The sequence below is a fragment of the Tachypleus tridentatus genome, chromosome 1, assembly GCF_004210375.1.
Source record: "Tachypleus tridentatus isolate NWPU-2018 chromosome 1, ASM421037v1, whole genome shotgun sequence".
Lineage (NCBI taxonomy): Eukaryota > Metazoa > Arthropoda > Merostomata > Xiphosura > Limulidae > Tachypleus > Tachypleus tridentatus.
Window position 1 is genome coordinate 77,105,434 of NC_134825.1, and position 265,634 is coordinate 77,371,067.

At 33.1% G+C, this 265,634-nt stretch overlaps 3 protein-coding genes, 1 long non-coding RNA gene and 1 pseudogene across 9 annotated transcripts; 4 read left to right on the forward strand and 1 right to left on the reverse strand.

Annotated features, from left to right (window-relative positions):
* The first annotated feature begins 1,483 nt into the window (after positions 1-1,483).
* Positions 1,484-37,133, forward strand: LOC143232584 (melanopsin-like; annotated as a pseudogene).
* Positions 37,134-61,615: 24,482 nt separating this feature from the next.
* On the forward strand, positions 61,616-116,959 carry LOC143252946 (uncharacterized). 5 transcript variants are annotated; one of them, XM_076505852.1, is made up of 7 exons: positions 61,616-61,667; positions 63,716-65,677; positions 68,442-68,575; positions 76,979-77,099; positions 98,302-98,439; positions 105,203-105,350; positions 112,750-116,959. In XM_076505852.1, the coding sequence occupies exons 2-7, from the start codon at positions 63,776-63,778 to the stop codon at positions 113,007-113,009; spliced, it is 2,703 nt and encodes a 900-aa protein (XP_076361967.1). In that variant the 5' UTR covers positions 61,616-61,667; positions 63,716-63,775; the 3' UTR covers positions 113,010-116,959. The 5 variants fall into 5 exon arrangements, with proteins under 5 accessions (XP_076361967.1, XP_076361994.1, XP_076362003.1 ...); XM_076505862.1 differs by lacking the exon at positions 61,616-61,667 and adding an exon at positions 61,721-61,989; XM_076505873.1 differs by lacking the exon at positions 61,616-61,667 and adding an exon at positions 61,721-61,896.
* Positions 116,960-118,758: 1,799 nt separating this feature from the next.
* Positions 118,759-173,844, reverse strand: LOC143252954 (E3 ubiquitin-protein ligase KCMF1-like). 2 transcript variants are annotated; one of them, XM_076505902.1, is made up of 7 exons: positions 173,665-173,844; positions 152,458-152,625; positions 147,737-147,876; positions 129,738-129,839; positions 128,706-128,862; positions 126,844-127,093; positions 118,759-125,513 (listed from the first exon to the last, which is right to left on the reverse strand). In XM_076505902.1, exons 1-7 carry the CDS (start codon positions 173,678-173,680, stop codon positions 124,859-124,861), a joined length of 1,488 nt encoding a protein of 495 aa, XP_076362017.1. In that variant the 5' UTR covers positions 173,681-173,844; the 3' UTR covers positions 118,759-124,858. The 2 variants fall into 2 exon arrangements, with proteins under 2 accessions (XP_076362017.1, XP_076362025.1); XM_076505910.1 differs by lacking the exon at positions 152,458-152,625.
* An 11,375-nt stretch (positions 173,845-185,219) lies between these two features.
* LOC143252966 (mini-chromosome maintenance complex-binding protein) lies at positions 185,220-216,819 on the forward strand. The gene is made up of 11 exons (XM_076505921.1): positions 185,220-185,421; positions 186,124-186,206; positions 186,455-186,637; positions 187,667-187,768; positions 198,384-198,543; positions 199,576-199,762; positions 201,143-201,321; positions 201,463-201,704; positions 203,567-204,031; positions 206,340-206,425; positions 214,848-216,819. The coding sequence occupies exons 1-11, from the start codon at positions 185,364-185,366 to the stop codon at positions 214,942-214,944; spliced, it is 1,842 nt and encodes a 613-aa protein (XP_076362036.1). The 5' UTR covers positions 185,220-185,363; the 3' UTR covers positions 214,945-216,819.
* Positions 216,820-226,487: 9,668 nt separating this feature from the next.
* Positions 226,488-239,767, forward strand: LOC143252971 (uncharacterized). Its single transcript, XR_013029278.1, has 3 exons — positions 226,488-226,795; positions 237,706-237,846; positions 238,839-239,767. It is a non-coding gene; the product is annotated as an uncharacterized LOC143252971 (long non-coding RNA).
* Positions 239,768-265,634: the final 25,867 nt, after the last annotated feature.

Consider the following 265,634-nt stretch of genomic DNA (forward strand, 5'->3'; position numbering starts at 1 on the left):
AGATTTGATATAGTTGAGCTGGGCTGCATTGGCTTTAGAGTACTTGTTTGCGATCGCCAATGCTGAACCCAAGGATGTTAGATTCGCTAAAAAAGAGGTTCACGTCATCCACATGGCTAACATACTTAAGTGACACCCTATTTGGCAACTAAAGGCCACTCACTGTAACCGAGTGGTACAGATAAGAGAGCAGGCACTATCACAAACGAGAGAGAAAGCGATAATGGACATCCTCGAGGAACACCTTGACAGATGTTAAAGGGTACCATCAAGTATCCATTTACTAAGACCCTGCTCGAAGACGACGTGTAGAAGGTTCGTACATACTGCACAAAAACTGGAGGAATATCATATCTTTCCAGAATGTACTTCAAAAATTTGTGGTGGAACTGATCAAAGACCTTACTCTGATTGAGTTACACAAAAATTGCAGGGATGTTCCTGTCTGTGATTTAATGGAACATGTCTCATAGAATTACCAAAATTTGTTGGATACTTTACCCTGCACACCACGTGTCTGAGCACTATGAACAAGAGAGGGCATAGCAGCACTCAAGTGGGAACACAGGACTTTAGATATAATCTTTGTATCCACATTCAGGAGGGATATGGGACGCCACGAGTTAAGATATTCAGACCAGGTGGAATCCTTACAAATTAGAGTAAGTAACCCATCCAGCGTACCTGGAGGCATGGACCCACGAGCCAGACAGTCGTTAAAAAGTCTAATAAAGAGGGATCTGATAACATGCCACACATAGCAATAGAATTCCACTGGTAGGCCATCTGGTCCAGAACACTTACCAAGTGACATGGACCAAATAGCTACCCAACCTTCACCCAGAGAAGTAGGTTTCACAATGTTGTCAACATGTGAAGGATCAAGGATTGGCAAGAACTGTGTAATGTTTCGCGAAATTCCCCCATCCACGCGCGAAGCCTAATATAGTCTGCTATAATAATTAAGGCACGTGTTGAGAATGTCGGTAATGTCTGAGGACACCTGACTATCTTCTCTTAACAGAATAGAGATGTACTTGTTTTTAAGACATCTCTCGTGCCTTACACAGTGGAAACTTAGTAACATTTCTGGGATCTAGTGACTTTATCAGACTGTAAATGTTCGCTGCTCCGATGATGAACCTGGAAGACTCAAAAGACTTGGAAAATTCTCCAAATATTGCTGGGAGAACATGTCCTCCATAAAAAAGGATGGCAAAGGCAGCTCATTCTGCATTGGTGTAGAATCTTTACCCTCGACCAAGGTGGGCTCGATCTTCCCCTGGACCTGCAGGGAGGTTTGAGTCCCAAAAGAGACAGGAACCTCCTCTCAACCTAACAAGGAGGTATGAACTGCCTCGGGAACTAGAGCTGTTGAAGGGGCCTGAGCCTTCTCAGAGGCCCCAACTTCCTCCTGAGCAGGCAAAGAGATTTGAGCCCCCAACCTCATTGTGAACTAACTGAGAAGTCTGAGCCCCCTCACATGCCTCAACCTCCTCTCGGGACAGTGAAGAAGCCTGAGCCTCCTCAGAGGCCCCAACACCATCCCGGGGTAGCAAGGAGGTCCGAGTTACCCCCTCCGCCAGTGCCAAGTACTGCTCCGAGAAAGACTGGCCATGCTGTGATGGCTTGATCCTCTTACCCGCGACCTTGGCTGTGTATGATGTTACGTGTCGCGGGCAGAGTGATGACGTATGATCGCCATCACAGGAGGAGCATTTCACTAAGAATCTGTCGCGTATGTGTTCATATACATGGCACTTATTGCACTGTGGAATGTCCCAATTTGCAGACAGGTGGCCCTCAAGGCCACAACAACGACACATGCGTCGCATGCCAGGGTAGTTCACCATAACATGAAAAACCTTTAATTTACAGAAGTTTAGAACAGGTGTCTTCATATTAAGACACACCCTTCTGTTACCAGTGAAAATATTAGGGCGTGTCTGGTGGCACTCGTGTTTCACTTTGTTCACAATTCCCGATATTTCTGTAGTTCTGACGCTATTGCGTTATGAGGCAGTTTTAAAGGTGATGACCGAATGGTCATCAACACCTCCCACTTATTTAGTCCACTGTGATTATCATGCTCTAAACAAGTCTTTAAATTCAGCAAGGTGTACGTCCACATAAAGTAGTGCCAAGTTGTTAAATGACCTTATTCTTAGCTAAAAATAGTTATTAGAAATTTTAAGTAAAATTTCTCAAATTTTAATTTTTTATATCCATTTAATACATTATTATATTTGTTACAGAATAGTTTAATACTTTTATTTGAAGTTTGTTTATTAAATCCATTGGCTATTAATTTTTGTGTCAGTATTTCAACATTACTGATAAAATATCGTAATTTATTACAAATTTTACAATATCTGAATAATTGCAAAGTTATAATGCTTATAACAGATGGGTATGGTACATTACTATTTAAAACTATAAATTGGAAGGACAAAATATTTTCTTTTATCAAAAATATTTATATTGATATCCTTATCAATTATTTGAAGTTCTAAATCTAAACAATGTACTTCCGTATTAGATATCGAAGTATTTTCAATTTCTAATTCTGCTGGATAAATAGTGTTCATAAAATTATTTATTTCAATATTATTTATATTAATTAAATCATCTATATATCTGTAAGTTAAAGTTAAAATATCTGGAGTTGTGTAGTTTCCAATAAATATATTCTCATAATAGTCAAGATATAGATTTGCTACACAAGTAGAATAGTTAGCTCCCGTTGGAACTCGTGTAACTTCTCGGTCCAACATGCCAGGTAGTTAAGGTAGTCGGCTCCCAGTCCGAGGGTCACAGGTTTGAATCCCCGTTACACAAAACATGCTCGCCCTTTCAACCGTGGGGATGTTATAATGTGACGGTCAATCCTACTTTTTCTTGGTAAAAGAACAGCCCAAGAGTTGGCAGTGAGTGGTGATGACTATCTGCCTTCCCTCTAGTCTTACACTGCTAAATTAGGGACGGCGACTTGCTCTCAAGTAGCTTTGCGCGAAATTCAAACCAAACCAAACCTATTACTTGCTTAAAAACCTAGGGTACATTTTATAATCCCACATTATACTTTGTACCTCAGGGTCTTTTCAATTAGTGCAGCCTCTTTTGTTTAATTTATTATTGTTTCAGCTTGTTCTATAAGTTATAACAAATTAATACAAAAATATGACATGTTTTGTATGGAAAAGTTGTTGTATACTACATTTTTTGTTACCAGATATTCATGTGTTGTCTGTGAAAAATGAAAGAAAGAACAATGTACATGGTATAGAAAAATAAACAAACCTTCATTTCTCAAAATTTCATAACGTCCAGTACCAGTGAAACCCTACATTACGTATAGCATTATCATTATGTTATACTAGTGTTTTTTGTTTTTCACCCCTTACACTTCTCCATCCATCACGCTCAGAAACAAACTTCAGCCATTTTGTCATCTGTTTTTTCAACTTTGTCATCAGTTGTTTTTGATGCCAGTGAATTCTATGGAACAGCTCCTGAAATAATTGACACTTTCAGGTCATCTGTGTCATGGGTGGTCGGTACTGTTAAATTATGTAGTAAAAAGTAATTTTGTAGTCCAAAGCTGTTAGATAGAAAAATAGTTTCTCTAATTAAAAGGTTTGATTTGTTTTGAACTTCGCGTAAAGCTACACGAGTGCTATCTGCGTTAGCCGTCCCTAATTTAACAGTGTAAGAAAGGCAGCTAGTCATCACCACCCACTGCCAACTCTTGGGCTACTCTTTTAATTTACTCTGTGTTATTGAATGTTAAATCTTTAGCTTTATCAATTTAATTCAATACCTAACATGCTGTTCAAATAGATTAAAAATTTTGGTTCTTATACTCAACCGTCTTAATAAATAAGGGTTTGGGTAAGATAGACCACTTCGACAAAAATACACCTTCAGAACTGAATTTTCATATACAAATTTTCGATTTCAAGACTGAAAAGATAACTTCACTAAATGGAACAACACCTATATTCTGCTCCCCCCCCGCTAGTAGAGCGGTAAGTCTACGGATTTACCACGCTAAAATTAGGGGTCCGATTCCCCTCGGTAGGCTCAGCAGATAGCCCGATGTGGCTTTGCTATAAGAAAACACACACAACACCTATAAATGTATTAAACATATAAGTTGTAAAAATACAAAAGTTATAGGTTATACAAGATAAAAATAAATCAAGTTATAAACCAACAAAGATTCAAAAGCAGATATGAAACTCAAAAAGGCCAATAATTTATAAAAATGTAAAAACATAAGGTGTGAATAGTCACCGAAAGTAAGGCTTTAGGTGTCTTTGGTTGAAACATTTTGTGTAAATCCCACATGGTGATTTTCCGCAACTTGTTAATAAAAATATCTAGAACGTGGTTTGATGTATGTTTGATCATATGTTTGCGATATCGGAACTCCTGAAAGACAAGAATAGTTTTGTTTTTACTAAACTTGACATGTCAAAGAGATACGCCCCCCAGTGGCTCAGCGGTATGTCTGCGGACTTACAACGCTAAAAACCGGTTTTCGATACCCGTGGTGGGCAGAACACAGATAGCCCATTGTTTAGCTTTGTGCTTAATTCAAAACAACAACGAAGAGATACATTAGAATCAATTTGGGTAATTTTTTGTTCATACATGTTCAGCCATCGTAGAATGTTTCTAAATGCTTTAAGATACAGTCTCTTTGTACATGACTGAAATGCAAATAGAGTTGTTATCATGATAACGTTTAGCATAAAAAATTTAAAGGTGTGGATTCATGTCTATGTTTTCTCCATACAGCTTGTCAAGATGCACTTGAGTTTTTGAATGTACAAATGAGCCTCTTCATGTTTATATCTGATTAATACTATTTTTATCAATAAAGGCATCAAACGCATTAACGAATCTACTGTTTATTTGTATGTAATGTAGGCGAAACTGAATATGGATAAGAGAATGAAGTCCATTAAGCCAGCATCTCGATATTACATTAAAAATATCAGTGTGTATTTGAGCCATTTTCAAATAAGAAACATCAATATAAAAACAGTAATGTTGTATGTAGCACACAGTATCTGGAAAACAAAACATGATTTAACCCGTTTCTTACGTGGGGTTTAGCACAATGATAGTTGGTTCTCTGTTATATAAATAAAACTTACTAGATTTGGCGCTAGAAGTTTCATATGGAATTGTATACACAAATAATAATCAAAAACGGACTCAAGTAAATAACCTGCCATATTATTAAAGTGGTGAAACACTAGAAGCAGATTGTAGTGAGAATAATAAAATAAAAACGAAAAAAATAGTGTTTTTGCACAGCTGTGTACACCATGTTTTACAAAACACATCATTGTTTGTAATTGGTAAGGCCACCCATGATTATCAAACACATGGAGGAAGTGACCAACACCCACAACCCAGGTCTTATACTATGACATGACAGTTTTTGGTTACCTTATGGATACTTTTAAAATGATTTTTAATGCATTTATTTATACCACCTCTCTCCTGTTTCATATTCTATGACTAACATGGTATCAGTAGTGTAAAACTTTACTTGACGCATTAAGTGTCTCATGTTTTAGTTAGAACTGGCAACACGACGCTTCTGTTATGAAAGTTATCTTCAAACATGTACTTTCTGAGATTCTACCTTTTAGACTACTCGATTAATTAGCTTTGAACGACTTTTTCTGGCATCGACTTCCCGGGGCTTCATCTTAACACGACTACAGCACGTTTTATTTAGCGTGGAGGCTCATTTCAGGCATAAACCTTTAGTAACTTTACCGTTCTCAGTTAACTTGATTTATCTGTTGTATTGGGTTTCTTCATATACCAACTTCCTATGGTTTCGTCTTTCAGATCTAAAATCATCGGCGTTCACTTCATGCATGAACTGCCCAGGATTTCTTCTTCAATGATTAATATCAGATATTCATCTTGGATGTTTTATTCAGGAAGCAACATTCAGCTTTCATTAAACATGGCTCACTTACCTTGTAGTTTTTCTTTAATCAGCATTACCCGGGAGTGAGAGAATAACTCGTCTGTTGTGGTGGCTCACTTGGGACATCATTTTTCACAATACAGCAACATTTATAGGATGTGCAGAATTTTTTCATGTGTAAAATGCTTGGACCTTTATCGCTTGCGATGAACATGATGCATTTGTTGTCAAGGGCTTTTTCTCTTCAGACATAAACTTCTTAGAATTTTAATTTCCGGGACTAACAGTATATGGTTCATTTATTTTATTGTATCTTATTTTATTTTATTGCATCTGCTTTGTTTTGTCTTTCTTCTCCATGTAACAATTATGGGAGATTCCATCATGTTTGGCTAACAGTAATCTTCTTGTGAATGTTTTCTACAAACAATGATCTGACACTTCATGTTTTATTGTTTTACCTACAATAGGATTTTTTTATTGTAGAGATTTGTAAGAATCATCCGATCCCTAGTGTTCCATCTTAAACTATATCTTCAAGCATGAATTGTTTTGAAAATAATTTTTCACGATGTGTATAGTTTATCTGTTGTAGATAATTTCTTTAGGTATCACCAAACATGGCTTGCCTATCACTGATATCCTCTTTAGGCTTGAACTACCTGGGGCTTCTGCTTCATACTAACACCACAACTTCTCTATTGTTGAAGTTCGGGTTTATTCACGTCTCTTTTGTGGGAATTCCTATAAGGCATTCACCGAAATAGAGTTTCATGAAACAAATGTAACGAACTGTTTGTGTATTGTTAAGATTTTTCACATGTAATAAACAAAATTTTGCAAAACTTAAGCATGATATAGCAATGACAAATGATGAAGAAACAAGGAAGGGACGAATACACAAAACCATACAAACATTCCACCTTAACTAGCCAGTAAGTATTGAGTCAATCGTACAGTGGCTGAATAGTTGTGGTTATTTCTGTCAGCTGCATGAATTCAACATTTAGTTGTAGATAAAAATTATTTTTGAAAACACTTGGCCACGTAAGTTGTGATTTTTGTGTGGTTTGTGTATTCATCCTGACTTTGTGTCTATACATTTGTTTAAATTACTTGTTTCCTTTCTCTTTTTTGTAAAACCGATTCATTGAATTTGGATGATGAAGTGAACATTTGTTTTATGTTTATAACTCAATGGTAATATATATTGTTAAAATGATAACAGTTTATCAGTTTATTCTCTGCACGTGTAGAATGACCCTAAACACTGATATTATATATTGCTCACGATAATCTTGACTTTTTGGGACTTAATGTTGAGGAACCTACGATATGCAAACAACATATAAAAATGTATAGCTGTATCATTCCTATAATTACGTTTGCATTCTTTTTTTGGCACTGTTATCCCTACTTCATTTTACATTTACAAAATGTTGCTATTACTTGTTTTTATGAATTTTTCTTTCATGACTGAAATTTAGTGTATTCCAAATTAAGCTCTAACAAAGTTAATTGTCGACATATGACGAAATGTAACCATCTTGAATCCAGAAAGCCTAAATAACAAAGCTGTCAGAAATGTTGGCACCCATCGAGTCTCTTGTTAAGACTACCAGGGGCTTCCTCCAAGCTTGTTGGAGTTCCTAATAAGTCTTCTGGTATCATGAAAATACCGCCTAAATCTACTCTCAAGTACCTATGATTTCATCTCATTTTCTAAAGAAACAGTTCTTACGGTTTGCTATAAAATGCCAGGTTTGTAAATTTGATAACTTAATCTTTTTAATCTATCAACAGAAAAAAATCTTCCTTATCGAATATTTAGGATTTTATTTGCTTTTAAATTCATTATTTTGTTTCTGTGTATGAAAGGATCTGCTACAGCTTCGTTACACTTTAATTTTGACTTGTTTACTAAACATGATTCTTGTTCAAGGAGGGTACGTTAGGTATGTAGTGTATCTTATTTGTATAATCATTCTCTTACCTATTCTTTACTACAGGCTACTAATTTTACACAAGCTCAATATTTTTGTATTTTATCAATTTGTTATTGTGTTAGTAGAAACAAACATGGGGCAGGGCCATGAGGTCCAGACGGCGGAGGTACCTTTTCGTCTCTGTATTTTCAGAGCCAAATTACAGAAACTATCCTTAACATATGCGATTACATGCACGAAAAAAGAATGACAAAATACTTTGTAGAGAGGCTTAAAAGCACAAGAATATTCCTACAGGTGGCGCTTAAACCCTTAAGCTTAAGAGCTTTCTCCGTTGCCTATGATATATAAAAGTGTCCAATACTATAAATTACATTATATTGATCTAGTTGATAAATACAGCACTATATAACAATGATGAAATAATATAAAAAACAAAACAAAGTATTAATAATATAACATAAGACAAGAATTGTCATTCACAACAAAATTCAAAACTTTATCTCAGGACGGCTGGTATGGGTATTAACACTTTTACCAAACTAAAGCAGAGAACAACGTTTCCACCTTATTAGGTCATCTTTAGGTTAACGAATAGAAAGTTTGCAACTGACCATTGCCGGGCGCATATCTTAGAGTGTAAACGTACCAATAAACATACCTAAAAAGGTCGAAATGTTGTTCTCTGCTTTGTGACTAATGGATAACCAGAATTGTTTTTGTTGTTAGCTGTTGCACACGGTCATAATAGAAGTGACCAATTAAGTATCGGAACTACTTGTGCTAGTTGTGCATACTATTTGGTAAACCACAAGGATACTAAGGAAAATTCGAATAAAACCTCATGTAACAGCCGAAACGTGAGCACTCTCTCCTGAGAAAGAGGTTACCTTTATATTACAGACAAATTTTCTACACTACTTCAACATGTCCATTACCGCATTGAGACAACCGACTGTTTCTCGCCTGAACGCTTTGTAATGCCATTATTCATAAGCTTTGGTTATCATATTAAGTAGTACAGAGTTAAATTATTATTTAGTACAAGTATTAATTAAAGAGGAAAAGGTAACTTAATTGAGAAGACGTATATTGGGTGTAACCATTGAGAATACGAAAATGTTAATAAAAGAAGTATTCTTGAAATCGTCGTCTCAAACGTCTTTACTTTAACAATAAACCCTCGAGTTAGTGCTTATGTGCTTCATTCGCCCACCGTATCCTCACTTAAATTAATTAAGTCTTGTAACAAGTAGTATTAGTCGAAGCTCCAGTGGTTAAGCCGAACCAGCTACTCGGCCTGCCTAACGTTACAGCTTAAAATCGGGTTTCGATGTCCTTGATAAGTAGAGCACAGATAGCTCATTGTGCAGCTTTGTGTTTAACGATAAACATCACAAAGCATTAGATACAATAGAATTTGTTTACACTACTTTGTGGACAGAGCTTATAAACTTATTCTCAATATTTCACAAAGGAGGTTTCTCCTTTCGCGTTTCGAACATTAAGTCTATTTATTTCTGTGATAGATTCAACACACTACTTAATACCATTCTTAGAATTGAACATTTTATAGAATACGACGATATTTTGAAAATTACCATAACTATATCATAATTACCCCGGTTTTAATTTTTCATATTAATAAAGAGTTTGTATTTAACACCTGGTGCTGCTGCTAATTTAGCAGTGTAAGACTAGAGGGAAGGCAGCTAGTCATCACCACCCACCGCCAACTCTTGGGCTACTCTTTTACTACCGAAAAGTGGGATTGACCGTCACATTATAACGCCCCCACGGTTGGGAGGGCGAGCATGTTTGGCGCGACCCTCAGATTACGAAGCGCACGCCTTAACGCGCTAGACCATGCCAGGCCCATTAAACAGATTGAAAAATCGTGAAGTTTTTTGAGATTACGACTGAAAATATCAATAATAGAAATATTGTTCAACTGGCGATCAGATATATTACAATTATCATGTAAGTTTTATTTCAATTTTTGATCACTTGACAACAACTGCACTAGAGATTGAAACGTCGTACTAAAAGAATAACACTATGTAACAAAATTTTTACTTTTTCTTGTTTCTGGGCAGAAAGTGTTATTCCCAATTGCGTATGCCTAAAGTAAATGGAAAAGACCTATTTTTTCTCTTCAACTTTGATTTTGTGACCTGGGAGCGTAGAACAAAAACTTGATGGGAAACTACATTTGGGGGCTGATACGTGAAAGCGATTTATATTACAGTCGGAAATCTCGAAAAACTACTCACTTCTAAACATTTTTGTATAACTTTAGTATAAATACATATAAATCTTGATTCATATGTTGTTTTATTCAGACCTTGTGTAAATGAAAATGTGCAAATTTGCCCCTTTTTACATAGAAAATAGGATAATTTCTAAATTTCACTATCCAGGTCACAAAAGCAAAGTTTAAAGGGAATAATGGCCATTTTCTGTACTTTTACAATATAAGCAATTGAGAAATAACACATATTATCCAGGAACAAAATTTGTTTTACATAGTGTAATAAATAAATAAAAGAAATAAGAAAAGCTGAATGTAAATCTGGGATTTTCTCAGGTTGTAGGTTTTAGTTCGTGGATTTAAGGCATAAAGTACCTTTAGGTAGTTTATTAGAGAATCGACTTAAGTTATTGGGCATAAGCTATATGTCTGTACTCTGTTTTTATCCAACGTTTTGAACAATCCCCAATTTATCGGTTTCTCTGTCTATTTTACAAAAAGAACTTTCATTTCTGAAATAAAGCATAATGTTATTCCTTTCTTTTCTTTGTTTCTTCGTTGACAAGTTACAAAATATTTTCATAACCAGATCTGATACTTGTTAATAGCACTAACAAACAAGGATAAACAGTAATTTTGGTCATCACAAAACTTATTACCTCTGGTATTTGCTTATAATAATAATGAAACACTACGATAAAAAGCGAATGTTGTTTCAGTCATGGTATCTGGAGGTCCGACATGGCCAGGTGGGTTTGACTCGTAAGCTGAGGGTCGCGGGTTCGAATCCCTGTCGCACCAAACATGCTCACCTTTTCAGCCGTGGGTGCTTATAATGTTACGGTCAATCCCACTATTCGTTGGTAAAGGAGTAGCCCAAGAATTGGCGGTGGGTACTGATGATTAGCTGCCTTCCATCTAGTCTTACACTGCAAAAGTAGGGACGGCTAGCGTAGACAGCCCTTGAGTAGCTTTGCGAAAAATTCAGAAACAAACAAACAATCATGGTATTTGGTGACGCTAGTAACAAACACACCGACAAATGTAAGTGTTCGTATTCCTGTTGAATCAGTTATGGTTTAGAATGATATAAGTAAAATGCACTGTGATAAACAGTAGTGTCGTTATTTTGACCCAATAAAGTATAAAACGTATTATAAACACCATTTTTCTGTATTTTATTATCATTATTAGTTGTTTGTATTTTTTTTTTGGCTCACAGATATTGGATTTGTATTCTATCAATTTTTCTTAATTTTTTATATGTAAAACAGTTTTGATTTATAGACTTCCGAACGTTAGTATAAATTCACGCTATGTTCGTGACCTGGTGGACATTAAAAGCGGCAAAAGAAATTTGTACTTCTTTTTTATTTAAAGAGAACAACCTTGAATAAGTTGTTTTCCAACGTCCTGTTTTTCGACACATTTTTTTTAAAAGCAACTCGTTCTGAGGCTCATTACTATCTTTATCTTTACTCTTTACTATCTTTATCTTTACTCTTTACTATCTTTATCTAGTTTGAAATTTTCGAACTACTGCCGATTTTCTTCAGTTTTTATACATGTTTATTACTCGGATTGTGACCTAGTAAAACTCAATGATATGCGAGATTAACTTGATATCAAGTTACAAGCTATAAACATATGGCAGAACAGTTATCCTTCTTATATTTTATGCACTTTGAACCTCACTAAATATTTTTTGATGATCACCACAACTGTAAATAACAGAGAGTTGCACAATTTCAGCACTAAGAAAACACAAAAACGGATATATAGTGGTCATGTGACGATTCAGTGAAATGGTTTTCTCATATTACAGATATTTAACAAAAAGCACGAATATTCCTTGGAGTTCTTACACATTATATTGTGTTGAAGTTTGATTTTCTACTGAGGTTATAATCAGAAAGAAATCTTTGTCGGCTGTAATCCAGAAAAAGTGGGCTCTGTTAAAACCTACGTGAGACAAGAAATTTACAAAACAACTATTTAGGTATTCGAAAATACACCTAACCGTTTTCATATTCGCTAGTTAACCTCTTCTTGGCAAAACGTTTAACAGGCAAAACTATATGTACTATTTACTTGTTTGTTGGAGAGTACTATTTACTTTCTTGTTAACCTAATAGGCATATTTTACATAGTTTATTGTTGATAAGAGTATTCAAATAATCTATTTAATAAAATAACTTGATAAATGTTTATCACGTTAGTATTAAACTGAGAAAATAAAATTAATACTAGCAAATCGAAAAGGGCTATTCATGATATTCGTGTTATAACTTTAAGAGAATGAAAATAAATATAACAGTATTGGAAGTAGTTTAGTTTGGATAAATAGTCTCAGAGATGATTTAAGAACGTTAACAAAAACTCAGAATTCCTTAAATTAACTCGTTTTGGGATAATTAAATGTGAACAACTAGAAGTTCATGTACTAAGTACTTTATTTTTAGCTCCCCAGTGGTTTAGCGGTATGCCTGAGGACTTACAACGCTAAAATCCGGGTTTCGATACCCGTGGTGGGCAGAGCACAGATAGCCCATTGTGTAGCTGTGTGCGTAATTCAAAACAACAACTTCTTTATTTTTAAATGGACATGTTTGTAATATTACACAAACAGATCACACTGGATAAGTTGAAATAAGAAATAACCAGTTTAGAAGTTTTTTTGCAAGTAGTTTACTTATGCATAAGTAGATATAAACGGAAACATGAAAAATGTTGAAGTAATTTGCTTTGGATAATGCGAACAGAACTCCTGAAAATTGTTCAGTTTGAACAAGAGAGAGAGTGGCACCATCTATTAGACGTTATAAGAGTAAATTACTTCGGGTTAGTTTGGGTGGACAGAAATATTGTTCTTCTGTAATCCAAACATCCACACACTGTTTAATCATGGAAATAGTACATGCTTCTTGTGACGAACCTCATTTTTTTACCTCTGGCTCTTGGGCTACTTTTTTACCAACGAATAGATGGAATGACTATCACGTTGAAACGCCCTCACTGCTAAAAGGACGAGCATTTTTGACAGGAAAGCATTTATGATGTTTTTCTATTCATTCACACTGGACAGCTTAGGTCGACTGTTTTGATTCTATTATTATTCTTGGGATCTTCGTCTTTCTGTTGGGTGAACTTTGTGATCTCAGTTTGTACTTTTATTCCCTCTATTTGCACCATCCCCTTTTCTTCTTTTAGTCTTTCTCTTTCGTTTTCTTCTCTTTTCTTCCCTCTTCTCTGTCTACGCTTTTCTCCCTCTAGGACTTGTTATTGTTTAACAAACTCTAGTGGATTACCATCTTTTAACCTAAGACACTCAAATCTCTGTATCTATTTATCAAAATCAGTTAACATGGTTATATAGCTTGATTGCAATATTTACACTATTTCTGCCACCACTACCTTTGTGCATATCATTTTCTCTTTACTCTTCCTTCTGGTGGTTTACCGTTAATGTTGAACATTTTCTTTTTACTCTTTTCCTGAACCTAAAATCATACATTACTTATGGGATGATCTAATAGTTAAACTGAAAATCGAATATTCTAACTTCACTTTCACTTTCACTAACTTAGTAATCTATATATTGCCCGATTGAGGCCTAGAACTTTCTATAAAATATGAGGCATTATGGTGTAACAATACTCACTGAAAACAACAAGAAAGATTAAGAATGTTTGAGTAGCATGACGTCAAGTTACAAAAATTGAACTGCGCAACAAATATTTCATAAATAGTTATGTAAGCAAATTAACCTTAGTTAATTGTTTCTTCTATAATAACTTACTTTAATGCTCACACATTATAAAATAAATAACACCCTTGTATTAAACTAAAAATGAACAGTCATGTATACCTCACAGGTGGAGTCAACAGGTAGTGAATTTTAATCTCATATTATGGAAAATCTAAATAATGATAAACAAAACAAAATAGTTCCAATTATAAAACTACCACGATTAAAATACTGTTCCACTATTACCATCTCATTCTGTTCACGTATTCCGTTTTCTCTTTTTCATTCTTTGTCTGAGAAATTTCTGGGGCAAACGTGTCCCTTTTACATTCAGTGAAAAAGCTATAATCTGAGAACATCTTGATAGCAAACTCCTCCTGAAATCGAAATCTGTTGAGGATAAACCTATTCAGATTAATCTCTAAGCTATTTTGAATTCCTCAAGAGGAACTATCAAAGAAAAGGATTACTTGACATTCTTGAGTTAAGAATCCTCGCTGGTTTCTTCAACGAAGAAGTATTTGCAGTGTGACATATCTCTATTTATAGAGAGAGAACGACAAAGCCAACTACCATCATATCTTTATTGTTACTTTTATAATGTACCTACAGCTTAAAGTGCAGAAAGTATTTTGTTGTATCGCACAGGCTCGAACTCGGTGTGCCAACTTTGAAATGCAGAGTGGTAAGAAGATTTTTTTTATTTCGTGTAAATCTACACGAGAGCTATCTGCTCTAGCCGTCCCTAATTTAGCAGTGTAAAACTAGAGGGAATGAAGCTAGTTATCACCACTCACCGCTAACATTTGGACTATTACTCTTTTGCCAACAAATAGTGGGATTAATCGTAACATTATAACGCCCCAAGGGGCCTAGGTGAAGAGGATAGTAAAATAAAACAAGTTCCCTATTTTATGTTTATTATATTGACCGAAAGATGATGCTGTTTGGATGTACAACATGCACATATTAAAGAGTTCGTACTATAATATTATTCAATATACACATGACAAAGGAAATTTTGTGTTTAGAACTTTAGATTTAATATATATTTTATTAACCTTTGGCCCTGATATTTATGTATTTCTAAGCTGTTAAAGTACCTCTAGAATTCATCATATCATATAAATCGATTTAGTCATATTTAATTGACTCTCCATCACTGAACATGCTCGCCCTTTCAGTGGAGGGAATTGTTTGTTTTGGTTTTTGAATTTCACGCACAGCTACACGAGGGCTATCTGCGCTAGCCGTCCCTAATTTAGCAGTGTAAGACTAGAGGGATGGTAGCTAGTCATCACCACCCACCGCCAACTCTTGAACTACTCTTTTTACCAACAAATAGTGGAATTGAAAGTCACATTATAACGCCCCCACGGCTGAAAGGGCGAGCATATTTAGTGCAACGGGGACTCAAATCCGCTACTCTCAAATTACGTGATCAAATTCACGGTGAGAAATAACCAAGTAAATCACCAGAATCCGCTTCTAGAACCTCTGTCTGATCACACCGACAACATCATCGCTCTCGTGGGCTTCTTCAATAACCTGGTTGTTATTCCTATTATTATTCGAAACAAGCAGCTACATACTTCTATAAACGTAATATTACTGAACACGAGTGTCTGTGATATGACAATATCGGTGACAGGAACACCACTGACTTTTGTAGCGGCTGTGTACCGAAGGTGGATCTTCGGAGAGTTCGCCTGTCAAATTTACGGCTAAGCCATGTCTGAAGTAGGCAAGTGACATAAAATCTGCAAACTTTATGATTTTATCACTTTTATTGCAAATTATCTAATTATAAAGTGAAAATGAGTGTTACCAATTTAAGCCTAAAATCACCGATGCGGTCAGACTATAATACATCCCCAGTGGCAAAGCGCTAAGTCTGCAGAGAACACAGTTTTAGTAGGCACAGCGCAGGTAGTCAATTGTGTAGCTATAAGCTCAGCTACAAACAAGCACACTCTATCAGATACTTAAACACATTTTCCTAAACTATTGTATATTAACTTGGTTGTGAACCTCTTGCGATTAATTTTAAATTATTGGCAAAGTTTCCTACTATCTTACATAAAAAATGAGCGATTTCAATACTTTTATTTATCAGTTTAATTTTTATGTCTTTATCTTTTTTTTTACACTGCATCTTGTAACAAGCAAAATCTTAAAATTACTTACAATGATGCAGTTTGTAAACCATACCAGTAGTAAAGGGAATGAAAGTGTTAGACTAAATTTAGGGCTTTTGATAACAAGACTTTGATATAGATTTAACTACACCTTAATATTAGTTCTCTTCAAAATACAGACGTTTCAGATCCTGCGAGAACAAACACTGAAGATGAATATAATGATAATAAAATATCAAGACACACAAAAGGAACAGATACAATGAAAGGAACAAAAACAAAGTTTGAATAACTAGCTTAGTTTGTTTTGAATTTCGCGCAAAGCTACACGAGGGCTATTTGCTCTAGCTATCCTTAATTTAGCAGTGCAAAATTACGGAGAGGGCAGCTAGTCATCACCACCCACCGCCAGCTCTTGGGCTACTCTTTTACCAACGAATAGTGGGATTGAGCGTCACTTATAACGCCCCCACGGCTGAAAGGGCTAGCATGTTTGATGTGATTGGAATTCGAAACCGCGACTCTCGGATTACGAGTCGGTCCAATAACTAGCTTAAATAACAAAGGTATATGTGTGTATGTATATGTATATATATATATGTACACTATATAGCCAAAAGTACGGTGACACCCGACTTTCACACCCATATGTGCTTGTTTAACATCTCATTCCAAAACCATAGGAATTAATATGACGTTGGTCCTCCTTTTGCTGCTATAACAGCCTCCACTCTTCTGGGAAGGTTTTTCACTGGACTTTGGAACATGGCTGCGGGGATTCGCTCCTATTCAGCCACAAGAGCATTAGCGAGGTCAGGCACTGATGTCGGGCGAGAAGGCCTGGCTCGCAGTCGGCGTTCCAATTCATCCCAAAGTGTTCGATGGGGCTGAGGTCAGGGCTCTGAGGCCAGCCAAGTTCTTCAACACCAACCTCGGCAAACCATGTCTTTATGGACCTCGCTTTGTGCACGGAATCATCGTCATGCTGAAACAAAAAAGGGCCTTCACCAAACTGTTGCCACAAAGTTGGAAGCATACAGTTTTTTAGAATGTTATTGTTTTTTGTAGCATTAAGGTTTCCCTTCACTGGAAGTAAAGAGCCTAGCCCGAACCATGGAAAAACAGTCCCAGACCATTATTCCTTCTCCACAAAACTTTATAATTGTCACTATGCATTCAGGCAGGTAGCATTCTTTTGGTATCTGCCAAACCCAGGTTGGTCCGTCAGGCTGCCAGATAGTGAAGCGTGATTCATCACTCCAGAGAACGCATTTCCATTGCTCCAGAGTTCAATGTTGACGTGCTTTACACCACTTCAGCCGGCGATTGGCATTGTGCTTGGTAATCTTAGACTTGTTTTCAACTGCCTGGCCACGGAAACCCATTTCATGAAGCTCCTGACGAACAGTTCTTGTGCTGATGTTGCTTCCACAGACAGTTTGGAACTCGGTAGTGAGTGTTGCAGCTGTGAACAGACAATTTTTACGCGTTACCTACTTCGGTACTCGGCGGTCCGTTCTGTGAGCTTGTGTGGCCTACCGCTTTGTGGCTGAACTGTTGTTACTCTTAAACGTTTCTACTTTACAATAACAGCACTTACAGTGGATCGGGGCATTTCTAGCAGGGCAGAAATTTGACAACCTGACTTGTTGGAAAAGTGATATCCCATGACAGTGCCACGTTGAAAGTCTTCAGTACGGCACATTCTACCACCAATATTTGTCCGTGGAGATTGCATGGTTGTATGCATAATTTAATGCACCTGCTAGCAATGGGTGTGGCTAAAATAGCCGAATCCAATAACTAGAAGAATGTCCACATACTTTTAGACATTTTATTTATATATACATTAGTTGAAATCTAATGTGTGTTTTTTTCTCGTGGTTGTTTCTGTTTTGTAGTGATGAACAAAACATTCTTTAAACGACCAGTTAAATCTTTGGTTTTAACCAGTGTAAGTGAATCAAACAATATTTTAATAATTCAATAGACTCTGCAAAGGACTAGTATAGATGTAAACAAGTTGATATACACATATCTGCTTTTACGATCAGATAAATCTTCAGTTACCTACACGGCCCAGTATGACCAAGTGGTTAGGGAGCTTGACTCGTAATCTGAGGGTCGCGGATTCGAATCCACGCCACACTGAACATGTTCGCCTTTTCAGCCGTGAGGGCTTTATAATATGACAGTCAATCCCACTATTCGTTCGTAAGATAGTAGCCCAAGAGTTGACGGTGAATGGTGATAACTAGCTGCCTTCCTTCTAGCTTTACACTGCTAAATTAGGAACGGCTGTTGTAGATAGCCCTCGTGTAGCCTTGAGGGAAATTCAAGGAACAAGTAAGTTTGTTTGTTTGTTTTGGAATTTCGCACAAAGCTACTCGAGTGCTATCTGTGCTAGCCGTCCCTAATTTAGTAGTGTAAGACTAGAGGGAAGGCAGCTAGTCATCACCACCCACCGCCAACTCTTGGGCTACTCTTTTTACCAACGAATAGTGGGATTAATTGTCAGCATGTTTGGCGCGACTCGGGCGCGAACACGCGACCCTCAGATTACGAAGCGCACGCCTTAACGCGCTAGGCCATGCTGGGCTCGGCAAGTAAGCATATCTTTCGAGAGGAGTTTAATCTCTCTGAGTATCATTGTCAAATTTGTTCCTGTTGTGGGAATAGTTCGCGGACAAATAAATTCATAAACGCGTAACGTAAATTAATATAATAACCCTGTTATTATTTAGCATAACAGCACAGTTCGTATTCACCATGGCAGCAAATACTTTAATGAATATAATAGCAATATTTTTGTTCAGTATAACTGCAAAGACCGTAAATAAGAAACACAATAATCATAGGCTACTGAACTTTGTATCAGTGATCTTATGCTAGTGTTATTGGAATTTTTGCTATTACTTTCATGTATATATTTCGCTCTACACGTTCACAAACTGTCTTCAATTGAGGCTTTCTATGTATATGTTTGGCCAGTCTTTCTGATATCCTTTTTATATACATGTTCGTTAATCTCTGACATCGTTTTAATATACATGTTTGGCCAATGTCTCTTATATCCTTTTTATATACGTTTGACCAATTTCTCTTATATCCTTTTTATATACATGCTTGACCAATCTCTCTTATATCTTTTTATATATATATTTGGTAAATCTCTCTTATATCCTTTTTATACACACCTCTGGGCAGCTGTTAGACATGAAATCAAAATAGGAATTTGTAACTTGAGTTAGTAATGTTAAAACTATGTCACAAATCTCAAGCTTGTGTGTTACGTTTTTTATTGTATTTTCCCTTTAAGCTACCTATCTTGTTTCGTAATTTTTGAAGGTACACATTCCTTTTTTATAAATAAGTTTTTAACAGTCTTGTTTCTTTAGTTTTTCATGTCTATCATTGATATAAATCTGCATAATACTAACGTAACGACGGCACGACAGTAAAATGTAGGCTATTGTGACCACACATTGGTGCATCAGTTTCAGATAAAAGAAAACGATGAGTTAAAAAACTGTGAACAATGTGAACTTCCTTCTTCCGTCCTAACGGAACCAAAACAGCCAAAGAGCAACAGAAGGTTTGATCTAAAAAAGCTTATTATCACGTTGCTTACTCCGAGTCGACTGCCAACGGGCACGGAGCCGAGCCTTGAACACGTGACCAAAGTCCATGTATGGGACAGGCATGGCTGTGACAGACTTAGCTGCAGTGTTAGCGAGCTCTTTTCCGAGAATACCGAGCGTGGCCTGGTATTTAGAAGAGCTGGTTAGAAATGGGCCAGTCGATTTTGAATACCGACGAAAACAGGGTGAGAAATAACGTGAAACGATTCCAGGGCGAATAGAGAGCTAAGCGAATCTATATAAATAGTACCATTCGTGTACTTCATAGCTTCTACGTGATCCAGGACAAGAGAAATGGCGTACAATTCGGCAGTGAATACAGAAACTGTAGAGGAGATCCTGTGTGCAACCACCTAACCACGACAAACCGTGGCAGAGCCTACAGAGTCACCTGATTTCGAACCATCTGTATAAATGGGATTGGAAGGATGGTTCGAAAGACGTTTGGCACATAGAAGACAGTATTTCCAATCGAGAGTATTCGCCTTCTTCGGATATTTCAAAGAAAGGTCACATTTGGGGATGGAAAAATGACCATGGTGGGCTGGGATGATCACTGGAGACAGTAACTTCATCAGAAGACAGACTCAATTCAGCTAACTACACCTGGCTACTAAGGCCAAAAGTAACAATGGCAGACTGCTTATTCTGAAAAAAGCATGATCCCACTGAGGAAGGAAAACACAATCCTAGGTGGGATGCTGTAGTAGGGATCGAAGTTTTGAAGTATACAGTAAATAAAGACAGTTGCAAATGGCACAGATATAGAGGAATTTCATGAGACTCAGTGTACCAACTGGTAAAGTGCAGAAAGTCCCTGTGAAGAGCCAAAACCCTAGATGGTTAATGGGATTCAACATCTTCAAGGTCAAGGTCCTGGCAGACCCATAGACCATGGACCCATGGTCCAGTTTCAGTCAAATGAGAGCATGATAGTTCTTTAGCATGGAACATCAATCTGTTCCCCAAGAGGTAGAAGAGAGGACGTGGAGAATGTTCAGTGCCCTTGTACACTTAACATGTAGCTGCTTGATGTGTGAATGAAAGTCAGCTTACTGTCACATTTTAGCCCTAAGAACTTTGTCTCGGGGACCACAGGAAGCACAACTCCTTCAAGATGGAGTTCGAGACCTGAGCGAATACCCCATTGGTGGCAGAAGTGCGTGAAAGCGATTTTAGAGAGAGAGAGAGAAGGTAAAACCGTTTGCTGTGCTTGACGACTAACACGAGATGTGGAAGTCGTCAACATAGAATCTGTTTGCAACTGTAGTTGGAGTTGTCCACTGATGGAGTTAATCTTTGCAATAAAAAGTGTGACACTAAAGACATAGCCCTGGGAGATTTCAAGTCCCTGTGAGAAAGTGTCGAACCTACACGGACTTGGAATCACTGGTTAATTAAAAAAAGGTTTAACAAAAATAGGTCATGCAACTCATATGAGTCGAAGTCTCGCAGAATGCCATACCTTCACGTAATATCACAAGCTTTCTTAAGGTAAAAAATATAGAAACAAGATGTTGTCACTTAAGAAAGGCTTCCCTGATTGACGTTTCAAGTCGAATCAAGTGGTTTATTGTGGAACACTGTTCTCGGAACCCACACTGGTGGGCGAGAGGAAGTTGTTTGATTTGAAGAATTTAACAAGAGGAGCATTAATCATCACCTCTAAAAACTTACAGAGACAGCTCATCAAAGCAATTGGAAAGTAGTTTGAGTAACATTGGGATCCTTTTCAGGTTTAGAAAAAGGGGAAAACAACAGCATGGCACCAAACATCAGAAAAAACTTTCTTCTGTCAGATCTGGCTAAAAACAACCAGAAGAATAGCAAGAGAAGTAGGATATAGATGTTGCAGCATCTCGTAGTGAATATCATTAGGCCCGATCAATATACTGCCAGATCAATGAAGAGCAATCTTGAGTTCCACCAGTGTAAAGGGGCGATTATAGTAATAAAAATGATCAGCCCAAAAGTAAAAAGGTGATCACTCTGCCTGCGTCTTGATAGCTATAAAAGTGGGGATGAAATGGAAGTGCTAGATGCAACAAAAAAGCTTTCACCAAGAGTATCGGCGATGCTCCGGGCATCAGCAACTTCCTGGCCATTGGAGAACAAGGTCAAAAGAGGGCAGAAGTATACTGTTCGCTGACTTCCTGAATCTTTTCTCGTATGACTTTGTAATTGGTGGTAGAAGAGATGATAGTTATGAACTTAATCCATGATTCCTTCTGGCTGCGACGTCCTATTTGCTCAGGATGTGTACTGGCTCACTGAAAAGCAATGCTATTTGAAAATGTAGTATACTTAAGAAAGGTATTCCAAGCCCGTTTATGAGTCTTCCGTGTTATGTGGCAGGCAAGATTCCACCACGAATGAGGATACCGTGGAAAATATCTCGAGATTTTAGGAATACATTGAACAGCTGCCTGGATAAGTCGTCTATCAATGGCTCTTACAAACGATCAAGCAGGATCAAGTCCTAAGAGAGCAGCAAAAGAGGACCAGTTAACTTGGTCCAGCTTCCACTGAGGCACGGGATTTGGGTGGCATCGGCCATAGCCAGTCTCTCTCAAAATGATTACTGCCCCATGGGTCACTGTCAACCCCCAAGAGAAAAAAGAGTAAAGTAAGGGGGAGCACATAGAGAGATCAATAGCAGCAAAAGACTGACTAGGTGTATGAAAATAAATATAAGAACCAGTATTGAAGAGAGAAAAATTGTGATCCATGAGCACACACTCTGGAACGACACTTTCCATCAATATCAGCACTATCCCAGAGGGGATTATGTCCATTAAAATATCCCAGGATTACAAAAGGAAAAAGGGAAGTGTTCAATGAGAGCATCAAGGTCTGATTGATCATAGGTCTTTCCAGGAGACAGGTAGAGAAAGCAAACAGTGATGGTACATCTCAAGGAAAACGGAAGACTACGACCTCCAAGGGTGTATCGAGTGGCAAAGACAGGGTGGGCACATGCTGATGGACCAGAAGTACTGCCCCTCCATGCACTCGTCCATCACACAACCTGTCATTTCTGTACAAAGAAAACTATCTAAAAGTGACTGTATCAGCAATTTTCAGAAACGTTTCCTTGAGGGAAGACACGCAGAAAGATAAGAATCAACCAAATCTTTAATGCCATCTATATTCAAATTGAAATTCTGTCCTGGATAAAGTGGGCAGGTCTGTGTCAGTAGAAGTAGAGTCCAGCGATTGAGGTCGAGAACAGATAATTCTTTGACATCTCGGGACCAAAGAAGATGACCTAAGCATATGCCAAAAGCCAGAGCAGAAGGAAGTTGACCTGAGCAGTCACTGGAAGGAATAGTAGGTACAGAGATTGAAGTAGACCTTACTCTCTTAACCACAGAGGGCAAAAGACTCTTCATATAGTTGAAGAATGACTCTAATGGAAGCACTGGAAGATCTGTCTGCACTCACACTATAGCAGTGGAACAGAGTGCAGCTGTATATGTCTGAGATGGAGTGGTTGACAATAACGTTCGAGTCTCGAGGTAACAAATGCCATGAAACATTTTCAAATGTTGTACATCTTTTTTCCTCCACCCACCGAGAGCAAGAAAAAAGGTAAGAGGGGTGAGAGCAACTGCAGTTAATACAATAAGGATCCATATCGCATTTACAGACGGCTATTGCAACTGCAATGAGTATGTCATGGAACAATGACATGATGTCTTTGAGTAACTGATCCACTGATATTGAAAACATCTGAGTGAGTTCAGAATATATGGCCGTACTTTACAATTTAGCAAGCCTGCCTTGATAATGGGAGGTGGACGTAGTGATGTAAACGTAAAAATTAGGACATTGGTCGGCAGCATAATTCAATTTTTGCGAGTGGAGCTATGCCTCACTGCAGAAATTCCTTGGGTGTAGAAACCAGCGAGGATCTATGATTCTCGGGAATGTTCTTCAATTCCCTCTCAACAATAACTCCTTGTGACGAATCCAAAGTAGCATGGGGAGTAACCTCAATAGGTATATCCCTAATGGCCTTCAAATACAAGAGGAGTTCACTGCGTTTTGATGTTAACGTTTCCACCAAGATATCCCCAAAATGTAGCTTTCTTACTGACTTAGGATAGCCAGCAAATCTCTCTTGTCCCTTTGAATAAAAAAGAGAGACATTTACCCCAGAGATCTGTCTGATAAAGAATGTAATGTCAGAAAATTAAGTACAGTTATTAAAGAAGTTATAGAGTGCTGTTCAGAATCTTCAAAACGTGTATCTTTACCAATGATCTGTTCTTTCACTATTTTATTTTTATTTCGGTATCCATAATAAAAAAAGAAATTTCAGTGCCCACTGACCCTACCAATCCCTGAGTCCTAAGTGGGGACGCTTTGCAATACCAAACAAGGACATTGCAGCAACACCATGGTTTTGTTAGTACCATACCCAAACACCAGCATCAGACACAATGTCCACAGCACCCGTTGAGAGCATCCAACACTGGGTTGATCTTATCCCAAGTGGACCAGCCGATTGATCCTGGGATGGAGGCACCCGAAAGCCGCCCGTCTACAGGAATTAAAGGCCAAAGTGTTCTGTTAGGGTCGCCACACACAGCAAACATGTGGATGGATGATAAGATCTAAGAGAGGGTAAGCTGAAAGCACGGAACCTTCTCTGGGAGGTCCCCTCACCACGTACACGAAGGCACTTCGAGGGGCACAAGAATAAGATAATAATCACCGAATTACATGTTTCATGTCCGCTATACATCGATTAAATTACACCTACTGTCTGCACGCAACTATACATATATGCACGTAGTAGATTATGAAGTTTCATATACACCGCAGATTACATTAAAACAACTTGTTATTTGCTAAGTAGTCAAACAAAGCGAAAGTCTACCCTACACAATTAGCAACGATATGTTTAGTAATATTGTCTAACACGATATTAAATACTAATCAAAAGTAGCAAATGGGCATTCCCTATTATTAATCACAATAGTAGTTCATGATATGTACTTGGAATACAATTGCCTAGCCCCTTGATTTACTAATGTAATTATATTATCTTTAGTAGCCTCTTGGTTTATTAAATGTACTCAGAAAACCATTAACTATCTTTCTCGTTCATTTTTAAACTTATAATACAGTTAACAAACCTGTTATGTCTATGCACTCAGGATACTAATAAAGCATGCCGTTTGCTTGTGTTCTAAGAATATTGTTAACTAGCCTGTTGTCTGGCTATGCCCTCAGAATAGTGTTATTTAACATGTTGTTTGTCTATATAGTTAGGATACTATCTATGTACTCAGAATTTTGTTAACTGACCTACTGTTTCTACCTGTACTCAGGATTCTAATCAGCACGCTGTTTGTCTTATACCCTCAGGATAATGCTAGTTAATGTTTGTTTATGCAATTCCGACGTTGTTAACTAGCCTGGCATGTACTTTTTTTTTTAGTGTAATATACCCTGTTGTTCGCTTTTGTACTAAACAAAAAACATAACGATCACGTTAGGTTCTAGTAGTTGCCAAGGTGAATAATATTAAATAACCTTTAACAAAATAATGAACATCATCATAAGATTATTGAATATTAATTACTATTGCTATTGTTATTAATAATTTAAAATGTTTGTTCACGCCAATCTACGTCCATATAATTTATTGTTCATGTTGGTGTGTTTTTAAAAGCTTTTTATATATATATATACAACATTTTATTCACAGTGAAGAAGTTTGCAGTTTTATTATTCGCGTTAATAACTGTTCACGCAGTAACAACTATGTACGTGTAGGACTGGCAACAGAGATTATTCTTTTTATCTGCTACACCAGGATCGACCTTTAGGGTAGGCGACATGTGTCCTCTGAGTAGGGTTCTCTCCCGAGGGTGCACTAAAATCAGCATTCCAAGTGGCAGTTCTTATCAATATAACAGGGGTAAGAGTGCTGAATAAAAAGTTCCCACGGGCCACAATTTTTGCCTGGAGTCGGATCTGTGTTTCAATGACTGTTTATGTTGAGAAGTAAACTGACCATCCTGCTACACTAGTCGAGCTAGAAATGGCCCGGCATGGCCAGATGATTAAGGCCCTCGACTCGTAATTCGAGGGTCGCGGGTTCGAATCCCCGTCGCACAAAACATGTTCACCCTTTCAGCCGTGGGGGCGTTATAATGTTACATTCAATCCCACTATTCGTTGGTAAAAGAGTAGCCCAAAAGTTGGCGGTGGTTGGTGATGACTAGCTGCCTTCTCTTTAGTCTTACACTGCTAAATTAGAGACGGCGAGAGCAGATATCCCTCATGTAGCTTTGCACGAAATTCGAAACAAACTAGCTAGAAACAAATAGATCAGCTAGTTTATTCCAGTATTTATTATCTTGTTTTCTAATATTAGTTATACTGGTGTATAGGAACCAAATTAGTTATACTGGTGTAAAGGAACCAAATTAGTTATACTGGTGTAATGGAACCAAGTTAGTTACACTGGTGTAACAGAACAAAACGAGAAAAATGTTTAGTATCAATCCAGAAATAGCTATTAAATTTAAAGTTACATCATATGGGAATTTGAGGTGATATAGGATTAGTTTAAGTTGGTCGGTTTCTCACTTGTGTTTTGTGTTCGGTAGAAACCCAGATCCTGCAAACTGTAACTAACCAGTCAATGACGTTACCTAGATTTCTCCCTTCTGTCATTTTTTCTATACTGTTCAGATTGAGTAATTTTTTCTCCTGCCTATCTACCTTCTCCATAATGCATGAGTATAGTTGTCTCCAAGTGTTAATGACCGCGGAGTAACCGAATAGATAGGACCACATGCCCTACTTTCTGACTCTCAGTACTAAAGTACAAGCGTTAATGTAAAAACATTTTGCTGCTAACAAACTGTGAGGCCCCCAGTGGCTTAGCGGTATGTCTGTGGGCTTACAACACTAAAAACCGGGTTTCGATACCCATGGTGGGCAGAGCACAGATACCCCATTGTGTAGCTTTATGCTTAATTCCAAACAACAACAAACTGTGATCCTCACGTGTTTTTTTTTAATTTCTTACGAGAGGTTATGTGAGAACCAGGAAAAGTAACCAGTCTCTATGTACTTTATTTAGCGTGTATTTATAAAGTCTCCATGTAGTTCATCTAGCATGCTTTATAAAGTTTCTATGTATTTTATTTAGCGTGTATTTATAAAGTATCCATGTAGTTCATCCAGAATGCATTTATAAAGTCTCTATGTACTTTATTAGCATATATTTATAAAGTCTACACGTACGTTATTAGCGTGTATTTATTGAGTAGCCATTAAAGTTTGATATTTTGGATAAAACTAGTAATTACCCTGTGGTTTGAAAGCCGATAATCAGCGAAGTATTTATAAACCAATAAGCTTAAAAATTGTAATAAAAACAAGTTCACTGCAGATTTAAAAAACAAAACAAAAAACATTTACATTAATCTGTCCATTGCATTTTGTTCCCCCGCTAGTACAGCGGTATGTCTTCGGATTTACAATGCTAAAATCAGTGGTTCGATTCCCCTCGGTGGGCTCAGTAGATAGCCCAATGTAACCTTGCTATAAGAAAACACAAACACACCTATTGCATTTCGAAATCTGAAGCGTGAAAAACAACATTCCAGATTATTCTATTTAAATAACGTTTTATAAAATATTTTATCGATCATCAATTCTGATATTGACCGAAAAGCTCATAAGACAGTAATTTGGGGAAAACAAAAGATAGATTTGAAATGCTATTTATAAACACATGTGATAACGAGCCACATGTGTAAAATCTAAGAGGATTGTACCCAACAGTGGCGGCGCCAAAAGGGAACTTGGGAGGGGGGGCTTGAGCTCCCCAAAATGAGCCAAGCCCCCTCAGCCCCCCAATATTGTTACCTACATATATTCATAAAATATGGAAACACAATCGTCATTGTTACTTAACAATTAACTTCAAAGAGACATAGATCTGTGGAACTCAACGTTTTCATTAAGACGGAAGTATGTGCCATGCATCCCACAGCAACGTACTGAATGCACTGAAACTCATGCGCTGTATTGCCGCATCCTGTGTAATGCCATTCTATCTTGAGCTTTGACGAAGATTAGACAACCACGTTGATTTCAAGTTACAACAGATCATCAGGGATTTTACTTGATAAACCAAAGGCTTCACAGATATTTACTCATTAATTTCATTTATCTATTATTGAAAAGTAAAACATAGCATGTATGTATAAGTGTATTGTGTATAGGTCAAAACTATGAAGCATTTAGCCGGTGCTGTGTCCTCTGTGAGATCATTTTGCATTGTGTATCAGCCATCAAAATTGTACTGATGATTGTGGCATGCACTTAAAATTGTGACTTACAATCCAATTAATGTTATACTTATGATTAGATAATAACCTTACATGTTAACTGACCAAAGAATATTTCTAAAAAACTCTAGAATAAATTTTGAAATTGTCATTGGGCTATTTAGAAGTGCCTAATTTAATGTAATGTAGTAGTTACATTATTGTAACAGGTGCTTGCCACACTTATGATAATACGAACAATATCACAATCACAGTTTGGCCTGTATGAATAATGTGAACTTATAAAGAAACCAGCCTTTCTGTGAAGGTCAACTGCAATTTAGACATTTTGTTTTAGTGCTACTATGACCATTCAATATCCAGGCCGCGGGTTTGCTTTGTTCGAGCGCGCGATTCCCGCCTCGAACGCCTTAAGCGTATGATCACCGAGCCGCTGACCATGGTGTACGCTCTGCGTACAGCTAACGATCGAACTTAGCCCGATCGATATCCAGATGCCAGCCACACGCCACCCTCCCCGCTATCTCCCATTAGCTGCCCATAGTTTTACAACATGCCCTATTAAAGCTGTGTTTGTGTTCCCTAAATAGCCCTGTAATTTTACATTATCATTACCCTTTAATTAAGTACTTGTACTATATGGTTAAAGATAAACACTTTCTCTAACAGTATTTCACGGATATGTTCTGGATTTTCATGTGCTATTGATATAATTTGGTGATTTCAATGCCGTAGAGCAGTTGTTCGTAATGTTGAACTATGTTTAGTTGTTATTTGTTACTAATTCATGAAATGACCCAATAGTATGTATGTTATATTTTTTCCTTAGATTTCGATGTTTAAAATGAATATCCTTTGTAAGCCCTAATGCCAATATAAGGAGATAAATTCTCATTCGTTTCATATACACTAACACAACTTGGAAGTAAGAAATGGTACTAGCAGTCAGCCCCTCCACAGTTTACTTCAGCCCCCCCCCTCCAACGAAAATATCCTGGCGCCGCCACTGGTGTCCAAATAAAAAAAATTGAATTTAACTTAGTTTTAAAAATAAATATACTATTAAAATTATTTTTATTGCATTTTTCGCTAAGTTTACGTAGCATCGTCAGGTGAATGTATTTCAATAACGGAACAGTTACATGTTGCAGTACCAACAAAGTAAATGGATAAAGCAACAAAAATAACTACTTGTTTCACCTGTAAATATAACTTTAATTTTCAAATTACAAGTTCTTTCTTTAATTTAATTCAGTTTTACTCTTGAAGTTTCATATCAATTAACTTAACTTAGGTCTGCCAACTTCTACCCTTTTGGTACAGCAACACTATCAGAATATCTAGTTAGGGTTTATAGTCTGAAGACCCTTATAAAACTTCAAAGTCAGTCTTCGCTTGCAAATAACAAGCTTAACCTGCTTTTTCTCCAAAGATTCCGATACAACAGCTTAATATCTAAAAATTCTTTTCTGTATGTGTTTTTCTTATAGCAAAGTCACAACAGGCTATCTAGTATATTCACCAATGGGAATCGAACCTTAGATTTTAGCGTTGTAAATCCGTAGAGTTACTTAAAATGTTTAGAAATATAATTTAAACTCCTCAGAGCACACATACGAGAAAATTATAGACGTATCTGTCAATATAACAGCACGATCACTCCTTTAAATTTTTACCGAATATCCTCTTTAAACCAAGAAGATTACAGCAAAATCGTTAAGGTATCTATCCCTAACTTAGAAAAAAACTCTGTAAATTTTTGACATTCTCACAAATTTTGTTTTCTAAACTTTTTCACAAAACAAAGTTTGAGAAAAATAACGTATCTTCAAGTTTCAATAGGAAAGAGGTTGTTCTTCATCTCACCAGCCCGGTATTGCCTGGTGATTAGGACTCATAATCTGAGGGTCGCAGGTTCGAATCCCCGACCCAACAAAAATGCTCGCCCTTTCAGCTGTTGGGGCGCTATAAGAATACGCTCAATCCCACTATTTGTTGGTAAAGGAGTAGCTCCAGAGTTGACTATGGGTGGTGATGAGTAGCTGTTTTCTTTCTTGTCTTACACTGCTAAATTAGGGAGGGCTAGCGCAGATAGTACTCATAAAGTTTTGAGCGAGATTCAAAACAAACAAATCTAACACCTGAAAAACAAGACTACAACTCATGTGACATTGATTCTTCTGAAAACCTTTGTTCATTTTATCAATCAAATTACCGAAGGAACTTTTCCATTACCTTCGATGGCAATCACCTATTTTAAAACTTTTCCAAGGTTTCTCACGAAAGTAATTAAATATTTATCAACCGCTTTCGTTAATACGCAATTAAAACCGAAAGAATTAAAAGCCATTTACTATTTCTAAATCGACTCGCAATCGCGGGTTCGAGCCTCCGTTACACCAAACATGCTCACCCTTTCAGCCGTGGGGCCATTATAATTTACAGTCATCCCCCTATTCGTTATTAAAGACTAGCCCAAGAGTTGACAGTGGGCGATGATGACTAGCTGCCTTTCGTCTTGTCTTATACTGCTAAATTAGGGACGGCTAGCGCAGATAGCCCTCGTGTAGCTTTGCGCGAAATTCAAAAACAAACTATTTCTAAAAATATCACATAAAGACAACTGTGTTGTTATCATGGATAGCTTTAAATACCTAATGACGCGAGCACTATTTTAAATGATTCAGTTCACTTTATGAAATTCGATACTAAATTAACATGAAAGCAACAACACAACTTAAAATTCTTTTGGCCATAGTTGAAGAGAAACTCTGGCAAACTTTCTCACGATCTTCACATTCTATTCGTCAGAAATATATGGGTTATCAAAATCAAATGCTCCTTTTCCTGCTATAGTTTCTGCTAATAAAACTTATAACTATAATCATGAAAAGATTCCGGCTTCGTATCAACTCCTCATGTCATCAGATTTTGATGTAAACAAATGTATTCACACAAATAACTATTGAAGAAGTAATTCAGCGTGCTATGGAATACTTTCTAAAGACTTCAACCCCACATCTTAGTTTGATGTTTCTGTCAATCAGATACTTTTTTTCACTTCTCTGACTCTCGTGAAATTTTAAATGTTTGTTTGTTTTGAATTAAGCATAAAGCTACACAATGGGTTATTTGTGCTCTACCCACCACGGGTATCGAAATCCGGTTTTTAGCGTTGTAAGTCTGCAGACATACCTCTGAGCCACTGGGGGCCTATTTTAAATGTAAATTATAATTAGATCAACGATCTAAGTATAAGAAACCATGCTTCACTTTTCTAAGAAAATGTTCTTTCATGTTTGAGTGCCATCCACCCCATCGTGTTTACAGTTGAAAATAGAGTTGATGAGTTTTTTGTTTTAAATATTCTTTAAAAGTATCATTACTAATTGGAAAATACGTCTGAGAAATTAAATTACGCAATAAGTTTCTAAATCACTGCAGAATTGAATACAGTTTATAATTTATCTCAGCCTAATTAACATGAAAGAGTTAAATATTTACAGATTTAAAAAGAGAAAATGTAGCAAAACGTACTTATAAGCTTAAAATTGTTTGTAAATATTCTTTAAAAGTATCATTACTAATTGGAAAATCAAACTCTTAAACTTCTGCTCATGATGTCTGAAACGTTACTTAATAAGTGCTCGTCAAAAACTGGAGATAAAATTTCATACAACGTAACAATATAGTCTCGAAAATATACGAACTTCCTCTACGTAAAAAATTTTCTCAACCCAAACTAGCCGTTTTTACATATATATGTGATAGTCTGGATTACGAAAGCCCAAGACACAGAGAGAGGGAAATCGCTAAACTATCACACTTGTTGGTAACACATAATATCTTTTTATGATTGTTAATCTATCATATTAACTACTACTTTAATAAAATTGCCTCTTTAAATAGTATTTTAATAAATTATCATGCTAACTATAGATTTTTACTAAAGGTAATAATGGTAATTAGTTTCAATAAACTAATATTAACTAGTGTTTTCTTGAAGTTTCATATAAATTAGTGCTTTAGTGAACTATCGTATTAACAAATATTTTAATAAATTATCATATTAGCTAATAATGAGTAAAATATATTAATTAGCCATTTTAATTAAAAATTATTGCATTAAAGAATATTTCTAGAAAACTAAACTCAGTAACAAGTGAAAATAAACTGATGGCCTATACTTCTTTCTCTTCAATAATCATAATTTTCGTGATTAAAAAGAAATTGGTTATTTTTGATGCCATTATTACGTAAAGTACTATTGTTATAATAATTCTGTTGTTTTTTTTAACAAATTAACTTTCATCTAAAACAATCCTTTCGTCTTCTGATAACAACATTTTCTAACAAAATTTGTGTTCCTTCTGTTCGGTAAGGCTTATAGCTGTTTTAATAAAGAAATTGTAAATATGATTTCTGTTATTCTCCGGATATTATTGTAACAAAGCAAGTGATGTTCTACACAGAAACAAACTGCTGTATCAGAAAGAAAGAGCACCTACTGAAAAATGGGTATAGTTTTGTTATTAATAAGTTTCACCATTTCACTTAGTTAAGCAAAACAAAAACAACAACTTTAAACTTTATTCAAACAGTTTCACAAAACAGATCCTACTTTTTAATTTAGAAGGTGCATTGTTATCAGCTTTAATATAACCTTTATCACTGTTTCAGTCATGCTACTTGTTACAGGAAAGTATGTCATGTTACTTGTTTGTGGGAAATATCGTATATTCATTCTTTATAATTACGCAAAAAAGCAGTACTATGTTTTTGGCAAATAAAATAATTGTTAATAAGGTAAATTATACATAGTTTGCAAGAGCGTATTGTTATTGAATGTAACTTAGACACTATTAAGTATTGTGATACAATCAATTCTGTTAAAAAAATATTGTTAGCATGTTAATGTTGCCAATTCCATTAAACACCATTATATTAAGAATGACGATGTTATGATTTCTCTTAAACAGCATTAACTCAACCATGGTGAAACTATACTTTCTGTTATCAACCATTACTTAAAGCGCAATAATGTTATGAGTTCCGTTAAATATTTTAAGGAAAATGGTGTTATCTGTTCTGATCCATAATATGAAGTTAAACAAGGCGATTTTATCAGTTCCGATAGATACTAGTGCATTTAAACATGATGATTTCATCAGTTCTGATAGACGCCATCAAATAAAACATAGTTATGATCTAAGTCATGTTAGACACATTTACTCCAAATATGACGATACAGTCAGTTTCCATAATCACTACTATTTCAAGGGCAGTGAATTTATCACGTCTGATGGATACCATTACATTAAACACAGTGATTTCATCCATTCTGATAGATACCATTACATTAAACACAGTGATTTTATCAGTTCTAATAAATACCATCACATTGTGTTCGGCATCAAGCTTCAAGTGCGATAATACTACCAGCTCCGATACACAAGATTTGTAAATATGTTTTAGAGTGACATATGGGTACACAAGGTTTGTGATATAATGTTTCATAATACCACAGATGTATACAGAACCTACACATATAATGCTTTACAATGGCATATATTTGTGACCTGTAATCAAAATTAAATATAATGTTGAAAATGAGACACATCCATGTAAATATGATAATTGAGAATGTCATGTATGTATACAGGATCTTTAATTATATTCTTTCAGGATGACAAACGTGTATACAGGACCCTTGAATAAACTGTTTGAGAATGACATATATATATAAACGGTTTATGAATATGATGTGTGAAAATGATATATGTAAACAGGGTTTATAAACATAATGTTTGAAAATGAGGTATTTGTACATAGTGTCTGTAAATACGATAATGACATACAGTATACAGGGTCTGTGGACATAATGCATGAGAATGACATATGTGTATACAGAGTCTGTAAGTATAATGTTTGAAAATGACGTTTACAGTATTCAACCCCTTTTTTTGTTGCTGTTTGAGTTTGCCATCATGAAACTTTAAATGGGACTTCATGTTTAGAATCTATACAATATACTCCAAGCTGAGAAGCCTGGCACGACCAGATGGTTAATACACCTCGATTCGTAATCTGAAAGTCGCTGGTTCGAATTCCCGTTGCACCAAACATACTCGCCCTTTCAGCCGTGGGAGCGTTATAATTGACGGTCAATCGCACTATTCATTGGTAAAAGAGTCGCCCAAGAGTTGGCGGTGGGTGGTGATTATTAGTTGCCTTCCCTCTGGTCTTACATTGTAAAATTAGAGATGGCTAGCGCAGATAGCTCTCCTGTAGCTTTGCATGAAATTCAAAACAAAGGAAACCAAATTCAGAAAGTTAAAAAAAATGCTGATATTATTTATATAAGCTAGATTTTCAAAAAAAATAAGAATATTCTCAATTACATACGGAAACCCTAAATCATTTCAAGTGCGAAAGATTGGTTTAATGGCCTCTGTTTAGGTGTAATAAAAGTGGTTTAACTTGACTTCAGAGTAGATACATCTGTTCAAGTCACAACTCATATAGTGATACGACTAACCAATCATGAAGACCAGTAGGCTTTTCAAACAAGTCAGAAATAAAGTGGAAAAGAAACACAAATCAGAAGAAGTTTACAAAAAGTTCAAGTCTCTGATTATCCCTATGAGTGAGGTGAAGTCCATCGTTAAGAAGTGGAATGTACTTTTTATCACCCACATCAAACTGAACTAAGCAACCAGGCATGTGGAAACTGGTTAAGGATGCCACTGTAAAATTAACAGTGACTTTGAGAGATTTTCAAAGTTCCATGTCTTAAATGGGTGTCAATTCTCATAAATCGTCAACATCTCGGTCCTTAAACAAATTTGGCCTGTATGGACAAGTAACAAGAAAGAATCCATTACTGAAAAATAATCATTTTAAATCTCGTATTGATTTTGTAACAAACAAAGTATGTAAATGATACTTTATACATGCGGCAGAAGGTTTTTTTTTTTTTTGTTTGTTTTAGGTCTAAAGTCAAAGGATTACGTCTGGCGCAAGACCAGCATAGCACATCACAACTCAACACAATCCCAAATGTCAAGCATGTGGATGCTTTTCATCAGCAGGAACTCGGAAACTTGTCAGGCTTAAGGAAAAGATGGATGGTGCAAAATACAGGCGAATATTAAAGGGAGACCTGCTTGAGCCAGTCAAGAATATAAAATTGTGTTAATCATTACAATTTCAGTAGAACTATGACCTGAAGCACAAGGCCAAAGCAACACTGACGTGGTTTCAAAAAAAGAAAATGAATGTTCTGAAGTGTATCAGTCAAAGTCCTGACTTAAATCTAATAGAAAATTTATGATGAGATTGAATATTGTAGTCCATCAACGATTCCCAACAAACTTGTCAGAATTGGAACAATTTTGCCAAAGAGATTGGGCAAAAATTACACTATCCCATTGTGTAGAGCTGGTAGAGATCTGTACAAAATGGCTCACAGCAGTGATTGTTGCTAAAGGTATTTTCACCAAGCATTGACTCAGAATACTAAATACTTATCAAATCAGCAAATTTAAATGTTATATTTTTTTATTTTTGTAGGTTCTGCTAACATTCAACCTCTTCGCTATGTGTGTTAAGTTTGATTATTGGAATTTTAAATATAAAAAAGTTCATTAAAATAATTGTTTAACTAATGTGTATTTCATTAAAATGTGGCATTACTGGTAGTAATAATATACAGTATGTATAGGATCTGTGAAGATAATGTGTAACAATGCCATATATGTGTAGAAGGTTTACAAGTATAATGTTTGAGATTTAAATATGTATGGAATGCCTGCAAATATAATGTGTGAAAATGACACACGTTTGTTTGTTTGTTTTGAATTTCGCGCAAAGCTACTCGAGTGCTATCTACGCTAGCCATCCCTAATTTTGCAGTATAAGACTAGAGGGAAGGCAGCTAGTCATCACCGCCCACCGCCAACTCTTGGGTTACTCATTTACCAACGAATAGTGGGATTGGCCGTCACATTATAACGTCCTCACGGTTGAAAAGACGAGCATGTTTTGGTACGACCGGAATTCGAACCCGCGATCCTCAGATTACGAGTCGAACGCCTTAACCCACCTGGCCATGCCGGGCCGACACGCATGTAAATATAATATTTTAAGATGACATATGTGTATACAAGGTCTATAAATATAATTTTCCAGAATGACATACATGTATATAAAAATCTGTATATTAAAAGCTTAAACAGCGCATATACGTATACAGCTTAAGTATATGCATACAAGAAATGGTTATCTAAACTTAGTGTATTTCATGACACGTAAAGAATACTCATAATCCACTACGTCAAAGCTTATGTATCTTATCTATAAAACTTTACAAGGCATGCATTAATATCTAGTTGTATATAGCTGGGTTTGTTTATTCGTAACGTGACTGAACGATAAAGATGAGATTTCTTAATCACGTATTTTTGTTCATCTTGTGCAGGTATGACACAGATCGGAACTTTGACAGCCATAGTCGTGGAACGTTATATTATCATGTTGAAACTTTACAATTCGACGAGAGTGATATCAAAGTGATCTGGTTTATTCATTGCTTCTACATGTTTACTCATTAAACCTATGTTTGCCGCTGCTGTTCAGCTGGAGTTATTACATCCTTGAACCACCAGGGATTAGTTGTTCCGTGGACTGGCTGTCAACAACAAAGAACAACGTATCTTACATTATTTACCTCTTTACAGTTGGTTTCGCAATTCATGTATCTGCTATGATTTTCTGCTACAGCCATATCATCTGGAAGATTCGTAAGATAAGAAACGTTCCTGCTTAGAGGGACATGATGGAGTTAAGGACAGTAATGTGGCAAGGGAGGTGCACAACGTAATGAAGATTTTAAAAATAAGAAATTTATATGTAAGGAAATTTTTTTTCACGTACACATGTAAAAGTAAATCTTTGGTTTCGACACTCTTTGTACTATTTTTGATATTATGCACGATTTCAACCTATCGAGAAGGTACATTTATTTGATATGGTATTATGTAAGAAGTTATAAGTCATCCAGATAGCTTTCATTTTATTAATTTATGGAAAAAAGGGGCTTACGTGCCTTTCTAAGAATTGTCTTGCTGATCATTTGACCCATCGTTTTTCTTGAGATTCAGACTGAGTGTGGGTTAGTGGCTAGTGTGGTCGGACGATGAATCTGAGAATTTATGATTCACGACCTTTTGCTGAAAACAAAAACGCATTTCGAACCTTAGGTCTGTAGTTATGTTATTAAAGTGACGGTGAAACGTAAAATACCACTATGCAATCAAATGCAAATAATCCAAGAAACAGCGGTGAGTGCTATTAACTACCTATCCTTTTCCTTATCTGTTTGTTCAAAGGTAGAAAAGATTCGAGCTCTTAATCACTTATTTTTCTGGTTAAAGCATAACTAAATGTGAAGAAAATTAATAAAAATGATTCTGTGATTATTGTTAAACATTTTTCTAGAAAACAAGTTACATGTTTTTGCAAGATTATCATTCAAAAAGAGAAACCACAAAGAAACGCCATGAAACGTCCACGCAGCTTGGTCTTCCCCAACCTTTTTCACCAAATCGCACTATTCTCATGTACTCATAAATGCAGTAAAAAAAAAGTTGTTTAATTTTTTCCAATATAGATAATTCTGTAGTAACCACATGTATGTTTAAAGACAATGTAAGAGTGAAGAGTGGTAGAGAGGCAAACCTCTGTTCGAAGAGAAGTTCTAATCTAAAGGACTAGTAATAAATAATACTAAATTTGACCTGTGGGTAGAGCTTTCTGATTAAAGACTACATAAGACTTTTAGTTTTACTTATTTTTTTCCATTTGCCTGAATAATATTGTTGTTTAATTTCATTGTTGTTCTCCCTTCACGCGTTGAGAATTATTTTTTGAGTTTGTATTTTCTATTGTTTTGCAGTTCTTGTACTGCTAGCTCTTGATGAAGCCACGATAACGAAACATTTTATGCTTCTAGGTTTTCATGCTTCTAGGCAAAAATGAAAGCGTTTGGTTTTTTCTTATAGCAAAGCCACATCGGGCTATCTGCTGTGTCCACTGAGGGGAATCGAGCCGTTGTTAATCCAAAGACTTAACGCTGTTCCAGCGGTTGACAAAATGGAAGCGAAAGAAACGCCTAATATTTTTCAAATGCCACAACAAAGCTCCAATAGACTTATTACATTTTTATGAATAATAATTAAAATTTACAGAGTAAAACCAAAACTAACAACAAATTTAACGTGATTGCACATATCGCCGTACAAAATTAGGATAACAAACTTACAGCTTGGAAGAAAAACCTTCCAGGGATTTCACCATAAGATTGATAACTAAAACCTGCCTCTCTATTTCTGGTTAAGTTCAACATTCTTAACACGTAACTCTGTTTACGACCACGATGGCTCAGTGATAACTCTACGCGCCTGAATGTTTATAACGACCAAAACTAGATTTCGACGCTCACGGTGGGAACAGCAATGGCAGCTCTTTGTGTGGATTTCGCTTGATAACGAACAAATAAAAGCCTTTATATTTTTTACTGGCTTTAAGTATATCCATAATACCTATATGCTATGACTGGGAACATATTCTTTCACGTTTTTCTTAACAAGTTAAGTGAAAATATTAACAAAGTTTTTATTATAACTACCTAACAAGTTCAGGTATATCCAGAAAGAAACAAATGCTATCAAGTTTGCTATGTGAATGTTATAATACTCACTATGGAAAAAAAAAAGTCAAACCAACGGTTATTGACTGTCGTCCGGCTATTGTACCTTCACAGTAGCTAAGTAATTTTGTAGCCCAGTGGAATACAAAAATCCAAGTAAACTTTAAGTAAATGAATCAATAATTATTACATTCAGCTACGTCATTGTATCTTGGCCCCCATCCCCAGCGGCACAGCAGAATGTCTACGGACTTACAACGCTAAAAACTTGGTTTTGATACTCGTGGTGAGCAGACAACAGATAGCCCTTTCTACAGTTTTGTGCTTAATTAAAAACAACAGCGTTGCATCCTAACCTGGGCAGTACTGTCCCCTGATGGGCGTTTTTAAAATTTAGGGGCCGTAAACTTTGAGAAGGCAACAGGATGTTGACAGAAAAGTTTTGAGAGTTTCGAAGTTCTATTTACTAGAACTGAACCGTAAAAATTAACTGTTACTGCCTTACAATTTACATTTTAGTAAAATATTTTAATAATCTGAAAATGTATTAGAATGGGGGCATGAGCGTTCATTGTCCCATAGGAGGTTCAGAGGAAGATATGTTGGCTTATATACTAAAAAACGGATTTCGATACTCGTCGTAGGCACAGAAGAGATGGTCCATCGCGTAGTTTTGTGCTTAATAAGGCACAAACAAAACAAGTGAACATAATCACCACTACCGCCATAAATAAAATATCTGTATTACACATATTTTAGGCTTAAGTTCAACTTTTCTTGTCAAGTAATTTGGAACTCAACCACTATAAAATGTGATTTATATTTTTTTAGCTCTCCAGTCAGAGAAGATTTTGACGTTTTTAAACAAACGTCTTTATACTTAAATAAAAACATTCTAGACTAACAAACTTAGCGTTGCTTTCAGCTTTAAATATTTCTTCGACTACAGTATAATTGGTTTAAAAGACCGTATAAATCATTCTAGCCAGATGCTATAATCAGCATATCGTGTCACTCCAACAGTAACTATCATCGGAGGAATCAACCGAATATAAAGTACAAGTCTTTTGGGCACTGATTATTTCTACGTAAATCCACCTTGACAAAAATGAACGCAGTAGCTGAACAGTTGGCCAATGTTGTGATGACACTGTGAATATTCACATTTATTCGAGTTACTGAGTCACTTATCTAGATACTCAGTATTTAACTTTCTATATTTTTTATTACAGATACAGAAATCAGTGATAGATTGCATTAGATGTTGCCAACCTAACATCGCATCTCCTCCTCAGCACGAAATCAGTTTAGTGACCAATAATATCACCGACAGATAGAGTCTAACTACTTAAAACCAATCTCCTTTAAGTTCAGAACAAAATGAAAATGTTTGAAAAAAATAATCAGTAATATTTTCTGAAAATGAAGTAACTCTATTTTACATTAATCATTGAATGTAACAAAAAATACAAACTAGGAGTTAGAGTTCATGTTGAGTATGTTGTATATGTTGTCTTCTTAAGGGTCATTTAACAAGTCGTGCAGTGATGAACAAGAGGAAATCCTCATAGCTTGGCCACTTGAAATTCTTTTAAGTACGATTAGAGTAAATTAACCAATTAAACCATTTTTTTCCCTTTTTATTAGCCCGGCATAGCCAGGTGGTAAAGGCACTCGACTCGTGATATGAAGGTCGTGGGTTCGAATCCCCGTCACACCAAACATGCTTGCCCTTTCAGCCGTGAGGGTTTTATAATGTGATGGTCAGTCCCATTATTCGTTGGTAAAAGTTTAGCCCAAGACTTGGCGGTGGGTGATGATGACTAGCTGCCTTCCCTCTAATCTTACACTGCTAAATTAGGGACGGCTAGCGTAGACAGCCCTGGTGTAGGTTTGCGCGAAATTCAAACCAAACCTTTTTAATTAGCTATATCTTTGTGCACCAGCAATACCAAGCATGGGTTTCGCATAACCCGATTCGATTTTAATATTCATCAGAATCTCTACCAGCCAACCCTTAAATTAAAATTATTTTAGGCAGGATTAGATTAGATACATAATTCTAAATGGTTCGACCTCCTAAGACAAAACTGTAATTAGATTTCAGATCGGTCAAGAGAGGAGAGAACTCTGTATTTTTAAAAAAAGAGAGCTGAGAGCTGTTCTATTAGCCGCTGTGACGCAATTAAAAATATACCGACTATTTAATGGCTTTACTTTACGGTGAGCATTTAATAGTTACAATCTCTTATCATTTAACCAAAATACAATACTTAATCAGTTATTTTAGTTAAAGTCTAAAAATCAAGTTTCTGTGCTCGTGGAGGGCGCATCACAGACAACACATTGCGTATCTTTGGGATTAACAACAAAGTTTTGAAAAATAATTAACAAACTACACAAGCCTCCGTTATAAGGAGCCCCTAGCCGACTTACAAAGCTAGAAATCGAGTTTCAATACCCGTGGTGGGCAGAGTACAGATAGTCCATTGTGCTTAATTGCAGAGAAACAAGCTGTTATTATGACATTGATTTAATAATGATAATTCCAAGATGATTATTTCGTAGCTGGTAGTTAATTAGTTCTTGATGACGAGAAATCCACTTGAAATAAAAATGCATCTCATCTTTGTTAACCTGAGGATGACCTAGGAAGGTCGAAACGTTGTTCTCCACTTATCAATAAAAGTGTTAATAACCCCTAACCGCTGTTAATCAGTCTGTGTTTATCTGTGAACACCTTATTTGATGAATCGTGTATAAACATTTTTCTTTAGGGTTAATTAATAAATGACAAACCAATGTTTTCAGAAATATTCAGATTAATAGATGAAATTACCAGTGTTTATGTTTATAGCTGTGCTCTTAAATAACATCACACATGTGCATACACACACACCATTCTTTCTCTTTACAGGTTAACCAATAAATTACATACCAGTATTTGTGCTTATAGTTGGTCTAATTAATAGCATACTACTGTTTCTATCAACAGTTGATTTAATGAATGGCGTACTAGTGTTTGTCATCAACATTAGTTTAAAAAATTCTTTACGAATGTTATATTAACTAGCAGGGGTACTCGTACCCTGAATGGAAGTTATGTAAATTCATGATTAATGAAAGGTTATCTTAGAACATGAAAAGTTGCTTCCTTTACTTATATATATTTTTAAATCCCAAAACACAAATGTAAAATCATAAATTTGAATGTATCTCCTCACGGACTCAACAAACCTTCATACCAAATTTGGTCAAGATCCATTAACAGGGGCGAAATAGTGGTAGATAAAAACAACACATAAAGACAGTCGTAAAAACCGCATAATGCAAAATTGAAAATCTGTGTATGTTTCTTCATAGATCTTACAAACTTCCATACCAATTTTGGTGAAGATCCAAACAAGCACACCTTGCAAAGTGTTTAGATGGACATACAACAGACAGTACTATTACTTCTTTGATAGATTGTTTAGGCAGATTATTCATGATGAAACATTGTAGAATTGACGGCAACTGTCTGTTGTGGAGACACAAGTGTAGAGGACGACGATTCGAAAGTCTTCCGTCTTTCGAAACGTCGTCCTCTACACTTGCCGTCCATTCTACGAAGTACTATTACATTTTTATAGATGACATGAATGCATTAGACCTGCGTATGATGTATTCATGATGTCATATCTACATCCTGAGAATGGAGAAAAATAAAGTTCTCCATGACAGAAAACGGGGGCAAAGCGGAAAAATCGTGACCTCTATTACAAATCTACATGGACACAGGATACAAATTTCTTGAAGTTAGGGATTGCACACTGCATAATAAAAAAGTTTTTGCCAATATCATTCAAGCTATAATTTCATTATAGTATGATGCTAATTCTAATAAATGACTTACTGATGTTTGTATTAACAGCTGAGCTCGCCCTTTCAGCCGTGGGGGTGTTAGATATGATGGTCAATCCCACTATTCGTTGGTAAAAGAGTAACCCAAGAGTTTGCGGAGGGTGGTGATAACTAGTTGCCTTCTTTCTAGCCTTACATTGCTAAATTAGAGACGGCTGTTGTAGATAGTCCTCGTGTAGCTTTGCACGAAATTCAGAAACAAACAAACAATAGAAGAGGGTAGCACACTTTTCCAACCAATCACACGATACATGGCTAAATCTGCATTGGTTTAGAATCGCAGCAACTTATAGCGAAGTAACGCCAGAGCACTGAAGTACTGTAACATTCAGACAGTACAAAAACATCAGCCCGTAAGGTTATCGCTACTTTCTCATGCTGGAGGATTAATTTTTGTTTCAACTGCTTAAAACATTAAAAAACAACAACTCATATTATCACACGTGAAAGAGAAGAGGTAGATTTTCAACCAAAAGACTTCCAATTACGTAAGTTGTGCTCTAATGAAGAACTCAAGAAAGAACAAACGACAAATTAGAGAAGTTTACAAATGAGCTTGATGTGGAAATAGCAGTGGAACTGTGATATACAAAAGGACTGAAAACAAATGTCTGAAGAGTAAAAATATACACAAAGTTCATACAGCTCAAAGTATTTTAAACTAATAACACTAAAACATCTTCATTTATCACACGGAGTATTGTGTGACGTGGTAGTAACACCAAAGAATTAAAAACTCGTCACCAGAGAAATAACGAAAATTCTGATATAAGAATGTATTTGTAGTGTGATCTTTACGTTGCGCATCAAAGACGAGTTTTTAGTGGCTATAAAACAGTCAGGAAATGATTCTATTAGTTATAGTGCCCCCCAGTGGCTCAGCGGGTGTCTGCGGATTTACAACGCTAAAATCCGGGATTCGATACCCGTGGTGGGCAGAGCACAGATAGCCCATTGTGTAGCTTTGTGCTTAATTCAAAACAACAACAATTAATTGTAGTTAATCTCTCATGTAATTGTAATACACAACTGTTTGCAATGTTTATATGGAGATCACCTGCATTGTTTTAACTGGTCACCAAAGAGATACATATCTGACGATAATAGGATGATTTCTATCAATAATGCAAATATTGTACCTCAAATGAAGAATACCACTATGTTTATCACCACAAATATGTATTTAGATTACTGCAACAAAATTTGTAATTTATTGCACTGTACAGACAGTGTATGTATGTTCACCAAACTCTCAGGTAACCATTTTAAAATACAACTACATTACTGAACATATATTTTAATAACAATAGTAACAGGTAATGTTCATATTTGAAACTATTTTCATCAGTATTAAAATAACTTAAAATATAAAATATTTCTGCTACAATGTCCGAAATAAATTTGAAATAGACGAATTTTAATTCATAATCAGTCATTTCAGCATCATAGAGTTTGGGTATATTTACATATGTAATTACAGAACAAAACAACAGAATTTTGAAACTATACTTTTGTGTAAAAATGTCTTTGATAAGATGTATGAATTCAGAGTTTATGTATTATTTACGAAGCTTGAAATATAAATATTTTTTTAAGTTTGTTAATTTTAATCAAGAAAGGTAATAAAAATACTGAATATTGAAAAATATTTCTCAAAGGTTGTTTGTTTTTTAATTTCGCGCAAAGCTACACGAGGACTATCTACGCCAGCCGTCCCTAATTTAGCAGTGTAAGGAAGGTAGCTAGTCATCACCACCCACCGCCAACTCTTGGGCTACTCTTTTATCAACGAATGGTGGGATTGACTGTCACAATTATAACGCCCCCACGGCTGAAAGGGCGAGAACGTTTGGTGTGAAGAGAACTAGAACCCGCGACCCTCAGATTACAAGTCGAATGTCTTAACCACCTGACTACGCAGGGTCTCTCAACAGCTGAAATATCATTACGCATTTCAAATGCCAAACTGAATGATCAACAAACACAGTGTTCAGTAAAATATTTTAAATTTAATCAAAGATAGACAGAGTTCAAAATAAAATCACTGGATAACTACTATTTGTTTGTTCTACCGAAAAACTTCAAAGGAAGATGGATACCTGTCCTTTGATCACCCAGTGTATTGAACATCTACCTTTAGCGTTGTAAGGCAGGAAACATATTACTAACCCATTGGAGGACCTTGATACCTAACTATTCCACAAATTTTGTGAAATTAACTTTCTTGTAGAAAAATGAATAATATAGCTAATTAACATAACTATATAAATAAGAGTTATTAATGTTAAAAAACAAAGGTCTATAAGATTTTAAAGCATTAAGATTTAGTAAATAGTTTTAAAAAGTATTGAACAAATATAACTTCAGAAAACTGAAGGATTACACGTTTTAATCACTCGCCTTAGTAGGTAACTTGCTGTGGTAAATATATTAAGTTGTTCAAAGTTATTAGCTATTTTTTGATTTTTAAAATACAGTAAAATTAACCCGTTAAAAACTCTAGATAATTCTAGAGGATGTTAAACTACCAGATTTTATAATAAATATCGATGTAACACGCAGATAATATGAAGAACTAACGTTTTGATAATAAACAGCGTAGTTGACAAATAATAGTATTCTGTTAACAACAACCATGTAAAGTCTTAATGTAACAACAGCAAAATAGTGTACCGTTACAATCAAACACATGAAATCTTAACTCAATAAACACAGTTTAATGTGTATATTACGAAATCAATACCATTTACAAACAGTTTAAAGAGAAACGTAGAGCCAAACTATGTTAGCTTAAACACTGCTCCACTTCACCAATCACCAGAAGCTATCGAATCTTTACTAATACCCCTAACGGCACAGCGGAATGTCTGTGAACTTAAAATGCTAGAAACCAGGTTTCAAGTGGGCGGAGCACACATAGTCCATTGTGTAGCTCTATTCTTAACTTTGAACGACAACAAAAGACTACTTCCGTGTCGCGGAAACCTTCCTAGCCTTCCGAATTGGATCCTACCTAGCATGACGTCATAGTAATGTTGTGTCATATACATAATTCCATGCCTGATCTGGTCTTGGAAACTCCTTCCTTGGCATGATTTTAAAAGAACCGAAATTTAAGAACTATTTAAGTCTATGTTAACGATAATATTGAACTAAAATAAGAACAGATAACCACAATAGGAAGTATTATCGGTGAAAAAAAAAAAATGGAATTGGAATCGCGTAATTCGCGACATTAAGCATGATCGACAGTCTGACTGATTGACACTTAGGTTTAATATATATTGATTATTATTTGTAGATATTATTTATTTTCACAAATGACAAAAAATATTATTTGCTAAAAGGTTGCTTAAAGTAATAATAAACTTAACATTAGCCTACTAAGCATAAGCTTAGAAGCTATGATAGTTTATACCCATTAGAAGAGTTTTAGTGGTTTAGAGAAATAAGGATTAAGCAAATAATCCGATAAGAGATATATCAAGCAAGTTTACCATAATAGTTTCTAGTTTATGGAACCTATAACAGTCACTGAGTTTTGAACATAATAACTATTATATGCATTGCTCTTCGTTTGTTTTGACAACAGTCATATTGAATTACCCGCTGTGTACAGAGTGAGGATTTGAGCTATAGATTTTAGTGTTGTCAGGCCATAAGTTTGCCGCCACCCCACCGGAGGACAATTAGTTATCGAAGAAATAGTGATTGGAAACTCAATAAATCTTGCTTTCTGGAAACACTAACATCTGCCAGGTAAGCGATGTGTTAATTTTAGATATATAACAGTATATAGCTTGTTTGAAGCATAAATTAAAGTGCAAAATATGTTTGTTTTATTTTTCAGTTTCAATTCAAAACCCCAGGTACTCACCCCTTTCTACTGGGATGGAAATAAATATATATTTAAATTAATCTTGTCACCACCAGCCATGCCTCCAAATATGAACTCGAAAATATTTTATTATTACCTGAAATCAAAGAAAGCACTTCATTTATATTTGTCATAAGACATTAGTATTAAGCCTTTTACACTTTAAAACCCTACTTTCTTAATCTAGTCCTACAGGGATTTTCAAAAATTAGAAGATTGTATAATAGTACCATTACAATCACACTATACTTGTCCTATCCATTGCAAAGACGAGTTTCACCCAATTCAGAACTTTTCTGGCAGTCTGGTAAAAAAACCCAAAAAGAACACAGCAGTGGTCGGAACACTATATATACATCTGCACATCAGCAGCAGGTCTCCTTTAGTAGACAGAACAATGTAGATGAGAGAAACCAGCAAAAAGGACCCATCCGTAACTTCGGCCATCATATACGTGGCTGCAAAACACAAACAATGGTCCGTACCAAAGAAAAATCAACTTTCATCAGACTCTTAGTAGTATGTAAATATAAGATGACCTGCAATAAAAAAAAAATTCAATTCTCTAAACTTAAATTCAAAACCAAGTACCTATATAAGCATACCTCTTACTATATTCAGAATCATTCTGAATTACCCAGACTGCTTAAGTAAGCAAAAACGCAATAGACGAAAGCCATACCGTAACTCTCTCACTACACACTTTCCTATTATAGCAGCTACCCTACTTGCCTAGAGAAAATATATTTTGCCATGCAACGTCCTGCATGATGACATCTCAAAGGCTAACACTAACTAAATTATTGAATGTCTAATCATAAACGTGTATTTTCATCCTTTTTTTTTCTTTCAGATATTGTCATCGCACCAGAATATTAGTCTGCACAATAGTTGGGTACTGAATGGGGTTTAATTCGTCCATATTCAGTGAAAGTGGGTTTTCTCAGGGTACTTCTGTTTCCTCTCACTTCAAATTTCTTAGCATTTGGATTTGTTGATCCCAGCGAGGCCCAGAAAAGTCTCGTTTGTTGGACTGTTTGCCATTTTCATACTTTTTTCTGCTCGTCTGCTCAACCTCACCGGAAACTTTGCTTCCTTCACCTCACATCACACCTATCTCACCTACCTTGTTCATCAAAATATGATACTCACGAGGGCCAAAATTACCTTCCTCGATAGCTAATATGATTGGTTTTTAAATAAATAACACTTTCATCTTGCACGGCGAAGAAAGATAAATCTATCTTCGAGCACTCCAGATGTTCACTTCTCAGGAATCAACATTTTAACGCCCATTGTCGATTTGTCTCCGCCTAATTTTCTTTGGACTTAAGATTTTGAACACTCGATACAATAACAGTTGTTACGGTGTGTATTCCTTTTACACTTTTCTAATTCTCGAAAATCCCTATGGAACTAAATATAGAATGTAGTGTTAAGGAACTAGATACAGAATGTAGTGTAAAAAAAAAAAAGCCCTAATACTAATTTCTCACGGTAAGTACTATTATAATTATTCTTCGCCGACTTTTATAAGACGTGCATACCATAACAAAGAAATAATATTAAAATATAATCAGCAAATAAAACAAATCAAAAACTTTTTTATAAGCCAGTAATTAATTTTTTCTCCAGTTGTCTAAACAGAAAGATTTTATTTAAGAATGCAAACTACTACATTTATCAAGCATAAATACATCATACTGTATTAATATAAATAATATGCTATGATAATAGCAGTTATTTGAAACTGCCATCTATCTCAAGCGCATTCCGGAAAGTGTCTTAAAGCTCCAGATATTTAAACATTAAATCTGATAATATGATTTGTGAAAGTTTCCCATATATATATTTTTATTATGTTAAACGGAACTGTTTCTGCTTTATTATTATATAAACTTTGGTAACAGGGCATTTCTTCAAACTTGTTCAGGGAGCATGAATATCTCGTTATGTCTCCCGATGGGTCAGCGGTAAGTCTTGGAATTTAGAACGCTAAAATCAAAGATTCGATTCCCCTCGGTGGACATAGCAAATAGTTCGATGTGATTTTGCTATAAAAAACACACATGGTCTCGTTACGCCGCTGAATATACATATTGTTTAATCCTACGTTTTGTTAGAGTTGGCTTCACATTTGGAGGCATATCTCTTCTAATTAGAAACGTACATAGGTTTCCAGGTGGGAAAGCGTTACGTTTATGGATTTACAATGCTAAGATCTTGGGGTCGATTCCTGCGGTTTAGCTTTGCTCTAAATCAAAGAAACATTTAAGTGTGTTTGTGTGTTTTTTCATATAGCAAAGACACAAAGGGCTATCTGCTCAGCCCACCGAGGGGAATCGAACCCCTGATTTTAGCGTTATAAATCCGGAGACATACCGCTGTACTAGCGGGGGGCTGCATTTAAGTAGATTTAGCAAATCTTTTTTCATTACAGGCCTGAAAATGTGTAAAAACCCAAAGTTGTCAAATCATATTCAGTGATGAGTGTATTTTGTATATTATGTTATGTTTCACAACCTCTTTTTCCTCTCTAAAAGTGTGCTTTTATCATCTTGAAAGGATGCTTATTTAATTATATATATAATTTAATATACAGTTTCACTTTATATATTCACATATGACACACGTTATAATGTTTGGTGAAAGACATATTCTTATATTAAATCCTCTATGTGTGATATTAATCATATCACTTTGCTGCAACTGAATATAATAAACTAGCAGCATTACCCGGTGTTGATCGAGTTTTCGAAAACAAAAACAACTCTGCTTTTTTCCCATATTTCGACAGGCAAGAAAATATTTTTACGAATTTGTGAAATAAACAACCTTACTTTTGATTTTTGAAAATATATTACGAACCTGTTTTAAATCTGGGCTTGCTTATGAGAGATGTGTTTTTCACCTCTTGCAAAAATAAATAGGCCCTTATGATTCTCCACTTTTGAGCATCCACAGTAGAGTTGACCATATGGGAAACGCAGTGACGTCAATTCAAGTTCCACACTTTCATAGAAGTGGCCATCTGCTTTGTGATGAACATCGCAAAGCTTAATTTAGTTGAGAATTGCAAGCGTTTGAATTTAAAAGGGAGAACGGTTGGAATTATTAGGTTGAGTGGGATGACTATGTTCTCCTTTGTTGATTTTATTTTACAAACTAGACCTAATATTTTCTTTTTCAACCATAAAACTGTTTTTTTCCGTGTATAAGGTTAAATATATGATGTATTAGTAGGTGTATAATAGATCATCTGCAACTAAAGAGGCCTGTCTATTCTAAAAAAACAAAACAAAAAATTCAAACTTCATGCAAGCACTCCACCACTTACTCTGATTTGACTTAAATCTTATTTTACACATAAGTATTATAATTTTAGCTCTTCTCTTTTCACGTAGTCTAGTTTATGGCAAATGCCATAAGTTTATTTTTTATTTTATAGGCTAGGCCTACTGGTTGCTCTTTTATATACGACATTCTAATTCTGCACATATTTCGTCTGTGACGTTAAATCTATGATGTATTAATAGATCTATAATTAATAATCTATAACTAAATACGCTTATATATTTTAATGCTATAATCTAAATTAAATGCTAACTCAAACTTACCAAAAAATATCGAGTTGGTGTTTAATAACAGCATATTAACAATAAAATTAGTGGTTCGACTAGACGCGTATATCAAAGAAAAACTGTCGTTTTGCTCAACTTTACGCGAAGTAGTTATGACCTGCACAGTAAACTTGTCGGAAAAGCAAGCAAACATATAAAAAATACAAATTATTTTGAATTTCGTATGTAGATGAATGACTTACTTTTTTACTTTACTGTTGTAGAACCTGTTTAAAATATCAACTTTTACCCTTCATTTTTCGTTTGATGTTTTGTGCAATTAAAATTCATAAAAATTATCTCAGACTTAGAAAATATAATTAATGGATATATATTTTCAAAACATTGCTACAGTGACACCTAATATTCAGTTTTCCTATGCAGGTACACCACCGATTTTCCAGCACCCTTGCTTCTAGAGCCTTGACGGATTATCCAATTTACCAGATCAACAGAGGTCATATAATGATAATACAACTATACACATCTGACCCACTCTAAAACACCATGAACTGCCAGAAACGCAAATAAAACAAATATTAAATGTAAATTAAATTTGAATTAAATGATTGATGAAATATATTAGAAGAGAATAATTGAAAAAGGTTCGTTAATTACTGTATTTACAAAGAACATTACATTAGTACCACTTCCACAGTGGCAAATTTTAGAATTTTGCTGGAATTGTAGAGCTAATCACAAAGGTTTGGAAATTGAGGGCTGTCAGGATTACTGTCTGTTTCATAGTTGACTGTTTCCTCATGGATTTGTGATGTTGTAACAACCACATACCGAAATAATAGAAATGATAAAAGAAAGAAGGAAGTTACGAAGACGATTCACACAAATTAGAAATCTGGCACTAAAAACACAAATAAAGGTATAACAAATGAAATATGAAAACTAAAACAAGACAGTTGGGACAACTTCTGTACAGAACTAAATTACAAAACCGACCTCAAATAATTCCGAACATACCGAAAACGATTCACCTACTCTAGAAAATCAAACAATGAAATACATAACAAAACAGAATGCACTAACTCTGAAAAAACAAAGGTATTTAAAGAACACCTACAAAATACGTTTACAACACATCAAGAACCAGACATAAACACATAGTTTTCTAACAAAGTTAATAACTTCATACAACACAACAAAACTATGTACACAACTAAATTCTCAGTAAACACAAAAGTCATATCAACAAAGCCTGATGGAACAGAAAATTCAATTACATACCAGCTAACGAAAAATATAACATAAATGGAAGTTAAACTAGTCATAAAAAACACAGAAAACAAGGCACTAGGAGAAGATGGCATACAAGCCTTTCTCCTGAAAAAGACAGAGATTATACGAACACATAACAGCACTATTTAACTTATCACTCCATTCTGGATACATACCGGTTTCTTGGAAACAAGCAGTAGTTCTAGTGTTCCATAAAGAAGGAAAGCTAGCAAATAAACCAAATAATTACTGTCCGATTAGTCTAACAAGTTGTATAGGAAACATTCTCTAAAGAATAATTAGTAATAGACTTTCAAATTACTAAGAAATAACCTCAAAATTACCAGAAATTCAAAACGGATATGGAAAATATAGACAGACCACAAGACACCTGGTAAGATTAACAGAAACAATTTTAAATAATTTGAACAAAAACGAATCCACGGTCGCATGTTTTATCGATGTTGAGAAATCTTTCGACTCAGTTTGGAATAACGGATTAAGATACCGCATGACAGAAATGGAAATACCCCAGGGAATTATTCGCTGGCTATCCAACGTTCCGGAAAATAGAACCTGCAAACTACATGTAAAGGGAGCCAGCCTTCTCAGGGCCATTCACACAAGAGGCCGGCGTCCCTCAAGGAAGGGTAATTAGCCCTACCTTTTTCATCATGTATGTGAGTAGCATGCCATCAAAAGACCAAAATTATGGGTATGCGTCACAATTTGCGGACGACGTAGCAGTCTGTAGTAGTGTCCCAACCTCATTAATAGCAACGGCAAACCTTCAACCGGTATTAAATAACTTGGAAGAATATTGCCAAAAATATCGAATAAAAATAAACGTACCCAAAAAACAAGTAATATTATTCATAAGACTCGACAAACTCAAAAAAGATCCCCCTAAACTGAACATGAACAGAGAACTTTAACGGATTACTACTTCAGCAAAATTCCTAAATTTAACCTACGATGCAAAGTTAACATGGATTAAACACACAAATAATATACTGGCCAAAACCTGGAAACGCGCTAATTATGTAAGAAGTCTAACCGGTAAAAATCAAGGAACTTCACCAGATAATATAATTAAAATTTACAAAACATACATAAGACCTATCACAGAATATGGATGTCCAGCTTGTATGAATACAGCTCAGAAACACAAACACAAAATGTAGACAATTTAAAACTCAATTATCACCTCAGCATATAAAAGCACTCGCAGTACATTAAGAAAACTCATACATAAATACACAAATCTTGAAACCATTTTCGATAGATTATTGCAGAATTCTGTAAACTACTTCCACAAAAATGATTTATTATTTGATCTTGATAGATACTACATACATGATGAAAATAGACCTATGTACATCTCTCCCGTTAACATCTATCTTAGAAATAAGAATCATTAACATCTATCTTAGAAATAAGAATCATTAACATCTATTATAGAAATTAGAATCATTAACATCTATTATAGAAATTAGAAGGCCACCGACTACTAGACTACTAGTTTAAATGCTGATATTCCCGAACCTATGAAAGCTCACTTTTATTATTGAGCAGACGGTAATTACATAAATGGACTTATGTCCTGAAAGGGGTCGGAGCAGATATTATTCACTCTCTGATCTCAATGTAGTTTCAACATTAACAACCCATAGTTAACAGTTAACATTAGAGGAGGTGCCGAACTTTCAGTTGCCAGAATATCGGTGGTGTACCTGTATATGAGACAAAATACTGCATAGCAATAGAGCGAATAGAAGTCCTTGACAGGCATAGAGCAAAGTTCAGTTCTAAGTTGGCCAAGACTAATATAATACTGTGTCACTATTTATGTATTTACAATATACTTAATATTGACAATAAATGGTTCAAACTCAATATAATACTATACCGTTCACATAAATTTACTATTCACTATATTTCAATTAGAATTATTTGCATGTCACTGAATTTAAAAGTCATTAAGTTATCAACATGTGAAATATATGACATTTACGATTTTATTATACAATACAACAAATAATATTTATGCAAACTAAAATGGAAGCAGTTAGGTGTTTATGTAAATTGTGATAAGCTGGATTGCAAGTTCAAACGTATCCTAATTTTTAATATTAGTCTACAACAAACAGTCTAACGTTCAGTCAAATCTGGTCACTTTTGAGATATAAATACCCTGTCCCTTTCATCACTAATAATCTGATTTATGCAATTCTATAACATGGAAGAAAGAATGATAAACCAACCTTGAAACGTAAATATATCATACCATATTTTATTTTGTTTGTAGGCATAATTTCTATTTCTTTGGCACAAAAATATTTGTTTACGTTCATATTTATTATATTAGTGAATAACGCTGGTGTGTTTTACTAATTATCCATTATATCATATTACATTTTTATCTATTCAAAGGTTTTTTTTTGTTTGTTTAAAATTAAGCACAAAGTTATACAATGGACTGTCTGTGCTCTGCCTACCACGGGTATCGAAACCCGGTTGATAGCAGTATGAGTCTGCAGATATACCGCTGTACTAATATGAGTTTTATTAGAAAGAAAATAAATAATTCTGTTAAAACATATGTTAAAACAGTCATTCTTGTTACGTGTTAACACAAGATGAGTGTGTATGGCTGTATTGAAGATCTTCTTTGACAAGAGTAAATAAATTTGTTGTTCAGTCTATATTTAATCCAAGGGTAGTAGAGTTAAATTTATCAGTTGTTATCAATGAAACTTTCTGGGATACTTTAGAGAAAGACGACTTTATCCAAAATTTATTAAATATAATATACATGTATTTTACCTTTGAAGATTTTAAAAACAAACAAAATGCATAAAATTGCTGTGATAACAATTAAAAAGTTCTTTATAAAACATTTCCATTTGTTGTGTCTTACCATAAAAGGTATTGTCTTGCACATCTTATAAATCCATCGTGTCTATTATTACAAAATATACTTTACAATCAAAACAAGTTGTATGTTTATTATACTTTAACTCTGACAATGAAGAACGGATTTTGTTTGTTGCACTTTACATAATGATAAGGTAGCAAAATGTACATTCACGAAATTCTCAATATTTGATGATACATTAAGATATTCTTTTCTGTTTCCAACTCACCATTTTCTGTTTTCAATCTAGAACTCACATATTCATCGTTTAACTATAACTTTACAGATATAACTTATCAAGGTATATACATAGTCTAATTTCTTGAAGGTGTAATTGTTTGGACACATAAAGAAATAACTGTATCGTCCATTTTACTGTTTGGGCTATGTTCTTCAAACTTATCTGAGAGGTAAATTCCTCTGCCAAGCTGACATTTTACAAATAATATAAACTGAAACATGTATGGATTGTAAAATACTGGACTATCAAGAGAAACTTAATTTTCCTACAAGTCTGGTATATTTCAATTTATGGACAGCTCTTGTTTACTTTCTACTCAGATTCTCTTACAGATCTTTGTATATTAGTCACACGTATGAAAACACCTGCTACTGAAGAACCGACCAGTTCTCTATCAAGCAAAGAAGACAAAAACTAATATATTTCATCTTATATATAACAAAAGAAAACACTGATATTATATAAAGAACGGAGAATTTGAAGGAAACTTTGTTAAGCCACAAGTACCTCAAATATTAAAGCGGGCGTTTTTTAGTACGGTGACACACTTTTACGTTTTAGAATCTTACGATAAAATGCATGGTCTATCTTTTAGAATAAGTCAATTTATAAATTTACATAAAATCCATATAAGTCATTCAAGCAACGTGATTACATTTGTCTCTTAAGACCATGGTTATTATTATTAAGTCTTTCTTATTCCTATCGTATGAAATAACAATATTGTAAGCGAAAAGAAAAATACAAGGTACCAGTGTTTGATTGTAACCTCCAGGTCTCATGCAGACTGCCAATGTACGAGGATAAGTGTCCAGGAAATGAAGACAGCTACTATGATAATTGGAGTTTCCAACGAGGAGAATCGTAACAGCGACACACGCCGCTGCCGACGGGACCTTCCATTTACTACTAAAACTCGTGGGTCAGTTAAAAAATGGGATTTAACTTTAATGCATGATACAGTATTTTGACCAAGATATTAATACGAGTCAGGAAATGAAAAAGTACTAGAAATCATTAAAACACAATCAGCTGTCTTATACAATATTTATAAAACAAACAAACATATATTAGGTATGAAACATTTATGGCCTGGCATGGCCAAGTTGGTTAAGGCGTTCGACTCGTAATCTGAGGATCTCGGGTTTGAAACCCGGCCGCATTAAACATGCAGGCCCTTTCAGCCGTGGGCGTTATAATTTGACGGTCAATTCCACTGTTCGTTGATAAAAGAGTAGCCCAAGAGTTGGCGGTGGGTGGATGACTAGCTGCCTTCCCTCTAGTCTTACACTGCTACATTATGGACGGCTAGCGCAGATAGCCCTCGAGAAACTTTGCGCGAAATTCATAAACAAATGAAAAACTTTTAATCAGAAGATTAAATGTGACAGTAACACTATCTAGCTATGTAAACAACAAAATGTATGATTAAATAGAGAATAAAAGTTAATTAATTAGTGACGTGTTTTGTGTATAAAGCTACGCACAACTGTATTACTTTTAACTTTTAGAACCAAATTACATATAGCCATCGATAACATGTTGAGATGCATTGAGACATTCATCTATAATAATATCATCATGGCAGCTTAGCACTCTGTGACATATTTTCTGGACAACATCAAGTGTGTCATGATAGCCTAAGACGGCATCATCTCTGGTCTCTATGACATCATCGCCTGTAACTCCTCCCCAACTGATATTCTTGTTTCGCCTTCTGGCGGAATAGCTGGCAAGTAACAAGTATTGTGTATGTATTTTGAGATACTTGTTCAAATTCCAGAAAATCTCCTAAAATGATTAATTTTCAAAACGTTTAATACCGTGCTCAGTGATACAATATGTCAAACGTGATGACCTGTTTGACATCTGCTGGTGATATCTCCATTTCTCATTTCGTATGTTATTCAATACTAAATATTCTGGACTGTTAAAAAGATCTGCTACATAGCGTTTTTATTTTATGGCTTAAAATGCAAAATATGCAGTATTCTGACCTGTTAAGGTTAGTCAAGTTGATTCCCCATGATAGAAGATTATCGATACATAGTCTCGTTGTTCAATAGAAAATGAACTTAAAAGACTCATTTATCTAACTTGGTCTTTGACTGTCAAGAAAGAGTTAATTTAATTCGAGTTGTATCTAGTACTCGTTGAGGTACTGATAACCAAACTCTTTATTTAAGAACAAAACTCTTATGTGTTTATGTTGATTATAACTGTATTTTGTATTAATACTGCCTCTGCTTACGTGCTGCACAACCTTGATTTTCATCAAAACTCAATTTCATGTATTTGTTTAGATGCAATGCATTGGGCTCATTTCCAGCTCTATAGTTAATGACTTACGAGGCTCCATCTTTTTTTTTTTTTTTTTGCGACAGTACTAGCTTGGTGAAGAAGGACTTACATGTTTACAAAGTACTGATGAGAGTATTCAGTCACTCATACTGTATAGAACACTACAAGTACAATTCTGCATCTATCCTCTTTCTGTGTGTGATATATAAAGAGATTGTAATTTCTATATTGCCTATCTCTATTGGAACCTCGTGAGGTATGGTAATCTCTTTGGACCGTTCTAGGCATTTCTGTCGACTTCTCAGTTTACGAAATTCCTCGCAACATGATTTGTCTATTTACATTTAAAAATAATATAAACATTTTTACTAATGACCCTTATAACCCAGTTAATAGCACTGATATTATATAATACTTACGTCTTATATGCTCAATCTTTGAGTCTTACCGTCTTACGTCTGCACATTCTGCTAATTCTGAGATGTTATGCATTTCTCTGACGTGCTCCTGGTTTAAAAACACCGGTACCTTCTTCACATATATTATTTTCACTTGCTTCTGGACTTAATTGTACTCTATACAAGATCAGGCAAGCAAACTTTCTGTATTATCCTCATTGTAACACTGTGTTGAAAACCACTGATCGTATACTCTTTGGTTACACTACCTGTAATAATAGCCGTCAGTACGTTTATGTTTCTTTTAGAAAAAGTTACATTTCACATTTACCTTTTCTTGCTGGCTAGAAAGTTCTCACGAATTTCAACCCAACATCTCTTTTTTACTTATACTATTCCATGTTTTCTTGATGACACATTTAAATAAGCTGTATAATAATATCTTTGTTTATTAGAGATAAAAACCTAGTGTACATAAATCAGAGCTCTTTGTGATTTGAAAAATACTGTCTTCTCACACCTAAAAAAATGATTTAACTTTTAAACATTGCTCCTTTTTAACCTGTATTTATAATTATTATACTCACTTCCTTAAAACCAGATGCGTTATATGTATTGTAAACTTCGTTGAGTTTGTTTCTATAGAATTTTTTGAAGTTTTATTATAAAACAATGAAATATGTGAGTCTTAAAACTGACATGTTTAACAAAAATCTTGCCATTTCATATATCGCACTTTGTGATAGTTTTACGAATGTCCTCTTGTAATGTGTATCGAACATCTTAAGTGAACAAGTACTAGTTTATAATATGGTAAATGAAATAACTAAAACATTCTCAGAAAATTTTTAAGTTTGCTGCATAAACATCATAGGAGGTTTATTTTCTTACTCAGATGTATGTAATCTATGGATATTGGAATATGACACTTATTGTTAATATGCTAGTTTTTAACTCGCTGTTAAAAACTACATTCCAGTGAAATGGTTGGATTTAACCTAGTCTGAGTTTTACAGGCATGTTCTGGTTCGACATAAACTCTTCACTAGAAATTATTCCTATATAATACTACGCTATCTTTAATGAGTACATGGGATATCTTAGTATTTTGATTACACTATTTGATATTTAAGAGAAAACTCCAATTTTTTCATGCAAGGTCATTTTTTGTGAATTAAAAAAACATGTTTATGATCAGTGAAAGTTGTTAAAGAAGAGCAGAAAAGATGCTCAGCTCCTTTCTGCGTTATTGTTTTACAGTTTTTCTTCCGAACATCTTGGTTTCAGCTTTAACTGTCATATTCTGTAATATGTGGTTACTTCAGGCTTTATGTAACAAAAAGAAAAGAATTACATACCAAATATCTGTTTTTATAGTATTTATAAATTACGCAAATTATTATTTCATCTGTTAGTTCTATTCAAGAAGATCAAATAGAGTTCTTGCTTTTCTAACCAGTGGTAGTATTTAATTTTTATTGTGTTTGAGCCATGTCAAAATTTGTCAGATATGTGGCGTCACCATAAAGGTAAAGATCTCAAAGACTAGTTTCAATTTTTAACTCTATTTTCAATAAAGATAATATATTTAACACTAATTATTTGCGACTTCTTATATTAAAGTTAAATTAAATATGTAGACAACAGCAAAAGAAAACATGCAAATCAACTTCCATTAAATTTAGCAACAAGTCAAACAATAACAACGGTGTACCAAATAAAAAAACAACAACACTAACATTTAAACAAAGTTTAAAATCGCATCTTAATCTAACGTCTTTCATATTAACAACTTTGATTTTTATTTTGCCATGCATCATTTCTGCTCTCGCCTAGGTCAGGTTGTTAGGGTGCTCGACTCGTAATCTGAGGGTCTTGGGTTTGAATCTCCATCGCACTAAACATGTTCGCCCTTTTAGCCATGGAGGCGTTATAATGTTGCGATGAAACCCACTATTCATTAGTAAAAGTGTAGCTCAAGAGTTGGCGGTTGGTGGTGATGACTAGTTGCATTCCCTCTACTCTTATACTGCTAAATTAGGAATGGCTAGCGCAGATAGCCCTCGTGTAACATAAGAAAATAGTGAAAACATGTTATTCGGGTAATAATGTTGGAAAAAAAGCTACCTCTTTTCTCCACATAATGATAATAGTAGTAAACTTTTAATTTTAATCAAAGTTTCGCCATTGTGGCTCCATCAGAGCTAGCAGTACAAGAACTGCAAAACAATAGAAAATACAAACTCGAAAAAATGTTCTCATCACGTGAAAGGAGAACAACAATAAAGTTAACCAACAATATTATTTAGGCAAATGGAAAAATTAAGTAAAAATAAAAGCACACTTTATACAGTCTTTAGTCAGAAAACTCTATCCACAGGTCAAAGGTAGTATTGTTTACTACTAGTCCTTCAGATTAGAACATCTCTTCGAACAGAGGATTGCCTCTCTTTGCTTTTGCATTGTCTTTAATCATACGTGTGGTTACTGCAAAATCACCTATATTGGAAAATTGTAAACAACATTATTTTTACCGCATTCACGAATACTCGAGAATATCACTTAAGTCCACTAAATTTGGAGATACGAAATCTCAGATATAAAACTGGACATCCAGTAACACACTAAGATTTCGTCATTATCTGTAGTTATAATTCCGACTTGGAATTATAACAAAGAAACTCTATTCACAAAGCATATCTTTCCTGTTTCAAACATACTAGTCTTTTTCAACGTTTAATTCATATTAAATTTTTTTTTCATAAAATGTTCTTCTCAGAAACAGACTTACAGATACAATGTTTATTTAAAAAGCAACAATAGTTGTTTGAATTTTATTTCATCTTCTCCATCGATACTCTTTCTATATAGTTAATGTTGTTGTTATTCTTGCTTCACACGTTTAACACATTTCTTGATCTTGTATTTACTAATGTGCCAACATTTTGGTATTTTCTTTTTGTTATATATTTAATTAGCCCATGAAACCATTCCTATATTAGTTCCAAAAATTAGCTGTAAATGGATTCCCCTTTAATCTGGCCCAATATAGCCAGGTGGTTAAGATACTCAAATCGTAATTTGAGAGTTGCAGATTCGAATCCCAGTCACACCAAACACACTCGCTTTTTCAGCTGTGGAGACGTTATAATGTGACGGTCAATCCCACTATTCATTGATAAAAGAGTAGCCCAAGAGTTGGCGGTGAGTGGATGACTAGCTGCGTTTCCTCTAGTCTTACACTGTTAAATTAGGGACGGCTAGCACAGATAGCCCTCGAGTAGCTTTGTGCGAAATTCAAAAACAAACAAACAAACTTTCGAAAATACTCCAGTTTATGTTAACTTTTGCTAAAAGTGAACGAGTTTTAGGGTTTGCTTCACTTTAAGTGAGAAGCACAGTTAGGGGGCGTTGGTTCCACTATTTTTAGAGCCGTGTTGGGAAAAGTAAGTTCATCAATTCAAATTAAATGGATTTAATAGCTTTATTATGTCTTGGTTAATATACTGATTGTGTTTAAAGTCTAACCGTGAGGCTATTTTTTATTTAACTGTTTAATATTTACTTAAATCTTTAAAGGCGGGAGTACATTGACTAACAAATTTTGTATTGAAATCTCTATTAGCTCTTGTTCTTTCTACACTTCTCTTTTAAACACACACAACACAAAATAATTTACATTTATTTTGCACTGTTGTCTACTGTATGGTAGAATTCACTGGATTCTTAATTGTGGCTAATTATTGTTTTCTCTTGATCCACTAATTGCAGTTCAAGGGGAATACATGTAAAAAAACCGAGGTCTAATCTAAGAATTTCCTGCCATTAGCTGGTCTAACTCTTCTGCTCTGCCACAATAGTCATTAATGCACATATATATATACGTATTTCATTTCTAATCAATAAGGGATGTCAAAAGTTGTAGAAAATAATTGAAAAGTGTAAGTGTTAGAATAAAAATGCGGTACTTAAAATATTTGTTCTTAAGTTTTTGTTCTTAGGTAGAAATAGCCCCTTTTTTATTTGGTCCGCTATAGACAAATGACGCTTAGCTCAATCAGGAGAAGCTATTGCAGTGTGATGTTCCTATATTGACTTTCTACTTTTTAAAATTATTTAAAGAAGGAAGTCTTCTACAAGAATGTAGTCCAATGTGTCAGCGGCAAGTTTAGAAACACCAAAGCTAAAATATGATGTTCGATTCTTCGCAGTGAACAGAGCACACATAGTCCAATGTGTAGTGTTTAGCTAGAATAAACAAGGACTATGAAATTTGAAACATCCTGAGAAATAGCATAAGACTTCTTAAAATTTTAAATCGTGTTGAATACTAACAGATCTCTTTCGAGTAAATTGACTTAATAAAGAAAATCAAATAAATTATAATACAGTTATTTGAAAAGTTTGGATACTGCCATCTATTGGTGACCATTGTGTTATGTGCGGTACCAGAGTGGTGTAAAGTGTAAGTGAAATGCTAATTTAATTTTTAACTAACATCAGAGTTTCGCGTTATTGTGTCTCATGCCATTTTTAAATGCATGATAATGATTTAAAAATTACTTGATTTTATTCATGTTAAAAATCTAAAACATTACATACATAATATAAGTACTGCATATTGCAATAGTGGAATTTTACTACTGTAATATTTATAGTTATACTAGTACCAAGCCTACCTTGAAAATCTAAGGGTAAAAGAACAAGTGTTAACGTAATTTTAAAGTAGAAGTATAACATGTACTAGGATAAAGGAAGAGTTAAGAATTTGTGAAATAATATCTCAGGTGACGTTTGTTAATCATAACTTCTAAGTTTATCAAATTATATCAGCGTGTAAGTTAAGGAAGGGTAAAGTTAAAATTATTATGATTACCCTGAAAAAATTCTTAATTTTAATTTATTCACATTTAACTTTCTCAAGTTGGCAGCTAAGGTTCTGTCACTATTACTATTAGAATTTGTAAGTTTGTACTTGTATACAGTATAGTGTATTGTATATTAGTATGATTAATATTACTGTTTGTATTATTGAAGCTTAAGGCTTAGTTCTATGCTAGTAATAGTAATATTACTACTAAGGTTTTGTTAGTACTATATAGTATCACTAAGATTTTCAAAGTAAGCCTTGGATATTTCTTGTCCATTTTGACATTGGTTAGGTAAGAACCAAATTAATAAAAGAACCAAAACTATAGGCATAGAAGTATTTGAAGTATTTTGTTGGAATAGGTTCTGGATCTGTTTTTCTAAGTTGTTGATGTGTACCTGGTCTAGAACTGTTGCAGAAATTTTCTGTAATATGTACTTCCTTATACTGTCACAACATGACTCTGGATATTTTAATTAAAATGCTTAGAAGTATATTACTTGGTTATATAATATTAATTATTTGAGGCTTTAATCTTTTTTTTCAGTTAAAATATTGTAAGATACATTTGCACATTGTTGGAGTTCTTAAAAAATGTTATATTGGGTTGAGGAATAATTCGTGAGCGTTTTTTCAAGTTACAAAAATATATTCATAAATGAAATGCTTTCGCAAAATATTTCATGTCATTTGGTAGATAATTTTTTGCTCTAATAGATGGTGTGTTTGTTTTCATATGTCTTTAATTTTTGCTTTCATTTTCAGCTCATTAAATGGAATGTCAAGTGGACAAAATCGAGCATTTTCAACACCATCTGCTTTTCGCATTTAATATCTTGCAATTTCGTTTAAAACAATGCATACTATATACCTAGGTATTACATGAAATAAAGTATCATAATAAATGTTTTGGGTGTAATGTGTTCATGCATTGAAGTATTGTATAGTCTTGCATGTAATGCTTGAATGAAATTATTTAAAAATGCTCACGAATTATTCCTCAACCTAATACTAAAGTTAGGAGACTGGCAAAGTATGATGTGTTTATTAATTTACTAGTTAGTAAGAATCATTGCTTCTACAAGACACCATCATGGATAAACATAACATTAAGTAAATTGAACTAAAAGACTGGGGGCAAATAAAAAAACATGTTTATGTGTATACTAAAAACAAATAAAAAATTATATTGTGGATATTGAAACTTTTAGAAGTGATACTTCCGTAAGTTAAACATACCTACTAATTTTTTACTTAGTAAGTTGAGGTTGTATAACTGAAACATCAAAATTTTGCACTCATTGTTGAAACAATAAGTCATAGTGAGAGGCATATTTATTCCTACTGTGAGTCAGTTAATTCAGTGACAGTAATAGTTCTAGTTTTTGTAAAATCATTGTTTAAGTGCTAATAGTGTTTTTGAAAATATCTAATGATGAAGATAATGCATACCTGTACAATATATTACTATCACACATATCTTGTACAATAAGCATGTATAAACTGATCATTAAGTGCTTCAAAATAAAGCAGTAGGGTTATGTGTGATTTAAACATTGTTTATCTATGCATATATTTAGGTCCTTTTTTTTCAAAACAAATTAATGCAAGCTTTCATAGTGAATAATTTTGTTTCTCACTAGGTTAAAATCTGTTAAAAAATGACAGGAATATCTGACACTTAATCAGGATTATCCTGATTAATGACCATGTCATCCAACCTTATACCAATTTTATCTTCAAGTCCACCTCCTCTAAATGAGGGAACATTTTCTGAAAATGATGATGATGAGTTTGGAGATTTCACAGCAGCTAATGAAACCAACTATGATGTGTCGTCTAATAGTGTCGTGCCAAACTTGACATGTGTTCAGGATAACCATGTATATCAACCAGGAAAACAGGAAGATGGAAATGAAAATAATAGAGTTTCAACAGAAGGGAATTTTAATGAAGATGAACAACAGTTTGCAGATTTTTCAATTTTTTCTACACTTGAACAACCAAAACATTTGAATGGTTTTACTGACCAAAATATTGATGTTTGTATCACAACCAGTAATCAAATGCAGTCAGAAGCTCATCATAAATCTGATCTTGTATTAGAAGTTAACGAACATCACAAGAAAAAAATATTTTTACATGGTGATGAATTGGAAATATGTATGGATAAAGGAGGTAAGTCACTGGCAGGTGTTTCAGAATTTGAAAGTGCAATCAATCATGATATGAATAGTTCTTTTGAGGAAGAACAGATTTCGGATGTCAAATTTGTAACAACAACATGCTTTAAGACTGACATTATTTCTAGTGAAAAATTAGTGTTAAATAGTGATCAAATCACTTCTAGTCATTTTCCAGAATCTCTCGTAACACTGAGATCAGAACATGATATGAGACCACCTTTAAATTCTAGTAGTGACAAGGTATCAACTACCTTCCACAATTATCAGAAAGAAAATAATGGAGATTCAGAGGCATGCAAGATTGAACAAAGTTCCTCAGCCACATCTTCATCCAGTGTACCTCCACTAAACATATCTGATGACGAAGATGAGTTCTTTAACTCTGATGGATCAACAGGCAGTTCACCAGAAACACAGTGTTGTACAAAACTGGTACAAGAATCTACACACGTTCCAGAACAAGATAAATCTGATATCCAAGGCTCTTCATCTACTTCTAACAACTCTAAGTTTATAAACTGTTCTGCTTATATGTGGAACACACAAAATGTCATTCCTAATGACTCCTGTTTTGTTGGAGAAAACCTCCACAAAGGAATTGCCAATGAACAAGAAGATGTTGAAAAAGATGATGTACCAGAATTGGACCTTCCAGAAGTTGATGATTTTGATTTTGGAAGTTTCACAATGGCTGCTACCAATGAAAACATAATTCATGATGAAGTAGGCTCCACTACCAGCAGTTATATAGACCATGATGAAACAAAATCATATCCTTTAGTCTTGAACAAAAATATAAGCTCAAAAGCCTTTGAAGGAACATCAGATCTGCCTGATGTAATATGTGCTTTAGACACAGGGGTTAATGAAATAAATACTGAAAGCCTACAAAAGATGGAGATAGCAAACTTGAACAGAGAAGGGAAACATTGTAAAATTGATTCGGTGCAGTCATTTGGTGAGAATGGTATTGAATGTTTTGAAAACATTGTTAAAATTCCTAATACTGTAATTATAAATGAATTTCCAACAATGAAATTATCAAATGATAAATATGAATATGATGAATTTCAATGTGGACAACAAATTATGCAAGAAAAATCTTCTGTTGGAGAAAGAATTGTCTCAGAAAATGATGATTTTGGTAATTTTGAAAGTGCTAAACAAAAACTGGCAGAACCTGAGGGTTTTGCAGACTTTGAAAATGCTTCGTTCAGTGAAAGTGTGGAAATAACCAGTGAAGTACTGCCAGATGATTCAGATGGTAACTTTGCAGATTTTGTGAGCTCGGCCATTTCAGGTCCTATTTTAAATGATAAAAATTCAGTGATAGAACATGATAAAAATAGTGATGATTTTGCTGCTTTTGAATCTGCACAGAGCCTACCTTGTTTACCAACAAATCTTTTAACTGGAATGGTAAGTGTTTCATCCATAAAATATATTGTAAATTAAGCTTACTTTATGTATTTGATATGTAAATGAGACCTGTATTGCATTTTATAAATATCTAAATTGTTAAATATTCACATAATTGATAAAGATATGTTTTTTAGATTTATAAAATCTTAGGTCATTACACAAAGTTCTTTTAGTTGTATTGTCTTGCATTTTTTCCCAACTGAACACCACAGGATAGTTCTTGGTAAAGTTTATGGTGAAATTTATATGAATTTTGCATTCTGTGATGAACAGTGTTTCAGACATAACTAATGAAAATTGTGAACTTAATTATCAGAAAGGCACTTTTAGGGTCCTGTGAATAGATTTATCTTAACTGAATTGAAATAGTAACTTAAAAGATATTGGACAGGTTTGAAGAATTTATAAAAATAAATTACTTTTAATTCAACCTAGGCATACTCTTAAAAAAAGGAAAATTATAACAGGGAACATTGAACCTGAAGGAATAAGTGAGAATATCAGAGACAAAATGGATAAATATAAGTCATTTAAGTGGTTGAAAGGTTTAATAGATTATAGAAAAGCTGTGGATTTGGCTTAGAGAGAAATTAAGAAATCCAAACGAGATTATGGAAAACAGTTTGCATATTAACAGCAAGGAATTTTAAGCATGTTAAAGGTAAACAATGTGTTAAAATATGGAATGGGCACTTAAAGAATGTTGACAAGATTTTTAAGACTGAAAGAGCAGAGTTTTAAATGTTCTGTATTTACAAGAGGAGGTATTTGCAATATATTTAACCTTGAATATTCTATGGGAAATATTGAAACTATTCAGAATTATTTGGATAATTAAACTGTGGATGGTGAGTTGAAAGAGAAATTAAAAATAAAATATCATAATGTGTTTTATTATGTTTTGAAGGAGATTAAATATCTGTCATTTTTGATAGATTACTAGAGATATTTTATGAAACCATTTAGTGAAATGTTATGTAAAGGTAACCAAGCATGGTTTCAACAAAAGGACATTTTGTCTTACTGATCTGTTCCCCCCCCCCAAAAGGATGCAGTATGTTATCTAGACAATAGAGAAGAAGTGAACTTTAGCTAATAAAATCACACCAGTATCAGTTATGGAAATAATTAACTGTATTGTATGTAGAGTGGTTGGATGGGAAAAGTAAAAGATTCTTTATGAAGTCAAGTTAGTTGTTACTAATGAAGTTTCAGGAATCAGTGCTTGCTCCTTTACATTTTGTCATTTATGATAATAATATTGATAGAGAAATAATTAGTAAATTAATTATGTTTGGTGATGACATCAATTTTTTTCAGTTATTTTTAGCTGTATTAATGATGTTGAGATATTGCAAAATGACTTGGATTAATTGGTAAGTCAGACAAATATTTAGTAAATGACTTTCAGTTGTAGTGTGTAGTGTGATGCATTTGGGTTTATATAATTTTGAATCACATGTTCAATGTAAGTGGGAGCCTACTTAATAGTGTGACTGAGGGAAATGATTTTGTTATAATGGTGAAAACTTCACTCAAGCCATCAAAGCAACATTTTCTTGCTCATAATAAAAGCTTATAGAATTTTAGGGTTTATTTATGAACTTATGAATTAAAAATGTAAAGATGTAATTATACATATCACTTGTTAAGTTTAACATGAAATACTGTGAACAATTTGGTTTCCTTATCTAAGGAAGGATATTGATGTATGAAAAAAGATTCAGCAGAGAGTTAATAGAATAATTCCTGGTGTGGAAGGGTTATTATATCAATCTGGGTAAAATCTAATTTTATCTTCAGAAAAGATGGTTGAGAGCCTGACAGGTATTATTTTTATGTTTATTATCCAGGGTATTAATAGATTAAAGGTCAGATTTCTTTATGCTGTATTCTGAAGGAAATAGAACAGAGATTTAATATTTAGTAAAGGCTACTTAGGTAGTTTTATTTTTCTAACAGGATGATTGGCTAATTATTTTGTGGTTTAAAAAATGAGTTATCTTTGGTAGTAGGAAAAAACCACTTTAGAGGAGTTTAAGAGGGGAATTAATGATTTCTTGAAAATAAGGGTGAGGTTCACACTTTTATTTTTCTTAAGTTTGGATGTGAAAGGGTAATTTATAATGGCCATTTGCCCCCTTTTATAAATATAACACACTCAGCAGAAGCTATAAAATTGTAATCTGTATTTTCTTCATGGGAAAGACACATCAGAATTAAGTTTTTAAAGTTTAATGCTAATTAATTACTACAGTTTCAATTGTTAATCCTGCAAGTAGTCATAATATTGAAGTATGGAATAAATAAAGGGGATAATTAATTAATTATATATTTGATTAATGTCATAAAAATTATCAACTGATCATGATTAGTCTTTCCAGTTATGATTATTTTAAATTATTCCACCTATCCAAGTAATCAAAATATTGCTATTATGATTGTTGGTTTTTTTTCAAATATTTAAGGGTATTGAGCTTAATTAATGCTCAGGTAAACAATCATCTACTCAAAACTAGGGTTTCCAATTATTACCATTGTTAATCAGAGTTCTGTGAGAATAATTGATTGTTGAATGAAATAGAGTAAAGAGCCCAACAATTATTTTATTATAAAATTCCACTAATTGACCAGCCCTGTCTTTTAGCATGTTTTGTTTTTTCACTAACTATTCCTTTTCTTCAATTTTCTGGAATTTCAAACATTGTCTACTATATTATACTAAAAGTTTCATATTTCTTACAATTCTTGTATGATTTAGGTGTCTTCTACCACAAAGTTAAAGGAGTACTTTACTGTAGTGTTTCCTGGGAAGGTATTGGAAGAGCATGTCCACATGAAATTAGATCAAGGAGACCACGAAGCTTTGTTTCTTGGAGATCGTTTATCAAGAAGGCAAGTTATTTCTCGTTTCCATGCTATATGGTTACTAAAATACATAAATATCATGACATAGTGTTACCTCAAGTTACACATGTATATTTAATTTGATGATTGTTGTCAGAAACAAAAAGAATGTAAAATATGTAGTGTTATGTTCTTCTTGGGATAAAAAGTAGTATACAGTAAAAGCAAATAATTTGTATAAATTATATTTTTAGCTATATATGTATATGTACTTAATGGTAAGAAGAGTTGTGTACTTCATTGTATGTTATTGGTAGAAACAGTAGTTAGTATATAGTAATGTGTGGAAACTAAGTTTTTAAGGAAAATATTTTGCAGAACATTTTCTGCAAACTCCTCTTTTAAGTTTGGTTTTATTATTGATTATTTCACAAGTTAACACTCAAAAATATTGCAATAATCTCAGAGTTACCACCTTTTTTAGTGCTGGTAATTTCTTTGTTGAGAATTTTCGGTTTACATAAAATACAGATCTCCTAATAGCAACTTTTTTTTCTTTAGAAGTAGTGACTGTAGGTGTGTTATAATGGTTTAGTATATTAGGTTGTCCAAAAATAAATGTTGGAATTCTCACAAAGATACTTAGAAACAGTAATATTGAGTAACTTATCATTGGTTGGTTTAATCCAATGTTTGTTGCTAACAAGGTGTCTTGAATGCTGTTTCAACTCAGAGTCAGTTTCCCAACCCCCAAGGCAGCATGTGCAAGAAGGACTTTCATCTGATTTTCTTCTACGAATTCAAGCTTGGACAAAAAGTTACTGAAACTACACGGAATATCAACCAGGCATTTGACCATGGATCTGTTATTGAACGTACAGTTCAACATTGGTTTCAAAGGTTTTCGACATGGAGATAAAAGTCTTCAAGACCACGAAGTTTGTGGAAGGAAGTCATTCTTAGATGAAAACACATTATGTGAAGCATTTGAGAAAACAGTACTTGAGCTACCAAAAAACTCTAGGCACAAACGAATCAGGTATTGCCAACCACCTGAGTGTGATTGAAAAGACGAAAAAGTTCAATAAGTGGGTTCTGCACGAGCTGACCAAAGATCAATAAAAATTGGCATTATGAGACCTGTCAAGGATGATGCTCCAATAATTGAACAAATTGAAAATTGAGGTTCTTCCTCATTCATCTTATTCCTCAGACCTTTCCCCTGCAGATTTTCACTTTTTCAAGCACTTCGACAACTCTTTGAACAATAAATGCTTTCAAAACCAGGCAGCTGCAGAAGAAGTTTTCAGTGAGTTCATTGGTCGTAGAAACTCTGATTTCTACAGCAGGAGCATAAACAGCATCATTACACGTTGGCAAAAGTGTGTTGGAGCAAATTGTGCTTGCTTTGATTAAAGCATGTTTTACAACACTGGTTTAGAGTTTTCCAAACTTTACAGTCCAAAAACAATATTTCTGGGCAACTTAATATTACATGTTAGAAAATATTGTATATATATATATATATCACTTTTATGTATGTGTCTTTTGTGTCATGTTTTCTGATATTTTTCTGTACCAAAGCTCATTTTAATTACATGTTTATTTTAACTATTTCACAAAAGTTAAAATCTGTTCAAGTTGAGTGGTAACTAGTGTATCTATTGCTTGAATCAAGAGTGCACCAGTACTTCACTGGTGATAATCATCTTGTATTAATATATTTTGTTACTGAAAGTTAGCTTAAATTCCTAAAGCTGACAAATCATTAAAATCCAATAGCCTAATATTTGTGTTAATCATGCAGATATTAATATAAGTGCATGAAAAAAAAATTATATAAATTCTATTTTATTACTGTTTCCAATGGATAACTATTTAGACAGTATTTTTAATCATCCTTCCAGCAAAGCTGCATATACTTTAATTGGCTGCAATCAGTCAGTCAAATAAGTGAAATCTATGGTTTTACTATTTCACTTTCCTTATGTTTAACCTAGGTATGGCCTACAATTCAAATAGTGATAAATAAAACAGCATGGCACCTGATCGTGACTGTCACGTAACCTGTACTGAGATTATTGGAATATAAATGACTGAAATGCATTTAACAATTGTGAAAAAAAAAGTGGTATAAACTAGTAACATTTACTGTATATGAACATTTAAGTTTATGTTACTCTATTTCAATGTTTTTATTGACATAATCCTCATTAATTTTGACTCCTGATTTTTACTGTATCATGTCTCATAAGTATTCACAAGCTGCCAGTCTTTTTTTTCATTTTGGGCCACCACTGTTTCCACTCTCAAGGTTTTAGAAAGAGGTTTTAGGTAGTAATGTACAATAACAAGTTTAGATGTTTGGTCCATTGTGAAGCATTTTTATTTTTTCACATAACTGAATGCCTTCAATCATGATTACAAGCAAAGATTGAAAATGAAGTCTAAACTTTTATAAAATAACTTGAGATAACAGTTAATACCTACAAGGATTTTTTATCATGTGAAAGATATGATGCTAGCTAATATACAAGCAGTTTTTTGGTTGTTTTTCATAACTTGTGTCCTGTTTAGTATATAGTCAAATTATATGAAACAGCCACTGGATCCATGTTTGGGAAGTCCTCAGCTATCTTCATTATCACATCAATGATTCCAGCATACTTGTTTTCCTTCCTTTCTTGACTTCTGTACCTAGGATGCGATGTCTGAACTGCGAGTTGGAAAATGAAAAAAACAAATGTGTGTGTGTATATGCTTGTGTGAGTGGTTCTACACCTTTATGGTATGTGTATTTAGAGACATATCTGCAGCAAGAACAAAAGTTGTATACATTTATGCACAAGTAGAGACATACCTATTATAAGAATAAAGTTTTTGTACAGTTATGTTTAGTGATATTCCTTATTGTACAGGGTGGCCCATAAGTCCCTACCCATCCATATATCTTATTGTATCTAGGGTGTCACCAGTATTCTTGAGCTCATGTACCCATGTATTTGTCACAATTCGCTCTTTAACTGTAAATGGGCTTACATTGGCCATATTTCTCTGAAAAAAAAAAGAAATTTATAATACATGCGTAATTGAATATAACATAAGAACATATGGATGGATAGGGACTTACGGGCCACCCTGTAGAAAGTGAAAGTGAAGTGTGCAGTTATGTTTATTGAATGCATCTTTATTTAAATCAAAGCTGTATAAAGCCATGTATATGCATATTTAGTCATATGTCCATTATAGAAGCACTGTTTCAATAGTTAGTGTAATTAGGTACAGTTGTATGATGTGTTTATTATGTGATACATCTGTAGAGGATTAGGTTATCTAAAGCATCGTATACTTGACATTTCTATTAGAAACAAAAGTTATTTACATATGTCTGTTTAATGGTATGTTTGCCATGAATAATAATCTTATTTTGCTGAACCAATCTTGCTCATTTTAAATTATTTGTGAGCAATAATTCTTTCATATACGCTGTTATTATTATGCCTTCTTGTAAGAATTTTAAACAAATTTTATTATATGACAATATAAAATTTACTAAGCATGTGTTCATGTATACTTGATTTATTTTTCATCACTAAATTTGCATATTCTTTATCTAATCTTCCAGTATTTGGTTAAAATATCGTAACCAAACAAGATGAGTTTAGCAACAAGATTGTTGTTAATGATATAAGAATCATAATTCTTGCATTTATCGATATATCTGACATACACAGGGATATATGTTTAATAAATGTGCCTGTTGTAGATACAGATATTGATACACTTGTGTGTTTAGAGATAAGTATGCCTTAAAATGAGTTTGTATTTCTAGAAGTTGCCAATGGTAGAAATAAAGTATACATTCATACACATTTTTAGACATTTATGAAAAAAGGTGAGGTGATTTTAATTTCTTTAACAATACATTTGGTATGTTTCAATGTTCATTGAACATTATATTATATTGTTATGTTATATTTTTGATAACTATCATTTGAGACTAAAAAGGTATAAGCTGAAACTTCATGTAAAAATAATTTTTGAGAATGTGCATTTCATGGGTATTTTGCAATATGGCATCATAAAGGTAGAATTTATATACTGTTGTGTGAATTTATAGATGTATGTGTGGTAGAAAGAAGTGCTGCATACAATTAAGGGTGTTTAATTGTGTGTCTGTAGTAGAAGTCATATATGATTATGTATATTTAATGATAAATAACTTCATTTGTGGAAGTAGCAAAGGTTATACATGTCTATGTTCATTTATTGATATGTCTGTAGTACTTGGAGTAAAAGGGTATACAGTTATATGGATTTAGATATATATTTGCATTAGAATGAAAAGTTGTAAAATATTAAAAATAACTGGTTATATACATTTGGCTAAAGCAGAAGTTGTATTAATTTATTTCTAATTAGTAATATTTTTGTGGAAAAAGCAGTCGTGTACAATTATAGGTGTTTCATAGTGTAATAGTTTCATGAGTAACTGTTGTATAAAGTTATATATGTTTAGTTGACAGTCTGCAATAGAAGCATAAGTTTAAAAAAATTATCTGTATGTGTATTGGGAAATTAAACTGGATATCTATCATTAAGCCCATTGCCCAGAACTTTAACAACATTTAGAGTCTTTAGGCTAGCATGTTGGCTATATTCAAGGAGTTCCATTCTGCAATATTCTACAGAAGGGAATACAACATACAATTTAACAAGTTGTTCATTCAGCTTTGGATGCAATGTATGTTCACCAAGCATTAAAATTGATTGAAAAAAGAATTGAAAGCCTTTGTGTAGGTCATTGAATTCTGCGATTCATTGCTTATATCAGATGGATGTGTGTGAATTTAATGGTAACTGTTATACATGACAGTGTCTATCCATAAATTGTGATGAAGTAGTTTCATAATATGGCCTGTTTTAGCTGGTTTGGGTTTTCTTTATTTCTATATTCAGTGATAGATACAAACACCCTATTGCATTATAATATATACAATACTTCCATTTATTTAGTTATGAAGAGGAACCATATATTTGGTGAGATTAGAATTCAGTGTGTACTATATTGAATAGTTTGTTCAGCCATCCATAATTTGCATTGGTCAGCCAGTAGCATTAACCCATTACACTTAGATCTGCTTTGAAAGAGAAATGATATTTTATATTTCCAAATATATAACAAAAATTTATGGGAAGTGTAAAAAAGAAAAAAACTGTGACAAATTCCAGAAGTTTATTCATTTCCCCAGCAGTAAAATATGACATCCTTTTTCCCAGTATTTGCTACTGGGCTGCCAAAGCATGATGTACAACTTGCAGTGAAAAATGTGGTTGATAGTCAAAGATTTACTTGAAAAATGAACCATTTTTACAAAAAAAATAAAAACAATTTTAAATTTGAAAAAGTTATAGTTCTTGTCAAATTTTATGTACTGGAAATTAGGATGTTCATTTTCCAGTTTTACACAAGAGACAATATTATTAATATACCAGGCCTTCTGAGCGAAAGGAACATTTCTTAAATTTTGTCTTGAAAGTAGGTAGAAGTTTATTATATTTTATACATCAATTTAGCATATTTTAAAAAAAGAGTTCAAATAAACACCACACCTATATAGCACAATTTTTTTAAGCCATGACATCATGGCTCATAGAATGCAACTGAGTTTTTTTTTTTTGTTGTTTTTCAAGTACAAACTTTTAGCTCACAGTTTCTACATCTCTTGAGTGCTTTAAGATCTAATTGTAGTTTTGGACTTGGGTTGTCAAACCCTTTTGATTGAAGTATTTGACCACACCTGAGGGCTCATAGGTTAAATTACTCTAATCCTACATAAACCCCCTCAGTGTGGATTCCTGTACGTGGTGAGGGGACCTCTCAGGAAAGGTTCTGTTCTTTCAGTTTACCTTCTCTGGGATCTAAACATTCACCCATGTGTTTGCCGTGCATGGCAACCCGTGAGAGGGAGGAGAGGATCCTAGTGGTTGAGGGGTCCAACCCTAACACACCACTTTGCCCTTGAATTCCTGTAGATGGGCAGCCTTGGGGTGGTCCCCTTGGGTCAGTTGGCTGGTCCACTTGGGCTAGGGTCAACCAAGTATCAGTGTTGGATGTTCTCAACAGGTGTTGTGGACATTGTATCTGATGCTGGTGTTTGGGTATAGTGCTCACGAAACCCTGGCTTTGCTGCAGTGCCCTTGTTTGACATTGTAGTGCATCCCCTCACAGGGCTCCATGGTGGGTGGAGTCAGTGGGCACTGAAATTTTTCTTTTTTATTGTGGATACTTCATTCCACAACTACAGTGTGAGTGCAGATAGATCTCTCTGTGCCTCCAAAAGAATTGTTCTCCAAACAAATGAAAAGTCTTTTGACCTCCATGGTTAAAAAAATTGATGAATCAACTTCAATACCTATCTCTGTTCCTTACATACATTCCAATAAACCCCACGATCCACATCCTTTGGTTCCAGGTACAGGCATTTCCTCGGATACATCTTCTTCTCCCACTCCAAGATGCAAAACAATCATTCGTTCACGTCCTCAGTCACTGGAATCCCCTTCCAACAGCAAAGACCTGCCCAATTGACCCAGGGCAGGATCCATGGAAGTCGATAGACCTCCCTCGAATAAGGACAGTAAGGAAAGAAGACATGGTCATAAACAAAAGGGTTCTACACACAGTTCACCTACATGTAAATAAAAATGGCCACCCTGATACAATGGAATTGTCAAGGTTTACGTTCTAATCTGGATGACATCAAAACACTGATTGCTTCCTTCCATCCTGTATGTCTTGCCTTACAGGAAATATTTCTGAAACCTGCCAATACAGTTACCTTTTGGCAGTTTTCTTTGTACAGAAATGACAGGCTGTGTGATTGATGAGTGCATGGAGGGGTGGCACTATTGGTTGATGAGCATGTGTCCACCCTGTCTTTGCCACTAGACACACCCTTGGAGGCCGTAGCCATCTGTGTTTCCTTGGGTCATACCATCACTATTTGTTCTCTCTACCTGTCACCTGGAGAGACATGGTCAATCAGACCTTGATGCTTTCATTGAACAGTTGCCGTCTCCCTTTTTCATCCTGGGGGGACTTTAATGGACATCATCCCCTCTGGAGAAGTGCTGATATTGATATGAGGGGTCGCTGTGTAGTGCATATGCTTTCTGATTGCAACCTTTCTCTTTTCAATACTGGTTCTTCTAATTATTTCCATGCACCTAGTCAGTCCTTTACTGCTATTGATCTCTCAATTTGCTCCCCTTCATTATTCTCCCATTTTTCATGGAGAGTTTGAAATAATCTACGAGGCAGTGATCATTTTCCTATAATATTGAAAGAGACTGGCTGTGGTCAATGCCACCCGACCCGCATATCCCCACAGTGGAAGTTGGATCAGGCAAACTGGCCCTCTTTCACTGCTCTCGCAGAACTTGATCCTACCATCGTCTGTAAGCCATCAATAGATGACTGTGTGGCAGTAGTAACTTACTGTATAAAATAAGCATCTGCTCAATGTATTCCTAAAACCTTGACATGTTTTCCACTATATCCTTGTCCATTGTGGAATCCTGCCTGCCATATGGCACGGAATGCTCAAAACAGGCCTGGGATACTTTCCATCTAGTTCAATTTGAAATTAAAAACTGGCTGTCACATTAAATAACTCAAAACCAGGAATGGAAAAGCCAACTTCAGGTGACTAACGCTGCTGTTTAAACTACTCATTAGTCATCCTGGCGAGTTGTTATAATGTTGCTACACGTCTTTTAAAACCTTTTTATTACTTTTTGAAAATGAACATAACATCAAATAACTTGGAACCAGGACTGGAAAGGCCAACTTCAGGTGACTGATGGTGGTTTTTTAACTTGTTAGTCTTCCTGGCGAGTTATGATAATTACAGTTATGCTACAGAAAGCCCTTTACAACTTGAATAACTGTTGTTTTTCTCTTAATGTTGTAGACTAGATGTAAAAATTGGCTTTATGTTATTTATGTGTTTTTTTTTAAACATTGTTTTCTTTTACCTTAATCTCCTTTTATGAATTTTACTAAATTTACTCTTAACTTTTTAACGGATGTTTGGTGCAGATAGCCTAGCTGCTTTGTGCCATAAAACACTAAATCAACCAACCAACCTACATAAATGAATTTCAGTTTGAGCTAGAAATCCTGATTAGTATTAAAATTAAATTGGGTATATATGCACCCTGTGCTTTGTGTTGCTGACACACAAAAATATATCTTGTGAAAAGGGAAAAAAAGTCTTATAGATTTATTAACTCTAATCCTACCCAAAAGAATTACAACTGTCATGGCTATTGAGGATTTGTTGTTTCATTCTATTATCATATGTTTGTAAATTTATTATATATTTTGAATTCATAAAAGCACAAAAGATGTTATTGACATATTCTTCTAATGCTTTCTATATTCAGCCACATGCTGTGGGGTCGATTACAGGACATTGAAGAGACACCAGCACTGTTATACCAATGGGGAGGATCTCGTTCATGTCAACACATGCTCTGTTCTCTTAATATTGACACTAGGAATATAGTAAGTGTGCATTGCATGTACCAAAAAAATCTTTCATATTTTCATAAGGTTTCTGTTTTTACAAGATGTAGTTTTTGTTCTAGCCTGTGCTTTTCTTACCATTCATTTAAATTTAACAATACTGTTGTAAAATTGTAGAACCAACATAATTCTTTCATAAGAAAGTGTATTATTTATAATTGTGACCAACTACTTCTGTTTCAATAGCAAATCATTAATTCATTGAATTTATAAATTATTAAACAAGTTTGTTGACTTTGAATGGTAAAGAGTATTTATATTTATGAACATATGTCACATGATGTTGGAAAGTGAAATTTAAGGTAATGTGAGGTAAGTTTTCAATTCACAGTGGAGAAATGATTTTTTTAAAAAATGTCAAATGTTTTTGTCACCATTTCATTTATCCTCTGTAAGTTCTTTTACTTGTAAATTCAATTTAAGTATTAAATTTTCTATTGACCTGGATATAACAATCGAAAGACAGTTATTCTTGTAGTATAGATATCATTATTTTATACTAGATGGCAAACTATTTCATTACTTATTTGTCTTCATCAGTGCTGTGTGGAAGTATTAAATTTGACTGCTGTTATAGGGGGTATTTTAAGAGCACACACACATCATATCAATAAATGAACATACTTCATATGCATAGAAACTTGTGTGTGTGTATAAATGAGTAAATAAATAAATAGGTCTCGTACTGTCAGTTACTTTAATTGTTAATAGGTGATTAAAATCAGCACCATAAAACAGTAATGAACTTAATATAAAATAAATATTAAGTAAGCATTGGTAGAATTGCCTTTGTTGGTCCTAATTGTCAGTTTGATGTTGTAACTGATAATTCCTGTGGTAATAGCACCCAAATGCACTGAGGATATCCCATCTATCAGACAAAATTGTAGCACTGATGTTAAACTATTTAGCAGTTATGGAAGATCAACTTGGTTACAGAAACCTGAGTCCTTACATCTGTGATGTTTCAACTCTTATTGCATTTCACTGTCTGCACTCAGCTGTTGTGGGAAGATATTTCCCGTAAAAGTTCTTAAAGTAGAAATAACACCACCATAAAATGGCATAAAATTTTTACAACATGAATCTTCTAACATCACCCTGACAAAAAGATTGTAAATTGAAAGAAATGATCTTAAATAAAACTACAAACCATACCTTAATAGTTCTTATGTACCCATCTTCCTCCCTTTCACTTGGAGATTTGTTCAAGTATAATACAAGAAAACCAAGACAAACCCAGATACTTGAATTTAGTTTTTGTGTCATAGTATGCTCATATCCATAAGATATTTTCCATAATTGAAAGTGTAGTTTTTAAATATTTTCTTATTATCAAAAAGTGTAACTAGTTTATTCAATTTCTAGTCTTTATATCCATTATTTTTCATTTTTTTTAAGTAACAGATATAATGACTGCCAGATAAATAAATTCTTCCCACAACTGGCTGTGGACAGTGAAAGGCAGTAAGAGTTAAAATGTTGTGGTTGTAAGAACTGAGCTTTGTCCCGTTACTTGGTTTTCCATGATAGCAAGCTAGTTTAGCATCAGCATTTGGAATTTGTCTGATAGATGGAACATTCCCAACAAGCTTAGGTGCTACAACAACAGGCATTATCTGTTGTAATGTTATGTTAATAACTAGAATCAACAACTGCAATTCTACAGATACATACTTCATGCTTATATAATTTTCATGTATGTATATGTGGAAGTGCATGCACACACACACACCTCAACACATGCATGTTTCATATTCATAGAAATACATAGCATTACACTCATCAAAATAACTATGTATGAATAAGAATTATTAGGGGGAATTATTGTCCCTCCCCCTTTGTGCATTCCACTGAACTCTTCATAAAGGGATAATGGAAACACTTCCGTAAGAAAATAATAATCTTAAAATCATATTTTCCTAAATCATTTACTTGAAAATAATAAAAAATTTTGCACTTTTGTATTGGAAAAAAAATAATGTTATAACTCCTAAGTCATCATTAAACAAAGACAATGAAGTTTTATGTTAATCATAGAACTAAAGAACATTCTCATTTTATACACAATTGTAATGTAATTATGAGAACCATAACAGCATTAACTACATAGAGCAAAAAAAATCACTCGGTGCATGAATTAGTAAAACTAGCCTATTTTCTGTAAACATAATTATCTATGGAAAGGTTCTAAAACCATAGTTATGTCCAGTATTTTTTCACAGAATACTCTTTCACCAAAAAATAAAATATTTCAATTAGCATTTACCAATAATGTGATAAAAAATATTTAAAATGTATTTAATGTTTTTAAGCAAATAATGTGCACTGTGGCTTATTCCAAGGAGGAGTTTCTGAGTTTTTGTTCACTGTTTGTTCTAACATCTGATGAGAAATATTTTGTAACTTTCACCATGACTGAATTTGCAGTGTGAATAAAAGTGCTAGAAAAAACACGGTGTCTGTACATTCCAACAAGATATAAATTTCTCTAACTGACCACTAATGTATATATATATTTAAAAATTAATGTAACCTTGGTCCTTTTTAGCAGTATCTGGGATCCCGAACCGATTCAGTATTATTTTAATTACTTTTTACATGAATGGTTCACAATGTTCAATCTTTGTTTTTGACATAAAGTTTCTCAAGCACCATGCATGCATGTTTCAAGTATTATAAATATTAAAATATATATATTTTTAGTCATGAATTATTGCCTCAAATATGAATAGTTTGATGTAATAATTTCTGTGGATATTATAATTACTCTCTGTAACACAAATTCTGTTCCTGGATTGTATGTGTTATTTCTTAATTGTTTATGTTGTAAAAGTACAGAAAATGGCCATTATTCCCTTCAAACTTTGCTTTTGTGACCTTGATAATGAAATTTAGAAATTAACCTATTTTCAATGTAAAAACAGGCAAATTTGCACATTTTCGTAAGGTCTGAATAAAACAGCATATGAATCAAGATTTACATGTATTTATACAGAAAGGAACAAATATGTTTAGAAGTGAGTAGTTTTTTGAGATTTGTGACTGTAATGTAAATAACTTTCATGTTTCAGCCCCCAAATATAGCCCTCCATCATGTTTTTGTTGTACACTCCTTGGTAGCAGCATTCAGTGTCCAGTATATCTTGGGGGAAGTGCTCCCCTTGCTTTTCTGAGTATGCTCCCATGTTCTAAAATTTATGAAGGCGAGCATCAAGGATATGGACTTTCAGAGGCATCCTACAGCCCATTTTGCCATAGTTCTTCACTAGAGTCTCAACCAGTTCCACATAATTTTTGGCCTTGTGATTGCCCAAGAAGCCTTGAACCACTCAAACAAAGCTGCTCCAAGCAGTTTTTCCTTCCTACTGAGCTTCTTGGGGAATTCTGTGCACTCCCAGGATCATCTTTATTTGTGGTTCACTGAAGACACCAGCTTTGACCTTTGCTTCAGACAGCTTAGGAAAGAAGTCTTGAAGGTACATGAAAGCTACAGACTCCTTATCAAGAGCTGTGACAAATTGTTTCATAAGACCCAATTTTATGTGTGATGGTGGGAACAACACCTTCTGTAGTCCACTGGTGGCTCACACTTGACATTGTGCCACTGCACAAAGAACTTGTACACTTTCATTTAACAAATCCTACTCCTTGAGCCTAGATGTCAAAAGCTCAGGATTCGACTTTGTTGGACCAAGATCTCTGATCAAGTCATTGAGGTCTCTTTGGTTGGGGTAGTATGGATTTCTCTCACCAGCTGCACCTCTGAAATTAATTGTAATTTGGATTTTCAGCGTCTACCTCCTCTTCTGATTTGCTGCTTTCTTCTCAGGATGGATGTTTTCTCTCTGGCAGAGTGGGTACATGGAGCTCAGGGCAGTGTGACGATGGATGGTGGAAGGTTCAGATACATGATAGCAGATGCATTCTTGCCAGCCTGATGTTTGGAAGAGTCCACTATGCAGAAGAAGCAATTACTTGAGTGGTCAGTGGGTTCACACCAAATTCTTGGAATAGTGAACTTCATGGTTCTCTTTTTCCCCTCTGTACTGTCCTGCAAAAAAGCAAAATAAAATTGTTATTGGGAAGAATAAATTTATTTCATCCACAATTAATGTGTAAGAGGTTCATGCAAAATATTTTATATGTGATATTTTTTCTATACTATTGAAAATTAAAAAAAATTAAGATATTGAAATTTTAAAAGGTCTAAAATTTGTATAATATAAAATCTTACTATTCAAGCAAGCAAAAATTGTCTGTCTTACTTTATAAAGTTTTTTGCAGTGCTCGCAGGTAAAATGAGATGCCCAGGATTTGTCTTGATCCCCGACAGGCATGTTGAAATATTCTTTGTAGGCTTTACACATTTTAGCAGATGCAATCACAGAGTACTTTTTTGCTCTTGTCTTGATAAATTGGCCACATATATAGCAGAATGCTTGCAGCTTCTTGATGCCATCTCTGATAAGGTCAGATGGTCTGTGTTCACTTAGGCAGCTAGAAATAAACTGAAGTGGTGAGTGATGAGCCCCTGTATATATATATTGCTATGGAAAGTTCTTGAAAATTCTTGTAAGTTCTACAACATTTTAGAAAATTCTTGTAAGTTTGAGAAAATTCTCTATCAGCTACTCAACACTGTATCTACCTAGAATGTTCTGTAAAATGGAGAAATTTGAAAATTTCATTACCCAGGTCATAAAAGCAAAGTTTGAAGAGAAAAATAGGTGTTTTCCATTCACTTTAGGTACAAGCAATGGGGAAATAACACTTTCTGCCCAGGAACAAGAAAAAGTAAAAATATTGTTACATAGTGTTATAGTTACAAGTAGGTTTTTCATAAATATGTATTTTTTATGCAACTCAGTAGCAAATTAAAACCATTATTATACTAATGGTAATAAGGAAGTGCTGTTTTCATACCACTTCAGATAAATTTTCATTGTAGTATTTTTTCAAAGTGTTAGTGTTGTAATAAAACAAGTGAAAATGGATTTCTTGTTTGATAGAATAATTTATTATTGGGTGAAGCTTGGCCTTGTGGATTTTAGACCTGGTGAGCGGGTTTGAATCCATGTAATACCACAAAATGTTCCATGCACGATGAAAGTGACAGTCAGTACCTTAGCACAGATAGTGGGTGATATTGTGCTATTGACTGATTGCTAACATTGGTCAGTTGTTGAAAATTAGAGAGGGCAGGAAGTATCCTTAGTAGCTGTACCATCAATAAAAACTGTGCATTATAATGAAGTATTGATAATATCAAGAAAAAATATGCAGAAATTTAAATATTCCTTATTTTTAACATAAGTGGTCAGTGCAGCCCTTTGTGTTGGTTAGGGTAGTGTTAAAACCCCAATGTTCTGTTGGCTTGTACCATCTGTGGCAGGAAAAATGTACATTTTAGATTTTTTAGTAACAGATGCTATATCTCCTTTCGTATAAGGTGGGGATTTTTTTCTTGTTTTTTAATAATACTGATAAAGGTATAAATGATAAGCTTGATCCTTGTGTTAATCTATAAAATATCATAGGGTAAGTTTACCCTATGAAAGTTTAGTATAGAAAGCCACAGTAAGAGTAAGGATAAAGAAACAAGAAAAAAGTGTTATTAAAATTCTTCATATGTACAAGGTGTATACAAATGAATGGTGGGGTTTTCTAAGCATATTGGTAAAAAACAAATACTCAGTGTGCATTGAACTTTTGTTTATTTGATTCATTGACTTTGAAAGTTTTTGTAAATGCAATTTTATCCATTTCAAAAGGTTTTACAATGATATCATACAACTTCAATGTGAGAACCAATAACAGCATGGCACACATCATATTGATAATTTTTGTCCATACTCAGTCAAGATTCTCTCACAAAACATTTCCAGTTGCTCTATTGATGCTTTGTCATGAGCCAGATCAGCAATCTATTCACTCTACTTAATGTTCTTCACATAGCCTTGCTGAAAGAAGTCTAGAGGTATGAGGACTCCTTGGGGGCCATACAATTGACTTGTTTCTTCCAATTTATTGGAGCCAAGCATGGCCCAAGTGGTTAAGGTACTCGACTCGTAATCTGAGAGTTGAGGATTCAAATCTCCATCACATCAAACATGCTCACCCTTTCAGCTGTGGGGACATTATAATGTGATGGTCAATTCCATTATTCATTGGTAAAAGAGTAGCCCAAGAGTTGGCAGTGGGTGGTGGTGACTAGCTGCCTTCCCTCTAGTCTTACACTGCTAAACTGGGGACAAAAAGCGCAGATAACCGTCAAGTAGCTTTGTGCAAAATTCAAAACAAACCAGACCAATCCTTGCAAAGATATAGACTTGAACCAACCTTTGCATGTTGTTTTCATGTGGCAAAACTTTGTTTTACTCTCTTCTAAATTGTCATTGGACCAATAAAACAGGCTTCAGCTCAGCTGAGAAAGAACATATGATGCTTTTACTTGAAGGATATTCATTAGAACAGAACTCTTCAAATGAAACACTTTTTAATAAAACTACATGGGGTTTTTAATAAGTGGATATGAGTATAATACTGGGTACTGTAGTAGAGGCATAATGGTAATGTCATGAAACCTCACCATTCATTTGTATACATACTGTTTCTAATTAAAAATCTAAAACAAGTATCTACAAAAGTTAAATAGTAATGTACCTGCTATAGATTCTTCAACAAATGTGTTTGACTATACATTAAAACTTCAGTAGTTGAATTACTCAAGCTATGTACAGTTTCACTTAGAAAATCAAAATATTATACTTAATAAGAATAAAATGTTATGAATTATTTACGATTTAATGGTTGTAAAGAATATTGTTTCAATTTTTCTGTGTTACATTGATCTATGCACCCATAACAAGATCCTGGAGTGTGGATTAAGTTGTATTTGGATATCAGTTTATATATCTGAGAACAACAGAATACTTAAATTCTTGCAAGTTTGCATCAGAAGTGCATTTATTTATAAGTTATTTTTTAGTTGGGTTTGAGAAATATATATTTGCTTCAGGTGTAATACTTTATATCAACTATGGTGTACAGTTACTTCTTTTGGTTTCTACCAAAAAGTATGCTTTTTATTCTTCAGTTAAGTTTCTCCTATCTGTCATTTGCAGTTTTGTAATATCTCTCAAAAATTAGTCACCTCTAGGTTCTTTGGTGGTGGTGTACATTTTGTTCCTTAATTGTTGAAATCTCTGATCTTTCCACCGTTTGTCATGTTGTAGTACTTACACAAAGTCCCTTTCTAAGTTTTTACATGATTACATTTGTTTCCTTTCTGTTTATAACCTTCTTTTCAAAGTTGTGTTTCTGCATATGTTTGGAGAATGTATTCAGCTGTGAATTCTGTTGCATATGATAAAATGAGCATAACATTTTGAAGAACTATGATTTCTAAAAGTCTCTACTTCTAAACTCTTCAGGTTTGATACCCAGTCTTTTAATCTCAAACACCCTGCAAAAATTTTTTCCATTTGTAATCTGTATGCATGTTCACATGTGGATTTGAGTTTGGTGTCTTGAAAGTAGACCCTGCTATTTCATATTTTTGAAATGCCAACACCAGTTAGTCAGGTCTAGTGTAGTGGTGGCTTACAAACTTTGGTAAGTTTATTCCTTGGTGAAAAATTGAGTTTACTCCAGACTTTCTTCTGAACATTCCCACTCTAGTACAGTAAGATGCTTGGTTCCATAGATCTAAGTTTAATAAAACCAACAGGTAGAAGGTGGTAAGAGTTATGGATCTTTTAGACTCTCTAAGTTTTGGTTTCCAGCCTTTGATTCAACACACATGTTGCAAGATTTCTTTTTCCCATTATGGAAAAAAGAAAGAAAAAAAAATGAAATAATGATGAAATAAATTTCAAACTAGATTTTCTATAGATTATTCAGTTTCTGCAAATATTTTTTGTGATATTTGTTTGAGTTTGTAACATTGAAAATTTTTAACAATTTCATTGTGATATTTTTAAAGAAAAAACTATATTTCTTACTGTTTTTAATTAACTTTGTCAAACTTTACTTATTTTTTATGACTTACTTCCTTCATTTTGAACTTTCTTATAAAGTTCTTATGTTGTGAAATCAGGGGTTTGGTTCCCCTTGGTTGACTAAGCAGATAGCCTGATATGGCTTTGCTATAAGGAAACACACATTGTAAAATATACATTTTCTTTTCCTTTGAATCAAAAATGCTGCATACATCTGCATTTACATTTACTGGTATACATCACAAAATTGCATTTTTTACATACCAAAGTTGTTAGCCAACTTTTTTTTTAAACAGGAGGTAACAAGTTTTATAACCTGTTTTATATACATGTATATATTTTTAATTTCTTGTCAGTGAGATTCTTTGCCAATTCAAACATTAGGTTAATGAAGCTGAATGTGAATGTGACCAAACACATCATCGATGTCAACAAAATGAAAATAGATGTAGCAAAATGATTTTACTAAGTCTTCATCTTTTTTCTGCAAAAATATTTCACATCATGCTGCAACATCATATTTCAAATGAAATATAAAATTGTAAAGCAAGCTTTGAAAACACATTGTGAAAGTTGTTCACAAATATTGTTTATTCTAGCAAAATGTCATTTAATTTATCTTTTATTACTTACTGGTCTTTATGCAAATTTCCACTGATCTTTAAGCCATAATAGCTTATACATACGAATAGAATGTGAAAATAAATTTCATTATATGTTGAGATCACTATCCTGTGACTTCTCAAGATTGAGATACAGTTACCTCAAACCATAACAGCCATTAATGAAAAACAGTGAGTTGCTAAATTTGATAAAACTAAACTTGTATTGAATGTATAAGCACTATTGTTTTCATTTATTCCTAAGGGACCCATTGGTGTGGATTCCTCTACGTGATGAGGTGACCTTCCAGGGGAAAGTTCTGTTCTTTCAATTCACCTCCTCTGGGATATGTAGGTATCACACTTTCGCACTGCAACATTTTCCAGCAGGCCGTACACATTCTCAGTAGATAAGAATTCTAAGCCAGAAGGATTCTTGGATTAAGTTCACAGCCAGCATATCCTCTACCACCAGTTCCAAAGTCATATGGGACAAGACTCAAAAGGTCAGTGGGCAGTATAATTCTGTTTTCCTCTCGATCTTGCTCTCTGATTGCCAGGAAGTAGCTGATACCCGGGAGCATTGCCGATACTCTAGGTGAAAGCTTTTGCCAGGTATCTACCACTTCTGTGTCTTCCTCCACCTTCTTACTAACCATCAGGACTTGGGCAGAGTGATCACCTTTTTCCTTTCGAGCTGATTGTCTTTATGACCACGATCATCCATTTACACTGGTGGATATCAAACTGGTCCTTTATTGGTCTGGCATTACATCGGTCAGACCTGATGATGTACACTATGAAATGCTGCACCATCTATCTCCTGCTACTGTTGCTATTCTTCTGATTGTTTTTCCTGATGTCTGATGCCAGGTGATTGTCCTACCTTTCTCTAAGCTTGGGAAGGGTCCCAAGATTCTTTCAAACTTTTATCCAATTGCTCTGATGAAATGTCTCTGTAAGACCTTAGAGAGGATGATTAATGCTCATCTTGTTTGGTTCCTCGAATCAAACAAACTCCTCTCATCCACCCAGTGTGAGTTCCAATAATAGTGCTTCACCATGGACCACCTGATTTTACTTTAAACGTCAATTAGAGAAGCCCTTTCTCAAATGACAACATCTTGTATCAGTATTCTTTGATGTTGAGAAAGCTTATGATACAAAATGGAGGTATGGCATTTTGTGAGACCTCTATATATATGGGTTACATGGCTATTTACCCATTTATATTAAAATTCTTTAATGGACAGGAGATTCCAAGTTCGTGTGGGTTTGACACTTTCCTGTCCTTTTCTAAAGGAACTTGGAGTCCCCTAGGGCTGTGTTCTGAATGTCACACTTTTCAGTATAAAAATTAATTCCATCACTGAACAACTCTCTCTCACTGTTGTAAATGGGCTCTATGTTTATGACTTTCACATCTCATGTCAGTTGTCGAACATGAGGTATATTGAGCAGCAGCTACAGAATGCCCTCAGTTGTTTACTGAAGTGGACCACAGCAAGTGGCTTTACATTTTCTCTCTCTAAAACTGTTTGCATGCACTTTTGCCTCCAATGGGGTATTCACCATGATCCTGAACTCCATATCAGTGAAGTTGTTCTTCCTGTGGTTCCTGAGACAAAGTTCTTGGAGCTTATCATTGACCATAAGTTGACCTTTATACCACACATCAAGCAGCTACAGGTCAAATGTACAAGAGCGCTGAACATTCTTCATGTCCTCTCTTCCACCACTTGAGGAGTGGATCAACGTTCTGTGCTAAAGATATATCATGCTCTTATTCGATCAAAACTTGACTATGGATCATTGATCTATGGCTCTGCCAGACCCTAGGCCATAATGATGCTGGACCCCATTCATCATCAAGGACCTCAGTTCTGCACTGGGGCTTTCTGCACCTCCCCAGTTCAGAGCTTATACTCAGAGTCTCATGAACCTTCTTTGCACCTTTGCTGTCTGCAACTGCCTTTACTATATTCTTTGAAACTTCGTTCCTTACCAAAGCATCTCATCTGGGGTTGTATTTTTCTTCCTCGATGGGCCATCAATTTTCAGAACATTGATGTTTGCTATTGCTTCTTTTGGCCTTTGTATCCAGGTGCAGTTGGATGAATTGGGTATGTCGATAACATTGCTGTATCCACTGGTCAGCCCATCTCACCATGGCTTCTTACAGTCCCCAGTTGTGACCTATCTTTAAGCCATCTGAGGAAAGCAGGCACTCCTGGTTGGAAATACTGTCTGCTATTTGCTGAACATCTTTTGAACTATCCTTCCATTCCTATTTATACAGATGGTTCAAAATCAGGTGATTGTGTGGGCTCTGCCATGGTTTGTTGTGGTTTGGTGGTTGAATGCAGAATCCATTCCACAGTTTCTGTGTTCATTGCTGAACTGTACTCCATTTCTCTTGCCCTGGATTACATGGAAGCTAAGTAGTACTCAAACTGCATTATTTATACTGATTTGGTTAGTTCTCTACTTGCCCTGGAATTGCATGGGTATTTCTCGTTTTCTAAGCAGCTTAGAAACGCCAATGTGATCATTCACAACATGGAAAAAAGAGGCCTAGTTCACCAGATTGTCTTGTTTCTGGCAAATCTAAAAGGACTAAAACTGTGAATCAAAAATTTAGGAAAGAGTATAGTGCAAAATATCTGGTCATTGCATCAAAAGTCAGTGACAGTCATGCATTTTGTACAGTTTGTCATATTGATTTTTCTGTGACCCATGGTGGGATAAACGATTGTTCCAGACATACAAAATCGGTATCTCACCAACAAAAGGCTGAGGTAAAGACACGATGCAGATAATGACATTTATGAGTAAGAATTCAGAATATGAAAAAGAATTTCAAAAGAATTTTTTTAAATTCATTTATTAAATGCACAAAACACAGTCATAAATGAGCAATCTGAAGCAGTAATAAATAATGATAGTTATAATAATAATATAATAATAAGCAGCTTAGAGACATTGGTCAGGCCTAATAGCCACAAATGATAAAGGGCTCTGTCTACAATCATTACGCTCAGTCATTTGAAATAGTTGGCATCTCTGACATGTGGCTATGTTTGTTCTAGCCCTATATCTATTTTAATTCAGGAGTTTTATCTTTAAGTCATTGAAAAGGAAAATATTTAAAACAAATTATTTAGTGCTTGCTTAATAATGAAAGAGGTACCTCTTACCTTCATCCCCACAACATTGTACTTTAGAGGGAAAATGTGATCTTGTAAGGTTGGATAAATACATTGTAACTCAAGAGTAGTGCTGTGTACTGGATGGTGAGGTGCCCAAAATATCTAATAGTAAAAGGCAAAAGCAGTGTCATATACCATTTGGTAATTTTTACAGGACTGCAAATGATTAAGGGTAATTTATATCACTAATAAACAACACATAGAGAAAATACACTGAGTAATTATTATGAAAATTTCAATTGTTGCATGCGTGCCATTTTTTCGCTGAAACGCGGATTTCCGCAGTTTTCAAACGGCCAACGATCACCCACGAGATTCATGTAAATTTGAGGAGAAAATATGAGCGATTTGGGGGCGGGTAGGTGGTTTTTGAGGAGAAATCGTATTTTTTCAATGTTTATTGCAGAAAAAAAAAATCTGACCGCCATCTTGGAGGCAGTCTCCTTTCGTCTCGTTGCAGGTCTCGTGGTCTGGTATCATGTGCATACCAGACGATAAAATATTCTCTACGCCCCAAAAAAACAACAGAGATTGAAATGTTTAAAAGGAAAGATGTTCATTTTGATCCTGTAGACAAGAGAATGTGTAAGGACATTAGATCAGCAGCTTCAAAGTATACCTCAAAGCTGAGGGAGAATCAGAAGAAAAGGGCAGAAAGGCTTGAGGTCTATGGTTTTGTGAAATCTGGCCCAGCCACCTTGGCTAAAGAAAAAGTTCAGAAAGCCGCAGAGGCACAGAGAGCTGCCCATTCAGAGAAGGAGAGAAAAAAAGCTCGGAAGAGAGCACTGGAAACCCTTGTCTCGAAAAAGAGGAAAGTAGCCAAGATTGATTAAAGGAAATTAAGTGATTTGAAATTTGACTGTAATTTATGCAGCAGAGCAGAAGTGGATATCAGTGACTGAAAAACATTTTATTATTATCTGCAGCATACAGTGCCAGTGGTTTATTTTAAAGCATATCATTAATTTTATTTTGAAGCAATGTCAAAGCTTTCCTTGATTTGCTGTTTCAGTTTGTATTGTGAAAGAATGAAAAATATACTGATATTGAGGTACCAGTAATTTACTGACAAGATTGTATAGATGAACAAGTTTTACTGTAGGTAGTCATGTAGAGTAATTTTAAGTAATTTGAAATTTTAATGGAATACATGCAGCAGAGCAGTAGTTGTTGATGTCAGTGACTGTACAAAATTTAATTTCTGAGGCATATCACTGATATCAGTAGTTTAATATTGAACCATATCAGTAGTTGAATTTTTAAGCAATGTCATAGCTTTCCTTCATATGCTGTTTTAGTTTGTATTGTCAATTTGTGAAAGAATGGAAAATTCACTGACATTAAGGTACCAGTAGTATAATGACAGGATTGCATAGATGAACAATTTGAACTGTAGGTAGTCATGATTAGTCAAAAGAGTAATTTTATGTGATTTGAAAATTGTATGGCATATATGCAGCAGAGAAGTAGTTATTGACAATGACTGTAAAACATTTAATTGGCAGCATACCAGTAGTTGATGATGATGATGTTATTGATGACAAAAAAGGATAATAATGAAATGATTTGTATTTGAAATATTTACTGAGTTATTTTGGCTTTATTAACTCATATTACTAATATATTTTGATTTAGAAAAAAATTAAACTGAATAAATAGCAAATAAACAACCTTAAATTTCATTTATTTACTTTTTATTTTATTTGTTAATTTTAGATATTTTGATATATCTTCTAAAAAATGAATGCAAATTAAAAGAATAAATCAATCTGCTAAAAACTGTAAATGAAAGTTATAGTTTTTATTAGTTTGATTTAGTCTTTTAATTTCCTTTTGTTATTTTATATGATATATATTGTGTACTTTTCCAACATTGCAATGTCAAAAAACATAAAGAAATGATGTCCCAGATTGCACCAAATCACACCAAATAGCATCCATTTTTTAAAAATTTCCCAGTGGGGCATGCCCCCGGACCCCCCTAGTCAGGCACGGCTGAGCCGCGCTGTGGCGCCTCTGGCGCCAGGCTATATACCTTTTCCTCTCTTTTTCATAAATGTCATTGACATGCCTGTTGTTGAGTGAACCTATATCATTTTTGCAAAATTTTGTTTTAGACTAATATAATAATTGTTTTACTCTAAATTATTTTAAATAAAATAGGATATTTGTGTTTGTTTTTTGAACACCTTTCACTCTTTTTTTTTTTTAATCATGCATTGATAATGTCTTAAAAGAGCTTCTTATCCATGTTGTATTTATAGTTGATAGTTGAATCATTAATTGTGATTTGTGTCAGTACAGGAGTTAAGGGTTTTATTTGAGGTAAAACTGTATATAGCAGGACATGGTAGTTTGTAAAGTCATGATTTGGCTTTGTGGCATCCTAATGTAGTCCAAAATGGACACAAATAATGTATATGTATTTTAAAGTTTGTCTATATACATTTGTACATTTTACTAAAACTAAGACTGTGACATTTGTTACTATAAAGTCTTGCATTAGAATACAAATTGTAATATCAAAGTTCTGTTGACATTCAGCATACCAGAGTTTTCTACATGTGTGTCTTTCTTCTCATGCCTACCACAGGAGTACTCTCATCAGGATGACTTCTAGTGAAGTAAGATTTCATGTTGAAATGTTTTATTTTCTTTGGATCTTTGTCATACTTACTATACCCTCTTAATGTTCTACTTCTGTAAAAACAAAGATGGTACTGATTTGAGTAAATTTTTCATTTTTGTAGTCTGTTTTTACACTGGTATGGTGTTTTGTTGTGATTATAACTTTCAGTACTGGTATTTTTTCCTTTTATGATTATTGGCTGCTATTTTTAACTCATCTGTAATCAGGAGTGTTTGTTTTGTGGCAGATAAATGTGTTGGGTCCATCAGCATTACAAGGGAATTTTTGTTATATTTAGCACGTAATGCTAGACACAGCATCATTATAAAAAATCTTTTGCAACGTCCCAGTCTGTTATGCTGGGTCCACCATTGACCTCTGTGGTAATTAAATCATAGTTGATACTACTACAGAGGATCATTTTTAGTCTATTATCACTGTAAAGGAGTATACATCCATTCCGTTTTAATGTGTTAGAATTAGCAGTGTTATAAGAGAGTATATTATATATCTGTAAATTTTATGAAGTCTTATCAATGTTTTGTTGTCAACCTAGATACCTATGCAACTTTGTTTTAATTTGAATATCAGTGTTATGCATATAACATCGTGGGACTGGACACCTGATACTAGGTGTTGGGTATTTTGGCATTGCAATTATTTATTAACTGTAATTGTGCTTTCTCTTAGTTAGAATATAGAAAACTGTCTGTTCCTAATTATTTTGAGTGGTGGAGATAACTTAACTTTTGATAAGTACATAATAAATGCCACTGTCTTAAAATCTGCAATTTTTGTTCAAAATTTCAAGAGCAGTTCTCAGTGGAGATTCTAATTAGATAATAGATATAAATTGTGTAGAACAAATACATAAATATCTGAATAACAGTCAACAATAAGCATAGTTATTTAAAACTGTATTTTTTTATGTATTTTGACAACAGTGTGTTTAGAAAGTCATCATAAAATCATTTGCATCCTGTGGTTGTTCCCAAAACTGGTACATTGCTTGAATGCTGTGTTAGTTTATTTTCACTTCCCCACTTCATTAGTCATGGTACAACCAAGTTACCTGGTTGTAGCTTTAGTCAATAGGAAAATTTATTGTTACCCCTAAACATTTTCTTCATAAGGCTGTAAACAGCAGTTTCAAGTTGCAAGGTAGGGAGAAATCGAGATTTTTATAACTAATTTAATCTGATATCAAAGGTGAAGTTTTACCACATGTGAGTTTTTAAAATTCTACATTATTGACAAACATTTGTACTTGATTTACCAGCATTAATAAATCATATTTGTAAGGTGTACAACTGGAATTAGAGTAAATATTTTTTTTGACAGGTTCCAAGAAGGGTAAGAATAGAAGTTCCTTTTTTTTGTTTTTGTTTTTAAGACTTGGAAGGTCTGCTCTCTTATTTAAAAGGTCTTATCACTTTTGTTTTGGTCTTTAGTATTTTTTGAATAACTGTGGAACACATTGAGGTAAAAAAAAAGTTTCATATGAAAATGAATACCTTCCATGTTCTGTGTGGTCTTTGGAACAAGGTTTATTTTCTTTTCCACCATGAATATAGCTGTATTTTGGTTTACCACCAAGACAATTAGCTCAGTATGCCCTTTGTAATCTTTTTATTTATTGTGTTTTTCCTAAAAACAGATTTTTGTAGTCATCTAAGACCTATAGTTTTGCTCTGTTTAGGTAGTATGCTATCTTCATTGCAGTTTACATAATTATAAAGAGTATTGAATCTCAGAATGATCCGGAAAGCCATTTGAGTACTTACTGTTTTGTGTGTATTTCTTTCACATCTAAATTTTTGTTATTTTGTCTAGTGTACTTCAGTACATCTTTCTGTTTACAAAACAACTATTCTGACAAGAGGGTATAGAATTAGAGAGGATATAGATATTTCAAATTATATGTGAATACAAATGTCTTCTGTGTTGTAGCTGCAGGTTGAATAGCATTGCATGATCATTTTGTGTATCTTGTATGTATGTAAACATACGTAGATTTAAGTAGGGTTGTGTAGTAGTTAGAAGTACATAAAAATAATAATCAAAATTAATGCTGGATATAGCCAAGCAGGTAGAGTGCTCTACTGTAAACTTGAGGGTGTATTGTTCACATCTGGTTACCATTTAAAAAATACACACACACACACACACACACACACACACACACTCTCTCACACTCTTCACACTTTGGGGTTATGGATGCATTGTAAGAATGATTGTCAAATTGGTCAAGTAAAAGCAGCCAAAACATTTGTAGTAAGTACTGTTGACTAGCCAAATTCTCTCTAGTCTTATCACTTTGAAATTAGGAATGGCTAGTGCAGATAGCTTTGTGTAGTTTTATATGAATATGAGGAACAAACTGTTATTTAAATTAAAACCCAGAATTTGTTTGAATTATGATTATGTTATTGAAGTAGTTGTATATAGTCTGTTAATTTAATGCCAATACACATTTCTTAAGTTAATGTTATGCATCTCATCTAAAACTTTATACATTTTGTATTTCAGAACATATTTTTCAAAAATTCTTTATCTTAGTCCTTCTTTGCAGTGAAAATACATTCCACTGTAAATTTTTCTGAGAATCAAATGTTAAAATAATAATTCATAAGTTAGGTAGTACATAGCAAAGTATAGCTGTGAGTCTATAAGGAAAAAGTAAGATGTAAATATGTAAATCCGTAAGAATACAGTATGATATGCATGATATAAGCCTATAGTAACATAAACTAGTATTGATTTATAATTGTAAATGCAATTTAAAATTGGAAATTGCAAGTCCAAGTAATGCACTTTACTTGGATTTATAAGAATACATCATGATGCAAATAAAATTTCTTAAACCCCCACAGTGGCACAGCAGTATGTTTGTGGACTCACACTGCAAGAAACTGAGTTTTGATACCCATGGTGGGCAAACTATTGCTTTGTGCATAATTCTAAACAAACAAACAAAATTTCTTAAAGTGATATTGTAAAGAAAAACAAACTAGTTTTATTGTTAATTAAATTTAAAAATATTAACTTCAAATATTTATAACAGGTTATAGAAAAATAACAGATCTTATATTCTTAAATAATAAATCAGTTCTTTGACTGCTGTGTCACAATAAATTTTTGTGACTAAGCTGTTATATCTTTCAAATTCTTTTCATAATTATGAATGTAACTACCATCTAAAAACAAAAAACGTTCATTTCTTCAGCTGTAAGAAATCATACATTGTTCTGATTATTTTGGAATACTACTTATTTTTTTTTTATGGAAGAAATTAGACATCTTCTAATGTCAAACAGACAAAAAGAATTTGGCCAGTTAAAGATAAAGAAAGTAATTGCTAACACTTTTAATTGTTCGCTTGCAAAATATACATTAGAGAATCAGCTTTATAGAAAAATAAATTATTACATAAAACTCATAAAATAAAAAATAATGTGTGCACACTAATAAGTATATGGACATATTTAGTATCTAATGTGTTCACCATGTGCTTTGTTTCAGCTTGTAATTTTTTTAAATTTTGAAACTTAGATTCTGGCATCTTTCCAAAGAATTTTTTTTCTTTCATTCAACACATGCAGCTTTGAGTTTTGCAGTTGACTTTGGTTTCCTTTTTGGTACAGCAGCCTTCAAGTCAGTACACAACGTTATAATGGGATTCAAGTATAGGGGCTAAGATGGTCAGTTTTTTAAAACTTCCTTTGTGGATTTTCCAGAACAATTATTGTTATTATTATACTGGAATACAAACTTTCATCTAATAATCCTTCTAGTATTGGGTTAACAAATAACAGTGCAGAATGTATTAATATTTTGCAACATTAATTGGTCCTTCTACAAGTGGTCAGTGGCAAAGAAAGAAAGAAAAGTCAGTACCATCACTTAACTTCCACCATATTTAACCCTTTTGCAGCAGGGTCAGTATAATGTACACACGTTCATGTATGCATTTGCACATGTTAAGTATTTGCACTATAACTTTTGATACAGCACGTGCATTTTCTCAAAATTTGGTAGACTTCTGGTGAAGGTTACAAGTTTTTGTACACAAAAAATAAGATTTTTCGAGGAAATATTTTATTAAAGATTTATTTGTTAAAATATCAAGTCTGTTTTATTACTAGTCTATGTGCAAAGTGATTTTATGTTACGTTTCAAAAAACTATTCTTTGTCCTAAAAATCTCAAGTAATATTTGAGTAATCTCTACAGCCCCCCAAATACATTTCAAATGTTTGTTTTCAGTAAGACTTTGTATTTTATGTTATTTTCTATACCCTAACTGTGTGGGGTCTGTCAATTAACTAACCTTGTGTTCATCATAAAAAATTTAAAAAATTAGGAAATCAATATAAATTGTTTTTTTCGTGCTAGAATGACTACATATTATAATATGTGAATACAAATGTTTAGTCTAAGTAGCTTAAATATTTTAATGCTTTATATTTATATATATATTTATTATTTTTTATTATATTGACCTTCCAGTCATGCTTAGCCAACATTGCTAGTAAATGAGTTAAATTGACACCATGCACATGCATTCGTTACGTATCCAATAATATAAAACAAACCTTTAGTCTTCCCTGTCTTGGCTGTGTTTGTGGACCAGTGTTTTGTAATATATAGTCACATTTCAGTTATTATACATTATACATATATTATTATTATTTAGAGAGAAATTATAAAACCTGTTTTTTTCTTAAATATAGAACAATAAATCAAGGAGTAAAGCAAACAGTTATTTTTTCTAGCTTTGAACTTGGTTGCTTCTGGACATAGGTTGCTGAGCCTTTTAAAATTTTGCATGTGAAGGATATCAAACAAAATTTTTTCTTAGGTTTTATATATACAGTTGACTAACCAAAACATCATAAATAACTACTAATACTATAGAATTCCACTATAATTTATTAAGTTTAGTAACTAAGTTGTATTCAGATATATAAAGCAGACTAAAGACACATTCTACCTTCTCAAAATCTTGGTTTCAAAGAATTTGGTAGTTTTTCACAGATTAAAGTGACTGTGAAAACCACTGTGGGGATATTTTAAGCTGTCACCTGGTTATTCACATGTCATATATTGAAGTAAGCATATATAAGGAACTGTTTCTAAAATGTTGAAAGATGTGAATGGGGTAAACTGTTTGATCTAGTGCATAAACCATATCTCAGTAAAATGAAAAGATATGAGGTTATCATTTTATATTCTAGCTTGTTAAATTTGGTAATTTGAGTTCCTAATTTGTACAAAACAATAAACTTAGTATTTTAACATCACAAACATCAAAGTTTAAACAGTGCTGCATTCAACATACCACATGACTCACTAAAGTATATATTTAAGTTTGTTCTTTTCATATTTACTTTAAAATTAAGAAATTAACTCATATATTATATTAATGTTTGTATTACAATCTACAGTTTGATTCTAAAACTTGACATAAATTCATAAAATAGTTGTTCAATAAAATTTTGAATGCAAATAAATAAAAGCAATGATATGGCCTTTGACATGTGCCCAGTTACGAAAGGGTTAATACTAGGCATTATGAACTTTTTTTTACATATTTCTTATTACTTCCTTCAAACTTATGGTGGCTTTCATGGTGGAAATGTTCTATTTTGTATTCAACTGGCTAAAAAAATGTCATTGAAGAATAACCAGGCTTCTTCAAGTGCTCAGTTGAAAATTCCAATCATTTCTTTTATTTATTGGTTGTTAGCATAGTCTTGAACTGTGGTTTCACATGTGGACATTTACCTTGTTAACATATTGTGTTGTTTACTTACAAATTTTTTAAATCTTTTCTCAGTTCTTTGTATGAAGTCTTTTGCAGCAATTTGAGAATTCTGCCAATCTGCTTGAACAGTTGTTTTTCTAAATTTTGAAAAAAATATTGTTTGGTTTCCCACATGTGAAGGATGTTGTAGTTGTTCCAGTTCATGTGTGTTTTGATTACAGTGCTTTTTGGTAAAAAAGCTTCTTTCTTTTGTTGAAATATATCACTGCCATTTTGAGATAATTACTGTACTCATTAGTTTCAACTATTTTCTTGCTTTCTTGGATCACAAATTTCTAGTTTCTTTTTTAGTACTTAATTGTTTATTTATTTTACCATTATCATGGTTTTAGTTTTCAGTTATGATAATTGCAAATAATGAGCAGTAGATGGGTTTTGTATGAAATGTGTTGATTGTATAAATACTTTTGTCAAAGGATGAAATTATTTTTGCATGTTGTTTTGCATTTTATGCATATTATGTATAATTTGTTATTTTACTATAAAGCTGAATCACTACTTTAACTTATATTTTTCAGTAAAACAATTAGAAATGATGTACATCACAGTGGATTCTTTTAACTGGTCAAATATTTTATGCATTTGTCTACATACATGCATATAAACAGCTTAGGGCTTGTACCTTAATTTTTGGTATTATGTTTAAGCACAGAAGCTTTCTTTTGTTACAAATGCTTGTAGTCTTGTTAAAGAAGCATTATTTCAGTCTCAAGTACAAATTTCCATTTACTTGTATAGAACTGTAGCTACAGGTTTTGCTTCCCAAGTTTAGTTTGTCAAATAATTTGAAAAGTATTTCAAGTTCTGCAGTGGTCTTCAAACTATTTCTTAAATAAGATATAAATAGAATTACATAATTCTTTAATATTTAAACCACAAATTATTTAGATGACAACATCACCTTTTTTTCAGTTACGTAATCCTTCCATTCCTCTATTTGCTTCGGGCCTTGGCCTCCTTGAGCCCACCAGGGAACCAGTACAAACTAACAGGTGTCAGGAAAAGTTGCTTCCTGCAGAGCAACCAATCTCACCAGAAAAATCTTCAGAGGTATTATAGCTTCCTAAGATGATAATTATTGTTTGTGCAGAACAATGTAGCATTTATGACTTGATACATTACAGAATTTAAAAAGTGGAAGGTCTGTGGCCCAGTCTTTTACTGTGTTTTTATGCATGGTATTATGAAAGTCTTGAAAGAAATGTTACTAGTAACGTAGCACATTTGAAAATTTGTTTTACCGAGGTCAGTGTAGACATACTTTTTCCTTCAGTTATAGTTTTATAAGTTTTTATCTGGCTAAAATTCAGGTTCAGTGTTTAGTAAGAGTATAAATGAAGATGTGATTCATTTAGAATACTTGTTTAAAGTAGATATGTTTAGTTAATTATAAATGTACCACAAGTCTTTGGTTACATGGGTACCATTAGGATATCAATAGGAATAGTTGAAAAAAATTAGTAAACAGATCATTGATATCAATTAAGAATGCTATAATTAGCTGATTTTGTTCATAATTTATGCATGTATTAATACCAAATCACATTGAAAAAATAACATCTTATGCCAAAAACCTGGTTCTGTGTCTTTTTTCACACATAGCCTTCTGAGTAATAATTTTTGGTTTTCCAAAAGGTGAGTTCCAGAAATAGTGAAGTACTGTAATATTTGCAGTTTGACATATGCCTTTAAAATAGATACATGTGCATGAGGAGGATGCATTTTCCTAGCAACTCTGGGGGCAACAGATGTTTACATGAAAGTAAACATATGGAAGTTCTTTGATTTAGTAGAGGATAAAAAGTGTTCAAACTCTAACATAAATTGGAAGGACCTCTACTGTGAGGAATCATAAAATTTTGTTACAAGGAAACATTTCTATGGGACAAAAAGCAAGAGACTAACATCATGACTTTTACAAGTTGAGGTTTCTGTGATTTTAACTACATAAAACAGACTTATATTAATTGTATTTAATTTGGGATATAATTCAATTTATCTTGTTATCGTGGCTGTTGTATGTGAATTACTAGTTTATAGTAGTCATAATTTTAGAAGATATTCATTAAAATTATTTAATAGCTAAACATATTAAGTAATGTATTTCATCCTATGTACTTTTTGTATGTTTAAGCTGGTGTTTTTTTGTTTTGTTTTTAAACACTATAAATATGTCTAAATGTCAGGCATCTTTTCTCAAAAGTAAAATATGAGAAGATCAAAAAGGCATTAGTTATCATCACTGTCCATCAATGTTATTCAACAGTTGGGTTTACAGAATTTTGTCTTAACTTCAAATACAACCAGCAAACAATAAACACAGTGGCAAAAGTTTCTGTAAATGATATGTTAGGAGACTAATTTAGAAATGTCTAACTGTGCTGTAGCATTTACCATAAGCATTTGGATTGGTGCATCCACGTAGGATTATGTGACCACTACATCAATCCAGACTGGGTGATTGCTCCAAGACTATTGTACAAAAAATACACATCATTATTGCTGCACACCTGTTACATTGGAGAAGAGATTAGTGGAAGTTCAGTTATTGAAATTGGGATAGATAATGCTGTCATCACATCTGAATTTTTCATACATTGCATCTGATAATCAGTGATAGTTGCAAGTTACCAGCTATATAAAAGGCAACAGCTTCTGCTCATAAGGTAGTTCATGTTCACATTTACTTTGACATCTACTTTTCAGGATCTGGTCTGGCTCGTTTCTCCGGTGCTCATCGCTCATTAATATTATGACCAACCTCACTCCTTCACCCAAAAAAGTCAAAATAAAAGACAAACAAAAACCCCCTGCTAATTTCAATAATCTTTCATGAAAGGGGACAAAGAAGAACCACAATGTTCCTGATCACCCCAGTTGGAGAGAGAATTCTTCAGATTTCTCTCTCTCTAAACTAAACCCCTGCCACATTAGTTTGTGTCATAAGGTAGTGGCCTGCTTCAGCTGTTTATGAATGACAATCTATGCTTTGCTTACCCCACAAGAAAAGATGGACTTTTGCATTAGAAAAAGCATTTCTGTCCAATTCAAGATGTTACTTTTAGGCAAAATTAAGCCTGTTTGATGATGAAAGTGCTACTGGTTTGTTGGGAGGACTTCATTTCTGAGCTTGTTCGTATTTACAACTCTCTACTGTGTTGGCTAGTGAATGAAGTCTAATATCTGACCTTAGCTAGGCTGGCACACATGCAGTTGGCCATACCAGTAACAGAAGTACAGAGTGAAAGAGCATCCTCTACTGCTGGACTCTCAGGGTCTAGCATTGTCCTGAACTTGTTAATTACATGTAAATTTCATGTTCAAGGAACACCCCACCCCAGAGCTGTATCTAGAAATGATACCATAAAATGTAATACCTGGTTCAAGCACTTGCAGATCCAAGTCTGACAACATGTGAAAACAAAAGTTCTATTTTGCCAAAGCTTTCATCTCTTGATAGTTAAGATAACATTCATCTAATAAACCTCAAGGTTTTGTTTCAATACAAAACAGTGTAAAGTGTGAATTTCCCATTAAATTTAATTAAAGTGAAGGACTGACATTTTGTTCTTTACTTCATGTAATACTTATGATGCTAAGATAGACATTACATCAAATTCAACTAAGTGAACATTTACTTTTAATAAAAACTAAATCACAATTAATATTGATTTTTTGATCAAAACAAGTTAACTATTTACATTGAAACTAAAACTCAACCTGTAATGATCATAGCTAATTGAATATTCTTTTCTTATGTTATTATTGATAAAAACTTGAATGTATTATTTCATTGCTTAGATATCTACATTGGTATTGGTACTTTCAGCTATAATTTTTATAATATCTCATGAGGTTTGGCCAACTGAGGAGATTTAGATTTGGTATAAAAACGTATATAAAGTGTAAAATGCAAAACAGTCTTTATAATAAAGGTACATTAGTTAAAAACAAAATTAAACTTATAAGATTAGATATATTACAGGGTTCCTGCACACCATTGAATGCCATTAAATTCAAAAACATAAAATTTTAAGGCCTTTAAAAGTCATTAAAATCAATCTGCCATTAATTGTCATTAATTTGAAAATATATCAGCCTAAGAAAATGAAAACCTCATTTGAACAGCTTGAGATTGATACTAGTACTATTTCTACCTTATATTTACTGCTACTTTAATTAAGTAATGCACTAAAGAACACAGAATAATAACCTGAAAAAAAGAGGCAATGTCTTATAACTTTTGCAATTTTCCCAGCTCTTTAGCTGTATATCAAAAGCCATTAAGAATTCAACAAAGTATTCAATGCATTAACCATGGGAATATTAGCCCTTGAAAGAAAAAGTTCATTGTCAATTATGTGAACAGAATATAATGTTATTGGATAACTAATTTCCTTGGCTTTCTATTGATTATAAATACAGTATGATTAAACGTCAGAGGAATCTGTCATCAAATTGTGACTTCTTGGTAGAGGTGGTAAATAAATGAAAGAGGTGATGACTAAAGAGCAGATGTCACAATTCTGACCCTAGGAGACATTGAGGTTGTTTTTAAATATTTATGTTAAGGACTTGAAACTTATATAATATCAGCATTTGATTTATTATCTGTGTTTTGATGGCAGGTTTATTCATATACCATGATAATTAAGTAGTTTGATGAAATTGTGAATTTAATTCACTTAAATGTGACATGGTTCAACCTGCTCACTATGAGAGAAGTAATTTACTTGTGAAGCTTAATCCTTTGTGACCTAGAAATTGTTATTACAAATATAACAATTTATTGCATAGCACTGCATGTCTTTGGTGTTTCCAGGCCTATATTTAATTTCAAGCTTGCAAACACTGCTACTGTCTTCCATGTTTATTTCTGCAGAAAGCTTAGAAAATTCAACACTTCCAAATGGCAGACATATGCACAAGCATCTGTAAATGCTGTGAACCAATCAAAGAAAGAAGTTTATTGTAATAAAATACTTCCATTTCATGAACAGTTAGTAGTTTTGGTTCTTGAAAGTTATTTTTCCAAACCCCTAGTCTGCAGGAATTGTGCATTAAAGATTCTGACTAATATTACTCTTAATGAAATTAGCAATAATGAAATAAATATACCATACTAAATTACTACCTAAATTAAAATAGGTTTTTAAAATCATATTGATAATTTGATTTTGATGAATGATTTTTTTAAATTTGAAAATAAGGGACAATATAAATACACTTTATATCTGAAACATATTATTAATACAGAATAAAATAATTGATTCTGAAGTACAATAGTTTGAAGAGATCACAAGAAACAAATTGAATTGCAAGTTACTTTAGCTTTCAAAGAAAGTAAAGCCACATGGTTAAATTGATGTCAAATTACATACAAGTTTTAGAAAGTTTATCTTGCACATGGTTATATTAAAAGCAAATATTAAAGTATTTCCATGTTGGTATGCCATTTTTAGATTGCCATATTTTATCACGTTTATGGTATTTTTGTGGGAATTATATTAACCCACACACTTTATGGAGTTTAGGACCCAGTTCTACTTCAATAACAACAATATGGTGGTATAGTAGGTGAGAGTTTGACTGTTGCCAATGCATTTGAATTATCATATTGATAATGTATAATGCTGTTTTTGTTTATAAACTGAACATAAAAAGGGACTATAATCTTACTAATAAGTAACTGAGTATGGTTAATAGAGATGGTTTCAAGTAATTGATCATAAAAGTTTGTGTTTGTACTTAACTGTGCAGCACACATGTATCTTTTGTTTTAAACTAGTCATATTTCATGTTAATTACTTAGTGAGACTGTATGTGCATATGAACTTATTTAAAGTAACACTTATGATGAATGGATAGTTTTGTTTTTTGAATTATTTTAATCATAATTTAACTAGCTGGCTTTAATAGTCATATTTGAGATGTGATGTTTAATTGTCACAAGTTTTTATTATGTTATATTTCATGCACACAATAAACTGAGAGAAGTATTTCCAGTGATAATCTTAAATGGATGTATTTACATGAATTTTATAACTCGGTTTGAAAAGTTTTGTTTAACTGTTCAATATATTTTGATGTGGCTTTGAGAGAGGTTGGAGAGTATCCATAAGAGCTAAACTGTTAGTAATATTTGTTAATTAATTAGTATGGTATTTTTCAAATATGGTAAGTAGAGGATAAAAATGTTGTGCTAATAGCCAGCTGTCAGCAATTTAACAACAAAAAAGAAAAAAGAAACTGTCAACAGGGGTTGCCATCCTTTACTTCCATTCAGTCAGCAGTTTAACAACAACAACAGAATGTTGGAGGCACGTACTGCCAGGCAAATGCTTTCCTTTTAATCAACAGCTCAAGATTAATGGCAGTGGCAAATAGTCTGAGCAGCTTTGCCATAACAGATGTAAGGAAAGTAACTGTAGTGGCAATATTTTGATTGCTTGGACAGTTTGAATAATCAGAAATACCATTTTCAGTTGGTTGATTATTTTTGTGAAAGTCAATTTGATTGTAGTCTCCATTTATCAATTGCTGGAACATTTGAAAACCATAATAACCATAAATACTAATTTAAATTTATTGTTTCAGTCATAATAATTTAATTGACATTAATCAGTGTAATCACTGCTCATGAGTAATAAATTAAATCACTCAATTCTGTTTATTAGAGAACTATATTATTTAAAACTGTGTACCCATATTAAAATTGCTTTGTGTATTTACATTGTGTAAGATAATTGTTTCAGTATAGTGATTTATATTTTTTAAACATCAAGAGAAACACAAACAAATTGTTCAAGTTTCCATGATAAATTTATATCACACAAATGGTTTGTGGTATATACAATCATGTAAGTCTAATTGTTAAGTCATTAATTCTTTTATATTAATACTCCATACTAATTAGTTTCTGTGAGTGTGTGTGTATATTCTGTCTTTTGGTTGCCTTTCTGCTGCTGTTTTCACTGAAGTCCAGAGAACTATTTTATTGTTATAAAATAGGGATTCAGTCCTGAATCTTGCTAGAAAGGCTGGTATGTTGTCCACACAGTTGGATGTTATCTCGTGTAGTTGGTATTTAATATTAATTTACAAACACTCAGTATCTGATTCACAATTAAACTTTGGTGATTCTTTTAGCTACTAACTATGACAAAGATTGATATCTGATCAACACAACTTTGACTTAAATGCTAACATTTGCAGACTTTATTTGTTAGAAATGAAACTTTACAATTGTGCACTGATTGTAGAAAAAGATATACATTTTCTACTTGTAATTGATATTCAATATTTGTTTTGTTGTAAAAAAATATTGCAAAGAAATTGATTCCATACAAATCTGAATAATATTTATACCTAAGAAAAGTTACAACAGATTGTGTGGGTATCTCTTAGACATTTGTTAGACATTAAAATGAACTTATCCCAAAGTTATTTGACAAAACTGCATTCAAAAGAACTCAAAATAAATTATTGTGACCATACATATTTATTTTGTATCTCTGTATATACATACACACACATTTTGTGATTGTACTGTGGTTTAGAGTAGTTAGTCAAAAAAATAGTCTTGTAGTTTTACCAGTCTTAGATCCATTAAAAGATCAGCTTGAAAAGTATAAGATAATGTTTAATTAACAAATTCAGTTTCATAATTTTTTCATATACTCTCTATCTCTGTAAATGTTGTGAGGTAGGATAGTCAATTAATAATTTTTTTCTGCTCAATTGAAGTAATAATATATCTTTACAGTCATTTTAGAACTTCCACTACCAGTTTAACAATCTTTATTTTAACCAGTTAATACCGCCAGTACAGTTTGACTGGAGAACAAGTGGACTTATCAATCCACTGGAATCTGAGCTTTCCTCATCTGCCCTGTTGGATCTGGACTTTTTTTCAGCTAATGATGCTAAAGCAGAAAATAACCACATTGCTAAAACATCAAGTAAGACAACAACATTGTTTTTGTATGTCTAAAAATAGTTGTTTTAAGATATTTCATTGGCTTAAATAAAAATATATATAAACTACATAGTACAGTGCAGGTAGTACATTTAAAAAAATATCGTCATATGTAATTTTAAATTTATTTTCTGGAACTGTAAGATGATGAATTATGTTTTTTCTATTCAATGTAACAAAAATGAATATATTGCCATTTTACCATTCTCTGCATCAGTTGATCTATACATTGTGTATTTTTTCATATTTTGCATTTATATTGCATTTTGTGTATATGTGTAAAAGCATACACACATTTATGCTACACTGTATGTGTGTTCATACAATTTATGTTTGTATTAAATTGACTATACATTGGCATATTCTTAAATTATAAAGAAAAGAAATTTTACTGGATGGAAATTATCCTTCTCATTCACATGTAATTCTTTAAGTGAAGCTTATTTTCATACAATTTTTAGGGTGAAAAATAAAATACATGTAAATTTTTAATTCATGGTTGGACTTCTATATAAAATATATACAAACTGCATTTTATAAAAGGCATCTATTAGTTAGTGTTATTACTAACATAAAAGGTGAATATTTTCTTTACATTACTATGTAGTTACGTATCTTCTTGTATTGTTTATAAATTTTAAAATGTAAACTTGAAGTTGTTTTATTACCTAAATTTCTTTAAATTATGTATATTTCCACCCTGTCAAATGTTTAAGACGTGGCTTTCTCTGGTATAGTTGTATTTTAAACTTCATCAAAACAACTTATGTTCCCATCCTACCAGATGCTTTAGATACTGTGTTTTTATATTTATTAGGTAGTTTTTCAATAGAAGTTGTTTAAAATATGAATTTTTAATTGCAACTGCTTTTGTAGTTAAATTAACTGAATGATTCTGTATAAAAACAAGTTATATAATACAAAACTTGGTATTATTGGCCTTCCACTAGACATTGCTGTTCTGTTGCATTTCCTAAGAACTAGAGATATAGCTTGGTAGAAGTCCTGTTAAATATTTTCTGTTGCAATACAAAAAAAGAAAAGAAAAAGAGAGGAACCTTTGAGAAGCTACACATACATATCAGACTTGACTCTGTTTCTTAAAAAGCATGCAATTTACAAGTTTAAAGACAAGTTTCACTATCCACCTGGTTTTTACATGTATACAGCTAAACACTATAGTAGTGCAGGGGTTTGAGTTTCAGCAAGCCTACATAAACTGAATATTGTGTCTTCCAGGTATTTTTGACTCAGCAGATTATAAAATATTTTGACCACAATCAATGATGAATAGACATGATCACTGAAAATCTAATATTTTAAAAAGTTGACTTCAGAGACATTTACTTATCTCTCTGCTAGTGCTAGTTAATCACTGGTATCTGCTAATCAGTTAATTGATAGTCCCATTAGTCAATTACATTTTATTAATCTGTTAGTACAGTGATCATCAAATGAGGAAAAAGTTGTTGGTTGTTACTGATCACTTGTTAACATTCTCTTTAGTCAGGAGCTCAAAATAAGTTACAGTGGCAGATAGCCTTAGTAGTTTTTGTCATGATGAAGATGGGAAAACCAATTTTGATAGCAATACCTCAGTCACTTGTATAGTTGGAAAAAAATTATAATCCCCAATTTTGATTGATCAATTGTTGGTGTGAATAAAAACAGTAGCTAATTTTGACTAGTTCATTATTTTTGTGACAGTTGATATAATCAAAGTTTTGATTGATCAATTGTTGGAATAATCAAAAACAGTAATAATCTGATACAATAATATTGACTAGTCTGTTTTAACCATGATTTCAAATAAATTTAATTACTGCTCAATTATACTAATTAATCATTTAAATCATCCACCTCTATTCTGCAAATCAAAAAGCTATCAACCCTTAGCAGTGTCAAGAGGGGGTTTATAATCATCATTAGACTTTTAATTTTAACCAGTAGGAGGTCAGCAGCACATCCTCCATGAGTAGTAAACCCAGTGAACACTAGCAGTACAACAAAGGTTCATTTTCTTCCTCTGCACTTCTTTTCTTCACATATATTGGTTTCCTTTTTTCTTTTTTGATTCGCTATTCTGAATTATGGGATTTTTGCATTCCATTTGTAACTTTAGGTTAAATCTTATTGTTTAATTTTTTTTTACACTTACGTATTTTACTTCAAGCTTCACTCAACTATAATTCAAACACAAACATTTCAAAAATAAGTTCTCACACCCACATTTTTAAACAATCCACAACAAGAGTCATCTTCTGCTTTTTCATTGGCAACTGGAGGTAGTCTGACAGTTAGTGATGTTACTACCATTGTATGCCAGGTTAGCTTTGTTCTGTCCTTCATCCTCTATTTACAATTCTCAACCTTCTGGTTCTGTTGCTTCATCTGAGCATGCCCTGTTTTTGGATAGTTTTGACTAGTTGTTCTCGCCACTGGGTTTGCTTCTGGTTTTTTTTTCTTGAGGGGAACAGATAATCTCACCTTTATCCTTTGCTACTTAGCTATGTGACATCCTCTCTTTCTCTAGTTATTTGTTGAATCTTGAACAGCCTTGCTTCATGAACATGCTTCTTCTGACTGTTTTCTTTCACCCCTTTTTGATATTTGTCTTCATATCAATATTTGTTTTTTCAACTTCTCACTGACCCCAAGCTGATCCAACCTTAAGAAGCTTATTCTAAGGTGAATTTCAGTGGTTCTGATCCCATTTAGTATCTGATTCACTAAAGAGTCTTTTTCAACTTGTTTGCATGGTGAGTTTAGCCTTATCCTTTGTGTCTTCGAGACATGGAGCTTCTGATTGCCAAAGCTCTTTTGTCTCTTTCTCTTCCTGCATTAGAGGTCCTGTCTATTTTGTAGAGTCTGACTTTATCTGGAAGATAAATTAATTATCCAGTAATCCACTGGCTTCTATTGTATCTCTTTCCATCTTTTCACCTCTTACTGTCATAGTTTCTCTATTTATCCTACAAACAACACTGGGCATCTTGCTATTCCCACTTCAATCAGGCCTGCATCAATCCATCATTGTCTCTCTTTCAGGAATTTGGTTGCCAGAGTAGCAGTCTCTTCATATCATTTTTTTTTTCTTGGAGTGTTGACTGCTCATTGAGTTTGCCATTGTTTTCAGTTTTGTCTGTGGTCAACTTCTTTGAATCTATTTGAAAAAGTCTGTCACTTCTATGCTAATTGACAGGAAAGTACTAATTCCTCTGTTTTTTGGACCTAGATTTTCTCACTTTTGTTAATGACCACCATATTCAGTTTGTTAGTCTGTCATGTACTTGGAGCTTTCAACCAAGTTGCAAATCATATCTCACTTATAATGAATATTTTTCATAGAGTAGTCTTTTTATACTCTGGTGTTTTGTTTGACATTTTCTCACTTTATGAGTCCTTTCATTGATGACTTTTGACTCCTCTCATTAACCATCTTCCACTTTTGTGATTACCAAAATTCAAGATTGGACCAATCTTTTTCTCTTTGCCTGTCCTTTCCTATGACTTATTCCCAGGATGTGGTCTGTTATTTACAGCACCTCTTTCCAGATCATTTGGTTACTTTACTCATGGCTTTCATTCCTGTGTCTTTTGACATTAACAAATCTCTTCCAGTTTGGAGGTCCCTTTTATGTCAGCCTTGGACATCTATCACTAAGGGCCTGGAATGGCAGGGGTTAAGGCACTTTGATTTGTAATCTTAAGGTTGTGGGTTTGAATCCCCATCTCACCAAACATGCTCATCTCTTCAGCTGTGGGGGCATTATAATGTAAAGGTCATTTCCACTATTTGTTGGTAAAAGAGTAGCCCAAGAGTTATCTGTGGGTAATGAATACTTCCTTTTAGTCTTTTACTGCTAAATTAGGGCAAGCTAATGCAAATAGTCCTCATGTAGCTTTGTACGAAATTCAAACCCAAGCTATCACTAAGAGATATTGTCATCTTCCTATTCATGTATGGCATTTGTGCTGTTTCTTGCAAGGCAAGTGGGATTTTATTGCTCAGTCTTGTTGACCATCCACCCTTGCAACATATTGATACAAATAGATGGTTTAGCATTGCTATTCCCTTATTACTCCCTTCATTCAGGTTATCTAATTTCCCCTTATTTCACTTGTTTCTTGTACCTAATTGTTTGAAAACAGTTTGTTTCTTCAATCACCAGTAAGAGAACAGTTTTGTAACTAACCTTCTGTTTCTTCCTCAGCCATTCTCTGGTTCTTATAGACCTCTTCCTTCTTATCCTTTCTCATCATTTTTACTTACTCAGATCCTATTCCAGAGTGGAATATCTGTTAGGTTCTTTTGACTCCCATGTTTTCCCCATTTGAAACTGTTGGATATACAAGACTGTTTAGTGTAAGTGTTATTAATTAATTTATTTTATGAGTTAATGAATAATTAGTTTTCCATAACAAGAGAGTTTAAAGCTAATCATTTTAAAGACAATAGATTTGACAAGTTTGGTTATGTATGTTGAGGCTTTACTACTATTGTTAACATCATATTACTCAAACATTTGCTATTTTTCTCATTACCTTAACTGGTTATTGTTAAATTGGAAAACTGGGTAGCAAAAGAAAACATTAAGCTATTTGGTGTGTGAGTGATTATCTTTAATGGGTGATTTTTTAAAGTTAGTTTCATAATTTAATAGAGATAAGGAGAATTTTTTTTTTTTGTCAAAGGGTGTTCTAAAGTAATTGAACCTATCTGTGTGGACTTTGACAAAAAGGAGACAATTATTTGAAGTTCATTATATAGCTGTGGTAACCAATGGGGTAGTGTAGGTGAATTATTCCCTGATACTATTGTGATAAGAGTAAAGGAAAATAGTTCTTGTCAATTTGATTCTAAAGTAATTGAAATGGCTCAAGTAGAATTTTAACAATAAAAGAGAACTTAGAGTTTTAGATAAAAACTATGATTTCCCACAGTGTAAAGAATTTTTGTACATACATTTGACTTATTTTGAATATATTAAGAAAATATTCAAAAAAATATTAAATCAATTCAAAAAAATGATAGCAGCAGGTGTATGCTTGCTTCTTCATCTGGCCAGTGTATGCTGTTCTTATTCATGGAAATCAATTGCACAGTATGTCAAAGTGGACCTTAGGCAGGTGACAGAAACTTCCTATTCAGTCTGTGGAGTCTTTTAGTGTCTTCCACTATGGTAATTTGAGAGAACCTTTACCTCCCCAGCTCTTAGCTACTGGGGAGGTTGATATAGAGAGTTCCTTTTTGGGTTGGTGTATTTGCACTGGTATGAGATTAGGTGGTCACACCCATCAATAGGAAGTAGGACTGGGGTAATAACTAGAAATGTAGTCCTCTCTGAATCAAGTCATTATTTGTAGTCACGCTAGCCATATGGATCTCAGCTTCTACTCAGGATGATTACTTGGAATCCCACCTCCTTGTACCTGTTCATTCCAGTATATTTTTTACATATCTATTTCAAAAGTACTGTATGTCTTGTCTTATTGCCTTAGCTACCTCACACAATCTTGCATAGTTAATTGTCTGAAAGATAATGGCCCGTTAAGTAATTTCACATTCTGCCCAACTATGCGACACTTTATCACCATATATATGGTTCTTCAGCACCAGTCCTTTGTTCTAACACCTTTTCTTGGGCATGAGGAGGAGGATGTTGGTCACCAAGTTGTGTCCCACTAGCTATCCCTACCCCAACCCCTCTTTCAGTGGGTGATATGCTTTCCAGGAGTTTTTCCTTTCTGTCCATGTTTCATAAAGAAGCTCATGTTTTTCACTTTATTTATCTGCAGTGGCCACCTCACCATTTTTTCAGTGTGAGTTTCTAGCTTTTTGTTGTGTAGAGGTAAGTAGACATTTTTTAATTTAACATTTTATCTTATCTGAAAATGTATTTGATATAGATGCCACTCTGCACAACCTAACTTTCCTCCCCAATTCTGATGTATTTCTTTTGCCTTGGTTGTTATGCTGATGCCAGTGGAATTTACTGTGCATGGAGGATGTGCTTCCTTTCTGTTGGTGGAGAGCTAACATTAATAACACCATAGGCTGACAAAGCCCACATGAATATGTATAGGACAAGACCTGAGCCAAGGTTTTGGTAGTGGCATAAAGTGATAGCTCTTTGTGATGCAGAAAGATGTGTATCTGAAATACATTTTCAAGAAAGGAAAATGTTAATTCTAAACTTATATCGTGTTAAGATTACCTAAAGTGTGTCTGTCACAAACTTTTTACAAATTTTTATTAAAGATTGAATTATACTACTATCAGTTTATATTAATAATCTTAGTATTAAAATTATAACTTAAATTTTTATATTATCTAAGAATTAAATGTAATTTCAGAAGGAAACATGTTAATGAATTTATAATTTTGACTTGTCTGTGACATGACACTGACAGCCAAATAGGCTGTTTTAGATTTTATCAGTGTCTACTAAAATTAGACATGTTGTAGATATTAATGACTCTGAATATAAATGTAGAACTTCTCGTTTCTTCCTGTAACGTAATATAAAACTGTCAACCCACTTGGCTGTACAATTTTTCTTTAAAAAATAATTCTCTCTGAGACTGCTATTTGATTATTTATAACAAATAGAGCAACTTCTTACCTGGATTCCTTAAACAGGTTATCTTACATAGGCATTTGGTTTCATTGTTTACAGTTGTGGTGATTCACTTAAGTACCTAACATAGTTTTTTAAACCTATTTATAGGTTTAAATTGATGTTAGAACATCAATTAGAACAATAGTTTTAGGTCTTTTTAGTTTAGTGCACAATAATATTTTTGTGTTCTAAAATACATGTATGAAATAAACTAGAATTAAATCCAGATTTGTTAAGGTTGTTAGATAAGATTGTAAGAATAAGTAAGTGTAATTGTCTGTTATAATATGCAGGCAATCTAGAAAGAAAGAAAAGGTAACTTAGATTTATTTCATATTTTTGTATTTTATCTTTCACCCTACTTTGTTACAGTTAGTGTTAGGGTTGAGAAAATAACAGGTAAAACATGAAGGTTTACTTTAAAAAAAATTCATTTAGGATGGTCTATAGTGTTATGCAAATTAAATACAAAAACTTTAATATGTAAAGAAGCATTTTTATTTTGCATAGAAAACCACCTTGCACTCAGACTGTAGTAAAGGTTTTATTAGTTCACAAAAAAATTTTCGTTAAAAGTATTTTACTTGTGTAAACTGTATTATTTGTAGTGATTAGTAAAGGTTGCAAAATTTATGAAGATATAATTAGTACAATCAGATATATTTCATGGTTACAAGGTTTGTCAAAATGACCAAGCACACACACACACATATATATAGTTAGTCAACATTAGTCATGTATTCTATTTCAAACTTTTAGGTTTAGAAGAAGAGTTTCTTGGCCCTACCCCTCAGTCTCCACAGAAGTTAAAATCTGAACCTGAACATCAACCCCACCTGCTGGAGAAATTACTCTCCAGTGTAAAGTCTACTACAACAACTGTCTTCCCCTCTAAGCAAGCAACTCGTCCTCCTGGGTTAAGTTCAGAGGCCAAGAAAGTTCTAGATAAACTACCAGATCTTTCTTTCATGCAGGCCAAGGTCCTAATGTTTCCTGTCCGCAGCTCTTCTCTTTTGTGAAAAGTGGCTAAAGCTTTCTTTTATCTTGGTGAAAATACAGTTAAAATCATATAAATGCAGATCAAATCCTTGGTGTTTCTTCCTTGGACGATGTCATAAGTTTTCTCTGATAGCACTTTATAGTAAAAAAGTGTGCTTTTCACACAGCTTTTATCATTCAATAGTTCTCTGCATTGTTTATTTATAAACTTTCTAACAGTTTCAGTAATGTTTAAATCCAGGATATTTTTTTTCCATATCATTAGAAAATGTGCAAGACAGTGTAAAATACATTATTTTGCTTAAGCTTTCTGATAGACTAGAGGGAGAATATTAGGTAATGTAAATACTAAAAATCACCTTTTTATTTTAGTGTGTATAGAGATTAAACTTTGCTTTGTGGATTACTGCTTTGTACAGAAGGATAAAAAAATCTAACATATTTACTCTGAATGAAACTTTTCTTTTTTATTCACCCTCTACAAACATAAAATACAAATAATTTATCAAATACCTCTTGTGCAATTTTTGCTTAGCTTTTGTCTTCTTTGGAAGCAAAAGACCTAGTACTAATTTGTTTATCCTGTGTTTGTTTAGAAACTAGATTCATTGATGAGGATGGATAAGTACCAAAAAGTTTATTTCCTATGATTATTGTACTAGTATTGACTTAAGGTGGACAAGTTAGTTGTGAATTTTAATACTGACAACAACAAAATTGGTAGAGAACAAGGCATGTTTTTTTATCTATCTAATAAAAATATGCCCAAGTCGTTGAAAGCCATGTATGATACAGTTCATACTCTCATGTCATTATTACCATTGGACTAGTCATATATTTGTACTTAGATAAACCTGACTAAGGATGAGCTGTTATTGTATGGTTTGAAAATAGTCTCTCTCTCTTGTGTGGAATACCTAAGAAAACTGCTTGAACAGTATAGAATTCTGTGACATTCATACTTCCTGTACCTTTGCAAAGCTCAAGAAAGCACAAAATACTACATTTTATTTTTTGTGTGTTTTACTGAATTGAGATAATTAATCAAAAACATACTAATTTGAATTTTTTTTTATAAAAACACACCAACAAAGACACGTTTTCAGAAGGTTGAATAGTTTTTTTTTTATTGGAACTTGTTTATAGTAATTCGTTTTGCTAAATTTTTTTTGTCACAAGTTACTGGTAAACAATTCAAATATGGAAATGTCAGCTTTTTGATTAATCATGTTAATATGCAATACTTGGTTCATTATACCAGTTAACTAACCTTGTGTTTGTAGAATTAAACACATACTTTTCTCATGTTAAAATGTATTTATTTGGAAACTTTTGACCCTCTTACTGTAGCCTGCATCAGGCAACAACGTACTAAGCAATACAGATTCCTTTATCTGTGGATCACTGCATTAAAATAGTTATCTAAGCAACAAAATAACAATAATTGACATCTGTTATTAAAGTTTAATAAACATAAGGAAAAAGGCATTTATAGATATTGTACTGAAAAATAAATTATTCTTACTTCAAGTAATAAATTTTAGAAATGAATGTTAATTTCACATAAGGAAAAGACCAATTATATAAAAATAATGGTTCATAATGTAAGTGATACATTATAGAATTAAAAGTTTGACATTGAAACAGCAACAAATAATGTTTTATGTCTTTGATAAGAGGTGTCCATGCACTATTTAATAGTAGCTGTCTATTGTTTTGATTAATAGCCACTGGTGGTCCACTGTCTTGTGCTTAGATGGTATTAGTTTCTTTGATTTTTCTACATTTAGTGCTTACTTCTTCAGTATTTTTGCACTTTTTTAAGTGTATTTTTTCTTGAATATGAAAAGTTGTAGTTGATATGTATATAGTACAGTTGTTAATATCTCTTCGAACCTTATCTGTTATGGGAACTAGGTAGTCTACCTTTGTAAGACTGTCACATTATGTAAGAGTACTTAAGAAAAGTACAGTAATGTTGAGTTTATCCATTATCTTACAAAGTTTTTCTCCTAGGCTTGGTATATCAGGAAGAAATGTTTTTGTTTTCTGCTGTTATTGTTAAGTTGTGGTTTATTAGTAGTTAAAACAGGTACACCATATAACATGTCATGAATTGTTTTCTTTGGATTGATGAAGTGTTTTATTCCTGAAAATCTGATAAAGATATGCAAGTTTTTCACCTAGGCAAAACAAGGAGCATGTACTTGTAGTCCTAGATTTCAGTGTTTTAATAATACCAATTTTGACAGCTTTGTATGACGTGAACAAAGATATGTACATAATTGTTTGAGTTTCCTTCTGATAGACAGTATTGGTCAACTTTTCTAAAATCATGTCCTTGTGAACCAGATCAGTGAGGAAATTCTATGGAAAATTTCATGCTATTAAATTTATATTTACAGATGAGCATGGAAGGTTGAGTTTTTCGTTAAGTCCTCCTACACACTGTGACAGTTTTCAATATAAAATCCCTAGATCCTAGTACTCTCATAAATAATGTTTTATAGCACTAGTGTTAATGTAATAAATAATACATTGAGGAAACATGATGCCTGTTATAGATAAGGTTCAAAGAACACCAACAAGATGTTAAGAACTGTCCTAAAAACACACCAGTTATAGATTTTGTACTCAGGAAAACAACCATACAATAGACAGAGAAGAAAACACCAAATGGAGAAAAACCAAAAAAGCTATTGTTATCCATGTCAAAGACAGTGGACCACCAGTGAGTATTAATCAAAACAATAGACACCACTTACAAAAATCATTAAATACATTGCCATGTGAAATGAAATCTTTAATTCTACATTACATTAAGTATGAACAATTTATATATTTTTCAATGTAATTGTATTTTCTTTATGATATTGAATTAATCAGTTATTTTCTATATTCAACATAATTTCTATATGTTTAATAACCTTTATAACAAATGTCAGTTATTGCTACAACTGTTATCCAGATACTATTTTAAAGCAGTAATCCATGTATAAACAAATTTGTATTGCTTAGTACATTGTTGTCTGATAAAGGCCTAAGTAAGAGGACTGAAAGATCATAAAAGTATTATAACGTAGAGAAAAATCCATGTATGATTCAACACGTTAATTTATCTTTAAGTGTTAAAAAAACAAAAGTTGTTTTATGGTCAGAACATGAAGCTGCTTATCAGATTGTTATAAATGTTATCAAATTTGTTATACAGTATCATAAATTTAATTACACTACAGCTAAATAAAGTACCAAGCTTCATACTTGGTAATTGTATTCAGTACTATTTTAGCAGGTTCCAGCTATTATTTTTATTTTCACAATACAAAGTTTAATTTTTATAATTTGTTTAAAATCCTATGTTATTAGCTTTGAAAAAACTTTTCACATAAGTAACATACAAGATGTTTTTGAGAAAGATATATGACAATTACTAGAGCATTTAACAATAATATCACCATCTAATCTAGGTATCATATACTAACCTTTAAGTATTTGAAATATAGCTTTGAGAAATGTTGCTGGAACACAGGTATTAGTACATTCCACGATTACAAGAACATTCCATTGTGAATGTCTTAATTATAAAACAGACATTCAGTGATATGAGTATTATAAACACTTTGTTTTCTATCTCATCACTTAGAGCCTTACATGTAGCTAAGAAGTTTATTTATTGCATCACTTTAAGAGATTCAGATTATTTCCTTCACTGGTGGAAGTTTTACTTGTTTTTGTATTAATCGATGACTAGAAATAACTTAATCATTTAAAAAAATTGTTTTAAAGTAATATGGTTAAGAAAATGTTAATTTCTTAAATGCTGTTAATGGCCTCTAATCAATTTGTTACAAATTTGAGTTATTGAAAAGGTACTTAGTATACTGATTAGGGTACACTTCATCTGTTGGTCATTGGTGTAATATAATAATCTCAGTTTAGTGGATTTAATAAAGTTGGATCTGAAACTTTATTTTTGTTATATTGATTAAAAAATTTCCTTTTATCAAATGTTTGAAATACTGCATAAACACAACACTAATTTGTAATGAATAAAATTATGGAACTGAACTTGCAGTAGTTAAAAATTAGACAATGACAAGCTGTAAATCACAGAATCCAGATGTCTTGTACTTGTATACATTTGATTGTTTTCTTTAAATATTTTGCTTGAAGAAAAAGTGAACAGTATTACTTGAATATTTCTGCAAAAAAAAGATGTATACTAGTTATGCAATGGTGAATTTCATTACCATTACTGTCAGTACAATTTCAGTGTGGCAGTTTGTTACTCTCTCACAAGAATATACCTAATCATGTGGGAAGATTAACAGTGAAACAAGGAGATTATATAACTTTAGAGAGAGAAAATATTTAGGAGAAGAATGAAAGACAAAAATTTCAGAAGAGTCAGTGGCTTCTAAACTGAATGTCAATAAACTTTTATTAATCCCGTATCTTGTTAATAATTGCTTTTAACATACGATATACTGTAAACAAATAATATTCTTCATACAATTGTTAAATAACTTCATTGATGCACCCTACAAGGCTATCAAATTCATTAAGAATTCTGTGTACCTAGTTATATACATAAGTATGGTTAGGTCATTCAACTGTTTTAATTATTTTAAATACACAGCATTCCTTTATATTTAAATACAAAAACAAAAATGTTTCCATTGCACAACACAAATTTTTATCCTGGTTGTGAATTTAAAATATGTTCAGGGATAGCACCAGCCTTCCTGATGAGCAACTGAGGGGGTGGGGGCTGCACTCAAAATCTTGTAGGTATATACAGTATTTAGCATATAAGCTACATTGAACAATGTGCACTAATTGTGTGTCCAGTCTCTTCCAGAAAAATATAAAAATTGTTTTTAACTTTTCATTGAGTCCAGGGAGGTTAAGAAACATTTTTGTTCAGACCCCCTCTTCCCATGTGTCTGGAACAGTTTCTACACCTTGAAGGCTTCATTTTTCCCCAGCTCGCAGCACAGGTTATGTTGATGGATTGAATTATATGGGCATATGCTTTATTCATAAAGATTGTTTTAAATTTCATCATACTGGAAAGATGTATTAGGGAAAAGAAAATGAGCATGAAAATTAGGCAAACTTAAGTCCAACTTCTATATAAACACTAAAAATATCCATCTGTTTCAGGAGCACTTGAGAATGATTTAAAACACATTAGATGTTACAGCTGTAAATTTTGATATAATTGATGAAAACTAAGGAGTTTTACACCCAAGAGTAACTGTTTTAAGAGTTTAAGCTATTATATCTTAAACATCATAGAGCTTTGATTTTAATTTGTTGTTTTTCCAGGAAGGGAAGTAAAGCTTAATCAATTAATATATATCTAGTTTTCACTCTCTAATTTGCCAACAAACACAAAGAAACTGTATAAGAAATACAGCTACTGCATTTCACTCATCAGCAAAACACTGATCAAAGTGCCATTGAGAAGTATATCATTTGAAGGTCACCCATTTAACCAAAGCTTAATAAAATGAAATCTGCCAAGAAACTTGCATACATGAACATAAGAAAATTATTAAATGCTTGTATCATCATAATACAAATGTACCAAGCAAACACTTAACCATATACTGAGCTAGTCTGACACAAAAACAGCACTCTAAAATATATGCAGACCAAGACTGTTGTATGACAACAAAGTTAAAAGGGGATTGATATGACTTAAAAAAGCAACAACACATAGTTTGGATTACTAAAAATATTGAAAAGAAAAACAGACAGATGGAAGTGTAACAATGTTTTATTAATCTCTTTTTTTTATTCATACATATTAGTAATATTGTATTATAAGCTTCTGAAACCTGTATCAGAAGGCCCAAATTTTCCACACTGCTAGAAAGCACCAAACCATTAACAGTAATTTTTCAAGCCTGTAATATTATAAACAATCCTGATGTGAGAGTCACGTAATTTACTCAAATAATAGCATGTGATTTAGATTGTCTGTAAATACACAGTAATCCTAATTTTGCAATCTATACAAATTATAAACACTAGCTTAATAAGTAGCAAAATTAAAATACTTCTAGTTTTTTACTTGCAACAATTTCAAGTTTTCTTAAGCATTTAATAATGACCTGAAAACTACCTATACATAACAGAGAAGAAATCATGCACTATTGGTTCTGTAATAATTTTAATCTACATAGGGATATTAAATGCTATTGTACTGAAAGTATAATATTTTTCATCCTTCAAAATTCACCACTTCCTTGTCTTTTTTCAATAAACTAAAAATTCCTTAGAAACAATTAATTATCACTAACACTGTATGTAATCAAAATAGGCTAATTGTTGGTACATGATACAACCAGTTTATTAATGCCAACAAAATTCAGTAAAAACAGAATAAACATCAATCATATCTGTTCACTCTGATATTAAATAAACTCAAAAAGTCATGCTTTAGCTACACATGAAACAAATATTGTACAAATGCTTGAAAACGCCATAGATTTAAGAACAAAACCTGTTACACTTTGTAATGACTAACCCACACAGATACTCAAGACTAACTCCATACCTCATGTACATCTATAACGTGTACAGTTTCTCCTATCCCTTGATGTTGTCCTATTTAACAACTTCCTTAATAGCATTAATTTCATTAAAACATCAACAATAAATATTACAAGTCTTACTGCTCTATCTTTGTACTGGTAGCAATGAAACAAAAATATTTTTATACCTGCTCAGACACTAATAGCTTGCAATATTTTACAATTGAAATTTAGGAGGTTTGCACACATGAAGAAACACACAAAAAGTTACAATTAAATATAAATACATAACAATCCAAACTAATGAAGACAAGGCAATACAACTAATCATGGCCATCTTACTTTGCCCCAGAAAACTTCCATTTGTTTAAAAATTTATTACTTATATATTCATAATATACAAGTAATACATTTTGAAGAACAAAACCTGTTACAGTTTGTAATGACAAACCTACATGCCATACATAGTATTAAGTGGTAATTTTGCAATACATTTTTCATATATATATATATAATGAAATTAAAGTAGTATCATAAACATCAGTTAAGTATGGAAACTAATAATCACATAATAATAGCACAACTGTTTAATAACAACAATATTTTAAATGCACCATTTCAGTTAGATTTGATGCATGTTCTTATTACGTTGTGGTGAAAGGAAGATATTAAATGTATATATTTATTTGTGGGAATGGCACTCTTTGGTTACAAATATTTGAGAGAATAATACACTTTACATATTACTCTGGGATAAACTTAAACATCATAAATGACCTGTAAATTTTAATCAACTTAAACTGAATTATTTTTCAGCAGCAATACCCAAAATCAACCTCCTCTAAAAAAGGGGCACTCCAAATATTTTATTTCTCAAAAGTCTCACTAAAGCAGAATTCTAAAAGGTAGTACACCACTGGAATAAATTTACAAATAGAAGATAAAAAACATAATTCACAATCATTGGTTTTGCTTTTATGAAGCAATTTTTTATTTTTAAAAATTTCTGTAATAAAACTGTTTTTACACTTTCTGCTTCTTAGAAGACTTACTGTCTTAGAAACCAAGTTCACAGAAATATATAAAAAATTCTGCCTATTTGATATTCCTCAACTTTTCAGTTTGAGAGACAAAATTCTGTTGAAAATATAACAGCAGTAAATACTGATGTTAAAATAATATTTCTTTTTACAATTATTTTCAAGATTTCAAAAGGTTAAGATGACTGTACATGAATAAAGAACCATAAAAATCAGAAACATTTACCAACCTTGAAATAAAAAATCATTTGTTATCAGACATCTATGTATTGGAGAGTAGACAGAAGAGGTTTCTTTTGTTGTTAAGGTTAAATAGGAACTGAATCCTAATCATTACAGCTTTGTCTCTGGTGTTCTTTTTTATGACTTTATATGTTAAGTCAAGATTATTCAAGTCAGATTAATATTTTTTAGCATTCATGAAAATGAAATAGTTAATTATCACTCTGATTCTTGTTACAAATGTTTTTATATCCTACATAAATGCAAGAATACTGTTATTTTTATTTTACAGTTTTTAAATAAATTTGGATGAATATTTTGAATTAATCTGTACTAAAATTGAGTTTTGTCAGTGACTTTTCCATTTTAACTTATATTTTTTATAACCATACTATAGTCATTAATAAGGGTATACTTTAATCAAATATGTATTAACTTTATATAGATGCACCAAAATGCTTTAGCTTAAACTAACTAGGTTTTTACAGACTCTTATCTTGTAGAAAAAGAATTGCATCTTTGAAAGAAAATGGTCCTTTAAACATTTTAACAACTGTTTGGGCAGTTGTAAAATAAATTAAAACAAAAATTTCTGGCACATAAAATAATTAACCATATTTCAGTTTAAGTTTTTTATGTTGTTTTAAAATGTCACGTTAAAACTGAGAAATTATAATATCCACAAATTGAAAAGTTCATAAAAATATAACTGCCAATTTCTGTATCATGTAATATATTTCTAATTTAAAGCTCTACTTGTGCCCTTTAATAACCAATATATATTAAAATTATGACATAAAATAATAAATTTCTGATTAGCTGTTACTGATTTTCCCATTTTATTGGCTACATAACATTTTTTCATTACTAAAATGTATAGGTTTGAAAGAAAAACTGTAGAAAGCATCAAATAACTATACAAATACCAAATATAAACATAAGTGTCCACTGTTGAATGTTTAATGATTTTGCAAAGTCAGACCTTCTTGAAAGAAGTGATTAATTTATGCTTGCAAGATCAATTTGGCACACATTACTTTGATATATTGCTAACAAGAAGACATTATTAAAAACAACAGGTTATTTGTAATAGCTTGTGGTGTGTGTAAAGGAAGCTCAAAATTATTGATAAATCCTTGTATTTAACTGAACAACTAATTTACACACACAAAAAAAACCATTTAGAATGAAAGTTAACATACATTTGCAATTTCATTTTTTTTTAAACAAGATGTCTTCATATATTTCACCTGAATCTTATTTTCCAAAATATGTTGGAATTAATGCCATCAAAATTAAAGTTTTATAAATAAAACAACAGTAAAATATGTAAGACTATCTGATATATTGCTTCTCAACTGTTTTGGTGTAGTTTCAAATACTGGTATTTCTAGTCATAAAATAAAATTCACCAATAAATGTAGTTTTAACTGCTTTATTTTGTCTCATCATAAGAACTCTGCTTTTGCATGGAGTTAAACAAATCCCTGTACTAGGAAACCTGTAACAGAAATTGTAGTCCTCGTGTATAATATTGCAATTATCAATTTCAAATTATTATTATTGGCCAAGATGACAGTCATGAAATGTGTTAGAAAAAATAAACAATTACAAAATACAATTAAGTGGTAATTGTATTTAATCATAAAAATCCCTTACAATAATTAACCAGGATAGTTAATAGTGGAGATTGGTAAATCAATCTTCCTCTGTTGTCATTAATTAAAGGTGCTGCAGTACTTGTAGTTATTATTATTATATCTTCATATGGATTATTATATTTCAATTACATATTTCCTCTAAACATGCAATAGAAATACTTTGAACTACAAAAAAAATTTTTTTTTTATAGATTCTTTCTGATAAAGTAGTTCTCTTTCAATTTAAAATTTGTATATGCAAACATGCCAACATCACTGCTAGTATGCAGATTGGCAAGTATGAAAAGTCAACATCTGGAATATTAAACAAGCATAATAAAATCACATCTAGAATGGTTCCTATGTATTTTAACTACTGCAGTCTTCTACTCACTTTGACAGCTTTGATTTAAATTTAAAATATTGTATTACTTATGCACACACACACACACACACAGATACATACATACATATATATGTAGAAAGTGTCCTAAGATATAAGCAGATGGTTTATTGGGCAATAAAAAATTAATACATTTTCTGTGGAGTAAGAGAAGATATTCTTGATGTATATACAAAATGAGCTCCCAATTCCAGCTGGTATCACATTTTACAGAAAAATCTAATATTTAAATGTTTCCTCATTTGCTTTATTTTACCACATAAGTAGGAACCTTATATAAGAAACATATTTTCATCTATTATAAGAAATTTAATAACACAAATTTCATATTATACATCATTAACTTATAAATTTAAGTTATGTGAGAATACAATTAATTTTGATGAAAAAAAAGTTTTCAAATTATCTTACATAGAACTACAAATTTATATCTGGCATGCATACGTGTATATAAGTAAGAAATAAACACATACTCAACAAAACCTTGAACAAAATCAAATCTGTTAAATTCCTTTCACCTAGATTTTCAGATGTCTTTCCAATTTAAAAAGCATTTTTTATCAGTCTTTGTCAACAAAAAAATAAAAAAATGTCAAAAGTCCTTAAAGAACACACACACACATACATATATGTGTGACAAAAAATCAAGAGATTCTAACATATTCATCATTTTAATGGCTTACAAGTTTCATCATAGTTGAACCACAGAGATTTGAATACTACTTAATATTTTTGTATTATTAGAATTTTTTTGAACTGCTTTTATTTATTTGGATGTCAGGAATGGTAACTAAAATGTTTCTTTTACCGTACAAATTGTTTTGCAGAGTGAGTACTTTCTAGCAGTGTGAAGCTTAATACAACAATTTAAATTAAACCCCTACATAATCACTACTACTTAAGCCTAATTCAAGGCAACTTGATTGCATGAATGCATGCACACACACTCTTACATAACACATGCAAAAAAGCAGGCACACTTTTTACACTTGTTGAGCATTAAAACTAACAAGATACTTGTTAAACATTACTCAACATACAAATTAATAATATATATATATATATATACACACACACATGTATATATATATATATCCACATAGGCGCGCACTTTCCTTTAAACCTAGTTTCATCTGGCATCTGTGTCCTTAACTTTACATAGGAAAGAGCATTTCCTGAAATGGCAAAGATTAATCACTCATACGTACATTGTACATCATCCAACCAATAAACAAGTTCTGTCAACTGATACAAGTTTTTTTACTTCTTGTCAAAAATTCACTGTTTAGACATCTCCTTTCAAACAACAAAATTTAATACTAGCAAACTTTTTTTCATCATGACTAGTGCCCTTTCTTCACAAGCTTAAAAAAACCCAAAAAACCATTTTTAAATGGACATACATTAAACTTTTTTTTTTGTTGTACAAATGATGTGTTAACACAGATTAGTGCTGGTCAAAAGTGTTTTTTTTAATGTCAACAACTACATTATAAAGTAAATATTTGATTTCTACAGTCAAACTCACATAAGAGGAAGATGGAAAACTTTTCCATATTACCCATAACAAAATAGAGCAGATCCTTTTCCCTAATATTTACTTAAAATAATCAACATATTTTTTTTCTGCACATATTTTTCCTGAAATTGTCATCAATTAGAAACACAAAACATAAGCTAGCTGAATAAAACAACAAGGAAACTTACCACACTGAAGAGGAACATTCAAAACCTTTGAGTAAGAGACATAGTTATAGTTATATAATATAGCTAAAAATATTCATGCCTGGTTTATACTTTTCATAATTAGGTGTCCCCAAATAACATAACTTTGAAAAAGAATGCATCCACTCATACATATACCCAAAGAATCAAGCTAAAAGAAATCACAGGTACTATAAAGTTCTGGGCCAAATCTGAGTTTCAAACAAAATAACTGGAGGTTAAGGACTCTAGAGGAATAAAAGTATTTCCCTTACTGTTAAAGATGTAGCAACATCTTTCCTAAAACATAGTTAATCAGTGAGGAGGAGGAGGCTCGTTAGATTTGTTTCTATCATCTACATGTTTCAACACCTTTCTACGGGTAGAAGAAGGGGAAGTGCCTCCCTCACGACTTGAATTTCTGCTTACAGTTCGGCTTGAAGCTGGTCCTTCTCTTGATTGTCCTCGATGCGAAAGGGCACTAGCTACTGCTCTGGAGCTTGAAGGTGGTTGTTGCATTGCATTTTCTCGGTGAGGCTGACCACTGCTGGAGTTACTGTTGGTATTGATACGAGATGACTGTCTGGCTGAAGAGGTGCTAGGTGACTTTCTCAGTGCTCTGGAGTTAACTTGTTGGGTTGTTTGAGATGGTTGTGTAGCTGGCACTGTGTGTTTTTGTTGATGAAGATGTACAGAAGAAAAACTAGATTGATTAGAGCCTTCAAGTGAGATTATGCTACTTACTTCTGAATCATCACTAGTAGATGGCACAGCAATAGAATTACTTCCTTCTTGAGTATACTCAGCAACACTTAGATCTAACTTCCCTATAATAGTGTCCAAGTCATCATCACTAGAAAGTTGTTCTCCTAGTGTTGCTAGTAGTAACTCTTGAACAAAAATACTACGGTCTGCATGATCCACATCAAGTGTTTGCTGTTCTGTTTCAGTTATACCAGGTTCTGTATACCTGAAGAAAACAGTTAACAATGAAACTTACCATAAAATTACTTTTGAAACATGTGTCAGTGTCAATTTAGCAATAATTAACTTTATAATATTTCCAAAAAAAAACTTACAAAAAAGCCAAATACAACATGACAAAACCTCATAATAATAAAGAGAGGGGAAGAAATTACTAGGATAAAAGTTTTGAAAATGGCAAAAACAAAGCACTGAACATGATAACTAAACCTCAATGATATTTTTAAAAAGGTTTTGTAACAAATACTATTTTAAAATATTAATTATAATTTACACTGAGAATAGGATTGTTATATTATTCCTGAAAAAAACAACAGAATAATGACTGTTTAAAAAAATGCTAAAGCCTAAGCTTTGGCTAACTAGTTTATTTTCTTTACCCATCATTACTGTCCCTCAGATCTGCCTGCAATTTTCTGAATATGTCAAATGCCTTTCTTTTATAACATTTTATATCCAAGCAAACATTGAAAATTCTTTAAACCAATACATTTTGTGACAGTTTTGGTTATTTACATTAACTCTTGATTGAGGCTACACTTCCTTTACTGAATTGAGATCATAGCAAGTAAAAATTGTACAGTCTTATAAGGTAAAGTAGTAGAGGGGGGAGAGTAATAAGTAGTAAACCATACAAACATGATAATTCATAATTTTTTTTTACAGTTAACTCCATTTTACAAAGCAGTAAACAGTTCTCACAGCTCAATATAACTACAATTTTGATTAATTATAAAGATTCAAATTACTTCAGACTTCAATTTGAAGCAATTTACAGCTGTAGTACATAATTAAATATGTGCCTTGCATAAACCTAATGCTCTAATAAAATATAACAAAATTTAAATTTAGGATCAGATAAGTTCTAAGTTTCATTTTGTTGTTTTATGGTCTGCAAGCCAATTTCACCATTTCAAAAATTAAACTATAACAACAAACTTGCTCTACTAATAAACACAGAAACCATACTCCAAACACTTTTTCACACAAAAACGAAATGAAAAATCATTAATTTATTGACAGATATAGTAAACATTTCTGTCAACAGCTTTAATCACACCAATATACACATTTATAGGTCATGTGCATGCTGATGTTAGAGTACATATGTTCTGAAAAGTCCACTGATGTGAATAAACGTGTTGAAAAAAATGTTTGCTATATCTGTGCTACTTTTTATACTCAATTCACCTTATCCAGTTTTAGTTACATTCTTAGTATATAATGGAAATCTATATAATCTGTAAAGAAATTAATAAATTTTTAAGACTAACCAAGTTAATCTTTAAGCAAGACAATATCCAATAAAAGTTTACCTTGAAAGTAAAAGCCGAGAGCTTGAAGCCGATGAAGCAGGACTAGTTGTTGGCTCAGAATAAAGGGCTTGGTTGAACTGAACAGCAGTTCCTGTCTGGTTTTGTCTACGAGGTAAACGCTCCACCTGTTGTCGAGCAGCCTGCTGTCTTTCTAGTTGAAGTTGCATCTGAAGCTGTTGTAGCTGAGTTGTTGTATTAGACTGGCTTAGGTTGGATGAACGTCGTACACCAGACAGTTGAGAGAGAAGTTCTACAAAAGACAGACAAAACTAGGAAACGGTACTTCACAGATAACCCATATGAAATAAAACATTCCCATATAACTTAAAAATATTTCATATATGACAGTTATAATGTTTTTAAATTCTGAGCAAAAATGAATGAAAAATACATGTTTATGGATATGTATCTGAAGCTACATGATTAATACAGCTACATTTAGTAAGCTTGCATTCCAAAAGCACTCTACTGTTGCCAATTAAAAAAACAAAAGATGTGTGTGTGTTTTCTTATAGCAAAGCCACATTGAGCTATCTGCTGAGCTCACCGAGGGGGAATCGAACCCCTGATTTTAGCATTGTAAATCTGGAGACATACCGCTGTACCAGCGGAGGGCAACTAAAGATGATTTAAAATGAAGATTTTTATTTAACAATCATAATTACAAGCAGGTTAACAGTCATGGTATTTTTAACACAGAATTGCTAAGTAAGCATACCTGATGGGCATAATAATATGTAAATAGTAAAACAAATCAGTGTTTTAATAAAAGTCTAATTAGAAAATAATGTAGCTGCTACATGTTTTGGAGGTGTATTTGTGTTTTTTAACACAACTTTTATTCAAGTAGTGGGCACTGTACAAATCAAAAGATCTCGTTTTCTATGTGAGTGACAATTAAACAGTCAGACAGTTTCTGTTAACAAGAGAATAAAAATCTAACACTCATGCCATTTGAAGAATCCTCCAAACTCTGACAGCCTTTTGTTTACAGACTAGTTTTTGCTATTAAATATGGTAATGTGAGCAGTGCATATGCCATGTAAATTAGAACTTGTGTGGCAAGATCATTACCAGTACTCAGTTCAAAAGTCAATAAAAAATAAACATAAATAGATGTATACTGTTATGAGTTTCAGATATTCAGAATAAACAATTGTGACTCCTGTTCAAATCTGCACTCACTACAGCAAGTAAAAAAAAAAAAGTAATTCAGATTTGTTTCCTTATGGTGGTTACCAGATGAATTTTAATTCATACATGAAGCTATCCAGTTAGAGGAAGCTACTTCACATCTCACTTGTATTTATTAATTTTACTTTTTATTTCAAAACAATGTTTGAATCTTTCCATTGCACTACATTTCCTTCAAGCCTAGTGCTTTTTTCTGATCTTAGTACATACCTATGTTATCTAGTTTTACCTGAGAAAATTACATTTTGTTATTAGAGAATTTCTGCCAGTCAGCAACAAGAAAAACCAAACATAGTTGTTATACATTAACTATTAAAACTAAATTTTCATTTACCTTAACTTTTCCAGGACAAAAAGCAAAGTTGCATCATTAAGATAGTGAAAGGGTATAAATCAAACAGCTGTCCTCCAGTAGCACAGTAAGTCTGTGAACTTACAATGCGAGAATCTGGGTTTCAATACCAATGGTGAGTAGAGCACAGACAGCCCACTGTTTAGCTTTGTGCTTAATTACACAGAAACAAATCCAGGCAGTTATGCTAAAATTAAACCTCAGTCTGTTATAGCTCTTGTTACCAAAAATATTTTCACCCTTCCACTTTCAGTTCTGTAGTCAACTTATAATCAAATCTTCAAGACTTTAATAACATAATATATAATTAACTAACCTGCAAGAGGATTTATTGATTCCCTACTGTTAGGTGAAAGTGATGACAACCCATTTGAGGAATTAAATTGCATCTGGTTCCGTCGAGCACGAGCACTGCTCATTCCTCTTCCAGGGTGAGGGATTCTTCTAATGTGACGTGAACTTGTTCCTTCATCATACTTCAGGTTAAGGAGCTCAAATTTATAATTATTAGTTAGGTACAAGCACCTATACTTAACAAAATATTTTGCTAAAAAAAAAAGCAGCAAAAACATAGAATCTTTCTATTTAAATAAATAGGAGTTTAACCTTTTCCCATTTACATAACCAGAAATTTAAATATATGTTTATTTTTAAAGATAATTACATTACACATTTTCTCAATAACATTTTTAACTGTTCTTTTATCTTTTAATATCTTGTATATTGGTTCAGCTAAACCCTGCCAGTTACTGAAAATTAGAAGATACTAATAACATATTACAAATGCAATTATCGTATGACCATCAAGGTCAAAATAATAAGTAGTTTTTAAAAGAAACACTTCAACTCCTTTTCTGAGTTTTCATACTAACAAAAATATTTCTCTGGCAGAGATAACAAAAGTAATTTTTAAAAAATCTCATAACATTTCCATTTTCGAAACTTCACAATTTCATGTTAATGTATACATAAATATTACCATTTTTATTATTAATAACTAGTTGACAAAAACATGTAAACATACTGATGTATATACAGTGCTGCAAATATTATCATTTTCATTATTAATTACTAGTTGGCAGAAACATGTAAACATGCTGATTTGTATATAATGTTTTAAGTGTTAATGTATTCAGTATTAATTATTAGTTGATAAACATAATCTTAAATATCTTCATTATGAAATAAATTACCATAAATTAACTGTAGTGTTGCAAAAAATATTTCTTCAGAAACAATAATTAAGACTATTGTGATTTTATAAATTTTTATTGTGTACACTGTTTTCTGAAATATCAGATTTTGTCATGTTATGCATACACACACATATACTCTCTTAAAAGGATATCAAATCTCGTGGGCTACGGTGTTCTAAGGTAAGATGTGCAGCAAAATCTTCAGTCACATAGTTGGGTTCCCCATTAGGTGATGCAGCACAAACTGGGCACACCTATAAGGTCAAATAACCAATCTTAAACTTTTGTCTCTAAAACCTCTTCTAAGGTGAAGAACATAACACAAAATGAAGCACACACACAAATTAACTGTAGTTGAAACCAAAATACACCTGAATATTTTGATGATTTGTCAGTAAAACTTGTTCAAATAAGGTGGATATTTGAAATATGACAATTAACATGAATGCTTTGATGCCTTTTAGCAATTTACATATAACTGTAGAAATAGCAAATTAATTAAGTGTAAATCCTCAGAGTTATGGTATTTTAACAGTTATTGTATGAAGGAAAGATGGAAGATTTTTTCTTTCATAAAGATCAAAGATGGGATACCACTTCAGAGATTGGTATCTTAAAATATCATTGGTCTATTCATTGCACGGATTATGGTTTTTGATCATAAATGGAAAACGTTATATTACAAGATTCCTTAAATACTGCAAAGAAAATGAGGAGCAAGATAAATGACCAGACAAACAAGCTAACTGCCTTTTTGAGGAAAAGAGAAGTAGGGAAGGTTTATTTTCCTTGCACAGACATAAGGAAGTTTTTAAGATAGTTCAGTTTCTTTCAGTGCAAGGCTACACAGAATTATTATTTGTGCTCTCTCCACAGCAGATATCAAACTAAATTTTAGCATTCAGGTTGGTGAGAATATTTTCTTACTTAAACACCACAGTATAATAATTGAAGACTAATCACCAAAGCTGGATGGGCCTCATGGGATACTGAGATTTAGTCTAAAAAATATTGTTAATTGTGGATATCAAATCATGATTCAATACATTATAAACACTAGCTGAGGCCACACATTAAGAAAGCAAAAGTTCTTTAAAGAACAGTAATGAATAACATTTCCCTGCCTTCTTTTGTTATTATATCTCTACTGACCCCATTAGATATTAACTATATATCCTTGGTTTATGGAAAGTAATAATTTACTCATTTAAGTGATTAAGTTTGGTTTGAATTTTACACAAAGCTACACAAGTGCTATGTGCTCTAGCTATCCTTAATTTAGCAGTGTAAGACTAGAGGGAAGGCAACTAGTCATCACCACCCACCTCCAACTCTTGGGCTACTCTTTCACCAATGAATAATGGAATTGACCATAGCATTACAATGACCCTACAGATGAAAGGGTGAGCATACTTGGTGTCAGAGGAATTCGAACCTGAGACCCTCAGATTACGAGTCAAGTGCCTTAACCACCTGGCCATGCCAGGCCTAACTGATTAAGTACTTATCTTCAAATTCAAAGTAAAAAAAATTCTATAAACAAAAGTGGAAATATATCTTACTTAAAGGTGTTTTTTATATTGTTTCTCATGTGAAAATCCTAAAACACTGTATATCATGCAATATAAAAAATTACAGTAATTTGGGTAACCAATTCTTGATGATAAATACTAACACACACAGACCAAACACAAAATGTATTATTTCTATGGCAAAATTATAGATTTTTAGTTCTTTAGCATAAAAATTTATTATATTAATACTTCCACTCATTTTCTTAAATGAAATTGCTTCATTAATAAATGTAGAAGTTACATTTTGATTCAAAACTGTACAGTTAATTTCTGATCACGATTTACTAAAGTAAGTCACAAATTTTTAGTAATGTTTAATAATCAAAGGTAACAGAATAATTTATAATTTTGGAATTTAACATAGAAGAACTCATAAAATTCCAAGAGTGTAACTTTCCTGATTCAAGTAAAAAATTAAGAGGCTTAAACAATTTTTTATTAAAATTTTTAAGCTAGTGGAGAATCCAGGAAATTACAAACCTACAAGTTTAACTTACGTTAATAAAATAATGAAATATGTTGTTAACCCTTTCATTACAATGAGTGGAATACACACAGCTCATAAATATGAAAGTATCCATGACAGTAGTTATGCTATTATTTTTGAAAATTTACACACATGTTTAAAATATTTCACAGGTTACTGATAAACATTACAAGGATTTTGTAAACAAAACATCAGAATTTCTCGAAATTCTTTTCTCTGGGAATGTTGACTATCCAACATATAGAGAAATTTTAATTTCTAGATTAAAAATAGTTTTATGCATCAGAAAATTTTCAAATTTCATGTGTGAAATTTTTATAACCTTCAGATAATTATCAAGTACTTTCCAAGGAAAACTTTATATTTAATCTATTATTTTCAGTATTGAATTGGAATCTCTATGTTTAGCAGTTTTGACTGATCTCGTAACCACTATAAAAATTATAAAATAAAATATAAAGTTTGGTTTTTTGTTTCTAGAATGACTACATATTATAATGACAACACAAATGTTTAGTCTACATAACTTAAAATGTTGTAACATTATAGATTTATATGTATTTATTATTTTTATTTTATTGACTTTTCAGCAATGTCTGACTAATATTACAGAAGTAGAATGATGTGCTGTACTCATGTTACTGTATTCAAGAATATATAACTAATGTTTACAAAGTGACCTGTCTTAGCTGTATTTTAATGAACTATATTTGTAAAATAGTCACATTTCAGTTATATTATACATATACACATTTGTTACTACTAATTACAAATACATTCCTAAACTTATAGAACAGTAAATAAAGAAGTAAAGAATTATTTCTTCTAGTTGACCTCTGTACTTGGTTACTACTTGTTGCAGCTTGGTAAGTCTTAATAAATTCTGCACATGGAGGATGTGAAACAATGTTTTTTAGGTTTTATATGTATATTTGAATAACTGAAAAGTCATAAATTATTATATTGATATCACAGAATTCCACTATAGCTTATCAAGTTTAGTAATTATGCTGTATTTGGTTTTAAAATAAAAATTAAATTTCAAACAGGCTAAAGACTCAAGTTACCAGCCCCAAAGATTTGTCTCAAAAGAAAGAAACAATGCCGTTTTACTTGAAATTGGCTGAAAAAACCACTTGGGAGACATTCCGAGTATTCAATTTGCTATTCACGTGTCATGATACACGTGTACATAAAGGTACATTTCCATAAATGAAAAGAGATGAGTGAGATTTGTGTGTTTGATTCAGTATATGACAATAATTTCAGCAAATATTAGGTTGTTGAAAAAATAATGGTGGAATTAAATTTTAACTTTAATTAGAAATAAAAAAAAATAAAAGCAACTTTATTAATCAAAATAGGAACCTAGTGAATCTACAACTCTTTTGCCAACAATAAACAAGATTATTTATGTCATGATGATAAAACTCTGAAGTCCTAAAACTCAAAAGTTCTTTAAAGCTATTCTCTGCTTCTGCTCTGATGTTGAATCTTCTGTCCTTTAAAAAGTTGTAAAAATGCTTGAAAAAGTACTTGTCAGTGGGCAATAAGTCTGGAGAGGCAATCTGTTGAACTTTCAATTCTTAACAGTAAAGTGATATTCTGGTTCAGCAAGCTGTAATGAATAATACTGGTTGCAGATCATAATACAATGACTATAATCTTCTGGTGGTGCAACTTTGGCTTTGGGAAGTGTTTTGGAGCCTCATCATGGTTGAGTCATTGTGCAAATTGCTTTCTGTTGTTGTAAAAGGATCCATTTTTCGTTTCAGGTGACAATTAGACAGGATTCTACTTTGTATTCTAGCTTTCCAACATTGACAGTTTGAGTTCCTAATTCATACAAAACTATATATTTCATATTCTCATATCACAAATGTCTAATTTAAACCAGTACTGCATTCAGTATACCACATGACATAAAAATTAGTTTAGGTGCACTTTTCTATTATTTACTTTCAAAATCAAAAAATTAAATTATTGTATGAAAATTTGAATTATAATCTACAATTTGATACCAAAGTTAATGACATAAGGTCATAAAATTGTAGTTTAATAAAATTTTGAATGTGAGTGAACAAACATGACCTGGCCTTTGACCTGCGACTCATATGGAGAAGGCTAAGGACCATTAGAAGGATCATCTTTGAAACAAAACTAATAAAAAGGTCTCAGAAAAGTTTCATTAGTTTTTAAATGACATAAATGATGGAAGAGTCAATAAATTACTTGAATTTGCAGTGATATTAAGTCTTGGGTGCTGCTAACTGTAAAAAGGATGCTGTTGATTTAGATCAGTTAGTGATTTGGGAAAATAAAATGGCAGATAAATTTTAATTATAATAAATGCAAGATAATGCATGCAGGTTATTATAATTTTAATGAGAATGACCTCAACAGTGTTATGAAGGAAAGGGATCTTGGTGTAATAGTTCATCAATTCCTAAGGCTATCCAAGTAGTGTGCTGTTGTTAGTGGCAGGGCAAATAGTATTTTAGGTTTTACCTACAGAAACTCTGAATACAAGTTTAAAGGAGTTATAATTTCATTGTACAGGTTGCACTTAGAATACTATGTTCAATCTTGGGTTCTTTACCTCAAAAAAAGACAATAAATTGTTGGAAAGGGTTATTAGAATGGTATCTGGGATGGAGTAATTGTCATTCGAGAGGAGAGGCTGAAATCTCTAAGACTCTTTTCTTTTAAAAATAAAACAGTTACAGGTGATCCAATTGAGGTGAGATAGATTGTAAATGGAACCTATGCTTCATCTTTTTTTTTTTTTTTTTTAAACAGTGAGAATAGTAGGACTTGGAGACACAAATATAAATTTTGGCAGGGTAGAAGTTACCTTCAGTTAAGACAGTTTGAGTTTTGGATATTATAGAGGCAGTAAATTTAACTTAGTTTAAGAAAAGGTTTGATAATTATATGAATGATAAGGGCTGACTTTAAAATTTTTGTTTTTATGTAAATTTAGCTCAGAGGAAGGAAGAAGCGAGATAGCCCAACAGGTCCCACGTTGTCCCAGAACGTTACATTAAAAACATCATCATAATAAATAAGTTTTTTGGTGAAGTTAGTTTCTTTACCTTAGTTTTTAGAAAGCATTTAATGAGGTACCATAGCATGAAGTTACAAATTAACTCAACTGTAGGAAATGCATGAAGATCACATTGCACAAAATATCAAAATGACAATCTTTGGTTATGTACTCTTAAAACATGACTGTAATAATTTAAAAAACATATTAATCAAGAAACTACAGATATTTGACCAGGAGTGTTTATAGATTTCAAACACTATGAACCATTCTGATTCAGAGAAATAATATCGAACATTACTATTTTTATGAGGACTGAAAAGTAAGCTTGTTAACCACGTTAGGCCAAACAAGGAGAGCTAACTAGCATTCCCATCAGGTGAAGAGTATCTGTGTATCAACATAAAATTAATTCACTTGTCACAGAATTTAACTATCAACAAAATATTCAATTTCAGACCAGACAGAGGCCTAAATATTGTTTGTGATTGTGTAAACTTTGTGTATAACCGTTACTGTAAATTCTTGATTGTATATTAAAATATATTTGTGTTAAGAAAGTAAACTGTGTATATCAAACTTGTTGGCAAATAGTATAAATTTAATGCATACTGACATTTAATTACCTTGTAAATTAAAATTACTGGTTATTTGAAATACATAAAATAATAAATCTGATACTCATTCAGAATAAATTATAATATGTAACAATTTCAGAGTGACAAAACCTTGTCTTTTTTCCAAATACTGTGCTCTATGGCTGGAGCAAAGAACTCTTCTAGCATGTTACCAAAACTAAACCGAATTTACATTTATTGAACATACCACATGAGCTTGCCAATAGGACAAGACAGTCAATTTGTATCTGACTTGCTGATGAACTACATCACATTACTACAACAATCAAAGCAACAAAGCAAAGGTTCACATTCATACCATTACCAAGATTTTCCTAACACCATTTTACAGATTAGACAATGGTGCAAGTTATTTCCACTTACAATTGCATTCCAAGTATTTTTAACACTTTTTTAGTTTACTGAAGTAATTTTGCCTAATAAATAAATGAAAACAATGAGAATTGGTAAAACCTTTATATTTCAGTGTGATGTTAAGACAGTAAGTTCTCTTGTGTGTTGATGTCTATTCAAGTTTAAATTTTATACAATATTAAAGTGAATTTCAAACAGGTACTTACTTCTGAATCACAAAAAAAAACACATTTTGCTTAAGTATGAATTAATGCTGTTAACAAGACATACAATATTTAACCATAACTTTCCATCTTCCACATGATTTATTGCACAAGTGTTAGGTGATACTACACATGAACACTTTCCTGCCGTAAATTAGATTTTATTGAAAGTTAGAGTTCAATACATAGAACTTGGCATCTATATTTTGTAGTGTTTATTTTTAAATCAAAATTATTTACAATCCCAGGCCCCCAGGATACAAAGTGTTGGATAAAATATACATAAGCTCATGAGAGCAAATTTTACTGAACAAAAGGAATAACCATGTGAAAAATTGAAATCTTCCTACTGAAGAGCAGTCATGTGATGAAACGTAATCTGAAATTTGTGCTTAACATGATCAGGAATCTCATGGTAAACATGAAGAACTTGTGCATATATCAATTCATTAACTCTCCTTACACAGGCTCGGTCAAACTGACCAACCAAGTAACAACTTCGTACTTGAAGTCATTATAGCTTTAATACTACTAACTTTTTATATACCACATATATCTTCAGAAAATCTGACAGACTTTTAGTAAACTTTACAAGTTTTTCACATACAAAAAAATCATAATTGTAAGTAAAGTATTTTTATGAACTTAAAACAAGATCTGTCCACAAATATATCTGAAGTTTTTTAATAGAGTGAAAAGTGATTTTCATATTAGATATATAATTATTTTCTTTGTCTAAAGATATCAAATCTCATTTGCGTAATCTCTAAATCCTCCTAAGTACAATTCAAACATTTGTTTTGAGTAAAACCTAATATTATCTACCATTCTCCATACCCAAACTACAAAAAGTTGGCAAAATTGACCAACCTTCTAACAACTAAAAAAAATCTAAATAAATTTAAATTACTCTTATTCTTTCCAAAATGACTTCAGATTTTAACATGAAACTACATTTCCTTATCCAAAGTAGGTTTAAGCTCATAACATTATACATCTATTTATACTTAAATTTTGTTTCACAGTCCTATAATTGCCCTTTCAACCATGTCTAACTACTATTTGTGCCATTATACAGATACAACAGAGAGTGTTTGTACCCCTGCATCCCGAGTGGTTTTTTGCTCATAACTTAAAAAGTATCATACATAGGATAACAGAAGTATAATATATTATAAATATTATACTAACACACATCTACATATATTTTTATTTAAATTAAATGACAAATAAACTGTTTATAAACAAATAACCAAAAACAGGAGAAGCAGAAAGTGTTCATACAGTTCAGAATGTGTGAAAAAACGGATATTTTCATAAAAATTTTGTTTAGTTTGGCACATAAACTACATTATACCATTCCAAAACTAGACACTGAACTCATAATTTTTGAAATTTAGCCAACCAAAAATGTACTTCCGCAATTTAGCGCCATCTCCGTCATTATCTGCTTGGTCATCATGGCGAACAGCAAACAATTGTCCAGTGATTTAAAAAACCAAATTATCATAAAATACAAGTCTCGTGTGTCTCTTTCCGGTATTTCTACACAACTTAATGTGCTGAAGTCTACTGTTCAAAGCATAATTGCCAAGTTTAAGCTGACAGAATCAACTGCTAACCTTCCTCGTTCTGGACGTCCCACCAAAATTCCAGAGACAACCAAGAGGAAGGTTCTCAGAGAAGTTAGTAGGAACCCTCGTTTAACATGTAATGATACGCAGAAACTGGGGTTGAAGCAAGCACCACTACAGTTACGAACATGTTACGCTCTTCTGGGTTCAAAGCATGCCGTTTTCGTAGAACTCCATATTTAAAGCCTGTTTATTTAGAAGCATGATTGAGGTATGCAAGAAAGCATGTAGATAAACCATTTACCTATTGGAAGTGTATTCTTTGGTCAGACGAGACTAAAATTGAGCTTTTTGGCCACAATGATGTTCGCTATATTTTCCATAAGAAGGGGGAACGAAATCTTCCAAAGAACACCGGCCCTACAGTTAAACACAAAGGTGGCTCGATCATGCTATGGGATTCCCTCAGCTCTCCTGGTGTAGGCAGCCTTCACCACATCAACGGAATCATGAAAAAAAAAGAGTACGTTGATATATTAAGCAATTATATCAAGAATGATGTTTGGAACTTGCAGCTTGGGAGTTATTGGATCTTCCAGCACAACAATGACCCTAAGCACACATCGAAATATGTACAATCCTGGTTACAGAGGAACCATATAAGCATTCTGGAGTGGCCATTGCAGTATCAGATCTTGACCCAGTTGAAAACGTTTGGCAAGAATTGAAGACCAGGGCTCATCAGTCAAGTACTGTCAAACGATCATGGAGGGCTATGAGGAGAGACTGCACCAAGTAATTCACCTGAAAGGCTACACAACTGACCATATAAGTAGATGCACGAACAATTCCTGCCCCTCCTATGTTTGGTTATTTGTTTATAAACAGTTTATTTGCCATTCAATTTACATAAAAATTTATGTAAATGTGTGTTAGTATAATATTTATAATATTATGAGGAAGAAACTACTCATGACCCAGGGGTACGAACACATTGTCGTAACTGTAAATTGTAAATCACTTGGGAAATGTGTACCTCATATTCAGCTCTCAAATTAAAATATTCAGGACCTACTCCATTCTGCTCACTCGTATAACTTGTGAAAATTTTTTTATGATATTATTTATTTTACCTACAGGAACAAAGCTTGTACTGAAAGAAAAAGTAACAATTCTCTGTACAGAAAACAATATAATATATCATTTGATAGATGAAAACCTTGACTCTCTATTGGTTATAAATAATATAGTATTAAACACAAGACAGTACTTCTAACAAATCCCAAAAGAGAGAATGTGAAAAGTGGATGTGGAAAGAGGGTTCTAGTTTTCCATGTGATGGCTCTGTAACCAAACAAGATTGAATTAATTTTGTACTTATTGGAGGGGCAGTGAATAAATAAAAGAGGAAATGCCTACAGCAAAGGTGTCACAATTCTCACACTCAGGGAAACTCAAGATTTTTTTTAAAATATTGTTTTATAAAATAAGAACTTAAAACTTGTATACTATTAAAATGTAGATTATTGGCTACAATTTTATGTTATACTAACTGGTATAACAAACACAAAAGTAGTGTAATTACACTTTGAATGTAAGTCATTAAAAACCTCATGACATGCATAGCAAAGGATGCCTGTGCAGAGAGGGTTAATGGATGGAGTATGATCTGTGCGAGAAAACTTATCACAAGTCATTATAAATAACTCGAGTTAACTCACTTGAAAAATATTTCATTCTTGCAAAACTAAGAAGCAGCAGTCTTGGGTACAAACAGAAAATGTTCATCAAAAAACAAAATAATGATAATGATTTTGCAACCCAAGTCTATAGTGGGCAGGCTCTATCATGATAGAAGTACAAGACTTTTGTGGAAAACATAAAAAAGTATACGAAAACCTCAGTGGGAAAAATGCCTTAACAGACCCTTGTTGAAGAGAGTAAAACTGTCTTCAGCAAAAGACTTAAATGAATATGTTGAGAAGGGTTTAAAAGTAGGAGTCACAGAACATAAGATCAGCAACAAATCACACTGAGGATAATGTCAGGATATCTGTGGGAGACATAACAAAAGATATACAGCTTCTTTAATAACTGAAAATGCAGCTCTGTCACCCACAATAAAAAAGAAGACAAAGTCCTGATCATGAAAGAGGTAATGGAAAAATGAGAAAATGATAAAAACTGGATAAAAACAAGAAATAAAATTATGCAAACATTATCTATAAATAACAGATCAAATAGAGTGGCTTATTGTTATGGATGAATGTCTGCAAGTGTGTGACAACATTCAAGCTATCCGAAAGAAAAAACAGCTTTACTAGCAAAAACTAGATACCATTTATGATGCTGTAGATGAGAAACATTACAGTGGAAGATATAACAAAAAAGTACTGGAATAGTATTTTTCTGAGATAAATGAGAAAAGTGGAAACTAATCGTGGCCACTACCCCAAAACAAATTCCCCCAAGATGGGCTTTAAGTATATACTGTTGAAGAAACCGAAAACCAGAAAAGCATCAGAATATCACGTACTGTCATCACAAAAGCTTCAAGCATAGGACAATTAAACCACTGGTACAATCAAAGAAACAACAGCACTTTGAAAGACATGAGGTAAATGAAAAAAAAAAAAAATCACAGCAAAAGAAAAATGTTTTTAAATTAAGTATCACCCTGCCTATTGATATATGGTGCTAAAGCTGAAGTGTCTACTAATACTAGAACATGGAGGTGCTGTAACATGAGCAGGAACTCTTGACATGCACTTGAAATAGCATAAATCTCTAATAGAATGATACAAGAATGTAATATTAGAGAACACAACAGACCCTAAAGAGAATTGCCCAACACATCACCCTAGCCCTGGAAAGATGCATCAGTGAAAGGGTGTACTTGGAGTAGATGGAAGAAAAATCTACACAAGAAAGTCATAAACGAGCCACACTTGAAGGTAGCTGAGAATAATAAGTTCTAAAAGAAAACAATCTAAAGGATGGACTCTATAGTGAAAGAAAACCCTACTGACACAATAACCATGATCCAATGAATAAGTATGCACACCAAGAACTCAAGAGATTGCAAAGTCAAAGGAGACAAGTGAAGAGTTGTTAAGAGCATTAATACAAAACTTCATATGAATGAGATTATGTAGGCTCTACTCAAGACTTTGGCTCCTAAACAATCTAATCCAGAAAAGAAGCAAATTGGAATGTCAACTCAGAGCAAGACAACTACTCAGCAAGTATACCCTAGTCACTCGTGCAAAGATGACAATGATATTAAGTGTACTTTAAAGACCAGTTAACAGTTTGATGTGTAAAGATACAGAGTGCTGAAGCCAAACCAAGAAAGGCCATAAACTGATAAATAATTCTACCATGTAAAAAAATGCATACAGGTAAGACAAGACAAAAAACTAGTCTTTCCAAATACCCATTCATCTTCTAAAAATCTTGTTGAATCAGTTTTTCATAAGAGTTGCATCTAAAAAAGAAAAATATCTAGATAACAAATGAGTTGGGAAAGATGTAAGGCCAGTCTCTAAACTCTTGTTGGCTTTTGCATTGCAAAGAAATTAAAAATCCAGAGGAGAAACATGAAATACAACATCAATATCACTTTGTTGTAGCAATAAGTAGAAATTGCCAGATCCAAAACTGAAAGGGTCAGTGTTGAATGACAAAAATAAAATCAAAGTGAAAAATTCAATAAACCAGAGAATATAAAGCAAAGAGTGCATAAATAAACAAAAAATCTGAGATGTTTCCCAAAATTCTGGACAGAGAAGTAATTCAGAACAGTCAATAAGCATGCTATAAAAGATGCACCTTTCTTACATCTACAGTAACATAGTATTAATTTTCAAGAAGTTTTGGGAGGCAAAACTGGGCTAATTAGTTTTTCTTTATCTACATTATAAAACTGCAAAAATCAACAAAATATGTCTAAATAACAATGGATCAACAGACTTATAATTCAAACCATCACTTACTATTATAAATATGAAATTAACATATCCAAATGAAAAGGTCAGCACAATTGTAATCCATATAACCATTCATGTCACATTGAGAAAATATCCACCAATAATTAAAAATAACCTAACTTTTAAAGAACAACACCTAAATATAAAAAACAAGGAACTTATATCATGATAATCCTGTGAGAAGAGTTATGTGGGTGAAATTGGAAGTGTTGACATGAGTTTCTAACTATCAAAAAACAGACATTGAAACTTAAACAATATCATTTCTTCTGAGAAATTCTGGAAATCAAGTCACTTGGAAATTAACAACAATTTTACACAAGATAGATGGCTACATAAAAAGAAGAATTCTCAAAAGTTTCTTAGTCAAAAGCTTTTTTACTTTTAACACCCTCCAAGGTCATTTTAAATAAATACAGCTTACTGCCCTTCATCATTAAAATCATTAGTATCATTAAAATAATTCAAAGTTCTTGGATCATGTAGGTTTGTTGACCAGTTTTTCATGCCATCAGATGATAGTGTTAAAATTAAGAGGATGAAGCTTGTTTCAAAACTAGTTATCCTAATATCAACAGTTCTAATAGTTTGTTCCATTTTACATTTTTTTACTAACTATGCTATCATTCAAACCATGTTTTATACTTTGTTATGCCAATTCACAGAAGTTTTACAGATTGTAATGATGTAGCAGTTATTAGATCAGTAGAGTACCACACAACACGCACAGATGTATATATTACAGTAAAACATTAAGCATGAGATTTTAGAAGGGAATGATATCCAGAAGCAAAACAAGATGTGTGCTAAAACCTACTCTTTGAACAGGACAAGTGTAATACCTGCAGAGACAAAAGAACATGGAGGTCAGCAAATTAAAAAATGAGCATCTTGAAACATACTCTAACAGGAAAACATATCAAAGGACTATAAGAGTTACAACAGCAGTAAGAAAGGTATGTAATAAATATTCAAAAGTAATGTCTGATCTTGATTAACTTAACACTGTGCACACATTGGAGTTAAAGTGTCATAAGCCTACATTTTTACAGAATTGTTGGTGTTTAAAAATATAATTATTTTTAATTTAAAATTTGCAACTTATAGCACAAAATAATATGATGCACAAAAAATAATATCCTGAAACTACTACAATTTAACCATCAAACAGCAGCCATCATCAACTGATGCTACTATCTACAACATTCCCACTGTTTAAGGGTTAATGGGCTTTCTAATTAAGCCATAAAAAAAGAAATTGTTAACCCTTTCGCTATGGGCTCAGTATAATATACACAAGTTTGCCTATGCACTTACATACATACATTTTTGATACAACATGTGGATCTTTACAAAATTTGATAGATTTTTAATAAAGATTACAAGTATTTTTTGTATAAAAAATACTATTTTTAATGAAACATTTTTACTAAAGATTTGTTTGTGAAAATAGAATATTTTTCATTACTAGCCTGAGTGCAAAGTGATTTTATGTTGTGATTAAAAAATATTATTCTTTATTTCCAAAATCTCAAACATTATTTGCTTTATCTCTAGAACCTCCTAAATACATTTCAAATGTTTGTTTTCAGTGAAACTATATTTTATGTTATTTTCTGTACTCTTACTGCATGGGGTCTGTCACTTGACCAACTTCATAACCATCATAAAAGAATTAGGAAATATAAATTATGCTTTTTTCATGCTAGAATGATTACATATAACACAAAAATACAAATGTTTAGTTGAAGTAGATTAAGTCTCATAATGCTATGTATTTACTACTTTATCAGCCTGCTAGTCATTCCTAACTAAAATTACATTATTTGCATTGGCACAATGCACGTTATGTATCCAGCAACATAAAACTGACCTTTAGTCTTCCCTGTCTTGGCTGAGTGTATGAGTAACCTTTTACACAGACTAAAATGGCCAAGAAACCCACTCTGTGGACATTATAAGCTGTTGATTGGTTATTCAGTTACAATACATTAAAGTAAGTCTACATAAGTGACCATTTTCAAAAATGAAAAGAGGTAAATGGGGCAGTGTTTGATTCAGTACATAAGCTGTATCTCAGCAAAATAAAAATATATGAGGTTCTTTTCTTATTTTATATTCTAGCTTGATAATATTTGTAATTTAAATTCCTAATTTGTAAAAAACTATAAACTTAGTATTTCAAATCACAAACATCCAATTATAAACAGTGTTGCATTCAACATATCAGGTGACTCACTAAAATCTATATTTAGATGCATTAACATTTACTTTGAAATTAAGAAATTAACTCATAAAGAATGTTAAAGTTTGAATTATAATCTACAATTTGATTCCAAACTTAACATAAATTTATAAAATAGTGGTTCAATAAAATTTTGAATGGAAACCAACAAACTCGATAACATAGCCTATGACTCAAAGCAAAAGGGTTGAAATGATCATAACAAAAGCAAAGAATGATACTGAGACCAAATGTTAATTATGTTTTAATTTGGAAAATTAAGAAATGTCCATTTTTATTTTATTAACATTTTATTTTATTTTAGACTTCTACCTGATGAGTTCAGTTTATTTCAAGTAAAAAATTATACTGATAATAGTCACATAGGCATAAAGATCAAAACCTGTTTCCGATCAGTGTTATTAACACTCCTACGAAAAGACGTTTCTAGTCCTGATTTCTCCAAGCCCGTTCCCCTGGCTGTGGTTTCGCTAGATAGTAGATAGGGACAGTGGGAATCTCGTTAATCCATTCATTAATGGATTTAAATGGCAATTTCATTTAAATACAAAATTATTAGCCTAATATTAATAACCTTTCAAGTTGCTCTGGGGCCTATTAGGCCCCACTTTTCGTAGGAATGTTAAGTACGTGTATTTCTCTTTTTTACTATGCACATTTTTCAAAAATTGTTTATTGCTAAACTGGGATAAATATAATGGTATGGCTTTTTGTCAATAAAAATAGAGTTAAAATTGGACTTTTAAAGATTATGCAAAACCTGTTGAAAAAAATCCTTTGATTTTTTAAACGATTTACAATACTGATAAAGGATGGACTCTGAAGAGAGCTATTTTTAGCCATTATTGAGAATTTCAATCTATAAACCATAAACCTGTTGTTTATATTATCAGGGTATTAATATAGTAAGCACTGAGGAAGAAACATACATAAAATCACACTGTTATCTCTGTAACAGGGAGAAAGCAAAACTATATGAAACAAAGCACGGTGTGAAATGTTCAAATAAACAATGTCATATGTTGCCACTAGAACTTTATTCATTAGTGTCTTTAGAATTGTTGCTCCACCTTGCCACTTCAATGATTTGGAAGTAACAAAAAACCAAGAGTTAGAATGGAACAATTTTGCATAATTAAGTGTGTGTGATGATTGGTTGATTGATTTAGTGTTTTATGGCAAAAAGCAGTCAGGCTATCTGCATCAAACATCCAGTAAAAAGGTAAAAATAAAGTAAATGTAGTAAAAATTCATAAAAGGAGATGAAAGTAAAACAAAACAGCATTTAAAAACATAAATAGCAGAAAACCAATGTTGACATCTAGTCTTCTATGTTAAGAGAGAAACCACAGCAAGAGAAATTGTAAAGGACTTTCTGTGGCATAACTGTAATTATCATAACCCACCAGGAAGACTAACAGGTAAGTACAAGAACCACCATCAGTCACCTGAAGTTGGCCATTCCAGTCCTGGTTCCAGGTTATGTGTCATTATGGCCATTATCAAAAGGTAAAGTAATAAAAGTGTGAAAAGACATGTAGAAAAATTGTAATAACTTGCCAAATATCCGTAAAAGGTAAAAGTAAAGTAAATGTTGTAAAATTCATAAAAGGAAATGAAGGTAAAACAAAACAGCATGTAAAAACATAAATAGCATAAAACCAATGTTGACATCCAGTCTACAATGTTAAGAAAGAAACTACAGTAAGAGAAGTTGTAAAGGTCTTTCTGTAGCATAATGGTAATTTTCACAACCTGCCAGAAAAACTAACAGGTAAATACAAAAACCACTGTCAGTCATTTGAAGTTGGCCTTTCCAGTCCTGGTTCCTGATTATGTGTTATTACGGTCATTATCAAAAAGTAAAGTAATAAAAGGTTTAAAAGACATCCAGAAAAACTGTAACAATAACTCACCAGGATGACTAATGGGTAGTTCACACAGATTTGTTAGTCACCTGAAGTTTCCCTTTACAGTCCTAGTGTCGAGTTATTTAATGTAACAGCCATTTTCTAATTTCAAATCGAACAAGAGATTGTGATTATTAAAAGGGAACCACAATAAAAAAGGTTTAATGAATAAATATAAAACACTTAAATGACATTAAAAAGATTAATAGTCTTTAAAAAACTAAAAACTTTATCATGGTGGACAGTGTCACTGTCACCAATAACACAAACCTTGGGACAAAACATGTTTCAAATGGTGTCTTCGTTGACAGTTGTAACGATGGCAAGAGTACAAAATGTGGCTTATAGTGGTTTGAGTGTTACATAGACTACACATACATCAGTTTCAGATAAAAGAAAACGATGAGTTAAAAAACTGTGACCAATGCGTAGTCTAGTTAGAACGACTTCCTCCTTCCGATCCTTATGGAAGCAAGACGGGCAAAGTCCAATATAGGGTTTTATTTGGAAAAGCTTGTTTTTGCATTGCTCACTCCAAGTCGACTGCTACTGGCACAGAGATGAGCCTTGAATACAGGACCATAGTCTATGAACGGAATAAGCACTGCGGTGATAGTGCCAGAGCAGATAGATTTAGCTGCCGTGTCTGCAAGCTCGTTCCTGCGAAAATCCACATGACCTGGTATCCAGAAAAACTGGATTAAAGTAGATGTGAATGAGAAATTAGCTAGTCGGTTTTGAATATCAGTGAGAACAGGGTGTGAACCAACGTGAAGCGATTCCAGAGCCAGTAGAGAATTAAGCAAGTCAGTATAAATAGTGCAGTTGAAGTACTGCTTAGCTTCAATATGATTCAGGGCAAGAGAAATGGTGTACAGTTCAGCAGTGAACACAGAAGCTGTAGAGGGGATTCTGCATGCAACCACCAAACCATGGCAGAGCCCACAGAGTTACCTGATTTGGAACAATCCATACAAATTGGAATGGAAAGATTGTTCAAAAGATGTTTAGTATATAAAAGATGATACTTCCATTCAGGAGTATCTGCTCTTCTCAAATGACTTAAAGAAAAGTCACATTTGGGGACTGTAATAAGCCATAGTGGGATGGGCAAACCAGTGGATACTGCAATGTTATCCAATTCATCCAACTGTGCCCAAGTGACTCTAGCCCAAGTGGACCAGCCAACTGATACAAGGGGGGGCCACCCATCAACAGGAATTCAAGGCCAAAGTAGTTTGTCAAGGTTGAACCCCTCAACCACCAGCATCCTCTCCTCCCCTTCATGGGTCGCCAAAACAGGCAAACACGTGGATAAATGTTTAGATCCCAGAGGAAGTAACCTGATAGAACAAAACCTTCCCTGGGAGGTCCCCTCACCACGTACAGGAATCCACACCGAGGGGTGTGTGATGATCAGTCTTGAAAAAAAACAACAAAAAAAAAAAACAACAAACAAGTATGAACATTAGATGTAACAGTATGGCACATGTCAAAATATATGTAGCATCAGATATTTCACATTTGCTGAGTTTATTGAGATTTGTAATGACATTCATTGTCCTCACACTATAAGCAGATGCATGTACAACTTTCATTTTTATATATTTTGTCCCATTATATATACTCTCTAAATATTATTGTGGTACAATATGATACCCATAAGATGCATCCCATACTGGTTTGCTGGTAGGTAGTATGATATTAGAATACAAAAAATAACATTTCTTTTCTCAATACTGTATTTTTCACTTATTTTATTGCCAAAATAACCCTTACTGGGATTTATTCTTTGTTTAAAAGTGCCATGACATTTTATGAATTTAATGACCCACATGAGCACTCATCAACCATAACTTAGCATAATGTTTTATTACTTTACAAACCTTTAAGTTAACAAATTAAAAATTACTAGAAGCATCTTACTGAATGTAATAATTCTAAACATTTATTACAAATATGAGAATTTTTCTTAAGATAATGTTAAAGGTTAAATAATTTGGTAGGATCACATTCACCAATAACTACTTTTCTGTTCTAATAAGTTGAATCCTTTCACAAGTTTTGATAATAAAATCACAAATAAAAACATAAATGCAACATAATCAATAAAATAATTAAAAAAACATACCACTTCAAGTGAACTGTCAGGATGCTCTGATGTTACATGTTCTTGTAATGTACCTTCAGTGAACCCCAGTTTCCCACAAAATGGGCATGCAAATGCTTGAGGCTGGTCAACAGACACAGCTTCACCTCCATAATAGATATCTAGAATTATAATAATACCAGAATTATCACTGATAACAGTTAAGGTATTATGCCTTACATTATTCTTGTCATTAGTTATGATTATTATTATTAATACAAATAAATTTCATAATTACATGCAATTTAGATAATAGATAAAAATTCCAGTAAATTACATTTGGTATATGCAAAACAAAAAACATTTTCAAGTTAAACACTTCAATGACACAAGACAGATGTATGTATACAATATATTTTCTGTCATTAATAAACTAATGGTTTTTATTCTTTAATATTATGTCAATAATCTACAGCATATTTATTGTATGTACATACAAACAATTTTTTTTTATTATTTACTCATTTTTTTGAGATATATTGGTGATATTGCCTTAATGAATATCACCCAAACAACATAACTTGATTCATTAAGCATGAGTGTGTTGTGTGTGTGTGTGTGTGTGTGTATATCACCCCTTGAAAATGTTGTTAATTTGTTATATCTTTTATTAGATAACAGTCAAATATCTAGAAATTATATGTTTATAGAATGCACTCAACAAGATCTATTCAAATATGATCTCAAATACTAATTTTGACACTGGCTTTTGTAAATACCCAAATTCCTCATGATTTTAATTACATTTTCTCATGAAACGTATTGTGCACCTGCTGTAGTTCCTTAGATCTTCTTGTTCCAATTAGCCCACAAAATGATGAAACAAGTTTCTCTGCAATAACTGAATATAAAAATGAAACACAAAATAACACAAACCAGATTCACAAGTTAATATTCAGTCATCATTCCCTTAGATTTCAGTACTGTTTCACACTGATGTGGTATGCCTTCAACAAGTTTGTGCAGATATTCTTGAGTGATTGACTGCTGTCTTTTGAGTACTTCAAAAAGTTAATTTTCTGTATTTGGCTTGTAATCTTTTGTTAATTGGTTTAACTTAGCCATAAATTTTCATTCAGATTGATATAAGGTGATTTACCTGGCCTTTTCATAACATCAATTCTTTTATTTCCAAGACATCTTTTAACAACTCCACTAGAATGTTTTGAATTGTTGTCTTATTGGAACAATAAAAACCATCTGGATATATTCGATTCACAGAGGGTATGAGATGATGATGAATCACAATTTCACAATAACATCCTACAGTGAGAGTTCCTTTGACACAGTACAAATCACAACTTCATTCCATGAAAAACACTCCAATTATTGATTGATTTTTTACTGTGCCTTGCATAGACCAAGGCTGTTCTTTTTCTTTACTAGCCTGCCAAACGAATTCAGTAGATTGGATTTTACAGAACAAAAGGTGCCTAATCACTCCAAAGAACTTGTTTCTAATCATCAACACTCCAACCACTGAGTTCACGAGGAAATAAGTGACTTAAATGATTCTTGTGACTAACAAGTGATTTCTTTGACTTTTTTATCACTTGATTCCTTTCTCTTTTAGGTGACACCAAATAGTTTTTGAAGAAATTTTGACCCTGGTCTGAGCCTTTAATTCATCAGCAAGCTGTTGATATGATTTTAAAAAATCAGTTACAGAACATTTAATAATAAAATAATCACTTCTATCAGAAGTTTTACATTTTCTTCCTGACCCAAGAGAACAACTCCAATTTTCAGTATATTTTACTTTAGCACAGGGTTTCTTTGTTCCAACTCAAATTGAATTATTTTGAAATTTAACACAAACCAACTCCAGATTTGAGCATACTAAGAATCTCATGATTACTTCTGAGTTCCTTTAGCATGTGCTTCTTTAAGACTCTTTGCATCCATGAAATACAATCAAGAAAACATCACAAAAGTTACACACCAGCCCTAAATATCCTTTTTGACATTATTTTCCACTTTGACAATTGCACAGAGACTTGTTTGATCATTTCATAGATTAACTGTAATAAAAAGATCTAAAAACTATGAAACATTTTTTTATGAGAAAAATTTAGGTGTTTACAAAAGTCAGTGTTAAAATTAGGATTTGATACATTTTTTAATAGATCTTGTTGAATGCATTCTAAAAACATATAGTTTTACATATTTTTCTGTTATCCAGTGAAAAATATAACAAATTTACAACATTTTGAGGAGGGGTATTTTTCTGTCCATTCTGAATATGTAACACTGAAAGTTAACATTTTCCTTAACCAAAACTATATTTTTAATATATACTTCTTTGCACACAATAGCCATTACTCAACATGTCTTCAAAGTCTTGCATATACCATTAGCAATAAGCTATCTCCCATGTACGACAAGTATTATAACGTGAACTTTACTAATACATGATGTAATAACCATGTGATGATAGCTACCACTAATAGAAAGGTGATACATCTTCCATGTGAAATAAGTTCTAATGAGCACTTACACTTGAATTTAACTTCATTCTTAGATGAGGCAAGAATAACGTGTCCCTGGAGTGAATAGGAAGAGTAAAAAGATGTGCTGGCAAGTTTCTTCCAGAAATACATTATCAGAGATGTAAAATGTTAACTTCTGAAAAATATTCTTACTTCTCTTCACACAGTAGTTAGAATCCCACAGTGATGTGCTGGAGAGGCTAATAAAACTTCAAAAACCTAGAAGGCAACTTTAGTGGAAAGACTATGGAGTGTGACACTATAGTGGAGGTTTACTATAGAGGCAACACTCATGAAAGACTGCATCCATCTAATGCAGGGTATAGTATTTACGTAGATGGAAGTACGAAAGGATGAAATCAAAACGAACCTATACAGATGGATGCATGGGCAGAATAAGATACAACCAACTGAGCATTTGCATACAACAGGTGGGTAGAATATATATAGTTGTGACAAGGAAAATGATCAAATGTACAGTATGAGACATGTTCTGGTGTACAATTTAATTATCTTACAAACAGGAATGAGGACTAAGTCCCTTTCTGAGGAGAACACTTACCCCATCTGATTGACCAAACCATTAAGAAATTAGCACATTACATAACAGGAAGAGATCTGCACTACACTGACAAAATCACCTCTACCCTACTTATCACCACTTTGTGCTGCTTAAACACTCGCCCAGATAGTAAGGAATTCTCTAAGTTGCTCATCCCAGTTGACAGAAACTGGTAGTGAAAAGGACTTTGTGTCCTCCACTTAATGATAAAGCTCTTTTACTGCAAAAAATACAGTGGATTACAGCAAAACCTAATTTGAAAAACTAGCATAAGCAAGCCAGGAAAGTGGGCAGACCCTCTGCCAGTGCTGGCATTTACCAACGACAGTCCCTGGAAGGTACGATCTGGAATGGACAAATGAATATAAATCTATACTATTATAACTGTCTTATGGAAAATTCTATCTAAAATAAGTGGATAAGTTAGGTTGGTTGGTTGGTTTAGTATTTATTAGCACAAAACAATTGGGCTATCTGCACCAAGCAGTTGGTAAAAAGTAAAAAATCAGTAAAATATGTAAAAATGAATTATGCTAAAATAGAACATAGTCCAATTTTCAGATTAAAACCTTAAACAGAGTTAAAAAGTCCAATGCTCCTTAAAAGTTTAAAAACACAACTGAGGTGGACATTATCACCCTCACGAATGACATTGACAAATGTAAAGGGTGAACCCACTGTAAAGATATGTTTGAAATGGTGCTGTTGCTCTCAATTGATAATCTAGCATTATGGCAGTCAAAGATTCTCTTGTGGCTACATACAAAGAATAGGTAATACTGGCAACATTGCCAAAATTTTACAAGGAGGTAGCAGTCACTACCATTTGAAATTTTATCTCTGTTGTAGCAAATATCTAAATTAAAAAGAGAAAAAACTACAATATTTAATGGAACTATGGACTGAAACTGAAGTTAAAACAAATTGAAAGTAATCCAAAGAAAGTTAAGTCTGAAAAGAAATTTGAATTGTTAAAGACAGCACTGAGAATAAGTTTGTTTGCTTGTTTGAATTTTGTACAAAGCTACACAAGAGGTGCCTGCACCACTAAGGATAAGAATGAACTTAATTTCAAGTGCAAGTACTTAAGGGATCAACTATGTTTAGAATATGTGTTGCCATCCTTCTGGTGAATGACTATTGTTGTATAATGATTATATCATGTACTAGGGTAGTTTGCATTGTTTATACATCTTAGGCAGGAACAGCTCAATGCAAAATCTCAAAAACACACACAAGAGACAATTACAATATGCAGAGGTAAGAATATTTCAAGAATTACCTTAGACTTAAGAAGTTCAATACAGTTACTGAATGGATCTTCAATGTAAAGCAAAAACATCAAATCATCTAGAACTCAAAATTAAAACAATGAAACAAGTCATACTAATGAATTTATATCATAACCTCAGAGTAGTAATATGTGCATACATTGCATATGTGGCAATAATGAAAAAAATAAATAATATTGGCAAATAATATTACAGTTGATGAAAAGAAATACTCCCAGCCCCTAAATGTAGAATTATGGTTTATCCTTAATACATTTTTGTGAATAAAAATGCATTTGTAATATCAAAAACATTTCAGAAACTACGGAGTTATTTTTAATAATATTACTAACACAAAGCAATTCTACTGTACTTTCTTACCAAAATCCGAACGGGTAAGAATGCATTGCATGGGATGGTCTGTTGTGTGACGAGCTGTTACACTCCCAGCTTCATAGCAAGTGGCACACAAATCATAGTCATAGCATATTAAACATTTGTACCTTTTCCCTCTGAAGTTACCATTCATGCAAGAGTCACAACTTACACCTATAATGAAATATATTTGACAAATTTCAAAAACATTGGTATCTTACCCATAAAAACTTTAGTTTTAAAATCACAAGCTTTAAAAATAAGACACACTAGAATACTTCTTGGCATAAGAAATGCACATAAAGTAATGAAATTCAAATTAAAATCACTTGAATGCTGTAGTAAATGTTTATGGGAAGAAATCTGTTATTCATTCTCTTGTTCTGTAAAGCTTTGGAAAATCTAAGCTAGTACCACAAGCACTTGCTTATGCAAATTATGCCAAAGTTTAATTAACTTTACATAACCATTTTGTTACAGTTTGCCTAATAGTTGAAGCGATAAATTTTTTCAAAGCTTTACACACTAAAGAATGATTAGCATTTTCTTTTCACCTAAAATAACTGAATATTTAGAATGATGGTTTCTCAAAAAAGAAATGAATTCTTAAACTATATTTTTACATTAACCTTTTTTGTAAAGTGTTTGTATCTGATTCCTTATTGAAGTGACTTGTGTTTTTCAGACATTTAGCAAAGTCTTATTTCTCATACATCTGAAGTATTAATAACCTTAGAATTTCTTTTTACATACCTTTCACATAAAATCAGAAGCATCTAAATTACACAATTATTTTCAGTTTCTTAGAACCACACATAAATTAGTGATAATTACTCCACACAACCTTCACATTTATCCTCTTCTAATTCTATTTATATAACTTCTTTGTATACTTTTAGCTTTAACTAAAATTCCTGTACTTTCTAATGTTATAAAAAGTGTTAAGTTAATTGGCTAAAACTCAGAAAAATTTTCAACAATTTGATTTACAATTAGGTAATTGGTGATATTTAATTATCAATTAATCATCAAATTCATTAATTACTTACATTCAAGTAGTCAAATATTCTCATGTGAGACTCAGATCATTAGAATAATTACAAATTGTAATAAATGGAAACCTTAATTTCTATTAACTGAATTTTTCTGGGGCTTGGCACTAAATGATTATGGAACAGTCTTCAACAGGTTAAAAATAACATAAGAAATCACAATGGCAGTATTTTGGTTACTCTGAAAATTGCAACAGCCTTCAACAGGTTAAAAATAACACAAGAAATCACAATGGCAGTATTTTGGTTACTCTGAAAATTGCAATAATCAGAAACATTAAGTTTGATTAAATGATCATTTACATGACATTAATTGATTCAATTGTGATTCTTATTGACTATTTTACATAACATTAACAAATGTAAACAATATCATAAGTATTAGAGTATATAAATTAAACAACCAGTTCTAACATTTTGTTTAAGGCTGGATCTCCTTATGAATATTGAACATGTCATCACCCATAAATTATGTCAAGATTAGAGTCCTATTTAGTATCAGTAGTTTCTTAACTGAAGACCTTAGGTTTACACAACACAAAAAACAGGCATAATTAAAACAGTGTAGTTTCTCTTTTTCTAGAACTCCCTTTTTCTTATATTTATTAATATCCTTTGAATTATCAAACAAATGATTTAAATCAAAATAATTACTATTCATAAGTAACAGAATCAATCTATTTCTTTCTAGTTACATTCTGTACCAATCTTTATTGAGATCATCTTCCTTAACTTACTGGCTTTCAATGGTTCAAGTTCTGATAGTGCTTATAAATGAATGAAATGTATAGAGATTTCTAGAAACCATAACCAAATGACTCTCTTCACGAAATACTATAATCAGTCCTCATAATGAGTGATAAAACCACTCATTTTCTAGGCCTTTCTTGAACATACCCCTCTTTTTGTGTAACTAACCGTACTTAACAATAAACACACTATTCCTTTGAGCTTGAAACTCCTAAAATACAGGGTGTTCGGAAAGTCACTGTGCACTGATATATTTATTAACAGACAAAACTGCACAGTAACTTTCCGAACACCACGTATTAAAAAAAAATACAAGGAATGATGTAGTAATTCCTAAAGTACACAAAATCAATAAATTGGTACAAATCTGTAATGATTTCAGAAGCATACATTAATCCTCCACATACAGCAAGTTATATAACACTTAAGAATTAAGCCTAAATGAAATCATAGAAACTAAGAACAGATTATTTTACACTTCTTGAAAATAGGCTACTTTTTTTTTGAAACTGTTATGCATCAAGATACTAAACATTTTGTGCATTACAAAACAATTAAAAACTATAAACACTGTGTGAATCATACTGCTGATTCATGGCTTAAGTGTTTACGTAAATGCGTGCATGTGTGTGTGTGTGGGGGGCAAAGCAATTTGAGCATATAATGTAAGGGCTGTTGGCAAAGTACTTAATTTGTATAATCAATAACAATTTACGGTTTTGACCAATTTTCTGTCAAATCACTTAAAACACTTTGCTGCTTGCATGCTCATTTTGGGACTCCTTCTCTAAGGAGATTAAAAATATTTCATTCTTTCAACCCTATTGCCTCTTAGCTAATAACAGTAATAAAGAAGTTACATTTTCATTACTATAAAATTGTATATCTGAGGAATACTTCTGCTCACATAAACAATTTCTCATTTAGTATTGCCCTTTATTTGCAAACTATTTTTCACAGACTCTTTGATTTACATGGTTTAACCGATTCTCACATGCAAATTATCATGCGATAAGCCTACACTAATAAATAGTATACCACATACCCATGCGACTACTTCTACGCTATTCTACTTAACTATCACTTTGAGTGTAGGCAGAAACATAACCACCAGTTGAAAGTGGGAAAGAAGAGGGAGGAAGTGTGAGCAGAAGTATCTATCAGAACTATCTTTTCAGCAAAGAAAAATTATAACATTCAATGAGCATTTTACTTTTGCTCACACACATACTTAGAATCCCAACTCAAATAGGTGGAGCTAACAGAACGAGGGAAAAAAGAGAAGCATTCTTCAAAAGCACACATGAATGAGGAGACACTCTCTATATGCAGTAGGTTGTGCCACTTCTGTACAAGGTATACTCATCTTCCAGTTACAAAAAAAGAGTGATAAAATCTGGGCAAAAATTGTGAGGATCATATCCCAATGGGAGAGAAAATTGTTAGACAGTGATCTTAACTACAACATGTCATAATTTCAATCTCAGTGATGAACAGAATGTGAGTAAAATAAGGGATGTGCTTCAAGGTGTAGAGTGGCTAAGGTAGAAAGGACAATACAAGGCAAATAAACTTTATTTAAAACTTGACCACCAGGAATCAACATCCATATGAGTGGAACAACAATCATAGTATTGGTAAGTCAAGTACAATTCAAAACTCAACCACTGAGAACTCACAAAAGTAAGAAAGAGGATCACACCATCTTCATCTCAAGTTTAGCTGATCAGAGGGAGAAATTTCACCACTGATCTGTGAATAGGTCACATGTGATCAGAATAAAGTAACATACTTATATATATCTAGCCTAAATAAAAAAAAGACCAGAACTTTTTCAAATGCAGTAACATCCTTGACATAAAGGCATTGAGGAGTAGCACAGAGAAAGAAGCAAAGCATCTAACAAGTGCACCCACCATGTCCTACAACAGTAGGATAGTGTACTCAAGGCAAATTGAGTGAGGAACATCCTGAACATGTGTGAGGGTTTATGTGTAGGTGGGGTGAGGATACCCAACCTAAAAGGTGATTTATATTTACACTAGCACACTACATTTGAGAGTACAAGGCACTGATTGATTTATCTCTACATCTAAAATTGAACTGCTGGAAACAAATATCCACTTGGAAGTATCACAAGGGATTCCAATTGTACTAAGTATGAGGACATGATGTTCAGCTCTAAATCCAAAACACAACTGCCAAGAATGATCTCAATTGGCAAAACACGAGTGTGGACAATATGGTGATTGACTCGATTCCAAATCCCAAACTCAAATGCCAGGAACTAATTTCCATGGATTGGTAGGATGAGGGATATTAATCATTTGTATGATGAAGAATATCAGTTATTATGATGGTGCATCCATTTTGAAAACGTTTTGACATTTACACAAAAAAGAACACCACCACCCTACTCTCAACTGGATGGAGTCTTTATTGTTTATATTGTATATATCTAATTTAGAAAAATATTTCAACAATCCTCCACCACAGTGGCTTGGAAATGGAAAGCAATAAGGACTCTCTTACTACACTGAAAGAAAAGGGGGAATGCACTGGGTTGGCAGGGATGAACAGCAATTCCCTTCTGCTTTACCCCTGAAGTCCATGGGTTAGTATGGTCCAGAACAAGAATAAGGAAGAAACTGCTACCAAAAGCAGATAATGGGAAATAAATGTATAAGGTTTATGTAATGCTAGTACTCAATAATGAATTACCTCCAACAGAAGACAGGGTTGAGATGAAGGTAAATGTTAATGTGCCTAAATGAAGACACCATGAATTAATTACAGAAAGGAGGAGACAAGGAGTAAAAGACCAATCAAATCACAATCTGAACATGATGGGTAAAAGATGAAGAAAAAAACATCATGACCAGAAGAGTGTTCCAAGAGAATGAAACAGTGGGAAATGGAGTCAAGGGAAAGAAGTGTTGAAAGCAATCAAGCATGTGCAGGACAGAGAAAGCTATCCCAGATTCAACGAGGAATAATGGTGGAAGATGGCAAGAAATTAAAATGATGGAAGGAATATTCCACATAAGCCTCCAATATGTAAGTCAGCAAATTCAATCCAGTACAAAAGGAACATAAAGTTGAAAGAGCTTAGACAACCAGATCTGAGCTGGCCAGGAAAAATGAATTAGAAAGACCTGACACAGAGTCACATGTATATTCAAAATTACCTGGAAAATAAGACTGATAAAATGAAAACAAAAAACAAACAAACTGAAGTCATAGACTGAATCTCATACTGTTTTAACATATTGACAACCAGAATGAGCAAATGATGAATTGGAGACAAAAAAAACAAAAAAAGTAACTTGGAACTGTGAAAGAAACCAAAACACTTTCTGGGAAAAAGTACCTCACAGGAAGCAGAGACACCAAAAATTTGAGGATTAAGAAGTTATTTCTTGGGAAAAAGTGAGGATGAAAACATCTTAAACATGACAGACAGAGATGTATGTCAAGTGTGTGGGTTCATAAAGGAGAGCCACTGTCTAACACAAGGGAAACAAGAATGAGTGCTCCCTTGGTAAGGAATATAAACTTCCACCACTGAATAGTTGGAATGAAACAGTCAAATCCAGAGAAGAGGAGTGCCAGGGTGTAAAGATCATGAGATCTTTCATTCACAGACCGTTGTCCTGAAACCTCCAATATGTTCAGCTACAAATGTATACAGATGAATAGGGAAAGAGGACAGTTAAGAGAGAATCATGGGTCATGCAGTCTCCTGAAAAGACCACAACTGTGCCAGACCTAATGGCAAAAGTTCATCCATAGATGCCACATCCCACAATGCATTAGAATCTTGCTAGCAACAAGACACTGAACTGTAATGATGATGTGAATAACAAAGTTCCATTGAAAGTATCAGAGGAGGAAAATGGATGGTCCTGACAGAGGTGGGTATTTAAAAAGACAATTCCTAAACAGCTGAGACTGTCATGCAGGTAACAGAAAAATCTTATCCAAGTGTAAAATCCAACCACTTCAGCTCTTGTGTTAGAAGCAAATGAGTATGTTATGGCCAACTCAATTCAGAAGGAACAAGTCAGACATCCTAGTAGTAGAGTTAGTAACATCACAAATTTTGGAAATTAGGTAAAAGTCACACCATTCGATAAAAGGCAAAGGGAACTGAAAAAGGGCCACTGGGCAATGAAATAAACTGGTACCAAATTACATATGAAAAAAATAGATTCCATCCAGAGAAATGAAAAATAAAAATTTGTACTACAAACACTTAGTCCTGCAGAAACTGTCCACCTGTGATCAAAGACTAAATTAAAATGGGGAAGAACCACAAAGTAACTAAGGCAAAACCAATTAATCCAGAACACTAATCAGTATTGAGCATGCACAACAAATGGAGAAATCCATAGGTAGGACACCAAGGACAGGAAGGTTCCAGACATAGAATAAGAATGGCAGTGACTCAGAATATAACAAGAGCAAATAAAAAAATTGAAAAAAAGCATCATAGATACACCATGTGATGCTAACTTCACAGAAGTAGTCTCAAAGAATGGACTGGTGGAAAAAAAAACAGAACTGTAAGTTCCTATTAGAAATGAAAGGTAAACATACAGTACAAGACAGTTTCTTACTCCAGAAGATCCTAAAAGCAAATAAGCCACATTTGAGAGGAAAAATCTGAAGATGACAAATGTCCTAGCATAGATAAAAGGAGGAAGAAAATATCATAGACACAGGTGGAACACCTCTAAAAGAAATTGAAAGGTAGACAGTTCCTGTAGGATAGTCAATAGGACAAGATTGAGTTGGAAAACAAGGTGGGGGATAAAATGGATGGGATTAGCAGAGACTGACCCTCATACAAGTGAAAAAGATTCTAATTATATAAAATCAAGACATGAATCTGCCTGATAGTACGCTAAAGCAAACTGAACAAATTCTTATAAAGTACAAGGCATGCAAGTATCCTTTTCCAAAGGAGACAAAATGCTCACCATGAAACAATGCCTGTAAAAGGAGGGGAATATGATACTTCAAAATGTATCTTCAAAAGACTGAGTTAGGGTAGGAAGTGCAAGCTATAGTCAGGTGGAGTGAAACTGATAAAATCTAGGTCATCCTGAGTGGGTTCAAACAATCATAAGAGGTGAGTGAGCAACACCAGGAATAGGCTAGATGGACCCTGAACCCCAGTTGACCTCACAAATTAAATTAATTGCAGTAAGTAAAAATTATAAAGAATTACAAAAATGAAACAGTTGATATAATAATGTAAACTTAAGTGTGTAGTACAATAAACATATGTATAAAATGTTATGTGTGAAAAAAAAAATTAACCTAAATATCAATTTACCAATAAGGTGAAATATGGGTAAACCACAAATAACATACACTTGGTTAAACTTAACTGAACTGTGCAGAACAAAGTATATCTCCAAGCTCCAATTTAAAAAGCCTAACCTAGCAATAATACTTACATTATCAGGAAATGAAGTCTGTGCAGACCCCAGCTCCAGCCACACAAACAAAATTAACATGAAGTACAAAAAAGATAAACAATAATGAAAATAAAATTGATATTATATTGTAAAATTAAGTGAGTACTGACAACACTAAAGATGTGATATTTGGAAGAGAGTTAAATTTGATTAACCTAATTTATGATAACAGTTTGATGAATTACAGTTAATACCAAAATAAAAGGCCCATGCTAAGACTGATCTAACATTATAGAACAAAGCTCTAATTTCAAACCAATGTTCAAAAACCATAACAGTATAACATTTTATCTTTCCAAAATTGGCAGATCATATTTCAAAATGTTTAGGTTTCTCAAACTCGAGCTGAGGTCCAATGAAGGTTAGCTCATTGAACATTCAATCCCCTGACAATGTAAAAATCAATAATTCCTCAGTTGTACATCACTACCAAATGTCTGTTTGTAAGTGCTAATAAAGGATATAATATCCAAAGTGGTAAAAAAAATAGAATTAATAATTTGAATTAAATAAGTATTGGCAGAAAAAATAAAGGGTAGAAAAAATTGTGATGATGAATTAAGTTCTGTAACTGGAGAGGGGAGAATCCACTTCAGAATAAGTTACCCATATCACTATTGAATAATAAATAGTAAACCTGTTGAGAGAAACTGATGCAAAAAACACTTGAAAAGAACACAAACATAAGAAAGAGGATGGTTTATTCTGGTTGTCCTCCAGTAGAACATCATAAGTCTGCTATGTGGATTTGCTATAAACAACACACACATTTTTCTGGTCTCAAAAGAAGTTCACAGATATTCACCAACCCATCACAATTAAATTAAAAACATCTGAGTATTGTTTTGAAAGAAAAGCCATACAATTGGCTATCTGTACTCTGCTCACCACAGATATCAAAATCCTGTTTTTAGCACTGTAAGCCCACAGACTTAGTGCTGACCCACTAATGGGCAGTATACGAGTAATATCCCTTCCTTGTACTCTCTCTAAAAACAAATTAATATTCCAAATTCCTTAGCACACAACTTCAACTAATAACAGAATTTATCTGTAACTTATACCTCTGAATGTTTGGAAAAACAAAAAACTAAAACTTGGAAAATAATTGCTATATTTAGCAAGAGTTCATAAAGCTCTCTGTTTCCCTGTTTGAATAAAAAATTTTGTTCCATAATATGAGTTTATAAGTCAAATCAATAATATGTATGTTTAGAATTTTGTGTCTGTGTGTCTACATACAAACAGATACATACATGTCCCCATATAGATCCTCCTAAATTATATATGAATGGAAGACTTCTCCAGACCACAACTTTGGCCAAATTCTTAGCTTTAACCTTCAACACAAAGCTAACGTGGGTGAAACAGAGAAATAATATACAAACAAAATTATGCAAGTCTAGCTGGTAAAAACCAAGGAACCTTACCAGACAACATAATCAACATCTACAAAACATATGTATGACCTATCATTGAATATTCATTCCAAGCATGGTTACATATAGCCCCAAAACACACAAAATACAATCAATAAAACTCAATAACTACTGCAGCATACAGTCCCTTGACTCCTGCTGGTAAAGGAACAAGTCTACAGATTTACAACACTAAAAATCAAGGGTTCAATTCCCCTCAGTGGACTCAGCAGATAGCCCAACATGGCTTTGCTATAACAAAACACACACATACGTGTATATATAACAATACTGAATCAAGGCTGGAATATTGAAACAACTCCACTTACAGATCTGGAAAAAGAAGGGCATCTGTGCAACCTGAAGTAACTATAGATTTCTTTGTATGTCAATGAATAATGTAGGCTTGTTCGTGTTGATGAGAAACCCACTTAAAGTGAAAATGTATTCTCAAGACAATTACTATGGGTATTAGCACCTTAATTAAAATTAAGCACAGAACACTGTTCTGACCTTCTTAGGTTATCTTCAGGTTAACAAAAAGAAGGGTAGGCTTGTGTTTCCCATACCTTGTTCCTCCATGCTCTAGTTAGTAAAAACTAAAGGAGCTGACCTTCAAGGTAACTGGCTGTTCTCATAATCATGGATACAGGAGCAGGAGGGAAAACTCAGTTATAGGTTAATGATTCTACATTATTACTTTACATACAATGCTTTTAAAAACATTACCCAGTGGTATCTTACGTATTATTTACAAGTTTTCAACAGCAATGTTAAATATCTTGGCGGTAATATGACAGATTAGAAATTTCCACAATGTTTCATTAAAATCCCAATGGTGATCACAGTTTAACACAGTGTTACCATTCAATTAACTACCATAACTTCAAGTGATATATGTCACTCCTGTAGATAAAACAATACCTGTAACTTATTCTCCACTGCCAAACAACTACAACTAGTCACTAACATAAACAACAACAAAAAAAACAATCAATGAATTTAGGAAAAACAACTTTAATATGTCAGATATTTATTTTATTAATTATTGAAGATTAAGATCATTAATTATCAGTACTTACAAACATATTCGAGCTGAGTGTCACATCTTTGATTTTGCAAAAAAAGTGGAAGAAAATTCCCCTAAGATACATATTTTGAGATAGGCATGTGCTATACTCATGAGGTAAGCAATAAGGGTAGAGAGAAAGAAAACATTCCAAACTACTACAGATACTCCAGTTAAAAATAATATTGTGTAATATCTGATGACTTTACAATTTACTTGTACTATGTCACTAAAACATGCAATAAATATGAATCATTGTGCATTAATTTACTACCTCTTGTGTTTCATAAAAAGCAACAGAGAAATAAATATGCACATAAAATCCACTTAAATATAATTACTTTTACATACACATAAATTAAGAGTCAAGTTGTGAAAATTCTAGAAGCCAGGTAGAATTCTTAAAAGTTCAATATATAACAAGTGAAATATCCTGCCATTATTGATGCTTTATTGTAACATAATCAGCAAATAACTTTCTATAATACTGTGACTATGTTAATAATAAAAAAGCTGCTTATACATAAAACACAATTTTGATTGGATAATATAGACGCAAAACCCACGTGAAATACAAAAACGTATCTCAGAATGGCTGAAGATAACCTAGGAAGGTTGAAATGTTGTTCTCTACTTATCAATAAAAGTGTTAATACTCATACCAGCTATTCTGAGATACAATATCAAAAACTATTGTTCTGAAAAAGCATTACAGCATTGCTTTCCTTGGCTATATGCAAAGTTACTAAGCTGGATGTACATTCTCTAATTATCAGAAAACTAATAATAATTTCAATATCTGATTAACATCTTATTTGGAAATCTTGCCCTACCATTTTTGCTGCTTAACAATTGATAGAATTATTCAAATTCTTTCTCCACAAGTTATAAAAGAAAGTCATATTGACATACTGGCCCCATCTGGTGATCTTAAATCATTAACCCTTCCTTTTAGTAATGGGTGGATTATACCCAGCCAGTATTCACCAAAGTAACCATAAAGCAGCTATACCATAACTTTTTAATATGTGAAAGCATCTCCAAAACTTTTGCAGGCTATCAGTATACAATGCAGGGCTTTTGTACATAAATATCAGATTTTTAAATTAACTTTTAAAGCTTCTTATTTCATTATTTTCTCATGCACTTCTATTTTTGAATGTTGATTATCAAACATGTGAAGTGGTTTTAATTTTAAATTACAAATACATCAGAAAGTTATTAAATTTTATATTCAAAACTTCCATAACATCCTAATGTCATCAAAATAATTGTAAAACATTTTTTTTAGAAAAAAACAAACTTTAATTTTATCCAGTATTTTCATGTTGAATCCCTGTGTGGGTTTGATTCAACCTACATTGCAACCACCATACAAAGAGTGGAAATATATACAAATTAAACTTTTCTCCTTCCAGAATAACTATATGTTATAACACAAAACAACAAATATTTAGTATAAATAGCTTATATCTCATAACATTATACACACGTTTATTTTTTCATTGGCTGTTCAGTACTGTCTCACAAACATTACACAAGTTGAATGACATAACACAGATGCACTTCTGTTACCATACCTAATAATATAAAACCGTCCCTAACAAAGTGATCTGTCTTGGCTGTTTTAGTGAATCCATTTTGCAAAATACAGTCATATTTCAGCTATATTATACATTATTTATGTATATACATTATTACTATTTATAAACAAATTCTTACATTTCATTTAATTTTCCTTAAAACATAGCACAGTAAATAAAAAATATAAAAAACAATTAACTTTCCTAGTTATAATTTTCATACTCCTTTACTGCTTTCTGTAATTTATTGAGCATTTTCAAAATTTGCTCACAGAGAATGTGAAACAAAATTGTTTAGGTTTTACATATGCATTTTGTAATTTAAAAAAACCAAAATCACTAATTACTATACCAATACCCCAAAATTCCACTATAATTTATCAGGCTTAGTAACTAAGCTGCATTTGGGTCTAAAAAATAAGAAATTTTGAGCAGACCAACCAATGAATTTACCAGTTTGAAGAATTATGTCAAAAGAAACATTTAAAAAAGACTGAGAAAGCCACCAGGACATTCTTCACTTTTAATTGGTTATTCACATCATAGACAAAAGTGTATACAAGGGAGCATTTCCAAAATGAAAAGAATGGGACCAATGTGTTTGATTCAATACGAGTGCTACTTCAGCAAACAGAAAAACAGGGGTTTTTACTTGATATTCTAACTTGTCAATATCAGCAATTTAAGTTCCTAATTTGAAAAAAACTATACACATTGCCTTTGGACATCATAAATATCTAATTTGAATCAGTGCTGCTTCCAAAATACCACCATGCACAGAAATCAATTTTTTGGATTTTTTTAATATTTACTTATAAAGACATTAACTGATGTATATTACTAAAAGCTGTATTATAATACATAATTTTGATACCAAAAGTACCGATATACATTAAAAAATTCTGAATGTGATTCACCAGATGATATGACATAACCTTTGAATCATGACCTGACAATAGGTTTAATTACAGCAACAAAATGAGCTTAGTTGTAAAGCCAATTATACAAAAGTAGTTTAGGAACATTCCATTCCAGTGACTGATTATTTTTAAGGTCCTAAGATACCTATTTAAAATGTACATGCATTTTTCTTATACAATAAACTCAAAAGAAACAAAACTAGGTTTGTATAGCCAAATGTTCAGGTGCATTTACTTCATGAAAAGCAGTGACTCAGTGTTTAAAAACCTGCTATGCATTCTCATTATGATGTAGTGCTTTCCTTAATCCTTTTGACACAGATTCAGTACAATATACACAAGTTCATCTACACATTTGCATACATTAAGTTTTCCCATTATAACTTTTGATACAGCATGTGTATATTCACAAAATTTAGTAATTTTAGTAAATGTTACAAGTATTTTGTAAACAAAAAAATCAGATTTTAATTAAATATTTTTGCTAAAGATTTATTTATGTAATCTCTACAACCTCCTAAATTCATTTCAAATTTTGTCTTCAGAAAGATTTTGTTTTAAATTATTTTCTATACTCTATGTGGGATCTGCCACTTGAACAACCTCGTAGCCATCATAAAAAATTAGGAAATATGTGTTATGCTTTTTTGTGCTAGAATGACTACACATTATAACATGAAAATTCAAGTGTTTAGTCTAAGTAGCTCAAGTTTCATAACATTATATATTTATTTTTTTACTATACTGATCTTCCAGCCATGCCTAGCTAACATTATATATATATAACTTGCATGGAAGAGGTGCACATGTACTTATGTTATGTACATAATAACGGACCTTTAGCTTTACCTGTCTAGGTTATGTTTTAGTGTACCAGTATTTTGTAATATACAGTCACATATATTGTATTATACGTGTGTATAGATTACTACCATTGATGGAAGTTGAATTGAATTGATAAACTGATATTTTTCATCAACTGAAATTGGAAGAAATTTCAAATTAAAAATATTTTAAAATTTTCCACTGAACTCTGAACTCAAATTGGTAAAAAATATTAGTTTGTATTTCAGTTCTTCACAGGAAGCCTTCAAATATCTACTTTTAATCGGTAAACGATCACTCACTGCACGTGTTAGTCCACTGGTAAACCAAAATCCTCTTGCCAGACTGGGCCTTTCATTTGTGTTCAGGTACCCATTATATTGAACACCTTTCTTTTTTCCCTACATTCTTATTTACCTCATTACCCCCTCCTCCTTACTTTGACCTACCATATTAAACTTCTTAAGGGAATGGTATTCTTACAAATATTTGTTTAGCTTCCATTGTTGTCAGTTCTTGTTTCCTTAATGAGGCCGCTGCCATCTTGAAAGTAATCACTAGCTGTATTTGCAGATGTATCAACACAGAACAAAATCAAGAATTAAGCTAAATAGCACCTTTGGAGAGTGTGATCTCCTAATACTCAGATGCAGTGCTGCTGGGTACAGTGAATGATAAACAACACTTCTGACAATTAAGTGTAATGTAGGATTCTTTTTAATGATATGTGCTTCTTAGTAATCTGGATATAAATTAGTTCAGATGCATTTCTTTTAGAGTAAAATTGAAAGGGTGAAACACTTACACAATACAAAAACTGTTTATATAAGATAAAATTATACAGAGATTAAACACAGATGAAATTACTATGTAACATCATATAATAGAAAGAAAATATAGATAATTAAATATTGAAATTATTTTATGTAAATATGAATTGCATAATTCAACAGAAACACAATATCACTCATCTTTTAGCACTTGTCATCAATACATTCACATGATACTATATGCATCACATTTGTCACATATGAAAAAGATTCTCTGTTGACTCTCTTCCATAAAAGGAGCAGCATATTTGTTCAGTAATTTCATTATTACTGTATTTACAGCATTTGGAGAATCTTTGTTGATATTTTATTTCTTAAAAAACTCCATTAGATCTTAGAAATAGAAAGGTAACAAGTTAAGACATATACCTTTACATTGATTCATTACATAGTTTTCATGAAGTTGTTTATTCATTCAACAAATAAACATGTTTAAACTTAATGCCAACATAGATTTGTATAATAATAAAGATGACACCACAACCTTCTTCAATAGTCTTTCATTTCTTTCACTTGGGATCCCTCAAAAAGATGAGTTCATATTGTCAGTATGATCATTCTTTGCCAAATGTTGAGAGCATTATAATGTTGACATAGTCCTCATGTTTACACATATGAATTCACTGCATTGTTTTGTATTTTTCTTTAGGTAACTAAAAGTAACATATAGTCTTCCATTTAGTAGAACTGACCATTTATTGAAATAATCAGAATGGACATAAACTCTCTTCAGTCTTGAAAGAAATTACAAAAAACTATGCATGTGTTAAAATTGGCTAAGAAAGCTACAAGAAGAAAATTTAACTCCAAGGGACTTCTGTAAGGCATAATTTGTTTGCCAAAGTATAATATCCAAAATCAAACATCTGCTGGCTTACAACATCATAGAAGCAATGAATGTGAAGGAAAAAAACTCCAAAAATGAAGTAATATTGGCATCATTATATCTAGATGCTAGATTTAGTGTTATCTGAAGCAGAACAGGAATGAGCCAAAATCATTTGTGATGATGAGAAACCCACTTGAACTGAAAGTGTATTCTCCAGATGGCTGGTATGGATATTAAAACTTTAAATAAACTAAAGTACAGAACAACATCTCAATATTCTTATGTCATCTTAAGCAATAAATCATTTCATCAAACTTAATGACAAACTATGTCAAATGAATCCCAAACTTGAACTTCAAGTAACTTCAGAACCTGAAGAGCAGATGGCATCCAGTGCATCAGACAATGAGTCAGAAAACATGATTAGAGTGGCTGCACAAAACAAGAAAAACTCAATTACTCTAAAATGTTCTAAAGGACTTTGCAAATACTGAAAGAATTCCAGTAGACAACAATCTAATTTCATAGTGGAATGCAATAAAAATAAAGCATGAAAACTTGTACAAACTGACTATAGTTGTGCATGCTCTTCAGTGATACAAGTCAGTGTAGAAAGATTATTTTCTATTTTTAGGATGATCTTAAGAATCCAAAGAAACAACTTGTTGCCTGAAAACATTGAAAATATCCTAGAGGTTCATTCTGATTTCAGCTTGCAAGCTTACGTTATATAACACTTGTATTTTTTATACAATAAAGGCATTGCATTAGAAACCTCTTTTTATTATTCTTATTTTAAAACTTGATATGTTTGTAAAATTATGAATTAAAGAGTTTAAATAAAATAAAAAAATAAAATAAAGTATCAGAAAAAGTGACTGGTTTTTCCATTAAATACATTGTTTTTTTAAGAATGGCATTAAATGTGTATTTATAAAGATTGTAACTGAACAGAAGCAAAGAGAAGAGTAAATAGGAAGAAGCAAACTCAGTGCTTCATCTCCAAGAAGAGAAAAGAAACAGGACAGGAAAAATCCATGATGACAAGAAAATCCACTTGTAGAGGAAATTATATATTTAAAAATGGCTGGTATGGGTAGAGAAAGCACCAGATTCACAAAAAAGGTTCTTTGTGAACCTGATGATGACTGAAGAAGGTTGAAACATTGTTCACTCCTCTATTGGTGCTTTCTATACCCACACCAGCCATTTTTAAACATATAAGGACAGGAAAAAGATAAAGCTGCCAAAGTGTGGCACTTACAAAGAATAAATATAAAAAAATGTGTATGTAGAGATCAAAAATTTATCATTCAAAATTAGGTATGGATGCAAATATGTTATAGTCGCAAGTTACCGACAGAGTGCATACTACTATACTACTACAGAAGAAATTAATAACCATCTTAAAGAAATATGAAAAAACTGGAATTGAAATTGGATTTAACTGAAAACTGAAATTGAAAATTTTGAAATTGTTTCAGTTCTCCATCCCTGATTATTACTATGTAGAAATAATTTAATAATCTTATTTGTCTTAAAATACTGAACAATAAATCAAGAAGTAAAGCAAAAATTATCTCTTCTTTGAACTCAGTTGCTACTGGATATGGCTGCTAAGCCTTTCAAAATTTTGCATGTGGAGGATATCAAACAAAATTTGTTTTAGATTTTTACATTTACAGTTGAATAACCAAAACATCATAAATAACTACACTGATACCATAGAATTCCACTATAATTTATTAAGTTTAGTAACTAAGATGTACTTAGACTTTAAAAAATATGAAATTTTGAACAGGTTAAAATAACAACCTACCTTCTTGAAATCTTGGTTCAAAAGAATGTGGTAGTCTTTTCAGAAATTAAAATGGCTGAGAAAGTCATTAAGGAACAATCTAAGCTGTTGGTTGGTTATTCACATGTCATATATTGTAGTAAGTGTGCATAAGGAATTGTTCAAAAATAGAAAGAGATGAATGGGGCCACTGTGTTTGATTCAGTACATAAGCCATATCTCAGCAAAATGAGGTTCTTATTTTATATTCTAGTTTGTTGATATTAGTAACTTGAGTTCCTGATTTGTACTAAACCAAAAATGTAGTATTTTGACATAACATCTAATTTTAAACACTGTTATATTCAACATACCAGAACTCGCTACAATCTATATTTAGGTGTGGTCCTTTAATATTTACTTTTAAAGTAAAAAATTAACTTGTATACAATATTAAAGCTTGATTTACAATCTAAAATTTAATTCCAAACCTATTCACATAAAGTAATAGATCAATGACATTTTGAATGTAAGTCACAGCAAGAAAAACTTAATAATGCCTGAAGACCTGTATTATTCATATTCTTATGGCAACAGTACAAACAATTTAAAAAATAAAATCTACTGGTTCAACAGACACAGTCAATAACAAAAACTGTTGCCCCAGGTATTGTGTAAATTATTTTTTCAATTTTTTGTTGTAAAAGTTAGTGTCACTAGTGTCAAGACACAAAGAAATTAGTATTTACATTTTCAATGCCACAAGTGAGCAGTTATTAACTAATGTTGATAACTGATAAAAGTTGGGTCAATCTGTGAAAGAGTAAAGAAAATATTTACTTATTTAAAAGTAGCAGCAGCTACTTCAATGTACCAACTACTTAAACAAAACATTTCATCAACATGCAATACATCCTATACAACTCATTTGCTTTAGTTCATTAACCCTTTTGCAAAGGGTAGGTCAAAGTGCATATGCTACAACCTTTTAAAAAGTTATATTCAAAAATTAATTAATTACAGTATTATCAATATATATAAATAAACATGGTATCAAAGCCTAGTAAATAAATCAAATTTTAATATAAAGTTATTAACTTTATAAAGAAATATTTTAAATAAAATTATCAACCTCTCATAATATGAGAATTATGACAATTGCTCTCTAGGTCTATTTCTCGAATTTATATATTACCCCTTTGAAAAGCAAGGAATTTTAAAGTTAAATTAATCATTACAGTTTAGATATTATTCAAGCAAACCACAATTTTAATAGCCATCAATCTTACTTATTTAAGGAGCCATAAACTAAATAAACCAGTACAACTTACCATGTCCACCTGTCATATTCTTTTTTAACAAATAGACAATATTTCTCTCATGTTTTGTACAATTATTTACATCCTACAGAAAACCAAAGTTTAATCAATCATACGATATTTTGTAATATAACATTTTCTGTACAGGTCATTTGTCTACTTTATCATTCAATCTCGAATATGCTCTCACGGGAATCACACTGATGGGGTTATTTAAAGTTTTAGAGGCTCTAATCATATCAAAAAAAATTCACAACAATGTTTCCCTTTTGCATGTTGTTCTTAGCTAAAGTATTTAATTATTAATAAAAATATTAGTGTAGTAGTACTATTACTATAAATAAATAAATAGAAACATACTGTATTTCTTTTTAATGTGCATTCTTTACTTTCATAAAACTATAATATAAAAAGTAGAAACTCATTAGATTAGATAGTTAGATTTGGTAAAAAATATATATATATTCATGAGATTTCTGCAAGCAGCTCCTGCATTACAACTTTTGTGGTTAGATTATTAATTAGGCAAAGTTCAATGGACAATGAAAGTGAGTATAAAACAGATGTATACCATTACAAAGTTCAAGCTACTTAGGATAAACAACTATAGTTTCCAGTTACAATCTGCAATCATTCCAGAAAGAAATAGATTATGTAAATTCATTATTTTGTGATGATAGTTACAAGGTTTGTCAAGTCAAACAAGTGTATATAGTTTTTCTGCAAAATGTTTTATAGTTATTTAGGAGGTTTGGTGAACATGAAAAAGAAGTTTGAACATTTTCAGCTAATAAAAAGGATTTTTAATCTTGATACTAAAATTACTTTGCACTTGGAACATTCAACATTAACTTCATATATTCAAAGACAAATCTTTTGTATTAAAAAAGAAAGTTAACTGGAAAAATACATCTTGTGTATAAAAGACTACTGGTTTCAGGGAAAGTGTCAAAAATACATAACGTACTTTCATAGTACCTTTACGATTTCACAACAGTTACAAGATAGCTGAAAATGTACAAGTTCCTATCCATTGGGTTAATTAATTTAATCATAATTTCAATTAATTATTTTACATGACACTAATCAATTTCATCATTGTTTATAGGTTACTGATTTACTTAAATTACCCAGCTCTACAGCAAAATTCTTTAATTTAACAAACAGCCTGTACATAAATAATGTCTAGAACTACACCCTAATTACTATATGTTTTAAGCATGTCACACTATTTGAGCAGTAGTTATGATCCAGAGGGAAAGTTCATAGTCAGAGCTCCTGCAACATTTACAAAAGATATTCAATTCAAAGGCTGAAGACTTTGAAAAAAGCCAATTCTATTTTTTTTAATGTTCTTTTAGTTAGTGAATATTTTCATTGGTTAAACTATACCTGTTTGAAATTATTACTATTAACAAAAAAAAAGTAATTATGTTCTCATTATTTAATTTTCCAGAGATCAATAGTAGGTTGCTACATATTTTAAAACAAAACAATAACATTAGCAACTTTCCTATTAAGAAATGTTCAGATTACCTTTTAGAAGAAACTTTTATAATTACCACATGTTCATATCTAGATGAGTTCATCAACATTATGGACCATGCAAAACTTGATTACAGGAATGGAAAAACACACAAGAACTTTAATGTGGAAAATATAATCAACTGAGAAGAATATCTTTTTCTTGTTATACCACTAGAATTCATTCATTTAAGAAGATTCAGAGCTTCAGTTGTATCTTTGAAAGTAGGTTTCAGTTTTTATAGTGTTTAGATAAGCTGCCACAGTAGCATTTTTAATGTATATGTATAGTCAACAAGTACATGATACAAAAGCATTTATAAAGCTTCTGTCAAATAAATCTAAATCTACTAAAAATTCATAAAATAGTATCATAGACTATATATTAAGTACTACCTAAACTATACTAAGAGCCAACACAAATGAGTAAATCCAAGCACTCAACTATTTATTACATATCTTTCAATCCTATAAGGAAAAAACATTTGAAAATTTGAAGCCCCACATATTGAACATTTTTGGTTGAGACAAATTGATTTTTCTGTCAGACGTCAAGTTTGCAAAATACTTTAAATAAAGTATATTATTAATTTAAAGAATGATTCACTGCTTTACTTTGTTTATTTTCTTATTCACAGATGTGTATAAAGTGTATTCTTTTTATGTCCTTATAAATAACTACCACAAATAATAAAATATACTGAGAAAACCTTACTTCTTTAGCATTATCCACCTGTTATTTTCTTTTACTCTGTTTTGGTGTGTATGTAGTTTTTGCAATATTTCAACTTTCTTAATTCATTTCCCTTTTATCCATAATTCACAATACTCAAGTGTCACAGACCCCATACACAAGTAATGAAGTCTTTCCTATACACACACAGAATGAATGTTGTGAGAAAGTTTAACAAAGAGGCAATGGTGTTTAAAAAAACATATCATGAGAAAATGAGAGATTCAAAACATTATTATGATGGAAAAAATCCCAGGAGAGAAAAAAAATAAAGAAGAAACCAAATTCTGTTATTAAAAATTGTCAAAGAACCAGGAATTATTACTACAGAAATGATAAGAGCAACAGGAGAGAGAGAGAGAGAGGGACCAGTGGAAGATTATGCTTACCAATGCTTTAGACAGAGAGCAAGCACTTCAAAAACACATTGAGAAATACATCATTACCTGTATCATGGACGTTATTTAAAAAAAACACATTTTGCAAATGAAACAGCTAAATTAACATTTAATTATCACTATTAAGCCCCCTAATGATCATAGAGAATGAAAAAAACTACAAAAAATAAACTTTTCATAAAGGTATACATGACTATATGAAATTATTAATTTATAAGCAAATTTAGATTTCAACTAATTAAGAGATGAAGAACTTGTTTTTTTCACAAATCTAAGATTTTTCGATTTTGCTTTGATTTCAAAAATTAAGACTTAATGTTAACCTGGTAAAAGAATTTTGGTGTAGACCTATTTACTAGGTTTCTAGTACGTACACACATATATAATGTTCAATACTGACTTAAAACTGATTAAGATTTGGCCAAAAGTAATAACATTCATACGATTAGTAACGTAGTAATTACTAACAGTACAATAATTTACTATCTACCGTTTAACAAACGTTAATATTTCTAATCTGATTTAAGCCTAGTACTTATATATTTATTAACAGACAAAACTGCACAATGACTTTCCGAACACCCTGTAATAGTCTTTGAGACTTTAGTGCAATAGTGGTACTGCATTTAGAACAATTTTACCACTGGTTCTACCAAGTACTATTAAGGCCTAAATACCCTCTAAGTTTGTCAATTCTTACCTTCATGTCGAGACATCCCAAACTCAGATGATTTACTAATTTACAAACACAATCAAGCAATATGAAAATTTAAAAATAGTAACTGCATGAATTCTAACTAACTTATGAAATCAATCAGTCAAAACAAATCACCATAAACAGTTACGCAGTCCTTCCGGCATATTAGTGCCATACAGTGACGTCAGAAGACAGTATTTTTCTTATAAATTATCATTTTTTACAGATTTTTAAGATATATATATTAGAGAGAGATAAATATGTTATAAAGAATTCAAAAATGTATCATTCCAAATATTAGTCAATTATTTTTTTACGAACGAATATCATCAAACATTCTTTAACTTCTGCCAAATCAAATCTGTTTGTGCTTTTTTCTTTTTTAATCTAAAAGCGGAAACTATAATTAATTTGAAGATTTTCTTTGTTAAATTGTAAACTGATATTTGACTAGAAAGGTCAACTGCGTTACTCTTCAAGGTTTTGACAAGGTCAGTTCCCCACTTTTTCAGCCGTGGGTGCGTTGTAAAGTTACAATCAATCCCTCTATTTGTTGGTAAAATAATAGCCCAAGAGTGGGTGTTTAGTCGTGAAGACTAACTACCTTCCTTCTAATCTTACATTGTAAATTAGATACGTCTAGCACATATAGCCCTCATGTAGCTTAGCACGAAATTCATGACAAACCATACTCATTCAGTCTCACGTCTTATAGTAGTTTTCGATCAGAGTTGAGTGACAAAGATAAGTTAAAATATCCAATTAAAACTCAAAACAAATCGAGCTTGAACAAGCTCGTATCGAAACCGAGAAAGAAATTAGGCCAAAATAATTTGAACTTAAACTCGACTCTGATCGACCCCGACAACTTGAAATCAATCGATATATTCAAGCGCCACTATTTAATGAAAATGAAGTTGATTAATATTTCCAACATTTTGAGAAAGTTGCCCAAACTATTGAATAGTCCACCGAAAAATGGTTATTATTATTATAGAGTATTTTAACTCGTAAAGTACAGGAAGCCTACGCCACTCTCTTTCTCTAGAAAATTGTATGGATTATGGCAAGCTCTTCTCAAAGCATACGAGTTAATGCCAGAGGCTTATTGCTAAAAGTTTCGAGGTTATCGCAAGCAAGATAGTCAAGCTTGTATGGCTATTCACACACATACAAAAAGAAGTTCTTTTTTTTCAATGGTGTGATTATATGCATATTTGTAACAGTTTCGACAAATTAAGACAACTATGTCTAACTGGGGAATTTAAATCGAAATGATGTGCAAGTGACGACCTAAAAACTTACTTGGATAAAAATAAAGTCGAAACACTGCAGGAAGCAGCTGCTCTTTTCGATTATTACATTTTAAACATATAAAACCACTTTTCATAAAAATAAATGTTTATCATCTCAGCAAAAACCTGTATCTGTTTAATCCATTAAAGTTAAGGAGCCTGTTAAAAAGTCCAGTTCCTCTATTTCGAAATCCTCAGATAGTTTGAAAAAGGAAAAAGAGGCAACACCCAGTGCGTTTGCATCTACATATGGATGTAGTTTCACCAGATCACCCGATGTTGTTGATTTGACCATTGATAAAACCGCTGATGTGGTTAGGGAGAAATTTAGACCTTTTGTATTTATTAGTTCTGTGTATTTGACCAATGGCAGTGCTAATCCAATACCCATACGTATTTTACGTGGTTCTGAGGCGACTCAATAATTGTTGTTAGAAGGTGTATTGCTTTTAGATTCCAGTTCTGCCATTGACGAGACTCATGCTCAGGAATTTGAGGGTGGCTTTGTTAATGTTCGTCTTCATAGCATTTAGTTAGCACCAGATCCAGTTTCGGGACAAGTTGTGCTTGGGATAAGACCTGCTCTGCCAAATAAGAGTGTATCATTATTGTTGTGGAACGATTTGCCTGGGAGAAAAGTTGTTGTCGAACTCAAGATGGTCAGCGAGTCAATAACTGTTTCATTTAAGGATATTGTTGTTGTTGAGAAGAATTCAGATATGTTTTCCTCTTGTGCTGTGGCTCGAGCTCAGGCGAGAAACTAAGCCAAAAGTATAGACACTTGTTCAAACGACGGAGATCTTGTGCATAATTGTCCTACTGACAAGTTATAGGCGAGTGACAATGATAAACGTGAGGGATCTGATTCAACTGGAGAAATTCCATTTGTTGAAAGCAAACTGATCAATGAGGAAGAAAAGGATCCGCAAGTCTTTTCACAATTTAAATGTGTTTTCCCAAAAGATGAAGTGGAGAAAGTTCCAAATTGTTACTTTTTCAAAAGCAAGTGGAAAACACAAAATGTGCCAGCTTCTGAGGACAAGGTTGCAGTTTATCAAATCATTGTTCCAAAATCTTATCATTGTTAAATATTGAAAACTGCCTTTGACCTTCCCATGAGAGGTCATTCTGGTGTCAACAAGACGTAAAAAATTATGAGACATTTTTTTTTTTTTTTTTTTTGCAAAACGTGGGCAAAATGTTTCTCACTTTTATAAAACTTGTCATACATGTCAGATAGTCAGAAAAATCTAACCAGAAAATTCCTGTTACTTCTTTGAAACCTGTCTCAGCTTTCGAAGAACATCTAAGTCGTGTGATCATTGATTATACCAAGCCAAAAAGATAGTATTTTGGCTTAAGCATTTTATGTAATTTTATTATCATAAGGTTATTTGTATTAATAAAGTTATATATAATAATGATTTTTGAAATTATATAATTCTTTGACAGTGTATTGTATTTAACATTGTATGTGTGTATATGTATATATATATATATATAATTTTGTCTAACGCCAATTTTATTTCTCTAAGGAGGGAGGTGTAAAACCGACGCGTCGAGATAGAGTAATAAAATATTCTTTGGTCGATACAATTAATATACTGCAAGCCTCGGAAGCTATAATTGTGAAAAACGCTTGCTAATAAGAAAACTATAGATATTTGATCAGGAACGTTTATAAATTTCGAGCATTACAAACTTCACTGGGTTAACTTAGGACGTAAATATTTCTACGAAGACATTAGATATTGTCGTGGGTGAAAAACTAACGTGTGCTTTAAGCCGTCAAAAGAAGTATATCAACACAGAATTAATCCGCTCTCTGTGAACGTTGATAAAAGATTCAGTTCTCGACCAGATAGAAGACTCAGTGTTGTTTTTAAATTTGTAAAACTCTTGTATATAAACCATTATTTGTAATAACTGTTATTATAAATTGTATTATTGTTTGTATATTTTGTTAAGAAAGAAAAATGTATCAGTCTTATTGGTAAGTGTCATAAATGTAATACATATCGATATTTAATTAACTTTTAAATTCAGCTTAAATTCCCAGTTATTTGGAATAGTAATACGTAACTTATGTAACATAATAAACCGCAGATTTGTTCAAGATAAATTATAATACGTAACAAATGGTATTCGCCCTACCACTACTTAAATGGCTTAAAAGAATGATCAATTATTACACCATTAAGTTAAACAAACAAAACAAAAACACTGAAATAAGACTTTAAACAATGTAAAGCAAAATAAACAGTTCAAAAGGGTCTTCCAGTGGCTCAGCATTAAGTTTAAAGCTTACAATGCCAAATATAGGGTTTCAATATCTACGGTGGGCACAGCAATGATAACCCATTATGCAGCTTTGCGCTTAACAACAAACAAATAGAAACACCTCAAATGAGCAAATCTGCAAACTAAACAGTGCATGCTATAATTTCAAAAACGAAACGAGTCTTTGATATGAAACAAGTGACAAAACTTTACATACTTTTATACGGTATATTGTAAAAGAACATAAAGAAAATATTTTTTAATGTGAAGTCTTCTGGTGCACAAGTTTCCTGTTGAGAAAATTGATATGGTACACACCTTATTCGGTCCACAAAGTATTATGTTCCAGAACATTGATCCATTACTTTCCAAATTCCACTTGAGTTTGTCCATGATTTTTTACTACGAAACAAAATGGAGACAAATACAATAAACAACAACGGCGAGTGATGAATTTGCAAGAGAGAAAATGTCCTCTATCGCTAGTTAATATAAGTCCCTCCTCCTTGTAATCTAAAATAAAAATATAGTTAAATCTAACTAAAAGTATTGTTTGTTTTGTTTTTGTATTTCGCGCAAAGCTACCCGAGGGCTATCTACACTAGCCATCCCTAATTTAGCAGTGTAAAACTAGAGGTAAGGCAGCTAGTCATCACCACCCAATGCCAACTCTTGGGCTACTCTACCAACGAATAGTAGTATTGGCCGTCACATTATAACGCTCTTACAGTTGAAAGGGCAAAAATATTTGGTGTGACGAGATTTTGAACCCACGACTCTCGGATTGCGAGTTAAATTTCTTAACCACCTGGACATGCCGGGTCTAACTGAAAGTAATCGCTGTTTTAAATACAAGCACAATAAATTAAAACAAACCTGAAAAGACAGCTGTCTATTTTGGTGCATCACAAGTAAAGTAATAAATATCTTTACTGTAATAAAATATGCTTAATGACCAATTAATGGACCTAATATCATTCACAGATAAACTAAGAAACTGTTATTTTGCTTACATGACTGATTCTCTGCATTCAAACTGAAGTGAAAATTCAGAAGTTTTGAAAGCCTTACTCATTGATTAATCACTGTCAGAATTCAACCAAACCAGGGTTTTCAGCTAATATTATTTTAGCCATGGTTAATATCTAAGCTGTCACTATAGGATTTATCAATACATCTCCAAACAATATAGACTATGTACAGTTTTCAACAGCATAATGAATTTGTTCTCCTATGTGGCCACAAACAGCAGTAGCTGAGCTATCACAATGTTGTATTACAAATATATTCACTCTCTGTAGTTGTAATTACAGGAATATAAATATGTGCAAAATTCAGTGAAGCCCAGATTAATAACAACCTAATTCATATTTTATGCCAAGAAAGAACACTATTTCCTCACTCCACACGTATAAGTGTTATATATATATATGTAAACATACTGAATATATCTAATGAAAGTCGTACAGCTTGCTTCAAAGAAATTATGCTCCTAGTTGGCTTCATTGTGTTAGTCTTCTTTGCAAAATTTTGAACAAACACTTCACCAATGTTACATTGCCATTTGAGCTAAATTTTAGAACTTCTTTCAATCTCACTTAGTCCTAAGATCTGTTAATGTTTAAGACATTATATCTACTAATACCAATTATCTTAAATGTGTAGTAATAGAGTTGCTATATACTGAAACCATACATTTAGTGAAACTCTGAACAATAACTCAGAAAGACAAAACACCCTTTTGTTTCCATTATTCATGAAATAAACATGACATCATATTGTTGTAGTGATGAAGCAATAATCACAGAATATGGTGCATACACTTTATCTTGAAATATTACTTTGTAACTCAAACAGCGCTTTCTTTTAGTCATTAGTCTTACAATCTAGCTGCTAATGTGTTTGGCCCATTTAGTGAAGTAATCGATTACTGAATGGCCCATACTAATTAGTTTGTTTAGTTTCTAGGAGAGGACCATAAACATCTAGCAATGTTCTCTACAATATGACTGATAAACCTATCATCACATGCTGGCAAAAGGGCACAAATCACTTCGATGGTCACCAATCCTTATATTATACAAAGGGTGAATTACTTCCTCTCCAAAAACTCTGGAAACAATTAGCTGCAGCACAGTTTGAGGTGAAGAAACAAATCTGACCAAGTATTCCAATTCCTGAAATGTGTTTAGTCGAAACATCATTCTTGGCATATCCACGACAGGATTGTTAATTTCTGCTAGAGACCAAAACCAATGGAATCAAAACAGTGTTATCACAATTGTTGGATAGAATAGAATGTACATTACAAATGCTAGATGGAAAGTCACAGCTCCTAACCTCAAGTACTCTACAATGAAGAAAAAACTGCTTTGTGTTTTCATCTCTAGAAGGCACTTTTAGCACTATTTGTATAGTAGAAAGTTTACTGTTCGAGTGGATCATGTATTCTTGAAGTAGCTACAGAACTCTAAAAACTCTGAAAAGATGACAGCGAGTTAGATAACAGTGTTACAGAAGTATGACTTAATTATTCATTATTGCCCAGGATCAAAACATAGAAGTGCAGATGGACAGTCTCTACAGATGGCAAGAGCAAAATCTTGTTTCTTTACTGAATATATAGACATCCAATTCACAGTCATTGCGTTGGAGTTAAGGCCATTATGACATAACAATGAAAATCATACAATATATTCCACTAGTGGATGGATGTGACGATTAAAAACGCAGGAACTCTGGCAACAGCAAAGGAAGGATCCAGATTTAGGATGGATACTCTGCTATGAAACTAGACGAAACATGCCCAGTTTAGATTGAGAAATGTAGCATAGTGCATGTAACCTATGGTACTTTTGTGATCAATTACAAGCACTAAAAGGTGTGCTCTACCGTTGTCGGTAACCAATAAGGAGTGCTTCTGAACCTATATTATATTTAGTGGTCCCCAGAGCTTGGTAGTACAAAACGTTCCATACTTTGGAGGACACCATTAAATACACTTGTGCTTATGTTTGAAGGCATTTTTTATGGTCACATTCGACACAAAACATTCAGTACAAACACAATGTACAGTGTGTGTCACCCAGAAAATACGTTTAACAAAACAGGGTAAACTCCAACAAAGAATAGTTGATTCACTCTCCGAGATGAAAAAGAGATCACCAGTATATATTTATGATCTTTACCTACCTCATAGAATAGATCAAGTCTGATTCACTGGTTAATACATGTACACAGTTTACAGCTGATGTTATTACAAAGCAACGCACTGGATAACCTGTTTTAGGGGACTTGGAGTGACTTACATTACTCAGTGGCTACCTTTTACAGCCAACTGTTCTCTGAGTTGTGTAAAGTGTTAAGTGCTGGGAATACGTGACCTTCACCGATGGTTTAATGGAAAGGATGATATAGACTGTCAAGAATATGCTTACACAATTTTTAGCCATGACGGAACCAACTGGAATGAACACTTACTAATGTTTTTGTGGTTTACAATTCAATTGAATATCGGTCTATAGATTGTTCGACGAATTATGCTAGTTTTTAATCGAAAATTCTATTTTCTGGTCTTCTATTTAGAGCAATTATCCTAGAATGTTCACATGGATATTCAGAGAGGTTAAGATATGTGTTACTTAAAATGCACCAGTTTGCATGTCAACAGCTGTGAAAGGCTGCTATACAACAAAAGGGGTGTTACAATAGTAAAGGAATGAATTTATTAAGTTAGAGAACTGGAGTGTGATTTGTCTAGTTGATTCATTAATGTACAATATAAATCAGTCGAGGGAATGTACAATTGTGTAACAGCTGCATTCATAAATGAATAATGAACCTCTGGTTAAATGGCTTGGCCAAGAACCAGAGACGAAACAATCGAGTTGGATGAGAATTAAGCCATTGTTTTATCCCACTTCAATCTTAAATATAAGAAAGCAAAAGATAAGAGTATTTATTCAGCTATTTTTGATGAGTTAGATGAAAACGTTTTGGATCTACTGGCAAAATTTCACTATGACATTTTACAGGAAAGCCATCAACGAACCCTTAACAAATATGATCAGAATTGAATTTAACAAACTAGAGTCAGGACGACCTTTACATTGTGTATCCAATGATTGGAAGAAAGTGGCATTCCTTGCTTTTCAATCTATCAAGTCAAGTTCATCATATAATGTATACACTACATTATATGATTTCAACTCGACTACTCCGAACCAATGAGGCTGGTCCCAATAGGTGTAACGCCAAGCACATCAGCAATTTGCTTGATTGGAGATGATAGCTATGAGTGCGAAAAACTCAGTTAAAAGGTTATTCTAATTCTTTTTGGTTTCCATTTTGAGTGGTATTGTTAAGCACAGTATATGTACTATATATTATAACTTACATTAAATCAGTTAAAAAATTAATTTATTAATGGGACTGAAAGAGTTTAATATCTCTCATTTTCTAAGCTACTAAGTGAATTTTAGACGAAAACGACAGAGATAATTTTGTAGAGAATCACTCACTTAGTTCAGAAGAGCAGTGATAAGTGCATGGAACCAAATAATCTTTGTTGTCTATATATTAAAAAGGCACGAAACTTCTGTACATGCAGTGAGAGACTTGTGCTTATTTAAAGCATGGATTGATATTTACTACAATAATTGCATCAATAATTATTCTTGGCTTATGATAATTTTGGGTAAAAAATCTTAGTTTGACTAAACTTGTCCAATGATTACTTATTTTGCGATATCTGAAAAGAAAAATGTAGGGTGTTGAAGACTCATCGATGGAAGCATTTTACTAAATGATAGCTGGTAATAGTAACTTTGGAAAATAACCCATATAGATACATTACATGAGGTCATTCATGAGTTTTGTTTCACATGCGTGAATTAATTACATAACACAAACAATTATCAAGTTTCATATGAATAGAAACAAAATATTTGGTCTTGGTGATACTGCTTTATGATATGAAGTTAACTATGATTAGTGATTAGAAAAGTGTTACTGGAGATATTATTTTTATAAACGATTGTGAGATTTTTATTTCTTTTGAATTTAGTGCTAAGCGACACGAGATCCATCTGTCACCAGTTTAGCAATGATAGACTAGAACACTACCCACTACCAACTCTTGGAAAGCCCTTTTACCAATGAATAGTAGGATTGAGGATCATATTATAACATCTCCACAGCTGAAAAGGCGAGCATGTTTGGTAAAGGGGATTCGAACCCACGATCATCAGATCGCGAGTGGAGCACCCTAACCACATATCCATATCAGGACTTAATCGTGAGAGAAAGTTTCAATTTTGACATTTAAATGTTCAGAAGTTAGTGATATTTCTTAGAAGGATAGGATGAATAGGGAGGATCACATTATGTCTAAGAAAGAATAGTTATGATTATTTTTCGTACAGTAATGTAAGATACTTATAATCAAAATGTATCAGTAGAATTAAAATACTTTTACTCATGCAGATTGAAATATTTAGAAAACCACATGTAGTGTTTGTGATAAACTGTGTAAATCATACCATAGTACATACTAAACCTACTGAAAGAAGGTTTCTAATGACAGAAAATAAAATGGTTGGCGGATTCTAATGTTTAAAATTAAAGGTTGGCATTGTCTAATCCAAGCCATCATACGAGTGTAGGATCCTGTTATACATTAAATGTGCTGTTTGTCGTCAAAGAAATGGTGAAAATGTCAGCATGGTTAAAAGAATATTGGTCAAGTGAAGACCAAATGAAACATTTTAACCAAAGAGTTCATTTGTGTCAAGGATACGTGTTTTATTAACATATGCTAATCTCATAGAAATTTTGTTTGACCACTTATTACTCAGTCTCAGAAGATAATTTTTAGAGGGGAATATTGCTCATAACTGGTTGATTGTGGCCCTCTTTCAACGTACACACATAGACGATCTTTTGAAATTCATTAATCTTCCACTTTCGATCGGGGAGTTTACTACATAAGATTTAATTATTGACGTTTCTGGATGTTGTTCTTCGAATAGTTAAGGTATCATTTTAAAACTTCCAAATTAATTCCACTGGTATAGGTTTATACATAGAATCAGTGACATCGGCGAGTACTCTGAAGTATCAAGGACTACTTCATATATATTTTGACCTAATTGAAGTTAACTTTGAGCCCATAGAGGATAGTTAGTAATGTCCTAGCATGATCCTCTAGTACCTCAACTTCATCTAATGCTGAAAGGTGTGATGAAACTTAAAGCTGTAGAAAAAAATATTACTAATTGTTGACAACTTCAGTTAAGGAATCTAAGCCCCAGGAAAAATTTCTTCTTGTACTTTTTTCACCCTAGTTATAATATTTGTTTTCGTTATGAAGATACGTTTATCTTCTCTAGGAAAAAAACCTTACATTATAAACATATTTACATGATGCACTATTTTGTGCCTAGCGCGTTAAGGCGTGCGCTTCGTAATCTGAGGGTCGCGGGTTCGCGCCCCAGTCGCGCCAAACATACTCGCCCTCCCAGTCGTGGAGGCGTTATAATGTAACGGTCAATCCCACTATTCGTTGGTAAAAGAGTAGTCCAAGAGTTGGCGGTGGGTGGTGATGACTAGCTGCCTAGTCACGAGTAGAGCATCACATATCATATAATTATATAGCTATTTATACTTGTCTTTAGTATTTTTTATTACAATATATTAATAATATCTTGTCTAGAAGCTAGGTCATCTAAACTAAATAGAAGGGGTGAACGTGTGAGAAGCGATATGTTTTGAGGAAGAAGTAAAAAGCGTGTGTACAGATAACGTATAAGGCTTTTTAAATTTCGCACAAAGCTACTCGAGGGCTATCTGTGCTAGCAGTTCCTAATTTAGCAGTGTAAGACTAGAGGGAAGGCAGCTAGTCATCACCACCCATCGCCAACTCTTGGGCTACTCTTTTACCAACGAATAGTGGAATTGACCGTAACATTATAACGCCCCCACGGCTGAAAGGGCGAGCATGTTTGGTGCGACGGGGATGCGAACCCGCAACCCTCAGATTACGAGTCGCACGCCTTAACGCGCTTGGCCATGCCTACTTATAAGGCAACACCACATTATCAAATATCACTAAGATGTATGCAGGACTATACCGATCATTGACGATGCCGTGTGTAAGATAAAAATTCTGCTCCCATACTAAAAAACCAAAACAAACAAAAAACACCACTAATCTTTCCTTGCCATCAGAGATTCAAATTCATGGCTCCTTCAGTACACCGCTAGTGTAACTCTTGTTATGGCTCTGAATACTTATTGTAATTGTATTGTTAGTGACCGAGCATAATACAGTCAATTATTTTATTTGGTAGACTTTTCGCTTGGTATATGAGATATCTTGAATTCAAATTTAAGACGAAGAAGTATAGCGTTTCAAACATGAAAAATATTACACTGCTACTTACACCGTGTTGTTTTGGATGTTCGTGCAAAGTTACATAGGAGCTATCTGTGCTCGCTATCACTAATTTTGAATCAACAGAGCTATTTGAGTGTGAAATGACTGTCACTTTGTAACTCATTCTTGGTTTAAAAGTGCACAATGCTCAGATTCATAGTCTAGCATGCCAACAATTTCGACATATCCGGACCATTCTTTTGCAGATTAAATAAAAATATGCTTACTTTTGTTTTGAAACTGCAATTAACACAAATGAAGAGTAATTTTATATTTCTTACGCAACATCTTTTGTAATTAAAAGTGTTTCTTGTTACCGTATTATTAATTACAAATTGTTTTCGTAAAAACTACATTTGGAATTTACATCATGAAATACAAGTTTAGAGACAGTATGACTGGATAATAAAGAAACTTTTATTATACAGGTACGAGGTTTCGACACTTGTATTCTTCAAAAAGTATGTCTCTTGGTGTCAAATTTACGTAAAGAAATATATACTTATCATCAGGTAGGGTATGATAACAACGATTTCCCGCTACTCGTTGGTACCGAGGCTACATTGAAACGTTTGTGGGTCGTTTTCTTATATTTCGCTTTACAAAATTTCAGTCCAGTGTGATAGTAACTAAGAATTTTGACATTTTTAGTTTTTATATTTAACCTCACAAAGAAAATTCAGTTTTATAAAATGCCTGGCGTTGATGAATGGGTAGAGTACCCTCTCGGAATTGTAAGTGAAATATTCGGTAAGTAACACCATTATTAATTATGAATATTTTATTCGTGCACATATTACTATTAGCGTTACCATAGGTTTGTGTTTTAATTTGTAGTCGCTCTTTGTATCAAAGTTGTACTAATTTTTGATTTTACTTTATTTTATAAGTGTAAGTGTGGAGTACTAGGAAAGTGTAAATATTAAAATAATATTAAATGGCACACACTGACAGATAGATTTAACTTTAAGTTAACATTAGTACTTACTGGCGGGTACCACCGCAATTCAAATCAATATCAAGAAGTAGAACCGGAAGTTGTATGAGTAGAAGTATTTTGTAAGTTGTGTTTTTCGTCATGTTTTGTTAATAGCTTAGTGTATCCACATAAATTATAAAGCACATAATTCTGGAATGCATAAGCATAAAAATCGTAATCGTAATGTTTCTTTTCACGATTTATTTTTACGTGCTTATGATTTATGGTAGTTTTATTTGAATATAACTACAAGTACAGTTTTTGTGCTTCCATATTTATGCATTGCACCAACGTTGATGACATTTGTATACCTGTGAGAAACTTTTTTTCCTGTATGTTTTTGCAGTATATCTTAATCTGTATATTTGTATGTATGTAGATTACTAATGAAACTCGTTAAGTTTTTTTTTAACATGTATTTAAAAATGTGCTTAATATTGAAATGTTCTTTGCCCTCATCTTTTTTTCCCCAGCAAAAAGTGGACCATCTAAATGTCATGAGAAAGTTACAGAATACTTTGAAAAGAGGCTCAAAGAAAAAAATAATTATTCATTGGTATGGAAAGTTTAAAACATTGAATCATAATTGTTTGTAATATTAAGTTTAGTGATTGGGTGAAAGTAAAAGATAAAGGATTTCTGAAGGTATGTAAACTGTATTATATTTCATGTTTATTTTTTTTTCTTTTAACCTATAAACATAGAAATGCTATTTGTAGAAGACAGTTGCTAAGTGTTGCTTTTAAAGTTTAATTTTTTTAAAGCAATTTCTATTTAAGGTTGTATACAATATTTACATTTTAGGTTCCTTCTCTGAACAATGTCCCTGTTCACTGTCTGAAACCAAACAGCTTGGTACGTTTTCGTTGTATGATCCAAGATATGTTTGATCCAGAATTTTTCTTGGGGGCTTACGAAGTCATTGACTTTAGGTCACGTGAGAAAAAACTTCAATCAGGACTTTATAAAGACTTAGCAGATTGTAAGGTTAGTATTATTTTCTCACGATGTTGACATTGTGCAATGATTAATACACACTCACGATGAAAATAATGAGCAAAAATATTAAATTTTGTTTTGCATACAAATTACGTTAATATTGTGTGATGTGGTTTTAGTTAAAATAGAATACAACATAATTAAGCATCAAATTTGGAACATTGTAGGTTTGAAAAACTTGGGAAGAGTAAGTTTAATGTGTACAATAAAGGAAAGTTTCAAGCCTAGTATTTGATAAATTTTTATTTCTTACACAAGATTTGCTTGAGTCTATGAAATGATTGTATTCCAGAGTTTCAAACTTTTTAACCTGCTGAAGGAAAGGAACTCAACAGATGAGAGCAAGATTGTGTCTATATTGCACTTTATAGTCAGAACAGATTCCTAATCTTCCTAATCTGTTATTCTACGATCTCAGATTACTTACATCAGTGATTTCTCATAGATGCATTCAAGAGGAAATTAACTTAAATTCAAATATGAATCTATGTATACTATTCTTTCAATTGTATGACTAGGGGAAAGAATGCTTCAGGTCAATATATGTTTATGACAACTTGTATCATGTTAATTAGGATGGTAACTAAATGCAGAATATCTGAATAAAACATTTTGTGCACACTTCTATAATATCACAGTTAATGAAGGGTAAAATCTAGTTGTGGGGAGGTTTTAGGTTTCAAAAATTCATCAGTAGGAAAAATGAAGATTAACTCCATTCAGAAGAAGTAATTCATTACCATGATTATGTAATGACAGACAAAAGAAACTTGGTTATGAATAATATTTGAATACCAGAGATTGAAAATGTATTTCTATAATACCACTGATTTATTTTAGTAAAACATAAGTATTTTGAATAGATCAAAAATATATGAAACTTGGATTTCTTGAACAAAATTCATTATTACATCACTAGAGTACTATAATGTTTCTTAATACATAGAAAATAGGTTTACATTTATACTACCTGCTTATGATTATGCTAATAAACATCTTAAACTCCTTTTCTAAAAGGATACAGAAGAAGTGGATTTTAATTCTCCAGGAAATACCACAATGGACAGACTGATTTATTACTGTGTGAGTGTACCTGGTGAAAATGATTGGGTGAAAGATATATCCTTTACTTAAGATATAAAATTAAGCCTACTGGTTTAAATATGTTAAGAAACTTTACTTACAAAGTTTAGAGAGAGAGCTAGGCACTTAGCAGAAATTATTAATCATTTAATTTTCTGAGCTCTGTAATAAGCTAAATTCAACTGATAAATTCTTGCAAGAGGTGACTAAAATTAAAACTTTACATAAGATTTTTCAGAGATCAATGATTTTTTCAAATAGTAGATACTCAGTTTATGCTGAAAAGATTGCATGTACAGTTTTTTTCTTAATATGCAGTAATCTCTTAATTTAAATAATCAAACAAATCTGTAATCAGATAATGGAAATGTTTTGTTATCACTGATTATATTAATGTTTTTATTTAAAACGTATAATTGTAATTAGAAGTCATTAACCCTTTTATTATGGGCATCATTATCTGTACTTCTTGAGGTTTTACTTATTTACATTCAAAATTGAAGTACTTTTATTATCATGGTATATGAATAAACTTGGTATCAAAAAGAACCAAATATCCACATTTGGATATTAAATTAATTTTAAGTTCTTAATTTTATAAGACAATATTTTTAAAAAAGTCTAACTTTTCTCTAGCATAAGAGTTAAAATTTGCCCTCTAGGTATTCCCACTTCTCTATTTTATTTATCATCCTTCAGAAAGGTACAAAATTTAACATTAATTATAATGTTTTAATCACAAAGGTAAAACATGATTTTTATAATCTTCAATCCTGTTTGGTTACAGAGCCATAAAGAAGAAATTCTGATCACTTGCTAAACCCACCTGTTACCCCATCTCTTTCATAAATTTGCAATAGTTCTCAGTGATGCTTAGTACTATATTATTCATAACCATTAGAAAACTAAAGTTTTAATCTGTCAAATGACATTGTTTTCTGTACAAAGAGTTGTCTGTCTCACTTCCATCTCAAACTTCATTCCCACAGGAGAAATATATCAAGGAGCTCAGCTGAATTTTCAATGGCTTTTGTTGCATAGTTAGAAAATCATAAAAATAGTTAAAATTATAGGAAATTGTCTGTGTTTTATGTGCTACTATTTGGTGTTTTTTTGGCATATTGTCCTAAACAATGACTTAGTTTAGTAGTATCATGTGTAGAAGTAAAAAGTAGGGTTAACTTTCATAGACAGTTGAGAGCCAAAAGCAGACAATGCAAGTAAGTACTATATTTCTTGTTTTTCATGTGTATTTATTTATTATTATTATAAAAGTACCTCTCAAAGTGGATTCTTGTATATTGTGAGGGAACCTCCCAGAGAAGGTTCTGTAATTTGGTTTACCTCCTCTGGGTTCTGAACTTCCAGCCATGTGTTTGTCATGTGTGGCACACTGTGAAGGGGAGGAGAGGATTCTGGTGGTTGAGGGGTCTAACCCAAACACACCACTTTGGCCTTGAAAACAGATCATAGGAATAACCATGCATGGATAACTGTTATACAGTCACCATCAAAGTCAGACTCAACACATGAGAAATCTTTGGAGCAGATATCATCCTTTTTCATTCAAAAGGGATTAAAGTGGCTTGCTGGCTCCCCTAAGTCAGTAAGGAAGCTGTGCATAAGAGACATCTTGGTGGAAACATGTTCACCACAACATACAAAACTCCTCCTTAATTCAAAGAGCAATGGGAATATACCCACCAAATTATTTCCCATGCTACCCTGAATTTCTCAAAGGAGTTATTGTTGAGAGGGACTTGAAGAACATTCCCAAATCAGAAATCCTCACTGATTTCTCCAGCCAAAGCATTTCTGTGGTATGCTGAATCTCCACTCACAAAGACAGAAGTACTCTGCCTACTATTGTCCTGATATTGATGTTTACATCACCATGCCCTCCTTCCGCAGTCAAGGCAGGTTATCTGAACTGTGATGTATGGCCATACATTCTCAACCATTTCCGATGTTTCCAGCGTCAGTGGTTCAGCCGCTCAAAGATATCATATCGTGGTTCTTTAACATGTTGTTGTGATGGCAAAGACCACAATGCTTATGAGTGCAAACTGGAATTATACCATGTTAACTGTAGTGGTTCACACCCATTTTACACTTGCCCAAAGTGGGTGGAGGCAAAACAGGTGCAATGCTTGAAGACTTTTAAATAATATCTCCTACCCAGAGGCTTGGAAGTTATTGTCCCCCACCTGATCTCAGACATATGCTGATGCACTGTGTTCCACTGCCACAGTGAAAGTGCAGACAGATCTCTGTGCTCCTAGCAGAGTTGTTTGTAAAACATCTGAAGAGTCTTTTGCCCTCCATGGTTAAAAGAGTTCATGAGTCTATGTCTACTCTCATTTCTTTCCCCATCACTCCTTCAGGTGTCTTCCTGGGCCCACTTTCTTTGGGTTTGGGTGTTTTCTTAGATCCATTTTCTTCTCCAGCCCCAAGATGCAAAACAATCATTTGTTCACACCCTCAGTCACTGGGATCTTCATCCACAGATAAAGACCTGCCTTCTCAACCCAGGGCAGGATCCATGAAGGTTGTTAGACCTCCATTCAGTAAAAAAAAAAATGTGGTCAAAAACAGAAGGGCTTCCTGCCCCATTCTTCTTCACATAAATAAAATGGTCACTTTGATACAGTGGAACCTTTGGGGGTTTTTGTTTGAAAATAGATGATGTTAATGATTTGATTGATTCCTATCATCCTGTATGTCTTTCCTTACATGAAATGTTTCTGAAACCTGCTGATGTAGTTACTCTTTGGCAGTGTTCTTTGTACAGAAATGACAAGTTGTGTGATAAATGAATGCATGGAGGGGTGGTACTACTGGTTGATCAGCATGTTTCCACCCTGTCTTTACCAATTGATACACCCTTAGAGGCTGTAGTCATCCACTTTTCCTTGGGTTGTACTGTCACTATTTTGTCTCCTGAAAAGATCTGTAATCAGTCAGATCTTGTTGCCCTCACTGAACAGTTACCATCCCCCTTTTTACTATTGGGGAATTCTAATAGACATAATCCCTTCTGGGGTGGTACTAGTGTTGATGGGAGGGGTTGTGCTCTAGAGCATATGTTCTTGGACCATAATCTGTCTCTTTTCAATATTGGTTCTTATACTTATTTTCATGCATCTAGGGTGACATGAGCTACATGCCCACAAAGTAATTTATAACTTTTGTGACATGAATATTAGATATATCATTCAATAGGCAATAAACTAATAAAAAGTAAGTAGAAATAGGTGTGCACTCTTAGGAGTTTAAAGCTATTTATGATAAACAGATGTAGTTTCATGTTTTAATTTGTATTCATTCTTGAAACAAAACAAAAGAAGCAATTTAAATTTTTTTCTGAATTACTTTGTTTGGTGGTTACAAGATTAATCAAGTGAACCAACTTTGTAGAGAGTTTTGCTAAAGAAAATAACAGGTGAAATGAAAGCATTTTAAATTTATTTGGGAGGTTTCAGAGATTACACAAAAGAAATTTGAAAATTTTCAGATGAAGCAAAGTAATTTTATCATAACATGAAAACTTCATACTTGGAGCAGTCAAAATTTTGACTCCATGAATTCATGCTGAAATGTTTAAATAAAATACTTCATTAAAAATTCTGATTTTGTATGTATATAAGACTTAATGCTTACTTAAAGCTTGCAGTATTTTGTTAAGATACACAAAATATATGAAAAGTTATAGAAACTATGAAGCTTGATTTGGGGTCATGAAGTTGACTGATTTGGCCCGTATTTGTAGTAAGAGTCAAGTGGCTAGTGAGCTGCATTTTTATTTATATTATTTGAAGACAATAAACAAAAATTATTTTCAATAAATAAGGTCTTGAGTTATCAGAACATTTTGCCATCACCTGCCATACTCACTAAATTTAAGCTTAGCTGGTGCTCTCTCATCTAATAATTTCTGCTACTTTCAAACACTTTAAAGTGACTAGAAATGTTTTTAAAAAAAACAAAGTATTCAGTGATGTCGAGAAACCCACTTGTTGAGCAGAGCTGCCGTTTGGGTTGAAAAATATTTACATAGAAGGTTGAGTGTAATCATTATGATTTTGCATATAAAAATAAAGTATTACTCAAAGCAATATACATTACGACTATACACTCATACAGACTAATATTACGACTTGTTGCAACTCCCAAATTATTATATATTATATAGGCCTATACAATAAATTGATAAATTGTTCCCCCAGGGCTTGAAAGGGGTGAAAAGAAAATTTCTAGTGAGATACAAATAAATTTTGATAATAAATAAAAGATAATAGTCCAAATGGCTACTTGCATTTGTTTTTGAAATAATAAATATTTGTATCTCTGACATCTACCAATAGTTTGAGTGCGATGCTTCTCCATACTGGATATGTGGGGGAATCCATAGTTACATCATCAGTGCTTGTCAGCCAATCAGCTTGTGTAGATGGGGATTTCTCATTTTCTAAGTGGCATAGAAACACCAATGTGATTGTTCACAAGATGGAAAAAAAGAGGCCTCGTTCACCAGATTGTCTTGTTTCTGGCAAATTTAAAAGGACTAAAACTGTGAATCAAAAATTTAGGTAGGAGTATAGTGCAAAAATTTAGGTAGGAGTATAGTGCAAAATATCACCGATTGTTGCATCAAAAGAATTTTTTAAATTTGTTTATTAAATACACAAAAAGTCATTGACACTCATAGCTGCAAATGATTTGTACAGTTTGTCACATCGATTTTCTTTGTGGAATTGTTTTCAAAGATGTTACATTAATAAATTACTAGACCATTTGATGTGACATCATAATATGGTAGCAATCAAAACCTCTACAAAAACTAGGCTGAAAAGACAAGGGAAGTGCCTCAAATATATTCTCCAGAGATAGTAGGTTATTGTAAAAAATATTTGAATAAAAATCCAGAATTTTTCCTAGTGTGACATAGGTAAAATATACTCTTCAAAAAAAAGAAACGCAAAAGGCAAAATATGAGACAAATTGTTAACAAGTTTATTCTGGGTAGTTCTGTATGACAGGTGTGAAACTTTGCACATTCACTGCTGAACATCCAAAGTCTGCAAAGGCGAAGTCCACGCTCACTAGGTAAAGTTTAACGTCACTCAACGTCAATAACGAGTATGCCCCCTGTGAGCATCAATAACTGCTTGGCATCTCCTGCCCATGGAAGCAATGAGATGACGAATCACATCCTGTGGAATGGCTGTCCACTCAGCCTGCTGCAAGCTGAGGTAGAGTCTGCAGTTGAGGTTGTCGCCGTCGTAGACATAGGTCCAACTCGTCCCAAAGATGTTCGATGGGGTTTAAATCTGGTGATCTGGAGAGCCAGGGAAGAACGTTGATGTTGTGGTGTCTCAAGAAGATAGTGGTGAGTCGGGCTGTATGAGGACGGGTGTTGTCATGTTGAAAAGTACGTTCACCATGATGGGTTGCACATGGGGCCTAAGAATCTCATCGACGGTTGTGTACGGTCTGATCGGAAATTCTACGCAGCCCTGGTATGGTTGAGGCAGTAGACGTTGCAGTGGTGGTCCTATCCCGAAGATGACGTAACCGGATGTTGCGATCTTGTGCGGGCGTGGTCACACGAAGTCTGTCAGATCGTGGACGATCACGATTTGATCCATGTTGTTAGTGACGATTCCATAGCCTTGTGATGGTGCTTGGGTGGACATTCACAGCTCTGGCAACATCTGATCGAGATTCGCCTGCTTCCAAGTGACCAAGGGCGTTGTTGCGTTGTGCTTCAGTCAGTCTTGGCATAACTGTATTGCATGTCGGTGGCTTAACACTGAGCTATGGAAACCGAGAACCCGTCACTTTTATAGGGATTTTGCACATGTTGTACTTGCAGAACATGCAGATCTCTCAAACAAATTTATTGGACATGCATGCGTTTTGGCAAAAAATCCGATGTTTTTCTCCGATTTCAAAGTGCACAACTTTTATTGTCATTTTGGTCTGACAATCAGTGCCTTAACACGTGTAACATCACACACTCTGAGCTTGTAATGTTATTACATATATTTCTCTTTAAAATAACAAAAATATCCCTTTTGCATTTCTTTTTCTGAAGAGTATATTATTTCTGGGTATCTTTTCTGTTTTATCCACCACTGATCCAGTAATTATGAAATTAAACATAATATAATCATCATTGCTCAAACAAAGGATAATTTTTATAATCATCAATTTTGTGTGGCTTACAGGGCTATCAAAGAGAAAATTGACCTAACTTGTCACATTCTCTTTTTTTCAGGATTTGTTAATAGTTCTCTCTTACATTTAATTGTATAATTCCTATAACTATGGGTAGGCCAAGATTTTTATCTTCTAAATGATGTAGTTTATTAAGTTGTGTTCTGAACAGATAATTGTCAATTTCTCTTGTAGTACAGGCTTTAATCTCATGGAAAAGATTAGCTTGGCTAAATTTATAATGGTTCTTGTTGCATAGTTAGGAAGCTAAAAAAATTGTGATTGTTAGAAGAAATTGTCTACACTTTGCATATTGTTATTCTATATTCTTTGGTGCATTATTTAGTTGAACAAAAATTATTTAGATTAGGTAAAATGAAAAACTATATCATAATATTTTATGAGGTAAGCAAGCAGATGATGTGTGTTGTAATTCAATAGCATAACTTGAGCTTCATGTTCATGAAGTGATTTACAACTAACAGTGGTGTGAATAGTGGGTAGACAAGGTTCAAAGAGGCAGTCAGAGGGTAATAAAGCAGTAAAATGGAAATAGTTTCAAAGATGTGTAAAGATTAATTACATGTTACAATATGAACTCATTCTAGAAAGAAAAAGGTAATTAAGAATTATTTCAAATTTTTAATATTTTTTTGGTGGTTATAAGGTCAGTCAAACTGACCAACTGTGTATAGAGAAGGGAAAATAATTATTGAAAGTAAGTGTTTGTAATGTATTTAGGGGACTTCAGAAGTTATACAAATGAAATTGGAGATTTTGAGGTGAAAAGTGTTTTTACTGTCAATGTGAAAATTAGTTCGCCTGTGGATTATTCAAAACAAATATTCAATGATAAATTTCTTTTTAGTTTATTTAAACTACTACAATAAAATATAACTTTTTGTATGTGAAAGACTTGTAATGTTTATTGTAAGACAGACAAATTGTTTGAAGATATACGTAGTATATTAAAAGTTAGGAAAAATATATTAAGACTAAATGAGTATAAAGAAATCACATAGTTGATCAAATTGACCAATCCTGTGTTGAGAGAGTTAATGAGAATTTTTGGTACATGAAAATGTATCATATATACAAAACTTGTAACAAATTGAATAGAATTAATAGAATTCCTTGAATTTCTCGCTATAGATTTGATATAATTCCTCACCTCTTTTCATATATTGGTTTTCCATGGTTTGTATTGCCTCTATATGTGCAATTTCATACTTGCAACTAGACTTGAGGCTCCCACCTACATTTGCATGCTTCTATGGGGTATTGCTGCACTGTGGCATACAAGTGAGCATGCAACACACCCTCCTGTCCATGCTTTTGTACTGATAATTAAGTGATAATTTCTTGAATTAGTACTTTGTTGTAATGAAATGTCTTTTTCTTTTTTCATTTGTAAACATTTCAGGCAAAGGTATTTTTTGTTGGTTTTTTTTTTTAATAGAGGTGTCTACAAACACATTACATGCTGTGCAACTATTTATTATTGAAATTTCATTTTCTAATATAATTTACACCTGAAGATTTTGTCGTCTATTATTTCCCAACTATTATTTCATATGACTTATTACATTCAGTTTGTTTAGTGTGAGACAACGAGATGTTTTTCACACTAGTCTAACAGCTACACTGGTTTCAGGGTTGTGTGCTTCAGGAGAAGTGATAGTTTTTCTGTAGCAGGTGATGGAATCTTTCATGTGGCCTGAACATTTTTTTATACCTTGCAAACCTCTGCCGTGCACCAGTTTTCTCCTACCACTAACCTTTGCCTTACTTTACACCCATGGTGTCTTGAACCTGTCTAAAGTTTTTTCATAGTTTTGAGACTGGGTTTCTCGGGTATATTTCTTCCCTTCACTTTATAATTTATTTTCTGTTTCTTAGTTTTATATTTTTCTGTTGTTTTTTAACTTCCTGTTTTAATATGCACTTCCATATTTCATTACTTTTACTGCTATTTTATTGAATACATGTCTTGTCCTCTTTTTTTTTTTTTACTTTATATTAGTACTGTTTGTACTGTTTTACCTTTCTTCAACTCCTAAACTCTGGAGTCTTTCCTTCAGATTTGGGGGGGTCACATTTTCTGTCTTTTGTTTTTCTTTTTTATGCCTATGTTTTCCCACCTGTATTGTACAACCTCTACCCTTTTCTCTAATTTTTTCTTGTTTCCCCTTCTTTCCTTAAGAGGTTATTGGTGGATGCTCATTCACTCATGTTCTCTACAGCAGCATGTTTATCTTTCTCAACCTTATTACTTTATATTTGATTGGTTGTTAGAGTTTTTTTGGGAGTGATGTTCTTATTAGTCAAATACTTTTGCTTCCCTTTTATCTTATTTTTCCCTGTCAGTATCATTTTACTGGAGTTCCTGTTCTGGAGTCGTATGTTTTGGCCACATTCCAGTATTACTACTTATTCTTGTTGGTTTACCATGTTTTTTCTTTACCTGTCTTTGTCGCCTCTTTTCCTCCTTTCCCTTCTCTCCCTGTCCCTACTTCTTGTTCCTTTCTGTCCTACCATAGCTCATAGACTTCAGTGCTGTTGGTCTTGGTGATGACTGTTCTATGGGATCATGGCCAATAGGACTTTAGTTTACAACTGGTTGTTGGATATTGGGAGCTCTGTCAGAGAATCTTACCATCCATTTTTTTCTCTTCTTCTCTATTCTCCTGTTACCATTTCCTTCCCTCTTCCAAGCAGTCTTGTTTCTTTTCAGTGTTGGTCTGTGGTAGTGTTGGGCCTAATGGCTGAAATCACTGTTGGATGGGTTTCTTATGTTTTTTCAGGATTTTATTCCTGTCACTTTATGGTTCCATTTTATTTTGACTTTTTAAATTAATTTGGTTTTGTGAACTCGTATCATTATCTTTTCATATCCACCTCTTAGAATTTATGGCTCTGTGTTGAATTTTGAATCATTTTCATATGATGCTACTTTGATATTTAGTGATGATACATACAGTCAACTTATAGTTGTTTTGTATCTGTCATCAGGGGTTCTCATTCTAAAATGTATCTGCAGTCTTGACCTTATTTTTAAGGCCATCCCCCCACCTTTTTATGTCTAATAATACGTCTAATAGCTTATTTTCTGTGTGCTCTGAATCTTGTATCTTGTCTCTAAAGGCTCAGCCCCTCACTTTTCTGTTGTTCAAGTAGCTGTGCTTTTATTTGGGCACTCCCCTTCTTGATGTTTTTGCCATTCATATCCTTTTCCAGTGTCATGTTCATCTTCTTTCATCTCTAGCTGTGAATGCATTCAGTCAGGATTTGTCCAACCATTTTCTCTATGTCTTACTAGATCATGTTGGCCCAAAGCTAGTTTGTATCGAAAAAAAATTGCAATGGGCAGAGCAAAGATAGTCTACTGTGTATTTTGTATTTAACAATGAACAGATGTGATGGCAATATTTTGATTATTTGGTTAGTTGGGATAATGTTAAATACCAATAATTAGAAATATGAATTTAAATTATTTTATTACTTTCATATGTTGTGACACTAATTGGTTTACCTCAATAAACTTTAAATTATTGAGAATCATAATAGCAGTATTTTGATTGTAGAGTAGTTAAAATGATCAAAGACTGATAATCGTAAACACCGATTTTGATTTAATTGTAATTTCAGTTAATGAATTATTGTAAGTGACACTAATAAATGTTGATGCTCAGCTCTAATAAAGGTGTTAGTTAGTACAATACTAGTAGTATTATATACAAAGTTATAATGCATCCAAAAATTGATCATCTGAATACAAACTAAAAGAAACTCTCAAAAAGGCTACAAGGAAAGTAGTTTGTTGTTACAAAAGACAATAAACAGGTGTTAAATGGGAAAAAGTGTGGTGTATCTAATTTTTAATACAAAAACACGTGAAGGACAAAGAAAATTGTATGAAGGGAATCGTATGTTACCATGTGTTGTGTAAGTATGTATCAAACTTTGTTTATCCTAGTTAAATATTTATAATTGTGTGTGTTTGACTGTTAATACAACTGGATTCTTTTCTGAGCTTTTGACAACCAAATTTTCAAATTTGTACTACATGAGTGATGTTACTAAGTAAACATAGGTGAGAAAAAATGTTAATTTGGGAATTTGCTATTAATTTTAGGACTTTAGGTGGACTTTAATTGTTGTCTTTTAAGATACAAATATGATTTAAGTTTTCTTGATGAATTAGAGTTTTAAAACCATAACTTAAGTGGTTTTAAGTGACACATTAATTAAATTGTTCATTTAATAAATATTTAATAAATATTTCGGAAAACAAAGCATTCTGTATAGTTATTATTATTTTTTACAGTTAGATTTTACTTTTATCTGGTTAGTCTTAATTCCATTGACCCTATTTCTGATTAAAATTTGATTATTTGTTACAAAATTGATATGTTTTTCTTAACTGAGGTACAGCTTTCAAATGTATGAGTCAGAGCCTACTAAAGCAACCACTTCCACAATGCCACAACGACAGAAAAGATCATTAGAAGATGAAACTGAAGACATGGATACCTCGTATAGTAAGAACAGTGAAGCAGAAACAAAACGAACAAGAACAAATGCCATGCAAGGTCAGTTCCAATATGAGCATGTGATTCTACATCACCTACAACTCAAGTGTCTTGTATTTTTCAACTACAGGTGTATTTCCATTAGTTTTAATATATATTATATTGGAAAGATTTCATTAGGAATTAAATATTTTGTATAAATTTAATAAATAGTTAAATCCTTTAAACAGGATTATAATTAAAAAAATTCAAACATATGTAAACAAATTAAATTAGATGATGTACTTGAAAAATAGAAAATGATTGTGCTAAATGTCATAAAAACATTAACTATAAACAAGTGTCAAAACTGCCTTAAGCCAAAGGTGTTTGAAAAATGTGTGCTAGAAGAACATGAAAAAGTGAATAGTTTTTTATCCTAAACTATAGGATTCTTTACTGTTTTAGTGTGGTTTTACACACACACACACACACACACACACACACACAGATGTGTGTGTGATACTTAACACCAAAATGAAGCAACAAAAGTGAAAATCATAAAATGATATTGCAAAGTTTAAAAATAGAATAAGTACTTTGGCCCTCTGTTTATTTATAAATCTGAGACTGTTTTAAAGTTCCAGCTGTACAAAGTATTATTCTGTTTGCACACATTTAAATATGTGCTTTTCATTGTAGTGAATAGCTTTGTTTTACATGATGGAATTTCTAAATAAGTAGTTAATTTAACCATGATGGATAAAGTGATTGTAAAATTTAAATTATTCCTATTTTGTATTTTTAAGATCTAAGTAGAAACAAAGATACTGTTCTTGCCCGACTATGCACATATTTATAAAGAACAGTTATGGAAAGTTCTGTTTTATAAATTTCTTATTTTGTTACTTGTAGCTGATTGATAATTTTAGATTGATCTGCTAAACAAAATTATAATGCATTTGGCCTTTGCTAAGAAACTTGCTAGTCCGAAGCATTTATTAGAATTTGCTTTTGAGAATATATACGAATGCCATTATAACATTGGAATTCTGGAAAGTTAATAATATATTAATTATACCATAAATTACTTTCTTGTGTGTTTTTATGCAGACTTAGCACACAGTGGCCAAAATACACCCAACTTGAATTTTCCACTTCCAAATTCTCAAGGCAAAGCTTGTCTTGTCAAACTGTATGGAGGCTCGGAAAGCTTGAAAGTAAACGATATTGTTGAAGTTGTTGCTGTTCTTTCAGTGGAGCCATCGTTGGCTCATGTTAGTCATTTTGATTCACAAAGGTATTCTTTTTTCTCACTTATTAATCTCCAAATGAATTCCTTTTTCTACCACTCACTACTTATGGGTCCACATATTACATTAAGTTGAGTACTTTGTTTTTACTTTTTACAGTGTTTAGTGTAAATAACTTTGGCAACTTGTGGGATTATCTGCAGTATTGATTATGTTTTTGTTTACATTGTTTTCTGTGACTGATTATTAGAGACTTCTGTAACCACTAGGTTATAGTTTAGGAAAATGGGTTTAAAATACCTTTGGGAGAGGTTCCATATTTTATTGACATTTCTAAGGTAAGGTAAGTGAAAACATGAAAGTTATATTTTTGTTTTGAAATGTCAGACCCTTAAAGTATGCCACAAGTTTTTTTAGTACAAAGTAGAAATGTTAAATTACATGCTGGAATACTCAAGTTTCAGTTTAAAATTATCAAGTTACCCTTACATGTGTGTGCAAATATGCAGTAAACTGTGTGGTTTACTGCGATGATTTTCTTGGGTTGACTTGTTTTCTCTTATTTATAAAGTTTTTTTTAATGTGAAGATAAGGTTAACAGGTATTGTTTTGGTATGTATTTTGTATTACATGTGTTGTCAAGCTAACCAAAATGTATGGTCATGAGCTCTAGAAAACAATACAAGTGGTAAGATCAGTAATTATTCAACTTTATAGTGACACATGAAAAGACAAAGCAATAGGAAACATGTTTTATTAACATTTAAAATATCAAATATTAAATGAAGTATTATGCTCAGAAAGATGTTGAACTGAAAATATTTCCCCCTTTATTCAGAACTTAATTTGTTTCAATAAAAAAAAAAAATTGAGAAAATAACCTTTTGTATTAAGTTTTCATTTATTGGGGCATAGGTTTGCTCTGTGACAGAGCTCTGGATTTTACAGTTGGTAAGTCAGGTGTAATCTGTGTGATACCATAAAAAGTTTACTGCTTAATTAGCTGGAAGTGTGTTTGAGAGGTGATGGTCAGTTTCTTAGCACAGTGGGAAGTACCATTCATAATTTTGCTGTAAATTCAAAATGCAAATTCATGTATTGTAGCTGGAAACAAGTCTCATTATGTTAGCATGAAGGCATATTCAATTGTTTTTATCTGATGGAAGTTGTGTGTTTCTTTTAACTTGTCTGTTCTGGAATTTTTAAGGTGTTGGTAGTTTTTATCAGGTCTTTTAAAAGGAGCTCAAATTAGTCTTGTGTTTTTTGTTAATCTACATTTTACTTTTAGTTTGATAATTATATAAATAATGTATTTAGTCAATGTTTTATTTTTTATATTTATAAGAAAGTATGCACTGAAAATGTTTTTAATATATTTTTGTTTTTTTTTTAATCACAAAATAAAAATATTTTTTGTTTTGGGCAAGAAATCAGAGCAGTGATGCAGTATCTATTGGAGGGCTTTCAGAATTTGAGTTTGAAGAATTAAAGGCACATAATCCACCACCATCGCTGGTGCCACATCTTCATGCCATATTAATTAAACCTCTAGATCACATCAATCCAAAGCTTCCAGTGGGACTTAAATCTAGTGGAAACCAAAAAGGTGAATGTTTAATATAATACTTCAAAATACTTGTACTACATTTATCACTTTAAATGTGTTAAATCTTATGAGCCACCATAACTCTTATAAAAACACTTATCCAAGAATGATTATTTTAAACCAGATCAAACTCTTATATAGTTATCCAAGAAATTCAAAAAGAAGCAGCTAGTGTAAGAAGAGAACTTCATGCTATCTTGACACAAGCCCTCCTTGGTGACAGTTTATCTGCTGACTATCTGTTGTGTCATCTATTGTCTTCAGTGTACACTCGTTGTGATGTCATGGCTTTAGGAAAGCTAAGCCTTAACTTAACCAAGGTTCCTGTTCTTGAAGGTTTTAAGAAAAGCCTGTACCAACTATTAGAAACACTTGTCACAAAGGTAGAGTAGTTGAATTCCAATTTTGATGTATTTGATATTCATAAAGAAAAAAAAAATTAGTGAAAGTTGTACATTTGTTAGTTATAAATTACTAGTTAATTAAAGTACAAATTTTCCAGTAAATAAATTACTTTAGCCAAAGTTGAGAGCCCCAAGAATACTTTGACTCCTCACTTTGAAGTCTTTTGAAAAATTTCACCTATGTTCTGTGGAGGTAAAAAAAAATCATGTTAGAAGTTTAAAAGCTATTTATTGTGAAAATATCAAAGTATTGAAAGATAAGAGTAAATTTTGAAACATATACAAAAAATTAAAACTATGCAATAAAATCTAATTTTGCTCATATTTTAATGTAGTCACTCGTCAGTACATAATATAAAGTGATTTTGTTTTTAATTAAGGAAAGGGATATAAGTTACTGATTTTTAAAATACATGGTACTAGTTGTGTTTAAGTTACCAACACTCATATATGTTCTTTTTTTAATTCAGATATGCTTACTCCTCTTATTACAGTACTAAGCATACAAAGCTCTTAACATAAATAATTGAATAATCAATTTCAATAAAACTTCTAGCCTTAACAATATGACAACGTAAATTAAGCATGGTTCTTTCTTCCATTTTGTTATACAATATCTTCAAATGTTAATGTAGCTTGGTTGGTTTCTCTTTAATGCTGCTTTTCAATTAGTGTGACAAATGTTTGGTTGTATTAACACTGAGACATTAAGTTGGCTAGCTATTTCTTGACTATATTGCTAGCTCTTTCTGTGTATATATCTACCTATCTTAACACACACACACACAATCTTATTTAACAGATCAGTATGTTTTGTATCATTATCTTGCTTCAGTTCAAACTGTACAATTGAGTGTTGTGTGCTGAGTATTGTATAAATGAGGGTGTTGTGATATGTGACACATTCAGACTTCAAGAGCATTTTGAATTGTACAATTCAAAGTTAATCTCTTTCCATCATTGTGATATCGCGTGCAAAACAGTCATGTTAATATTTTTCTACCAAGTATCCATCAATTGTTAAGATCCAAGATTTAGCTGCACTTGGATTAATATCTAAAACAAGGTTGTGCTACATGCTTGATTATCTGTTTTAAATATGGTAACTTTTTCCTTATGAAAATTCTGCCCCCTGCACATAAACCATAATTAGTCAAATTATTCTTTTCTCCATTAATTTTGTTCTCTATGCTAGAAGACAGATTTGGGTACTTATATCAAATCTCCCCTTATCCTGTGTACTTGATGACCAGAGTTTGCTTAGTAGCCAAGTTAACTTTTCTCCATCATGGTAGAGTCACATGTCTGAAGATCAGTTTTTAATGTTTAGCTGCCTGTTGGTTACCCTTTCAAACCAAGTTGCTTTAATTGTTTAAAAGCTTTTAGTATGCCTAAAATTTAAATTAATTCCCCACAGTCAATGTTGAGTCACATTTTAAATAACAGAAGGGTGAATACTAGTAAGATTAGCCTTATTTAGTGATAATCATGGCCCAACACCAGTGAGTATGGTTTGGCTAGAGCCATGTTGTTTTCTGTCAAGTAGGTATATGTTCCATGCCTGATGACCAGAGTTTTTTGATAGGAGCAAGGTTAGTATGTCCCATTGAAAGTCATTATGAACTGCAGTTGGTTTGTATCATGAAGTTAAGGTACTAGTTTGTGGGTAAAATATAACCATCTATGATTTTGTTAGATATTTCACATGTTATCAAGTTTAGATAACAAAATGGAGAACAACTTGTTAAAGAAACAGAGTAATGAAACTGCATTTTTTTTCTGTCAGTTTTCAATTTTTAAATTAATTTTTATAACACCCTGTTGTTTAATTGTTTTTGTAGAGTTTTTACTTGCCACTGACTCTTCAGAATCTCAACACACTCACTTTTGTTCCAAAGAAAGACTATTCCCAAAATCGTTTGATTAGTGGCGTACTTCAGTTGAGTGATCACACACATTTGTTTATTGATGAGACATCTTTAAGTACTGGGCAGCTGGAAGCCAAAGGTGTACAGAATATAACCGCTCTTGGGAATCTGATTAGGTGGCAACGTGTGGATTATGACTTCAGCTATCATAAGATGGAGTTTTCTTCTGATGTTGCATCATTAGTTCTCTCAGAAGGACGCTCTATCCTTCCAACAGATATTCAAGTACCATTAGAGCCACTTGTAAGGCCCGAGGATTTTGACCAGCAGTTTAGTTTGATCAAAAACTACCTTTCTGAAAGCTTACTAGACAAGCTACGTTCTTATATTACTGTGTGTAAAGTTTTGGAGTTTGTAATGAATGAAGATATTCAAAAAGTAAGTGCTTCTTATATTTTTAAATTTCATGCGAAATTATGTATGTTCTGTGAAACTGTAAAAGGTGCAGATCTTCTTTCTACATATCTTTAGAAATACGTTTAAGTAACAGCTGAGTGATGTTAGTGTACAATAGATTATTGTATGGCTAATAAAACTGTATTCAAAGAAATTTGTACACAAAAGTTTACAACACCTTCTATATTTACTACTGTTTCTGGCTTATGTAACAATAGTAGCAAAATGTTTTAACTGTGTTAAAATGTATGTGATTTATTTTGAAAAATTAATGTTCATTTACTTAATCTCCATTTTTTTCATAACTTAGGAAGGTTTTCATTGTTTACTTTTAATTGAGTATCATGGGTCAAGCAAAGATGTTTATTTTTGATAAGATTGAATTTATGAGAAGAGTACATGTAATTGAATATTTATTGTTTTGTTGACAGTGGATGATGTTGCTATTATAAAACTATGAAGTTAGTTTTCTTTCATTTATGTAGTTTGTTTTGCATTGTTAGCTTAGTAAAAGGATTTAAGATTAACCTAAATCTCACATGTTGGCTGAACCTTGTATATCATTGAGATTTAGAACTGGAAAATTTGTGGAATTTGATAATTGGTTTATGGTTGATCCCATTAATTGATTACACTCAACCATTTAATTATTCTCACGAGACTTGACTAATTCTTGATTATCACTATCTGTATAATTTAAAGTAATGTCTGTGTGCATTCTATGGAAGCTTTCTAAACTTGATTAAACATTACAGAAATGAAATTTGGAGGAAGGAAATGTGAACAGTATGCATAGGAATCCTTTTAAAACTCATTATACTATGCAAAAATAGATTAGGAGCAAGGAAATTGTGATATCACCATAGACATACAGGATAGTTAGGTGTAGAAGGAAAGGTATTTGGGAAATGTCTCTCATCTCCTAGAACCCTATCTCAGAGAGAATATATTTTGTTTTCATGTTTTATGTGTGAATTTCTTCATTTGTTTACAAACACTTAGTGTACTGTTTTCATCACTATTGAGTTTTCGTACTTGTCCCTGTGATACCCAGATTTTGAAAGTGTCATGATATAAATTGATTGGTTCGTCCTTTTTGATCTGAAAATTTGGTTTAAAGTCTTTTGTACTAGAAATGACAGGTGTTTGTTGGATATTAAATTTTGTGGAATAGGTTTTATCTGCTTAATATTTAAGTTTGTAGTTATAAGATTTGTTTAGAATGCTGTGTACCTAACCTCTTACATGAGTAGTCTGAAAAGGTTACTTGACTGTTATAATTACTTCATATACATAGCACTGCCTTCAAAATTTATAAAGTTTGTGCATTCAAATACAGAATGCCACAAATAAAAAATGTTTCCCCTAGTTTTCAATTAATAGATTATTTTTGAGATATTCCAGTAACTGATTAAGCTGAACAGCTTTGGATTAATCCAAAAATAATTATAATGGAAATATTTTGATTATTTGGATAGCTGAAATAAAAACAAAGATAATTGTGAATATAAATTTTGATTAGTTTGTTTTTTGTTTTTTTCAAACAATACTCATAGGTGGTGGAATTAATCACCCAACTCTACTGAGATTATGAGCAAAAACATTACAACAAAGGGTGTATAACTGGTGAATCTTTGCATTCTAATGATTGTCATATTTTATATTATAATATTGCATTATCCTTATTAGAATAGCATATTAAATTTACCTATATTAGTGGCTAATTTCTGAGTTCTCTCTGTAGGTTTACTTTGAACAGAATGTAATGTAGAACTGTCAAGAAGTGCAAGTTTCCATTACTGTTTACTTATATAGTAATAATACTCAGAAATTTTATAAATAGTTACTTTTAACCAAAATTTTCACAAGATATGACTCAAATAAATTACCAAAACCTTTGCTTTAAACTCACTTTGTTTTTGGTGTAGTGATGAATGTTTGATACATACATTTTTACAAGAAGATTTACAAAATAATCAGAACTGTATTTCTTGTTATGTCAAACGTTTTAAGCAATTCTTTTTAGTTCTGATTTTAATGTGTCAATAACTTTTAAGAATAGCATCTTGTTAACCTTTTCTTTGATTGTGTAACAAAAGCAAGTTATTTTATTACTGAGAATGTTAGTTAGTTGATTAAAATCAACTTATCTGAAAAAGAACTTAGATAAATGATTTCTTACAACCTTGATTATTATTAAATAGTATTGAGTCTAGCTTAAGAGTTTATAGAAATGCAAAGAATGAATGTGTTTGTAGTGTATTACTGAAATGTGTTTTATGGAATTCAGGTGATTCAAGATGACTTTGTGCACATGAGAAGAGAGAACCAGAACATGACAGCTGATGACCTTCATTCATTGCTGGTTTTGGCCAGGTTTGTGGCTGTTGCTTAATTTTATCATTAAGATGTTTTTAATACTGTTATGTAGTTTCTCAAATACTTAATTCTGCTGAAAAGTAATGCATGTTCTGATACATCTGAGAAGAATGATTAATAACCTTGTTATTCCCCATGTTAAGTGCATATTTGTTTATCAAATAATAATTTAAGTAAAAGTAATAATTCTAACAACTTTCATTAATTTTTTATTTTAAATATTTAATCATTAATTTTTCTAACTCTGTAAAATTTATCTATTACAAAGAAAAATGTTTAAGTTTTGATACCTGCACAGCTTCGATGGGTATCATCTGTAAATAATGCTCTTATAGAATTTTTAGGTTTTTCTGTCCATCACAAAGTCTAGGCTAATATTTTTTCAGAATCTCTGATTGTTCAGAAATATCTTATCCTTGTTATGTTTCTTATATGACTCCTTATTGCTTCAGAAATTCTCTGTGAGAAGTATTTAACTGAATGTGCATTGCACCAGCTCCATACTGGAGATGTAATGTTGACTGTAATTCTGAATTTATGTTGTGAGTCTTCATAAAATGTTGCAGGCTTTGAGTAAGTGTATGTCAGATGTGTTAATAACACTTGTACTGAAGATATGTTTGTGAAATAAGAAATTCAGCCTCAGACTCTGACAGGTTACAATGTTGGTGATGTTCATGTGAAGAATAAAAATGCTTTTGTTGATCATACAGTTTGCTGCATATTACATTTATGTAATCTCTTCACTCTTGTGAATGCATGTTTAATTTGTTTAGTATTCCTTTATATTGTATCTGGTACCTTCTCTACTCATTTCTCTTTATCATCTACCTCTATCCAGTTTTTGTGGATACCAGGCCATGTTGGTATTTATGGAAAAGAGCTTGCTGATACCACAGTTAAGTCTGTTCTGATACCATCACTGCCATGCCTGTTCCATACTTGGACTATGGCCCCATACTCGAGGCTTGGCTCTGCACCAGTTGGCAGTCGACTTGGCATGAGCAACATGATAACAAACTTTTCCAGATAAAATTTTCTATTGGGTTTTGGCCATCTTGTTTCCATGAGGATCGGAAGGAGGAAGTTGTCCTCACTGATCTGTACTTGGTCATGGTTTTTTTAACTTATTGTTTCCTCTTATCTGAGAGTGATGAACCATTGTGTGATATGTATGACACTTAAGTCGCAATATTCCACTTTTTACTGTTTTTACGACTGTGAAATAAAACACCATTTTAGACATTTTTATCATGGGTTTACCCTTGATGTTGGACAATGGTGATGGTGACACTGTCCCCCTTACAAATGTTGTTAATTTTTTAAGGGCCTTTGCAGAGATGTCAACCATTATGACTTGAGTGTAATCATTACGATTTTGGTGTATACATTTCGACTATATGCTCATACAGACAAATATTACGACTTGTTGCAACTTCCAAATTATTATATATTATATAGGCCTATATAATAAATTGATAAATTGTTCCCCCAGGGCTTGAAAGGGGTGAAAAGAAAATTTCTAGTGAGATACAAATAAATTTTGATAATAAATAAAAGACATAGTTCAAATGGCTACTTGCAATAATCATGTTTGTGCTTGAAATAATAAAAAATATTTGTATCTCCGACATCTACCAATAGTTTGAGTGCGGTGCTTCTCCTTACTGGATATGTGGGGGAATCCATAATTACATCATCAGTGCTTGTCAGCCAATCAGCGCTCGCGTAGATGGGGATTTCTCATTTTCTAAGTGGCATAGAAACACCAATGTGATTGTTCACAAGATGGAAAAAAAGAGGCCTCGTTCACCAGATTGTCTTGTTTCTGGCAAATTAAAAAGGACTAAAACTGTGAATCAAAAACTTAGGAAAGAGTATAGTGCAAAATATCTGGTCATTGCATCAAAAGTCAGTGACAGTCATGCGTTTTGTACAGTTTGTCACATCGATTTTCCTGTGGCATATGGTGGGATGATTGTTCCAGACATACAAAATTGGCATCTCACCAACAAAAGGTTAAGGCGAAGACAAAAACTATACAGATAATGACATTTTCAGAATATGAAACTATAAATGCAGAAGTGATGTTCACTCAATTCGTCATTGCTCATAATTTACCCCCAGCTGTAGCCGATCATGCAACACATCTATTCAGAAAAATATTCCCAGGCTCTGATATAGCAAAAAAATATGCTGTGCTAGAACCAAAACTACAGCCATTGTACCAATGTTGGGTTGTGAAGATGACAAAATGATTTCAAGCATACTTACTAACAGTGTTTACAGTTTAGCCACAGATGGATCCATAGACTTGGATGACTCAAAACTGTATCCAGTGGATGTACGATATCTGTATGGGCTCTGTCTACAATTATCACGCTCAGTCATTTGAATTAGTTGGCATCTCTGCCATTGGCCTTTTTAATTCTATTTAAGATTTTCTATGATGTTCAACCACTTTTTTTTATTTTAAACTAATTTTGTTTTACACTTTATAATAATTTTACTGTTATTTTGGTTACTGGTTGTTTGGTGCAGATAGCCTAGTTGCTTTGCACTATAAAATGCTAAAGAACTACAACCTTCCATACTCTAACAGTGCAGTGAACATGAAAAGTTGATCACTATCATTCCTACAATACCATATTAGAATAGCACCCTGTACAAGAGTGGGGTACGCACAATTTGCCCCCCACCAACACACACACAGAGCTAAGACATCACTACTAAATTGTTGGCCTAAAATCATATAGAACTAATGGCTAAAAACTATTGGATAGAAAAGATTCATGTCTATCTTTATCAATGTTAGTTAAATAAAACTGGTTTGCAGAAGTACTCATAGTGGAGAATAAACATGTAACATGGATTTTATTTGATGGTGTTACATTTGTGAATCTTTTTTATGTCTCTTTGAAAGCTGTAAGGATATTTTTTTATGAGAATAAATCAGATGATGTTTTAGGTCAGTGGGTATGGTTGGCTATAACAGTTCTGTGATTGCAAACTATTCAGATAACACAATTTTTTTTTTATTTGTATATTAATAAAGTTATCAGAATTTATAAAAAAACACACATAACTACAAGAATTTTTAGTCATTGAAAACAAACTGATTAGAGTAATTGATCTTGGTGAAGAATATAGTTAAAAGTATTGCTTTTATTAGTGTAGTCTTAGTATATGAGATGTAAGTAAGATGGTTAAAACTTTTCTTTTCTGTTTTTGTGGCTGCATAACTGATTTAACAGGTAAAGATGAATAATGAATTTGAATAATTGATGAAAATGAAAGAAGTGAGAACTCATTGGATGTATAAAATGAATATTTCTGATTGACATTAATTTCATTTTTATATTTGTGTAAGAGCTTATATGGATAAACAAGAAAATGTGTGTGCTGTTACTAACTATTGGATAAATTGACATGATTTTAGGCACCTTATAAAAATATTGAATAAAGTATTTTTTTACAACAAAATCTGAAAAAATAGCAAACCAAAATGTTATAGAAATGTTAAACCAAATTATATAGTTTATTTTCCAACACAAAATAGATGTATAGAGTGTGTACCAAGACTTGTGCAATTATGTTAAACATTTTAAGTTTGAAAACAAAAACGCAATGACAAGACATCATCCTCCTGGTTTGTAAAGTGTTAGATATAGAGAAATTAATCCATTCTTATAATGGCAGTTAGATCTGAAAATGCTGTTTTTAATATCTTCACAAATATGTTTTATAGCTCTTATTTGCATCATAGATAACTGGTCTTCTAGAAGATGTGTTTTAGGGTGCACATTGGTTTTGTGTTACTTGGAGCTGGCATGGTGAATTTGAATTCATGCAATACCACAAAAATACTTCCCATACTTTAAGCTGTAGGTGCATTGTAAGAGTGACAGTCATTCCCTAACCATAGAAGGTAGGAGGTAGGGTGCTGCTAATTGGTTGCCTTTTCTCTGGTCTGCAGTTCAAAATTAAGGACAATGGCAAATAGTCTTAGTAGTTTTGAAAAAATACAAAATACAAATACATATTTGTTTACACAAAATAGTCTGTTTTTTAAACAGGAATTCTTAAAATCAAAGAATAAATATGAAAATGCCAAATTTTAATATTTGTAAGGGATATTTATTTTTTTATAGAAAGGACCTTGAACAGATATCTTAAATAATGTTTATAATTTAGATATTTTGTGTTAATAATCTGTGACAATGTGTGATGGTGAGGTATGGAAACAATGCTTTGAAACTAACCAGTGAGCAACTCTTGTTTTTATTGGCTAGAAGTAGAATTGCAATATCTGCCAGACAACCTACTATTGTAGTTCTTGAAGTTTTAGTGTAACTCCTTCTAATTAGACAAAAGATATCAGACCACTTTTCATATGTATAAAGTTAATCAGTTGAAGTTCACATTATCCAGCAAGAAAGATTGTTTATAGAACTAATGTATCCTAAATGATTCATTGGGTTATTCTTTTTTAATTAAAACTAGTTTAGTAAAAGATTAAACTGCAGGCTATGTTCACATAACATTAGTATGTCTGGTCTTTTTATAACTCAAAGGTCATTGTTTATATAGTCAGTAACCGTGTAGAGAATAATGGACGTTTCTCCTTCACCTAAATTACCGTAGTGAATACATTATTGAATACCTCAACTCATTTTGTAAAATTACAGTAATGTCAGGGGGAAGAATGCCTAAAGTGAAGTGTTTTGTTGTTTTTTGTCCATAATTGCTCAAAATACAAAATTGCACCAAGCTACTCTTATCTTTTTTTAATATTATGGTGATATCATTGTATACCATTTTAGTCTGTTACATGGAATTGTCTGTTTTCAGTTATTTTTATGTGGTGATATATGACTTGAACTTCAAAGTGAGATTAAATTAAATTTCTAGTATAACTTTTGTCTGTATTACAGTTATCAGAATTTCTAATAGGCTCTTTTATACATAGCTTTTATATGAGGCATAATGCACAAGACAAGAATATTATGACGTTATTTGTAAGGTGGGACCTCGAGAGACATTTGAAAGGTCTGTTTTACATTCTGTATGATACATCTGCTATATGATGAGATTGTACAGAGATAACAGAAAAAAAAATGCCTTTGATTTGAAGAGAATACATAAATTATTGCAAATAGTTCAGTTGAATCACTATTTTTGCTTCAGTTATATTAATCTGATACTAATAAGCATAAATCTGAAATCTTATACTTTACTGGCACTGTGGCACCTCACAAAATGTTGATTTAAAATTGTTACCTGAAAAATTGGTCAATGTATGGATAAAACTTTAAATTTTGTTTTGCATGCAGTATTCCAAAAAGCTGGCTACTGAAGGTGAATAATTTGTTTAAAGTAGTTAATGTGGTGATTTCTGAGCATAATTTCCTTTATATGTGTTTATAAGATGCGAAAGGTAAGGGAGAACTAAGAAAAAATTATGGCAAAGTCAAGAATGTATTTTTTAAAGTTCTGTATACATCCTGATATCATATAAGATACAGTGGTCATCTTGATTTATCATCTGAAAGGTGAGATCTGCATCATTGATTCCATCAGTCGAGATTTAGACATATACTGGAGCTCTACTTTAGTAATGGCATAAATGTACGAAGCTTACTTAGTGTATACTTGACTGGTTATTGTGATAGATTTACATGTACTTCAGTAATTTATTGCTTTAACTTAGTATGCAAATGCTTGTCTGCATGAGTGTAGATTTTTTTAGGTTTAATGTTATGAGGCAGATAAAAGTGTGGGTGAAAAGAGTTAAATAAATATATAAAAATGTAAATATTTATTTTATGATTAAAAAATATTAAAGGATTTTTACTTTCAGTGATGGCTTTTGTAAAAAGATGAGAAACCACAGTATTAAAAAATAAAGAACCCAAAATGTGAAAAAACCATAAATGTAAATCTACTGTACGTTTTCAGAGTGTGAGAATGTTAAATATATAATTATTGAGTGATTGTGAGATATGATTTAAGATGTTAGTGAAGGAAACTTCTTTGTCTGTACAATTGTCTTGCAAAGATGCACTGCTTTAAAAATGGTGGAAATAATTGAAAAGTATGTAATTACATGTTCTAAAATATTATTAGAATAATTTGTAAAATAATCCATTTTTGACAAATTGGAGGAATTGGGGAAGAACATTTAATATTAAAAACAACAAGATTGAAACATCTGTGTGATTTGTTAGAAGGAAGGAATTTAGTCCTGTTACAAGGACTGTACAGTGTTATGACAGATCTATCCTGTCATCATGGTATTTATTGGCATACTTTAATAATAGTTATTTTGTGTAATTCACATTATATATACTGTGTGTAAAATAGTTTTGTGTCAAAATATACTAATGTTTGCCTGTTATTAAGTATGTTACAACTTTCCAACCTCTGATCATTGTGGAATTTTCATGGATTTATTGGTTTGACCATTTGGATTCTAAAACCCTTTATTTTCTGAATTGTCCCATTTATTTAAATTTTATAGCCATTTCAGTTATATCAATTGCTACTACCTTACTATCCAAACTCTGAATAACAAGAGCTGGATGTGTTTGAATGATTAATAATCCAGATTGTGAATCCAAGATTTTATGGTTTGTGTCCTACTAATGCACTCAGTACTTATCCACTTTTTTTTAATTTTACAAGAATTGTAGCTATATCATGTTTCCACCACTACTGTTTTTTAATGCCTATTTTTAAAATTTTTTTGCATATTTTATAGAGAATTAGAAGATATTAGATTTCCTTTGCTAAAGTGTTTTGTTACTTTTCATAGTTTTGTGTACTGTTTTTTCAAAGTAGTTTATGGTAGATTATAATAAGTTTACAGTGTTATGTAGGATGTGAAACTAAGATATCCATTTCTTATGACTTTATTGATAAAATTGAAGCTAAATAGATATTAAGGAGACAAATGCATATTAAACTTGAATGTTGATGAAGTTGTATCATTTATGATACTGATTACCTGTTCCTAACCAACACTGGTACCTTATTGATTGTAATCCAGTATTGTTTGCAAACTTGAGTTTCTTCATAAAGCAATACAACATTTTAAATGGTGAATGAAGTTGTATCATTTATGATGAGCAGCGATGCTGATTACTCTGTTCCTAACCAACACTGGTACACTTATTGATTGTAATCCAGTATTGTTTGCAAACAGGAAATTGAAGTTTCTTCATAAAGTAATACAACATTTTAAATGGTGAAGAATGAAAGTTGTATCATTTATGATGAGCAGCGATGCTGATTACTCTGTTCCTAACCAACACTGGTACACTTATTGATTGTAATCCAGTATTGTTTGCAAACAGGAAATTGAAGTTTCTTCATAAAGCAATACAACATTTTAAATGGTGAAGAATGAAAGGCACCGTGACATGCCACTGTAAGACAAATTATATAAAAAAACTATATAATGTTAAAAATTCAAAGTATTGTTGAAATGCATCAGACAAGCTCTTTGATTTTACTGGACAATCAGAAGTATGAGGTAATATGAAGTAAATTACTTAATTTAATAAAGTAAATTTAATTAATGTAAACAACAATTGGTTACTACTCTGCCATTATACAGACAACGTTTACAAACTAAAAAAAAAGGAGGGCATGTTCCAAAGGAAAAAAGTAATATTGCTATGCCTTGTGTTTTAATCACAAACCTTTTTTGTGTCTAACTTTCCATTTCACATATTGCTGTCCCATGTAACAAATGATATTCTGTTATCCAACCTCATTGTATTATTGGTCATAACAAATGATACTGACAGTTCTAAATTGAACCAGTTAAATTTCTGTTACTTAATTTAGCACATTAGTTAAACCATTTTATGGGAGTGTGGAGAGATGTTCAGTAAAATACAAGTTTTGCAGTGTTGTTCAGCAGCAAGAAAAATCATGTAATTTCAGCTCATTGGGTAATACAATATGAAATTACAAAACTAACTTCTGAGTGAAAATATGTATGATTGGAATATTTATTAGAGATCTCTTCATGTGACCCAGCATGGGCAGATAGTTAAAGCACTCAACTCGTAACCTGAGGGTTGCAGGTTCGAATCCCTGTCACATCAAACATACTCGCTCTTTCAGCTGTGGGGGCATTATAATGTGACTGTCAATCCAACTATTCGTTGGTAAAAGAGTAGCCCAAGAGTTGGCAGTGGGTGGTGATGACTAGTTGCCTTACCCTAAAGTCTTACACAGCTAGTGCAGATAGCCCTTGAGTAACTTTGCATGAAATTCAAAACAAACCGAACCAATCTCTTCATATGATTTATTAATGTCAAGAATAACACCTTGTCAGTTTGTCTTTTGATCTTCTTAACTTTAAATGATGTATGGTTTTAGCACTGTGCTTATTTCTAAATTTCTACAGGTACCTTTCTCTTAGTGTTGGATCTTCAACAATGAATAAAGAATCCTGGGAAAAAGCAAAGGAACTGGAAAAAGAACGAAAAAGACGTCTACAGTAACAAGAACTTGTAAGATAAAGTCTACAAAAGATTAACATCTCTGTTAACATTGGAAATTATTCTTGTCAAGAAAGAAAAGCATCAAAATGTTTTGACAGTTAGTTTTAATTGCTTGTGCATAACTGAAGTATTTTGTACAATATATTGGTAATATCATTTACTGGCTAAGGATGAAGCATTGGTTAATTTTTTATAAAAACATAGAATGTAAAAGGTACAACTTAGTGAATGTGATTTATAACAAAACATTAAGCTAGCAAGTTGAAAGGTATAAACAATTTCATTTTAAATTGTGAATCATAGAATACCTGAGTCAGAATGATGCATTTTTAGTCAGAAGTTAAAAAAATGTTATCTTATTAAATGTAACCTACATTTTTTATCATTTGAAAAGTAATTACAATACAGTATTTGTGTATCTTGATAGTAATTTAAAAAATATGAATGTAATGTACAGAATATTTTGTTACTTGCAGTGTAATATGGAAAAGTTCAGTTTGATTGTTCGTGTGAAAATTTAGTTCCCATAAAAGCTTTAACAGATTCAGTTAAACATTCAAATATATGCTATTCAGTTCTGGATTAGACTTTCACAAGAAAAAACAACACTAAAACTAATCTGTTATAGAATGTAAAACTGGTAAATAATGTTTTGTTTCTAAACTCAATTTGTATTTGAGATTGATTTTTCCCTTTGTGTTTTTTAAACAGTAGATTATATTGGGGTAAGTCGTAGTTAAGATGGATTAAACACCTAATTTACTCTGATTTTCAAAATATTCATAAAATAAAGAAAATAAATTTTTGTGAAAAAATGAAAGTACTACCAAACTTTATTGAATCATATTAGAACAATAATATTTCTTCCTTTTCCCAAATGAGCATGCATCTGGACCATTACATCCACTATAATAAACTTTAAAACATTCAAAACCAGCCCTTATCATTCTGATTAAACCTTCCCATAAATTCACTGAAATTAACTGCATTTACCATAACTGAAGGCAACTTATTTCAAAGGCCAGCATACCTGTTAGAAAAATAAAGATGACTAAGCTGAAGATGGGCCCCAGGAAACTGCCCGTGTATTGAAACAAGTTGCAAGTTCAAAACATTTGATACCACTAATTTATAAAATCATGACTTCTTGACACAAAGTAATAATTTGTCTGAGCTGCAGTTTCCAATGAGAAACTAATTTTGATCATTTCTAGTAATACTGTTGTTGGATCACCCTTTTAATGTTGCATTTGAATGAACCTTGTGTGCATATATAATTTAAGTTTTACTCAGCCTTATGTTGTAAAACAAAAATCGTTAATTAGTTGACTGCTGATCCAAAACTACAGCATCTAATGTACAAGTCTTAAAATTATTTATACATAATGCAGCAGAAGTTTACTTTCAGTTCTAATCTTCAGTAATTTGTTGTTGGTGGTGTTGAAGCTGTCACCATCAGTATTGTTTCTTTGGGACACATCAAATCCCGTAGGATACATCTTGATACATTATGACCTCGTAAACAATCGTGTTCAGAGTTAAACATTTTACTTCATATTTTTGTTAACAGGTGTCAGCATTAAAATACAAATAACCAAAAAAAGAAGGCGATCAGTTAATTCCTGTTTTATTTTAACCAGAATTACTAGATTGAAATTAATCATTTATTTTGCCCAGATACTTAGTGTTATTCTTCAATCTTACTAATTTGTTTTTGGTTATGTTTTAGTTTTTAGGAGCGTCATTCTTGAAATATATCATTCTGTTGGAAAATATAAATGTGGTATCAGTTGATCAACGTTTAATATTTTCTAACGTTGTTTTCTAATTGTATTTTGATCATATCGTTACAAGAAATAAAATTTCTGTCACTAGCAGTTTTTATTGTATTAATTTTTAATATATCGTAGGTATTATGTATGTACATAATATTTTAGTAGTTAAAAGTTACAACGATTCGTTATGCGTAGAAATTAGAAAACTAAGATGGCAACACCTTCGCCATATTTGTTTATGTCATACCAGTTTTCAGTATCTATATAAATAACATACTTGCGTTTGTCTCTCTGGAACTTTTCTCTTAGTTTTCTCAGTCAAACTCTATACATAGCATATTGTATATCGTTGTTCTAGAAGTTCGGATTGTATATTGGCTTTTCAGTTCGGAGTAATCTTACTTGTTTTTAGCTTAGTGAAACTTTTCACACAACCAGTACGCTGCACGATGTCACAATGTCGTCATCACGTGAAAACTGGCTGATTTCAATTCTACTTTTTTATTTGCAAAGTATTTTCCATAGACAATATCTTTGCATTAACCCACGCGTAATTTCCTAACAATATAGATACCTTACTAAATACAATTTATGTGAACATTTTAGGCTTATTTAAATCTAATTTATGCTTATGTCGTTCGAAAATCATGTGTTTATCACTTTATGAACATCAATCAGTCGTTTATCTATGTTAAGCTAAGTCTGCCTTCATTACAAATTTTACTTTAATTTGCAATAATTTAGCTTCGATTCATTCCAAGACTGGTATAAACACCTTTTAGTTACTTGTTTTTCTTTACAGCAGATTTTATTATTTGTTTTTGTTTCAACCCTTAATACCCGGTGTCATACACGGAACTTTAATCAGACTTTCACTTTGTTTAGTTTAAGTGTAGTTTTTTTTTAAATGAAGCCACGTCAACATGGTTTTTACTGCGTAATTTTTTTCCCAAATAAACCTTGATTTATATTTATATTTATTGATCTAACATAATACCCAGAAGAAAATTAGATTAAGTGGCGCACGTGAAAATAATAGAATAAGGAAAACTCAAGCGAAGGGCATGAAAAATAACTTTTTTTGTGGGTCGCTGCTAGTTTGCAGTTATTTTGTAGAGAACATTTTGAATTTAAAAAAATGTATGTTGTAACGTGGTTAATAATATTTCAAAAGAATAAGTCTTGTGCGATATATTTTCTGAAATTAAAAATGTAAAATTTATATCTTAATTAACAAAGACATGGTTTTTGAAAAAGCAAAGTATTTTTTTTTAGGCTTAAAGTGTAAATATTTAATATGTTCCCAAATATTAATTTCACGTCACTTGTATTAAATCGCAAGAAACGTCTCTTGGGAAATCATGTGATGAACATAGCAAGTAGATGGTTTGTATTAGTTGACAAGCAAGAACTGTGGAATGTTGTTTTTTATTAAGGCTACTTAGGTAATAACGCATGCACTGATCCGAGTACTTGAATTATAAAATTCAGAATATTACTTTCATTGAATTAGCTGTTAGGTATTTATGCGTAGTGACAGTAAGATAGACGTTACTGTCTGAAGAGATAAGACATATATGCATTACACAATTAATAAAAGACATTTACGTTATATGTAAAATACAGAAAAGTACGTTCCCGTGGTAAATTTACGGACTTGAAACCCGCGTTTCGATTCCCCGCAGTGGACATAATGCAGACAGCCCATTTTGTAGCGTTGAACTAGAAAATCAACCACAGAAACTTCCGTTACCACTACGTAAACATCGTTAGCATCGTGTAATTATTTTCGTGTTTGTTTGTTGGTTTGTTTTTGAATTTCACGCAAAGCTACACGAGAACTATCCCTAATTTAGCAGTGTAAGACTACAGGGAAGACAACTAGTCATCACCACCCACTGCCAACTCTTGGACTACTCTTTTACCAACAAATAGTGGAATTGATCGTATCATTATTACGACCCCACGGCTCGAAGGGCGAGGATATTTGGTGGAACTGGAATTTAAGTCCACGACCCTCGGATTACGAATCGAGCACCTTAACCACTTGGCTATGCTGGGCCCGTTATTCTCGTGAACGGTAATATCTAATAATAGTTAAATAAGCATGAATGTTTTGCTCTTCAATCAGTAGTTGTTGGATTTATCTGTATCAAACTTTGTTTTAATAATACGTTGTAAACGTGTAGATTTTTCTATTCTATTGATTCTTTGTTGTTCGCCCCCTCCTCTCCCATAGTAGCATAACGGTAAGTCTGAAAGCTTAACACGAAAAATGGGGTTTTGATACCCGCGATGGGCATAGCATAGATGGCCCATTATAACTTCATATTTAAATTTCAAAGCGAGAAAATATAACATTGGTTCTTAGAATAGGTTACTTTAAACTTTTCAGGGTAGTAGGTTTACAAATGCTATATTTTGTAAAAACATTTTAATTATCAGAAATCAATTTTGTAAATGAATGAAGTTTTGAAAAGATTAGTTAAAAGTATTTTTATCCTTGAAGTTACAAATATAATAAGAAATGGAAGTGGACTTGGTTGATCTCTGCAATTAGTTTTCATAAATCTAAAAAGTGTTATGCAAATAATACAGGAGTAAGAAGTCTGTATATAGTGTTAGCCACACTATATATTTTTAGTCCAAATGCATGTTATTCAACACACGTGAGTGTTAGGTACCTTTGTATATCATCTATTTTAAAATTTAAGTTTTCAACCTATTACCATTTTATGCCACTTATTTGGGGGGGGGGGATGCACCTACTAGTTTGTCCAATTTTAGTTATGTAAACATTACCTTTTGTGTATCTAAGCTGGAATAGAAAATATTACATTATAATTTTATAGATAACATAACAGTCAAGGAAAAACTTGCATTCGCAGTACACTTAAGAACACTGTGCGAAAAACACATGAACAATTTTACCCAGGTATTTGGTGAATCTAAAATTTTGTTCATTTGATTTTTCACCGAGTAACTTCCGACTTCATATAAAATAAAACCAGTGAAAACTAGTTCCGTCTGAATTCGTTTCATACATTGTTTGCACCGTCAACGACGTTCAAATGTTTGTGTGCCTAAAAGTACCGTAGACTTAATGTAGCATATAAATATCTTTGCATTTTGGCAGTTTTCTTTTCGAAATATGTAGAAAATATTTTGAAGTGATATACACTGGAAAAATGCTTAAAGTATTTTATCTATAGCTACAAAAGGTAGAATTTATAGCAACTCGGATCAAAAATACGATACAAAGAAACTTCTAAATACTGAAAGTTTAAAAATTCGTATCTAGTTTTGAAATACGTTCGTAAAAATAACCATCTTCGAAGCGGAAGCTGATTTGTATTATTTACAAGTTTTCTAAGATTATTTACACGCACATAACCTTTCATTATTTGAAATACAGACTTGATTGTAAGAATGTTAAGATTACATTGTTAGAATTTAATAATTTAAGCTCCTGTATCTTATCAAAAACTTGCGTATTGTTGACGTTTTAATTAGAGAAGGTATCTATATAATTTTAAAGCGTTTTGATCTTATATAGAACCATATTATTAATTTATTTTAATGTAATTGTGACAATTCCGAGAATAAAATAATTAACCAGTGATTTTATCTCGATAATTACACAGTAAAATAACAAGTGACCTAACTGTATTGTGTTCGCGTAAAAAAAAAATCTTTCTTAATCTTGTCTGTTAATCTGGTATATAACACTTAAAATCAGGCTGCGATATTTGTGATGGGTAGCCCACTGTACTTAACCACAACAGGAATTACTATTTTACCTAAGAGAAGACTTCTGGTACGAGTTTTGATTATTGTAATAGGTGTGACAATGGTTAGCCTTTTTTTTATTTACATAATGCCACATTGTTACAGTTGGTTTTGATTGGTTGATGAAATTAATCATTCCTATTTAATTAATGAAATAATTACATTAAACCGTTGTGAATATCTGGTTCGTTTTTATTAGTGATATCATAAATACACTGTGCATCATTTATTGAATTATGTTCGATTAAATAATGTATTTCGTGAGAAACCTGAGCTACGCATGTTTACCAGTGTTAAGAGTTCAAATGTAATTGTATGGCTATTGTATGAAGTTTTCAATGAAAGGAATTCATGGAAGTAGATATTAGTGATGACTGCCAAAATAAGAAATAAAAAGGAAATATGAGTTGCTGGAGACGGTTTAGGGTTTTACAAAAAAGCACAATTTTATTTGACGCATATTTATATGTCTCAATATCTAAACATTTGTTGTAACTGAGAATAAATGAATATAATACATTATGGTAGTTGTCTGAATGCATGTATAAATGTGTAACAAATTATATAACTGATTGATAAATACAAAATTTGGTATTAAAGATTTATGATAATTTATAACATTTTTGTAATAAAAGTATTTTCACGAGGTCACCAAAACATGTAGCTAAACAGTTTATTCGTTTATACAATAGTTTCCATTATGTCACCATATAATAAATCATCAGGACAGTCAAATCACTGCCTACACGTTAGTGCTCAGAAACCATTTATTCGGTTTTGAAACTTTAATCCTGAAGGTTTTAAATTTGTTTGTTCTATTAAAATACTGCTGAAAAAATTAATGGTTTAAATTGCAATTTCTTGGCTGTAGTCTTTATTAAATTATTGGTTTTTTTTTATCTGTGACAAATTAATAAGAACCTCAGCGACTTTATGCAGGTCCTGTTTGGTTCATCATTCGTGAGCCCTCTGGGGGTGGAAGTAGTTAATATTAATGAAATTCACTCATTTCAAAATAATAGCTCTTGAAATTTATGCTCCTCTCATTAGAAGGACATGCTCGCCTATTCAGCCGTGGGGGCGTTATTATGCTACGTTCAATCCCACTATTCGTTGGTAAAAGAGTAGCCCAAGAGTTGTTGGTGGGTAATGATGACTAGCTGCCTTTCCTCTAGTCTTACACTGCTAAATTAGGGACGGCTAGCGCAGATAGCCCTCGAGTAGCTTTGCGCGAAATTAAAGAAAAAACAATTTATTCAGAAGGTGCAAGAAACGGCAACTAAAGCTTGTTCTTCGACTCGTAAGATGGCGGATGAATGCAAAGGTACAAATTCGTCATCGTCTTTCACTGATTAAATAGCCCACTATTTTGATAACGTGCTAACAGTGCTTTCTGTTATAAATAGACAGAACGAGATTTATTACAAAACTGAAATTAGAAACGACATTTACTAGTTGATTATCGTTGTTAATCATTTCTGATCGAAGTAAGCTATGTACATACATAAGAACTGAACAATAACTCAGTAATTATTGAATATAATTTAACATATCAGTCTGATTAAAAGTATGCAATATATGTATCGTGAATCATGATGGTGGTTTCATAATAATGATCGCACAAGAATTTGCTCAAAATTTTAACATTTGTCCGCCGTTGGGACAGTGAAAACTTTGCAGACTTATAACGCTAAATTCCGGAGGTCGATTCCTTCGGTGGACACATCAGACAGCGCAAAGTGGTTTTGTTCTAAAATAACCAACCAAACATTAATACAACATTCAGGACAAAAAAAGAACCTTAAAAAGAAAGATTATTCTTGAAATAACACTCAAAATCTTCCTTTTCAACAATTAAGACCACCCAAACATTGCTAATAAGAAAAATAAATGATTTCACGATTGTTGGACAAAATCAGAATTTGTTCATATTATTGTTTGACCAGCTTTCAACAAAATCGGCTGGTTATTTCACGCCAAAATTTATACAGATATACTGTGTGGAATGCTTTGAATGTCATTGTCTTCTCAAAATTTGGTTATTTTTTTTTACTGAAAGTTGACTTGTGTGGTTATAGATACATAGCAGATACGATGTTGTTCTGAGTAGATGACTTTGTATTTGACGCTTGTTTTTATGAATCCTTAGGCTCAGCAAGTAATGGTTGAGTGAAAAAAAAAACAATTCGGCAATAATGTTTTGGAAAAATAGGTAACATTCAACTGAACACACATGTAAGTCAGTAGCGTAAAATTTATTTCCCATAAATGGACACAGAAAACACTTAAGAAACAAGATTAGTAAAAATTGTCTATTTAGAAAATGGGTTATTTGTTGTTTTGAATTTCGCACAACGCTACTCGAGGGCTATCTGCGCTAGCCGTCCCTAATTTAGCATTGTAAGACTAGAGGGAAGGCAGCTAGTCATCACCACCCACCACCAATTCTTGGGCTACTCTTTTACCAACGAATAGTGGGATTGACTGTCACATTATAACGCCCCCACAGTTGAAAAGGCAAGCGTATTTGGTGTGGCGGGGATTCGAACCCGCGACTTTCGGATTAGGAGTCGAACGCCTAAACACACTTGGCTATACCGGGCCTAGATAAACGGAATAGGAACTGTAAAAAATTACAGAAACTTGAATCGAAATGCAAAGATTATATTTTCAAATCTAAAACTAGGGGCTCTTACAAAAAAAAAGTAAATAAACAAGCAAACGAGAAGTGAAACAGTGTCTACATTATTTTTCAAGCTACAGATTCCTATTTGACTCGATGTCTACAGTACATCCAATTTTAGTGGAATCAAAATAGGGATTTGTCGCTTGATAAAATATTCCAGATTCTATTTTCACCCTCATTTGTATCTTGTTTTTAAGAGTCCTTAGTTGTAGGCTTAAAATACAATTTACGTACTTTGATTAGACTTGTATTGTACTTTTTGACGATACTATTCCGTTTTTTTAAATTAACTATTTTTTACAAAGACTGTGTGTAATGTATATTGCATACAATATAGACATAAACTGTCGCTTGCTGTAGAGTCAAGGTTTTAAAGTATTGACTTGCGATTTAAATGCACTTATCTAGCCTATCAATCAATCTTTCTTTTTTCCAAAACATTTTTTTTTGCACAATAGACACTTTAGGTTTAATCATTATTTTCCACCAGGCTGTGTTTTTAAAACTTCCTTTTTCTTCTGTTTGTGATATGTGGCCCAAGCCCTAGTAGTAGATCATAAACTGTATAACGAAGTTGGAAACTTTGAGAATGATTTGCTTGTTGGCACTGTTTTGCGTTGTGTAACTTGGTAATGCTTGAGTAGTGAATTATTATCTCATAATTTTGTAGTATATACAAGTAAAGGACATTTGAGTCAAGCCATGTCAGCTTTAGAAGAGTTGACTTTTTTTTTAAGTGGGTTCAATGTGTGCATAATAATATAGCTCACATAGTATAATGTTTTACTAACAAACTTAAAATGTATTTTCTACCGTTGCTCCTAAAGTTAAATTGAATGTTTTGTACGTCACAGCAATTAAAAAATATTGTTTAAAGTGAAGGTTAAGATATGAAAATATCTTAACTGGTTTTCGTAGGATTATAGGTTTAATATTTTGTCTATCACAGACTTCCAGTAGTTTTTCAGTAAGTCAGAAGGCTTTCTTGATGACAAGAAACCTACTTGAAATAAAATGTATCTCAGAACGGCTGGTATGGATATAAACACTTTTATTGATAAGGAGAGAACAGTGGTCAGGTGGGTTAAGGCATTGGACTCGTAATCTGAGGAATACGGGTTTGAATCCACGTCGCACCAAACATGGTCGCCCTTTCAGCCGTGGGAGCGTTATAATGTTCGGTCAATTCCACTGTTCGTTGGTAAAAGAGTAGCTCAAGAGTTGGCGGTGGGTGGTGATGACTGGCTGCCTTCCCTCTAGTCTTATGCTGGTAAATTAGGGACGGCTAGCACAGGTAACCCTCGAGTAGCTTTGCGCGAGATTAAAAAAAACAAACAAAAAAGGAGAGAACAACGTTTCGACTTTTCTTATCAATAAAAGTGTTAATACCCATACCAGCCGTTTTGAGATACAAGTCAGAAGGCTTATAACGCTAAAAAACAGCGTTTCAGTATACGTAAGGGGCACAGCATAAATATTTCGTCGTTTATCTTTGTAAAACAAAAATTGACATATAATCTTATATTTATAAGTTAGAAAAACTAACTAACCGTTCATATATGTTTCTGTTTTTAGATAAATGCTTAGGATTAATGTATAACACCACAGCACTAATGTATTTGAAATTTATATTTGACGTGCATATAAAGAAAACGATTGCAAAAGAGAATTTTAAAACATAGGCCAAAGAGCAAGTTTATTACAGTTCACAAGGAAATAATCATTTCTGCTCTTTTATTTATAAGAGAATGTGCATGATATGCTAAATATATATTTTGTTATCTCATGTTTTCACAGATAGCCACTTTTTTGTTGAGCATAGGTCTTCATTGTTTCGTATTATGGTATGCAAGCATACCGTCTGAGTTCTGTCTCATTATATAATATAGTGTATGTTTAGTTTCTGATATATTAAGTTCTTATCATTCTAATTAGACACGGAACTGGGTCACCCAACTCTTTAGATTGAAAGGAGTGATATTTTCTGCTTCGACGGCACAGCAACCTTTATTCTTAAGTGAGAGTTATCCTCAGTCATGTGGGTGGCATTTTCACCTTGAGATTACTATTATTGCTTTGTCAATGTAATTCTATGTTCTCTTAGTCTAAAACTAGCTGAGGTAAGATATTAGTTTGAATAGAAATCACAGCTTTAAAATAGATTAGTTTGTCTGCAGTGAGGGTGCAAGCTTACTCTTGTGTTGTTTATTGTTGTTTTATATGTTATTTATACAAAATTGTATTACTGTGTGTACATTTGTATTCAGTCTCTTACTTTTGCATCCGACTCAGGCAAAGTCAGGGGAACTTAGGCAACTGAATGGCAATTCATTTCCTGGCAAGCCCATTGTCATCCTGCAAGGAAATCAATGTATTCTAGACTAATACGGTATCGTAATTATGTCACACATACATGGACCAGTTGTGAATACATGTTTTATGTTTTAATGATAGGACTTTACGAATGCGATAGTATTTAGTAATGTCAATATCTTTCTCCTATCCTGTATATCTATAAATTAGGTCATCTTTTATCCATTATTTCATTCGCATGATAGCTAAAGATAACTATTCTGACGTCAATCCTGGTAGGCGATAAATAAAACAATCGTTGTAGCACCTCTTAATTAAGTAAATATACCAGTCTTTCTGCATCAGATGACTTTATGAGGTACTAATTTTCTAGGTTATATGACACTCTGGTCCTTTCTGAAATATACAAGCCGAATTCTGATTAGAACAAAAAGAGAAAAGTTTGATAACTTTCAGTGTTGCTCTTGCAAACACTCTACAAGGCGTAGCTACTGAAATCGTAAACAAGCTACAGAGCTAGCAAGCTTATAAAAACTTATAGGTTGCGAAGTGTGATAAATTTAAACTGTCTTCTCAGATCTAGTTACAGCACTATTTATGGCACTAAGACGTTTTAAGGCACAATTTCAGGATTAAACTAACAATCATTTATTGCTCTCTTGCAGTTATTTATGGATAGCAACTTTTACATGACAAACAATATACAGAACACCGTTATATCCTGAAGTATAGTAGTTCAGTTTGCTGTGAAATATATACGCCCATTAATGCTATTTACTGTTGTTGTTGTTTAGCACAAATTTACACAACGAGCTGTCTGCACTCTGTCCACTGCAGGAAATGAACCACAGATTATAACATTGTAAGCTCGTAAACTTACAGATGTCATTAGTGAAATTATTATTGAAGTTACTTATCAGCGTTTAGCTATGATATTGTCTCAAACACCTGTACAGTCTGTGTTACTACAATATTTTTTATCAGCACAGCGCTAAGACAAATCATAGTCTCGTTTTGCGCTTCATTAGTTATGAACCAGTTATGTTGTATGTAACACTAAAAAGGAAATTTGTTAGTAACAGCCACCACGTGTTACTCCAATCAGCTCATTACACATCCTGTATTTTCGTGAGGTATCCTGCTTCGTCAATCGATGTGTAACCAATAAGTCGATTACGGAAAACCGTTGTAATTTTCTAACCGAACAACATGAAGCAACAACACAAGGGTAAGAACAAACCAGGGTGTGGAAATGCTTGTGTGATACCGTAGCTGGATTTCGGAACAGGTGAGTTACGTTCGAACCCGTGTGATACCGTAGAATATTTCTCGTACTTGAAACTGTAAGTACTTTATAAGAGTGGCAGTTACTTTATTAGTGCGGATACTGGATGGCAGGATGCTACCATTCTTTTCTTCAGTTGTTCAAACTTAGTTACGGCGACAGCAGACAGACTTAATAACTTTACTGTTAATAAATACAAGTTCAAAACTCTAACCAACAAGGTTTATATCAGAGTTGGGTCCATAGAGTTATCCTAAATTTCAAACAAAAACATTAGCTAAACGCTATAAGACTTACAGTTTCGTTCCTTAACACCGCTGAGCGTCTTTTGGGAGTTAATACCTTGCTACAAAATAAACTTTTGAGTTAACTTTACTTGGAGCGACTTACTCTCAATATGTGCACAACAGTAGATACAGCATTAGGCAAGGTTTCAATAAAAATGTAAAGGGAAGACTGTAAAATAGGTTGATAGCCCAGGACAGCCAGCATGGGTATTACAAATAACAAACGTAGGCCTATGGGAATAAATATGATAGAGGTCACTTTTTTTTTTTTTTTAAATAAAGCGATAATACGCGTAAACAAAGTTAAATGTAATTAAAAACAAACATACTGAAACTTTCATATATACTTATCAAAAGATTTTTAGTTGATGTCTACTTGCAGTTTGGTAAGAATATTTTATCTCGGTTAATGTACGTATATATTTATATAACGTATAGTTGACTCCAACAATGAGAGTCTGTTTGATTTTGGTGAAGAGTATCTTGAGCCTTAATTTTACGAGTTATCTCTGTTGAGCTATTATCAATATGTTTTTCGATTCTTTCCATCTTTGTTTTGTTTTGAATTTCGCGCAAAGCTACTCGAGGGCTATCTGCGCTAGCCGTCCCTAACTTAACAGTGTAAGAATAGAGGGAAGGCAACCAGTCATCACCACCTACCGTCACCTCTTGGGCTATTCTTTCACCAGTGAATAATGGGATTGACCGTTACATTATAACGCCTCAACGGCTGAAAGGGCGAGCATGTTTGGTGTGACCGGGATTCGAACCCGCGACGCTCGGATTACGAGTCGAACGCCTTAACATGCTTGGCCATGTCGGGCCTCCTTTCCATCTAGTGGTGTGTATGTATATCTATTAGTCGTGTAAGAAACGCTAAATAGTCTCGTAGGTTAGTTAGTTAGTTTGTTTTGGAATTTCGCACAAAGCTACTCGAGGGCTATCTGTGCTAGCCGTCCCTAATTTAGCAGTGTAAGACTAGAGGGAAGGCAGCTAGTCATCACCACCCACCGCCAACTCTTGGGCTACTCTTTTACCAACGAAAAGTGGGATTGACCGTAACTTTAAAACGCCCCCACGGCTGGGAGGGCGAGCATGTTTTGCGCGATTCGGGCACGAACCCGCGCCCCTCAGATTACGAAGCGCACGCCTTAACGCGCTAGGCCATGCCAGGCCACTCGTAGGTTAGATACTTGCGGATATTCAGGCATTGGTTTCATATGTTAATTTAAGAACCGCAATATATTTGACGTGTGGTAAATCGTGAAAACAAAAATTATAGAATGTCAGTTATACACCGAAAAAGAAAAATATTTTTCTCGCATTGGAAACTTTGAGAATTCTTTTGTCAGAACATAATTTCGCATAAATGTGTAATGAGAAAAGTAAGTTATATTAAACCACTATTTTTAATTTTTTTTTCAAGTGGCACAGCGGAATGACTGAGGATTCGCAGCGCTAGAAATCGTGTTTCGATACCCCTGGTGGCCACAGCACAGATAGCCCATTCTCTAACCTATATGCAACCCTATGTACTTAATTCTAAACAAACAATTCACCATTTTATATGTAGTGCCCCTGTTAAATATAAACGTTTTAGTTTCTGACAATTTTGAATCTCATATGTTAACGTTGATTTATTTATACTATGTTTTAAGAGTACAATTTTTTTTTTGCTACCCATGGAAAATTTTACTCATGTTATTCAAAATGCCAGATTCTCCAGAAAACAGAATATCTTTAAAATATATATATGGATGCAGATATTCAAGACTTGTATATCAAAATATGGGTTTTCGTAACAGCAAGTCACTTGCTTTCTTTGCAGTAAGCTGTTGTTTTCACGTGTAATTTTCATGTAGAAATTTGGTTTAAAGGTCAGTGAAATAAAATTTATTGAGAATGTGTTTTTGTCAGTTTTATGAAATGTATATTTATTCTATAAACTATTTTAGCGGCTATCAGTAACCTAAACCATAAAAATTGGCACTTCACTTCCGTCAGGAGCAGCGCAGAAATGATCTTACACATATGAGATAAAAATCAAGTTCTTCGGCCAAATTACTTTAATCTTTTCACCTCATAACTAAGAAGTCTGTATTGAAGGGTTTTTAAATCTGATAACTTCATCTGTATAAAGTAGTGTCCAAATGACATATTATCGGAACCTATCATTTGCATATTCCTGCGGGATTATATGAAAGCTTCACCACATTGATTTGTTAAATTTTTATTTCCTTATTTAGTTGTTTCTTTTGGGAAGTGTGATAAGCTTGAATGTCTTCTATAACGGATTTACTGTTATGTGAAACGTTCGTTTCAGTTTAATGCATTTGGTGTATATTGTTGTATGTGTATTGTACAAGTTTCGCCTGTTCTCTAAATTTGTAGAAGATTCTCGAGAGTAATAATCAATAATATATGTTTTAAAAACACTAGCGTATCTTCGAATGTTGTTGAACTTTCGAGAATATCGTTTAATGAGTATATAAAAGTAAGCCGTCACAAGATGCCGAGAGACAGTAATAAAATATTCTTGGTCTGCTTTTTTGTTTGCTGTAAGCCTCAGAAGCTATAATTGTGATTAATGCTTATAAATTGGAAAACTACAGATATTTGACCAGGAACATTCATGTATTTCGAACTTTTCAACTTTAGAGAATTAACTTTGGACGTTAGTATTTCTTCGAAACCATCACATAACTTCAGCAGAAAAACTCACGTGTGAAGAATAGGGCTAACTAGCATTCTCCTCAAGTGAAGTGTATCTTTCTCTCTCTTGGAATTTGGGTGATCTTGTGTACCCTGGAGGGTGAGGGTCGCTTTGACCTCTTCCTCCTTCCTTCACTTTCATGATTATGCAGTATGAGTTGGTATGGCTTCTATTTTAGGGTCAGAGTAGTCTGGGTTTATTCCGATCCTTTTCAGGGCAGTAACCATGTATTATTTTCGTACATTAATGGATATGATTTGCCCTGGGAGTAGGAAGTCTAGTTTGAGGGTGACCTTTTTCTCCCTTTATATATATTTTAAATTTATTTTTGTGTTTAAAATGTATGTTGATCGGGGAGAGATGTTTAGGACTATCTTTATCATGTATACGGTACCTATTTAGTTCGCATAGTAATTCGTTTTTCATCCAATTTTTATCGAAATATGTTATTTTACTATGTAGGAGTCTATCTATTATAGTTGGTGTGTATGAAGTTAGATGATGTGATTCTTGGAACTCTGTATGCTGTTGTGAGTAGTCTTTTATATTGTTTGCAGCTTGGTTTTGATTATTTTGTCAGTTACAGTATTCCAAACTGGACCTGAGTAGTGAATTACTGGTCTAATGTATGTTTTGTAAATTTTTAATATATTGTCTGTTGATGCTCCACTGTTCTTGTCAGTTAGACTCAAAACATAGTTTGTTCTTCGCCAAACTTTACTTTTATTTCATTTAAATGGTTAGTTTATGTTAATTTTGAGTCATAGGTTAGACCGAGAAATTTTGGCGATGTGACAGTCTGAAGTAATGTTCCATTCATATATATTTCAGACTGTACGTTTTGTGCTTTGTCTGTTTGGTAAATACTGGTTGTGTTTTTGCTGTATTTATTTTGATTCTATATTTTTGGCAGTATTCACTTATTCTATTTATTTATGGTTGTATGTTTGTGGCTGCTATTGCTGGGGGGCCCGGCATGGCAAGGTGGATTAAGGCGTTCGATTCGTAATCTGAGGGTCGCGGGTTCGAATCCTCGCTGCACCAAACATGTTTGCCCTTTCAGTCGTGGGGGTGTTATAATGTGACGGTCAGTCCCATTATTCGTTGGTAAAAGAGTAGTCCAAGAGTTGGCGGTGGGTGGTGATAACCAGGTGCCTACCCTCTAGTCTTACACTGCTAAATTAGGGACGGCTAGCGCAGATAGCCCTCATGTAGCTTTGCGCGAAATTCAAAACAAACCAAGCGAAGCTACTGCTGGTGTTGGCGCACTTTTCCAGATTGCCACATCATCAGCGAGCTGTGAGGAAAATCCATGATTAGGATCCTTCAATGGCATATTGGTTACATACATGATGAAGAGTATAGGGCTAACCACCCCTCCCTGAGGGACGCCAGCTTCTGTAGTAAAGTACTCAGAAAAGGTTCCTTTTACGTCTATTTTACATTTTCTGTTTTCCAAAAGTTAGATAACTAGCGAATAATTCCTCGCTTAGTCCCATTTCATGCATACGGAACCGTAGACCATTGTGCCATACAGTGTCAAATGCTTTCTCAATGTCAAGGAAGCAGGCGACAATGCATTGTTTTTTTGTTGAGGCTATCTATTATTTCTTCAGTTAGTCTGATTAAGTGGTCAATTGTTTGTCTAAATTTCCTGAAGCCATTTTGTTCTTCAGGCAATTTAGAGGTTATTTCCAAGTATATGGAGAGTCTATTACTAATTATGCGTTCTAAAATTTTGCCTACGCAGCTGATCCGGCTGATTGGTCGGTAGCTATTAGGTTTATTGGCTGGCTTTCCTTCCTTGTAGAACATTAATATATCAGCATGCTTCCAAGAAACTAGGATGTATCCAGAGGATAATGATAAGTCTGTTGACTGGCTTTCCTTCCTTGTGGAACTTTAATATATCAGCATGCTTACAAGAAACCAGTATGTATCCAGAGGATAATTAAAAGTTCAAAAGTGCTTTTAAGTGGTCAAATAATTTCGGAGTGCCCTTTTTGAGGAGGATGGCTTGCATCTCATCTTAACCCGGGGAGTCGTTTTTTTTGTGTTTTTATTGCTTCATGAAGTTCATCTGTGGATTGTTCGTTTTGTTTTTGAATTTCGCGCAAAGCCACATGGGGCTATTTTTCTGTGTCATCGAAGGGAATTAAACCTCTGATTTTAGTGTTGTAAATCAGTAGACTTACCGCTGTACCAACGGGAGACATATCTGCGCTTGCCGTCCCTCCCTAATTTATCACCACCCACTGCCAACTCTTGGGTTTCTCTTTTACCAATGAATAGTGGAATTGATTGTTATATTATAACACCCCCACGGCTGAAAGGGCGAGCATGTTTAGTGTGACAAAAATTCAAGCCCGCGACCCTTGTATTACGAGTTGAGCGCCCTAACAACCTGGCCATGCCGGGCCGTATCTGTGTACCAACATAAAAGTAATTTGCGCTTCGTGAACCTTGACCATTGATAAAATATTTAGTTCCAGACCAGATAGAGGACTGAATGTTGTTCTTGAGTTTGTAATTTTTTTGTGTATAAATAATTATTTGTTATAACCGCTATTATAAATAGTATTGATTCTTTTGTATATTAAAGTACATTTATATTAAAAAAAGAAAATTGTGTGTAACAATCTTCTTGGAATATAATAAATTTGATATATATTGATATTTAATTAACTTCTAAATTAAAATTAACATTTCCAGCTATTTTAACTCGTAATACATAACGTATGTAACATAATGAATCGAGGACTCGTCCGAGATAAATTATAATACGTAACACTTCAAGATGTGTGACATAACTCTTAGGCCCCAAATCGTCTGCGTGTTACGACTTCAAGCACACCTCTTGTTTATTTTACTGCTGGTGCGTCGATTAAAGTAATATATTGTTTCATGATTAATTTCAATAGAGTATCAAAAGAACTAATTTGAGGGTCGCGGGTTCGAATGCTTGTCGCACCAAACATGCTCGCCCTTTCAGCCGTGGGGGCGTTATAATGTTACGATCAATCCCACTATTCGTTGGTAAAAAAAGTAGCCCAGGAGTTGGCGGTGGGTAGTGATGACTAGCTGTCTTCCCTCTAGTCTTACACTGTTAAACTAGGGACGGCTAGCACAGATAGTCCTCGTTTAGTTTTGCGCGAAATTCAAAAACAAAACAAATACAGACAATCAAAAGGACGCCAGTACTACACGTCAATATCCAGGGTGTTATTGCTTCCAACACTTCTCCCCGTTAAACATGTACATCTGATCTTTAAGATAAAATCAAATGTAAAATAATGATAATAATAATAAAATAGCGCCCAAATAAAACAGCCACCTACATTCTAGACTTAATTAAAGAAAAATATAAATGGGCTTTGCCCTGAAAAGGACCAGATTTAAAGTTATGTTATTACTTCAGTATTAATCAGTCCATTCCAATTAAGTAATGGAAGGAGGAAGAGGTCTAGTGTACCTGACCCTCTTGGGTATACAAATAAATATATACCCAAACACCCATAGATAGATTGAAAAGGACGTATGTTCAAACAACGTTCAGTTTCCAACCGTTTTGTAGATAATATGGTGAATGAGTAGTAAGTTACATGATTTATTGTTTTCATAATATAAAGCATGTTATTTGCATTAATGTTACAAACCTACACCAAGACTAGCATTTTTATTGTTATTATTAATGTGGGTAGTTTTCGATTTACACGAATTCGTTTTACGCGTTTTTAGATTAACGCGATCGATGGATTTACGCGCTTGCGAATTCGGACCAACATGATTTTCGAGCGATTTATGTATTGTAATGGTACAGACAGAAACATTTTCTCACCGTGTGTTTGAAGGGTTTAGCCGATGCAGGCGCTTTATTACGATAACATTTGCGATAACGCGATGCACAATGGTTGAAGTGACATTACAAAGACATTAACATTATGACTACCTGTGCAATAGCCAGATAGTCGCGGGGTTCGTTTGGTCATACAACGAAGTCATTATGATCAATTTATCATGCTTCACACTGGAGTTGATATTTTCTGTAGATATTTATGTTAACTACATGAACACAGGCAGCACATGTAACTCTACAAGTAAGTAGGTAGTTTGAGACACGATGGGACGGGAGATCAACGAAATTCGCGATGATCTCGTCTTGAACTTACCGATAATTTCGAAAGTTTTTCAGAGGTTTTTCCACTGTCATTCTTCTGTAATATATTCATGAAGTATATTAAGGCTTGACATTCCCACTGGGATTGCACGCTTCGTGTATACTGTATGGGAAATAGTGTTTGATTTATGCGACCAATTCCTGGAACGTAACTATCGCGTAATTCGAGAACTACTTGTGTTACAGTCTCCGCGTCACCCGATGCCGACGTCACTTGAGATAGAGGGTAATGTTAAACTGAGAATCCTACAAGGCTCCATTAAAAAGTTGTAGTCATTATATTTGATTAAGGAAATATAAAAAATTGTAATGTAACAAGTGCAACTCCCTATACATGCCCTTTGAAGTTGACTACCCCTATATTCGCGTTTTAAAATAAAAATAAAAGCATAAACCCATTTTAAAATCAAAATATGTTATCAAAATCATTTTCTAAAAACTCAAAGACAGTATTTGTTCATAATTAATATCGAAAGAATGTTCAGAGTGTGCTCTACACCATAAAATTGAAGAAAGAAAATAAATGCTTTTGAAGTGTGTATGAAAATCTAAGTACAGTGTGTTAGTTTTATAGGTAGTGCAGTTTTAGTTATTTAATGTGATATAACATCATTGATATTGTTGAAGTCCTCTAAGATTGCCTCTGCCTTCTAGGAGATATTTGAAAGATAGTTTTTTTTTTAAATATTCACAGCGTATGTGATAGGCGGAAGCTTCTTGTGATCCTTCATTAACCTGACGATATCACTCACTTTAGGTACAGAGAGGAACGTATCACGAACATAACGGACTTTCATATACAGTCTTTGATCCTTTGTCAGCCATACTTCTTTTCATGTACTCACCAGCCTCTCCTGAATAGGTAAATTATCCTCCCATACTTTTAAAAGCGGCCAGGTCTTTGTTCCACTTCTTGTCACCAGCAAGATTGACAACCTCATTGTCCTGTAGTCCGTGCGGTTTCAGCTCTTGTTGTTTGGCATTTCATATAGTAATGATCCCTGGAGCTCTGCTATTTTTTCCCATTAGAGTATTATAGGCTCTGAAAGTCCCAGACTGCCTTTTTTCTATGTCAAAAGACTTCACCTTTGTCTAACTGTGAGACACATCTTCTCGACATTTCATGATTTATGAGGCCAACTCTTCTTTCAGCATTTATATTATACTCTGAAGCGATATCTAACTTGCTACTTGACATCTTGGAAAAAGAATGTGGTGCATCTTCATCATAGTCCCTGACAGAAGCATACGTAATAACTTTAAAACGTATGGTTTGAAAAAGGGACAAATTTCAAATATGGCGTTGCAGATATCTTCATCATACCTTGTGTTGAACCTTTCAGCTAACACAAAATTAAAGGCTGGTTCAATGACATTCAGCAGTTTTTCAGGATCATCTGTTGTCAAGTCCAAGTACAGCTGTTGAAATGCAGGTGAAATCATAGAATAGTTAGTAGTGATTGACTTTGTCAAGGACAAAAATGGTTTCACAGCCAATCAAAGCTGCAACAAAATCATTACTTTGAGATATTCAAGCTCTGGAAGTACTGCACTAAACAGGCAACCTGATTGATAGCATTCTCATAAGTTGGAGATACCATGCAGATGATGGAGTGATATAGCAAATTCTACCAGATATTTTGTTCTTAACTTGATTTTGAGATATGTGGTAGCAGCATTTCAATTTGTTTATTGTTTCATGATACTCAGATCTAACTGCTTTTATGCTCTGTCTGATGTGCTGATATGGTGGAGGTCACTCATTGTCATTTTTTGTTAATGTCTTTGCGGACATGAGCCTGAATTTTTTGGCTTCAAGTGATGCTGATGTCTCTAAAATATCAGTGTCAGTGGATTCCATACGTGATTTCTTCTTCCTCACGTGACTCTTCTGTATTAAATCCTTAGTACTCCACTGGTTGTATCGTTTCTTTATCTTTTTCTGCCTCTTCCTTCGTTTTCAGAAAATGCAGAAACCTTTTTCCCTGCTCCATAAATTTCATCCACTTTTGATCAACGAAATCTTCACAATTCATTTCTTTCTCAGCTTTATGGTCTTATAGAAATCTTCACTCTATCTCTGTCATGTTTACCTCGTGTGAATGTTCATGCTTTCTCTGTACTACATCATCATGACAGAATGCGTCGAATAGAATACATGCACATGTATTGAAGTCATCAACTTTTTTCTTACAATTGTCATTTTACTTTTGCTTCTTTGTGTGCAGTGAAGTCGTGAAGTAAAGTTCAGTGATGCTTTTTTTTTCACATACTTGGTGGTTGTCACTGTAAAAGGATTGCAGAATATCCAATGCTCTTGTAGAAACTCAGATAAAAATAAAACTGCATTGTTATTGGGCCTGGCCTGTTTATTTTGGACTCAGATATTAGAGCATGTTTTGAATAATGCCTTTCTGATTTGGGAGTTTGCCATGTGGAAATTCTTCCTCTTCATTCTAGTCAGTTGTCCCTAACATTTCTGTACATACTATTTTGAAGATAGTTTTGTAGTTTTTATAAAAATATAACCACCTAGACCACTGCTATATTTTGGAACATTAGCGGTCGCTTACTGTAATCGATCTCTGGGCCATATAGTACCTTACAGAACTAATAATATGTATTTTATAAATTATATGACAATGAAATATATTTAATGATCAATTTTATGGACATTTGTGGAATTAAAACTTGTTTTAAAGGTAAATAAACACCTGTACTCAAGTTTGTTTGTTTGTTTTTTGAATTTCGCGCAAAGCTACTCGAGGGCTATCTGTGCTAGCCGTTCCTAATTTAGCAGTGTAAGACTAGAGGGAAGGCAGCTAGTCATCACCACCCACCGCCAACTCTTGGGCTACTCTTTTATCAACAAATGGTGGGATTGACCGTCACATTATAATGCCCCTACAGCTGAAAGGGCGAGCATGTTTGGCGCGACGGGGATGCGAACCCGCGACCCTCAGATTACGAGTCGCATGCCTTAACACGCTTGGTCATGCCGGGCCTTATACTCAAGTACATGACAATGGTGTCAAAAAATGACAGACATGGTGCTAAACCGTTCAAAGATGTCAATTTTTAAAAGAAAATGTAGAGAGGAGATTTACCCCTTTCTGTCCGAAAAATATTGTCATTTTCATTATTACAGCAGCCAATTCCATGATTTTTGTTGTTTGTTTTTGAGCAAATAAAACACATCTTTGTGTGTTTGTTTTTGTTGGCAGAGCAAGTATATCTTTGTTTTTTGGGCAGACCAAATATATCTGTTTTTTGGGGGGCAGACTAAATACATCTGTTTAATTTTTAAAATTTAACACCACCCCATTATTGTGAAGGTTAAATGTTAAAGTTTCTAGTCACTATTTGATGCCTCTGGTGTGTGAGTTACGAAGCGAAAGAGAAGTATATCAACAACGTATCCCACAATTTCCAAAAAAAAAAAGATTTTTTTGTTTTGGTATCTGTAAGATTATTCTTACTTGGAATTCATGAAACTCTTGTCTTAAGCATTTGATCATCGTTACTTTACACTATAAAGTTAAAGTTTTTCTTCCGGATTTTGGGATATGGAACTGCTAAAAGTATCAGTCTTTATTAACTCTAACTTAAAGGGCGTGGTACCAGCATGGAATTTTCCTATTTATTGTTTAACATAATTAAAGGTTTGAGTGTGTATGTACCATCAGTTATATAGCTCTAGTGTAATAATACAATTGGGTTTGATGCTTTCCCCAAGAGACTTCATATTGTTATGACGGACAGACAGCCCAGGCTGTATGCATCGACGTAGCTACAGCTAACTACACTACAAGCCAAACCAAGAAAAGAATGAACCAGCGAGAAATGAACGGTTGGAGAAATTGGAACAGAATTTCATGTAGGTCACGCCTTCTTCTTTTATTGCTGCAGTTATTTGAAAGAAAGAAAAGAGTTGTTATCTACCATGTAAAATTTGTCATTTATATTAACAGCTACGGAGGTTTGAACGTGAAGCAGTTAGCACAAGTATATTGTACAGGTTCACAATACAGTTGTAAGGTATTAGTTGTATTGTTGAAATCCACGTGTTAAAAATACTCCAATGCTGAAATAAAAATCACGAAAAATGTGGTGTAATGATAAATGCATAAGCTTAAAGCATTTATAAATTTATTATTATTATTTTTAATTAGTTAGTTAGTTATCACCATTAAATTCCATCTAGGAACATAGGGCCGCAATCGCTTGCGGATTCTTCAACAAGTATTTAAGTGAGTAGGTTGTTAGCCCACTGCACCGAGCCGTCCCTAATTTAGCAGTGGGAAGGCAACTAGTCATCACCACCCACCGCCAACTCTTGGGCTAATCTTTTACCAACGAATAGTGGGATTGACCGTAACATTATAACGCCCCCACGGCTGGGAGGGCGAGCATGTTTGGCGCGACGCGGGCGCGAACCCGCGACCCTCGGATTACGAGTCGCACGCCTTACGCGCTTGGCCGTGCCAGGCCCAATTTTTGATTAACAGTACTTGATTAAACAATAAATCAAATAAATAAATCTAAAAGTTATGTAGTTACATAAAAGGTGATTCAGAAATATATTGACAGGAAAATAATCCAAAAATGGAGGGGTCTTGGAAATTACTTGTTAATGGTATAGAATGAGCAACTGTGGCAATATCATTGTAGTCATACAAGGACACGAAAATGTCCAAAAGTGTCCAGAATCACTTTTCAAGAACAACAATTGTGGGCATTAATACACTATCTTCCATACATATGGAGTTGTGCCACAGAAGATCGTAATCTGATTTTATACGTTTGAATAATATAAAGAAATAAAACAACATGCAATTCACCCACCCTAACCTTTGTTTTCTTTTACAGCTTTGGCTTCAGTCCTAAGCCTGGAAGTTTTTCAGTGTTTTAATTCTGTTGGCTTCGGACAAAGAATTTTGCATAAATACGTCATTGTATCATGAAGTCGAACTTGTGCATTGTGATGAAGCTGTTTCAAAATCATCTAAATAATAACACAGTAGAAGAACAGTTCGATATTGATCTACTGTATGAAAAATTTCATTCGTAAATCGGGGCTGCTGCTAGATTGTATGCTGAATGATTCCCATATGAACGTCATCCTTCACATTAGATGATACGATACGTGTCATCGTCTATATTTTACACTCTCATAGACAAAACAATAATAAAATCAGCCATAATTTGCATTTGTCACACGTGGGCAACACTTTGACTACCATTATTGATTGTTTGCCATCATTTTTCTTAGCGTGTTCAACGCCTTTGTATTTATGTCTCTAACTCGTAATGACGAGAAATCCATTTAAAGTAAAATCACATTGTGGTAACACCACATAAAGCTCTACTTGTTGTTTGTGTCAGTAAGATCAGGATAAGACCAATTTAATCATAAAGTTTTATGTGTATAAATAAACTAGCAGGGATAAGTTGTAAAACTTGAAGGTTTAGGTGAGTTTTCTGGAACATTCTTAAGATCTATGTCACGACTTATGTGAGATTTACAGTAGTTATAGTGTACCATACGCATTGTCGAAATTATCATATATACCAGTTTTAAGTTTAATGAAAGCATAGACTGGTGAATTTTAACCTTTATTCTAGTAATACTATTTAAAATAAATGATCTCCATTTTACGAAAAACCTTTTTATTGTTTTGAATTAACTTTACAAAGGACTTAAACTGGATAGAAATATGAAGTTTAGAATATTAAAATTTATTTTTTTTCAAGCTATTTTTTAAATTTCGCGCAATTCTACTCAAGGGTTATCTGCGCTAGCCGTCCCTAATTTAGCAGTGTAAGACTAGAGGGAAGGCATCACCACGCACCGCCAACTCTTGGGCTACTATTTTACCAACGAATAGTGGGATTGACCATAACATTATAATGACCCCACGGCTGAAAGGGTGAGCATGTTTGGTGCGACGGGGATTCGAACCCGCGACCCTCAGATTACGGCTCGAACGCCTTAACCCACCTGGCCAGGCCGGGCCTCTCAAGGTATTTTGACTTGTTTAGGTTACTTATGCTAATCCAAGGAATTTTTTCTGTATTCAATAAGAATTCCAAACCTGATACAAGAAGTTCCTCGAAAAATCATGACTTTATTCCATTTTTTATTTTAGTTATATTCATATTTAACGATAATATTCTATATTTGTTCCTCATTGCTTTGATTAACGTGATGTACCACACTCCAGTATACGTCCGATATGTAATATGATATAAACTTTCGACAATTCCATTGACTGAAAAAAACACGGTTCTTAAACTCCATTAGAGTACTTTGGTTTAAGTTCTGTAAGTAATAAAAAAATTAATAAAACACGGAAGACAACAGAGATTTATTATCGTATAATGACTAATTAACTTTATTTCTAAAGTTTCAGCCTTGTTTTTCATATGCCTTGGGGAACTTCTATTACGTCACATCTTCACGTGAATTTCTATAACATAGTCGGTGTATATTTGATTTTTTGTTATTTCGCTTGTGAAAGTTAAATTTTTTATCGCCAGAAATTTTGTTCTATTCTTAGAGCAGTTTCGTCCTTAGTTTCAATTCTCTTGTTTCTGTGAAGATGGGAAATTTTCCTTAGAATTTCTTGGCTCCATCGCCATAGTTTCTGCGTTTGTTTTTCTGTAGTAAGTCTTTCAGAAACTCGACTCTATGTATCTATCTTTTGTCCTGAAACCAGTGATGACATTGTGGTTGTTGTCTGTCTTGTTTTTAAAGTCCTGCCTGATCAGCATGTATGTTTTAATTAAAACTTAATCCAAGTAGCCCTGTTTCCGTTACTTGCTTTTAAATCAGTCATCTACAATTTCACTTTTTATGGTGACGTTTGGTGCTTTACGATTCCCGCTATGTGAAGTTGAATTTAGAATTAAAATGTGTGGTTTGATTTTTTCATTTTATTTAGTATTTTTAATTTGTTACGCAAACTCACTTCTATTTTATAACTGGTTCTTGCCATTTAAATCTGTGGGTTCTTGACTATTGTGTACTTCTAACTGCTACCGAGTCAACAGTTCTTAGCGGAAATAAGACACAAAATAGCAAAATTTTTACTTTTGTCAGTTTTCTCGTAACAGCATGTTACTTTAATAAGATGTTAATACAGTAGTGATCTTTTTAATATTCATTCTAAAGTTTCCAGAATTTACCGTTTAACTTGACGTTGGTTAGAGTTGCAGGTCTCTAGAAATATTGCTTGTTTTGAATTTCGCGCAAAGCTACTCAAGCTATCTGCGCCGCTAGAAAGAACACGATAAAGATTTACAAAAAACTTATCATGAAAAGTAGAGATTTTTAGGTCTAAGAAGAATATTTTTCAAGAAAGCCAAGCTTTGGGTTTTATTTTTTTATTTCACTAGAATTACTCGTCTCTTATTGTTATATTATCAAGTTCTGAAGTACTTTGTCAATTCATTGTAATAATTATCTTCGAATAAATTACCAAAATCACAATAAAATAATTGCGATATATATATATATATATATATATATATATAGTGAATGTTTTATTATAACCTCTTTTCCTGGTCATCATAGATTATTCGCAAACTGTACTTTATATTGTCTTTGGTTACCGACACTATTTTGAGATAAAAATATAAGTATATAAATATATAAAACAGAAAATAACACTAAACGCTAAACTGAAGTTGGTTGTAAAGCACCGAGCGTTAGTGTGTTCTCTAAATAAGTTCATTGATTCTGTCACCAGATTTCGAAATTATATATAATCACGTGACACAATTTGATGATCATTAGATCCCTAGGCAGTATCTTATTTCATTCACCGAGTTACTTATTGATGACCATATCGTCTTATTTACTCCAGGAGTTTTACTGCATAATCGGTCAGTACTAAACCTACATATATATGTTTTAATATATTTCAGTTGAGAGTTCCTTGCAGCTTGATTCTCCTGCGAATAGTTTATCGTTAATTATCTTAGCATTTCAGAACGTAAAAAAGTTTATTATATTCGCCAAAACAAACCTTAATGTTATCGTTAAATTTCATGGCAACAATATTAAGGATGATGATAAGGTTTTCATAAATTTTATTTTATAAGAATGCAATAAGTTTAGCGTAGATATTCACCTTTATAAGTTCGAGACTTCATATAATTGACGTTGAAATGTATAATGTTTGTATAATCTTGTTTGTTTTTAACCTCGTGGAGAATATGTTCTTTTATATAACAAAAACTGCACTCTTTCTGAGACTCCTAGCATAATAACAACAGTAACGTTTTACAAATACGAAAACAGTTTCCTTAGGATTTATTTCAACTGTACAGTTATATTTTAACTTCATTTTAATACGTAACGCGAGTAGCAAATGATCCAAAAAATGAAAAAATTGCAGTAAATACATTTATTTACCAACTCAGGGATAGAACCTTATAATCTTAAATATGTCTTTAAACTTATCCATTCGAACGTACTTTTATAGGTAAATATTCAACTACACAAATACTTTTACAGGTACACAATTTATGATTGACTGCACACTAGGAAATCCCTGTACGAAAGAGATTGTAGAATACGTCTAAAATTAAATTTCTCAAGCGCATCTGTTTGTGTGTGTATTTTTTTTCCTTATAGCAAAGACACATCGGGCTATATGTTGAGTCCACCGAGGGGAATCGAAACCCTGATTTTAGCATTATAAATCCGAAGACTTACGCGCATCTGCTTCCTTTGCAATTATACCTGATGACTGTCAAATCACGTCTGCGAACTTATAAATGACGTACTTGGATTATTTTTCATCTATTAATTTATACTTTTTGATTGAAGGAGAATGTTTAATTTTTTTTACAAATAAAAACTAAGAATTAAAAAAAATCCAGGAATAAAACCTAATCAGCTATTTATTTATTTTACAAAATTACAATTTCAACCATAGAAATATTATTGAATAAATATTTCTTATATTATATATTCGACGATGATGCTGGTAGAATATTTGAAATATCCAGATAGTGATAAAAAAAATGTTCCCCAGCGGCACAGTGTATGTGTGTGGACTTACAACTCATAGTGGGTAGAGCACAGACAACCCATTATGTAGCTTTGAACTTAACTTCTTAAACAACAATAACAACAAAATGAGGCTGAATATATCCAACTGCTGTTCTTTGTTACACATTTTGTTTTAGTGGATATTGTTTTCTCAAGATAAGTAATAAGAATGGGCGTTATATTGGAATGCAACTGAATGAAACCTGGATAACATGGGAAAATAACCAGTAACCTAAGAACACTTAGTAAGAACACCTCGACTTCAATTCGACCTTTATTTAAAAATAACCAATAGCATGAGATGTAGTGATAATATCTTGACTCTTAACTGACTGTTACATAAAAAAACAGCAGTCTATAGTGTAGTAACAATACTTTCACTTTGATCCTAGAGACTTTACGCTTTTGAAGAATACGAAATAATAAATCGATATACAACGGACTCACTTCAACATTTCTATGATGAAACTTTCACTGTATTAATTTTGTAAACATTGTAAATATACTCGAACAGGCTTGTATATTTTAATTGGATTTCTAACAAGAGACTAGAACAATGTGGTTTGGTTTGTTTTGAATTTCGCGCAAAGCTACACGAGGGCTATCTGCGCTAGCCGTTCCTAATTTAGCAGTGTAAGAATAAAAGGAAAGCAGCTAGGCATCACCACCCACTGCCAACTCTTGGGCTACTGTTTTACCAACGAATAATGGGATTGACCGTAACTTTATAACGACCCCATGGCTGAAAGGGCGAACATGTTTGGTGCGACGGGGATTCGAACCCGCGATCCTCGGATTACAAGTTGAGTGCCTTAATAACATGGACATGCTGGGCCCAGCACAATGTAAAACGAACCTCTAAATATTATGAATAAATAGGTTTTGTTTTAGTCTGAACCATTTATACAGTTAAATATTTTGCTGTTGAAAATTTCAGTTTAAGATGATAATGAAACTGTAGAGCCTTTCAAAAGTATCTAAAAACGAAAATGTTGATATAATTTAAGGCAACGAATTTTGTTTAAATGTGAGTAGTTCACATATAAAATCTGTATTAAAAGAATTAATTAATATTAATTTTTCAATGTTAGCTGCGTTCGATAAATCCTAATTGTTCCAGCATTACAGGAAGCAGTAGTGGTAAAACATGGCGTCTGTTTTACTTGCAACTGCCTGGAGGTAGATATGCTTTTCAGACGTCGTCACGATTGTTAGTTTTATGGCATAATGTTGGTTCTACGAATATCAAAGAATATAATCACAATTAGAAAGTGTAGTTTTGCTAGTATTTGAAGGGAAGGTAAAGAAGTGTGTCTATTTTCACGCATAAATGTTTAAAGTAAGAACACATTGGGTCAAATTTGTTTCAGTTTTTGGTGACCAAATCTTAAAAGATCTTTCAGAACAGTCATTTTGACAACATGTGATATCTAGTAACTTTCTAACTGTTACAATTTGAGACACTGACCTGTGAGCTGTAAGAACGTCTTCACAGTTAGAACTTTAATGACTACTTTAGAAATAATTTTCAAACGTTTCTTCAGTTATTACTAAAATTATATAAACCAAAGATACAAAATGAATTTCTCAAAGCTATACAGACGGTTGAATACGTCACATAAAAATAATTTTGAACATATAGATGAGAAAGTCGTAATGTCAATGGAACTGGATGTATCAGAACTACATTTTGGCACTGTTTAATATTTCGCAAATGGTGGAATGTCGCCTAACACTAATAGTTATTCGGAAGGATGTGTAATAGCGCTTTCTGACACCAAATATTTCTACACCCAAATCATAAGTATGGTTCAGATTGGAGATTTATAATATCCAAGGAGACAACGTGTCCCTGGCAGAAGTACACAACATTATCAAGAGAGCTCTGTGTTTAATCAACAACGCAAGAAGTGGATCTAGATTTTATTGTTAACCTACTATTCGTACAGGCACTGAGAAACCGTTACTCTCGTACTTTAGGAATATGATGAAAAACGCAGGCCCTTCATGGCCAGGCGGTTAGAGCTCTCGACTCGTAATCGTGGGTTCTAATCCCCGATACATCAAACATGCTTGCCCTTTCAACCGTGGGGGCGTTAAAATGTGACGGTCAATTCCTCTATTCATTGGTAAAAGAGCAGCCCAAGAGTTTGCGGTGAATGGTGATGACCAGTTGCCTTCTCTCTAGTCTTGCATTGCTAAATTAGGGATGAGTTGTACAGATAGTCCCTTTGTGCGAAATTAAAAAAAACAAACAATGAAAAGCATGCATGCAATAAAAGAACTTGAAGCCTTTAGCAACGAGAATTATGCAGCAGAGTTTGTTGTTTAGATGTATGTTTGCTTTTTCTTTGCTTTTGAATTTCGCGCAAAGCTACTCGAGGGCTATCTGCGCTAGCCGTCCCTAATTTAGCAGTGTCAGACTAGAGGGAAGGCAGCCAGTCATCACCACCCACCGCCGACTCTTGGGCTACTCTTTTACCAACGAATAGTGGGATTGACCGTCACATTATAACGCCACCACGGCTGAAAAGGCGAGCATGTTTGATGCGACGGGATGCGAACCCGCGACCCTCAGATTACGAGTCGCACGCCTTAACCCATCTGGCCATGCCGGGCCTAAGATGTATGTTAATCAGATACAGCATTGCTGGATGCAGTGAAACGAACTGTAAAGAAATGTTAAGGCTCCAAAGACGTTTTATTGTAATGGACTTAGCTTCTGTAATACTTCTGTAAATAATTACATTTCATGTATCTAGAACTTCGGGCTTCGGAATCTTTAAACTTATGCATCTTGTTAACAAAGAACTGGAATTAGTTTACTCAAGCTTTCACGACATAATTAATATGAAAAAAAATAAAGATCTGACATTCTTCTCGCTATATAACTAATTGAACTTTTTTGTGGTCGTAGATCCTTAAAGAAAAGCTTAAACAATATTACTGAGTGGTTACAGTATATAAAAAATAATACCATGTAGGGAAGGAATACATATATAAATAGGAAAGATTCGGTTAGTCTCTTAGAAGCTCTCATTTGATTATATGGTGTTCCTTTTAAGAAAATGGGAGTAAAGCAGTCCTGAATGTTCAGCCCAGATCTTAACAGTCAAAGAGAATGGTTGAGCAGTTTTTGTACCTTACAAAAATCCCATGCATTAATATATTACCTTCAAATTACCCTGCAATCCATCTAACATTCTACTAAATAAAGATTAACGTATATACAGGGTAATGGATTTTTTAGGATTACGGGCGTTACTACAAGTATTGGGAGACTGTTTAATGTCAGTAAACTTTCCTGATTAATTCTCAGTTACGATACTCAGATAAGACTGAAAAAAATCAATGCCTGTAGATAACAAAATAATTTGTATTCTTTTATATTCTAACAGGGAAAAGCCCCAAAGACATTAACGTCTTCTTTCCTTTGTTAAAGTAACGACGCGTTGAATAAAAATTAAATATAGTTGACGCACAGCAAATTTAGACGTGACTCTTTAATCACGAGCAGTTTATTGCGTGGAATTATAGAACAAAGTGCCTTCAGAGGCTCTTCTTTGCAATGCGTTAGAAGGTAGTTTTTTTTTCTATTTCTCAATTAAATGAATGTCCAGTGAAAACGTAAATTTAAATATCAAGGTTTCCAAATAGTTATCAAATCATGAAATTAATTAAAGATGCATTATATTTTAAGGGAAAAATTGCACTTATTAGCACTGTATATTTTAGAAATTTTCTTCCTTCAGTCACAAACTTTTTTTAATGAAAAGATATAACAGTATATTGGTATATATTTGTCTGTGTGTGACACAAAAACGAAGAAATGGCGTCGAGAGAGAGAGACTGTTTCTCATGTAGTGAAGCTAATAAGGTTTTATGTGCTGTTTGCAGTGGTGTCCATTAGTGCATGCGTACTCAGAGCCTCGTATAAACTGAACTACACTCTCAAAATAAAAGAGCCTTCTATTTTTCAAAACAAAGAAACATTTATTAAAACAGTATTAAAATTATATTTAATGTGGTCCACTTCTCAATAAATGATGTTCAATTAGTTGAAGTGACCGAAGAAATTATACGTCAAATAACTGAAAATGTTTTAATTACATGCAGTTAGGGACCGCACAATTAAGCTGATGTTGCCTGTAGTTAAGCATAAAGCTACACCGTGGGCTGTTTGTGTTGTGCCTACCATGGATATCGAAACCAAGGTTTCAGTAATACAAACCTTCAGACCTACCACTGTGTCATTGAAGTATGCCATGAAATTTACATTTTTTCTCAAATATCTTATTTCGAACGTTTTGCCAAGATTGCAAAAGTAAATTTAGAGAAGTCGAATCTTTATTGAAATGGGTTTCAATAAGCAATATAAACATGTTGGAACGACAAAAGTTCTCATTTCGTATAGTGCCATTACCTTTCATATTGTTTTTTCATAACAACCTGCAACAAGTATTTGTGAGTTCTCATGCAGCCACCATTTAGTTAACGAACCATGTCCCCAAATTCTGCTTACTCACAAAACAAAAACCGTTTCTTACTCCAATTTCGTTGCCTGTTTTGCTCCCCCCCTCTTTTCTTCTTCCGTTCTATTCTTTTCTCACTAAATTACCCCCAGAGTGTGTTCATCATCCCTCCTGTTTCCTTGAGGATCGGTGAGTCTCATTTCTCCCTTTCTTGGTATCATGTCAAAGTTCATTGGCTGGTCATTCCGTAGTGTGTTCACCTTTACAGAACTTCCATATAGTGAATAATCGTATCATTTCGTAATGTCACAACTGCACGTTTTCAAAATTTCACAATTATAAAGAAATTTTACTGATTATGCTAATATGATACTTTAATATTTATCATCCATAAGTGAATATTGTTCACACGCACACAAACAGGTATTCTATCTATTCATCATATCCGGAAAGTACGTTGTTGACCAGGGTCTTTTACATATCTCTTCTCCTTCAGGTACAAAGATTTTCCAATGTTGGTACAACCGTCCATTTAGACAGACTTTCGACATAAGTTATCCCCTATGTTCCACGTCTTTTCTTTGTACAATCTTTCATGTTACGACAAGACTTTCAATTTTTTTCTTTCCTCATAACGTGCCCAACAAACTACAACTTTCTCTTTCTGATGTTAGCAGCTTCCTCCTGCTACCTTAAAACCACAACTGAATTGCTTCACTTCTCTCCAAACACTTAGTGATATTGTCCAACATAAACATACGAGGGCTGTTCAAAAAATACGCGGACTGATGTCATAAAACAAAATGTACTTTATTTAGAAGTTACAGGTCTGGGACCCCCTTCAAAGTACTCTCCTCCCCAACGCACACACTTATCCCAACGGTGTTTCCACTTGTTGAAACAGTCCTCGTACGCTTCTTTTGTAATGTTCTCCAGCTCCTACGTCGCATTTGCCTTAATCTCGGGAATCGTCTCAAATCTTCTTCCTTTCAAAGGTCTTTTGAATTTGGGGAAGAAGAAAAAATTGCAAGGAGCAAGGTCAGGTGAGTAGGGGGGTGGGAAAGAACAGTGATCGAGTGTTTGGCCAAAAACTCACGAGTTCTGAGGCACACATTTCGCAGCAACGCGGTGCATCTTCAATTTTTCGGTCAAAATCTCGTAACAAGATCCAACTGATATCCCACACTCTTCAGCAAGCTCCCTGACAGTCAGACGTCGATTTGCCTGCACCAGTGTGTTGATTTTGTCGACGTGTGGGTCGTCAGTTGACGTGGAAGGACATCCAGGACGCTCATCATCTTCAATGGACTGTCGACCATCCTTAAAACGTTCATGCCACTTGAAACATGCCGTACGCTTCATAGCAACATCACCGTAAGTCGTGTTAAGCATAGCAAAAGTTTCAGTCGCAGATTTTCCAAGTTTAACACAAAATTTCACAGCAAGTCGTTGCTCCTTCAGGTCATTCATTCTGAAATCCGCCAAACGAAAAAAAATCGCACTTCACTTAAAACCGCGTAGCTAATACACAAATGAAGATATCTGCAATCGGAAAATGGCGTCGTAATCAGCTGATCTGTGCAAACCTAGCGACACCAAGCGGATTTCCCTGGAACCAACTGGAGCCGCGCAATTCAAACAGTCCGCGTATTTTTTGAACAGACCTCGTATACAAAATACCTAAACTGACCGAGCAAATTCGAACCGGGAAATTTATCGTAGTATTACTTTTCTTGTTTGTATACTTAAAATATATCACCAGTCACGTTTTATAATTGTCTTTAGTACGTAATTTTTAAATAGCTCATTAAAGAAAACAACCAAGTTGGTAAGTTTTGATATCGAATGGAGAAAAATCTCTCCTGAGTAGTAAACCGTAACAGGCAACAGAGTGAAGGTGCTATTTGTCCACACCCCTGGGCTAACTGCACATACCTAACTGACTAAGAGGCTAATTAAAGAAAATAATTAAATCTGAGGCCTAATAAAACCTGTAAAAAATTCAAGCGTTGTATGCGCCCACAATAATCATGACAAAAACTATTACCAACGGGTGCTATAGTCAAGTAATTTTGGGTTTAATCACGATATCAGTAATTGCTTAGAAAACGTAAGGACGTCTGCATTTGAAGTTAATTCAAACAACACAGTCGGTCAACGAATAATTAAAAAAAAAGCTACTTAATTCTATCATTTAACCTTTCGGCCCGGTGTGACCAGGTGAGTTAAGGCGTTCGGCTCGTAATCTGAGGGTCACGGGTTCGAATCCCGGTCGCACCAAACATGCTCGCCCTTTCAGCCGTGGAGGCGTTATAATGTGACTGTCAATCCCACTATTTTTGGTAAAAGAGTAGCCCAAGAGTTGGCGGTGAGTGGTGATGCCTTCCCTCTAGTCTTACACTGCTAAATTAAAAAAATAAACATCTAACCTTTCAGTCCGCTAGAAAAGTTCAAGAGAGCCATTCCATATTGTTTGACCACATATACTATCCAGGTAGTGCGGCAGGGATAACCACTAAATTTCTTCCATTCTTTTAAGATATGTTCAATATTCTCTTTTATGTGTGGTTTCTTATAATTTGTTTATAATAATCATTATACGATTACTACACTCCTTTCTGAGGATTAGTCATTAATAATGATTTACTTCAATAAACTTAGCAATAATTGACGACATATAGAAAGGATAATTAAAACTAACGAACTGTTGTCAGAACAAACGCTTTTTGTTATTTACTTCAAATGTAATGTTCAAATATTTTTACAGTTATCAAAGTACGATATTTCTTAATTGAGCATTTTCCAAGTACTTGTTTCATTGTTTTGAAATAAACCTGAGCGTGGCCTGTTGGTTAGTGTATCAAGTAGTGGATCTCGAGAGAAGAAAAAGAAACAGTGCTGCCAAACACGATTTTAATTTTCATCTATAAGTGAGTTGAGTTATAAAAGTGACAACCATTTTTGTTATTTGTAGCTATTTCAGGTGACAAATACTACTGACTGAATTCTTTCAAGCTGGCTCGCAGATAAAGCTCTCATGTTTAGACACAGCGATACCTGAACCATAACATAGCCATGCAGCTTATGATATGTGTATATAATGTTATGCAGATGAACAAACAATTACAATCATCTTTTGAAATAAGAGTATTTGTGCATTTTCCTGTCAAAATACTTAACTCCCTATTTTCTTATTTAACGTAACGCCCCCTAACGAGCGAGGTACTTGTCTATCTTGTATTCTATACAAAATAGATACACGTGCGGTTTATGATTTATGTGTAATATAAAAACAAGCTAATTTATCCCAAACACCAGAATAATTTAAGACCTTTTTTATCCAGCTAAAAATGTCTAATTATTGAAACATTTGTTTGAAGTTAAGCACAAAGCTACATAACAGGCTATTTGTGCTCGGCCCACCACGGGTATGGAAACCCGGATTCTAGCGTTTTAAGTTCGCAGACATTCCGCTGTACCACTCGGGTCAGTTATTTAAACAAAGGAAAATGTAAATCAGATTTTGATATGTACAGAAACAGGCAACAAACGTTTTTGTTTTATTAGTAGCAAATAAGAAAACTACAAAATAGGCTATCTGTGCTCAGCCCACCACAGGTATCGAAACTCGGTTTCTAACGGTGTAAGATAAACGTAAATGCATCCAAAGAAATGAATCAGGTTTTTTAAAGTCAAAAATCAATTTGTAATTAATGAGTTCGAACAATCACGTTAAACATATTTAGAACGTCTTTTAGACAGTGATTTACAGTTTAAGATCGTTCGTTATTTGAGAAAGTCGTGTGTATGTGTACTTTATTTGCAATTAAGAAGAATAACTAATCACATAAATGAGGAGACGACAAGTATGTTTTGTCACAACACTTTACTTAGAAGTCATCTCAGAAGTTAGAAGTTATTTCCGAGGTTTATGAATGCTCACTTGGTGTTACTAAGTGTTACTAGACTTGCCTTAAACGATTGTAATATATTTTGTATTTATCCATTTCCTAAAGTGTTTCTAAACTTTGTAGAACACTGTTTAGAACAGATTAACTTCGTAACTAAATCTTCTCATGATATTTATTTCATTGAGACTTTCTTAATACCGCTTAGTATTTTAAAGCTAATGTTCATGATTTACTTCTTAACCATTTTATGTAACTATCTCAAACGTTTTGTAAGTTTATGTAACCCATTTTTTATAGCGAATTTTTAACCACGTAAAATAAACTTCTCTATCGTATTCAGTATCCATTTCAAACGTTTTGTAAGCTTATGTAACCCATTCTTTAATTATAGCGAATTTTTAACCGTATAAAATAAACTATATCGTATTCAGTATCCATCTCAAACGTTTTGTAAGTTTATGTAATCCATTATTTAATTATAACAAATTTTATTCATGTAAAATAAACTCCTGAATCGTATTCATAATAAACTTAAAACAACAATGAAAATTAAGATTATGTGAACATTTTTATACATTTTTCATGATGTTGATTTTCCTTGTATGAAAGTCGTGGTTTCATTTTAGGATTTATTTTTTCATACTTTTTATTGCTGAATTTATTGTAATTCAGAATATATCACCGCTTAGAAATAGGTGTAATAAAACATTGTGGTATATTTTAACATAATTTAACAGCAGATCTCAGTTTGCGATATGCGGACCACTGGTGGTTCGGCGCTCCCTTCAGGTGGTCCGCAGAAGTTGCATAATTATGGAAGGGAAGAGACAACGCATTTTATAAATTCTGTCGTGGTCCGCCGAGATAAAATAAATTCAAATAATCCGGAACAAAAAGGTTTGAGAATCACTACAATACGAGGTCTGTTCAAAAAATACGCGGACTGTTTGAATTGCGCGGCTCCAGTTGGTTTCAAGGGAATCCGCTTGGTGTCGCTAGGTTTGCACAGATCAGCTGATTACGACGCCATTTCCCGATTGCAGATATCTTCATTTGTGTATTAGCTACGCGGTTTTAAGTGAAGTGCGATTTTTTCGTTTGGCGGATTTCAGAATGAATGACCTGAAGGAGCAACGACTTGCTGTGAAATTTTGTGTTAAACTGGGAAAATCAGCGACTGAAACTTTTGCTATGCTTAACACGGCTTACGGTGATGTTGCTATGAAGCGTACAGCATGTTTCAAGTAGCATGAACGTTTTAAGGATGGTCGACAGTCCATTGAAGATGATGAGCGTCCTGGATGTCCTTCCACGTCAACTGACGACCCACACGTCGACAAAATCAACACCCTGGTGCAGGCAAATCGACGTCTGACTGTCAGGGAGCTTGTTGAAGAGTGTGGGATATCAGTTGGATCTTGTTACGAGATTTTGACCGAAAAAATTGAAGATGCACCGCGTTGCTGCGAAATGTGTGCCTCAGAACTCGTGAGTTTTTGGCCAAACACTCGATCACTGTTCTTCCCCACCCCCCCTACTCACCTGACCTTGCTCCTTGGGATTTTTTCTTGTTCCCCAAATTCAAAATACCCTTGAAAGGAAGAAGATTTGAGACGATTCCCGAGATTAAGGCAAATGCGACGAAGGAGCTGGAGGACATTACAAAAGAAGCGTACCAGGACTGTTTCAACAAGTGGAAACACCGTTGGGATAAGTGTGTGCGTTGGGGAGGAGAGTACTTTGAAGGGGTCCCAGACCTGTAACTTCTAAATAAAGTACATTTTGTTTTATGACGTCAGTCCGCGTATTTTTTGAACATCCCTCGTATTATGTACTGTAGCGAAAATACAGAAAAATAACATGTACTAATGTGAAATAAGATATGCGAATAATATAGCTCTGTAGTCAAACTTCCCTGTCGACATTTCAATGTATAAACTAAGACATTCCTATTTCCTGTAAAATGTTCTTATATTTTTAATTCGTTGAGTCATGGTTTTCAAAGAGAGGTATCACTTTTCTAAACGCAGTAATAATGAAAAATACCAGTATTACATAATGTAGAAACAGTAACACATTCAAGAAACAAACCACTAAGTTTATACTTATGATAAAAAAGCTATAAAAGACTGTTTAGTGTAAGCAGTATTATTAATTGATTTATTTTGTGTTTATAATTCATTGATGTCGAGGCTATTGAATGTTGTATGCAATACATCGATATCGAGGCTAGGGAAATTTCTGAAAGGCATAAACGATAGACGTATAAATAACAGCGACCAGACAAGCGGAAAAACAGAGAAAAGTAAAGTCACGCGAAAGAGAAAATTGGTCAGAAAAAATAACCGTCATGGGAGTGAAAGGCCTAACAGTTGGTGTGTTAGAGTGAGATTAACAATTTTGAAAAGATAAGGAAACTAAGTTGTCTTATCAAAGGGTGTTCCGAAGTAATTGAACCCGCTTAAGTGGACTTTGACAAAAAAGAGATTATTACTTGGAAACACAAAAAAGAAGACAATTATTGAAAGTATAGAATACAATTGCGGTAATTTACGCGATAGCATAAGTGAAATATATACGGATACTATTGTGATATATATATATACACACAGGATATATATTTGTACACTTGTATTATGTGTACAAGCACATAATATAGAAATAAGTCGGCTTGTCAACTGAATTCTAAAGCAATTGAATTGGCCTAAGTGGACTTTTGACAACAAGAAGAGAACTGTATAATGTTTAAGATACAACTATGATTTCCACAGAGTAAAGAATTTTTGTATATACTTTTAACTTGTTTCAAATGCATATATTATTTTAAAAACAACTGTAGTGTGTGCTGTTATTTCTTATAAAATTTATCACTAACCAGCCAGACACCTACTGTAGAAGAATCCTTATCCCAACACACATATATTTACATGACTACACATACTACTACTAAAAATAAGCTCTTGAGCGACTTATTCAATAGGCTCACAGTCTTGATGACAAAGTACTAAACAGAGAGTTTTGTTAAATTGTATAGAATTATAGCGAAAGCAAAAAAAAAAAAAAAAGCCGAAGAAGTGATTTTTGGGAAGATAAAAATAACTCTCATGATGAAACAGATGAAAGACAAAATATTTACAAAGCTTCGTAATTTTCCAAATAAACACAGGATTAGACTGAAATTTTAAAAAAATCTCCGAAGTTCATATTATTTAACGTTGAATAAAATTTATTGTCGAATTGGGCAAAAGTGGTTAAAACTAGTACCTTAATTTTATTGTGTTTCTTTCATCCAATCATGGCCTTTGTTTAAATACCGAGAAAAGAGATGCTAAGCTGAAACGTAATTGAAATTGGAACAATACATTTTCTTCTGAAAGAGTCGGCGGTGGGTGGTGATGGCTAGCTGCCTTTCCTCTAGTCTTACATTGCTAAATTAGTGGCAGCTAGCGCAGACATCCCTCGAGTAGCTATGCGCAAAATTAAAAAAACAAACAAACAAGTGATAGAAATCACGTGTAATAACGTATGACAAAGTGCTGTAAAATCAAATGGAAAACGAAATCATTGGTCATTATCAAACTCATTAGTTCATTTGTATACCAGATAAGATAAAACAACTTGCGTTTTTAAAGGTATAATAGGAAACTATCCTTGTTTCTTTACGATAAACAAACCAGGAAAAAAGCAAACTTTCTTTTTTACTTGAAAGCAAAACTATGAAGAAAGAGGAAAAGAAAAACCACAACTGTCCGGAATTATTAAGTGAAATGTGATTATTCAAGACTATAATATGAATACACTGTATGTGTAATTTTAGACAAAGACCGAAGAGATTCTGAATTTATTATAATAATAAAAATGACGTTGAATGTTTCTATGACGATATTTCAGATAAAAAATCAACTCGTTTTATTAAAAAACATCGATGTGCTAAGAAAAGTTGGGGCATCTTAGGTTATTGAAATACAATATTTCATATTTATCAAAATAAAATGCTTTTAAAAATTGAGCGTTGTTATTATGGAACAGAAAAAATATATTAGCTCAAACAAAGGTTTGGGGAAGTGTACTTAGCTTCTCTAACGCATAAAGCACGGAGCTTCATTGACAGCGGTATTTACAACAAAATGTCACCTCTATTTGAACGAAAGCAAGGTCAATTTTAGACATAACTGTAATTTTTAATGATATAAAACAATAGAAAGAATGAAGAAATACGTGAAGGTTTGATTCATGGAACGAACGTAGAAACCACATGTAATGAACACTGCAAGACTAAATAGGTAAAAACAAAGCTTTAGATGCATTATGTAATGTATAAATTACAGAAGAATCTATGCAATATAAAGGAGTTACACAGTTCAAGAGTTAGATAAAACGAATTAACGTAAAACAGCACTTTGACAAAAGCCAACAGATAAAAAGAAACCTCACGGCCAATATATCTATCTAATGACAAAAGTGGATTGCTAAAAGTGAATAGTCTTTAAGATAACACATTAAACTTGTTTATCAAAAGCCAGATAAGAGTTCTGTATTCAGTGGCAAATAACGCGATAGGATATGAGTTGATAATTGGATTTTTTTCTCAATAATTTAAACTTGGAAGTAATCATTTTATCTGATTGGATGAAAAAAGAAGTGATTGATGTGAGAATGATTGGCAAAACAAGAATAAAGTCTTTATCATTATTCCGATAACTTTTGGAGAAAGGCAATAATAAACAGTAGGAGCAATCAGGGTTTCATATAGAAAATATATGATAAGAAAACACGGAAGCGAAACTTAAGCAAGTGAGAAAACTTGGCCCTATGGGAAGACAGAAGGTAACTATTAGAGAAATAACTTTCCGAGTTTTTTTCCTCAACGATTAGATTGATGTCTTAAGCCTTAGACCTTTCGATCCGCAGCTCGATACATTAAACAGTACGATATACACAACTCTAAACTTAATTAGGAAATAAAAGATAGAAAAGTCTTGTACCATTAATATCTCCGTAATTTCAAATTGTTGTTGAGGAACCTAATATTTGATCTAAATGTACTTGGACTTAGTACTAGGCCTGGCATGGCCAAGCGCGTAAGGCGTGCGACTCGTAATCCGAGGGTCGTGGGTTCGCGCCCCCGTCGCGCTAAACATGCTCGCCCTCCCAGCCGTGAGGGTGTATAATGTGACGGTCAATCCCACTATTCGCTGGTAAAAGAGTAGCCCAAGAGTTGGCGGTGGGTGGTGATGACTAGCTGCCTTCCCTCTAGTCTTACACTGCTAAATTAGGGACGGCTAGCACAGATAGTCCTCAAGTAGCTTTGTGCGAAATTCCCAAACAAACAAACAAACAAGACTTAGTACACCGTGTTCACACCTTGAAATAATAGTATTTTAAATCTTAATGCTGCTTTTCTCTACGTGTCTTTAATTACTATACATAACTTGAACATACACTTCTACACATATTTTTATTTTGACCTTTTACCTTTAAAAATTCAATAATTAAAGATAAATCGCCCTGTCTTTTTTTTTGTAGGAAAGAATCAACGTTTGTTGTATGCTCAAAATACTGTAGTTTTTGAAGAGTAAGACAGGTACATGTAGTATTTTCAGACATAATAATAAAATGACGAAGAGGAATCAACATATAGACAGACAGAAGAACGTAAAATCTGGTAAATAAAGAAAGAGAAATTAGTCATTGACAAAGAAAGGACACTGAGACAGAGAACGCAAAGATAAAGAAAATAATAATGGAAAATAACATGAGATAAATATAGAGATCATTTACATACAGACTCGTAGAAAACAACAGAAAGAAAAATAAAGCAGACACAGAGAAAAAAACATACCGACATATGACCGACAAAGGCATACTTTGACGACAGAAATACAAAAGCTTTAGATACGGAATGAAAAAACCTATAGACATGGAATAAATTTGTTGGTTTGTTGTTAAGCACAAATCTACACAATAGGCCCTCTATGTTGAGTTCACCGCGGGTATCAAAGCTTGATTTTTAGCGTTATATTTTCCCCTGTGGACTGCGAAAAAAAAATATACGGCTAGAAAACGTTTGATAGTGAGAGGGAGAAAGACAGACCAGATAGACTGGAATAAAGAAGAAAATATACATAGAAAAACAAAAGTAAACAAAGAGACAGACAGACACAGATAAATATTTATATATATATAAATAAAACGAGTAAGACACATACACATACAAATATATATGCTGACTGAGATAAGAAAACCTCAGAAATATAAAACACATACATCAATACACATACAAACAGAGTTACACTGATATACAAAAAGAAAGTACTGCAGAAATAAAGATACATACACATTTATGTAAATACAGACTATGAAGAGAGAGGATGAAAAGGAAGACAGACAGACAGAGATGAAAATAAAGATAATCACGGAAAGTTGACATAAAAAACAAATTATCGGATATTAACAGAAGCAACAAACAACAACGTATAACGAGCACAGACACAGACAAAAAAATTGCTTTGAATTTGGTGCAAAGTTACACGAGGGTTATCTGCGCTAATCGTTCCTAATTTAGCAGTGTAAGACTAGCGGGAAGGCAGCTAGTCACCACCACCCACCGCCAACTCTTGAGCTACTCTTTAACCAACGAATAGTGGGATTGACCGTCGCATTATAACACCCCCACTGTTGAGAGGATAAGCATGTTTAGTGTGACAAGGATTTGAATCCACGACCTTCAGGTTATGAGTCGAGCGCCCTAACCACTTGGCTATGCAGGGTTTGACAAAAAGAAAGAAACACGTGGAAATAGAGAGAAATATTTATGTGGTTGCAGAGAAACTAGCGTAGACTAAGTTACACAGGATGACAGATAAATTGGAGAAAAACACAGATTCAAGAGAAAATGACAAAGTCGAATAACTGTTGTCAGACAGACATGAAAAAGCATGTACACGAACAGAGAAAACGCACATGTAGGCAAATGGAACAGGTGCACTATATTAACATAATTATAAGAAAAAATGGTGTGATGCTTTGCTTCTGAGAGCCAATAATAATAAATAGTTGGTCTAACTTGCACATTACGGACACTCAAAAATGTATTTAACCTATTTTCAGCCATTTACAAGCAGTATAGTAAACTATAGTAAAAAAGTTCCGAAATTTCCCAAGCCGATTCATTTTGACTCAGTTGGGGCTCAGGACAAGCTAAGGGAGATTCCTGACGACACTTTGCCGAAACTCCTACTGAATAGAGTAGTTAATATGACATGATATTTATTTATAGGTATCTCAGGTATATTCAGTGTATAAAGTTCAAACCAGTTGTACGAGACCCACGCTGAGATTCTAGCTCACTAGTCTGACATTTGGACAATATAGTCATATCCAAAGTACAAAGTATTTCCCAGATGACTTTCGAATTTAGACTCATAGATCTAATAAGTTTGTCAATTCACATGATTAGTTTTCCTCGTTATTTAGTTCAACTTGACCTTTAAATGTCATGAGAGTGGCGCTTTTCCATTTTAATCTGTGATAATTATCACTGGATGCACTGGTCTGTAGTTTTAAAGTTCTGTGGAGCATATTGAATGTTAGATTTACAGTTACGTTTCATAACGAGGTTTAAAAATCGTATGGATTAAAAAGTTATTGATTTGGACGAGCAGGCTAATGTTTCTCTCTAATAGTCTTCCACTGTGTAAATATTTTTTATCAGAATGCATCTCAATAAGAACAGGCGAAATGTGATATCTAACAACCTCAAACTCAACTAGTCTATGCAAAACTATTGGTTCCCAAAGGTCCTTTACATTCATCGTCGAAGTTTTCCACAAGTGGCTGACTACTGACCTTTATTAGTTTCATACCTGTGTCCATAGCTTTGACATGCAAATTTAGTGGAGTCAGACTTAGACACATGTTATTAAATAAATTATGGTTGCACAGTATAGTCTCTCTACTGAGAAGAGATATAAAAAACACTATCAAATCAGTTATAAGAAAAAGACGATAATCGACTGACAAACACAGTGAAACATAACCACAGGCACAGACAAAGATACACAACCAGACCTACCTAAAGACAATGCTATTCATACACAGAATACAAAAGAAAAGGAAAGGTAGTGAAATAAAGACGACCACAGACCGAGAAACGCAGATAGATTGACCAGCACACAAAAATGTTTATCTATAGAGTGAAACATAATTTCCGACACAAACACAGATATATAACCAAATCTAAACATAAATATTTCTATAGTAATTCACAAAATACCAAAAACAACTGTTTGCAATTAACAACAAAACTACACAATGGGTCATCTCTGCTCTCCCCACCAGAGGTAGCAAAGTTCGGTTTCTGGCGTTGTAAGTCCGAAGACTCATCACTGTACCACTGGAGGGCGACAAAGAGGGTGCGGAAAGACGGATGCAAAAGAAAAAGAGAAACCGATCAGGACGAGGGCATAAATTAACAAAAGTACAAATAGATTGAACGGCCTAAAACAGATAAAAATAGCGGTAACAAAAGTAGAAAGACGTACCGAGAGAAACAACAATGTACTCTCATACAATACATACAAAGACGTGGTCAGAGACAGATTAAGAGATAGATAAATGTAAAGACAACAGTCGTGACATGCAGAGACATGAACTGATGCAAACGATTTGTTTGGTTTGGTTTGTTTTGAATTTCGCACAAAGCTACTCGAGGGCTATCTGTGCTAGCCGTCCCTAATTTAGCAGTGTAAGACTAGAGGGAAAGCAGTTAGTCATCACCACCCACCACCAATTCTTAGCAGTGTAACACTAGAGGGAAGGCATCATCACCCACCGTCAATTCTTGGACTACTCTTTTACCAACGAATAGTGGGATTGACAGTAACAGTGTAACGTCCCCACGGCTGAAAGGGCGAACTTATTTGGTGTGACGGATTCGAACCAGCGACCCTCAGATTACGAGTCGAACGTCTTAACCATCGGGCCCGATATAAAAGAAGAAACAGAAATATACTCATATGGAAAGGAAGACCAAGAGCAAAAGAATAGGGTCATATAAATATGCATTAACAGATACAAATAAACCTAGGGATACACAGACAAAGAAAGTAAAATAAATGGAAGGTGAAAAACACATAAAGAAAGATCGACAGTGATAAATAAACAAGCACAGAAACAGACGAGGAAAGACATAAACACAGACAAATGCAGGGATAAACACTGAGATATGCTGACAAACACGAACATACAGAAACAAATATGTACCGATAAAGATATAAGTGTATAATGAAGGATAGACAATAAAAATACATTATGCAACAAGAAACCAACATAAATAAACAAAGTAATAATATATTTCACAATGGTGCATCACAATCTGACCAGTAACATTGCAATAATACGTTCTTTACTGACCTAGTATGGCTTTCCAATAAGAAGCATGTATATTGACACTTTAACTATACCCTATTGTTACACGCTAGTGTAAAAGAGGCCTTTCGTTCATATTTGTTTGTTTGTTTGTTTTTTTGAATTTCGCACAAAGCTACTCGAGGGCTATCTGTGCTAGCCGTTCCTAATTTAGCAGTGTAAGACTAGAGGGAAGGCAGCTAGTCATCACCACCCACCGCCAACTCTTGGGCTATTCTTTTACAAACGAATAGTTGGATTGACCGTCACATTATAATGCCCCCACGGCTGAAAGGGCGAGCATTTTGGCGCGACGGGGATGCGAACCCGCGACCCTCGGATTACGAGTCGCACGCCTTAACGCGCTTGGCCATGCCAGGCCCTTTCGTTCATAAACACTTTTGTTTTGTTTTTTTTACTGAAAGTTTATATGGCATCAGTAAAGAACAATGTGATTAAAACGGTTGTCGTTTTATTTTGACATGTTGTCACACACAAACATACTCTTTATTTTTGTTTAACTCGGGTGGTAATCATCAGGTAAGTGTCGTGTTATTTGGAAAACATATAGGATGGCACGTTTGTTTTGATTTAAACAACGTTTTAGTTCTTTTATTTTTTTATATCAATGTTGTTCTTACTGTATGCTATTTTGAGGTTGCAAATGTTAATGGGATATTCATTTGTTGTGCTGTGTTCGTAAATGTGTGATGGCGGATTGTTATGTTATTTGATCCTAATGTTTATGTTGTATCCCATTTCGCCTGTGAGTGCTATTACATCCATCGCATTCGTATTTCTAGGTGTTTTTGTTGTTGAAATTGTCAGAAGATACGAATATAACCACAGAAACACAGAACAATTTCAAAAATATGTGTACGAAGAAGAAAAATGAATCTGAAGAGGGACACAGAATAAATAAAAAGGAAGCAAAGACACACTGAGAGAAACATGGACGCAAACAGTGGTAAAGCACAATTACACAGAAACATATATAAGGATAAATATCAGGACACATACAAAACAAATATCAGGGCACAGAAAAAAACATATAAAGACAAATAACAGGGCACAGAGAAACACATATAAGACAAATATTAGGATGCAGAGAAACACATATAAAACAAATATCAGAAAACAGATATAAGACAAATATTAGGATGCAGAGAAACACATATAAAACAAATATCAGGAAACAGAGAAACACATACAAAACAAATATCAGGAAACAGTGAAACAGATGTAAAATAAATATCAGAAAACAGAGAAACAGATATAAGACAAATATCAGGGAACAGAGAAACAAATATAAGACAAATATCAGGAAAGAGAGAAACAGATATAAGACAAATATCAGGAAAGAGAGAAACACATATAAAACAAATATCACGAAACAGAGAAACGCATATAAAACAAATATCGGGAAAGAGAGAAGCAGATATAAGACAACTATCAGGAAACAAAGAAACATATAATCATACAAAAATTGAACAATAATGAATAAAGCAACCCTAGAACAAGAGAGAGAAACTCAAATATATATATATAGTTACGACAGAAAGTGTTCGTACCCCTGCGTTCCGAGTGGTTTTTTGTTCATAACTTAAAAAGTATCACGAGTAGACTAATAGAAGTATGATATATTATAAATATTATACTAACACATATCTACATATATTTTATGTAAATTAAACGACAAATAAACTGTTTATAAGCAAATAACCAAAAATAGGAGGAGCAGAAAGTGTTTATACAGTTCAGAACGTGTGAAAAAACGGATATTCTCGTAAAAATTTTGTTTAGTTTGGCGAATAAACTAATTATACCATTCCAAAACTAGACACTGGGTTCATAATTATTGGAATTTAGTCAGCAAAAAATATACTTCCGGCAATTTAACGCCGTCTCCGTCATTATCTGCTTGGTCATCATGGCGAACAGGAAACAACTATCCATTGATTTAAAAAACCAAATTATTGTAAAATACAAGTCTCGTGTGTCTCTTTCCGGTATTGCTACACAACGTAATGTGCCGAAATCTACTGTTCAAAGCATAATTGCCAAGATCAACTGCTAACCTTCCTCGTTCCGGACGCCCCACCAAAATTTCAGAGAGAACCAAGAAGAAGGTTCTCAGAGAAGTTAGTAGGAACCCTCGTTTAACACGTAATGACATACAGAAACTGGGGTTGAAGTAAGCACCTCTACAGTTACGAACATGTTACGCTCTTCTGGGCTCAAAACATGCAGAACTCCATATTTAAAGCCTGTTCATTTAGAAGCACAATTGAGGTATGCAAGAAAGCATGCAGATAAACCATTTACCTATTGGAAGAGTATTCTTTGGTCAGACGAGACTAAAATCGAGCTTTTCGGCCACAATGATGTTTGATATATTTTCCGTAAGAAGGGGAACGAAATCTTCCAGAGAACACCGTTCCTACAGTTAAACACGGAGGTGGCTCGATCATGCTATGGGGTCCTTCAGATCTTCTTGTGTAGGCAGCCTTCACCACGTCAACGGAATCATGAAAAAAAAAAAGAGTACGTTGATATATTAGGCACTTATGTCAAGAATGATGCTCGGAACTTACGACTTGGGCGTCATTGGATCTTCCAGCACGACAATGACCTTAGGCACACATCAAAATATGTACAATCCTGGTTGCAGAGGAACCATATAAGCGTTCTGGAGTGGCTATCACAGTCACCCGATCTCAACTCAATTGAAAACGTTTGGCATGAGTTGAAGACCAGGGTTCATCAACGTCATCCGAAAAACTTGCAAGAGTTGGAGGCCTTTTGTAAAGAAGAATGGAGAAAAATACCAGTACTGTTAAACGATCATGGAGGGCTATGAGGAGAGATTGCGCCAAGTAATTCACCTGAAAGGCTAGACAACTGACCATTAAAGTAGACGCATGAACACTTTTTGGCCCTCCTATGTTTGGTTATTTGTTTATAAACAGTTTATTTGTCGTTCAATTTACATAAACATTTATGTAGATGTGCGTTAGTAAAATTTTTATACTTTCTATTATACTTATACTATACTTTCATTATCCTAATCATGATACTTTTTAAGTTATGAGGAAAAAACTACTCACGACGCAGGGGTACGAACACTTTCTGTCGTAACTGTATATAGCTGCACCCGTTTGAGAAATAAAGAAAAAAAAAGGCGTACACTACAGAAATAATGACCACGCAGACAGAGAGAAATATAAACATACACACAAAACAGAGATAGATTTACAGAAACACTTATATTTACAAGAACACATAAATAGACACAAAGAGTTACACACACACTTCGCTGAATTTAAACAGCAGGAGATACAGACAAATGCAGATGGATAAAGTACGACAGGCATAAACAGGAAGTTAAAGATAAAATTAAAGAGAAAGCGAACAACATTCAAGACAAGCCATCTTGTGTAAGGACGAGTGTTCACAAGAAGGTTACTCGCAAAGAAGTGATTACTATATTACTGGTTTTGTGAAGACTATAGATAAGAAATTGTTGAAACTGTCTAGTTAGAAAATATTGCGACAAATTAGGAGATTTACAGAGAAAAGTATCAATAAGACAGAGGCAAGAAATACTTTCTTTTGAAGAAATTTAAAGTTAGAAAGAAATGAATATTTAAACACAATGATTGTTACCAAATGAAATAAAACAGTTGATATCTTAACATAATTTTGTGTTGATCGAATTTCAGTGATCCCCTTTTCATTTTTTATGGCGATTTTTTGTAACACTTGGAAAAAACCTAAGAAAATATACTAAACACTTGAAAATATAAGACATAACTTAGCACGTGAGCAGATTTGGTTGTATAGAAAAGACAGTTTTGTTATTATAATGCGATAAACGCTAAGTAATAATTAACTGATTCTCTATCGGATAGTAACTGAGTAAGTTGAATTGGGCAGATGAACACTTGTCTTCCATAATAAATATAACAAATTAGATTATCATATTTCTTCACGGTAATGCTGGTAGGCTGAGACTATAACAATTTTAAACTCTTCGGAGTTAATTAAATTGGAAAAAGGTTTTGACGTGACTATAGCTGCACAGGTTATAGTTCACCGGTAGGTCAGTAGTAAGTTCATAAACTTAAAAGTTAAAATTGAGGGTTCGATTTTCTGTGGTGAACAGAGCACAGGTAGTTAGTTACTTATTGTTATTTTATAGGAATACGAGTGTACGTTGAAACAACATATCTTATTACCAAGAGTAATAAACGAAGTTTATGATTTTGTAGACTTCTAATAAGGTTACTGGATTGGCTTACAGGATAAGAAATAAAGTTTCTTGTCTCGTCCAGTACGAGGTTTATTGACTAGAGAAAGATGACTTCTTTATTTGTCCACGCAGCTGAGATTCAGGGCATTTTGATTAGATTCAGCAGAATAGTAACAGGGCACCTGGTCTGATTAGTTAGCTGACAGGGCACTTTGTTTGCAGCGGACAACCATATTATAACTTACTGTACTCTCAATAATTTTTCTTTTTCGTTTCGAAAAATATTTAAATTGAAAACTCTTAATAAATTGATGAACGAAACTTACGACGATGTAGTTACATTATGTGTCACATTGCTGTGTTTTACTTTCAAACCTGAATTTTTAAAGATATTTTTATGCGAAATTACCTTAGTCACGTAATATAAAAAAAAACCAACAAAACTGTGGCTCACGCCGTCATACTTGACGAATAATTTTGCAATTTCAGTATATATTTTTAACCTTAGAATTTATTCATACAGAATTTTGTCACTTATTAAAAAAACAACAATAACAAACA

Bases quoted from the DNA above. Each gene is read 5' to 3' on its own strand.
- LOC143252946 (XM_076505852.1), top strand. From the start codon at position 63,776: ATGACCATGTCATCCAACCTTATACCAATTTTATCTTCAAGTCCACCT. The intron at 68,576-76,978 runs GCAAGTTATTTC...TTCTATATTCAG, and splicing joins GGAGATCGTTTATCAAGAAG to CCACATGCTGTGGGGTCGAT. The intron at 77,100-98,301 runs GTAAGTGTGCAT...CCTTTTTTTCAG, and splicing joins ATATTGACACTAGGAATATA to TTACGTAATCCTTCCATTCC.
- LOC143252954 (XM_076505902.1), bottom strand. The intron at 147,877-152,457 runs GTAAGAAAGTAC...TTATAATTCTAG, and splicing joins TCTTACCCGTTCGGATTTTG to ATATCTATTATGGAGGTGAA. The intron at 128,863-129,737 runs ATATCCTTTTAA...AACCTGAAGTAT, and splicing joins ACCGTAGCCCACGAGATTTG to GATGAAGGAACAAGTTCACG.
- LOC143252966 (XM_076505921.1), top strand. From the start codon at position 185,364: ATGCCTGGCGTTGATGAATGGGTAGAGTACCCTCTCGGAATTGTAAGT. The intron at 185,422-186,123 runs GTAAGTAACACC...TTTTTTCCCCAG, and splicing joins AATTGTAAGTGAAATATTCG to CAAAAAGTGGACCATCTAAA. The intron at 201,705-203,566 runs GTAGAGTAGTTG...TTGTTTTTGTAG, and splicing joins TAGAAACACTTGTCACAAAG to AGTTTTTACTTGCCACTGAC.